Source organism: Muscardinus avellanarius (genome assembly GCF_963383645.1).
Source record: "Muscardinus avellanarius genome assembly, chromosome: 8".
NCBI lineage: Eukaryota > Metazoa > Chordata > Mammalia > Rodentia > Gliridae > Muscardinus > Muscardinus avellanarius.
The window spans coordinates 30,146,610-30,394,033 of record NC_137794.1 but is presented as its reverse complement, the minus strand read 5'-3'; the positions used below and the strand labels follow the sequence as shown (position 1 = coordinate 30,394,033).

At 38.6% G+C, this 247,424-nt stretch overlaps 1 protein-coding gene across 1 annotated transcript; it reads left to right on the top strand.

Moving 5' to 3' along the window:
* Nucleotides 1-12,076: 12,076 nt before the first annotated feature.
* COL12A1 (collagen type XII alpha 1 chain) lies at nt 12,077-127,874 on the top strand (the record flags this gene model as incomplete). Its single annotated transcript, XM_080700078.1, has 65 exons — nt 12,077-12,149; nt 18,986-19,102; nt 22,042-22,185; nt 22,957-23,016; nt 24,898-25,161; nt 25,339-25,503; nt 26,170-26,343; nt 28,554-28,844; nt 29,030-29,632; nt 30,844-31,116; nt 34,119-34,391; nt 36,352-36,624; nt 46,075-46,347; nt 53,154-53,420; nt 53,825-54,017; nt 55,062-55,183; nt 57,018-57,167; nt 57,250-57,369; nt 57,467-57,631; nt 58,265-58,411; nt 61,488-61,627; nt 62,174-62,303; nt 64,169-64,311; nt 64,628-64,757; nt 66,478-66,614; nt 68,140-68,269; nt 70,425-70,564; nt 70,871-71,003; nt 71,106-71,132; nt 71,920-72,062; nt 75,709-75,838; nt 76,878-77,017; nt 77,584-77,713; nt 79,120-79,262; nt 80,204-80,333; nt 81,041-81,183; nt 83,122-83,251; nt 85,567-85,686; nt 87,181-87,327; nt 88,518-88,634; nt 88,768-88,914; nt 89,443-89,517; nt 90,608-90,747; nt 93,220-93,343; nt 93,517-93,660; nt 95,258-95,422; nt 96,972-97,010; nt 97,108-97,246; nt 99,010-99,152; nt 99,338-99,447; nt 104,245-104,394; nt 106,410-106,487; nt 107,843-107,929; nt 109,596-109,649; nt 111,502-111,597; nt 112,089-112,142; nt 112,497-112,550; nt 115,930-115,983; nt 117,326-117,397; nt 121,096-121,131; nt 121,226-121,292; nt 122,397-122,585; nt 123,471-123,539; nt 125,329-125,499; nt 127,699-127,874. The coding sequence occupies 65 exons, from the start codon at nt 12,077-12,079 to the stop codon at nt 127,872-127,874; spliced, it is 9,363 nt and encodes a 3,120-aa protein (XP_080556204.1).
* Nucleotides 127,875-247,424: the final 119,550 nt, after the last annotated feature.

The following is a 247,424-nucleotide window of genomic DNA, read 5'->3' as shown; positions in this document are numbered from 1 at the left end:
TTTCTTTCTTTTCTTTTATTTATTTCCTATTTATTTATTTATTTATTTATTTATTTATTTATTTTTACGGGTCTGGGGATGGAACCCAGGGCATTTGACCTCCAAGCTACACACTTAGCCCTACTTTTTATTCTTTATTTTGAAACAGGGTCTCACTAAGTTGCGGAGGGCCTCACTAAGTAGCTGAGGGTGTCCGAGAACCACCATCCTCCTGTCTCAGCCTCCCGAATGCTGGGATTACAAGTGAGCACCACCATGCCCGGCTCTAAACTTTCTTTATCAGGGGAAACTTCTGAGGATTTTGAGCATTCCCAAGGCACTCGTGAAGCTGTCTTGCATGCAGCCTAACTCTGGCTGGCTCCCTGCTCCCCTAAGTTCCCCACAGCATTACAATCATTCCTTCCATCACTGGCTCTATTATCTTATGGTATTTTCCTATCCTTATCTCTAAAGTGAGTCATATGTTCTGTGTGCTACTGTGGTGAGCACCACAATAAAGACCCTTAGCGTTTCTTCCTTGAATTCTGGCACTTACCTCCTTATGTCTATCTCCGAGCTACACCCTTAGCCCTATTTTTTAGTTTTTAAATTTTATTTATTTAGCCAGGCGTGGTGGCACATGCTTGTAATCCCCGTGCTTGGGAGGCTGAGACAGGAGGATCGTGCAGGTTCAAAGTCAGCCTCAGCTACTTAGTGAGGCTCTCAGCAACTTAGTGAGACCCTGTTTCCAAATAAAACATAAAATAGGTCTGGGAGTATAGCCCGGAGGTAGAAAGTCTCTGGGTTCCACCCCCAGTACCACCAAAAAAAAAAAAAAATATATATATATATATATATATATATATATATATATATATATATATATATTTGGTGGTACTGGGGTTCCTGGAAAACCCTTCTTCCTTCCACTTTCTATATTTTTATTTGGAAACAGGGTCTCTTAAGCCAGCAAGGCTGGCTTCGAACCTGTGTGATCCTCCTGTCTCCGCCTCCCAAGCACAGGGATTACATGCATGCGCCACCATGCTCGGCTTTAGTCTTTTTATTTTTTGAAACAGGGTCTCACTGAGTTGCAGAGGACCTCACTAAGTACCTGAGGCTGTCTGCAAACCATGATCCTCCAGTCTCAGACTCCCAAATGCTGGGATTACAAAAGTGTGCCACCACGCCTGGCCAGGCTGGACATTTTTTACAAGATTTTATTATAGTTTTTACATTTAACATTTATTTTAATCTGATGAAAATACCATGTACTTAGATGTCAGAGATCTTAAAGTTTATTCTGGTTCCAAAACTTGTTAGCAAATCACTTGACCCCTCGGAGCCTTAGTTCCTGCCTGTAGCACAGAAATATAAAAATTAAATTGCATGGGTTGACATGAAAAAAGCTCAGTCTAGTATATAGAAACAGAGGATGTGCTGTAAATTATAGTTCCAAATTCGTAGCCAGGTGTGGTGGCACACACTTGTAATCACAATACTTGGGAGGCTGACAAATGAGGATTGCAGGTTCGAGGACAGCCGCAGCCCCTTAGTGAGTCCCTCTGCAACTGAGTGAGTCCCACTTCCAAGTTTCACTAGTGTGTTCACAAAACTTCTGCTAAAACCACTCTGCTTTATTAATCACCCAGGACAGAATCTTGCCCTTTGATACTTTTCAGCTTCTCGTTTTGAACTTTGTGCTTGAAATGTTCACTCCTAATCCTTTGAGATCTTCCTCTTCCGGAAATCCTTCAGGGACCACTTCAGCACACAAGTGATTTCTCTCTCCCACAAGCCCTCCCCGCTTCCGATGCCTGGGACGCGTTTCTCCATGGGCCCCTCTCCTCTCTGCAGGTGTGTTGAGTAGAGACCTTGGTTTCACATGATCTCTTCCAGGGTGTTTATATACTAACAGTCTGGGCAGACAGAGATGATTTTTGCCTCCAGAGCAAAGGGCAGGTTTGTTTATGGTGTAGCATAGCAAAGATTGTGTCCCTCCAGGGCAAAGGCCGGCCAGGCTTGTTGCCCTTCTAAAAGGACCCAGCTCAGATTGCCTTCCTGCAATGCGATAAAGGGGTCCCTGGCTATCTTTGTGCTGTCCTAGGACTACTGCTATTGCCATGTACAATAAAGTCCTTTTCCTGGGATCTTTGTGTTTTCTGCCAGCTGCCATTAAAATAAGCAAGTCAGCTTGTTAGCTTGTTAGTAGAATGAAAATCTCAACCCCGCCATAGTTCTTTTTTTTTTTTTTTTTTCCAGTACTGGGGGTGGGACCCAGGGGCATTCTACCTTTGAGCTACACCTCCAGTCCTATTTTTTATTCTTTCATTTTTTCAGTATTGGGGATGGAACCCAGGGACATTGCACCTTTGAATGACACCCCTAGCCCTATTTTTTATTCTTTATTTTGAAACAGGGTCTCACTGAGTTGCAGAGGATCTCACTAATTAGCTGAGGTTGTCCGCGAACTACGATCCTCCTGTCTCAACCTCACAAATGCTGGGATTACAAACCTACACCACCATGCCTGGCTTATTATTCTTTATTTTTTGAAACAGGGTCACACTGAGTTGCAATGGGCCTCACTAAGTAGCTGAGGCTGTCTGTGACCTGTAATCTTCCTGTCTTAGCCTCCCAGTGCTGGGATTACAAGTGTGCACCACTGCATCCAGCTCATAGTTCTTTTTTAAAATAAAAAATTACATTATTGGTGCGATGTAATTATACATCATAGTGAGATTCAAAGTGATACAGATATACAAACACACACGACTTGGTGTATTTTCCTCTGTCTACTCTTTCCATGGTCCCTAACAATTATTACTATTATTAGATTCCTATAGCTCTTACATTTTTTACATCATAACATATCTTTCTCCTCTTTTTTATTGTCAGTGGTTTGAGAAGAGAATGGGTAATTTTTTTTTCTGAAAAATATTCCACATTCTAGATTGCTTCCTAAGATGTCATTTATGTGTTTTCTCTCAAATTATTTTTCACATTGGCCCTTTAATTTTCAATTATGCACTGTCTCCATACCTTTCTTGAATTGGTTTTCACAGGAAAAACCAATGTTTATTTCTGATTTTCATTACTACATTTTAAAATATTTTAGAGAAAAAAACTTTTTAGTGTGCCTGTGAAAAAAAAACTCTCATGCCAATGTGATGATGCATGCCCAGGACTCAAGAGGCTGAGACAGGAAAATCACAGGTTCGAGGCCAGCGTCAACAATTTAGTGAGGCCCTGTTTCAAACCAAAAAAGTGTTTTTGAGGATGAGTCTTAATTGATAATAGTCATTTTTATATTATCCACCAGAGGGCGCATTCTTTCTTATTAAGGAACAGTCCGTAGTCTTAAGATTTTGGCTTTGAATACTTGGGTGACAGTGTTTCATAATGTAGCCCACTATATTAGTAAATGTATGAAAATGCATTACAAAAAAAGCCTTTGATTGGCTATACTTTTCCCTGTACAAACTGTCCAGTTGAGAGCAATGGGACTTCTTTTGACTATGACCTCATCATTACAGGAATTCATTCGAAGTAGTTTGAAAGTTATGGTCAAATCTTGAAAAATAGGGTCCTATGATTTTTCACCTAAAAATCTATGTCAGCCTACATATACCGACTGCTGACGCACAGAGCGGTATTCTGAGTAGAAATTCTGTACCACATAATACTTGGCTAGTTCTGTGAAAATAACGCTGGCTAAAACAGTATGGAGCATTATGGAAACAGAAGAAGAAATGGCAGAGGGTTGTGTTCCTAACTCTTAAACAAATTTATTTTTGCCTTTTACATTTTGCTCAAGAAGGTCAGAGCTAAGAGGAAAATCAGCTCCCAGCAGGACTTGACTTTTGACAAATCTAAGTGGTTCATCCTGAGAATATACTGTATATGGACATAGTATTTTTGAACCTTATAGAAAACTATAATGCGTGTCTTTCTTCCTTCCTTCCTTCCTTCCTTCCTTTCTTTCTTTCTTTCTTTCTTTCTTTCTTTCTTTCTTTCTTTCTTTCTTTCTTTCCTTCTTTCTATATTGGGGATTCAATCCAGGGGTATTCTAACTTTAGGATGTACCCTCAGCCCTTTTTATTTTGAAACAAGGTTTCACTAAATTGCCACAGCTGGCCTAAAACCTGTGATCCTCTGTTTCAGCCTTCCAAATATTGGGATTACAAGCATGCACCATCACGTCTGGTTAAACATTCATCATTTTCTCTGCAACCACAGATTTTTGAGGCCACATGAGGTTTTAGCTGGCCACCCTGTAGAGTAAGATGACACATCTTTGAGTTTTTGCTTTAAAGTTGCTCACACTTTGGGGAGGGCAGGGAATACTCAGACTTACATCCATAAATTAATCCAAACACACTCACTCTAATTCAGACATCCAAAATGACACCTGGAAGACTGAAGCCTGCATTGTTTGGTCTCTTGGGACCTTATGCTGGACCCCTAGAATAGTAAGGAGGCCAAGGCCCGTAAATATAGGCATCTTCAGCCTATCAGTGGGGTGAGCAGTTCTTCATGTCTCTTGGAATCCACTAGGGATCTAAATGAATTAGTGGTGGGAGAGCTGTTGTGCATCAGTACAAGTTAGAAAGTAGTAAGCTCCATATTTAAAAGTCCTTCAGAAAGGCAGAATCTATCAAGAAATCAAAGGAAGTCTACCATTGGGGTGCTGACCTGTAATCTCAGTACTTGTGAGGCTAAGGCAGGAGGATTGAAAGTTCCAAGCCAGCCTTGGCAACTTAGCAAAATCTTGTCTCAAAATAAAAAATAAAAAAAGGCTGGGTTTGTATGATTCAGTAGTATAGCATCTCTGGGTTCAATCTCCAGTACCAGAGCCAGGCATCATGGTGTATGCCTGTTATCCCTGTACTTTGGAGGTTGAGACAGGAGGATTGAAGCTTCAAGGACAGCCTCAGCAACCTAGTGAGACTCTGTCTCAAAAAAAAAAAAAAAATAGGGTTGGGGGTGTTTTTCAGAGGAAGAATTCCCCCTTGTTTTAATACACACACACACACACACACACACACACACACACACACACACACACACTCCCCAGGACCATTAAAAAAAAAGAAAAAAGAAGAAGAAGAAAAAAAAAACAAGGCAGAGCTGTGCAGTGAGGTGCCTGTTCCTTCTTTTGAGAGTGACTTTGTCCTTGGGATTCCTAAGCTTTGCTTAGAAGGAGTGCTTTGCAGAAGGAGCGCTTGTTGACTGCTTCTCACTTTTTGGGGAGAATGGGAGTGCTGGGAATTGAACCTGGGGCATTCAACCTCAGACCTAAATCCCTAACCCTTTTGCATTTTGAAACAAGGCCTCACTTAGTTACAACTTAGAGAGACCTCAGACCTGTACTATTCCAGTCCCAGCCTTCCAAGTACTGGGATTACAGGAGTGGGCCACCACACCTGGCTAGCTTCTCTGGAGATCTCTGGAGACAGCCTTCACACAGAACTAGGGAATGGCTGGCGCAAGGGTTCTTTAACCCATGTATCTTCTTTCTTCCCCTCCCCCTCCGTTTCCCCTTCCCAAGGTAATGGAAACACCTAGAGTCTGTCTCACTTGTTGGCAGGAATGCTACCTAAATTAACTCCCAAAACATTTTGCCCTTTTAGAAGTTAATGGCAGCGCTGCAATCTTAATGTCTTCTGGAAACCAGGTCTTTTCCCTTGTCCAGTCCACCACTTCCAAGTAAACTGACCAGAACCTACCACTTTGAGGTAAGAATTTTTATAGTTGCTGAGCTAATGGGCGAAATGAAAGTATGTGTGAGGCTGAGACAGGAAGATTGCAGATTCTTGGTCCACCGCAGCAACTTGGTGAGGTCTTCTGCAATTTAGTCAGACCTGTTGCAAAATAAAAAAATAAAATAGGGCTGAGTATAGGACAGAAATAGAACACCCCTGGGCTTAATCCCCATTCAGCGCCAAAAAAGAAAAAAGAAAAAAAGAAAGTTTATGCTTTTCTTCTTCCTCATTCTAGCAGCCTGTTGCCTCTAGGTCCTGAAAATCAAATAGATGAAAAACTACCCCAAGGCTTGTAAAAAAAACTGTTAACTTATCCGTTCTGCCTTTTGTAACTTTGACCTCCGATGCCAGGATTCTCGATGACCGCTAGATCGCGCTGTGGGACAAGAAATCCGAGGGGGTGGACCCACCGGGAACCCAGGACTCAGAGGGAGAAGAGGTGCGAGGAGTAGCGGGCGAGGAGAGGCAACCCCTGGGGAGTTGTCTGAGGAATAAAACCTGCAGGAAGCAACAAACTGAATAAATCTACCAGCTATGCCTCAGACAATTAATACCATCATTACTGCAAGCCTTAGCAGAAGCCAAGGGGTATTAAGAATCGTTCTCTCCACTGATAGTTTGAGGATGGATGAGAGGTTGTTTATACTTTTTTCCTTGCCTGCTTATCACACTGAGAGTCTAGCACGAAGGCCCCAGGAGACCAAACAACGCAGACGTCCTGTCTCCAGGGCCCAGGCGCCGCTTTGGATGCTTTTGAATTGCACTCCTGTCCCCTGGGAATAGGGTGCTTGAATTTCTGGGTGTCCCCCTTTTCTTCCTCCTCCTCTTCTTATCCTACCCAAGAAGATTTGAACAAGTTATTTTTTTTTTCTTCTGAGAAAGGGCTTTTGCAGCTTTTGTTTGTGCTATCTACACTTCTTTGCAGGAATTGTTTTCAAATGCATTATATCTAAGTTTGTGAGCGAGAATGACTAAAACAGTAGAAGCCCTCGTGCCCCGTGCCCCCCCACCCCCAGCACGCAGCAGAATCCTCTTCCACAGAGAGTGCGGCCTTAGGGAGCTGAAGCTTAAGACTACCCTGGCCACTGGGAGCTTGTCTCCCAGAAGACCAACAGGAAAGAACTCTTTAAACTCAGAGTTTAAAATGCTCTGCAAGTCAGCTGCACCGCCATCACACACACACAAAAAAAACCCACACAGAGAAAACATCTGGGCAAAATGCAAACTCCAGACAGCTTGGCCTGGCATGCAAGGCACTTTCCCTTTTCTCTAAGGGGACAGCAGCGTCCTTGTCAGGGCGTCTCTCTGGGCGGTAGGGACACAAGGCCGGCTAGGGCGCGTGCCCCAGGAGCGGTGCTGGGCACTGAAACACCGCCCTGGGGCCAGCTCTCTTTCCGGGCTCGATCCCAGTAGCTGCCACCTGCCCACGCGCCTCTCTGAACCTCCTGGGGCTGGACTGCCCCACCGAGCGTGCATCGTGGGGGTGCGCGTTGAGGGCAGCCCCGGGCGCCGAGCTCTTGAGCTCGCCTGTACTGAGGCGCTGTGGCTGCAAGACTCCCTGGGCGGTGGGATCCAGCTGCGCGTTGCACACTGGGTTTTTCACTCTCAGGCGCTGGAGGGTTGTCTGACCCCAGGATTGTGAGGATTTGAGGGGGGAAGGCCTGTGTTCTGTGTGGGCTCTTTGTGCAAGCTGCCCAGCTGGACTGCGAGTGGGCCGTGTGTGCTCAGAGAATGTGCAGAGGTGGCGATTCCCATTTTTCTCGATTTCCCCCTGCAGCCTTTTCTCTTGCTTCCGCTGGCTCGCGCGGGGGCAGCCCACGCGTGGGGCTGGATGCTGTGGGCAGGGCGGGGAAGGGCGCTCTGCGCCTAGTTGACATTCTAAAGCCAGTTCCGGGTCTATCAGGCCTCCTGGAGGGAAGGTCGGATTTGCAGGCGTCAGATCAAGCCAAAAGAGAGGCTTCCTTTGGAGATTTGACCTCTGCTTCTACTCTCGCGGGCAGTCAGTTCCAGGGGCACTGCTCTTTAATCGCTCCCCGCCCACATACCCAGTAGTTCAGTCCAGGAGGGGTGACCCCAGGGCTTGTAGGGGCCAAAAGGCGCAGGGCCTGTGCGAAGCGCAGGGGCTTTAGTAATCACGACCTCTCGTGTAGGGCTTTTCTGATACCTTGGTGTGACCGCAGGACGCTTTCTCCTGTGCCTCTTGTACAAATTGGCAACCTCCAGTGTCAGACTCCCCGCTCAGGACCAAGGGAGGGGTGGGGTCGGGGTAGAGAAGCTGAACAAGAGGTAATGGAGTTGGAGGAATGGTCGGGCTCTCTCTCATCGTGTGTGTGTGTGTGTGTGTGTGGGGGTGTCTTTGGGCCCTCAATCTACCCCTCTTTGTCCTTTTGATCCCGCTGCCTTCGCCCAGGGCTGGATTTTATTCCCAATTGGATGAGACACTTCTACCGCGGATGGAACTTGTTTCTGAGTGGCTACCCGTTCTGAAGACCCCCTAGGTTTCATAGCTTTCCTCTTCCCGCTCTTGGCTGAAATTAAGGCTCCTAGTTCCACCCCTTAGCACCGGGGGAGCGAGGAGGGACTGGGAAAGCCATCCCATCTGAGCCCCCGCGCGGGCGGCTGCCGGGGTTTCCAATCGCGGCTTCAAGTTCGAAAAAGACAGAAGGCCCGCCGCGTGCGCAGACAGTTAGTTAATGGAAACCCTGTAAATCGGTTTTAAGTGCACCCAGGACGGAGGGGGAGGAAGGTGGAGGTGGGGTGGCGGGGGAGGGGTTGGGAGGTTGCGGAGGTGAATGGGTTACCCTCGCGGCAGTCCCACAAGTGAAAGTGCATTTCCCCTTCCCCGTCGTTCTTAATTTAGAAAAGTAAATGCACTAAAGGAAAGCGCACGGACAGGGATCCCCGCGCTCCGCTGCCCGCCCCACGGGAGGGCGCGCGGCCGCGCTCGGCTCACTCCGCCTCCGCCCCGGCGGGGCGCTGCTACTACAGCGAGCGCCACCTCACGCCGAAGGAATGCTCGAAGTATGCACACGTTCCCAAAAGTAGACCTCCTTCACCGCCGGAGGAGCATACATCACCCCGTGGCAGCCTTCCACCTTCTCAGGCGTTTCGTAACCGAGTAAGCTGAGAGTGGGAACAGCCCTCTATTAAGTAGCCCGCGGCGCGGAGTCTCCCCACTCGGCGCAGGCGAGCGGCCCCAGACGCGCCCGCAGCTGCAGTCCCGCCGGCCTCCCCTCGCGAGCCGCGCCGCCGCTCCTCCCGGGATCCTGCTCCTCCTCCTGCTCCTCCTCGTCCCGCCCGGGCCGCCGTCCACACTCCCGCGCCCGCCAGGTGCTCCCGGACGCAGCGCCAGCCGCGGGGCGCGGGGCCCAGCCCGCCTTGCCGACCCCCTCGACCACCACCCCTCAGGTCGGTGGGTTTCTACGCGCCTTCCTCTACCTCATCCTTCCCAAAGATAACTGGGGAGATGGCTCTAGCCTGCACCTAGCCGAGAGGGAGCCGGGAAGATGCTGGGCCCGGATCCTTTAGACCCGTGAGAACGGAGATGCGCTGGAGACTGGCAGCGGTCCTGCAGGGGGTTTGCGGTTATTTGGGGGTTTAGGAGAATGTGCGGCTCAAAGTTGGTACCGGGCGGCCGTTGGCGCCAGAGCATCAGGTTGGAGGTCTCCGCGTGTAGCGGGCTTTCATCTACAGTGCTGTCGATTTCGGTGAGGTGTGCACCCCACGGTGGCCGTCTGCTGTGGCCGTCGGTCCCTGGGCATCCCGCGGCCGCGGCTGGCCAGGGGTGCCGGCGCGCAGCGGGGGCTCGCGGGCGGTATTTCGGTGACGCACGGTGCGGAATTCTTTGGAGGGCTAGCTAAGTGCTTTGGGGCTCGAACAGGCTGCGCGGGTGTGTGTGGCATCTGGAGACAGATTCCTGGTGGAGTGTTCCGGCTTCTCCCTCGCTGCTTTTCAAAGCATCCGAGATGTGGGTTAGGCCGGCTTCAGGGTACTTGTCTCTGCCTCTGGAGCAGGCCCCCCTCCGCCCCCGTCAGGGTGCGTGGAGGCGATTTCCACCTGGAACCTCGGACCATGTCGGGGTTAGAGGACGGGGGCGCCTGGGTCCTTTACTGAGGGGGACCTAGAACCTGAGAGACCGCACGACTCAAATCTGGCATCCTCAGCGACCCTCTGGCGACTAGTGCGGGGATCCCCGGAATTCTACCCCCAACCCCGGCTGTGCAGCCTCCAAGGAGTGCTGGGGAGGATGGGGCAAGAAAAGGCAAAGTTCCAAGGCCAGCCTTGCCTAAGGTCAAGGTCGTAGCGCCTAAGAGAGAACGTAGGAGGTAGCAGCGAGCGAGGGATCTGGAAGGGCCCTCCATGTGAGTGTGATTTTTTTTTAAACTGGGCTCGAGAGGTAAGAAATTGGCCTCTTCAAGCAGGACGTGGGGGAGGGGGAGTTGGCCGAAGGGGATCAGTTCCCCTAGCACCCCCCCCCTCCATGACTCATTTTCATTCATGAGGGAGAAGGGAGGGAATCCTCACTGCCACGTTGAGGCCGCCGTTCTCAGATATTTATGTCTGAAAATGTTCAATGAAGTGTTGCTAAGCATTCAGACAAATGTTTTGGCTAAGAAGGGGAGAAAATTTTTCCTTTTTAAAAACATATATGGACCGAACGCCTGGCTGGCGAAGCCTGTGGTTCAGATACCCCAATGTGAGGCTATTCATTCCTCAAGCTGAGTCAGGCAGCCGATAGGTGGCGCCCTAGACCCAGACAAAAGCGCTTCTGTGCCTCAGGTTTTTGTTGAATTCAGATTTTTTTTTGAAGTTTGCACATAGCAGTTTGTGGGTCAATTGTCATCCTTTAACTTTTCGCGAGAACGATTGCCAGCTGAGTTATAGCAAAGTTAAGGCCAGATGATGGAACAATGGGCCTGCCCCATCTCTTGCTTCTCACCAATGTAAAAAGAGGGTTAGAAATGTCAAACAGTTGTTAATTAGGAAGAAAGAAATTGTAGAGCCCTTGAATCCCAAGAACAGCGCCAAATTTTAATCTTGGCTTCATAAAAAGGAGCTTCAGGCAATTTGGCACGCCTGTTCATCAGACATTTAAAATGCAATTTACACCCAGGCTGGGCAAAGCTGCCCTACTGTATTGTGCCAATAATTTGGAAAGACGGGGTTGGAGATTGTCAGTTGGTTTCTCCAGGAGGCCTCGACCTTTGGCTCATTTTTAAATTCCCAAGCACCAGTGAGTTTTCCTCCCTCCGTTTTTCATGAGGCTCAGCCTGTTGCCTTATAATAATTTGTGTACTTCAGAGTCAACTCTCTTTTTATGTTCTGCCACTGGCAGCCTCCCAGATCAGCTCATTGCTAGTAGCTTTTGTCTCTAGATTGGCCCTTAGAGTATTCAAGGAGATTCCATTCTGCTGACATGTTTCCCTACTGTGTGTTGAGAAACCACGAAAGATGAATATGTCTCTTTGTCTTTAAGGAATTAATAATCTAGTTACAGAATCAGGAATGATCAGAAGAGAATACAACTCCCTCTGGAGCATATATAATGACAGTCCTCCAGGATAAATCAACAGTTGAATGCAAAGACTAATTTTTACTATTTTTTTAACTAAAATATTGTGGTCAAACAGACAAGAGTACTTGGCCTCTTTTATTGCCTTGTCTTTTTAAAATTATGTATCTTAAAGTTGTTTTGTCTTCATTTAGGTAAAGGCTTTATTGGATGTAGAGACAACAGCAGGAGTGTCAGGTTTCAGCTGGGTCTTACATATTTCTGTATAATCCATTTCAGACCTTGAAGACCTGTGTATTCGTGGGCAGAACAAAATGAAGAAAAAAGAGAGCAAAAGAGGTTTATTATACTTTTCCAAATTACCCTGAGACCACTAAAGTGCGGTTACCTAAAGAGTTCAGCAGCTAGGAAAAAGAGGCCAAATAAAATCCCCAGCTGGAAGAGACATTTAGTTGAGTCAGGGATAAAATGACCCCTGAATTAGCCATCACCCAGGCAGGATGAAGTCATGTGGGGGCTGGCAAGGCGAGGATGCTCCTGAAGGACCAGCCTCCAGGAAAACAGGACCTTCTATAAGCCTGAATTCCCTCTTGGTGCCACGATTAAGCTCATGTAGATGAACTTCACTTTGGGGCTTCACAATAGGTCCATTATGTATTGGGTTGGGCCTTGTGGTTTTTAAGGCAGATCTGGTCGGATTCAGGCCCTGGTCCAGGCTCCAGCTCCAGCCTGGTTCCAGGCTGCCGACCCGGTTCTGATGGGTCGCTGCGTGCTTGCTCCCCTAGATCCCTGGATGCGGCTGTGAACTCCGAGGCCGAGCATGAGGACCAGGCTTCCGCCAGCGCTCGCCGCCCTGGGCGCGGCCCTGCTCCTGTCTTCCATCGAGGCAGAAGGTAAAAGGCTCTCGCTTCCCTTGGCCAGTGCCACCGCAGGCTTCCAGAGAGGAGCATACGCGCCTTCCCTGCCTCTGTTGCTCGCTCTGCTTTCCCTCCGTGCGTCCTCCTGCGGCTTCCGGCTCCGCAGCCGCGCGCCCTTCTCCTGAGGTCTGTCACTGCCAGCTCTCTGTGGTCTGCTCACTCCTCCTGCACGCTGTGTGGCCTCCTTGCCTGGTCTCTGCGGTGTGTTGTCCACACCCGCCTCGGCCGACGCCCGCCCGCGCAGAGGACCCGCCCGCCGCCGACGCCTGGGAGCCCGGACCTCGGAGCGCGGGCTCGGCTCGCTCGCCGGGCTGGTAACGCTGGGGTCGGGCGCGACCTCGGTGACTACGAGAAATAAAAGACTCCACAGCGCCCGCCGCGCCTCGGCGCTCGGTGGGGCCTCGAGGGCGGGGCGGGCCGCGGCGGCCGGCGCCCGGGAGCAGGTGCCGCCGCGCCGGCCGGGGCGCCCACGCCCGCGCGCCCACCGGCCTGTTTGGCGCGAAGGGCGCCGAGGCGCGCGGCCCTGGACGACCCCAGCGCGGGCTTTGGGGTGCGGGCCGGGAAGGGCGCCCGGCCCCGCGCACCCCGCGAGGCCCCCGCGGCCCGACTCCGCCCCGCCCCGGAGCCCCGCCCTCCGCCAAACCAGGGGCGGGCGAGGTTTTCAACCTAAGTGTATTCTTCTTGTGTTCACCTGATGCCTCAATTTCAAGGCCTGACTAACCAGCCCTCTTATTCCGCAAGATAAATGGGGGTCATATCATAAAAGACATCTAAATATTTTTTTCCAATAAAAAAATGTCCCTGAGGAGGTTGAGGGACAAATATTGCATGTGACAGTTATCAAGTTTTAGGTGACTTGTGTGTGTGTGTGTTTTAAGAAGTTGAAGGGAACATAAGGCTGGTTTCAAAAACTTTTTACCTCAGAACTGCAGGTACAAGAAAAAAAAAAAAAAAACATGATGAAGATTAGGAAAAGCAGTTTCCAAAATGTATGACGTGTTTAGGAAATTAGCAGAAACTTGCTGGCTTGCCTTACTTGATTAGTATTTTGTGAATGTAGAGGCTTTTAAAGTGGCCTCTTAAGTAATATTCAGTTGAGGTTGCCTTTAGTGCTGTTTCCTATGTGGTTGTTAGGAAAGAATTTTATTTGAGGAACTTCTGGAAGCACTGCTAAAGATATTTTTAGATAATTCACTGAAGTGGCCCACTTATTGCTCATTAAGAAAGTAGGCATTTGAAAAGAAAAGATTTGAGAATTCTTAGGAAAAAAAATTAGGTTGGAAATGATGTAAATGGAAAAAATCAGTTCTGAATTGGATAATGACTAGTTTGCAAAGTGCAGTGAAAAAGAACATTTTACTATCTACGTTTCTGATGATTTCCATACTTCTCATGTTTAATCTTTTTAATTAGTATTAGTTTTCATATGGTATAGTTCTTTCTTTTGCTTTCTTAAGCTGTGTCTTTTCTCATCTCTCATCCTCTTAAATCAGTACATTTCAATAAAATTCATTTTCTTTGGCTTTATTTTCCAGTTTGGCACTGTCAAATAGAAATACAATGTGAATCACAAATGAAAGCAACATATGTGACTTAAACATTTCTGGTAGTCATTTTAAGGAGAAAAAAGAGCATGAGGAATAAATTTTACAACATATTTTATTTAAGCAAATATTGTTTCAACATGTAATCAATACAAAATCAACTCATAAGCTACTTTGCATTTTTAACTAAATTTTTGATATTGGGTGTGTATTTTATACTTGTGGCACATTTTATTTTGGACTGGCCACATTTCAAGTACTCGATAGCCCCATGTGGCCGTTTTCTCCTGTGTTGGACAGCACAGCTCTGGTGTTAACTACCAAATAAGTGTCCCTAGGAGCTTGTGAAGGTCTAACAAAATCTGTGGCCAAAGCCTTGCTGGGGACAATGGGCCAGAAACAGAAATTTTCTGAAATAGTTCTGTTGGGACATTTCAAAATTTTATCTTGCACCCCTGTTTGATACTATTCCATTGTGGAGTCCTGAAGTAGCTGTGACTCATACTTGCACTCTCATATTTGTGCTGTTTTCTCACCTTTTCCTATTTACTTAATTTTTAATATCTTGAAGACCCAATACTTTTTTGATATTAATTAAAAGCTTTTGGGTTTTGGCATTTACTTCTTGTGCTTTTTTTTTTTTTTTTTTTTTTTTTTTGCGGGTCTGGGATGGAACCCAGGGGCATTCGACCTCCGAGCTACAGCCCCTGCCCTATTTTTTATTATTTATTTTGAAACAGGGTCTCACTAAGTTGCAGAGGGCCTCACTAAGTAGCTGAGGCTGTTCGCGAACCGTGATCCCCCAGTCTCAGCCGCCTGAATGCTGGGATTACAAGTGTGCGCCACCACACCAGGTTTTGTGCTTCTTTTTTAGTAGAGGTACTATATTTGTCTTGGTGTTTTTCTTCTGTCTACTTATATGAGAAGTTATATTTTTCATACCATTGTATCTTGTCCTATAGAAATAAGGGTGAAATTTTTGCCTTCAGTATTTATAATTTTTCTCCACAGAATAGATTTTACCAACTAAACTATGACTTGGTAGCACACTCTATGGCCTAGAATGTAAAGTATTTTGGGTTCATATATCATATAGTATGTCAGTCATTTTCCAGAAAGTTTATACTTTAACACATTACATTTAAAGGTTAATGGCCAATATCCCTTGAGAAGTGGATATTTTTTTTTTTCTGGTACTGAAGATAGAAGTCAGGGCCTCACACATGCCAGGCAAGTGCTCAACCACTGAGCTACATCCTCAGCTCAGATATTTAATTAATATCGAATTTGAGATGGGGACAAATTTTATGAAGCACAGAATTTTAAGTTTTATAAGTCTTATCTGTGATTTATAATATATAATGAGAGATGGGATCCATTTGTTAGCATTGAGACCATAAGTTTTAATTATCTTGCATCCTGGCTAATAAGCCAATCACTACATATTCCCATACTTTTGTGTTAACATATATTATAATAGAAATTTAAAACTAGAGGAGAACTTAAAGTCACTTATTCCAATTCTCTTATTTTTCAAGTGAGAAAATGAAGCCTAGAGAGGTTTAATAACTAATTCAGTTACGGACAAAGCATAGACAAGACTCAGAACTTCTAGGACTAGTTTCCTGTTGGTTTGGCCGCACTTTTGTTGTTGTTGTTTTCAACACTAGTAAATTTAGTTTGATGAGAGAACACATTTTGTATCTGTACTATCTGTTGGCTGTCTAAAATATTATTTTTTCAATTAGTTATTTTTGTTATTTTATAAACAAAGATGAAATGAGTTTTGATAGGATGATGAGTATCATTAAATATATATAGTAATTTGTATGGCACACCTAAATGGATGACTATAAAATATAGTAAACTCATATTTTACACATTTCTAAAAGGTTTTACCAGTAAGGTAATATTCTTTCCCATATACCAGACTAAAGGTCTCCTTAGTTCATCAAGATGACATTTTGATGAACTAAGTGTATGTTCTAAGCTTTGCTTTATCTGTAACATATCAGATAATCTTACCAAAACTTATTAGAGTGTTCACTTCTCGCTTACCCATCTTTCCATCCATCTCTTCACCCATTCATTTCTGCTATGGTTGGAAATTCTTGGAGAATAGGCTCAAGATGGGTACCCCAATAGAAAAAAATTAGTTTTTTAATTGTACATTCAGATACCTTAATTTAAAAATTGCTTATTTGAGGGTGTACAGTTAATATACCTTTTGAATGATTACTTACATCTGAATGGAGATGATATTGTTTATGGTGTGCAAACATCATTTGTTCTAATAATTTTTTTATTAAATAGGACAATACAGATGTATATATTAATAAGCAACAGCATATAAATATTGGTTCTGAAGTTAGTTTTTGATTAAAATATTTATTTTTATACTTAATCTAGTAAAGTAGACAACTGTGCTGTAGAGTCAGACCATGGAATAAAAGTATTTCTGCCTTTATCTGTGTTGACTTCTTGAATTTCATCTGTATAACAGGGATGAAGAGGTTAGAGGATATATAAAGTGATTAGCTCTCTGCTTATTATATAGAAGATGCTCAACAAATGTTAAGTAGTATGCAATTCTATGCCTAAAATGCAATTCTACCAATAAAACCTTAGCAAAAGAAGACTTTCATAGCATAGTGCTTTAATAACAAATAACATTATTCATAATATGAAACTAAACTTTTAGACTTACAGATAGCTAAAAGTTTTAGTCTCCTAGATTATAATCTAGATTCAAAAGTAAAAAAGTACCTTATTAAATGCAAAAAGTCTCCTCACTATCAGTGTTCAGGTTTTATGATTATGGTTGTGTTTAGTTATACTTTAGTTCTATTTCTCTTAATTCAGATTTTCATTTGATACAAGGATGGCTTTCTGCAATTATAAGTCATATGTAGCTACTTTATATTTGACATATTCTGGCATCATAATTGTTCTAGGGACCACATAGACTCTGTGGCAATGCAATAATGGTTGTGAATTATTTTTATGTAAAATTAATAAAAATAATTCAAAATTAATAAAAACTATATATTTTTATTCATTTAAGTTGGCATGGGTATCACACTCATGCCTATTATTATTTTTCATGAAACAAACAAAAATGTATAAATAAAATGGCATCCTGAAATGTTGTACATGTTAAAATCAGCAAGAAGAAAAGCGGAAAGAGCTTTGTTTTACACATGCTTGTTGATAATTTTTTCCTAATTTTGTTTACCAAGTACCACATCTAAGTTTCTACAAACATTTTAAAATCCTCTGAAATGTTAAAGACTTTTCCCCACAGTCAATTTTTCAGTTTATCTGGAATCCTGGTCATTTGGATATCAACAAGGTGGGCCGCTGCTGACCTTCAGCAGTTTTAGCCTAATGTCCGCTGCTTCATGTCAATTTCCTTCCAAGGTTGGTGGTACTGTTTTTCCATGTACTGAATTTTTTTTTAAAAGCATGCTCAGGCCAGTTGTGTCTGCCTTTGCATTAAATTTGTCCTGAGCCATTGCTATTGGGATGATATTTTATAATGATATTCTTAATACCTATTGTCTTTTTAACAGTCTGTTGCATGCTTGTTACACTAAATGATGACTTCAGCTAAGCCTTGCAATATAATTACAGACAGAAGAAGTTAAATAAACAATGCATGTAGATGATTTTTCTAATCTCACTGCCTGTGTATGGATAGTAAGAAAATAACATTTATTTCTGTATTAGTGTGTCAAAAAATATAAAGCCATCTTCTACATTTGGAAGCAGTAGTTCATTGAAGCAAATGTTTTCTTAATTTTTTCATTAAAACATGCTATTAATATTATAAATATCTAACCCCAGTAAAAATTCTATGACTCCTGTTTCAGAGCTACTACTGTATTTCAATTGACCTTTATAAAATCCCAAAGGAGAGTGTAATCTCTTAAAACAGATGCAAAAATTCTAACTCACAAGGAATACTTTCAGATAAAAACATTTAAGAAGAGTATGGCTGAAATCACCTTATTTCATTGATCTGCTTTGAGTATAATAATTTTAATGCATCAACCATGCACTGACAGTGAGTCAGTACAATGCTGCATGTTGAGGCATGAACATTGTAGAGAGAATATCATTATAAAATATTTTGATAATGTCTTTGTGTAATGACCATTGTACATGGAGGCCTTTGTTTATTGTGGGAAACTAAAAGCAAGTCAACATTTCATTGACACATGCATGATGCTGTATAGTTTTGTATGTAAACTATTCCTTTCTGTACTTTTCAGTTATTCCTGTCATTGACTTCTTCAAGTTTTTATGCACAGTCATGTCTTCAGATTGCTGATCCTTCCTCACTGTTTTCTTTAAGTTCTGTAAATAAATGTCCATAAATATACATCGGTGTTGTCTTTTCATAATTAACCATTGTTTTGTAAAGGCCATACTGGCATTTTAAGTTAAAATGCTATTTCTAGTATGGAGTATACCTGCTACAAAGGGAATAACAGCTTTGGTTTACACCTAAAAAACACATAGCTAGCTGGTGTAAACAGGCAGAAAATTAGCTTTCTAAACATCTGTATGTCATTGTTTATATAGTTATAAATTATTAACATCCCTTATATTATTTTTAATATTCGTCTATGTTAACAGGAATATACACTTAGATGTGTATTTCCTTGTGAAACACCAAGTTTCCTATGATTTCTCCTTTATATTTAAATGTAGATTTTAATCTCTGCCATAGATTGAGATTTAATAACAAGGCAACAATGCAGAGAACGAACCCAAAATATCATTGATTCCTTTCCATATTATGGAAAAATATTACATGAATGTTCTAAATTAACTTCTATGGTTGTAAGCAGGTTGTGATTTGGCATGCTTGTTCAAAATGCACTCAGCATGTATTGAAATTCCTTTGTTATGTGAATTGTTTGCATATGTGATTATTACATGTGATTTCATTGTATTTGTATGTACCTGTAACCAAATATGTTTCTATTATGCTTGATTTTGCTGGCCATTCTTGAATGACCTAGCAACTCAAGAATCAAAAGTGTTTTGTGCTGTCTTCTGTAATATGTATACTCTCTGATGTTTTGTCACATCTTGTCAGCTTTTAATTTTATTCTCATCCAACAAGATATCTTTTATATTTGTTGGAAACAAATTTATGCAAAGACAACTTTAGTAAGCTTTGCTCAACACAACTCTGTTATTAATGATACAGTTTTGTGGCATTGAAAATGTAACTAATATCAACTCTCTCTTTTGCAGTTGACCCACCTTCAGACTTGAATTTTAAAATTATAGATGAAAATACAGTTCATATGTCATGGGAAAGACCAGATGATCGGATTGAGGGTTACAAAATAACAGTGGACCCTACCACAGGTGAGTTTTGAGATGAATTTTTAGGAGAGACATCAAAGATGATATACACCAGTCTTCTCTCATCCTCCCATTTCATCAAGAAGAAGTAAAGATTTAGCAAGCCTCAGGGATTTGGTTGGTGAACTCAAGTTTACACATTCCTTTTCAGGACCCCTCATCATATTTTTTTGCTGTTGAGTTTTATCATCATGGTTTGCTGTGCTAGGCTGCTTTTATTAAAGGGGACTTTAAAAATATGGTTAGAGTATTACTAGTAATCTTTGATTTTATAAAACAAAGTTCTCATTTCTTGGCATTCTTCTTGAAACACTATTTTTTAGTATATAAAGTGCCAGGTGATGAAGCAAGTTGTTATGCATTACCCAGTGTCCTATTCATTTTAGTACTCAGGAAACATTACTCTGGGATGATTGTGTGTGACAGTGACAGAGGATCAGAATTTGCTTCAGCTAGGAAGATTCTGTAGGTACCAGGCTGAGCCTGGTAACAAACAGGAACAATCAGAGCTCATTAATGATGTTGCCCAAGTGTGGAACACCAGTTGCTGATTAACTTTTGGTTCTAAAATGAAACAGGAAAATAGCCATTTCCAGTGGTCAAGTGGTAGGAAGAAACCTTCATTGGCTGACAGTAGAGATGGATGACGTCAATATAACTTATAGTAGAGATGAATGATGTCAATAGAACTTATCACTAGAGCTATATTGACTTAAGTTTTGGTCTTTAAAAATACCAGTGTCTTAGCTGGGCGTGGTGGCGCATGCTTGTAACCCCTGCGCTTGGGAGGCTGAGACAGGAGGATTGAACAGGTTCAAAGCCAGCCTCAGCTACTTAATGAGGGTCTCAGCAACTTAGTGAGACCCTGTTTCCAAATAAAACATAAAATAGGTCTGGGAGTATAGCCCGGAGTTAGAAAGCCTCTGGGTTCCACCTCCAGGACCACAAAAATAAATAAATAAATAAAAATAAAAATACCAGTGTCTAAATATTAATGTATCAGGAAACCCTTTCTTTTGTGTGTGTATATTAGAGATTAAATCCAGAAGTGATCTACATCTGAGCTACACCTCCTATTTTTTATTTTAAACCAGGGTCTCACTAAGTTGTGGAGGGCCTTGCTAAGTTGTGGAGGGTGCCCTCCAACCTGTGATCCTCCTGTCTCAGGCTCCCAAGTACTGGTATTACAGGCATGTGGTACCACACTCAACTTCTTTTTTATATTTATTTATTTTTATTTATTTATTTATTTACTTATGGATCATATTGAAAATAGCATACATTCAGACTGTGCTTGGTGCCCTCTCCCACCCTCTTATTTTTTTTAATTAATGACCTAAGAACTTAAAAAGGGACCAATAATTTATTTTTTCCTTTTCAAATCTTTTTTCCCCAAATATATTTATAATTAACTGTTTATTCCAAAGCAGAAAAACACTTTAGATAGGGTCCATCCAGTTTTCAGATATTGGAAAGTTACTGGCTTCTAATATTCAAAACACGGTGGATCCCCAAAATCTTGATTTTGTCCCCTGCTATCTTGGTTGACTTTGCATATTCCATATGTAAATCAAGAATATTTCTCACAGTCCTGTTACATGTGCCACTTTTCTTAATTATGTTTTAATGAAAATTTAATATAATTAGCAGGTACTGAGTGCCTAGAAACTATCATGTTTTCTAATTGAATTGAGAATGAACAGAATCTAGAAGAAAGTACACTGACATCATATAACTAAACACTCAGTATACTGTACCTTGAACATCTGATAATTATATCAGTTCAGAGGAATATGGTTAACCACTAAGGTGTGCACCCATTTGAGTATGGATAATTTTATTTCCATACAAGTTGTTTCCCAGTAAAGGCTTAATTTTAACCTCTGAGGTTTGTTTTTTCTTGAATTTAATTTTATCCCTTCTTCAGTTTTTCTTTCTCTCTCTCTGTTCTCCTCCAATGTAGTTTAAAATTAAATCATTTTCTGCTTTACATTTCACTTATAAAAATTGTTATCACCATTGTTTTTCAAAAACAATGAGTTTTTAGCTATAAAAAAGAACAAAATCATGTCATTTGCAAGAAGATGGAAAGACCTGAACAACATTATGTTAAGTAAGATCAGCCAAGCACAGAAAGAGAAGGGACATATGTTTTCTCTAGTTTGCCCAAACTAGGGACTATTAGGAATACCAGAGGGACTCCAGATAATGGAGGGGAAACCTCAGCAAAGCTGAAATGGAAGTGTAGGAGATGAAGAAGGCTGAGGTTGATTAATGGAGGAGCTACATTCAAATATGTGTAAAAGTATGAATGTAGCATGGTCGACCTGGACACTCATTGTTGGGAGGGGCGAAGGGGAATTGGGGGGGGGGGTAGGAGAGGGCACCAAGCACAGTCTGAATGTATGCCATTTTCTATATGATCCATATAAAAATAAATTATAAAACAATGAGTTACTTTTGATATAACTTTAATCTAGGAGAATCTTGAGCCTTCAAAACATATTGAATATGATTATAACAAAGACAATGCCATTGTACTTACTGAATTTCTATAATTCAAGGTCTTAATCTTTACTTATTTATTTTTGGTGGTACTTGCTGAGAGCCTCACTAAGTAGTTGAGGTTGGCTTCGAACCTGTGTGATCCTCCTGTCTCAGTCTCCCAAACGCGGGGATTACAAGCGTGTGCCACCATGCCCGACAAGGTCTTAATCTTGAGCCTGCTGATTTCATTTTTCTTCTCTCTGTCTCTCTCTCTCTGTCACTGTCTCTCTGTCTTTCTTAACTTTGAAAGTAAAAAAAAAGTTTGAATATCCTGAAAAATGTATATATTGATTTGTTCATATTTTTAGTATATTTTGGAATTAGAATGTATTATATTGTATTATACTTAAATAGTTTTTCACATTTATATATTCATATTTTTCCTGTATTTCCAGATGGACCCACTAAAGAATTTACCCTTGCAGCTAGTACCACTGAGACTTTATTATCAGACCTTATACCTGAAGTAGAGTACGTGGTAACCATAACTTCATACAACGAAGTAGAAGAAAGTGTACCAGTTATAGGCCAACTAACAAGTAAGCTTGCTTACAAATTTAAGTAATTTTATATTTTAATTTTGCATATTTTTTCATTTTCAGATTTATACAGAGTTAATTTGCTAACTCTTCTTTCTGTAATCCTCACTATTAGTGGATATGAATAATTCATTCCTGATCTCTGAATATAATATTCCAAATGAAAATTATTTAAAACATGTTCTAGTTATACACTTTTCCAGGCAATAATGTTAAAATCTTCTTGAAGAACTGGGTGTGGTGGTGCACGCTTGTAATCCCAGTACTTGGGAGGCTGAGACAGGAAGATCCCAGGTTTGCAGCCAGCCTCAGCTACTTAGTGAGACCCTCTGCAACTTAGTGAGGCCCTGTTTCAAAAATAAAGAATATGTATATAATGTACATTCACAAACATATTAAAGTCAATTACTAAATGAGGTGGGAAGTGAGGAAGGGCTAAATGAGTGATATGTGCATGTATGTCATCTTATACCCCATTAAGATGTATGACTACAATACATCAATAAAGAAAGAATAAAAAATAGGGCTGGGTTGGTAGCTTGGAGGTAGAATGCCCTTGGGTTCTATTCCCAGTACTGCAAAAAAAAAAAATTATTGAAATATCTCTAAGATATCATTAAAGTGATTTATTTCTAAGGAAGTGCTTATTTGGCAGTCTGACAGTGAGCCATTATCTTACCTTTGAAAGACAATGGTGGAAAACTAATAGATTATCTTTTTATGTCATTGTTTGAGTTCATTTCCTATTGTAATCTTTTAAGTTTGACTCAGTTCAAACAGGTGGTCCGTCAAAGCCAGGGGAGAAGAAACCTGGAAAAACAGAGATACAAAGTGAGTATTTTCCTGTATTTTTGCCTGAATTTGTAGAAGTCATAACTATATTACAGAGTAGATGTTGCAATTACATACAGAGATTGATCTTATTCCCATACAAATTCTGTATACTTTATACAGCGGCAGCACAGAAAAATACAAGCAATATGTATAACTAAGTAGTTACAATAAAGTTCTTCTGACTTTTTAGCCACTTTTTCACTGTAAGACCAACTGATAAAAGGAGATGGCGCTTAGGGACATGTGAAATATATGGGGCTGGAGAAATGCCCCCAGTTAGTGTTCGAAGTGGCCCAACTGCTGCAAAAATCGAATGCAGTCTAGGTGCACATTATGCTCATCTCTGGGGGATTTGCTTTCTCTGAGTTGGCAGTTTTTTCAAACTTTTCCAGAGTTTCTGGTGCATCTATAGTCAGATGAAAGCAGTTTTACTTAGTCTAAGCTTTCATAGTTATTGGCCTCCTTTTGTCTTATATTGCTTTTTTTGACTACCAGGATGGATTCCTAAAGGGTGTCTTGGATGACTAATTTTGACACTGTGTAAAAGGTTGCTTTATGACTGCAATGACAATAAAAAGATTATAAACACAAAGCTTTCTTTATCTAGAAAATTTTCTTCTAGATCATTGTTTACCACTCTTTTAGGTACTTAATAATCTGAAATGAAGCTTGTAGTATGAAATTGCAATGCTAATATTTTCCTAAAACTACTATTCTAATCAAAGCATTAATGGCCCCAATAGACTTTTAATATACTTAAATTGGCCCATTAGTGTGCAAAAGTTATTTAAGCGTGCCACTTGTCTTTGGCTTGCAAAAATTTCCAGGACCCTTTCCTTCTCATACTAGCCAAATACTTCTTTTATTATCTACCAACTGACTGCAAGGGCCAAAATGTCTTCAGAAAATCTACTCAGTTTTGCCTTGTAAATACAGATTCTTATGAAAATCCATTTGGCCTCTTCACTACGGAGAGAAGGAAAGATGACATCCAGTTATAAAAGTCACTCACTGTATCTTTGTATTTCAAGTGTATGGATTTTTAACTTTCGAACAAAATGATTATTTCCCTTCCTGTGTAGTAGGGTAGGTTTTAATTGTCAAATTTGAGTTCATTGATAATTAGGACAACATATCGTAGCTACATCACATAATTTTATGCTTAGTTTTGCTTCTACTCAATTCTATTAAAACTCTCTAGACAAACCTGTTTGCAAATTTTAGACAATAATATTAAGACATGCAGTAGAGCCCGGCATGGTGCCACATGCTTGTAATCCCAGTACTTGGGAGGCTGAGACAGGAGAATCACAGGTTTGTGGCCAGCCTCAGCTACTTAGTAGGCTTTCAGCAACTTACCGAGGCTCATTTTCCACATAAGAAAGTAGGGGTAGAGGTACAGCCCAGAGTTAGAAAGCCCCACGTTCCACCTCCAGTATAACAACAACAACCAAAAAAAGAAAAGAAAAGAAAAGAAAAAAATACTTTGCTTACATTCCTTTTTATATCTCTCAGATGGTTGATATAATGAAGAGAAGAATGAGGATAGCTTATACAAATAGGCTGATAGCACAAGTTTTTTGGATCATATTCTCATGAAAAGCATGTTATTTCCTGGTTATTTCTTCTCACATAATGTTTTATCTAGAAATTTAAAGACATCTAGTTCCAAAAATGCATCTTGAAGAGACACTGAAAAAGCCTTCATGTACACTAATAAAATTTTATATTCTTTTATGCATTGAATGAAGAATGGATAAATATACTCTGATAAACAGATTTTTTAAGAGAATAACATTTTTCAGTGTTAGCTTGTCTTTGTTAATAATGAATTGATTTAAGAATCCATCATTTAAAAATGTATCAAATGTATTTCAGAATGCTCTGTCAGTGCCTGGACTGACTTAGTTTTCCTTGTGGATGGCTCCTGGAGTGTGGGAAGAAACAATTTCAAGTACATCTTAGACTTTATTGCTGCTCTTGTGTCTGCTTTTGACATTGGGGAGGAGAAGACAAGGGTTGGAGTTGTTCAGTACAGCTCTGATACCAGGACTGAATTTAACTTAAACCAACACTACCAGAGGGATGAGCTGCTTGCTGCAATTAAAAAAATTCCATACAAAGGGGGAAACACAATGACAGGTATGCCTTTACAGATTGTATTGTTGTTTCAAATAAGTGAAATATCTATTTTTGGAAAGAAATTAAGGATTGCTCAATCATTGTATATTAATTGCCTTTGAAGTTAATCGCATAGTTTGAGACTTTGTCAAAATCATGTAGTATAGAGTGGATGAACATGTTTCTTTTTCCCTTTAGGGGATGCCATCGATTACTTAGTTAAAAATACTTTTACGGAATCTGCTGGAGCAAGAGTTGGCTTTCCTAAAGTGGCAATTATTATTACGGACGGCAAATCCCAGGACGAAGTGGAAATTCCAGCACGAGAGCTTCGTAATATTGGAGTTGAAGTTTTCTCTCTGGGTAGGTTAGGTTTGGCTAATTATATTTATTGTAGTCCTGGCTTCTCTATACACTTGATGCTTGGGATGATGAAGGATTGATGTTCCAAGAAAGGATGCTGTAAGAAGTGTTTACTGCATTTGAGAGTGTAGTATTAAGCCACATTGCCTTTGAGTATAAATTATGCTCATCTCCCTCATACCATGCCCTTTGCATATGCTTTAAGCAAGGTTCTAGTCACATTCTTTGCCAGCTCTCTACTTTTCAAGGAATACTGGGCCAGTGATTCTAATAAAGACCCTCCTTGTATTATCATTAAGCATATTTATGCATTTCCTATATTATGTAATAGTTGAAGAATTTAGAGGGCTTCAGCTCATTCAGGACTCTGGAAGAAAAACATATTATCTTTACAGATGGCAGCAACTAATGAAGGCATGCTTGGGATGCGAGCTCACTCTGTTTTACTAAACAGTTGGCTTCCTCTTTGGCCGTTCATTTTATGTGAAGTCAGAAAGTGCTTTTGTCATCTGAATAGTTGCACATGCATTATGAAGCTCAGCACTTCTGGCCTATGGCTTAGCGGGGACTTGAAAGTGTCTTCAGCCTGGAAAAACTGAGAACACACAGAACACGTCAAGCCGGCACCTCTCCCATCCAATATGCCCTTGACCTTGTGTTTTTTAGGCATTAAAGCCGCAGACGCAAAAGAACTCAAGCAGATTGCATCCACACCTTCACTGAACCATGTTTTCAACGTGGCCAACTTCGATGCAATCGTGGATATTCAGAATGAGATCATCTCCCAGGTGTGCTCAGGTGTCGACGAACAACTTGGTGAACTGGTTAGTGGAGAAGAAGGTAAGTGTGTTTGAGTGTTCTTCAGGTGTTGCCATCTTCCACTATTTGATAGCACTCAGAGCTTTACAGGTATTCCAGAAGTACACATGTTGGCCTAACTATGTCCTGCAGTGAATTTTGTATTACATTCGTTTTTTAAAACTCAGTTTCTTAATAGATTATTTGCCTCTCCAGCGCAATGATGTATGTCATAAAATTTTTAGTAATTTGGAGAGGTGGATGAGTTTCGTTTTACTCTTTCCTCTAAGATCCTTTTGTGCATGTTGTCGATCCATACTCAGGCTTCTTTTTTAATTATCATACACTCTGACTTAAACATTGGCAGGCTGGGGAGACTGTACTTTAGCATTCCACAACTTCAAATAATAACAACATTGTTTCTATCAACTGACTAACGACAAGAGTTTTCCATCTGCATTCTCTGCCTCATGTTTTCAAAGCTTTTAAGAAATTTTCAAAGATCAATCTGATTCTCCCACATCTGGAAAGTTTTCCCACTTCTATCAGTTTTTACTTCGAAATACAAGGAAGAAAGAAGAGGCATTTTAAAGGACATTTCACAAGCATCCTTTTGAACCCAAAAAATCACAATTCAAAGCCTTTATACTTTCCCATGATTCTTCTCTTAGCCTGAGAATCACCAGATGATTGAAGATAAATTCTAAATAGCTGCAGCCCCGACCATATAAACCCTTTAATCTCCAAACCCTGAGTATTTTGGCAAAGTTCACTGGCTCTAATTCTGTCTCGGAACTTCTCCTTACTTCATGCATGGGCTCTGACTCTATTTCTTTATTTTACTGACTGATGCTTGGCTGTTTTGCTCTGTATTATTACAGAATCCACCTGCCCCCACATCCACTTCCCTTGGATTATTTTTCTTTACACCATCTCTTAAACGTGCTAATTCTGCACTGGGGTGCAGTCCTGCAGATGTGAGGGTGGGCCAGGCTTCTGTGCTGGGGCTGCCTGAGCCCTCTGGTATTGGGAGCAGGGTTCCCAGTCACAGGTGTTCACAGGTGCTCACAGCACTCGCAGGTGTTCACACCACTCCTCAGGCCTTTTTCTTGTCCTGCGACATTGGTCTGAGACTTCTGTTCCCTCTGCTGCACATCTGTTGCTTTCCTCTTCCTCCTTATCACGTAACTGCTACTTTTATGCACTATCCCCGATTGCCTTTTTTAGGTGGTGACGTATAAATTTATGCCCATTTTTGTACCCACTTCTTGCAGGCTGATTTATAAAAAATTAGGGTTATATTTTTGGAAAGTTAATTCCATTGAGAAATCTAGAATTTTGGAGACTTGTCTGAAATGTCTTAAAGTACATTATGCTGACTTTTATTTATTATTATTATTATTAATAATTAATTTATTTATTTTGGTGGTACTGGGGTTCCTGGAAGCCCTTCTACCTCCGGACTACACTCCCAGACCTATTTTATACTTTTTTATTTTTGGAAACAGGGTCTCAAGCCAGTGCGGCTGGCTTCGAACCTGTGTGATCCTCCTTTCTCTGCCTCCCAAGCATGGGGATTACAAGCGTGCACCACCACGCCTGGCTCATGCTGACTTTTAAATGCATGACTATGTTCAACATCTTTTACGTGATTGATATTTACACATCAATATGTTTGCACAATGAGTCATTATTTCACCTTTGTTTGGTGGCTTAACTTTGAACATAGTTGAATTTTTTTCTTATACTATATTAAGAAATTAAAATTTTATAGAATTATAGGAACCTGTCTTTTAAGAATGAATAGATGCTTTTTTATCCTCAGCATCAAATATATCCATTTTTCTCTTATGATATTATTAAAAGAAAAAAAACTTCCTGTTGAATTGCATGAATTATTGATGCAAAAAATATTTCTTGCGTGCCTACTTTTGGAGCTGAGAATAAAGGTAATGGGTGAAATGTCAAAACCAGAGAAGACATTTTGGTTGCAGAGAAGAATTAGGTATCAAGTGTCTTATCATAAATTTCTTCCAGAGAGTTTTTTTTTACTTGAACTTTTCAGCAGCCTGACTAAAAGTCAGACACTAGTCACTACTGGTTTGTCATGTATAGGCGAGATTAGGGGAGAGCGGGTATCAGACAATATACGTTCATCATTCATTTGAAAAAGGAGAAAGTTCAAACTTAAAGGTCTAATTAATAGAGCTGTACTCAATGTTATTAACTGCTGTCTGTCTCTTCCTTTTTAGTTGTCGAGCCTCCTTCAAACTTGGTTGCCACAGAAGTCTCGTCTAAATATATTAAGCTAAGGTGGGATCCATCTCCTAGTCCAGTGACTGGCTATAAAGTCCTCCTCACACCAATGGCCACAGGGAGCCGACAGCACGCTCTGAGCGTGGGGCCTCAGACCACCATGCTCAATGTTCGAGACCTCTCCTCAGACACGGAATACCAGATCAGCGTTTCTGCCATGAAGGGACTGACATCCAGCGAAGCTGTCTCAATCATGGAGAAGACTCAACCAATGAAAGTCCAAGTGGGTGAGTTCATAGGACCCTCGCTGGGTGTGGAATTGTACAGGTTCATCTGCCAGCTTGCCCTGCTGGCTTGACTTCTTTTTTCAGACAAGATAGTGGCATTAGTTTTCTTTGAAAGAAGCATGCTTACTAAGAAGGCCAGCTATCTCTATTTTAATGATTAATCTGTTCTTTCTTCCTCTCTACAGAATGCTCCCGTGGTGTGGATATAAAAGCTGATATTGTGTTTTTGGTTGATGGTTCCTACAGCATCGGGATTGCAAACTTTGTGAAAGTTCGAGCTTTTTTGGAAGTCCTTGCAAAAAGTTTTGAGATTTCACCAAATAGGGTGCAGATAAGTCTTGTCCAGTACAGCAGAGATCCTCATACTGAGTTCACTTTGAAAGAATTTACCAAAGTTGAAGATATAATTAAAGCAATAAACACCTTCCCCTACAGAGGAGGCTCTACCAACACTGGCAAAGCAATGACTTATGTCAGAGAGAAAATATTTGTTCCTAACAAGGGCTCAAGAAGCAATGTCCCAAAGGTTATGATTCTTATCACTGATGGGAAATCATCAGATGCTTTCAGAGACCCTGCCATAAAACTAAGGAACTCAGATGTTGAAATCTTTGCGGTTGGTGTGAAGGATGCTGTTCGCTCAGAATTGGAAGCCATCGCTTCTCCTCCTGCTGAGACCCATGTATTCACGGTGGAAGATTTTGATGCTTTTCAGAGGATATCTTTTGAACTCACACAGTCTATCTGCCTTAGAATTGAGCAAGAACTGGCAGCTATAAAGAAAAAAGGTTAGTAGACTCTGTAGAGTGAAAGTTATTTCTTCATGATCAAAGATTTTGATTCTAAAATTGTGGATATCGTACTTCTTCAATTCTTTTTATAAACAAGAAAAGCAAATTTTCTATGTTTTTGAAAACTATTGAACTTTGTTTATTTAGCTCTGAGATAGTACTGTCTCCTGGTCTGGATCATTTTTTTGTTAGTGAAAAGCTGTTCATTCAGAAGAATTATATGATATTTTTGCTCCTAATATGTAAGCAGATCTAGGAAGCAGCTTAATCCCACATATTGGTCACAGCGAAATTAAACAACCATCTATTGAGAGTTTACTATATGCTACATGCTGAGCTAGGTCTTTTGAATTGACTGTGACTAGAATATAATCCTGGATCTTTGAATTATTTTTTTTGTCTTTACTTTGCTGGATCATATTTTTTGAATCACCCCTCACAATGGGAATTCCCTATCCTCCTTTTTCATTGATTTAGATTCTAGTTTTCAATGTTCAGTTAAAAGTGCCATCCCTTTTGTCAAGCCCTGTGACCCTCACTAGCACTTTCCCTCATTTGGCACCACTGTGTGCTTTGTTGTCATTGTTAATAATCATGTGCTCTCTTATCTCTCTAGTTAGAGTGTATGTTTCTTCAGGGTAGACAGTGGGCATTAAACATTGTCTCTTCCTATGAGTTAGGTTAATAAATGAAATTCCCACATAAGACCCCCAAAGCTCAGGAAATTAAATTATAATTAATAAATAGGATGATCCAGGTATGGTGGCACACGCTTTAGTTTAGTAAATGTCCTTTTGTTAGGAAAAATTTATTCATTTTAGTTTGAAGCATCTATCTCCAAAGGTAACATTCAAGTACCAGTAATGAATAGTGAAATTGTAATGGTTCTTTCTAGATCTGCTGCTGTTTAAGTACTGCACTCATGAGGAAGGCCATTCTACCACTGCTTGTCTTAAGAGTTCACAGTTCAGTTTTAATTAGGAATTTATGTGACATAACTTAGTCATATGGATGGTCAAGGCAAATGAGCAGGACTTCATTAAAGGACTGTATATGAGAGGCCTTTTCTCAACAGTCAACATGGAAGATTTACTCAGTACATTGGCTGCAGTGGTCAAATGAATATAAGCCAGTTCAGAAACATGTAGTCATTAGGTCCATTTTTGTTTTATAAATTTATAAATCTTAAACTGTTTTTTTTTTAATAGCGTATGTACCGCCAAAGGATCTTCATTTTTCTCAGGTAACTGCTAACAGTTTCAAAGCCAACTGGTCTCCTGCCGGAGAAAATGTCTTTTCCTATCACATCACATACAAGGAGGCTTCTGGGGATGACGAGGTGACCGTGGTTGAGCCAGCCTCCAGCTCCAGCGTGGTTCTCGACAACCTGAAGCCAGAGACCCTCTACTTGGTGAACGTGACTGCGGAGTACGAGGACGGCTTCAGCATTCCCTTGGCTGGAGAGGAGACCACCGGGGAAGGTGGGATGGCTTTCCACTGGGTTTTGCCGAAAGCTAGTCATTTATTGTAGAACGAAGTTACGGTTTGCAATAACCTCCTGCCCTATAGTCTTTGAAAGATTCAGCATATTTAGCATACAGCTATTCATAAGTATTACAAGATCGAGAAAAACCTTTTAAGTAAAAAGCTCTGTATATATTTTGATGAATTTGAGGTGAAGAGAGAGAATTGTTGATAATTGTGGAATTAACTTTTGAAATACTGCTCATCGAACTTTGTCCTATAGTTCATCAACATCAAGTTTTGAATACATCTGCAGTTGCCTTATTTTTCTATTAAAGTTGATGGCAGATATGTATTGCCACATTTTTTCTTTTCTTAAAAGTTGTAGTAAAACATGCATAACATAAAATTTATAGTTTTAGCTATCTGAGTGTACATTTCAATGGAATTAAGTATATTTGTCTTGTGTTATCATCATCATTAGCCATTTCTGGAGTATGCAAAACTGAAATGCTGCAGACATTAAACAAGAATTCCCCATTCCCTGATTTCCCCACTTCAGAAAACACCATTCTACTTTTTGTCTATGAAATTGTTTACTCTGAGAGAATCGAGGGTAGAATTATATAGTATTTGTTCTTTCGTGTCTGACTTATTTCACTTAGTACAATGTTCCTAAGGTTCATTCCCATTGTAGCATGTACCAGAATTTTTTCTTTTTAAGGCTGAATATTATTCCTTGTATGGATATACCATAGTTTGTTTATTCATCCACCAATGGATATCACATGCACATTTTTTTTTTTCAGATTGAACCCAGGGGCATTGTACCTCTGAGCTACACCGACAGCCCTACTTTTTAGTCTTTTTATTTTTTAAACAGGGTCTCACTGAGTTTCGAAGGACCTCGCTAAGTAGCTGAGGCTGTCTGAGAACCATGATCCTCTAGTCTCAGCCTTCCGAATGCTGGGATTACAAGTGAGTGCCACCATGCCAGGCACATACACACATTTTAACTATTCTGCTTTGATGAACATGGGTGTGCTAATTTACCAAAACTTGAAGAAGTATTTGTTTAGTTGTGTCTGCCATACCCGGCCTACTCCCAACTTGAACAGCTATGCTACCCGCATTTATTTTTGCTTTTATCCTTTTTAAATAGATGGAACAACTGTACTTTGTTTATAAATATATTGACACCACTTGCTTTAGGCCAGGGATAACTGTTTCCTCTCTCTTTACTGTTTATAGAATTAATTTTCTCAACTTTTTCATAAAAATAAGCCATAGGAAAAAAAAATTAAAAGTTGACCACAAGCCAGGCATGGTGTCCATATCTATAATTCCAATACTTAAAAGGCTGAGGCAAGAGTATTGCAGGCTTGAGGCCAGCTCTAGCAACTTAGTGAGACTTTATTTCAAAATAAAAAATAAAAAGAGCTGGGGTGAGACTTGGGGGTAGAATGCCCCTGAGTTCAATCTCCAGTACCAAAATAAATAATAATAAATAAATAAATACCCCCATCCAAATAAAGGATTTTGGAGTAAGGACCACAAAGTTCATGTAATCTCTTGTTTTTGGCCATTGGGCTATTACAATAGAATTTGGTATTACTTTTCTAGTTCTACTGTTTGTAGTAAAATTGGGGATTAAAACTTTCTTTAGTAAGGAAGTTTCTGATTCAATACTTTAAGTTAATTTTTTTTCTCCTGCTCTGTGTCAGATTCTATACTAAATATTTCCCACAGATTATTTCATTCAATCACTTCAGTAATCTAATAAATTTTATGTTTACTGCTGGACAATCTGTGGCTCAAAATTATATATCTGGTAAGTTTCAGAGCCAGGATCCAAGTCCATCAGTTTACCTGCTTCATTCGTTCTAATTTCTTTATTTTATTTTTTTATTGTTGCATTGTAGTCATACATCTTAATGGGATAAAATATGGTGGAGATATACATACAGACCTTACCCCATTAGCTTTTACATAATCCCCACCCCATGCCCTCCCCATACCTCCTTCCCATGCTTGGCTTAGTGATTGACTTTGATATGTTTGTTTAAGTATATCATATGCTTTAGAGAGTTTCCCTCTTCCCCCCTCCCATCACCTCATTTGCTCCACTATAGAATCTCCTTTTTCATCTAGAGTTCCTCCTGTCTTTGTTTGCCATATGGATTGAGTCATAGATATAAGTCAGCAGACTACCATTTTTCTTTCCTTGAGAAATAGACCCGCCTACCTTGCCACAACACATGCAGAGTGCTCTATTGATATGTTGAATTTTGAACTGAAGATCTCATTTGGGGGTACATACAGGCATGTCACACTATAGTTTCATTCTCAATGTGAAATGAGAACACCAAGACCTTGAGTTCACCTTTCCTGTTGTCCACATGGATGGTTTGCTCTTGAGACAAATAGGACATTTAAACATGTTTACTAAACACAAATCCAAATGATATTCTCATTTGGGCTTAATGAAAAGTTCATTGAAGACTGTGAGTCTATGAGTGTTATCCACATTGCAATTTAACTTCAGATTTAGATCTAACTAGGGCTCAATAAGTCCCTGTCAAGGGCTTGCTCCCTCACAAATATGCTCCAATTATCTCCAAGTTAAATGATTGTAGAGATAAAAAAAAAAGCTAGTTATGGAGCCAACATGGTGCACATACCTGTAATCTCAGTACTTGGGAGGCAGAGACAGGAGGATCACAGGTTTTAGGACAGGCTCAGCAACTTAGTGAGGCCCTCTGCAACTTGGTGAGACACTGTCTCAAATTAAAAAAAAATAGGGCTGGGGGTGTAGCTCAGAGGAAAATAGCTAGTTATGGGATTGTTTCAGAATCTACTTCATTCTGGCTAAATGAATGCAGTAACCAGGATATCTATCAAAAAAACTGCTCATGAATTTAGTTATAGAAATGTTATAATTTAGTGTTGCAAAGCTAGTTTGTGTATTTTAACATAAATTTAGCTTTTTTATAAGCATACATATGTCTTTTTATTTCAGTAAAAGGAGCACCTCGAAACCTGAAAGTGACAGATGAGACAACAGATAGTTTTAAAATCACTTGGACTCAGGCTCCAGGGAAAGTTTTAAGGTATCGAATTATGTATAAACCAGTTACTGGTGGAGAAAGCAAAGAAGTTACCACCCCAGCCAATCAGAGGAGGAGGACACTGGACCACCTGACTCCGGACACAAAATATGAAGTATCTGTAATTCCCGAGTATTTCTCAGGACCCGGCTCTCCACTGACTGGAAATGCAGCCACTGAAGAAGGTAGAGGAAATAAGCTGATCATAGGATAACAACTCAAATCTTAGACAAGAGGGGAGATTCTGGCATCTAGCCATATAACACAAGTCATGAAACTCTTTGACTTGATTTTCTGAGTATGTTAGGATATAGTTCTTTCAGATTAAAGTTTAGATGTTTTATTTATGGTTATCATTTATTTGTTTCACTAGAACTTGAATGCCATTATATGGTCTAAATATTCTTTCAAAAAACATTATTAAGCTAGGTATGGTGGTGCATGCCTATAATCCTAGTACTTGAGAGGCTGAGACAGGAGGATTGCAAGTTTGAGGCCATCCTCTGCAACTTAGTGAGATTCCTAACAATTTAGTGACACCCTGTTTCAAAATAAAAAATAAATATAGCTCAGAGATAAAATGTCCCTGGGTTTGATTCCTAGCACCCAGGCAAGAATAGCAACAATCTATTTCCTCAAACGTTATTAAATGCTTAAAAATTTTTTTAAATTTATTTTTATTTTTTTGGTGTGGTACTGGGATGGAACACAAGGGCTTTCTACCTCCAGGCTACTCTCCCATTGGAAACAGGTTCTCACGAAGTTGCTGAAAGCCTCACTAAGTCAGCCCCCCAATTTATATTAAAGTATTTATTAATAGCCGGGTGTGGTGGTGCATGCCTGTAATCCCAGCACTTGGGAGGCTGAGACAGGAGGATTGCTCAGGTGGTTATGCTTCTGGGATGAGTTCTGATATTCAAATTATAAGTGTTTAATAATAAGATAGTATAGAGAAAAATAGGGCATTCATAATTTTTATTTTATTTCCTATTGTTAAGGTTTCCAGCAGTAGTGCAAATCCTAAGGGAATATTAGTAATCACCAAAACTATTGAGCACCTATTTGGATCAGGTTCTGTGCAAGTCTTTTTGTATACTAGTTCATTTAACTTCTGCATAGATTGATGACATTGTTATTACTCTCATCCAGTTTTACAAGAAGCTGAGGCTAAGGGAAGTAAATAATAGCTCTGAGTCATGTAGCTAACAAGTTGTGAGTCTGAGTTTGTGGACTTTACTGCTCTGCCTCAGATACTCTCTAGGAAGATCCACTGCAGAGTGGTCACTGGCCCCTCTCCCAGCTGGACCACTCCCTCCTTCCCTGTGAGGTCCACATCATTAGCCTTTTCTGCCAGAGTCCTTTCTCTTTCCACCTCCTTTCTTCCTCCTTTCTTTTCCCTTTGGTAAGTCATTACTTCACTTTTTATTGGGGATCTGGAACTTTTTGTACTGGGCACTATAAAGAGTCTAGTAACCCTTCTTAATTCTGTTTTCTGGAGTAAAACTGGCTGGTTGCTACATGCCCAGTGGAGTTTTGGGTGCCTTGAGGTCCTTCAGAGATGATTTAGCCAATCTACCAGGAGAGTCATAGTTGTGAAGGGATGGGTAGCCACTTGGGAGTTGTACCCCAGGATTGGTCTCAGCCTATTTCTTCTCACTCCCTCCAACACATTATTATTTTTGTCCTATTACCATTATTTTATGGTTATTATCTTTTGATTTTCATAGCAGTACAATGATAAATTGTTTCTTTACTAAAGACTTCTTGCAAGAATTAAAAAATCTACACTAGAATACTGATCAACATGGGTGCATTTTATAGCTCTCTGTTCCACTTTTAGGGGACCTTTAAGGAAAGTATTTTACACAAAAGATTAAAGCATAAAATATTTTACACAAAAGATTTCAACTTATGTAAATGCAGCAGAGGAACTGGATGTCTTTTGGTTTCTTTCTGCTAATATATTGGGCCTGATTTAGAAATGCATAAATTTTGTTGGTTAGTCAATAGCCTAAATTGCTGTAGACTTACCCAGGATATAAATTTGTTATAATGCACAAACATATATAAAGTAACAAAGTATTTTTCAAGTGATTCTATTATATACTGCATTTTGATGTTATTATTGTCCTTTTTTAAATGAAGTTAGAGGGAATCCAAGAGACTTAAGAGTTTCTGATCCTACGACATCAACTATGAAATTATCATGGAGTGGAGCACCAGGAAAAGTCAAACAGTATCTCATCACCTACACCCCGGTGGCAGAAGGTGAGACTCAGGAGGTCACTGTGAGAGGAGATACCACGAATACCATGTTGAGGAGATTAAAGGAGGGGACACGATATGCCTTATCTGTGACTGCCTTGTATGCCTCCGGGGCAGGCGATGCCCTTTTTGGAGAAGGAACAACACTGGAAGGTAATTACTATTATTTTTTTTCAATTGAAGTTGCTGAGCTTATTTATGATTCAGCATTTAGGTAAACAAACTTTTTCAGATAATGAAATCTGAAAATCTGCAATCCTTTTTGTTGAAAGGATTGTTGATATTGAAGAAACAAACAACCATAGAATTGTCTATTATTCAGAGACAGAAATCACACAACTGAAAAAAATTAAACTTGTTTAGAAAGAAGTGTCTTAAGGGAGCTGAATACAAAAGAAATGTGTTTATAGGGCCACGGACTGGTTTAATGAAACTGCAGTGTTTGGGGGAAGAGACCTTGGGGAGTGTCAGTGGAGGAAGATCTGTGTTGCTAAATATCACACAGTTGGTTCTGCCTCTGAGGTCCAGATAGAGGCCATATCCTTACTTTTGGTCAAATCACCTCTTCATCACCATTTATGAAAGCACTCACAATCGCTTGAGAAATAGGAGAACCCGAGTTTTTGTTTTCTAAATGACTTTTAAGGTTCAATTCTGTGTTACCTGTTCAGAACTACTGCAAAACTTAGTAAGAACCATCAACAAGACTGGCCGTCTCCTTGGTTCTATAGATTATCAGATGCTTTTTATTTCTTTGGACCTTTTAAGATAGAGTGGCAGCTTAGGTTGAACTCAACACAACAGTGGTAAGGGAGAGAAAACACAAATTTAAGTTAACTGTAGGGGATTACAATGCAAAAAAAGCATTATCATTGCATGATTACAATGATATTGATTACTAGTACTATATGCTTCTTTATATCACCATAATTTGTTATTTATTGTTGTTTATTTTAAAATAAATTTGAAATATCTTTTGTAATGTAAAAATCACAGTGCTTTAAGTAAAATATCTATCAAACTTGATGAATCCAAGCACTGGGAGGATTGTAGATGTTATAATAGCCAGGGAAAATGCTATAATAAGCTTTTTTTTTTAAAATTGGATGTTTAAAGACATAGTCTAGAACTTAAAACAAATAAAAATTATTCTAATCAAAATAATAGTTATCCAAAATTTAATCCCAGCAATCCATTAGATCTGCTCAGTGATGAGGATTTAAATAAAAGACTAGGTAGGGAGTGGTGGCACATGCCTGTAATTCCAGTACTTGGGAGGCTGAGACAGAAGGATCACAGGTTCAAGTACAGCCTCAGCAACTTAGTAAGACTCTCAACAATCTAAGGAGACCCTGTTTCAAAAGAAAAAATAAAAAGGGCTGGGGTAGAGCTTGGAGGTAGAGTACCCAGGGTTCAATCCCCAGTACTGCAGGGGGAAAAATAAGCCAAATACCGGTGTGTTAGATACTGATAGCAAGAAGAGTCTGGTTGTAGTACTTTGCTGTGTGTCTTTGAAATAAACCCTTTACTCCATAAGCCTCAGTTTATCCATCTATAATAAATGGGATGATCATTCTTCTTCCTTCTTCCCAAGGGTTATTATGGATATGTGATGAGAAAATGTAAATGAAACTCTTTGGGATCTATAAAATACTCTATGTATCTAAAATTTATCAAGAAGATAAAATTTATCAATTTATTATCTTTTGGGCTGATATCTAAAAATATAGCATTAGTCAATATTTCAGAGACATTGACTGGCTCCACAAAAGCTTTGAAAATTAGAGTCAGAAATGGAAAATGCCTGAACTACAGAGACATAAACCTAACAAGAAAACCATGTGATCTTCATCTGGAGCAACAGTCAGAGTTTTGGAGAAGTTCATTTTTTTTTTTTTTTTGGTGACCTTTTGAAGTTTTTTAGAAATGCTTTTTACAAGTTTTCAGTTTACATTTTTCATAGGATTTTTAAATAGATAAACTTTTGAGCCTTTATCTTTTCACAGAATAAGTGTGGATTACTTACATTTGTGAAAAGTTCTCCTTTAAATTATTTCAGTACCTTGGAAATAATATGATTATTTTTCTTTTGGTTGTGCCTTTTAATTTTGTGATATTCATCTGTACTTTCTTGATTTTAAAATTATATTCATGCTGAGTCAAAATTTTATTTATTCTAAAAATCAGGGGATTTTTGCCAAGAATAATATATTAAAAACGTATAACAAAATTCACTTTTAAAATTTTACAGCCAACACATTTTATTGGGCTGTGATTTTTTTCTTTCTCTTTTATTTTTTGTGGTATTGGGGATTGAGCTCAGGGGCATTCTACCTCTGAGTTATACCCCCAGCCTGATTTTTAAGTAGCTGACATTGCCCATGAACTTGTGATCCTCCTGTCTCAGCCTTCCAAGTACTGGAATTACAAGAGTGCAAGACCACCTCTGGTAGACTGTGACTTTTCTAGGAAAGATGGAGAGTTAAATTGCTTTTGGAGTTCTGCACAAATGGTACAAAAATATAGCAACTCATATGCATGTTTGCATGTTTGTATACATATATGGATATATGTGCATTGTATCAGAAATCACTTCTAAGCACATCTAAAACACATCTAAGCACATCTCTAATACACATCAAGCAAAATAAAATTTAAAAACTATGGTTCCTCATTTCCTGAGAGAGGAAAGCTAGATGATATTCAAGTTTGATAAAAAATATAGCTAAATAAGTTAAATTATAATAATAAAAAATTATTTTCCATTTACACTAGACCTCTTTACTGCAGTAAGGATTACACAAAATCATGCCAGCCTGATTTTATTAACATAATTATCCTGTTGCATTAATGTGTGGTAAGCTTGACAAATATGTGAAGGCATGGTTGTGACTAAATTAAAATAATAGAAGATTTTTTTTGCTCCTGGTTATTCTATTTCATTTTATTGTATGAACTCAGCCAAATACACATACCATATACAGGAATAGGATCTGATGGTAAATGCAGGGAGTGGAAAGCCCAGAAGTGGAGCCAGACAACTGCTTTGAGGGCTGCTGTTTTTCTAATCTGTTTTTCTCCTGGGAGAAAGGGTGGTAAGAGCAGACTTTGAAGGAATGTCTCTTCTACCCAGAAGCATGGAGTCAACCAGTAAGGACTTTCTGTAGGCTGGACATTTTATAGATTGCCTCAAGTGCATTGTGGCTTTTGATTTAAAGAGCAAGAAGGTTTCTTTCTTTCTTTCTTTTTTTAATATTTAGTATAGTCTACCGCCATCCTTTACTTGAATCTGTTTCTTAGTAATTTTTTTTTTAAATGCAGCTGATGATCAGAAAATTCCCCTGTCTCTGGAAGACAGATTTATTAGCATTGGCACTGGGGAAAGTTCATGGCTGGCAGTCGTACTATGTGCAGGAGAATCACAAAGGCAGATTTATTACTATTTCAGATCCAAACTTCAGAGGAATCTGAGCACAAACCAATAGGTTTGATGTACATTGTTTTTTCCTCTTGTTGTTAAAGTAGATAAACTTAATGTAGTTACCGAAACACTGTACACATGTACATTTACTTTACATCTTCAGTAGTCACTGTTAGTACTTAAAGAAGGACCTGCCTCTGTTCACCTTTAAATAAATAATACTCAGCTTTATTCAGAGAAATACCACAAATGAATGACAGTATCAGTTTGGCATAATATGGACCGTTTTAAAAAAGAATTTTGAGTGTTGTCTTGCTGTAATCTCAGTACTTGGGAGGCTGAGACAGGAGGATCCCAGGTTCAAGGGAAGTGCCTGGTAACTTAGACCTTATTTCAAAATAAAAAGGGCTTGAGGTGTAGGTCAGTGACAGAGCTTCCTGGGTACCACAGAGAGATAGAGAGAGAGATAGAGATAGAGATAGAGAGAGCGAGAGAGCGAGAGAGAGCGAGAGAGCGAGAGAGCGAGAGAGCGAGAGAGCGAGAGAGAGAGAGAGAGCGAGAGAGCGAGAGAGCGAGCGAGAGAGCGAGAGAGCGAGAGAGCGAGAGAGCGAGAGAGCGAGAGAGAGCGAGAGAGCGAGAGAGCGAGAGAGAGCGAGAGAGCGAGAGAGAGCGAGAGAGCGAGAGAGCGAGAGAGCGAGCGAGCGAGAGAGAGAGAGAGAGAGAGAGAGAGAGGAAAATTTAAGTGTTGTTTTTGGCTACAGAAAATAGACTTTTCAGAATTTTGCTTTAGTTGCTGTAGCAACCTGCCAGTGTGCTAGGCCTGAATGTCTTCCTACAGATCAAACTAAACTAATCAGCTGACATTTGGTTACAATGAGGTTTTTAGGGATTCTGCATGACCCAGAGTAACATTGAGTAACACAGGCTCCTCCAGGAAGGACTAACAAGGCCTCTGTGTTTTCCTAGACTTACTGCTGTCTCACAGTTTGAAAAACCATACATGTATGTGTAACAGATCTGACGTTGCCAGGGAACTTTAGCACAATCATGGGCCAGTAATTCTTAGATCCTTTTCTGTGAGCTAATTGTTCATCAGAGAAAGTTCTAAATCAGACTGGAGAGGTAATATGGTAGACTATTTTTTTCTTTTTTTGCTTGTGCCATCTCTGAAGTTGAATGGTAATTTAACCATTGAGAGGTTTTTTAAGAACTTTATGTTGCTTAAAGGGACTGAGTTTACTTGTCCACAGTGAACTTTGTCCTTTGGAATGGTGGCTTTAGTTCCTTGGTTGTAAATCAAGTGTGTTTTGACGCGAATGTTATCCAGAGGCAGGTCTTCTGAATGCTGCTGTGGAAAGTTGGATGGTTTTGAGCTGAGCTTTAGCGGAAAAGACAAATTGATTTAGAAGAGAGTTTACATTACATTTTCAATTTAACTTCTATTTTTGAAAGTGATATGTGAAGCTCAGTGAAAGCTGGCTGGAACAATCTATATGATGAAGTACAAATTCATTTCATGATGATTAATTTTACAGTTATCATCATTGGCTAATTTGTATTATAATTATATTTGTATTGGATGATAATTTGCTTTTCAGAAAGCAAATGGAACAGGGCTAAGGAAGCACAGGAAAGTCACTTAAATGAAGCATGAGTTCTTTGGCCTGGTACATGGAAAAACAAGTGTATAAATCAACCCCATGTGGAGGCTCAGCTCCTGAGCAATGCACCTGTCTTCATTACTTCCTACTGTAGCAGCAAAGAGATGCATTCAAACACACACACACACACACACACTCTCTCTCTCTCTCTCTCTCTCTCTCTCTCTCTGCCCTCAAATATACATGTGAATTCATAATCAGGACAGAAATGCGGAGTAACAAAATTTTAAAACTTGGTGGAATTTTATGCCTTTAAATCTATGACAAGAGTAGCTGGCATGGTGGTGCACACTTCTAATCACAGTACTTGGGAGGCTGAGACAGGAGGATTGCAAGTTCAAAGCCAACCTCAGCTACTTAGGGAGGACTCCACAACTTAGTGAGACCCTGTTTCAAAATAATGAAAAAATAGGGCTGGAGGTGTAGCTTGGAGAAAGAATGCCTCTGGGTTCAACCCATAGTACTGCAATAAATAAGTAAATAACTAATTTATGACCAGAGTGCATTGCCACTTCTTGGAATTACTGTGGTACATAAACTGGTATATGGGGAAATTATTGGAATGGAATCAAAAGAATAAAAATGATGCATGCTATCTTTGCAGAAGATGATTTGCTTGCAACAATTGTCAGAAGTTTTATTGCCACAGATAAATATAACACAGAACACACAGACATGCAGTGCAAGAATGGGAGAAAGTAAACACTGTGAGGTTAGATATTACTGAAAAAATTAGCTAGGTAAAAACCCTGAACAAACCCCAACACTACACCACTCCTAGTTACATTTTCAGAACTCTGGGAGGGAGATAGGGAGCACCTGCTAGAAGAGGGGGAAATCTAGGCTCAGGGAAATGTCGCAGCAAAGGGCGTAAAGACTGCTGGACTTGGTTACTGTTCATGGCCACTGATACTTTGCTTTCCCATGAGAGGACAGTAATCTTTCCTAAAGAAAGGTTAGAAGTGAAACTTGTGACCTTACCTCCTGTCCCCCTCTCTTCCTCTTAGGTACTCTAAAAAGGAACCCTTGCCCAAACCTAGTAACCAAAGTAAACCCAAACAAGCCAAATCTCTTCAATCTCTTCCTATAGTTATTGGTGTCAGGAGTTCCTTAGATGGAGTTCCTTAGATGGAGGACAAAAGCTACAATATACTAAACCAAGCAAATGCTTGGCTAAGCAACACTTTCACAGACCCATGTTCACATGAAAATGTGTTCAACCCCTGAAAGAGGAGCCGATGTCCAGACAGGATAGAGGAGAGAAGAGAGGAGTGAATATCCTATAGGTTTTATGGTGGTAAAAAGGATGTGACAATAAGCTTAAATCAACTTTTCAGCTATGTGGGGGGTCATACAGTAGTAATATATACAGTATCAAGCAGTCCACAGAGCATCGCCATGACCACATTTTGACCAGTTTTGCTATCATCACACCCATCTTTATTTTTAAATAGCCCGGTTTCCACATGAAAGCAAGTTGAGGATTCCTTCTCACACTGATCCATCACATGGTCCCAAAATAGTTGGGGGAGGGAGTAATAAAGAATTATAGATGAATTAGAATAACAGGGCAGATATAAAAGAGTTTTAGAAAGCATCAGAAGAGTATGGACTTAATTTTTAGGCATATTCTTATTAAACCAACTCATTAACATATAAAAAACTCACATGAAACAGCTTTACTAAGTTGCGGAGGGTATCACTAAGTAGGTGAGGCTGGCCGCGAACCTGGATCCTCCTGTCTCAGCCTCCCAAGTACTGGGATTACAAGCGTGAGCCACCACACCCAGCAAAGCAATTTCTTTTCAATCTTGGATTCTTTCTCCTTTTTTGGGATTTGTATCTCTTTGTCAGTAACATAGACTGGGGTAATGCTAGTGCCTGCAAATAATGCCTTCCATGCCATAGGCAGAAACTAACTTTTTAGAGAATTTCTTTTCTGTGATGGAGAGCCTACTCAATATTCATTAAAATTAGTGCGGTTATGCTATTAATGAAAACTCAAAAACACTTTTGGTTGGTACTAGAGTTACACCCCAAGCCCTTTTTGTTTTAACTTATTTTTTTATTTTGAACAGGGTATCACTAAGTTGCTGAGGCTCGCCTCAAACCTATGATCCTTCTTAGCCTCCCAAGTACTGGGATTACAGGTGCATGCCATAATGCCCCACTTCAGAAACTTTAACTTTTTTGTGTGTGTGGTGCTGAGGATCGAACCTAGGGCTTTGTGCATGCTAGGCAAGCACTCTACCACTGAGCTATATTCCTAGCCCCAGAAATATTTTAAAATTGATATTTTATTTGCATCTTTAAAATGCTTGTGCACATTATTTTCATGCCATTAATAACCCTGGAAAAGGTCTTCATTGCAACTTTACTATTTTGTTCTTGCTGTATAGATCTTAAGAATGTTAGAATAGTTGGTTAAAATCAATGGGAGACATGTCTTGGGATGTGGGACTCTTTTGTTTTAGGCTCAGAAATGTCTTTGTGAATGTATTTTTGCTTCACCCACAATTCTCTTCCTATTATTTTTTTCTCACAGTGAAATCATCGGCTTGTGTTTGTGTTTATGAGATGTCTGTTGTCATGGAAACAAACAATGTCACAAATTAAGTGCTGTAGAAAGTAGGGAAGAAAATAGGGTGAAAAAGCAAAACCTTTAAGAAAAGGAGAAACTGAAATAACTATTTGTAAATTACCCCAGTGTTCATTTGGAAGACAGTTCCCACATTCTAGCTAACTTTAGTTTTTTTCATTTTGGGATGTCATTAATGTATTTAGCTTATTTGAATTCAAGGTCACCTTCTTAAAAATGTACCTTTATTGGTGCATTGTAGTCTCACATCATAATGTAGTTCAGAGTGATAGCGACATGCATGCACACAGCACCCGTGGCCCCTTCCACTCCCTCCCTTCCCCATACATGATACTGAGATGGGCATTGGTATTCTCACATAGGTACATCATGCCAAGTAAGGTCATCCCAAGCAGCCATTCCTGACTGCAACTTGGGAAATTTAGGAGGGGAGGCACGTGTGTATATCAAGCAAAGGAAAAATGTACTGACCATTTAAAACTTAAAGACAGGTTATTGGAATATCAGTTATTAAAATAATTAAAAACAAGCAAACAAAAACCTCAATAACTGAACCAAACCAAACAAAGAAATCATACTTTTTTCCCCGTCTACAAGTAGAGAAACTACAAAGCTCTATGGCCATTTAAGTAGCAAATACAGCTAAAGAAGACTTTCAAAAGAGAATTAGCTTCAAGTCCTTGGGGAAGAAAGTCAAAATGTTCTTGAAAATAAGTATTCTTGGTTGCAGTAAAATATGTAGCTAATTTCCTTCCAGAGATGAGATGTCCTGTCAGCAGTTAAAGTTATTTGTAACAGAGTTAAGATTTTCCATTTGGGCTTGGGGGCTGGTAGGCTCTCCAACTCCTGTTTTATTTATTTTCCCCCTCTAAATTTAATGCTATATAGTATTATATACTGATGTTTCCTTTTTATGCATTCCTTCTTTATTTTTGTCCAGAAATCAATAGTATAATTACATTACTACAGTTTTAAGATATTCATTTTATTTTGAATCAAGTGAAATAATAGCCTTCAAAATTGTTGTAAGAACGTTGTATATTATTTGCATGAATATACAACAATTACTGGCGATAAGTATGCTGAGAAGGAGTTTTATAATTATGTCATACTGTGGCCTAACCCCTGTGAAACATAGCCAATATAAAGTGACCTGTATATTTATGTTACATTTAAAATGTGGAAACTGAGGGTTTTATTGAAAGACATCTGTGCCTCTATTAAACTGAGGTTTCCATATTTTTCCATTTTTTTTATGAAAAAGCCAAAATTTAGTAGCAGGCATTTTTTGATCAGCTAGAAAAAGTGGTGTGCTTTATTTTGATGACTGATTGGTTTTAAATTTTCCAAAAGAATTGGTATATTTTAGCTTTATTAAGTTTAAGCTTTATTGAAAGTTTGCTCTTCTGTTTATTGAACTGTATGAGAAAATTAAAGTATCTCCGAACATGATTATTGAGATTAAGATTTGCAAGTGATATGAAATTGTTGCATAAAATAAAGTAGCTTCTTTACATAAGATCAGAGAGGAAAAGATCATGGAAGGAAATAAAGGTCTTTGTAAACAATGGGATATGTCATAGGTAGATTCAAATGTGGTAAAATGTTGAGACTTACATACATCAGTTTTCCATTTGGAAAAAATATAAGGCACATATTCCTTTGAATTTGGATGTCAACCTTATTCTGCAAGACTTTACAGTTGGACTGGGAACATGGGCAAGGCTGGAGTAGGAATCAAATGTAATTCTGAAGTGTTATTCCATCAATCCGTTCCACTGACAGACAGGATAAAAAGCTAAGAAGGAAGAGGAAATGGGCAGTTTTAGACAAGTTGAGTTTGAGTTCAGCAGGTTAGAGTGAATGAATATTTAATATCTAGTAGGTATTTAAAAATTATTCCCCTTTAATTTCTATTTTAGAACGTGGTTCACCTCGAGATTTAGTTATTAAGGACATCACTGACACGTCAGTTGGTGCCTACTGGACGTCTGCTCCAGGAATGGTTCGTGGATACAGGGTCTCATGGAAATCGCTTTATGATGATATTGAGGCTGGAGAGAAAAATCTTCCTGGAGATGCAATTCATACTGTAATTGAAAACCTGCAGCCAGAGACAAAATACAAAATTTCAGTTTCTGCAACTTACAGCAGTGGAGAAGGAGAGCCTTTGACTGGAGACGCCACAACTGAATGTAGGTAACATTGCAGGTGTGTTTGGCAGTGTGTTGGTGCTACCTAAGAGCCGGCAGCATAAATGGCATGCTGTTTAACTACTTGAATTCCTTTCTTCATATGATAAACGAGAACTGAACAATTAGAATTTTTAAGGAATGTGGTTTAAATCCAGGAATTTGGAATAAAGGTTTGCCAGTGATGTGAGATTGTTGCATACATCGAAACAGCTTATTTACATTAGATCAGAAGTTAATATCTAAAATATAAATAAAATTTGAAATATTGAATCTTTTACAACTCTTTATATTTTATCCCCCCTTTACAGTGGAATTATCAACTGATAGGATACCAAGCTAGTAAAAAGATGAGGACTTATAGAGACAGAAGGAAATCAGGGACATTTATAGTTGGATGATTTTGGTCAAGTTACTTAAGCTTCTTTGAACCTTGGTTTTCTAATCTGCGGAATGTAGATAATAAGTCTCTTCTCTTAGAGTTATCATGAGGATTATATGAAATAACAATGCACAAAGTTCCTCGAGCCCTAGTCACTTAGAAAGGATTTATGAATGATCTGCAACTATTGACATTATGACTTTCATATACTATAACGACTAATTCTATTCTTTACTTTATGCCTATTATATTTGGTAAGGGTAAGTAAAAAACCCATTCAATTTTCTGGGAGCTCAGATTTGCTTCTGTCTCATTAATATTCTTTCTTGTGAATACTTATTAGTGATCTATCATCATGTGGATAGTGAAAGATGTATCAAGATTTTTTAGTTCTCTACTGGGTGTGATAGCACACGCCTGTAATCCCAGTACTTGGGAGACTGAGACAGGAGGATCATAGTTTCAAGGTCATCCTAGCAAGTTAGTGAGACCCTGTTTCAAATTAGAAAATTAGAAAAGGGCTGGGGCATTAGCTCAGTGGTAGAATGCCTCCTGGCTCAATTCCCGGTAGCAGAAAAAAAAAAAAGTTTTCTTAGTTCTGTTTTCCAAAATGTTATTTGAGTGAAAGATAATGATATATCAATGTAGTCTAGTAATTTTAACAAGTAATCACTGGGGGAGACTGTACATTGTGGGATTTGTGGGGGAAGGAAGGGCATGTGGGAAATCTCTGTGCCTTCTGCTCAATTTTTCTATGAACCCATACTGTTTTAAAAAAAAACACTAAAGTTTATTAAACCAGAATAAATCAACAACATAAATCATTTGTTAAATATGGACATTTGTAAAAAAAAAAAAACAACCCTTTATTTTTCTTGTTCTGGGAGGCTTTTAGGGAAGGGAGAAAATGGAGCATTTTTGTATTTTTTCTATTAGAAAAAGTAGAAGAATGTAGTGGCTTTTCTGGCAAAGAAAGAGAAAGGGAAGTGCCATGAGGATTTTCAGTTAAGTCTTATATCCTGATTTTAAATTGCCCTTTAACTAAAATCTTTTGGTCTGATTCATCTGAAGAATTTACTTTCTTTTATCACAAGCAAGTTCAATTGGATATCTTCTGTTTAAAATTTTTTTTAATTAACTAGCTTTCAGAAAAAAAATCAAGCTCCTTATAGGAAACTTAAATATGAGAAAAGGAATATTTCTCAGATATTCTTATGGTTGGTTTCCATAGTAGTGAATGAAATCTTGTGTCTGGAATATATTGGCTAATGTAGTTTAAGAATCTGGCAGAAAGTCATTCTTTCTGGTGGAAATTCGTTTGTTGCAAGAGAAGTCTTGTAAACTTGGGCCAAAAATGACACATATAGCTAAACTTTTTTGTAGGAGTGAAGATAAAAATCATTTGATCGAGAAATTGTTAAAAGTCTATATATCTCCCCAAATTTTCTATGTATTTTTTCTAAAAAAATATCTAAGCCTTCATACAATTATTTTGGCTTGGAAATTTCTACACTGGATGTATTTTAGCCAAAAAAATGTATGTTAGCAGAAACTGTAAATAAACTTTAATGTCTTAGAAGATGAACATTTAAGAACCTGTTAGTATTTTTTGGCTCTTTGAAACTAGAAAGCTGGTAGAGGGGAAATTATCATTACTCCTTCTTATGGCAACAGGATCAAGAGTGGCTTCATGGGTCTTTGAAAGTATCTTGTTAGTTACTAAAACATGAAAAATACTTCATTTTATAGGATGCTATCAATGACTTGAAAAATTTTGATTTTTAGTTATAGAAAGCCAATAAGACTTTTTTCTCCCCCAAATCTAGTTTACATTAAAATTAAGATGGTATACTTTAAACTTAGTTCTTTTTTTGTTTAGAGAGTTAATGAAAACACAGTAACATAATTGAGATTCACGGAGTCTGTCAAAGTATGAGATATAACATTTGGCTGTTATTAACATATTTAAATTTGGAAAGATTTTGAAGTTTGGGATTCCATTCTTTTAGGAACATAGATTTCTTTTTAGGCAAGTATTCATAACATTTAAATTTCCATTTTTCTTATTTCTGAGTTGTGTGAAGTTGGTCTGAGAATTTTTTGTAAGACAGAGATATCTTGCTCCACTGAGTAAAAATTTGAGCAATAGAGGTGAGAGAAATCAAAATACATACTCTAACATAATACCTTCAAAGTATTGTTAAACATTCATTTTTAGTATTTGTGAGCCCAGTAATGATAATAATCAAAGTAGGCTATTTTTGTATATAATGGTTTTTTCCTGTACTTTTTTCAAAACTCTAGGAAAAGCCTTTAAATTTTTGTTTGTAAATTTATACATTTTATTTTAATAGCTCATTCACTTAGAAATTAGTAATAAAGAATTGAGAATTAATCTAAACAAATTTTATATTTTCAGAAAGTAATGGTGTTGGCTAAAAGTTCTCCTAGTTTCTTTAAACCCTAACTTAAAAAATTTTAACTGATTTACTCTTGGTTAAAATTATACTTTTATTGCCTCTCAGAAACTTAATTTACAATTATATATTGAGTTTTAAAGCCCATTTTATCATTCATTGTTTTCTACGTGTATTGTGTTTCTTAAAATATCTGGCTACTTTTAAGGTTTTCTTTTCATCACTAATTTTAAGCAATCTGATGACGATATGTCTTGGTTTAGTTCTCTTCATTTTCTTTGTGCTTGGGGCTCATTGAGCTTCTTAGATCCATGAGTTTATAGTTTTCATAGAACTTTAAAAAGTTCAGCCCATAATTTCTTTACCTATTTTACTTATTACACCCCTATTCTCCTTAGGTATTCCAATTACATATATGTTCATCTCGTGGAACTTATCACATGGCTCACTGGTGCTATGTTTATTTTTCCAATTCTTTTTATTTCCTTGTGTTTCATTTTTGATAGTTTCTGTTATCATGTTATCAAGTTCACTAATCCCTTTACTGGAATTTTTAATTCGTTGTAAATACCATCTTGTGCATTTTTCATCTTAGACATTGTAATTTTTATTTCTAAATACCTGACAAGTCTTTTTATTGTTTTATCTTTTATATATATACTTGGGTTTAGATTATTAGTATTTCTTTTATTTATTACAATTTTTAATTTGTGCATTATAATTGCAAATAATAGATTCATAGTGATGCATTTGTCTATGCACATAACATTGTTGAGTAGTTTTATATGTTCTGTTCTCTACTTAACATCTTGAGTTTTTCACCTATATTTATTTATTTATTGGCACTGGGGATTGAACCCAGGGGCATTCTATCTCCAAGCTACACCCCAGGCCTACTTCATTTTTTTATTTTAATCTCTCTAAGTTGCAGAGGGCTTTGCTAAATTGCTGGGGCTGGCCTTGAATCTGTGATTCTTCTGTCTCAGCCTCCCAAGAACTGGGATTACAAGTGTGCACCACCATGACTGGCTATGTCCTATCATTATTAACATGTAAAATATGGTTACAATTAATGTTCTTTTTGCAAATTCAATTATATATGCTTTTCTCTTGATTGCTTTTTAAATTTTATTATGTGTTGTCTTATTCATTTGAGGCTGCCATAACAAAATGTCACTGACCAAGTGGCTTAACCAATGGAAATTTATTTCTTCATAGTTTTGGAGGCTGGAAAGTCCAAGATATAATATTTGGTAGGATTTGTTTCTGGTGAATGTGGTCTGCGTTGCAGTTGGCCTCTTCTCTCTGTTCCACATGGCCTCTCCTCATTCTGGGAATGGCGTGGGGGGTGCTCTGTGGTGTCTCCTTCTCTTATAAAGATGACAATCTCACTGGATTAGAGCCTTATCTATACAACCTCATTAACTATGCATAGTTACGTCCCAAAGGCCCCATCCACAAAAAGCAACAGATTGAGAGTAAAGCCTTTGACAAATGATTTTTGTGGGAGATGCAATCATTTTATCTCTGACACAGGTCATAGTTTTATCTTTCTCCTTATACCTCACAAATTGTATTAGAAGCCAGAGCCCGGCATGGTGGCACATAGTTATAATCCCAAGCATTCGGGAGGCTGAAACAGGAGGATCACGTTTCGCAGACAGTCTCAGCTACTTAGTGAGGCCCTTTGCAACTCAGTGAGACCCTGTTTCAAAATAAAGAATAAAAAATAGGGCTGGGGGTGTAGCTCAGAGGTAGTATGACTCTGGGTTCCATCCCTCGTACCGCAAAAAAAAAGGAAGCCAGACATTTTGAATTTTACCTTATTGGGTACTGTTTTATAAATATTTTAAGTTGTTTCCCCCTGGAATATAGTTAAATTGCTTGGAAATAGTTTGATCTCTTTGAAGCTTAGTTTTAAGCTCTGTTCTGTTTTAGTTTAGAGATAATTTTCCTCCATTCTTGAGGCAATAGTCTCCTGAGTCCTCTGTGGGATGTTTCCAGAGTAATGGGATTTTCTCTTCTGGCAAGGAGGACGTTTCTGGCTCAGTATGAGCTCCAGAAATTGTTTTCTTGGTTTCTTTTGGATGGTTCTTTCCTTTGCTTTGTCTAGTTTTCTCACACATGCACCCTGAGTGAGACTGGATTGAGCACTCAGTGGGGAGCATCTGCATCTGTTTGGAGCATTTTCTTGGTGGATGCTCTTTTCCACAGTATATTGTTCTGAATCTAGTTGCCTTGCGTTTCCCTCAGCACCATCTCTTCAGCTAAGAGAGGCCACCAGCCTCCATCGGGATTCACTTCCCTCTGCTGGCCTCTGGGAACTTTCTCCCAGCACTCCTCTGGGTCAGGCTTGGAGTCTGTTGTCATTTCTTCCCTACCTCTTAGGGATCACTGTTGCTGACTGATGCCCACCATCTAAATACCTTTGTTTTTTCTTAAAGTTTCCTCCCCCTGGTTTTTTTTTTTTTAAGTTGTTTCATATGACTCTTGCTCATTTGAACATAAAATTTCTCTTAAAATTGGGAAATATTTTTTGCTGATTTGTTTCCTTCCACTTAATCTTCCTATTAAAAATGTTTATGACTTCTTGAACCTTTAGATTATTGAACTGAATTAAGTGATCCTGCTTATAAACTCTAATGAGTTGCGTATAAACTTCTAAGCGAAGGAAGGGATGATGTTGGCTGTTTGTGAATGTTCAGAGGCCTGTTTCAGATAAAGTTATTAATGATCATGAAACACTAGTAAAAGATAATTTGAGCTGGGCATGGGGGTACACACTTGTAATCCCAGTACTTGGAAAGTTGAGGCAGGAGGACTGCAGGTTTGTGGCCAGCCTCAGTAACTTGTAAAGTCTTCCACAACTTGCTGAGACCTGTTTCAAAATAAAGAATAAAATATGGCTGGGGGTGTAGCTCAGAGGTAGAATGTCCCTGGGTTCAACCCTCAGTACCACCAAAAAAAAAATATAACAATAATAATTCAAATTATTATTGTTTTTCAAAAAACAGTACTGGTTACATATTATACAAATACTATTAACACACAGTGTTTCCTAAAATACTTCATATGTGTATTAGTTTATCTTAGAGCCCTTGAGATATTTTTACACTGTTATGTTCATAGTCTTATACACATGGTAATCACAAGCACAGGGTTAACCATAGCAACAATGGCAACTCATAGATTGCAACTTTATCTGAAAAGACCTAAGTACTATTTCTAACCCTGCATTCATGGCTTTTCATATTCTCCATGGCATTGTTACCAGATGAATTCTTTACAGATGAGAATGTAATAAAAATTCTAAAGCCTCATCTCTGGAAGTAGATATTTACTTTACTAAAGTCTCTAGAATGCAAATAGGAAATCCCTGCAATATGAACTTTCATTCTTTAGTATAAACTGGATAAAGAGAAAGTATCTCACTGAGATCCTGCTGAGATTAACTTTACACGCCATCATGAGGGTTTTTTTTTTGGGGGGGGAGGTCTGGGGATGGAGCCTAGGGGCTACACCCCCTGCCCTATTTTTTATTCTTTATTTTGAAACAGGGTCTCACTGAGTTGCAGCGGGCCTCACTAAGTAGCTGAGGCTGTCCGCGAACCGCGATCCTCCGGTCTCAGCCTCCCGAATGCTGGGATTACAAGTGTGCACCACCATGCCCGGCTCCTGTGGTACTGGGGTTCCTGGAAGCCCTTCTACCTCTGGGCTACACTCCCAGACCTATTTTTATATTTTTTTTATTTGGAAACGGCATCTCTTGAGCCAGCTCCAAACCAACGTGATCCTCCTGTCTCCGCCTACCAGGCGTGGGGATTACAAGCGTGCGCCACCACGCCCGGCCTCCCAGCATGAGTTTTTGAGAGACCGCAATGCCAAGCTAGACAACAGCATACACGTGAAGGAACCACAGATAATTTCTCTTCATGTAAATGAACGAGGAAGTGGACATCTATATTTCCTTTCAACATTGTATATACTTTAATTTTACTTTTATCTTACAGTATCCCAAGATTCCAAAACCTTGAAAGTGGATGAGGAAACTGAAAATACAATGAGAGTTACGTGGAAGCCAGCGCCAGGGAAAGTTGTCAACTACCGTGTTGTTTACCGTCCCCACGGGGGAGGGAGACAAATGGTGGCCAAAGTGCCGCCCTCTGTCACTTCAACAGTGTTAAAGCGACTTCAACCCCAGACCACATATGACATCACAGTCCTCCCAATTTATAAAACAGGGGAAGGAAAACTTAGGCAAGGATCAGGAACAACAGGTATAAAACTTTAATAGTTTCTTTAGCGGGGAAAGTATGTACATGTTTTTAAAGAAAACTTTAATATGTCTACTTTATTTGCAAGTGTTTAAAATTGAATCTGTAATAAATTAAATTACAATTAGTGGATAGGATATCTAATTAACATATTACTTTTTACTAGTCTGATTCCTGGTAAAATAATTCTGCCTATTAATGATCTAATTCTAAACTGAGCTGAATTATGAGAATTATTTATACTTCCTGGGTAACACTCTGTTGTTGAGATTTTCATTGGACATATTTGGTGCTGCAAGATTTAATTCTTCTCTAAGTACATATTTATGTAGGGGCTAATAGAAAGTCCCTAAAGCCTAGTCTTATGGATAAAATTTTTTAAATCTTTTTTTTTTTTATCATTACAGCTTCTCGATTCAAGTCACCCAGAAATCTCAAAACATCTGACCCAACTATGTCAAGCTTCCGAGTGACTTGGGAGCCTGCCCCTGGGGAAGTGAAGGGTTATAAGGTCACATTCCACCCTACAGGGGATGACAGAAGGCTAGGAGAGTTAGTCGTTGGACCATATGACAACACAGTTGTTTTGGAGGAACTTAGGTACGAATTAACTATATTTATGTTAAAAGATTGAATAACTTATGCAAATCGGTAGACCTTACACAAATAATCGTTTATATGTCTATTGCCAGCAGGGTATTTAAAATCAACTAAATCTGTTTTTTTTTATGCTTGATGCTTCTGGAGTTGAGGTTATTCAGAGGCTAGCAATAGAATTTAGGCCTGCACAAAAATTATAATATTTAATTTTCTGTTATTAAGTGATCAAGAATGGAATTTTTCCAATAACACACTGTTTTTTATTTTTTTATTTTTAACATCCATATCACACAATTTCATTAAAGTTCCAGCTGTGTGCCAGCGTGGGGTCCTGTGCCTTGTGGAGGGCCCAGGTGACTTAGGCTGCAGGCCCAAAGCATGAGTCCTCCCCCAGTGGGGCACATTGGAGCAGAAGGCAGCCCTCTGTGCTGGGTGCCAGTTGGCAGGGAAGCCCCAGATGATTAAAGGTCTAGTTTTAGGCTGAGCAGTGGAAAACAAGGAAGTTTGAGTTTGAACAGCACCCTTCATTCATTACAGTAAAAAGAATGGACTACTGTGCATTTCCTCTTGGAAAGTTTGTTCAGCTATTCATTCAGTGATATCAGAATCTATATAAATGCTTGTTATTTTTACCAGTGTAGGAAGAATGAAATTATTGAGCTTACTACTTGCCAGGCATTGTGGTAGGTGCCTTATGCTATCTTGTGAGCATCACCATCATTTGCTTAAAGTCCATTGGTCAGAAGAAGCAAGAGCCCAAGCTCCTGTTCTTCTCTGACATACTGAGCAGCATGGGAGGGATCCTGCCTCAGATAGACCAGGCACTGTGAAGCCCTAGTGTTCTCTGAGATGCTAGGTGGCTAGTTTCCCTGGAGACCTCACAGATCAGGCAGAAGCTAGAATGTGATGGAAACTAGTTTTCGCTTCTTATAATGCTATATATTCTAAATTCCTGCTAAAAATTATTAATCAATTAATGTCTTTAACAGAAAAATCATGCTTTGAACCAGTGGTCCATACAGACTATATACTTTACCCTTTCAGGGCAGGTACCACCTATAAAGTAAATGTTTTCGGAATGTTTGATGGAGGAGAAAGTTCACCACTTGTTGGACAAGAAATGACAACCCTTTCTGACACAACTGTAATGCCAGTTTTATCCTCTGGTAAGAAATTGAGCTATATCCCTTAGGAAAACTGAGTGTTATGAAACTATTTCAAATGTGAACTATCAGGTTATTATACACTGAGAAGTAACTACAAATTTTTTACTAAAATTTATTTAAATTATATATATGTTTTGTTGTTTGAAAAAAAGTACTTCAAGACATCTGGTCAAGCACACTTTTGCCAATTTTTTTAAGCTTCTCTTTTTAACAATGTGTTGGTTACATAAGTACTGAATTATTTAAAGATGAGCTTTTTATTAACTGGAGATAATAATAGCTACATTTTCATAACAGTTTTCTTATTAGAGACCGAAATGCATTTTTTATTTTATTAAATAATTATATATCTGAATTTTATTGATTGAATACAAAGGCGGCAACACTGAGTGGGGAAGCAAAAGGGTAACATGAGCCCTTTAAATTTTCTTTCCCAGCCATGATTCTAGCCTTGATGTAGATTAAGCTAGTTTGTAACTTTATTAGTGGTGGATAAAGTTAACTTCTAAATATTTTATAATCATTTGCTCAAAAACAGTAGCTCTGAGCAGAGTAGCAGCAGACTTGCAAAGTCTTAGGTACCTGAAATATTATTTAGGGGTCTTCAATTCTGATGTATGTAATATGTGAATGCACATTTGTATTATATAGTGTGATAAACATTATTCTTTTCAATGCTTTTTTTCATCTTATAAAGATCATATACTAACATGGCAAAAAACTGGAAAATATACAGCTGGTAAATCAAGCTCCTAGAAAAGAGAACATTTAAAATCTTGGATGTGAATAAAGTGTCAATTCTTGCTGTTTGCATTAATGTTGTATTGTTTCTTTTATGATGATATTAACTGACTTATATTTTTATTTTGTAGCGTGTACACTGAGGATATTGGGATTATTTTCTTTTTCCAAAGCATCTTAGCTTTGTATCAGTGTTTGTGCTTATTGTCTGTTCAGCTCTCAATCTGTATATCTGTTGCTTTCTTTTCTAAGTTATCTTCCTTTTTTCTTGATTCTTTAAATGTGCAAACTTTACCATCTGTATTTACCTGATTTTTATGCACATATATGACAAATTCACATAATTACATTAATATAATAGTGTATCAGTTTTTAATTTTTAAATTTTTTATTGGTTAGTTGTAGTCATACATTTTAATGGAGTACAAGATTGTAGAAGCATACATGAACACATCACTGAATTAACTCTTATTAATATAATAGTGTATCAGTTAAATGAGATTTTTTACTTTGTAATGGTTTAAGAGTCACATGTTTAATCCTTCATAATATATGTGATAGTTACATGGGAGTTTAGTTATTTTAAAAGATATTTCGGCTCACTAGAAACCATTTCTAGTTTTCGCTTTTAATCAGCCCATCTCATACTTACCTATTCATGACTATTACAGAAGAATGTAACATAGGTCGTATAAAAATTTTATTAAAATTATAGATATCTTGGCTAGATGGCTAGATGGCTATGCATTCTCGTTTATTTCAGCTCTTGAGTGTGTGAGCCTTTTGAATTGACAGTCATGGTTTAATTCAAGTCTCCATGTTCTATGACTGTGGCAAGGGATAGTAGTCAAAGATTAAGGAAAGATTTGCAACTAAAATTATCTTTGAAGGAAGTGAGTCTTGTGAATTACATTTGAGATTAACACATCACATAGACATATTTTCAGAGTCTTAGACTGAGGATCATTAGGTTGAGCTGCAGTATGAAAACAGGTAGCACTGAACATCCTGGGATGGGGGCAGAGGCAGGGCTGGGGTGTAACCCTGCCGATGATTTGTTCCTTACTTTCCTGTCTCATGATTGCTGTGTCAGGGATGGAGTGTCTCACCAGAGCTGAAGCAGACATTGTGTTGCTGGTGGATGGATCGTGGAGCATCGGCCGGGCAAATTTTAGAACTGTGAGGAGTTTCATTTCTCGTATTGTGGAAATCTTTGATATTGGCCCTAAAAGAGTACAAATTGGTAGGTTCTGGCAATACCAAGGACGCTTAGATATTTTTATAATGACCTTTGATGTGCCCTAATGCCACTGGTGTCATTTTAGCCCTGGCTCAGTACAGTGGAGACCCCAGAACAGAGTGGCAATTAAATGTCCACAGAGACAAGAAGAGTTTGCTGCAAGCTGTGGCCAACTTGCCCTACAAAGGAGGCAACACTCTCACAGGTGGGTGAGGACACTCTGGTGCTCGTTCAGATCAGACTTTTGGCCAAGCATGTGGTTGAGAAGTGATGTTACCAACTCTCTCTTAAAATCCCACTAGGCATGGCTTTGAATTTCATTCGCCAACAGAACTTCAGGACTCAAGTTGGCATGAGGCCTCGTGCTCGCAAAATTGGCGTTCTCATCACTGATGGAAAATCACAAGATGATGTCGAGGCACCGTCCAAAAAACTCAAGGATGAAGGCGTGGAGCTGTTTGCTATTGGTAAGCACTGGAATGGATATGATGCCCTTGGGGTTACAAATGAGCTGGGGAAATTTTGTAGTTAAAAATATTACACAGAGCATGAGAAAACAAACAAACATATATTCCCAATCACATAATTTATCAAGATGCTGTGCCAGGAAGCTAATTCATTTTCTTCTTTTCTCCTTGTAATGAGACACAGCTACATGGTGTTTTTTTTTTTTTAAAGGAAAGTAATGGATTAAGAGAAAAAAGAGAAAAATATACTATTAATAGGATTCAAGAAAATTTCTATTTTTCAAAACCACAAAACCATGTTTATTTTTTATATTAGTTACTTTACTTTCCAGAAAAAACATGGAAAAGATACTTTTTTGATGGGAAATTGATGCTAGAAGCATTTAGAAGAATAGAATACCTTTAGAAGTTTAGAATACCTTTTAGCTTATATTGCTGTTTGTTCCTATTTCATAAATATGGGTCAGCAATGATTTTATTCTTGAAGACCGTAATATTTGTGTTTAGCTAATAAGTTATTAACACTTCAGTTGACTTAAAGCAGCCATCAATTAAGAAATTCTCAAAGTGGTTATTTTTTGTATTAAATTTTACAAAGAAGTGACTTTAATTTGGCTGTATTCATTTTTCAAGGTATTAAAAATGCTGATGAAGTTGAGTTAAAGATGATTGCAACGGATCCAGATGATACCCATGCATATAATGTGGCAGATTTTGAGTCACTCTCAAAGATTGTAGATGACCTCACTATTAACTTGTGCAACAGTGTCAAAGGTCCAGGTAAGTTTAGTCCAATGTTTCTTTCCCTCAGCACTGTGAATATTTTGGGCCAGATATTTCTTTTTCTGGTTGAGGAGAGGGTGCACTGAAAATTGTTTAGCAGCACTGCAGGCCTCTGCCTGTGGGGTCTAGTAGCATTTCTTAAGGTGTGATACTTAAAAAAATCTTTACATTTATACATGGTAAGCATCCACATGGAAGGTTTTGGGAAAATTAACAGTAAGTTATGGTCCTTAATATATGAGAAAATTTTCTTTCAAGTAGCAAAAGAAAACTTTGCTTTACTTTTCTGGTTTTGGAAAACTTGGAGTGAGTTTAACAAGTTTTTATGGTAGAAGTGGTTCTTACCCTATGATTCAAATGTGAAGGATACATTTTTTTTATTGAATGTTCCTTCTGGAGTTTCTCTCACCGGAACTTTTGCAGATTTTTTTTTTGTCATTAATGTTGCTCAATGTGTGCTGGGGGAAAAGTATTTCTAGTCGAGAACCACTGCTTCATTCCCTTTTTTATTCTTATTTGTTTCTTGGGATGGTATCAAACTGGAAAATGGCTTCTAGCTTATTTGAGGATATACTTAATTTTTATGTACCTGCACCCCCCACGCACATATGCATGTAAAATGGAGTCAGAGAAAGACAGATGCTTCCTTGTCTGTTGGTTTTCTGTTCTCTAGTAGAGCATTTTACTTTATTGAGTTGCTATTAGATGGGCAGTGACTTGCTCTCTGAAATTTGGTACCTTTTTTGCATTTCCAATTATGAGTAGGATTGGAAGAGCTGTCTTACATTCGTTTTGGTTTGTCTCAACTATCAATGGTCAGAATTTATACTTTACACTTGTAATACTTGAGGATGGACAGAAGCTCAGTCTTAGAGTTTGGGCTTTCTTACCCAGTGAAGAAAATGAGATCAAGGGAAGTTAAATTGCTTAGTTAAAGTCAGATGGCTAAAGACGTCTTTATGGGTTTTTGAAAAAAAGTAACTATGGCTAAAGAACAAGATGTAGGAAAAATTATAGAACTAGATTTGTAGTGACAAAGAATGGTGCAGAATGAATATTATCTGTGGAAATCATGGCACAAAACATGGTAAGCACAAAAATTGGAGGTTTTCGGGAAATCAACAATAAAAAATCATGACTCTTGTTTATGAGAAAAATTCCTTTCATGTGCATTTAGAAGTACTTCATTAACTTATTCTGGTGTTGGAAAAGTTGGAATGAGATTAACAAATAATGTGCTAGAAATGGTTCATGTGTTTTGGGTACTGGGGATACATTTTTTTGAATGTTTCTTCTCGAGTTTCTTTCTCCCAACTTTTGCAGATTTTCTCTTTTGGATTTTGAACAACAGACTGACCTTTTCCCTGGAGAAATAGACCAGCTGCGAAGCCAGGATTTGTAGGCTCCTGGCTCTGGATTAGCTGAGCAAATTGTAGTTTTATTTGGTTGGAGAGAACTATGAGCGGGGATGAAAACATCTTTTATCTGTTTTCCTCTATTTTTTTTATCAACTGTGTAACAGTTGCAGTCATTCTAGTTTCCCAGACAGTAAAATCGCTGATAATTTTGCTAGCTTGACTATGACCCAAGTACAATAAAGGTCAGGATGCTAGGAATGGAAACACTTTCCCCAGTTCTGGCTTACAAAAAAAGTAGAAAAACTTTATTTGAAAAAAGATTTGCCAAGATTGTGGACTGATTGGATTAATTTCTCTCCTTTTCTCTTTTTAGTGAGACCCTGTTTTACTTTGAAACAGGAAGGTCTTACTGATTAGCTGAGGTTCTTGCTCAGTTGCTGAGACTAGCCTTGAACTTGTGATCCTCCTGCCTCAGCCTCCCAAGTACTAGAATTACAGGCATGTGCTACTATGCCCAGCCTATTCCTTTCTCTACATTACTTTTAATTAAATAATGGAACATTTTCCTATTGGTCACAGTGAACTTTGCCTTTCTTCCCTCCCTCTTTTCTTCCTCTCCTCCTCCCTTCCTCCCTTTGTTCTTCTTTCTTTCTCTCTCTGTGCTGGAGATTGAACTCAGAGCCTCACACATGCTAAGGAGCTAAAGCCTAGTCGGATACTTCTACTTTCATTGATACGTATTTTAGATATTGTTATGTATTAGTCGTTTCACCTGTATTTCCACAGGGAACAAACTCACAGGCAGTAGGATATTTCCCTTTTTTTTTTTTTTTTTGATAGTGCTTGGGATCAAGCTTGGGGCCTCATGCTAGACAAGAACGTTGCCACTGAGCTATATTCCCAGTTCCATTCCCAAATTTTAAAGCACTTGTCTTTGCCCGCCATGGTGGCCACGCTTGTAATCCCCACGCTTGGGAGATGGAGACAGGAGGATCGGGCAGGTTCGAAGCCAGCCACGCTAGCTTAAGAGACCCTGTTTCCAAATTTAAAAAATATAAAAAATAGGTCTGGGAGTGTAGCCCAGAGGTAGAAGGGCTTCCAGGAACCCCACTACCACAAAAAAACAACAACAACAAAAACAAAACACTTGTCTTTATTCCTTCTTGGGTGAAAAGTGATTAGCTTCTCTTATTACTAAACTGGGAAATTAAACAGAATAAGAAATCAATTATGTAATGGAATTAAACATAAAAAATTATATTTACAGAATATAACTTTTACTTATGGAGATAAGACATGAATATATAGATATATATGAAGTGAACTGGGTGGGGTTAGTAGTGTTAGAGGCAATGGAGAAGCTAAATTACCAGAATTCCAATTCTTATTTACTGACTGTATCTGAGGACAGAGAGGAGGAAGCATACAATGATGATTCTGAGCCTTCAGGTCTAGGTGACTGTGAACTGGTGGTGTCACAAAGACGCGGATGATGCAGTTTAAGAAAAGATGATGAGGCTCAAGCATCCTTTGACTACTCATTCAGAGAGATCTTATAGCAACGGACCTTTCTACTAATTTGTTATTTACTTCAGATGTGAAAAGAAGTGTGCAAAAGCTCAACCGTGGAGGTCAATAGCGTATCAATGTAATTTCAAATATCATCATTTTGTACAATAATGAAAAACATACATGCACTTTGTCTCCACATGCAGGTGACTTGGAAGCACCTACCAACTTGGTTATTTCTGAGCGAACCCACCGTTCTTTTCGAGTGAGCTGGACGCCTCCTTCTGACAGTGTGGATAGATATAAGGTGGAATACTATCCTGTTTCTGGAGGGAAACGTCAAGAAGTGAGTAGACGATACTGAGACCTGCTCCACCCACTTTGAAATTGGGTTCTCTTCATTAGGGTTCTGAGGAAAAACTGGGTGCAGGGCAGGGGGATGTGGTGAGGAGCAAAACAAGTTGAGAGTGGTGTTCTCGGTTTCTTGCTACGCAGGCACCTCCATTCTGGCTTCATCGAAGGGAAAGGACTTTGCTCAAATTCTGATGGGTTCTAAGGATTGTAGAATCTGAGAGTTATTTTTAAATTTAAAGAATTTTAGGATGCTAATTTGTACATGGATTTGTACTAGAACTATAGACTCCAAGGAACATTAAAGTTGATCTAATTTTACTCAATCATTTTGCAAATAAGAAAACAGCAACTGGGAAAATAAATTAGGTTACTTGTCTCAGATGTCATTGGACTGTTGTAGTTTCTACAAACAAAAGGTAGTGGCCTCACTTAAATATCACTGCTAAGCTCACTGCAGCTAACTACTTTGTAAATGCAGTAGACAAATGGGAACTGATCCAAGCATACCTTGTTACTATTTTTTATTTTTTCCCTCTAGTTTTATGTGAGTCGACTGGAAACTAGCACAGTGCTTAGGGATCTGAAGCCTGAAACTGAGTATGTTGTTAACGTGTACTCTGTGGTAGAAGATGAATATAGTGAGCCTCTGAAGGGCACGGAGAAAACATGTAAGTCAGATTTAAAAAGCACACACATTTTCTCATTGTTTTGTTTTCTAAGATGGAGTCTGTGTGGGATTTTTTTCCTGCCTTTAAAATCATTCCTCTATTTGATAGCTATCCAACCAATATTTACCAAGTGCCTTCTTCATGTTTTCCTCACTGGCTGCTTCTGCCATCACAGAACCGCACTGGTGGAAGAGGTGGCCATGGCTATAAGTGTGTAGGGATACTACCTTTAGTATTCTTAGTCACTTCTTCGGGTCTTGGGGCTTTCTACTTTCAAGAAAATCTCTTAAACATGAAAACATATCTTTTAGGGGGTATGATACTTTTAAGCCTTATTCTAGTTGTCACATATTGACATTAAAAAAATTTTTTTTGGTAGTAGGGATTGAACCCAGGGATATTCTTTCTCTGAGATACACAGCTAGCATTTTGTATTTATTAATTGTAAAATTTTGAAACAGGGTCTCACTAAGTTGCTGAGGGTCTTGCTAAATTTCTGAGGCTGGCCTCAAATCTTTGCTCTTCCTGTCTCAGCCTCCAAAGTGCTGGGATTTCAGGTGTGCTCCACCATACCTGGCTTACATATTGATATTTTATTAAGCTCTAAGGAGTAAAATTCCAGGACAGGTACCATGTGGAGAGTGGGGCTTAGATTAGGAAGAGTTGCTGTGCAGAGAAGAGTTAGTTTAGCTTTGCTGATGGCCGGCTCTCCCTGTTGGGAATGAGATCTCCCCATTCTTTCTGGGCTCTGGGCTCTGGACTTCACTAGGAAAGCTCTGTGGGCTTTTACTTTAGTGGAGCTTTGGGGGGAGCTGTCCCTTGCTCCTACTCCTGCTAGAGTTTCTAAGGCCATATGAAAATACTCCTTCCTTCTTTGTGCTTTTTAGTTAGATTTCCAGAGAAAGTCTGTAAAAGGACAGAGTGAGCATCATTCTTAGTAGGGCGAGAGCTGGCTCCACTTCCTGCTCAGTTCCTCAGGTCCTTATCTCCTTATACACCCCTTCATTTCAGACATAGGCAGTGGAAAATAACATACTTTATAATTGGCAGGATCAATGTGAATAATTCCTTAAAGCTTTAAAATAAATCTTTGGACAAAAAATAATTTAAAAAGTACGTGAATAGTAAATGAAGAAGAGATTACTTTGCCTCATGAGCCTGTCTTCAAAGAGTTTAAAGTCCTCCTCTAACAGTGTTCTAGTTATTCGTGTAGGACACTTTTTTTGTGGTACTAGGGATGGAACTTAGGGGCATTCTACCTCTAAGCTACACATTTATCCCTATTTTATTTTTATTTCGAAATGGGTTCTCACTTGGTTTCTGAGAGTGTTACGACATAGCCGAGGCTGTCCTTAAACCTATAATCAATCCTCCTGTCTCAGCCTTTCAAGCACTGAGATTACAGGTGTGCACCACCACAACCAACTTCGATACTCTCATTTTCAATATATGTTTTCTCAAGAAAGATGAAATAAAATACTGCGTTGGTTATTTATGTCTGGAATTCTGACTGAAGAATCCAACCAGTCAACTTAAGGATCCTCCAGAAAAGATTAACATCACAGGAAGTGATTATTGATCTTAGCTTCCATATAGACCCGCTGGAACTCTATTAACAATCTGAACTTTCAGTTTTTCTCTATTTAATAGTTGTAAATGCAGTCTTTAGTATTAAGTGCAGTGAACAATGAAGTTGAATTTTTTTTGTGGAGGGAGGGATGAAGAATTGTACTAATTCTCATTAATTTCTCATGCAATGCATTCTTTACTTAGCATATACAAATATCAATAAAGTAGGAAGCTATGGTTAGAAACTAAGTGGAACAGAGGGAATTAGATTCATGTCTTCGTTTGTGTTTTGATAGTGCCAGTTCCTGTGGTGAGCATGAACATTTATGACGTGGGTCCCACCACCATGCATGTACAGTGGCAGCCCGTGGGAGGAGCTACTGGCTACACCGTGTCGCATCAACCTGTTAAGGCCCCAGAACCGATAAAACCCAAAGAGGTGAGAGATGTTTGCTTTTTCATTGAGACTTTATGCAACTTTTCAGTTTTATAGATCACACTAAAGTATATTTACTTATTACTTATTACTTAATTTATAACTTTACACACAAAGCAGAAAAATGTTTGATTAAGTTTGTGGTCTATGGCACATTTTAGAAAACATCAACTTAAAAAAAGAAATGTAGTTCTTATAAATGAAAACTCAAAGCTGTCTTATAATCTAGTGGTTATAACTAGGCTTTATCCAGATATCCCCGATGAGGGAAAACATTTGATCCAAATGTCTCCTTGCTGTATGGCATTTCCTTATGCAGATGCGCGTGGGGCCCACAGTAAACGATGTGCAGCTGACTGACCTGGTTCCCAACACAGAGTACGAGGTCACCATCCAGGCCGTCCTGCATGACCTCACCAGTGAGCCTGTCTCTGCTCGGGAGGTCACCTGTAAGTGCTGCTAAGTTTCCTTTCCTTCCTACTGCTATAAACGTAACATTCATTAGAATATTACTTTCATACAAAGCTAACAATAACTTGAAATTCACACATAAGTTACAGAGTTGTTATGTTTGATAATCAAACTTGAGAATACATACTTTCATTCTAGACTTTGGGCAGCATTTTATATTAATTCTAGGATGTACATTTTTTCACATTTGCTTGCTTGATCTTGGACATACCTTACTGTTTTGCTATTTCTCTTGGTAAGGTATCTATCAAGGCAGAGGACATGTAGTAATTAATCTTACAATTGATTTTTAGGCCAGTAAAATGTAGCATGTAGGACTGATAAGACTAGGAATGTTGGGTAAGTTCAGTTTTGGAGGAAGATATCTGGGTTAAGACCAAGGTGTTTCATGTTTCTGTTGAAGTAGAAACTTTATGACACAAATGAATGTCTATTTTAATTAGGTGAATTAATCAGTTGACTTAATCTAAAAATATATCAATTACCTATTATTTGCCAGTCATGGCCTAGGTGTTGGAAATACCACTCAATAACAGAAAGCAGCATGGAGTGTGTGGACTCTTCATTGCATGTATTTGTCTTGTATGAATTGTTTAGCCTTTTCTGCTTCTTTTAGGCTTCAGCTCACATTTCTAAAGAAGTGTGTAAAAGATGGAAAGAACTTCAAAAGGGGGAAAAGAACTAAGGAGACATAGCATTATAGGGCAGAAAAGACAGCCCTGAAGTATAAACTAATTGACAACACATAAATATTTATTAATCACCTTTTATATGTGAGACTCTATGGGGAGCTGGTGGTTTCATAGAAATGGGGTTCTGGCCAGGGAAAAGAGTGGGAGTGAGAGGTATGGATGTGCAGAAACATGGAGAAGGAAATAGATTTGGGAAGACAGATGAGCAGAGTCAAAAATGAGAGATAAAGAGAAATGGTCAAATAGGCAGCTAGAATGAGATACATCTCATAGAACATGAGAAAACCTCTTTATTATCATTCTCCTTTAAGGGAAAGGTTTTTTTTTACTTGGTAAAAACTTAAAATTTGAATTTAATTCTAACCATTTAGGTATCTGTGGCTCTTCTTATAAGGTTATTGGGTGTATAATGTTGGCTCATCTTCATTCTTCACTGTTATAAAAATTTGCTTTTCTATCTCATTCTTAAGGGAGAATAATTCTATGGATTATGATTTATTATGGCTGAGCAGCAAGTTATTTAGATAAAGTGGAAGATTAGTATATAAATGAGAAGTTAGCCTTGTGATAAAAATAGATGTTATTTTTGGCCAGACGTGGTGGCACACACTTGTAATCCCCGCTCTTGGGAGGCTTAGATAGGAGGATTGCACAAGTTCGAAGCCAGCCTCAGCTACTTAGTGAGGTTCTCAGCTACTTAGTGAGACCCTGTTTCCAAATAATATATAAAATAGTTCTGGAAGTATATCCTGGACGTAGAAAAGTCCCTGGGTTCCACCTCAATACTACACACAAAAAATAGATGTTATTTTTAAAAGCCTTCTTAAGAATAATTCAACTCTTTCTGGCTGGTAGAAGCCTGACACCTTTATCGCCATAATCATTTTATCAGTTATTGTACTGGACAAATTATGTTTTCTCCATACAACTTCTTGAAAGTATAATGCATGCCTTTGAGCTTGTAGCTGAGATCCACTGCTGAATCTAATGCCTCCTGTTTCTTCAGTACCTTTGCCTGGACCTCAGGACGTGAAACTCAGAGATGTGACTCACAGCACCATGAATGTCGTCTGGGAACCTGTGCTTGGGAAAGTGCGGAAATACATTGTTCGATATAAAACACCAGAAGAAGATTTCAAAGAGGTAGGTTGAAAATTAGGATGTTGTCTAGGTCAATATTCTCACTGATATAATCCAAAACTGACCACACAACTTATAGGAAGGAAGATTTATTTGTCAACAGTTTTTTGGAAATCTTGGAGTTTGAGCCCATATCAGCCTGGGTTACATGTGCAGAGCTCAGGGCATGTCAGCGGAAGCAGAGAAAGGGAAAGATCAAGGCTCTGCTCTCACATCATGAAGGTCAGAATCAAGAGAGAACAAATGAGCAAGGGAATTCAAAAGCAAAAGCACTTTTCTAAGCCCACATTCCCAGGGACACACTTTTTCTAGCGACACTCCACCTACCTCGGTTACTGCTCAGTAAACCCTCACAATGGACTCATACCTTTTAGATTACAACCCTCATGACAATTACATCAACTTTGAACATTAATACATAAGTTCTTCAGGGGATATTCTATATCTAACCAGAACATATAGAGTTGTTTTTCTATATTGCTTAACACAATTACTTGAGATGATGGAATGTTTTTAAACACTTGTCTTTTTATTAATATATGGTTGAAAACTTGTGATAATAAGGTACTTTTTGAAAATCAAGAATATGCTGGTCTGTTCTGGACTTAGCTTAGAAATGTTTTGCTTTGTGATATCAATCTGCAAAACCTCATCCCTTAGTAGATAAAGAGTTATAGAGTCCAAATGGCATTTCCTTCTCATCCAGATGCCTTATATGGCAGTCTCCATTCTATGAATGACTAAAAAATGCCATCATGTTTCTAAAAATAAAAGGTAGCAAGAGGACGTAGACAAAAAGAGGGGAAGTTTCTCAGATAATGGGAAGATAAGACAGTTGAGCAGGACAGAAAGGAAGAGTATGTTAAAAAGAATGTCCCCTGGGGAGTGATTATTTTTGCGATGGCATGGAGAACTTTTTCCAGGACAACTTGATTTACAGTATGATCTACCTGAGGGAGCTTTACCAGTAAATGGTTTTAAAACTTGGGTGAGCTTTTGAGGGTGTGTTAATGTCAGACTCCAGGGCATTTTTTGGCACATAGAAACAGTTTCTCTAAGTACCATTTATTTGCACCTGCTGGCCATTTATAGATTATGCAAATCTAATTTATCTATGTGCACACATTCAATTCATTCTGTGCTTCCATTTCAATGGGGATATAATGGCGAGATATGTATCTTACAAGGCCCTTGTGTGTAGCAAATACGATAATGCATAGTAGAACATTTCTGAAAGAAATAAGGTGATAGTATAGAGACAGGTGAAAATTCCTAGGCTATTTGAATCCATAAGCATCCACCATTTGCCACAAAATTGTGCCAGATGTGTTGCTAGTACATCCATTTCTTCTACTTTGGAAACATTCAAACTGGTCCCAGTTTCTGGATTTTTGTGCAAATTAAAAAACGCAGTATTTTTCTTATCGCAATTTATATGTTCCTGTACCAAGAAGTATGGTAAATGATGGAGAGATGCCTAAACCAAACTGGGTGTAAAAACAATTCCCCTGTTCTGCTATTATTATAGGTAGAGGTGGACAGATCACGAGCCAGCACCACCCTTAGAGACCTCTACTCACAAACCCTCTACACAGTGAGCGTTTCTGCAGTATATGACGAGGGGGAATCTTCCCCAGTGACAGATGAAGAGACCACCCGTGAGTTGCGCACTGCTCTATTGATACATGGGAAACCATGCTTTACATGCATGCAAACTTCAACCTCCTGGGGCACTTCATTTCTTATTGTTCCTTTTTATGTCAAAATGAGGTTCAGAGTGATAAAAACATACATTTTGGCCAGTCTTTAATAATGCTTGGATTTACAGATTATCTTTCTTATTTTCTTTGTAACAAAGTATTTTATTTTCTATCTTTGTGTCTATTCCTTTATGATATGACCAGCCACTTTAGTTAATTACTCTTATTAGTTAACTGGTGAGTGACTGGTGTGTGTGTGTGTGTGTGTGTGTGTGTGTGTGTGTGTGTCTGTGTATGTGTAGTGGAGTTGGGAGAAAACCATGTTCCTCACACATATTGGACATATTCTCTAGAAAATATGCACTAGTTATCAAATCAGTAACGTAGCAAGATCTTCAGCAACTTAAGGAGAGCCTATTTCAAAAATAAATAGGCTGGTCATGGTGGCGCATGCTTGTCATCCCAGCATTTGGAAGGTGGAGACCAGAGGATCACGGTTCATGGACAGCCTCAACTACTTAGGCCCTTTCCAACTCAGTGAGACCCTGTTTCAAAAAATAGAAAGACTGAAAATAGGGCTGGGGTGTAGCTCAGAAGCACAATGCCTCTGGATTCCATCCCTAGTATCTCAAAAATAAATAAATAAATAAATAAATAAATAAATAAATAGGAAAAATGGCTGGGGGTGTAGATCAGAGGTAGAGTATTCCTTGGTTCAACTTCCAGTACAAAAAAAGGAAAAAAGAAAAAATATACACAGGCTTATGTAGGGAAAGCCAGGTGAGCGGCACTCAGATTCTGCAGTATGAGCATTCAGAGGAGGGGAGACTATGGCAGTGGAGTGGTGGGAGAGTCACAGCCAGCTTACAACGTCCTTGCCTGCTGTATTCTGCTCATCTTAGATGCCGATTTCTCTCCCTCTCTCGGTGTTTTCATACTATTTAACTCCGTTATTACTGCCTGTTGGTCTGTGTACATGTATGTGTGTGTGGGAGGGTAGTTCTGGAAATTGAACTCAGGGTCTTGCACATGCTAGGCAAGTGGTCTACCACTGAGCTATATCCTCAGCTCTGTTTGTTTTGAGAGAGGCTCTCACTAAAGTGTCCAAACTGGCCTTGAACTTGAGATACTTTTGCTTTGGCCTCCCAAGTAGCTGGGATTAAGGTATGCACCACCATTCCTGGCTTGTTGGATTTTTTTTAAATAATTATTCTGCTTTCCACTTGCTCTTCTCATTAAGCCAGAGGCATTTATTTTGTTTAACTATGTATCTACAGTGCCCAGCACATAATTACTTAATCCAGTGCTCAGCATATAGTTGTGCAGCCCAGTACTCAACTCATGATAACCTAATCCAACTAGTGGCAAAAATATTGGGTCTTTCCAGCCATGGTGGCACATGCCTAGAATCTCAGTATTTGGGAGGCTGAAACAGGAGGATTTCAGGTTTGAGGACAGCCTCAGCAAGTAGTGAGATTCTCATCAGCCTGGTGGACAGGGTGCTTGGTGTGTGTGGTAGGGGGTTGAATGCCTGGTGAACAGGGATCTCAGTGTGTGTGTGTGTGTGTGTGTGTGTGTGTGTGTGTGTGTGTGTCTGTGTGGGGTGGGATTTGGGCACTCATTATAGCCTCCGGGATTTCTGACCGCCCCCATACACACACACCAAGCCAGCGCCATGCTGAGTTTATGACATTCTTGGGTAAGAAAAAGGATCTCTTAACTCAAGGCCCATGAATGTCTCTGGGGACACTGATAGACTGGAAATGGCCAATGAACTGTCGATATTATACAATGCACTTTGTGCTTTGCATATTTCTGTTTCATTAAATTTTCAAAGAGTTGGAGACAAAAAAAGGTGAGGAATCAGTGAGATAAAGAGTATTACTAAATGATATTGTTAGAAATACCATCATTTTAAAAGAATGTCAGCAACATTTTATCATAGAGTGCCTGCTGTAGGTTATATTTATCTTTCAAATGAACTGCATTGGTAAAATATTTAGCTCTAAGGTAATATATTCAGTCAGTTTTCCCATGTCCATTAAAATAAAGCAAACCGTTATATTAAATTAAGTTTGTAACTCACATTCACAAAACTAGTTTTTCTTGACAGGACCTGTTCCAGCCCCAACAAACCTGAGGCTTACTGAAGTCACACCAGAAAGTTTCAGAGGAACATGGGATCATGGAGCTTCAGACGTGTCTCTTTACAGAATTACATGGGCACCTGTTCGAAGCTCAGATAAGATGGAGGTAGTCTTAGCGCGCGCTCTCTCTCTCTCTCTCTCTCTCTCTCTCTCTCTCTCTCTCTCTCTCTCTCTTTCTCATCTCTATCTCTATCTCTATCTCCTTCTCTCTCTCTTTCATGTCCTATTTAATTATAGAGAACCTTATTTGAAATATGCACTTCTCTTATTTCCAAATAAGCATTCTTTCCTACTAGTGACACTTTAGTTGTGAAAGAAGGATCATCTAAATAATGTCAACAAAATGCCATTGTGTGTGTGACATAAATGGGGACTTAATTTTGTGAATTTGTTTTTGTTCTCTTTCTCCAAGACCATCTTAAACGGAGATGAGAACACCTTGGTGTTTGAAAACCTGAACCCCAACACTCTCTACGAAGTTTCCATCACTGCCATCTATCCTGATGAGTCAGAAAGTGATGACCTGACTGGCAGTGAGCGCACATGTAGGTGTTTGGCTTTAGGCAAAGACACTGATACTTTAAAGTTGATTTTTAAAGAACTACAGCTATATTAGTAACATTTCTCTAAATTCTGTTTCCTTTCAGTGCGTCTGATACCCTTAACAACACAAGGTAAGAATTTCATTTGTTGAGTTGTTTGATTGAACAAATAATAAATTGAATGGATAATACCATAAAATAAATTTTGAATGAGACTTCTGTTTTTTAAGTATAAACTGTTAATGGAGTCTCTTTTATGTTGGCTTTTTATAGAAAAACTTGATTTTGCCACCACTTGTTCAGGAGTGTTTTTGCTTAGGCTGACAAGCTCAAGTTCAATATCTGGCTGAATGGCTTAAATAGCAACAATTTTAATTCTGTTAATTTTGGAGAATGGGAATTACAAGATCAACGTGCCAGCCAATGTTCTTGTTGAGAGCTCTCTTCCTGTCTTGTAGATATCTCTCTTCTCCCTCCATTCATTGTGACATGGGAGAGGAGGGAGAGGAGAGAGAGAGAGAGAGAGAGAGAGAGAGAGAGAGAGAGAGAGAGAGAGAGGGAGAGAGAGAGAGAAAGGAATAAGCTTTTTCATGTCTCCTCTTATAAAGATTAATACCATTTCAAGGGCTCTATCCTCATGATCATATCTAATCTCAAAGGTCCCATCTTCAAGTGCCACTATATTGGCAATTAGGACTTCAACATATGGGGAAACAAGGTTTGGAAGAACACTCAAACATTCAGTGCACACAAAGTAGTCATGTATGACATGATGGCCATTTTTATTGTGAGCTCAAATTTAATTCCAAACCTTGAAGCACACACTTATCTTGATTTACTTGGGAACCATACATTTTTGGGGAAGGGAGGTCTTTCTGTATGCTCACTCTGTTTTTTTTTTTTTTAAACAATCTTTCAGCTCCAAAAAGTGGTCCACGAAACCTTCAGGTGTACAATGCAACATCAAACAGTTTGACGGTTAAATGGGATCCTGCCAGTGGACGTGTGCAGAAATACAGAATTACCTATCAGCCTTCAACAGGGGAAGGCAATGAGCAAACGGTAATTTGTTTTGTGAAAAGTAACTTAGAAGCCAAGTGTTGTGGCACACACACACTTGTAATCTCATTATTTGGGAGGCTGAGACATGAGGCTCACAGGTTTGCAACCATCTTCAGCTACTGAGGCCCTCAAAACTGTGAGACCCTGTTTCAAAATAAAGAATAAAAAATAGGGTTGGGGATGTAGCTTGGAAGTAGAATGCTTCTGGGTTTCACCCCTAGTACTGCAAAAACAAACAAACAAAAACAACAACACCCCCCAAAAAAAACAACAAAAAGAAAACTAACTTGTATAAATCCCACTGGTTCTCTTTCAAACTCCCTCAGTGCTTAGTGAGTCGTACTTTTTTAAGGGATAAAAGATTTCCTGTATAAGTGGAATCGCTTGACCCTTCGATTGCCTCTCCATCTGCAGTGTCCTGTTGTGGTGGAAGATGATAGCTGCTCTTAGTAGCTTCTAAGCACCAGGCATGCACAGGACCCATACTTTCCTTAGAAGCTATTAGTCCTGGAGTACCCACGAAGATGTCTGGATAGAGTTTGAATCCATGTTGATCTTTAGTCCATCTCTTTCTCTACCTTAACCAAGCACTGAAAGTTTGCTAAACTTATCTGCCAACTTTCTTTTATTTATTCTGGTTTTACATGCCATAAGATGTCTTTTAGATACAGTGTTTCTAGATCTGGAAGTCCATTCACCTACTTCAAGATGCTTATAATTTTTATATTATCCAAATGGAGGCATCCAAGGACTGCAAACTCAGCTGTAATCTTCTTCATCTTTCTGCTTGTCCTTACTTACCTTGCTTACTTTAGCTGTCTGGGCTTTTATCAGCTTTGCCTTTTGTGAAGGTGCCTAACTAGAAATGCAGACATTACCCTAGGTCAGGAAGCACATGATTTCTATGTAGATTAGGGTTATTCTAATCTACCCTTCCTGGTGTATTTCAAATAACTCTTTTGGTGAGGTCCAGAAAATTGCCAACTTTGAGGGGGAATGTTGGGGAGCCTAATATTTCCTTCTATAGCCTTAGGGAGACATAAATTTTAAACTTTTTTGTGGTACTGGAAACTGAATCTAGGAGAATTCTGCCTCTGAGCTACACTTCCAGCCTTATTTTGTTTTTTATTTTGAAATAGGATCTTGTTAAGCTGCTGAGGGTCTCACTAAGTTGCTGAGGCTGGCTTCAGACCTGCAATTCTCTTGTCTTTGTCTCCCAAGTACTAGGATAACAGGGATGAGCCCCCACACCTGGCTGATTTTTAAACTTTTGACTGTCAGATTTGTTGAACTTAAGAAAATGGTTGATACCTCTGACTAGTTGAGAGATGTTAACAGAAGTTGAGGTTGCCAGTGATTAAAGGTATATTTTTAAAGTTCCTACCTGCAAGCCGGGCGTGGTGGCGCATGCTTGTAATCTCTGTGCTTGGGAGGCTGAGACAGGAGGATTGCGCAGGTTTGAAGTCAGCCTCAGGTGACTTAAGAGACCCTGTCTCCAAATAAAATATAAAATAGGTCTGGGAGTATAGCCTAGAGGTAGAGGGTCCCTGGGTTCCATTCCCAGTACCACCAAAAAAATAAAAATAAATAAACAAATAAATAAATAAATAAATGAGGTTCCTACCTGGTAAATGGACTTAGTTGGATCAGAAAACTTCCCATTTCATTTTAATACTGATTCATGATGATCATCAGTATTAATTATCATGAATGAAATACTAATGCTGGCATTATTTTGGAGAGCTGGATGGGAGGAATGGGAGACACTTCTCTGCTTACTCTTAAGACTAGTTCTCCTAAGTAGATTCTTTCAGATTTGTTATGTCTCAAAATTTTATAAAAATGATTTGCTGATACTGATACTTTTTCCCATAACACAAATTATTACATTTTTAAAATTAGGCACTGTAGTTAAATTTATTCACATTAAGGATGACTATGTTGATTCATGGAGATTTTCCCTGGAACCTAACCAACTGGAGTGGATGGGTGCTAAGTGGGAAACATCTGGTCAGCGCAGCACATCCAGCTGTGTCATGTGTGCTCATTGTGGGCAGCATGCCATTTTCATGCAATTTTAATTAATATGGCACAAACATCTGAATTCAGTAGACTGTTAACAAATCATACAAAATTTCTTTCAACAAGATAGCTAGATGGCCTAAAGCAATTAATAAAAAACTGCAAACTCCATAATTGGAGGGACGCAAGAAGCTTCGTACCACAGGATCGGTATCATGGAGACCCCTGGGAACCACTGCCTGTGTGTGGCTTGGCCAAGGGTCTGGTCACATCGTTTACACAACTAATGCCGTTAGAGTGGCACTGTTTGGGGGAAACACCAAAAGCTTTGGATCTTTTGCTGAATCATTTTAATGTGTTTCTAAACCAAATAAAAAACATCTGTTAAAAGTGAGAACAATACTGAATGGTGTGAGCCTCTAAAATTATGCAGCACTTTGGTATCTTAATGTCCCTCAGTAGTTCACTTGTGATTAATGCCTTTTATGGGGAGAGTTCTGTGAAATGTGTTTTGGATGAAATTTTGCAGAGATGGTGGCTATCAAGTTGAAATATCTTTTTAAGGCCACCAGTTTAAAGCTTGAAATCATTTTTATAATTTGAAGTGTATACTAATTTATATTTAAATTTAAGTATAAATATAAATTAAGTATAAATATAAATTAAGTAAAATATAAATTTATAAATTTAAATATAAATATAAGTATAAATTTAAATATAAATTTAAAATTATGCTGTAAGATGTATATTATTTTTAAATTTGTTATTAATACCTTATTGATACGTAATATTGAGATTCAAAGTGATACATTCACACATGCATACCACATTATTTAGTCTGTTATTATTGGTTTTTCTCTCTAAACCTCGTCTTTCCCTCCCTCAATCTCTTTCTGGTCTTCATTTTCAGAATGTCTTTTTTTAAAACAATTTTTTCTCTTTAATGTCCACATATGAGAGAGATTTGCAACCCTTGACTTTCTGAGTTTGGCTAGTCTCACTTAGTATACTGTTCTCCAGTTTCATCTAGTTTCCTGCAAAGTGAAGGACGTGAACCAGGCATGGCAGCACGCACTTGTAATCCCAGTACTTGGGAGGCTGAGACAGGAGAATCTGGGTTTGCAGCCAGCCTCAGCTACTTAGTGAGGCCCTCTGCAACTTAGTGAGACCCTGTTTCAAAAAAAAAAAAAAGAATAAAAAATCCTGCGAAGAACATGATCTTGTTCTTTTTTTATGCCTGAGTGAAACTTTAGTGTGTGTGTGTGTGTGTGTGTGTGTGTGTGCACTGTTGTATTTTCTTTATTCATTCATCTGTTGATAAACACCTAACTTGGTTCACCTAACTTGGCTATTGTGGGTTCTGCTGCTATAAATATAGGTATACAGTATAAAGGTTCTTCAAAAGGGAATGGAATTATCCTATTGCCCAGGTATTTGTCCAAAAGATTTAAAATCAGTACTGTCAGTGACATACGCATACCATCAGATATATTTTAAGCCTTCACCAGGGTCCATGATTCCAGTCCTTGGCAAGTGTTTCAAACAGCTCACTGGTAAAAATGGACTAATGGACTAATGAGGGAGAGACTAAGGCTAATGCTAATCGAGTCCTGTTTTACTTAAGGCCACAATAGGAGGCCGGCAGAACAGTGTGGTCCTGCAGAAACTGAAGCCTGACACACCTTACACAATCACTGTGTCCTCCCAGTATCCTGATGGGGAAGGAGGTCGGATGACTGGAAGAGGCAAGACTAGTAAGTGAAACCAGAGTTCCTGCAGCTTCTATAGTAACAACCATTGAGGTGGGATCGCATCTTTACCCAGAAGCAGTGGAGTGACACAAAGATTTACTAACATGTTATTAATTGTGGATTTATTTATTTATTTATTTTTAGTGGTACTGGGATTCCTGGAAACCCTTCTACCTCCGGGCTACACTCCCAGACACCTATTTTTTATATATTTTTTATTTGGAAACAGGGTCTCTTAAGCCAGTGAGACTGGCTTCAAACCTGCGCGATCCTCCTGACTCTGCCTCCCAAACGTGGGGATTACAAGCATGCGCCATCACGACCAGCTTAATTGTGGTTTTATTTTTTTATTTTTAATTTTTATTTTTTTTGTGGGTCTGGGAGTGGAACCCAGGGGCATTCAATCTCCGAGCTACACCTCCTGCCCTATTTTTTATTCTTTATTTTGAAACCGGGTCTCACTGAGTTGCAGAGGGCCTCACTAAGTAGCTGAGGCTGTCCGCGAACCGCAATCCTCCTATCTCAGCCTCCCGAATGCAGGGATTACAAGCGTGCACTACCACGCCTGGTTTAATTATGGTTTTAAAATGGAATTTTTTTGTTTTTTGCAGTACTGGAGATGGAACCCAGAGGCATTCTACCTCCAACCTGTACCTCCAGCCCTATTTTTTATTCTTTATTTTGAAACTGGGTCTCACTGATTTGCAGAGGGCCTCACTAAGTAGCTGGGGCTGTTCACAAACCGTGATCCTTTCGTCTCAGCCTCCCAAATGCTGGGATTACAAGTGTATGCCACCATGCCTGGCAAAATGGCATTTTTAATGTTCTCATTTTGAATTAATCTGCCTCTATTTGTGAAGAAAGACATTATTACATTTTTAGGATTAAAAAAGTACACCAGGACAAAAAGGTCTGTGGATAGATGAGACATTTGCAAATATTTGTGGGATTGTCTGCTGTGTTAGGGTTCCTGAGAGATTGTATGTAACCTGTGTTCTTGATTGTCAGGGTCATATTGTGACGCAGTTTCTGTGTATTTCAGAACCTCTGAATACTGTGAGAAACCTAAGAGTGTATGACCCTTCTACCAGCACCTTGAATGTTCGCTGGGACCACGCAGAGGGGAATCCTCGCCAGTACAAACTCTTCTATGCACCAACAGCAGGTGGTCCAGAGGAACTGGTAAGTATTTTCTATGGCAAAAAAAAAATGCTAATCTGTTTAAGCTGCAGCAGAGTAATTTAAAAGTAGAGCTTAAGGAGTTCAACAATTTTCTTTAGAGATGAAGAAGTTCATATTCATGTAATGATATTTGACAGAGGATTGGCTGGTGCCTTAGCGTCCGAAAAGAGGGTGTGAGAATGGGACTAGGGAAGTAGTCGTCATCACAAGAAGTTCTTAAAAAATGTCAAAATATTACAGGACTTGCTTTTTGACTTGATCGGAGTTGGGATGATATTATTTCAAGTATTATGTTCTTTAAAAGTTTTAAGATCAGGCCAGGCATGGTGGCACATGCTTGTAATCCCAGCATTTGGGAGGCTGAGACAGGAGGATCACAGTCCGTGGCCAGCCTCAACTACTTAGTGAGGCCCTTTGCTACTCAGTGAGGCCCTGTTTCAAAACAAAAAATAAAAAATAGGACTGGGTATGTAGCTCAGAGGTAGAATGGCCCTGGGTTCCATCCCTATACTGAAAAAAAAAAGAGTTTTAAGATCAAATGATTTATGCCTTATTAAAATCTTTAGGTACCAATTCCTGGGAATACCAATTATGCCATTCTTAGGAATCTACAGCCAGATACTCCATACACTGTTACAGTGGTTCCTGTATATACTGAAGGGGATGGGGGACGCACATCAGATACTGGGAGGACATGTAAGTAAAAAAAGCAGAAAAATGAGCTTTTTGCCATAAATTTTACTTTTTATTGTAAAGGGCACATAGGCTCAGTAAAGAAAATTAGAAAAATTCAGAATAGTAAAGTTAAAGCTTTAAGAATTACCCATACTTAACCTCCCAATACCATCAACTGTTAATTTCTTAGTATATGAAATAACACATTTAAAATGGCATTCTTTAGAAATGGTAACTTCAGGATAAGTAAGTGCATATATATGCAACAGCGTACTATAGTTATTCTCTTTCATGGACAAAAATTCTTTGATCTTTGTGACTTATTAATTTGCATGAAGTCTTGTTTCATAGTGTAAATCGTTGAAATCTGTTCATCACATTACTTGAGTACACATTTATCTGGTTTTTTAATGAAATGAGTTGGAGAGGTTAGTAATTTGTGTGCTTTTATTTGCTGTTAATATCTTAAGAAATCAGCTTATAGTGGTTTCACTATGCTTTGTAGTATCGCTTAAAGGCTTGTGTTTCTACCTACAAATATGTCTTTGGTTTTAAAAATACCTGCAGATGGCTAAAGGAAGGCAGGTGTGGATGGCTTCTTTTGGTAAAAGATTAATGGTCCAGGGAGATGATGAGATTGGCTAAGATATAGTTTGGGATTAATATGTGAGTTTAATTTATAGTTTTTTCAAAGCACCTATTGAGTTTGTTAATTGAGAATATCTTCTTTCTCCATATCACAGAAGACATTCAGTAGCTAATTGCCAAATGAAGTAGTAATAAATGAGAGATTGTATAACTGAAACTAGCAGAATTAGCTGGGTCCAAGTCAGGCATGATGGCATATGCTTGTAATCCCAGTACTTGGGAGTCTGAGACAGGAGGATTGCAAGTTCAGGGCCAGCCTCAGCAATTTAGCAAAGCTCTCAGCAACCTAGTGAGACCTTGTTTCAAAATAAAAAATAAAATAGGGCTGGGGGTGTAGCTCAGATGTACAAAGCCCTCAGGTTTCACCCCCAGTATCACACACACACACACACACACAAAAAATTAGATGGGCTCCATAGTTAGGTTTTGCTTAGTAGGCAGGCTGTAGAAGTCCTCCTTGTTCCTATTACCTGTGGTGGAAAGGGAAACTCCTTTCTCTGTTTCCTTTCCCTTGCTCCATAGCCAGTCCTACTACTCAAAGTGGCTTGTTTTCATTGAAAACAACATTGCTTCAGCATAAACAAAGAGCATCCTTGATTAGTTTTGACTGGATTTGGATTGGAGAAGTTTGAATCTGCTTCTGTGTGCCGATAATTAGAAACTTAGAAAGGATAGTGTTATATCCTATTATAGAATGTAAGTGGTAGAAAAGTAATAAAGACTCAGCATGACATATGCAAACAGACTTAAGATCTAGGCCCTGGCTTTCATTTCCACAGTGGTGAGAGGACTGGCCAGGAATATCCAAGTGTATAACCCTACGCCCAACAGCCTGGACGTGCGCTGGGACCCCGCACCTGGGCCCGTGCAGCAGTACCGTGTCCTGTATTCCCCCACTGCTGGCACGAGACCCTCGGATTCTGTAAGTAATTTTGTCACCTGACAGCTAAGCAAAAGAACTCTGTAGATTCTGTAGCCTTACTTCCTGATGAAGGTAGTTAGGTATCTATGTCATGCTTGGTTAGCCTGTGAGAATACAAGCTGCAAACATGCCAATATATAACACTTAGTGATTGTTTTTGTTGAATTAAGGCAGGTGCATAACTGATAGGGTTACTTAGAGAAAGAAAAGAACTTTGAGAAAATGCAAAATAGCTGTATGAATTCAAAATTTCAGTAAACCTTGTAAGTACGAGCTTCTGTTGTAAGTCACACGTGTCCTTGTTATGAAAATGTTAAAGTTTGCTTTTACTGGCTCTTACAAATTGCAGGCTATCTTTGATTCACAATACAACATTGTAAATAGATTAGTAATTTAGAACTCAGAAATTGGCAATGTGAACAATAACAGTGTCAGGACTCATAAGGGAAAAATAAATTATGAATTAATATATTTCTGAATCTTTGCAAAAATAAATAATGTTGATGAACAAAGGTAAACAAATGTTAAGTAATCTGTTTATTCTATAACAATATTGATTTTCATGTCCCTGTGTATGATGGGACATATTCACACAACTGAGCCTCTTTTATTATATGTATCTGACATACAGGATAGTTTTAGGGCAAATATCCTGAGACCTAGATGTTAACATTTGAGAATTTTTATAATAAACATAAATGGGAGGTAACTGAAGCAACTAAGGGTCAAGGATGAGCTCACTTTTTTTTTGGAAAGGGAATTTCTGAGGGTAACTTTTATCTAATGGTATGACCTAGGCAGTTCCGCTGGAGAAGCACACTTGGCTTCTGAGGTGTCTGGTTTTAGCCTTCTATTATGAATATCATTATGCTGACTAAGGACAGACTTGGTAAGCATTTGGGTTGTTGTCAGGCAGAATTTGGCATTTTCTCCCCTTGTAGATTGTGGTGCCAGGAAATACTCGCAACGTACACCTGGACCGGCTGATTCCAGACACACCCTATTCAGTGAACATCGTGGCTCTCTACGCAGATGGGGAAGGGAAGCCCAGTCCCAGCCAGGGCCGAACACGTGAGGCAGAAATCCTCTTTCCACCCCATTCCCTGTAGTTGCATTGGGAGGCATCTCTCAGTGAGTGAGGAGCAGGTGGGCCGTGAGTGAGGGATGATGGGAACTCTCTCTCCCTGTGAGGTGGGAGTTTGCCTTTGCATGGGAGTCTCCCGGGCTTCCTCACATTCACATGCCAGGCGGAAACTGTGGGTCCCTGACCATCTTTTGTGCCCCCCCCCCAAAAAAATCATTCATCTATTTTTTTATCTGTGACCTTTTTTTTTTTTTTCCCCCCTCAATGCTGGGAATTATACCCAGGGCCTCACTCATGTTAGGCAAATTCTTTACCACTATGCTGTATCTCAAGTTCATTGGGGACCTAAATTGTGGAGGGGTTTCATCACCTCTTCTGCTCTGCAGTGGGAATTCTCTTCAAATAAACACTTTAGAAGCATGAAAGATTAAGTTTCACCAAGTGGAGGCCATTATAGTAGTTAAAAAATCCCTTTCTTTCCCATTGAGGTTCAGACCTAAATGTCACTGAAAGTTCAGCATGCAACTGTAGCTCTGAAATATAGCACTTTATGCTGTTTGTGATTTCACATTGAAAATATGGAAGATGAATATTTTATCATAATGGGGTAAACATCATCATGAATGGAGAAGCACTCAATATGACCCAGGTAATGCCACCAGACAGGAAGCAAACTCTACTGTATATTTTTTAGTTCCACGAAGTGGACCAAGGAATCTGAGAGTCTTTGGAGAGACAACCAATAGCCTTTCTGTGGCCTGGGATCATGCTGATGGGCCCGTTCAGCAGTACCGGATCATTTATTCCCCCACTGTTGGTGATCCAATTGATGAATACGTAAGTGTGGTATTCATTTACTGGCACACTTTATAATCTTAGCTGGTTGGGAGGCGAGGTTAGGCTTCTCCTTTAGAAGTATGCTGTGGTTAGAGTTAGAGCCCTTGCCTCTTGTGTGGCAGCCAGATTTTATGTGACTTTCCCTGGCATGATATGGGGACCACCCAAATATTTCTGGTCCAGCCTCCCCTACCACAGAGAAGCAATGATTTGGTGGCTTGGTTTTGTTCTAAGAGCCAACTTAAAAGTGTCTTTTCTCATAATCACTTGCATATTTCTAATCACCTAATGAAAGTATAGGAGCAAAGTCTAGTGAAATATAACTATGACTCTGGAATACCTAAGTTAATGTTCAGATGATGTGATTATCTGAATCTTACTCTTTCTTTAAAATTATTTTTTTCTACAAGGCTTTCCTTCAATTCTCCAGTACTAACTGATCTCTCTTTTCTCCAAACTTAACATTTTTTCAGTACACTTTTATTTATTTTGGAATGTACATATTCTTCTATTGGCTCCAAACTTTTCTCTTGTTTTTTTTTTTTTTCTTTTCTTCTCTTTTTCCAGTGCTGGGAATTGAACCCAGAGCCTCATGCGTGCTAAGTAAGCTCTCAATCACTGAACTATATTCCTAGACCTGCCAAACTTTTCAAATATCATAGTTTGTCTCTTTAGATCTAGATTCAAGTTTCTTATGACTTTCTCATAGGCCTTACAAGGAATATGAATTTCTTATGTATGGAAAACCCATTTGTATTACAGTTTAATGATTAATAGCTGTGAGCAGCTTACAGAAGATTAGCCACACTGTTGATTGTAAAGGATTATGACAGTGGTTTTCAACCATTATTCCACATATATCCTCTAAGATCATCCTCCTTCTAGGAACTCCATGTGATGAAAATTCATCTACTAGAACTTGGCAGAGTAACCTTTAATAAAAATCACCTTTTATTAGTAAGAAACATGAATAAGTGCTATTTAGAGGTTCTGTTCAAATGAGATAAAGTTTTAACCACAGTTAGTTTGCTTAAATAGAAACCATGATTAGTTCAGCCTTGCCATGGACACATGTACTATTCATCCTTGTTTTTTGAAAACATTTAGAATATACCTTCTTCTACTGATTTACTTTTTTTAGGTACTGGATAATTGATCCCTATTGTTTGTAGAAGCAAGGCACAGGGTTAGAAGATAAACTGAGATATGACTGTGATTTTTTTTTTTTTTTTTTTTTTTTTTTGGTCTGAGAAGATCATCGAATGTATTTTCTACTTCCCCCTTTTTATTTAATTAGAATTAGCCCAACTGATTTTTTTTTTTTTTTTTCGAGCCTGGGGATGGAACCCAGGGGCATTTGACCTCCAAGCTACATCCCCTGCCCTATATTTTTATTCTTTATTTTGAAACAGGATCTCACTAAGTTGCAGAGGGCCTCACTAAGTAGCTGAGGCTGTCCGTGAACCGCAATCCTTAGGTCTCCGCCTCCCAAATGCTGGGATTACAAGCATGCGCCACGACGGCGGCCCAACTGATATTTTTGAGGGAAAACAGAGTCTGTTTTTGCTCACTGATGGATTCCAAACAGCTAGTACCACGCTGGTTCACAGTGGGTATTCAGTAGACATTTGTTTAAGCACTAAAAACACAATACAGAGTGAGGAGAGGTGACTCCATCCTCATGTTCCCTTCAGAGAGAGTTAGTCACGAGGCTGGTAAGTAGCTGATCTGGATTGGAGCCCAGATCTGTTGGATCTAAAACCATTCTCCCATGTTGCTTAGAGGCAGAGTCAATGATTTGTCTTGCTATGAGTGCTGTGAAACAAAAAGAAAATATAGAGAGACCATTACTGTTTATGGGAATATATAAAGCAATATTGGCTTTTGATCTCAAAGTACTCTAGCTGGCAATAAATGTGTAATTTAACTTCCCCACAGACCACAGTCCCAGGCAGAAGAAACAATGTAATTCTGCAACCCCTACAATCTGATACTCCATATAAAATCACTGTTATTGCTATTTATGAAGATGGAGATGGTGGCCATCTAACAGGAAATGGAAGAACTGGTCAGTGTCTTAAAATTTTTTTCTTGCTTTGAAGTTGTAAAATTTTAAAGTTGTTTTCTTATACCTTTTAAAATCTTTAAATTTTGTCTCTACCAATTCATCTCAGCAGCTACATTTATATTCGACTAATATTTGTATTAGACCCTGAATTTTATCAAACTTAATGAGACGAGAACATAATTTTTAAATTAAAATTTTTCTTTATTGAAGCATTGTAAGTATACATCATGATGAGGTTTAAAGTATTACATAAATGGGAGAATACATCACTTGGTGGATTTTTAACCTTTTAAAGGTCCACTAAGAGGAAAAAGGAGACAAAGTGTAAATATGATTCTTTGCTTAAAATGTTATTTCTTCTTGAGATAATCATTGAATGTGATGTTATACTTAGTTTGCTGTCACGTAAAGGTAATATCAGCTAAAATAATCTGTGATTGAAATTTTTTGGGGGTACTGGGGATTGAACCTAGTGGCATCCTATCTCTGAGCGATACAATCCCTTAAATTTTATTTTTATTTTAAAATAGGGTCTCGCTCAGTTACTAATGCTGGAATTGAACCGGTGATACTCCTATCTCAGCCTCCTTAGTAATGGGATTATAGGCATATGCCAAGGTGCCCGGCCTTGTGATTACGTTTTAAGTCATAAATAAAGAAACAAAATGACTAGCTATCATCTTCTTCCTAAAATTTAGCTGCTTAAAAAGCTGCTGCACCAAATAGTTTACAAAGAATTATCAAAGTTCAGATCCTTTTCTAACCCTATACACATGGTAACTTCCTCTAGTTAAAGATCCTCTAATTTGGTTGCTCATTGAGATCACCTGAGGAGCTTCAGACACTGCTTATGCCTGGGAGCCACTCCCAGAGGCACTGATGTAACTGGTACGGGGTGTGGCCTGGACCTGGGGATGTTCTCCATCTCAGCCAAGGCTGAGAGTCACTAGTTTTGCAGGAAAGCAGGCTGGGCTCCAGGTCAATTACTGGTAAACATCGGCATTCCACTTTCCTACTTCATTCAGCAAAAATCTACTTGGGTTTCTTCCTTCACTCACTTGCCCAAACTCTTTCCGTGCTTAAATGTTCCTGGCAACGTTACAGAGTTTGGGAGAGATAACATTTGAAAGCTCCTAAGGGATAAGCAGGCCTGGAACTGGTTCAGTTCAGACTCTCATGGTCAGGAATCTATTACTTATTAATGCTATTGTCTGCAGGACTGAGTCAATGGAGCAGTCTAGTGAAGGGAGAGGATTTTATTTTAACAACTTCATTTTTTTTAAACTTCCTCTTAGGTTTCAAATATATTTTAGTACTTTTCTGGGGAAAATGGCACATTTCAAAATTTCGTACTTACTGAAATGTAAAAAACAAAAACAAAAGCAAAAATCTTTACATCTTGAATTTTCCAAAAAATTCAAAGATACATCTAGTTTCTCTCATGAAAAACTTTTTAAACTAGAATTATTTTTGTAAAAATGCTATGAACTCAGTCACTATTTAATTTTCCATCAAAAGCACATTGATTTTGCAAGCTGTAGGTTTGGGGAGCAACACCTCTAGAGGATTAAGAATTCTCTTTGCATCATATTGGTGGAGGATGGGGTGGTATAGGGAAAGAACATTGTTTTAGTCACTAGTCAGCTATGTCGTCTTGGATTAATTATCTTATTTATGTGATGAGGTGGTTTGATCAGATAGTCTCTAAATTATGTCCTGGTGATAGCAATCTATAATCTATAACATTCTAAAACTGATGTGAGGTTTCTTTTATTTTCTATAATTCTGAATCTTATCACACACCAGCTCAGAACATGGCTTTCTGCTGAGGAGGCTTTTCTGAAATCCACTAGTTGTGGAATCTGTTTGAATTTTGAAAGTTATTAAAAAAAGAAAAGTAAGCTAACAGGCTTTTATGAACAAGTCAATGTCTTTTCATTGTTCTTTCTTTCTCTCTCTCTCTTTTTTTTTTTTTTTTGCGGGTCTGGGGATGGAACCCAGGGGCATTCTACCTCTGAGCTACATCCCCACCCCACTTTTTATTCTTTATTTTGACACAGGGTCTCACTAAGTTGCAGAGGGCCTCACTAAGTAGCTGAGGCTGTCCTCGAACCGTGATCCTCCAGTCTCAGCCTCCCGAATGCCGGGATCACAAGCGTGTGCCATCACGCCTGGCTAATTGTTCTCTTAATAAGCACATCATCAGATATTATAAATTAAACTACTCTTGTAAGGCTGCCAAACAATATTTGAACATTCTATGCTCTTCCTGCAGCAGTGAAAGATCAGTAATGTGTGGCAATGTTTGTTTTTAGTGGGACTACTTCCTCCTCAGAACATACACATCACTGATGAATGGTACACAAGATTCAGAGTGTCCTGGGATCCTTCACCCTCTCCAGTTCTTGGATATAAAATTGTGTATAAGCCAGTGGGTAAGTATGTACCTTTATCATAATATAATTGCATTGGAAGATTATAAGGATATTTTATGTTGCATCACCTAGTACTCAATTTTCCTGATTCTCCTGATAGTTTAGTTGTCACATGGAGTTCCTTACCACCAGAGATAATGTTTCTGGAGCCAATGTTTTAAGTAAGTGGTCTAGAGTACCCATTATTAACTCTTTGTATAGATGAGACTATCATTAGATTTCATGACTGAAAAATTTGACCTAGTCTATAAAATTGAACAAATCAAACAGCTCGTGCCTAGAAATCCTACATATTCTGATGATCATAAAATAATGCACATTTCATCAATATAAACTTCTGTACTTTTCCCATTATGTCCCAGCCTCATTCTATTTTCTGCATTTTAGTTTATTCATGATGTACTTTCTTAAAACTTCCCACTGACATTTTCCCCTAAATCAGTATCACCTTGATTAAATTACTTGCTATATTTGTTTCTTTGTTCATATTGATGTCTTATCTATTTATTACCAAATTGGAAAAAACATGCTCTTCATACCAAATTTCCTAGGGTATTTTCCATGCACCCTGGAAGACTACAAACTAAAATAAAGGAGAGAAAGCAAGAGAAATAAAATGTGGACCTATATAAGTAATGCAAAGATAACTTACAGAGGAAAGAGGAGTTGATAAATGACTACCTTCACCAACCAAGAGATGTGGAGTGTGGTCCAGGATAGAAGTTTTTAGGCTATCTCTATGACAAACCAAAGAAGTGTTCACTGAATACCCATCCTGTGGAAAGTACTATGCTGGCAAAGTAGGGCTGAGAAAAGAGGTGTTAGAACACATTCACTAAAGAACACTGATTATACACTTAATGCATTCTAGAAAAGACTCAGCCTCTGCTTACAGTGTCATAGTCACCAAACAGTGTAACGTGTGCTTCAGTCAGCCAGTGCATGGAGGGCTACAGGAACTAATGGTGTCATCCTACCATTTGACTTCAAGGTTTTTATTTTTTTGGTAGGTTCTGGGGGTTGAATCCAGGGACATTCAACCTCCAAGCTACACTCCTAGCCCTATTTTATTATTTATTTTAAAACAGAGTCTCCCGCCGGACGTGGTGGCACATGCTTGTAATCCCCGTGCTTGGGAGGTGGAGACAGGAGGATCATGCATGTTCAAAGCCAGCCTCGTGGCTTAAGTGACCCTGTTTCCAAAATAAAAATATAAAATAGTTTTGGGAGTGTAGCCCAGAGGTAGAAGGGTTTCCAGGAACCCCAGTACCACCAAAACAAAAACAAAAACAATAAAACAGGGTCTCCCTAAGTTGCAGAGGTCCTCACAGGTTGCTGAGGCTGGCTGTGAACCTGTGATACCTTTTATCTCAGCCTCCTAAATACTGGGATTATAAGTGTGTGCCACCACACCTGGATAAGATCTTTAATTTTGAGCAACATTTGAGGGTAGTGATCACATCTTCCTAAATCTTTTTGTGATTGTTATTAAAGGTTCCAATGAGCCCATGGAAGCCTTTGTTGGAGAAGTGACATCCTATACCTTGCACAACCTCAATCCCAGTACTACCTACGATGTGGATGTTTATGCTCAGTATGATTCTGGACTCAGTGTTCCCCTCACAGATCAGGGCACTACATGTGAGTCATGCATCTTTCAATGGTTGTAAGAAATGTGTGGTAAAAATGATCAGGCCAGCCAGTTTTAACTTTACTTTTTCTTAATGTATACACATTTCTTCAGATGTATGTAAGTATATTTTCAGTCAAAGAATTGATCTAAGTTCATAAGCAAAGTAATTAAATATATAAAATGCATTTGATAGTGCTTATTTTATATAGAATATTACATTTTGAATTTTAAAATATAAATTTTGTAGAATTTATCATCTTATTGATGAATATCTATATAGAACTCTGATGCTGTTTAGTTTTTCTTGAAAAAACAATTTTTTGGGGGCAGGTCTGGGGATATTACCTAGGGGCATTTGACCTCCGAGCTACAGCCCCTGCCCTATTTTTTTAATTCTTTATTTTGAAGCCAGGTCTCACCAAGTTGCAGAGGGCCTCACTAAGTAGCTGAGGCTGTCCACGAACTGCGATCCTCCAATCTCAGCTTCCCAAATGCTGGGATTACAAGCATGCACCACCATGCCTGGCTTTTTCTTAAAATTTGATGTTAAGATACATGTTACCTAAATCCACTGATGTTATTTTATTGAATTATTGAATTACTGTTTTTTTCCTACAGGTAGTTTTTTTTTGTCACTAAGTACTTTGATAGTTATTTAAGGATTTAGCAGGTAGCCTTTTAGAAATATTTTTATTATTTTTCCTTGAGACATCTTTGTTGTTCATGGCTTTGAGAGAGACTATGTAGAATCACCTTTACTTGAAAATCAGTGATTGATAGAAAGATCTATGTTGGCTCTACTACATTTTCATATGTATTTTTTATGGATTTTTATAAGAAATATTTATACTTTAGACACTTATTTTTTCAGATATAGTAGAATTTGAAAGTTGTATTATGATTAAAAGTAGGAACTGGGCGTGGTGGCACACGCTTGTAATCCCAACATTTGGGAGGCTGAGACAGGAGGATTGCAGTTTGCGGACAGCCTCAGCTACTTAGTGAGGCCCTTTGCAACTCAGTGAGACTCTGTTTGAAAATAAGAATAAAAAATAGGGCTGGGGGTATAGCTTGGAGGTAGAATGCCCTTGGGTTCCATCCCAAGTACCAGAATAAATCAATCAATAAAAATAAATAAAGGTATCTTCCCTTTATTTACAAAGTGAATCTATTTCTTTTTTTTTCCTTTGTTTTATAGTGTATTTAAATGTGACAGATCTGAAAACTTACCAGGTTGGGTGGGACACGTTCTGTGTTAGATGGTCACCTCACCGGGCAGCTACTTCTTACAGGCTAAAACTCAGCCCTGCGGATGGTATGTATGTTTAAAAAATAAACTGGAGTATATACAACAAAGAGGGTTTCATTTGTTTATACAATTATACACAAAAATGTCTTCGAATACAATAGTTGGTCACACTGACATTTCCCATTGCCGTCTTAATCAGGAACTAGAGGACAAGAAATCACAGTGCGTGGATCAGAAACCAGCCACTGCTTCACTGGCCTGTCACCAGACGCTGAGTATGGTGTCACTGTCTTTGTGCAGACACCGAATCTTGAGGGTCCTGGTGTCCCTGTCAGAGAACATACCAGTAAGTTTTTGAGCAATCTGGAAATCCTCCTAAGGCTTCAGCATAGAACACAGTAGGTTCTGGAGACCTCAGTGACCCTGTGCAGGGACCTCTCACCACCGATGACCAGGGAATGATGGCGGTTCCTGAAAGTAGAGTCTACAATTGGCTCAGGACCTTCACCTGCAGGAATTGTAGGTTGTCTCAAGTTGGTGCTGCTTTAAGAAAAGGTCTAATGGAGGAAGAGCTGGCACTAGGAGACATAGGTGGTTATGCGTCCATATGAGTGACTTTTACACATTCGAAGTCATTCAAATGTGAGCTCTTCCTTTGAATGTTTGCTTTCTGCAGCTGTAGTTGATGTGAATTACTCAAGGATACCAACTCGGGTATTGTAGAGTCTCCTGTACACCAGTGAAAATGAGGCTGGGGACTTATTTTTTATGACTTGGTTTATTCATGAAGATTGAAATTGCTCTTGAAATTTAGTTTCTGAAATGGAAAATGTGTACATATTTATACTTTTTAATTATTATTTTTAAATTCTAGCCCTAAAACCAACAGAAGCTCCTACAGAGCCACCCACACCTCCTCCACCTCCCACTATCCCACCAGCCCGGGATGGTAAGTACAAGTTACTGGAAAATAAATTTAGAAATTTGGAGACTTCTTATTATGTTTCATGCACATCATTTACAATTGACATGGGACATTTGTTATTTCTGCTGAGGTGCTTTTAGACAGAAAAGGTCACCAGTGGATTGTTCCTCTCCCTCTCTAGGCACATTTTAGTGTGAATAGAGTCAGTCAGTCAACTACTACTCCATCTCTTTGGCTGGAACTGTTTCTGTTTCCTCACTTCTTCAGATTAATGTCTCACAATATCTTCCACAGCCCGTGGTCATGCAGAAAGCATTCTTTCTGCTGGCTACTGGCTTCCAAAGGCACTGTCAACCTTTTTGTCTGTATCTACAACATAATCCCCAAGTCTGTGATTGGAATTCCTGGCTCATGACCTGAGAAGGACCCTGGGTTACACAAAGCTAAAACTGCCATCAGAGTGGGACATTTATTACAGTCAATGAATTTATCATAGACACATTATTACAACCCAAAGTCCACAGTTTATATTAGGTTTCACTCTGGGTGTCGTAGATTCTGTATATTCAGTTTTCATAAACTAAAATCTTGTTGAGTTTTCCTTTTAGCTTCCAAGTTGAAAAATACTCAAAGATATTTATCTGCTCTTCTTTCCCACTCTGTAGTGGCCTAACTTAGAATGTTATTTTATTTGAGCCAAATATTTGATGTTTATATCCAATTTCTCCAAACCCAATGATGGCTCTCTTTTAGTTCTGAACATCTTTGCTGCTTATTTGATTCCTCCTCATTTATTGTTTGAAGCTACTTGAAGAATTTCTTGAGGAAAGACCATGTCTTGCCATAATGGGTCTAAACAGAGAAACTACAGAGCAAGAATCAGGGGTCTGCTCAACTAGTGTTTCTGTTGTGCTTTGAGTCTAGGCATCAGTTGCTGACTGACTCGAGAGTCTGGGGTATGGCTCCAGAGTCTGTGTTTCTGACATGCTCACTGGCAGTGCTGATGTCACTGAGCCACACTTTCAAGTGGCAAGGTGCCACCCTATATTTTTCAATTATGTAATCTCATCTAAATAAAAGAATTAATAAGACTTGGGACTTCCTCTTTTTTCAGTATGCAAAGGGGCTAAGGCAGATATTGTATTCTTGACTGATGCCTCTTGGAGTATCGGGGATGACAATTTTAACAAAGTCGTAAAATTCATCTTCAATACTGTGGGAGCCTTTGATGAAATCAGTCCTGCAGGAATTCAGGTGAGTCTATCAATGGCTACTCAGTGGTAGTGTCTTGTGATTTCTATTGAACTTTCCTTTAAAAGTAGGAAGTCACTTAATAAACTATGCATTTGGTATTTCTTTTATATGCATATTTTTAGGAAGGATTTGGGTGTTCCTGGTAAAGAAATAGAAAAATAAATATTTCTTTAGTTTTTCTCTTTTTCTGCATGATATTCCTGTTGGACAATATAGGGGATTCGGACTTCAACTTTCTGCTTGAAAACTTCCAATAGTGATACATTTCCATAAAAGGTCATCCAAAGTTCTGAACATTAACTGCATTGTGATTGCCATGTCTTATAAAGTGAGAAAAGTACAGTGATTGTGTGCTTGGACTCTGTTGTTTCTCCCATTATTACATTCTAGATATTGTCTTCAAATGAAAATTGTCCACTATTAAAGAGTGTTTGTTTTCTTAAAATCATAATTACAAACTAAAATGCTGTGAAACTATTCTAAATTTATCTGTTGCACCAGAGTAGGAAGTTGGAGAAGTTTGTGTTTCTATAAGAGGAAAACAAGAGTAATTTGTCATTTAGCTTATAATCTGCTTATAAAGCTGAGACTCTCCTCCAGCCTTCCTGACTTTCCCACGAACTGGGAACCACTCAGGCCCAGTGGCTCTAAATATTTGGGATAGTCTTCCCACACTCCTTGGAGGATCTCATTCAAGCTATTATTAGCTAGTCCTTGAATTCTGCACCATTGAAGACCCACTTCAGATTCCACCGCTTCTGGGATGGCCCCTGATGGCTTTAGGCATTCCATGCTACTAAAGTATTTTGGCCATCATGCCAACGTCACTTTACATCATCATCATTTGTGTGACACTATTATATCTAAATCATTAACTCCATAAAGCAAAAATTACATCTTTTCTTAAATTTTTTTCTTTTATTTTCTGCTTATTTTGGTGAAATTTTTTCTTTATTTTGCAGTTTGTATTTTATTGTGGAATCCTTGAGACATTATAAAAACAAGAGATTTTGAAATAAATGACAATTTCACCAAAAAACACATCTTCTTTATGGAATAGTACTTTATGGAATATACTAAATCTCAAATTCCCAAATGATCCTGTGGACATTGTTCCAACCCAAGAAAAGCAAAAATTCTAGATGCATTCTTTATTTAATTTGTCAATAACTAGTCTGTTTTGTCATCTTTTTTAGAAATTAAGATTTCTAAGAAAGATACCTATTAGATTTTAGTATACTATATTTCCTTCAGTGAACTGGTTACTTTGAAGACATGATTACTAGTCCTTTAAAAGTCTGAATGGAAAGATAGGGGAGGAGGAAGACTGAACTTGATTAATGAGGGTCTACATCCAAATATGTATAAAATTAGGAATATGGCATGGTTACCCAGGACAATCATTGGTGGGAGGGGGAAAGGGAAAACAGGGGCAGGGGGGAGAGGGCACCAAGTATAGTTTAAATGTATACCATTTATGTTCAATAAAAAAATTTAAAAAATTACGATCACAATAAAAAAAAACAGCCCAAGAAGGTAAATATAATTATCTCTACTTTACTGATAAGGAAACTAAAGCTTGACATGGGGAACTTGCTGAGTGTCACACAGCAATTAATTAACAGAACTAGGATTTGAGCCTAGTGAATCTTGCTGTAAAGCCTATGCTTTTTCAACTAAATTACACTGTCACTAATTTTTTCAAAAGTGCTTATTATTATCACACATGCAACATGTTCATATTACCATGAAATGAGTGCACTCAACGAGAAGGAGCAGTTGGCTAAGAACTAATTGTCCAACCAACATTTGAGTTCAAGTGGTATATCAGGAACGGGTGGCATATACCTTTAATCCCAGGACTTGGGAGGCTGAGGAGGATCACAGGATCAAAGCTAGCTTCATCAAATTAGAGTGGCCTTCACCAATTTAGCAAGACCCTGTTTGAAAATGAAAAATAGGCTGGGTTTGATGGTATATGCCTGTAATGTCAGTAGTTGAGAGGCTGAGACGGGAGGAGCACAGGTATGAAGACAGCTTGAGAACCTGTAACCTAATGAGACCTTGTTTCAAAACAAAATGAAACAAAACACACACAAAAAAAATAAAATAAACTGGCTGAAGGTATAGCTTGGTACAATCACTAGTATCCGAAAGAAAAAAAAAGCATGTCCTCATTTCTAATGCTGGAATCTCAGAATTGCAGAAACTTAGTCATCTCTTCCCATGATCTATAGAAAGGCAATGCTAGAGTATATTTTCATTATTAATATCAGTTCTGCAAATTTCATTGAATATTGGAAATTGTAAAATCCATTGAGACAATAGCAGTGTTATAATATTAACTATAAAGGGCATATAACATTCAGTCAGGACTAAGACACTCTCTTTTTTCTGCAGCTAGCAGAAGCACTCATAGTTTATAGTAGGAAACAAGATTCTGGTGCTCATTGTAACCTCATTGCCTTTCAGGTTTCATTTGTTCAGTACAGTGATGAGGTCAAGTCAGAGTTCAAGCTGAACACATACAATGACAAGGCCCTGGCCCTCGGGGCCCTTCAGAATATTAGGTACCGAGGAGGAAACACCAGAACAGGTACGATCAGTCTCTGCACACCTGGCTCCCACTCTCTAGAGTGGTCAGGGTGCTAGAATTGAGTGAATCTTCTCACTCCAATGTCCAGACTCTTTGTCAACTGGGCATGGTTAATGGCACTTGGGTAGTTTTTCCAGAAGTGACACTAAAATGTTCCATGCCATACTCTGTAGGCAAGGCCCTCACGTTTATCAAGGAGAAGGTCTTGACCTGGGAAAGCGGCATGCGGAAGAATGTCCCCAAGGTGCTGGTGGTGGTGACAGATGGCCGGTCCCAGGATGAGGTCAAGAAAGCAGCATTTGTCATCCAGCAGTCAGGTAATCACAGGCATGAATTTGATTACGCTCCTTATTTTCAGTTTTAAATGTTCACGAATGATTGCAAATGAACAAAACTGCAGATTTTATTTTATTGTTCAGTTTACTCTGTGCCCCTATACTAGTGTGATACTAATTTATATTTAGTTATGGAATGGTTTGGTAACTGCTCAAAAATGGCAGTGTGTATTCTTTTGTATAAGATGTGATTCATGGCTTATCAAGGGGTTGAGTGAATCTCTCTATAGTGGCTAGAAGACTGCAAAAGCTGTGATAATGGGATAATCCTGGAGCAGGCTTCTGGCCATAGCAGGGATGAATCTTGGTGCTGCTTCCTAGGCAAAGACACAGGTTGCCTTTAGCTTCATCTCGTCCTCATATTGCTGACAGATACATAACAAGTAAGAAGTATTGAGATCCCAGGGTAAATCTTGTCAACAAAACATCTAGAGAGCTCCTTGCAATGCTGCCCTTTAGTTATTTAGGATTATTAGAAATGAAACTAGGTCTTTCCTGCTTCTACTGCTGCATGCAGGGTCCAAAAATAAACCTTTTTAAAAAAGAATTCTATGCTATGTGTGATCTACTGAAATAAATTGTATTTTGTTAAGCGGAGTTTGCCATCTGCATATACATAATTCTTTTGTTAAAATTTGAGTTAAGATTAGTGCTAAGTCATACTTTACTTCTTTCAGTGGAGATTTTTCATCTTTTTAAATTATTTATTGCCATTAGTTTATACACTTTGGGCAGGTTTCTGCATAATTGGAGCTCCTGGATGATTTAATTTTGGGATTATGAATGTTTGCTTCTCTATGTATATAATAACTAGAGAACTAGTTATTATAATTAGCATGCATCTATAAATTTACAATTATATACATCTTTAATTTCATATATAGCCCAATTTTCCCCTGATGTCAAATTAAGCTTTTGTAGTGAAACTTTATTTGCCTTAGTCTAAGTAAGGGGATGTTTATTGCTAGCGGGAGTTGCAGATTCTACTTTGAAGGTGGACAAAGTGCTGCTGTTGGGCCTGAATTTGTTAAGAAAAATCAGTTTCAATAGTTCGGATTTAAAATATCCCATTCTTGGTTTTTGAGTCATATAAACTGAAGTCATTCACAGTACCTAAGAAAGTTACAGAATTCCTGTGTATATTAGGATTATGGATCTGTGAAAGGCAATGTACACCACAGATCTTGCATACACAGATTTATCAATGCCAATCTCAGTGTTGTGCAGGGGGAGTGGAGGGAACAGGTGGGATCCAGGGGAGGCTCACTGAGCGCTGTGTGCCTGTATGACTTTTTCACTCTGAACTTTGTTATGATTATGATGCCTTAATTTAAAAAATCTCTATCTTTTAATTGTTATAATGTTATTTTAGTATATACAATGAATTGAATAATAATAAGCTAGAAAATAGATGATTAGAAGAAAGTACATATATCCACTAAAGAGAATGCATGTCAAACCAAAGGACTCACAAATGCTAAGAAAATACGTTATTTCTTATCAGATTCTATTTTGAATTATTGCACAATGAGCGGCAGTAGAAGGATCTGTGACCCCCTCTATGAATGATGCTTTGCAGGGTTCAGTGTCTTTGTTGTGGGTGTGGCTGATGTTGACTACAATGAGCTTGCCAACATCGCCAGCAAGCCAAGTGAGCGGCATGTGTTCATTGTGGATGACTTTGAATCTTTCGAGAAGATCGAGGACAATCTTATTACTTTTGTTTGTGAAACGGCTACTTCAAGTAAGTCACAGTCCCATTAACAGAGGTCCACAACTTCTCTTGTTTTGAGAAATGATTACTCATGGAGTCATACTGTATGGGATCAAGTCTGTGAATAAATATATCCTGGGAAATGACTTGAAAACGCGGTGAATCATTGTTCCATTGAGATCATGCTAAACGTGTGCTTGTTAGAAGCCCATTTTTAGCCTTTAAGATACAATAATCCTTACATGGAAATAAAGCACTTTAATAGATCTTTTCTCCACCACTTCAATGCCTGTGACATTTGGGTAAATTAATTTCCAGCTTAAAATTACATATATAGAAACATTTCTGTGAGATGAAGGTTTTCCCTATTAGTAATCAGTTGGCATTGGTTCTATCAACATCCATGCTTCAAGAGAGCAGAAGAGAGACTGGGTTGTGCATGGGTGGGCTCTAGAAAGTCAGTTGGTTCTCATTTGTTTGTTTAGGTTTCAATTCCTCTTATAATAATACTTCAAGTTCAGCTTTTAAACTACAGTGAAGGACCAAAGATCAATTAAGTCAATTTATCATTTGCTTACCCATTAAGAATACATTGGGGTATTAGATTATGGGGACAATTACGTGACTAGTTTAGACCCCTAATGCTATGTAGAGCTGTACCTTACATGTATAATATGTCCCTTATTAAGCATTATATTAAAAACTCAGAATTCTGATTCAAGGTAGCAGTAGTAAACAAACTTCAGTGGGTTACTGGAGGCCTATGCTGAACTCCAGAATGGAGCTACAGTGCTGACCCTGGGTGAGGCTAAAATTGTCTCCCTCCCACTTCCAGGTGGTCCTGGATGCAGCCATTTGGCCCCTGAGTCACGGAAGGTCCAGGATTGAAAATGACCATGTGCTTGTTACTGTAATGAGATGTGCAGTAGCCAGCATGAAGCTTAGAGGCTTGGTAGGGAAGTGCGCTGGGATGGACAAACTCTTCTCCCTTTGCATAAATTTAAATCTATTGAGCATATTGAAAATATTTCCCCTGTTTGTCAATCCATTGAAAAAAATTCCCCCTTTATCTGTTTAGGAATGATGGTGCGTACCTATAATCCCAGTATTTAATCCTAGTACTTGGGAGGCCGAGACAGAAAAATTGCAGGTTAGAGGTCAGCCTTAGCAATTTAGCAGGAACTTGTTTCAAAATAAAAAATAAAAAGATCTGGGGGTGTAGTTCGGAGATAGAATACCCTTGGGTTTAATCGCTAGTGTTAAAAAATGAAAGAGAAAGAAAGAAAAGAAAAATATTTTCTCTTTAACTTTGTTTTATTTTATTTTTTTAGAATATTGTAAAATTCCAGTTTTACTAGTCAATGGTAAAAAAAGAAAAAAAAAAACATTTGTTACACCAGTCAATAGTATAACTTTCCCTACACACAGAAAACCTAAAAGAAATAGCTTATAAAAGGTTAAAGTATCAGTGGATGGACAGTCTGTTTACTTGATCGGGTTACACTGCTACTTTCTGTGCCTATGTAATGTTTGCACATCATGCCAGTGAATTATACTTATACAACACCATATATTGCAGGTTGTCCTCTGATTTATTTGGATGGCTACACGTCACCAGGTAAGTATTTATATCCTGGGGTTAGTTTATTTTAAGATTAAAGGAATAGCATAATTAAAGTGGACTTATTTTTACTATTTTCTTTTCTGATATAAAGGATTTAAGATGCTTGAAGCATACAACCTGACAGAAAAGAATTTTGCTTCTGTACAAGGAGTGTCTTTGGAGACAGGGTCTTTCCCCAGCTACTCAGCTTACAGGCTTCAGAAGAACGCCTTTGTGAGTCAGCCCACCTCGTAAGTGTGAGAAGCAGGGCGTTTCTCTCTCTTTTAAATAATGGGCAAGAGGTTCCTGGTATCTTTTCTCACTTTATAGACTCTTAGAACTTTAGGCTTATCAGAAGACTCCTCCTGGATGACCTAGTTTGGTTTCCTGAGTAGGTAGTGATCTGCACTCAGGAAACTAGGACCCTTGTCTCCTTATTTCCAGGCCCAAGAATCTCAGCCTGGCCCCGCAGTATGATGGATTACTGACCTTTTGAATTGAAGGCTAGCATTGTAGTTATGTTTCTTCTAAGAGAGATTGTGAAGACAGAAAGGCGGCTTGTTATTTTGAACATGCCCCCTGTGGTGCTGACAGATTGAATGGAATGAGTGAGGACTGAAAGCAGGCATTCTCGTAGTGTTTCAACCTCTGGAAAATGAAGGCCGCAGGACTTTTGCTTGCTCATGATCAGACAGGCAGTGGTTAGTTTTTATTGGCTGGTACTCCAGCAATTGGTTGGGTAGCTCGAGATGTTATTTTACTTTGTGAGAGTTTGCACCTGGATATAATAATAGAAATACATATTAGTTATTCATTAAAATGAAAACTGTTATGTTGAAAAAATATGCATTTGGCAACTTATGTAGAGAAAAGAACAAGAAGAAACAAAGCTTTTAGAAACTCCGGACCCAGTCAGAAAATAATGTCCGAAATTTGAAATGATCTGGGAAAGCTAATGGAAAATTCAGACTAAAACCAAAGCTAATTTATTTTAAGGAGGCACAGATCATATTGTAGTTAGACCACATTTTTGAGTTTCTAACTCTTTCATGGTTAGCCACATTGATTGGTTTGTCAGTAACCTTTAATCTCCCATGTATAACTTCTTTTAATATGACTTCTGTTGTCTTCACAAGAGTCAGATCTTTTGACTGAAAGGAAAAAAATGCATAAATGTAATTGATCTAGCATTTTTTCACAAGGGCTAGTTAATCAGGGAAGATGGAGATAAAGGGACTAGATGAGAGATGAGGTAACATGGAGAAAATATTATTTTTAACATGGAATGTTATCAAGATATTTCTTGAACACATAAAAGGCATCATGCCAACTTGGCCAGATCGTATGTTTGAAGAAGCAAGGCAGCGTTATAGTCTATAAGTACTAGTGCCACATTACTAGGACGTGGAGCCACAAGAGACATTCTGTGCCTTCTGCCAAAACTTGTAGGAGAAAAGCTTCTTTTCTGTCCAAGAGTTGATTATCTAGGCCTTTTTCTACCTCTAGGGAGAAAGTGTTACATGGTTTCAGACAGAAAAGCATCAATTCTGCTTCAGAGATTCTTCTCAAACCATGCTTGACTCAGCCATAGGAGGACACAAGGGATCCAATTTTTTCTCTCTCAGCCTTAGAGCCAAGAAACATTTCCTTTTAATTGACTCACATTCCCTTATCATCACTAAACATTTGCACATGTACATGGCCTTAGCATGTAAAATTGGTTTTATTTTGGGGAATATGTGAGCTTCTCAAGGTAATTTATTTCAACTTAATGAAAGAATTTGGAAGTGTAAAAACTCTTAGTGATAGGGAGAGACTACTGCTTACATAATGGGTCTTTAGTATTTGTTATTTTGATGTGTTTTCTAAATTTTTCTTTTTCTATTGCACCAGATGATTATAAATAGACTCTATGACTACTTATAATGAAATTCTAGTCTAAAGGTTTAAAATAGTCTCTGTTTCTGATTAAAAAATCTTTATTCATTATCTACTTATTTGTTTTATCCAACAGAGACTTACATCCAAATGGACTCCCTCCTTCATACACGATTATATTATTGTTCAGACTTCTCCCTGAAAGTCCCAATGACCCTTTTGCAATTTGGCAAATTACAGACAGAGACTACAGACCACAAGTTGGAGTGATTGCAGACCGTAAGAATATGTGCTTTTATATTTAAGCTTTTTCAAATATTAGATGTTTGTAAATTTCTAATTGCATGTTATTAAATCTGAGGTTATTGATTTTTTTCAAGAAATATCTCCAACAAGAATTATTCGTTAATATTTTCAATAAAATTATGCCAAGAAATTTAATAATAATCTTATGATGATTACAGCTTCCAGCAAGACATTATCATTCTTTAATAAGGATACAAGAGGAGAGACGCAAACTGTTACATTTGACACAGATGAAGTAAAGACATTATTTTATGGAAGTTTTCATAAGGTAAAAATGTAAGATTATCTGAGTCTCCTTTCTAGAAAGAGAATATGACAAAATTAAAATTAGTTTCTTTTATTATTTATCAAAATGTCTTGTTAAGTTGGAAGAATCAGCAATGACTTTAAAAATTGTATTTTAGAATAATTTGATTAATTCAAAGAAAAAACTTAAAACAACAATTTTACTATTCAAGAGATAACTACCATTAACATTTTGATATACTTTCAGTGTTTATAGTTTTTCAAAAAAAATTTTTTTTGAGGTACTGAGGATTGAACCCAGAGGAATTCTACCTCCAAGTTACACCCACACCCTATGTTTTATTCTTTATTTAAAACAAGGTTTCACTCAGTTATGAGGGCCTCACTAAGTAACTGAGGCTGGCTGGGAATCATGATCCTTCAGTAGTAGCCTCCCAAGTACTGGGATTACAAGTGTGTGCCACCACAGCCAGCTAGTTTTTAAAAAATGGAGTCAGATGGCATATACAATATTGTTCACCTCTTTTTTATTTTACTGCACATATTTATCTTCTTCAGTTTGAAAATCTTACTATATTAGTGAATTATATTTTAATTGATAATTTTTTATTGAGAACAGAAACCTTCTTTTGCTTGCCTGCTTATTGAAAAGTTACAAATATGGTGGTGAAATGTAGTGAAGGTAATAAACTATAGTAAATTTTTATCAGCCTGAAAATTACCAATATAATTAAGTTACAAATTATAATTAAGTTACCAGTTATAATTAAATTTACCAAAATTATTAAGATACATATTTATGAGCTTAATATTACAGGAATACACTTATTCTCTTAAAGAATATTTTCTAAATATGGGATTCTCTAAAAGTCTTATTAAGAGTTCTAAGATGCATTGTAGGGGATTATATACTGTTGGTGATATTAATTGTATATCAATATTCAGAGGACAATAGAAACTTAGATTTCTAAAGGATGACGAGTTGGCAAATAAGAGAATTGAAGTCAGAAGCATGAGAAACAAAAGAAGCAATCTAGGCTAGGAACAAACTTTTATGGATATTTCTTCATGCACTGGATTATTTTTATAGAAATACCAGTTATTACACAAGTGGCCTAATCTTTTCAAGTATGTCATGCAGAAATATTAGCTCCATATATAAAAGACAAATATTTTCAGTTCAACTTGATTCTTAGGTGAAAATGAAGAGCTTTTTTCTGTTTGGGTAGATTTAGCATGATTTCTTGATGTTTTTATTCTCAAGGAAACCTGATTTTTTCCAGGATGCTTTTTGAATTCATAAACTATATATATATATATATATATATATATATATATATATATATATATATATATATATATATATATTTAAAAAAATTTTTTGTGTGGTATTGGGGATTGAATCTGGGGGAATTCTGCCTCCAAACTATACCCTCAGCCCTATTTTATTTTTTATTTTGAAAAGGTTCTCATTACATTCTGGAGGACCTCGCTAAATTGCTAAGGCTTGCCTTCAATCTGCAATCCTCTGCTCTCAGCCTCCCAAGTACTGGGGATATAGGCATGAGCTCAGCAGATTCTTGATAAGGATGGTAAAGGACTTTCCTCTTAAGGCTCAAAGAGGCTTACCTGTACGTTGGTGGCGATCAAACCAAACCAAATCAACCAAACCAAACCATAGGAAGAAAATGAAAATATTTTTACTTAAAATTTTATAGACTTTCAGGTAGTGCAGTAAAATAAATTCTTCACTGAGAGACCAAATTCCCATTTGGAGAATATTACTGGTTTCAAATGATTCTCATCTGATAATAGATCTGGCAAAGTTCTTAGGAGCTTTTTGTTGGCTCGTTCATACACCTATTAAACTTACATTTGAGTGTCATTCTGGGAAGGACAATTGTATTTTTTTTCATACCCACTAAAGATATTGAGAATCTAATCTTCTTCTAAACAACTGATAACCATTTAGTAGCTATTTTAGAATTTCTAACTCTCATGGAATGCTTCTTTTTAGTTGAGCCAAAAGGCAGCATTTCCAGAGGTCAATAGAGATAGTCATTAATTATTGCAAACCAAGATAATATTTTTTGGCATTCCTTCTTGCCTTTCTGTCACTCTGTCATCTTTTCATAGAAGTTTTTTTTTTTTTTGGTTGTACTGGGGATTGAACCTAGGGCATTCTATTTTTAGCTAAATCCCCCGCCCTATTTTATATTTATTGTGAAACAGGGTCTCACTAGGTTGATGAGAGTCTTAGTACTTGTGGAGGCTGTCATCAAACCTGTGATCCTCCTGTCCCACAGAGGTATTTGAATTATTGAGTTTTATATAATATCTCCTTTCTCTTTTTTCAGTCTTCTTATCTTCTCTCCCCAAACTCTCTACTTCCTTCATAATCTGCATTTTTTTTTAGTTTCTCCTTTCACTTGTCACTAAGTTCTTTTCCTTCTTCACTCACCAACTTCATTCTCTAAAATGAAGTTTTATAGCCGGGCGTGGTGGCGCACGCTTGTAATCCCCGCGCTTGGGCGGCTGAGACAGGAGGATCTCACAGGTTCAAAGCCAGCCTCAGCTACTTAGTGAGGCTCTCAGCAACTTAGTGAGACCCTGTTTCAAAAGAAATTATAAAATAGGCGTGGGAGTATAGCCCGAGGGTAGGAACCCATCCCCAGTACCACAAAAAATAAAAACCAAAATGAAGTTTTACTGAGATGTCTTTGATACGTAGATTATATGCGTTTAGTGATATGAGGAATTATTTTGCTACACATATGCATTGTGAAATGAGCTAATTAACATATTTATTACTTCTACATAGCTACCACTGTGTGTTTTGAATGATTTAAGATCTAGCTTCTTAGCAAATTATGAATATATAATACCCCACTCTCTTTCTTTTTACCCATTATCCTTTATTCTATCAATTAAAGAACTACCTACGGTCACTTTCCACTGTTTGTGTTTTTTGCTGAGCCAGGGATTTTAACACTCTTCTTTCACGTCCCATCTAATTCCCAAAAAGAAGTTTCTTCATTTTTAGGTTGGGAATGAGCAGTTCTCTGAGAGGGTAAAATTAGGACTGTCAGATAATTATCATTTGTACATTCTCTTTAAATCATTTTTTTCTTCTTGTGTTCCCTGTTGTTGTTAACAGATGAGGTAAATTTATTTGAGAAGTTCAGAGCGAAATCCTCTAATATACATGATGTATATTCACAAACATAGCAAAGTCAATTACTAAGCCAAACATGAGAAGGAGGGAGGGGGAAAGAATGGGGAGGAAATTGGGGAAGGGCTAATTGAGTGATGTGTGCATGTATGCCTCTACCATCTTGCACTCCATTAAGAGGTATGAGTATAGTGCACCAATAAAAAGTTAAAAAAAAACCCTCAGAGTACAAGGAAGAACAGGAATAGATGAAGAAGGTAGTTTTAGGAATGGCAGAGCCAGGGAGGGAGGTGAGTGACATAGGGTCCCTATTTCTTCTGCTAGGCTGGACCAGCAGTTTGGCAGTTGAGTAACAGGTGGATTGTCTTGAAGTTGTTCTATAGATGAAGAGCCCAATCTGAAATGGAACTGAAATGCAGTGAAATGCACTGAATACATTACAGCAAAATGTGTTTTTAGGATGTGCTTTGCTTTGGTTAGCATTGAATGACAAGTTTATTTGGAGTGATATTGATATAAATTAAAACAGTTTTGATTTTGAAATCGTTTTTGAGAATCATGTGGTTTTCCACATACTTTGTAAACATTTGCTTCTGTGGTTGTTCATATGAGTCAATAAAAAGTTCTAATTCTGCATAGATAATAGATATCCTTGAAATGCTTACATGATGTTCCTCTTGAGTTCAATGTTAGTTGATGAGGGCATTTAAACTTTATTTTTAGTAAGTTGTGTATCACTTACATGTGAGGGCAATATTTAATTCACATTTATTATATATAGTTAGGTCATGTTTTGGTGATGATTCTATGTGATTAACTAAATGTGTAACTTTATATTTAGTTTAAAAATAAAACTTTAGAAATTGTTCTTAGTCATACTGATTTAGAACATTTAAGGAAATTTTTTTCCTTTTAACTTTTTGCCAAACTTTTCAAGGTAATCATCAAGTGCTTGCTTATATATTTGTACTGTGATAAGTAGAAACTATGAGTATAACTTTAAAGTCAAAGATTATCTATAGCCATGCTTTACATTGTTGAAATACAAATATTATTATCTTTACTAAAAGATTTTCTAACATTATGTTAGTAGCAGACACAAGATAAATTACCATGTATGATTTTTTTTTCTTAAAAGGAAATAAATCTTGAATTCTAATGATTTCAAGAGTTGAATCTCTATAGAGGATTCTATATGGTGTATAGGTTATTTGGGCTGAGACAGGGGAATAAAAAAGTAAAAACGAAATTTAGCAAAATCAATGGAAGAAATGAGTGTCCTTCATACTGATTATAATAGATAAATGATTTGTTAGCCTCTGCTTGGATAGTCCTTCCTAGTTTAGGAAAGCATTTTATTCACTCCTTTGGTCATTTCAGCAAGAGACATGGTAGAAAGTAAGAAATCATGCACATCTATGTGGATGACAGAAGCTGAGACCCAAGAGGTTAATTAAGTGCATGACTAGTTTCACATGATTAAAGATCACTGACATTGCAACTTCAGTCTTAAAGTTTTAGTCCAAGACTTGATTTGGGATAAGAATGATTTATGAAATGCTTTAGTTTTTAAATCTGTAATTTGGAAGTATGCAGAAGACAACATTTTGGTGTAAAAATTTTATAATGGAAACATTATCTTTTTAGGTTCATATTGTAGTGACTTCAAAAAGTGTTAAGATTTATATTGACTGCTATGAAATTATAGAAAAAGACATCAAGGAAGCTGGAAATATCACAACTGATGGTTTTGAAATTCTCGGAAAGCTACTTAAAGGGGAGAGGAAATCTGCCACAGTAAGTCATGCATTTTTATGTTTCAATGTACCTCATGTTAAGATTGACATGGTGCATTCTAAATAGCTCAGTATGTTTTATTTATGTGTTTCTCAGTGAGTCTCAAATTGTCACGTTTGTTGGTCATATTGGAACTTTGGAAAAGTTGCATTCAGAAAATATGCTACCAACAGAACATGCTAATGTACTTTACTACTAGAGACAAAACAAGATATCCAGGCACCAGGGAATATCACAGAGTCAAGTCGTGTGTGTGTGTGTGTGTGTGTGTGTGTGTGTGTGTGTTAAACTTGAACCCAGGAGTAGGGTTCTACCTCTGAGTTAGATCCCCAGCCCTTTGTATATTTTATTTTGAGGCAGAGTTTCACTAAGTTGCCCAGGCTGGTCTCAAACTTTGGAGCCTCCTGTCTCAGACCCATGTAGTCATCTTAAACAAGAGCAGATTGGAGAGAAAGCATGCAGATAGTTGCCAGTATACTGGGTAAAATTAAGTCTCAAATAGTTCACTTTGTGTTCTTCGAAGATATTGTTAATGCATGTTTTGTGCAGTTAGGACACTAAGCATTTGTGGACACCAGCTGTGAGTGTCCTTAGAGCCCGTGTTTGCTCATAGAAGAGTCATTTGTCTGTCTCAGAGGGATCAGTGCAGCAGGGCAGCCGATCTATGACTTACTGTAAAGCTTCGTTGCCTCAAGTTCAGGGCAGGAGCTAACTCACTCCATTCACATTGTGATTCAGTAGTAAAGATGTCAATCAAAACTTTCATTGTACCAGGCTAATTAAGTTAATATTAAATGTCAAATAATAGGCTTCTAACTTCTTTGGCTTCTATTACTACTTTAATGTCATTATTTGTTTAATCTGGCATGGATAGGATTATCTTCCAGATTCAAAAAAGAAAATTAAGCTGGGCGTGGTGGTGCACGCTTGTAATCCCAGCGCTTGGGAGGCAGAGACAGGAGGATCGCGCTGGTTCGAAGCCAGGCTCGCTGGCTTAAGAGACCCTGTTTCCAAATTAAAAAAAATATAAAAAATAGGTCTGGGAGTGTAGCCCGGAGGTCGAAGGGCTTCCAGGAACCCTACTACCACCCAAAAAAAAAAAAAAAGAAAGAAAGAAAATTAAGCCAGGCCTGGTGGTGCATGCCTATGCCTATAATCCCAGTACTTGGGAGGCTAAGACAGGAGAATCACAGATTTGATGGCCTCAGCAACTTAGTGAGACCCTTAACAACCTAGCAAGACCTTGTTTCAAAAAAGGGAAAAAAAAAGGGGCTAAGAGTGTAGCTCAGAGGTATAATGCCCCTGGGTTCAATCCCCAGTACAAACAACAAACAAACAAACAAAATGGGAAAATTTGAATTACAACATAAAAAGAATTTGTTCAAAATTTAATGTAGTTATGATTAAACCCAATTTTTGTTGAATTTTGGATTTGATATTTGAATTGAACAATAATATCAGTTTTTAAAAGAATAACTATTTCTAAATAACCTTTTACTTTTTGTCAACAGAGCTATATATTCAAATGGTAGACAGAACTATCTCAATATAAAATATTTTAAATTGAGAGCCATCAGAAAAGTTATTTGTCAACTCCTAGGTAACAATTTCTAAACAAAAAGCATCAACTTTAGAATGAAGGAGAAATGGTCTCTCTAATGAATGCTACTTTTCTATAGGAGCAGATTCATAAAAATTGATTCAAATGTGCATAATCTTCGGACTACTTTAAGTATAGAAATGAATGTTCTCTTGAAGAAATAAAATTTACTCAAACATTTCAGACAAAGAAGTAAATCAGGAGTGGGAATTTCACGTACACATTTCAGTTTACTGTCTCTCTTAGGCATATATTTTTATATACTTACCTTATGACATAAGGGTCACTTTGCTTGCAAGGGCTTGAACCCTTGATAGAGTCTGTATGAGAAGTTGGAAAAGGTTAAAATATGAAAACGCTAATATAAAATGTTTTTCGTGCATCTTTAGCTGATGTTGCTATTGGTTGTTTGCAGTTCCAAATCCAGAGTTTTGACATTGTCTGCAGCCCGGTGTGGACCAGCAGAGACAGATGCTGTGATATTCCTTCTAGGGTAAGTAAAACAGAATGAATCCTGCTTTGGCTTGAGTAGTTAGTCCTCCAGGAATAAACCCTTGTACTGCAGATGGCCTGGGAGAGGAAGTAACACTCAGCAGCTGCATTTCCAGCCAGGAGCCAAGGGACATGCAAAGTGTGTGCGCTCATCAGCTACCGCAGCCCAGGCCAATGGCTGTGAGGCTTCCCTTGCCAGCTGGGAATGCATGAGACCAGATCTGGAAATCCTCAGCCGAGTCCAGCCGAGTCAGTGTGCTTGATAAGCCTACTTACTGCAAAACTGTTCCATTGTTTATGGTGTCAGCATTTTATAGTTAGCCCTCACCTTTCTGGATATCTAAAGTTTTTCAAATGGTAGAAATAACCACATTTCTTGTTGAGATGACAGTTCCCCCATCCCCTTGTATCTGGGTAGGTGGTAATAATTTTAGCCAAATGCTGGTGATGGATTAGAAGCTTTTGGCAAGCAATCAAAGAACTATATGCACTCACAGATGAGTGCTCTTTATTTAGTTAGCAAGTACTTGTGGAATATTTATTATAAAGCAGAGACTATTCTGTGTGGTGATAAAGTTAGGTTGTGGCAATAAAATTGGGTACTCTAGTAAAAGGCAAGGGGAGGGAAATAATTAGGAAATATACATATATTTGTTTACACACACACACACACACACACACACACACACACACACGCACATGTATGTGTGGGGACCAATCCCTTATAGATACTAAAGAATGACTGTACCATGCTATAAAGTGAGAGACCTAGAGGTCCCTCTGCCTTTATTAGACAGAGACCTGAATGCAGAGAAGGTAAAAAATATGTGGATAAAGAAGGAAGAGCATTCCCACCGGAGGGAACTCCAAGTGGCCCCAAGGCCACAGTGTAGTGTATAAATATCTGAGCAACCCGAGGTGGATGGGTAGGCCTGAGCAAGTGAAAGTGCATGGGCTGGTAGGCAGCGAGAGGGGCGTGGAAGGGGTAGCTGCTTCTAAGAACATGTGGGGACTTGTAGGTCATGGAAAGAGTTTTGAATTTTCTTTTCTGAATGAAAAAGGAGTTGATATTTAAAATATACAGTGTTGGTTTAACACTGGATTTGACAAAATTGGATTAAATCAACAGTGGTCCTCATAGTCTTGTAAACATTGCTTCATCATGTGCGTTTTCCTAAAATAAAAAATAAAGATATAAAAAGCGAAGTAAGTTCCAGTGTAAGGCTGTTGGTGATGATCATTAGAAGTATGTCTTCAGGTTGGGAAACAGACATACTTGTGTATGTAAGTGGGGTGGGAGATGGGAAGCCTTCTCCACCCCCAAATCATAGGTAAATATTCTTTTCAAATTTTCAGAGAGATGAAGCAAAATGCCCTGCTCTTCCAAACGCCTGCACGTGCACACAGGACAGTGTTGGGCCTCCAGGCCCACCAGGCCCTGCGGTAAGGAAACCAAAGTCTTTTAAATCTGTGGAATGATCCGCTATTTGCCAGAATGGGTTCTATAAAATGCTTCTGTGTTTTGTAGGGTAGAGCATTTTAAATTACAGACCATCTTCACAATATGTTTAAGCAATACAAAATAGTAAATCAAGTAAAAAATTCAATTCTGGTTTTTTACATATCACCACTTCTGCTTCACAGAAATAAGAATATTGGGCTAGTGAAGAGCTTTTCTTTTAAAAAATTACACACACACACACACACACACACACACACACACACACATAATATCTGGGTTTCTATCTGTGGTTCCATTACTTTGAAAATTCCTCATCGTGCCTAACAGTTTTCTGTATGAATGGAGTAGAGCTGTAATTGAGAGTTGACCTGTGTTTAGAGCTAGAACATATGCACCTTATGTAGCAGACATACCACGAGAATAACATAAAGAGGGAAATTCATATATGTAATGGTATCATAAACTCTGGGTAAAAGTCCTACAGTTTGAAATCAGAGTGAGAAGATTATAACCAGATCTATTCATGGCAGGCAGGGAGATGGCAAAACAAAACACTGAAGACTGCAGTGACTATCTCCTTGGTCAATGTGTAACTCCTTGATTTAGTCAATCCAACAAGTGAGTTGCTCTAATTTGACAAATGAAAACAATAGCTCTAAGCCCTGTTACCTTCTTTTAAGAAAATGGTTAATTAACATAGGAGCAGCTCAAAGCCTGGCGTGGCTCAAAGCCTGAATGCTGAGTCCCAGCATTCAGAAGGATCACAGTTCGCAGACAGCCTCAGCTACTTAGTGAGGCCCTCTAAAACTCACTGAGACCCTGTTTCAAAATAAAGGATAAAAAATAGGGCAGGGGATGAATGCTCCTGGGTTCCTTCCCCAGACTCACAACCACCCCCCCAAAAAACAACATATATGTAGCTTAAAGATTCTTAGAACACCAATTTTACTACACTTGAGCCATAAAAAATGATACAAGTTGATTTTAGATAGATTACAAAATAGCTTGTCATATAAAGAAAAAATATCACTGGAGTTATAAACATAAAAGCATACCCTAGATATAACAGATGTGTTTAAGAACTATTTTTCTCTAGTGGTGAGGTAATATTATATTTTGTATGTGTTCGGTGGTCTCTGAATTCCTGTAACTTAAATACATGTTCTGAGGCTGTGGGAGATTTAAGATCCTCTTCTTTTTGGATATTTTTCCTGAAGAATGCAATTTACATAATTCTAAAACACATTTTCTCTTTACTATGTTCAAGAAATGTTTGCTTTCCCCAAAAAACTTCAAATTTCCAGATGAACTTCCAATTTTGCCAACTATAAGAAAAGTTCAGATTGTAAAAATAGGACACTTAGAATATACAAATGTTAGAAATTTGCTTTTCCCACATATTTACATGACATGATTGCATTATTTTATTTTGGTGCTGTGGATTGAACCCAGGGCCTCACACATGCCAGGCAAGTGCTCTACCACTGAGCTCTCAGACCTCACATTAATTTTTTACTTTAGTATTTGCAAGTGTCTGTGGAAGTGTTGTCTGGAGAATGAATTCCTTCTTGAAACATTTTTTATGTTATCAAGTTCTTTCTACTTCCTTATGCGCAAACTAAAATATGCCCTTACTATGTATTTTAGGGAGGACCAGGTGCTAAAGGTCCCAGAGGTGAAAGAGGGATCAACGGTGCAATTGTAAGTATGTTTTAGAGTGTATTTATGTGTTCATTATATGTTGAAGTCTGGTTCAAATTTCCATGAAGTGAGTATGCAACTGCGAGCAAGTTAGCTCAGGCATGCCTCAGATATTATAATTACGTATGTCTTGTCTTGAATATCAAAATGATGAATGTTAGCAGGGTTCAGTAGCACATGCCTATAATCTCAGTACTTGGGAGGCTGAGACAGGAGGGTCACAACTTGGAGGTCCTCAGCAATTTAGAATGTTTTAAAATAAAAATAAGAAGGTCTGTAGATATATCTCAGTGGTAGGATTCCACTTCAGCAAACAAGGCAAACACACACACACACACACACACACACACACACACACACACACACATAGATGAGAATAGTCAGAGAAAGAAATGCACACAATGCCTTTCACAGCTATAGCAATTACAATGGGAAATCATAAGAATCTCCTTAAAGGGCGCTGTTGAAACATGGGGAAGCTAAAGGGGTGACCTGGCCATCAGCTGAAGACCTCCTGAGGAGTAGTCACATGCACTCAATGGGGGTCATACACCCTTCCTGCTAGTTCCACACTGGTGTTCCACAAAACAATTTAAGTTTCTCAGGTATTATTTTATGAAGATAATCTGTAGTTTTGAATTATATTATTAATGATAAGCTTACCTTGTTAAGAAAGAGTGAGATCGGAATGCTAACCCAGGTTATCTGACCCCAAGGCAGATTGCAAAAGTAGCTCCAGTACCGAGCATTCAGTCCATGATCTGCTTTCTTCCTTACTTCATTAATACATGCCTTAGTTTAAAAAATAAGTCCAAGTTTAAGAGAAATCCGAACCAGTTTAAAATATGATAGTTACCCCCCTCAGTTTTAACTGCCCACAGATAACTCGTGTTCAAAAATATTAAATAGAAAATTCAAGAAATAAGCAATTCATAAGCTTTAAATTGTACATCATCCTGAGTAGCATTATGAAATCTTGCTCCTGGGGTGTGAATCGTCCTATTGTCTAGTGTCTCCTTGCTGCATACCCTACTTGTGCCCTAGTCCATATCTGTCTTTGTTTATCAAATCAACTACCACAGATTTGAAGTACTTGTTTTCAAGTAACACCATTTTATTTGTATTTTATTTAATGGCCTCAAAGCACAAACTTTTATTATAATTGTATAGTTACAATTGCTCTATTTTATTATTAGTTATTGTTGTTAATCTCTTACTGTGCCTAGTTTATAAGTTAAACTTTAAGTATGTATGTAGAGGAAAAAATAGTACAAATAAGATTCAGTACTGTTCTTGCTTTCAGACATCCACTAAGGCCTTGGAATATGTACCCTGAGGATAAGGGTACTACCACAAATTCAATCCAATGAAATTTAGGTTTTCAGCTCATATTAATAAACATATGAATATATTATATTCAGTGTATTTCACTTAAAAAGTCTACCTCTATGGATATGTAAGTGCTTCTGAATTTATTGCACTTTCCAATTTTTTTTTTTTTTGGAGGTGATACTGGGTATTGAACTCATGGGTACTCCACCACTGAGCTATATCCTCTGCTTTTTTTATTTTGAGACAGGGTCTCACTAAGTTTGCCTAGGCTGGCCTCAAACTTGCAATCCTCTTCCCTCAGCCTCTTGAGTAACTGGGTGTCACTGCACCAGGATTCCAAATGTTTTTTTTTTTATAGATTAATACAAAGAAAGAATGGCATCAATAAATACTTCTATAGATGTGTAGATATCTGAAGTTTGTGAAGATTATATGATTGATATCTTAGACTTATGAAGACAATTTTCTCTTAGCTCCAGAGAGCGTTATGTTACTTGTGGTCTTCTCTTGTGTATTTTAGGGGCCTCCTGGTCCTCGTGGTGATACGGGCCCTCCAGGCCCCCAGGGTCCTCCAGGTCCCCAGGGACCCAATGGACTCTCTATCCCTGGAGAACAAGTAAGCAAGAGATTTTCTGCACTAAATAAGAATGGTGGATCAACATTGCATTTAAATGAAATGTTTTCTGTATTTTGCCAAAATAACTTTTTTAGAGAATTCAACAAAGTTATAGTGACTTAGATGATGTCTGATGATGATTATTATTTTAGATATGTAAGTAGTATATGTAATACTATATAACTGTGTAGAAAACATTATTATGAGTTATTTGACCTTTTGTTCTTTCAAAGTAGGTACATTAGCCCTTAATTATATAAAATTGCCCCATAATGTCTAAGTGGGAATTATAATATAGCATTTGTGTTTTAAGAAGTGAGCATGGATCCAAAAAATGGTTTATTCATCTTCCTTCAAAAATATTCTCATGTGCCCATCTTGGAACCTTTACATTGGATTTATGAAGTGTGAACATTTCACAAGTGACTCAGATCTTCCCTGTTTAGTCTCTCTAAAATGCCTGAGAACTGTCTTCCCACTGCTTACTCTAGGGTCGCCAGGGGATGAAAGGCGATGCTGGAGAGCCAGGACTTCCAGGCCGCACAGTGAGTTCTTGAAGTTGCCTTTTCTTTTACCTGCCCTGAATTGTTTAAAAAGTTGCCTCTGTCGTGCCTTGAAAGGTAAAGCATGGCTGAGTAGCAAGGCACAAGTCTGGTTGTGTGTGTTCCTTATTTCTACTTCATACCCTTATCTTAGTTTTCAAGTTTGTGCCGCTTAATTCAGGGATCTGCTTGTTGACTGAATGTCCATCTGTCTACTACTGTGCTTAGCTCTAGTTTCCTGTTTCTTTTCAGAGTCCCCAGAACTTTATGTTGAAAACCTTTTGAAGAATAATAAGAATATTTTCCCACACAGGAAATATATTCCAGTGTTTTACTTGTTGGTTTCCTCCTATGTAGGGAACCCCTGGATTGCCTGGCCCACCAGGACCAATGGGACCTCCAGGAGACAGAGTGAGTGATCTCGGGCAGGCTTTGGTGGTGGTGGAAATTATTTCATATGATTGCCTATTATCAAAGAACTCTCTATGGTCCAACCTGCATGGCTGCAAATGGGAGGTTCATATTCTTTTTGGAAGGCTACAGAGCTAATGTTGGTGGACCATCTAACATTAGATTGATCATACAATTTCTAAAACACATTGGTAGGATTTTAGGGGTATCTTTGGAATGTTAATTATGGGATTTAAAAAATCCTCTATTATATTTATAAAAAGGAGTCCAGAAAAAGAGCTTCAACTAACAAGAGAGTCAAGAATCTCAGAAAATCCTCTGAAATCCTAACAATAAGGATCTTTGTCATGAGACAGATTTTATGTCACTGGAGACTAGCCTTGCTTCCACTGACTTCTCCCCAAAGTGGGGCATCCTCTCTCTACCATTAGAACTCAAATACCACTTCTAAGGCCATAGTGAGGGTATAGAAAAATGTGCCCATTGGTGCAGCTTGCAGATTCACCCATGGCTTAGGATGAAAGAGTGCAGTAAACCCAACCTTTTCTAGGACCAGTGAATGAGAAGCCCAGTGAATGTGACCTTTGCTCTGATGATACAGAAACATTTGGTTCCATAGGAGACCATGAATGCGCTAATAAAAGCAACCAAGAAATTTTAGAGTTGCTCAAAACAAGCCAAAAACTCTAATCACGTTTCTGCATTTAATGATTTAAACAACAGTCTGAGATTAGTATGTGTTTTGACCAGTTAAAACTTATAAGTAGCATTGTTATCCAAGGGTGTAGAGCTGTATTAGCCATCACTAAACATGTTGTGTTGATTTGTTAAATTTAACACCTCTGAGACACTTCTGGGAAGCAAAGATTTGCTCAGAGAAGGCAGAATTGTGGGTGATAAACCAGTTAACCCTGTTTGCTCCCAGGCCTACTTTTGAGTTTGGAGGAGAAAGCAGGCGAGGTCAAAGACAAAATTGCATGCTCTGTGACCTGGAACACGGAGGTAGTACTGACATAATCTTTCTTCTGAGTCTTTTGAGACTGGCACTTCAGACTTTTTGGAATTATTATTTTCCAATAAAGGACAACAGTGAGAAGACAAGGGAGACCAGTCAACCTTTTCATTTAGAAAACCTTTTCATTTAGAAAACCAAACCCTAAATAGAAACATCCAGAGTGATGATGGGCTTCCTTGCTGCTGCTGGTTCTGAAGACTTGTTGTCCCCATTGACCCCATGTGGGCTTCATGTAGACATGGCTGTGTCCCTGGTACTCTGAGCTGATGGTCAGCAGCCATCACCACCATGACTGATGCCCCAAGGAACGAGGGATGAGAAGGAGCTGTGCTTTTCCACTCAGCCTCTAATCGTGTCCAACTTTGTGACAAGGCTACTCTATCTCCTGGGATGAGGACGATGAAACTTCCCAGAACTTGGACTCCTCTTTCCTACACAGCCCTGTGCATCTATCTACTGCTTAGTAAACTACCTCTGAAGCCAAAAGGGGAGGCCACAGATGGTGGGCCTAAACAGTTTTGGAAAGTTTATGAGACTTTGGGCATGGTGGTCTCATAGAAATCCCCATGAGTTGGGAAAAAATATCAAAGCAACTTAATTCAGGAATGGCAATGAGAAGACACCAGAGAACAAGACCAGGGACCATGTGAGGGAGAATGATTGTCATCAGGGACACTGGTAGGATCAGGATGCCTGGACTGTCTTAAGAGCTGATGACTTCCAAAATAAGGAGCAGCTCTAGGGACTATTAGAAGATGTAATCTAATAGATTATTAATGCAGGTATCTAATATGTGTGTGAATATGAAAATGATTATTGGATCTCTACAGCCACTCTCCTGTGGCTCAACATAGCAAAAATTATGGCTTTTTTTGTAATAGAAAATGAATGATAACTAAATCAGCACAAAGTTCTGCAGACGGATCAGTGGGTAGCCCAGATAAAAATCCTCCTCGTCCCACATAGATGTGTTTTGTTTTTCTAAAAGAAAATGGTTGATCAGGAAGTTCCTAGGATGCCTGTCGGAAGATTATTTCAGAAATATGAGACATATCTAAAAAGTGAAATAATAAAGAACTATGTAATAGTTGGAGAAATTCAGATGGAAGAAATGCCATTCAAATTGTCCAAGCAATACTACTGAAACATTTTATTTCTTAAGTGGCTCTCAGAAGTAATGTTGATATTTTATCAGATGGATCTCAGATGTAAGGTTTACTTTATATCAGATGTAGCTAGACCAGTTATTTTGTTAAGTAGACAGATCTTTCAGAAAACAGTTTGCAATCTTAACTCTATAAATTTGAGAAAGAGTTTTCTTTTTGGGGGGCTTGGAATATTTCTATCAAATTTTTTAAAAATTATTAAACTTCTATTGTAAAATCAGTGGAATAATTAGTGTAGATATTTAATACAGAAAGTCCAAATAATTTCAATTTTTGAAGAATATGGGTGAAATGATATTCTTATTCACTGTAGAAAATGAGACAAAAATCTTTTCTAACAAAGGAATGCAGCCACCACAAATAGCAACCTGACTCAGAAATCCTCTGCTGGATATTAGAGATGAGGACTGGGAATGAACGGCAGCTAGAAGCAGGTGATTCATCCCGGACACAGTGCATCTTGCGCTGTACGGACAGTAGAGAAACAATTCTTAGATGTGGGTACTGAGCCACAGAATGAGCCTGTGAGATCTTCTGGTCCCCTCTCCTCCTCAGTCCACATGCTGCGGTTCCAGGCTGTGTGTGAGATGAGATGGGCTACTTACACACACACCTGCTTATTATGAGGATTGAAGCCTTCCCCTCATTTGGGTGTTAAGCCAGCCTTGGCTCTTGTGGGGAGGAGAGACCCCTCCAGGAATGGAGACAAACTGTCCTGCCTTGGCTGTCTGGTAGTTGTTCAGGAAATAGAAGAGTTTTCTAATCAGGTGCCGCTTGCTTTTCTCAGCAACATTCCTTTCATTTCACTGTGATCCTTTCTGGGCCAGTCTGTAGACTTTGATTTTTTGCTAGAAAGGTTCAGTCTTCCTTTACCCTTCTTTTCACCCTTGAAAACACCAGTATCCTCGTGAAAGAAATCTGTCTTCCTTGAAGATTAGTTTGGCTTTTAAAATGTTTTTATTTATGATTATATAAGTGAATGAGCATAGAAATAATTATTCAGTTAAAGATATAAAGTAAATTGAAATGAGTTTTTTTTGGGGGGTACGTTTGTCTTTGTATTGAAAGCTTACATGTTAAACAGCCAATTGAGCTAAATCCTCTCATTACCCTTTATCTCTAGTAACCTGCTTAGCTTCTTTTCTTCTCACTGTTCATCACATTCCTCATCTGTAATTAATTTCATTTTTTATAATAGGGTTTCACCGGAAAAGATGGTGCAATGGGACCCAGGGGTCCACCCGGACCACCGGTAAGGACTGACTGGGTTATACTGCTGTCTCCCCCCAGTCCCCAGGCCCCTCGTCCTCTGTTCTCACTTTGCTAATGAGAGTCAGGAACTGAACTTGGAGGCACAGTCCATCTGCTGTGGGGTATATTAGTGGGCAGAGCTTTTGTTTTTATTGCCCTAAATAAAAATGTGCTAGAGAAAACATGTCATAATATAGACTCTTTATGTTTAATCAAATTATATCTGAAATAAAAGAAAACAAATCCCAAACGAACTTGGTCACTATCTGGTTAGTGTTTCAGTTTCTTCATTCTTACACTGAGCATTTGAGTTTATGACCTCTGTGGTCACCTCCCATCTTATAATTTAAAAAAATCTGAGGCTTAAGATATCTGAATACTAAGGACATTAATTACTGAGAAACTATCAGTCATTCTGAGGAAGTAAGCTTTCTCCACAATGAAAATCAAGGATCTTCTAATTAAGATTTGTGGGGAAAACACTAAAGCTAGAGATTCTGAACCAGCATCAGTATCCAGGTGGGATCACAATTCAGTTGTTTGAGGTGATGGGTATTCTCCATGTCTGTTATGGTAGGATAGAACAAATGTTAAGATAATTTTATCTTAGGCAAGGAGGGTTTAAATGTATACTTTCATTGTAAGCATTCACTATAGAGCTTAAAATTTGCATAACTGATGGAGTCAAGAATTATTTTTAAAAAATTTAATGATTCCATTTTAAAGATATTTCAGGCTTTAGGACATGATGTATTAGGTATTATGTATTTAAATATTCTACTAAACGTATAGTTAACATGTCCAGAAGTTATGTTAAAACCAACAGGGAAGAGAGTTACTGATATAGAGAAGAAAAGCGAATTTCTAGGTCAAGATTCCCAGGAGACAGGGAAGGCTGCCCCCACTGTGCCCAGTTTAGCATAAAACCAATTGCCTTCCCCATTCCTCCCCAGCCAAGGTTTTCAGTCCCAGTCTTTAGGAAGGTTTTCTGGTTTTGCAGCAGAAATAAGCTAAAAAATAGGAATTACTTTCTGTAAATTCACTTTGTAACATATTTACAGGGATCAGTCTGTAAATTATAAAAGTGATTATATATCTGCATGTAGTTTTCAACTGGTCTCAAGATACATTTTTTAGAACTGAATAGTCCATAAAAATAGAACTGAGATTTTTAAGGCTTTTTCCTTTTCACATTATCTTAAAATTTGATTTTACCCTTCTTCATGTGTGATTATAGCCTGTTTCTCTTCAAAAGTTTTAAATCTGGCTGCAGTTGGGTAGTTTACTGTGGCTGGGATTTTCCTTTTGCTGTAACATTTCCTTTCTTGGCCTATGTGTTATAGGGAACCCCAGGCTCTCCGGGAGTCACAGGACCAAGTGGGAAACCAGGAAAACCTGGAGACCACGGCAGACCAGTAAGTGGACAGCCTCTCTTCATTTCCCGTGGACACAAGTAATGAGAACTGCTAGGCGTCTGCATGTTTAGGTTATCTCTACTGTAGATGTGCTTGCAGCACTTGTTGAAACTATGCTAAACCCATGGGTTTGACTTGGTAGCAGTTCTAAAGCTTTTCTCTCTGGATTGCTATAACATTCTGGGATTAAAATTGTGGTCATTGGGTTTCTTTAAAAGGAGAAAGAGGTTATGAGCCAAGACACATATTTCTGCACTGTATAAACACTCAGAGCTTCAGAGCTGGGTCAGCAAAATGACAGAAAAATACACCATGGTGGTGTGTGGCGCCTCTGTCCTTAGTTTGCAGATGTTAACCCTTTGGCAGCACTCTCCAGCTGTGCCCCTCATTCTTTTCTCTTTAGTTGTGGATGCTAGAACATTGGACTCAGAATTAGAAGGATTTACTAGGTTAGGGCTCTAGCTCAGGATTTACTAGGTTAGGGCTCTAGTTTACAGTTGCCTAGCATGTGTAAGTCTCTGGGTTCAATCCCCAGCACCACACACACACAATAAATAAATAGATGATAGATAGATAGATAGATAGATAGATAGATAGATAGATAGATAGATAAAGCCAGGCATGGTGGCGAATACTTGTAATCCCAGCATTCGGGAGGCTGAAACCCGAGGATCGCGATTTGCAGACAGCCTCAGCTACTTAGTTTCACAACTCAGTGAGACCCTGTTTCAAAAAATAAAAAGGCTAAAAAACAGGGCTGGAAGTGTAGCTCAGAGGTACAATGTCCCTGGGTTCCATCCCCAGTACCACCAAAAATAATAAATAAATGAATGAATAAATAAATAAATAACGGGGTTTATCAACTTTATCTGGCTATTTTATATTGCTTTTAAAATATGGTCCTTCCTTAATTTATATTCAATTTAATGTTCTTTTACATGTTTTGGTTAAAATAGCTGAGATAGTATCATACATATTAGGTATTTTCAAATTAGTATCTCCAAAACTGAATTTGAAGTTTCTAAAATACAAGTATTATGATAACTATTGAACTTCACATCTTTCCCACAATTTACTATATCTGTGTTTGTCTTATGTATAAGTTACTGATACATGTGATGTGTCTAGAATCCTGAAAGAAATGTCCACTGCTTTTATGTGATCTCTACATATTGGCAATAAAGATGACTTCTACAAAACACACAAAATAGGACAATTTCAGAATAGCAATCAATAAAAAAAATCACATTAGAACAACAGCAGATTAAAAAAGCCCTGTAATTTGCAAAAAGATCCAAATTTAATAATATTAATCTGTACATTGAAGAAAGGGATAGCCACAGGGAAGTTTTTCTTATGATAATTACAAGTTGGCATACATTTATTTGGACCTCAGGTCTTCTTTATCTCTTCAACTTCCTCATCCTTCTAAGGTGGTAAAACTTCTCCTTCCTATTCTTGTTAATCTTATCTCTTTCTGATTTCTAAAACCAAAAATAGCAAATGAGTGCTTATGGACCTTAGCAGAAAGCGTGGCTCCAGTCTCTGCTAGCTTATGTCATCAGCTATTATAACCAGTTTATGCCTTTTTGTTTACTTAAAACCTGATGTCATATGGTACATGTTCCCAAGAACCGCTTGTGGAATGTTTTATTCATTCAATTAACACATTGTTCACTGCCTGCTTTGTGCTAGGCAGTAGTCCAAGATCAAAGTTCTTGACTTCATGGAGATTTTAGAGGCAGATATAGACAAACAACATGCCAATAAATGGTATAGCTTCCAGTGATGTGAAGAAATTCCATAGCAAGGGGTTGGAGAGTGATTGTGGTGGTGGAATGGTAGTTGTTTTAGACGCAGTAGTAAGGGAACCGCTCTGAGGAAGTGACATTGGGATGAAGGGAGAGAGCAAGCTGTTTGACCTGTGGGTAGAGGGTTCAGGCAGAGGGAGGAGCCTGAATTAAAGTCCTGAGTGAGGTATGAGTCTGGCATGTACAAGAGGACAGTATCAGAAGTGAAGGGAGAGTACAAATGTAGTAACCATTTACAGAGAAATGAATGGAACTGGAAGACATTATGCTAAGTAAGATTAGTCTGTCGCAAAAAGTAAGAAATCGGATACTTTCCCTAATATCTGAAAGTTAAGGAGAAATGAGTCATAGGAGGAACTCCAGGTGAAAAAGGGGATCCTATAGAGGAGCAAATAAGGCAACCTAACTGTGGGAATGGGAGAGGGGATGAAGGAAACTCTTTAAAGCACACGATGTACTTATTCATATCTACTTATTCATATCATAGTCAACCACTAAGCCAAGCATGGGAGGGAGTGATCAGGAGGGCGTGAGGTGGGGACTGGGTGGGTGCTGGCTGGGTGATGTGTGCATTTATGTCTACACAAGTTTTTTACCCCATCATGATGTATAAATACAATGCACCAATAAAAAATTTTAAAAAAGAAGTGAAGGTAGTGAAGAGCAGAGGGGATAAAGGATGAGGCTAGCGATATAGGCAAAGGTGGCCATGTGGACCATGTGATGAAGAGTTCTTCTTTTATTCTAAGTTTGATGGGAAGCTCTTGCACCAAAGGAGTGACATAATCTAATTTTACTTTACAAAAATATCATTCTTAGCTGGGTGTGGTGGCACATACCTGTAATCCTAGTACTTGAGAGGTTGGGACAGGAGGATTGCAGATTTGAGGCCAGTCTCAGCAACTTAGTGACCCTGTTTCAAAATAAAATAAAATAAAATAAAATAAAATAAAATAAAATAAATCTGGGATATATCTCAGTAGAATGCCTCTCCCCAGTTTAAAAAAAATATTCATTTTGACTTCTACGTGGACAAAAAACTATTAAGGGGCAACATGAGAAGCAGGGAGACCAGTTAGGCGGAGTTGGAGTGTTAAGGTAAGAGTCTTTATTTAGACTACAGTGGTTTCTGTGGAGTAAGAAGTAGTTTGGTTTGAGCTACTGTTTGAATATCAGATTTACAATGACGTGTATGTTACTTCTATGATAACAGCTGGCAGCTTGGAAATATGTTACCAAAAGACAAAACGTCATGTACTCTAAGAAAAACTGTTCCCAAGGTCTCTCATGGCCAGTGAGAGGTCTATGACTGAGTAGGCACAAAGCTTGTGTGGTTGTGTTTGGATGTGCGATCACTCAGCTTGGGTTGTTCAGTGAGCGAGATTCCTGTTTCCTCTTCTACCTAATGCACAAAGATTCACTGTAAGAAGTTAGAAATGCATTGCTAGCCAGGGGCTGACAAAAACTTACTGGTTTTTAGTGGAACTGAATAGAGGTAGACCTACTGGGCATTCCACAATAACCAGCTGAGCCAACTCACTATGGTCACATAAAATATGATGGTGAATTACAATCCTCAACAGCATTTGGGTTCCAAACCTGTATCTTGAATGGCATCATACAAAGCAGGCATGGTACATAACTTTTACAATTATGACCACTGTTTAGAGTACATATGAGGTGTGTGTGTGTGTGTGTGTGTGTGTGTGTGTGTGTGTGTGCAAAATGTGAATAATATGGATTTATGTATACATATACATACATATAATGTGATGTATTTTGCTAATTCATTAGACAACAGACCTCATTCTCTTTTATGGTTATGCCCATTCAATACATCATTTTAGATGATGTCAGTTTCTAATGTTTAAAATTTCTATATTTTAGGGTCAATCTGGGTTAAAAGGAGAGAAAGGCGATAGGGTATGTATATTTTTAACATTTGACTTACATTTATACATTTATAATCTGAAATCTTAGAAATAATATGTTAATGCTTTTCAATTTAATCAACAAGGGCGACATCGCTTCCCAGAACATGATGAGAGCAGTTGCGAGACAAGTCTGTGAACAGTTGATAAATGGTAACATTTCTTTTCTTGTTTTACTATGAACAACCTTAAAATTTTAAAATTCATTGCGGGAAAATGCAGCACTGGAGTCATAAAGTTTCTTAGAAATATGTTTCTATTTCATTTTTAATGAGCTCTTATTTTTATACAGTGTTAGTTTTGTATCTGACTAGATAAAGCTAATGATTTTTTTTAAAGTTTGTAACTAAGGAAAATAATAACCCAAAGAAATATAATGGTATGTTATTTTTATATTCAGTCTGATAACAAAATCATATTTTAAAAGAACTTGCTCTTTTCTGTATTAATTCTGATTTTTAGTGTACTTCATCAGAGTATATTTAGAAGCAGCAAACATTTTGAATATTAAAATATTTATACTTTAAGTTATGACCTTTAAGTGATTCTATGACCTTCAGAAGGAAGGCCCACCAAGATTAAGTTGATCATAGAAAATCAATTTTGGTGTGAACCTTTTTCTTGCCTCTTTGCATACTCTTATTCCATGAGGCCTATTAAATAATAAAGCTCAGTGCCTGCAGATTGAGTGCAAAAGTTAAACTCAGGGCTCCCTCTTAAGAAGTTTTTATCAGTGTTCTCAATGTGTGGTCCTATGGTCCTGAGGGGCCCTTGCCTTAAAGTCACTTATGTTGTTTGTTAGAAATGAGAGTTCCTGGGTCATGCCCTATACCCATTGAATTATTACTTGGAGAAGAGGCCCCGAGATGTCTGTTTTTCAGTGTACCTATGTGCAATTTCAATTTGTAGTCAACCCTGATTATTACTGCCTTAGATACATATTAAATGGTATGAATTTTTTATTTTAAAGGCTTTCCTTTGAGTGACATAAATCTGACACACCTCAAAACTTTCTTTCTGAAATGCATTAAACTTTAACTTGATGATGATGCTGTGGTTTATAGGCCAGCATTTTGTGAAAATGGTCATTTTATACTGGGTGACTGGAGGGTCTAAGTTTGATTTGGGGATTTTAATTAGAATGTTTTTTGGAAGGAAGAGAAATGGAGACAGGCTTCACTAAACAAAAGAAAGCAACTTTATCCTCTTTTCTCTCTTATTTGATTTCTTACCAACAAGTCTTATTTCTATTTGTAGGTCAGATGAACAGATTTAATCAGATGCTGAATCAGATTCCGAATGATTATCACTCCAATCGCAACCAGCCAGGCCCACCGGGTCCCCCAGGACCCCCAGGCAATGCTGGAGCCAGAGGAGAACCCGGACCTGGAGGGCGACCAGGCTTCCCAGGCACGCCAGGGATGCAGGGACCTCCCGGTGAACGAGGTGGGCATTTCTCTCTGCTACATGGAGCAAAAGGAAGGACCAAGACCTGAGTCAATTTGGAAGATTGAACTTGGGACACTAATCTTGTGTGGACCATCCCCCATAGAGTCTCTTATCCATAAACTGCCTCCTATAAGCAACTTGCAGGCTCTAGAAATCTGCAGTTCAGAAAACATAATGCTCAGTCGAGACGTTTCCTGATTTCTGTTGTTGATAATGGGAAATACTGTACCTTGGCAAGCTAAAACGGGCACCCAGATCTTGTTAATCACTGTCAATGTGGCCGGAGCCCAGCAGTGACTGAATGCACTTGAGTAGATCCAAATTCTTTCTGTTCCTTTATTCAGGGTCTAGCACTAGTCTTGTGTGTTTGTTTGACTTTAATTTCATGGTAGATAAGTGAAATTGAAGGAAAAAAAAGAAAAATAGGGATTTCTAATTCCAGATGTCTCGGGGTCCATTTTTGTCAAACAAATAGTTATTGTCCGAGATAAAACTTAGATGTTTCTATAATTCTGATGGTTTAGATGCCGTATTAATAGAGCTACTACAGATAAGATGCCTTTAAGATGGTTTTCAATAAGTTATAATTCTTTATTCAAGATTTCTGTATCTAATAGCTATTTAAAAATATATTAGACATGTTTGTTTCCAAGTAATTCCACACCACCCCTGACTTGTAGCCAGATTTGTTTCTTGGCCGCAAATATGGAATTACACAAATGTCTAGAAAGAATTTGGCTTAAAGAGTGAACTTCTGTGAAAAATTATGTTCTGCTTTCTCTGAGGAAATGAATTACTTAAATCAAGTATTATCATTTAGGAAGAAGACTACGTGTCTAGAGATAATAGTTTCCCTTCTGCTTTCATCCTGTCCTTCCTTAGGTTTGCCAGGAGAGAAAGGTGAAAGGGGTATTGGATCCCAAGGTCCCCGAGGGCCACCTGGCCCCCCAGGTAAGTTTTCTAGTACTCAAGCTAGTTAAGGGTATAAATGCTAAGAGAGCACACATTCCCCAGAAAGTCACACCTGATCTTGTTAGCTCTGGGCATTTGTACCAACAAAGGATATGTTTTCGAAAAAAGTTTAGCTTTCATAACCTCCTCATTTTTATGTTCCTTCTGTTAAAAAAAAAAAAAAAATGAACGAAGGCTGGGTGTGGTGGCACACACTTGTAATCCCAGTGCTGGGAGGCTGAGACAGGAGGATTGCACAGGTTCGAAGCCAGCCTCAGCTACTTAGTGAGGCTCTCAGCAACTTAGTGAGACCCTGTTTCCAAATAAAGTATAAAATAGGTCTGGGATTGTAGCCTGAAGTAGAAAAGTCCCTGGGTTTCACCCTCAGTACCCTCGGTACCCTCAGTACCACACAAAAAAATGAATGATCTACTATAACTTTAATATATACTATATATATAATATTTACTATATATATATTTAATATATTTATATAATATATATTTATATATGTATAATACATATTTAATATTATATATAATGTTTACTATATATAATATTTACTATATATATTTACTATAACTTTAATATTTAAAGGGACAGGTTTTAGTGGCACAAAGCATTATTTTCTTTTTTAAGAAATTTCTATTTGTTTGGTTTGGTTTTGTATTCTGTAAAGATGGTTATATTGACCATTTCTTCTAGTAGTCTTCAATATGGGCTATTAGACTGACAAAAATGTGTTCTCACTAAAAGACTTGACAAATATTGCAAATTTTCATTCATAACTTCTTTTTTTTTGTGGTACTGGGGATGGAACCCAAGGGCATTCTATATCCCAGGTATACCCTCAGCCATATTTTATACTCTTTATTTTGAAATAGGGTCTCACTGAGTTGCAAAGGGCCTCACTAAGTAGCTGAGGCTGTCCGTGAACCATGATTCTCCTGCCTGTCTCAGCCTCCTGAATGCTGGGATTATAAGCGTGAGCCACCACACCTGCTTCACAGCTTTTTTTTCTATTATTTTGCAGAGAAATAACAGTTGTCTAGTTGTTTTATGTATTTTGTTTGCTCTGTTAAAATGATTTTTTTAAAATAGCGTTCATGAAGCCGGGCATGGTGGTGCATGTTTGTAATCCCAGCATTTGGGAGGCTGAGACTGGAGGATCACAGTTCACAGGCAGCCTCAGCTACTTAGTGAGGCCCTCCACAACTTAGTGAGACCCTGTCTCAAATTAAAAAGAATAAAAAAATAGGGCAGGGGGTGTAGCTCGAAGGTAGAATACTCCTGGGTTCCATCCTCAGACCTCTCCTCCCCCAAAAATAGGGTCCATGAGACCCTTGAAACCAAGGTCAACCCATAGTTAAATATTTACATTTATGTTAACCAGATCTAAATATCATGCTAGACCCAGAAGCAACATTGCTTGCTCCACAGAGTCTGGGGGTATGCGCAGACATCCCGGTGTTTCCTTGACAGTGGAAAGTAGCTGTCTAGTAGAGCCGCTTCCTTCAGACGCTTTTATCTCTGTGAGAGTAGAAGTGAACCAGAGAACTCACCAATATCTTTAGTTTGGCTGAATTCTTGCTAAGTCAGCTTTTCCTTGATAAAATTGTTAAAGCTGTTGATTTCTGGCTTTAACTCTTGATGAGTCACTGGCAAGAATGTTCCAGCACACTGTAATCATATTGGGGATTTCAGCAGAGGTACCACTGAAGGTGTCATCGACTCCCCTCAGGAAGTATACTTAACAAAAGGGGAAATGTATTTGTTTAACTCACACCAGGTCCACAAGGAGAATCCAGAACAGGTCCACCAGGGTCCACAGGTTCAAGAGGCCCCCCTGGCCCTCCTGGTCGTCCTGGAAACTCAGGTATCCGAGGACCCCCAGGTCCTCCTGGGTACTGTGATTCATCGCAGTGTGCCAGCATCCCATACAATGGACAAGGCTATCCAGGTATGTTGTTGCCATTGTAGACGCCCAAGTTCACCTGAATTGAGGAGCCTTAAGGAAATGAGTACTCTAGGGTTGGTGATTTCTCAAAGACATAAACTCTTTCAGTTCTAAGTTTTGATTATGTATTAATAGCTGTCTTCTAAAGCCTAAAACATGACCTCACTGTTAGAATTTAATAATTTTTTCTTTCTCTATTTCTTCTAAATCACATCTTAAATCTTACCTGCCTTTCTTACGAGTTAAAAAGTGCTACCAATTGACTTTTTTTTTTCAAATTAAAGGAACAGGGATATATTGAATACAATTGTAGAATGCCAAGAACATATGTAAAAACCTGTGGGAATCTAATTTGCTGGCAAACTATTTGATAAGAGAGTTCAGACAACTAAAAATAATTGACTATCCCACACTTTCTATGGAATTAACACTGATGAGTTCTGAGACTTAAAGTTTTAAGAGTTGTTAATGAAAATCCTAGTGTTTGAAAGTTACAGAGGTTAATTTTTTAAAAGGGTCCTTAATGAAATTCTAGTATTTGACTATTACAGAGGGTAGAAGTCCCCTATGCCTGACTTTAGCGGATATGAAAACTGAGATAGGCTGATCTGTATATAATGTCATTCTGTGGCTAATAGTGACTTTTTCGTTAGTGCAACCTCAAGCATCTTGCAAGTTTTAAAAATGATACTGCTGTTTGGTAATGTTTGCTACTAGCAAATAGTGCATGAGTAGTTGAATATCTAAATATCTATATATCTATATATTTATGTACATAATTATATATGACCAAAAATACTAATGAATAATATATATTTATCATATAATCCATTCACCAAATGACCATTAATTTATTTACAAAATAAATTTAAATAACTGCCTGATGATAGGTGTGGATAACTGAAAATATATGGATATATATATATATATATATCTTTAACCTTTATACTTAGATGGATGTATAAATATATATTTTTGCATAGTAATTCAACTTTTAAAAACTATGATCTTTGACCTGTTTCAGGTTCCGGCTAACAAATTTTCTAAGTCGCCAGTGCTGCTTACAGTTTGAATACATGAAAATCCTGTCTCTGAGATGTTTGCGCACGTGCTTATTAGAAAATGAGTGTGTATGGAAATCTCACTACAAATATGGTTAACGAACCGGGTGGACTTCATAAAGGAGGGTGGAGACTCTTTGTACTAACTCGAATGAGACAAAAGCAGTGATATCAGCCTGATGCATTCCAGTAATAACGTAGAAAACTATTTTCTTTAAAAGTTCAAACACACAGCCATGAAGAGCCTCAATTGTGAAAAGAGGTGCAAAGTAAAACTACTAACCAGTGACGACTCTGCTATCTTAGGAAAAACAATTAACCTGGTTAAAGAGAAATGTAAATAATAAACTAACTGTGGCTTGTAAGTGATTTGTACATGGTCCTGTTCAACTAAAACGACTTAACAGCCCTACAGTGCGTCTGCATCCAAGCCTGCTGCCTGCCCTGTGCCCGAATAACACCGAATGCCATCTCCTGCTCACTTGCCTGTTGGCCCTGTGTCTGATCAGGGCATGCTACTTAGTCTTTTTATGTATGTATACTCTCATCTGAGTTCTGTAACCACAATTTTCAAACCAAAGTTTAAAGTCACTTTTTCCCTCCTGTGTGCTGTAGTCACTGGCGTTCCTCACCCACAAGCGGTAACTCAGGCTGTGGGAGGGACAGCCTGGGAAATGTCACCTACTGTGTGCTACCTGATGATGGCCGATTTTCACCTCCAGAGTTCAGTATCTAGGAGCCAGTAAAACTTCTCTTCACTCCTCATCATTCCAAGTTATTCTTTGGTGTGGGGAGTTTGAAGTCACGAACAGTTACTGGCGGATTTGCCAAGACCCTACCTAGGTACTACTGCCTTTACAGGTCTTTGGTCCAGTCTCTGTTCCTCCCCAGGTATTTGTAGGTATTTGTGCAATGTTTGTATTTACTGCTGGATCTTTGAAGGTTTTTTATTTTGTGTGTGTGTGCGTGCCATTTCATTAGTTGATCACCAAATTCTCTCTGCAAATGGATGTAATCAGAACATTGTAATTTATTTATGGTTATGATAAGACTGGAGTGCCATCACCTCGGGTGATGATTTAGCTTTTGCTATGTGTGTGCCTTCCAAATCATGCCATAACTGTAATGTTGAATCGGACAGAGCCCTACGTGCCCGAGGGCGGGGCCTACCTGCCTGAGCGCGAGCCCTTCATCGTGCCAGTGGAGCCGGAGAGGACCTCAGAGTACGAAGACTATGGCGCCGACGAGCCCGCGCGGGAGCATCCTCAGCTTGCAGCGCGATGGAGGCGAGCTGTGCACCAGCGCCCTGGGCAGTGAACCTGAGACCACTTGCCGCCTGGGTGGGGGAGGTGTTGGGATTCTCATTTACAGGTCAGATACAGCAATGCAAGTCTTTTCCATGATGTTTTCTCCAGCGTTGCTTCATCCACGACTACCCTTCCTGACTGCAGAGAAGCTTGTTTCTGCAGGAAGCCTTCTGTAGACATCTATTGCCTTTGCCCTTCCAATGCTTTGTTCACAAAAGCTGCAAGGAGAGAATATGCCCTGTGCGGGCAGCCTCTGTGAAACTCTTAGATTAAACAGTAAGTCCTGGAACTCAGAGCTACTGTGTATATTTCGAGAGGGCAGTTTATCTTTCCCAACAGTATCTGCAATTCAATTACACCACGATTCAAGTAATTCCCCTTCTAAAATAAAAAAGGAGGGAAAAGTCAACTCCATTGCATTTTTTAAATCTTTCTCTTCTATCTCCTGTTATATATTAGGGCATAGAATGCTCCTATACATCTCCTTTAACAACCACAGACTGTAAGCTATGTAGCTGAAGCTATTGTATCAACTGGATACAGTTCCATATTGCCTTAAACCTCCCTGTTTTAGACACACTAACATTTATGCCAAATTGCAGATTATTCTGCAGAGATGGAATTGCATGTTTGTGTTGTATATTTAGTATGAACTTTTTTTCAGAACATAATGTTTCTTAGTTATCAAAAGCAGTTGGAAAATGTTTGCAAGACTATGAACATAGAATTGCTGCTTTTATATTTTAACTGCAGATTGTGAATTTCACTGCCTTATATTATTTATTTCTGAAACAAAAGAGGCATTTTTCAATAAAACTACTGAAAATTTGACATGGTATGTTCCTTTTTTCTTTGAAGGGCCTCTTGGACTGCTCAGGCGGTTGTTACAACAAACACTCACATCCTCCTTGGAGACAGTTACAAATCTTGCTAATACTCTTAAATTATGCTAAATAACTTTAGATTTTTAATGATATGGTGAAGTCATAGAGTGGTGAGAACCTTTGAAAGCCCAGCAGATTCCAAAGACTTTATTAGGAATGTAGATGATGTGTGGGTTGTGGAAAAACAACTAGGTATCCTAGGAGACCCCAAACAACTGACTAATCTCTAACAATCCACTCAATTTTGTATGCATTTAATTTCCTATACTATACTTTTCCCAGTAGAAAGTTTCATTGCAAAAAGGAAAATGCCTCAATGGAAAATTTTACATTGAGTGCTACCTTCTCTTTCCACTTACAAATGCCATAAAACCACTCTAAATATCAAAACACAGTGTAAATATTGGTTGGAAAAACATCAGTTGAAGAGAGGGGGAAGTAATAGAAAGTTTTTCACAGAGTAACACGTCTGCATTAAGTATTCCCTGGAGACCAAGATGAAAAGGAGAGATGATACATGAGTGCATTGCATTTAGAACAGTGCAAGCAGATTGATAAACTCAGCATTCACCTGTAATTTTCAATACATGCACTCTTTTGTTGTGGTGCTGGGGATGGAACCCAAGGCCTCATGTGTGCTGAGCACATACTCTACCACTGAACTACCCCCAAATCCGTTAACATGTGCACTTTGGAAGCCTGAAGAGACCACTAAGATGATCCCAGTCCAATTCTGGCTGAGGAGAAGAAGAAATAGATTGCTAGTTAATACTGAGACTCTGACACCCATGGCTATTCACCTAGCTCATCACTAGACACTCCACTGGCCCCAGCCCTGAAGAATTACGCTCTGGGAGGGAGCTTTGAGGCCTCAGAGAGCTCCCAACTTATTTTTATTAGTTCTGGATTCATTTGTTTCTGATGATTCTTGATGAGGCATGCCTGTATCAAGAGACGGATGGGTCCTCATGTCACTGATGCAATGAGATCCCAGAGCCACAAGGGTTGGATTTCCCTCCATTTTTTACCAACTACCAAGTTACTCAGGATAGAGATTTGACAGTCATTGTAAATTATTCTTTCTTGTGCTTCTCATCCAATCAATCAAATGTAGCTACCTTCTATATATATCTTTGAAAAATATATTCTTATTGGTGCATCATAGTCTCACATTATAGTGTATTTCAGAGTGATAGAAACATACATACACCAACATCTGGTGAGCTTCCTCCCAGCTCCCTCCACACTCCCTCCCCTTCCCTGTGCATGATATTGAGATTGGCATTGGTAGTCTCACATATGTACATGATACTTTTCGTGTAACTACTCAATTTCAGACCCTTAGGATTTCTCATCAAAATTAAATAATTAATAGTCTTTTAAATGGTATCCTTTCTTATAGTCTTCAATCCCCTCAGAAGAGTCTTTCACAGGGCTCCCAGAGTGATTTATTTAAAATGCAAGCCTGAGCTGGGCGTGGTGGCACACACTTGTAATCCCAGCACTTGGGAGGCTGAGACAGGAGGATCACATAGGTTCGAATCCAGCCTCAGCTACTTAGTGAGGCTCTCAGCAACTTAGTGAGACCCTGTTTCCAAATAAAATATAAAATAGGTCTGGAGTATAGCCCGGAGGTAGGGTTCCATCCCCAGTACCACACAAAAAAAAAATGCAAGCCTATGTCATGTATCCTACAGAACATTTCCAAATACTAAAAGTTTCTACAAATTCCCACCAATTCCCTATTCCTCCTTTCTTACAAATCTTTCCACTGGACCATGTAGTCCCATTTCATTATTAACAAACTCCCCCAAATTTGAGGCCTCCTCAGTGAACAATCTTGTTACCTCCTACATAGGCCCTGAAGATGCTTTCAGGACCTCGCACCTCATAGTAGGCAAGTGGGAACATGACTTTCTCTTTCTCAAAAGTGTTTTCTGACCAATAATTCTTCTCTTACAAAACATTTTTATCATTGGATGCTCGCACCTAACTCCCATCACTATAAACCGCATGGTAGTCACTCCTACCATTCAGTAGAGGCTTTAATACATAGTCCTAGTGCTTTTCTCTATCCCAATATTTGCCATCTTTTGTGGGGAGGGTGATTTCAGCACTCATGTTGGATGACAAATGTAATATTACCAATTTATTTGACCTTTTATCTTCAAAAATTTTATATTTATTTATTTATTTATTTATTTATTTATTTGATATTGAGGATTGAACCCAGAGATATTCAACCTACTTGGTGAAGCTGTTCTTGAACCTGCAATCCTCCTGTCTCAGCCTCTCAAATACTGGGATTATTTGGGTGAGCCACCACACCTGGCTTAAAGATTTTTTTCTCTCTTTTACTCAACCTCAGGTACTTAGTCTCTTCAAGGTTTTAACTTGAATTCACTACAAACGGCCACTACTTGGAAATTCCTAATGACAACACTCCACCATTTGGAGGCTCCCAGCTCTTTTGCTCAAGTGCTTCTGCTGTAGCTGTTCTTTGATTTCATCATGATGGTAACAGAGTATGCACTCGGTGTTCTTCCCATCCCTGTCCTTTTCTTCTTCTTTATCTAGCTTGAGCTTCATGTTCTGGCAACACACCATTTATTGAACAGTACTAACTTCAGGGTGGGGATAGAACACAAATTTGATTTTTCTTTAGCCACTGTATTTAGTTATATTCCATGAATTTTTTTCTATATCCAGTGCAGTCCAAATTAGTTCACCTAAAACTATTAATCTCAAATTCAATTTGAGATTCATATTCTTCTCCACTTTAAAGCCAGAGCTTAGACATAGGGACTTTGACTATAGAGACAGCCTCTCATGTCTTTTTCTCCAGCCTCCCCAGGATTCAGGTAGGTTGAGGAGGCTGAGCCATGGGAAGTTGTGCTTCTTCACTTAGCCCTTTGCCATCATAATCCTCTGCTGGGTGTCAGTGTCTGCAGAGCGGCAGGTTGCCTGCTGTTGTTCCTCTACCAGGTATCTATGTATGTGAGCAGAGCCCTTGAGCTCTCTTTTTCTGCTCCCTTGTCATGCTCTGAGCTCTGTGCTTCACTTGGCCTAACATGGACTGAACCCCTAAAATCTCTGGAACTTTGAGCCAATGAATCTCCTTCCTCTGAGTTGTTGCCGTCACATTTTTGGGGTCACAGCAGTGAAAATGCACATATATATGACATGTAAAACACTTTTCTGAGCTTTTAAACATAGCTGAAACTAACGCATAAAGGAAGCTAAACTAAATGTTGTTTGCCCTAACGCTAACTGTAATTCTAATTCTAAACCAATGTGAAACTTTTACAATACACTGAAATTGAACATAATTGCACATACATATGATATGAAAACACTTTTCCGAGCTTTTAAACATAGCTAAAGCTAATGCATATAAGAAATTAAACTAAATGTTATAATAGTCCTAACGCTAACTGTAATCCTAATTCTACTTATGGACTTCCTCTCTTCTCTGGTTCTGAAGTCTGCTTCTTTTTTCTTCTTTATGGTTTATTTCTTTAAGAATTTTCTCTAGTGTTGGCTTTGAATTCATGAATTTTTTAAAATTCTGTTTATCCTGAAATACTTTTATTTCCCCATTGATTTTGAATAGAAGTTTTGCTGGACAGAGTAGTTTTGGTTGGAAGTTATTTTCTTCCAGGGTCTAAATCACGTCGTACCAGTCTCTCCTAACACTCCTGACCTGGGTTGTATAGTCTGGGGTGATTCTTATTGTTTTGCCTCTATATGTCACCTGTTCTTTTGTTCTCACTGCTTTTAAGATTCCTTCCTTGGCCTCTATGTTGTCCATTTTGTCTATTATGTGGCATGGAGAGGTCCTTCCTTGTTCCTGTCTCAATGGTGTTCTGTATGCCTCCTGGACATGAAGATCCAAGTCTCTTTCCATGTTTGGGTAATTCTCTGAAATTATTTCTTTGAAGAGATTATGGATGCCCTTGGTTTGTACCTCTATCCTTTCTTCAATGCCTATTATCTGTAAGTTAGGATGCTTCATATTATCCCATATTTTCTGGATGTTTAGGTTTTGTTACTGTAAAGATTTCTGTATATCACTGACCATGTTTTCGGTTTTGGATGTACTATCTTCTAACACTGAAATTCTGTTTTCCATTTCATCTAATCTTCCAGAATTTCTTTCTATTGCTGTCTTCATTTCACTTGTTGACTCTTTAATTTCATTCCAGACCTCTTTCTGATTCTTTCTTAGTGTTTCCAACTCATCTTTCATCTCCTCTAGACTTGTTTTAAATCCTTTCATCAGCCGGGCATGGTGGCGCATGCTTGTAATTCCCGCGCTTGGGAGGCGGAGACAGGAGGATCGCGCTGGTTCAGAGCCAGTCGCGCTGGCTTAAGAGACCCTGTTTCCAAATTAAAAAGTATAAAATAGGTCTGGGAGTGTAGCCTGGAGGTAGAAGGGCTTCCAGGAACCCCAGTACCACCAAAATAAATAAATAAATAATAAATAAATAAATAAATCCTTTCATCATATTATAAATCAAGATTCGGAACTCTCCTTCTTGCGTTTCTTGTAGGTCAGTATTCATGACTTCTGTCATTTTTCCACTATTCCTGGTTCTTATATTTTCAACATTCTCAGGCCTGTTCTTCTAATGTCTTCCCATTGATTGTGGGTATTGTGTATAGACCAGTCTTAGTAGTGGGGATTTGGAGGAGTTAACAGGTAAGCAGTACTTTTTTGAGTGCTGAGGGTTGGGTGATAGTGGAGTAGCAGGGGTCAGAAGTCAGGAACCATGAACACCAAAATTTTCTTTCTCTGCTTCACAAAATGACAATAAACAGTAGCCAATGCCAACGGTTGTTGAGTGCGCTGTTGCGGACTCAGTGAACTCACTGCTGCCACCGAAGGCAATATGGCGCCACTGCCACACCCTCGACCATGAGGCTGGTGTATTTCTTTTCTGGTTTTGAGCTCCAATCTGAGTCCCTGAAGGGTGTGCTGAGCCCGGCCCCTGGGAGCTTTAGATGCTCCTTGCGCTGAAGAAACTGGTGAATTACACCCGGCTATTCCACAGTTGCTCACCTCAGCTCACTGTCCACCGCTCCTACTGGAGCCTGGTGGGCTGTTGAGTGCGTTGGTCTGGAGCCGTCTGGTGAGCTTACTGCTGCCGCTGTCAGTATGGCACTGCTGCCGCGTCCAGGCTGTGAGGCCGGCGTGTCTCCTCTCCGGTTCTGAGCTCTGTTCTGAGTCCCCCTCCTCTCTGAAGCCCGGCGCTGTGAGAGAAGATCGCGCCGGCGGCATGTGCGGGCTGGCCGTTCTTCTAATCTTCCTTCTCTCTGCCCCTTGTACTTACAGCTTTTATTTCTCTCTCTGCTGGTGGTATTTTCTGGCTATGAGAAGCGCTGATTTTGTAGTAATAAAGATCGATTGTTAGTGGGATTCGTAAACACCACTTTACTCGGTCGCCATCTTCCCGGAAGTCCCAGTGTATTAGAGTTTCTACTTCTCCACATCCTCACCAACATTTGTTATTTGTGGTTTTAATAATTGCCATTCTAATTGGGGTTAGGTGAAATCTCAGAGTAGCTTTGATTTGCATCTCTGATTGTTAATGGTGTTGTATTTTATTTTACATTTATTGGACATTTGAATTTTTTCTTTTGTGAATTGTATATATAGTTCACTTGCCCATTTTTGATTGGGATATTTTTTTTTAAGTGGTGAGTTTCTTGAGTTCTCTATATAAATCTACATATTAACATATTAGTCCTCTATCACAGGAGTAGCTGACAAAAATCTTCTCTCATTCTATTCACTCTCTGTTAAGGTTCTTGATAGTTTCTTTTCTTTTTTTTCTTTCTTTCTTTTTCATTTTCTCAATACTGAGGCTGGAACCCAGGGGCATTCTTCCTCTGAGCTACACTCCCAGCCCTATTTTTTATTCTTTATTTTGAAACAGGGTCTCACTGAGTTGCAAAGAGCCTCACTAGGTAGCTGAGGATGGCCTTGAACCATGATCCTCCTGTCTCAGCCTCCCAAATGCTGGGATGTGTGTGCCACCATGCCCGGCAATAGTTTTCTTTGCTGTACCATAAACCCACTGAAAGAGAAATCCAGAAATTATTTCCACTCATGATATTCCCTAAAAAATAAAATACTTAGAAATAAATGCAGCCAAGAAGTTAAGAGACCTCTACAAGGAAAATTATTAAACATTGGAAAAAGAAATTAGGAAGACCTTTGAAGATAGAAAGACCTCTCATGCTTTTGGATAGGCAGAATAAATATAATCAAAACGGGCATTTTTCCAAACATGATATACAGATTCAATGCAATAACCATTAAATTTCCAAGATCATTTTTCACAGGCATAGAAAAAACAGTTATTAAATTCATTTGGAACAACAAAAAGCTCAGAATAGCCAAAGTAGTTATTGTTAGGTTGAAAATAGATTTAGGGGGTTTAGGAGGGAGGTAAAAACACCAACTGGGTTATCAGAGACCGCTGATTTGGACTCGGCCTCTCCAGATTGTCAGCCAGCGGTGGGGGAAGGGACCAATGGGCCACGCGTCTGGAGAGTTGTACATAGTCCTGATCGGCCGGCTGAGTCATGTGGTGGATCGAAGGCACCGCTGTTTTATAGGCATGCCGATTCTCTCACGACATCTATAGTCTCACAATGTTTGAAGTCTCGTGGCACCTGGAGTCTCGCAATATCTCCGCTTCTGGCTTCCAGGGTTCCGCTTCCTGCTCCAGCTGCTGTTCACGTGGGGGAGGGGCCCGACTTATCAGTTATCATCAACAAGAACCATGCAGGAGGTGTTACGGTTTGGAGGTGACCCTTTATGGAACTGTCCCTGTGGACCATTTTTAGACCCCCGGAAACAATTTCCATTAAAAAAAATAAAACCCTTGGGTTCTTGTCCCAACTCAGGACAGATGTACACTGGTCAGGGCTTTTGCTAGACGATTTAAATGAGTTTATTAAAAAGATAGAAATACAGAAGATAGTTACAACTCCATGCCATTCAGGAGTGGCATGAAGGGGTATTTCGAGTTAATTCACCAAAGTACAAAACACGGAACAGTCTTGTTATAGACACGACATCCTCCATCTTGTTATCTTCTAAGTAACTCTTACATAGGTAAAGTCTGGTCCCTTAATTTTTCCCAGCCTAACTTTATATATGCCCAGGTTTCTCCTTTCACTAAGGTTGCCCAGGTTTCTCCTTTCAATATCATTGATTATGTAAACCTGTCTTTAGAATGAGGAAGTTCTGGCTCTCCTTCTCTTTCCACTTGCTAATTACCTTAATATACATTACAACAGCTATCTGAATCCTAGCAATAACCAAGTCTTGACAACTCTGAGCTTCATCTTCTGTGACCCTATTTTTGAAATATTTATTAATTATCATATCTTCTTCCCAAATCTTCCTAGGTCATTCCCAATACTGGTACAGAAGGCATCACAACATCTGACTTCAAACTATACTACAAAGACATAGTAATAAAAGCAGCATGGTACTGGCACAAAAACAGGCACACAGACCAATAGATCAGAATAGAAGACTTGGAAACAAATCTACATGCTTAAAGCCAATTGATTTTTGACAAAGGGACCAAAAACAAACATTGGGAAAAAAGATAGCCTCTTCGACAAATGGTGTTGACAAAACTGGTTAACCATATGCAGAAAAATTGAAAAAGAACTCCCTTTCTCACCCTGCACAAGAGTCAATTAAAGATGGGTCATAGACTTGGAAATTAGACCAGAGATCTTGCAGTTACTTGAAAAGGGCATTGGTGTAACACTTCAACACACAGGCACAGGTAACTGAAGAGCTACTATGCACTTGTACTATTCATTTATTTATTTTTGCAGTACTGGAAATTGAACTCAGGGGAATTCTACCTCAGAGCTATACCCCCAGGCCTATTTTTAATGTCTTATTTTGAAAAAGAGTCTCACTAAGTTGCACAGGACCTCATGAGGTTGCTGAGGCTAGCCCCAAACCTGTGATCCTTCTGTTTCAGCTTCACAGGTACTGTGATTACAGGAGTATGCCACCTTCACTTGTGCTTTCAAAAATGGTACTGCCCTATAATTATAAATTGAATGCTATACAAGTGATGAAAAGTTGGAGAAATTGGCTAGAGTAGAGGGAAAATTTTGCCTTCTGTTCTTCAAGATACACAGCTGGAAAATAATACATAGACACTGCTCCAAAACTTCCCTGAGTTCTTAATGAAAAAAGCCTCAGGTGTTCTGGAAATGCCATAGAGAAGAAAGGATGTTTTATCTTCTTTCATTAAAAAGAGTTCGCCTACCCAAGGCACTTGCCAGTTAACACCTGGGAAGTGCTAGACAATGAGGTTTGTTGCAAAACTGGTTTTGTTGAGAGAGGTCCTGGTGGAAAGTGTTGTCAGTCATTGGAGCTGTTGATTATGAAGTCGTCCCCAAATAGGATGAATCAAACATGTCAAATGGGAACTATCTTTAATCAGAACATTTCCTTGGGTTGCCAAGTTAAACCAGATGTAAGATTTTTATCAGTATGAATTTTTGCTGCTTAGATTACTCAAAGCAAATGCCAGTGGGACATGTTGTTTAAAGTAGTTTGTTTGAGTGAAGGTCAAATAACAAAGATAACTAATGCACTTTTTCTTTCTAGCTTTAGATTTTATTAAAATGTATTATGATTATTTTCAAACTTTCATCTCTTAGTTTCTCAATTTATATTAACAAAATGCAAAATATAATTGCTGCAAAATAGATTAAAGTAGGCAGAAAAGAGCTCTTAATGAAATAATAAGATATTTTCTATGAATATCTTAAAGAAAGGAAATAAAGTTGAATTAGAATTAACTTTGTTATTTTTTTCCCCTGGAATATTAAACTTAGGTATTCTTGTATTATCTCTACTGTGCAGATGAGATTTAAAAAAGTTTTAGGAAAGTTAAAACTGTTACTTCAAATATGCAGTAAGGAAAAAGGAAGTTTCTATTAAATCACTTTTTAATATACTGTGCTGTCCATACTCTTTACTAATGTTGATCTAGGCCCAGTCTTGTCTATATTATCATGAGAGCAAATTTCAGATAGATCTGGATTTGAACCTTGGCATGGATACTCCCTAAATGTGGTATTTTTTTCTTTCTTCTTTTTTTAAAAAAAAAATTTGGTGCCTTGTAAATTTTACATTATATTGGGGTATAACATGTCAGCCAGGTGCATGTACATAGTTCTTGGTACCTTCCCCACCTCTTATCCTCTAACTGTGATCTGAAGAAGGTTTTTTAGGAGCTAGATGTATATAGTCCTAGTATTTGAGAGGCTGAGAAAGAAGGATTGCAGGTTTGAGACTAGCTTTCAGGAACTTCGTGAGACCCTCAGCAACCTAGAGAGACCCTATTTCAAAATAAAATTAAAAATTGAGCAGGGGGCCAGGCGTGGTGGTGCACTCTTGTAATCCCCGCACTTGGGAGGCAGAGACAGGAGGATCGTGCAGGTTCCAAGCCAGCCGCGCTGGCTTAAGAGACCCTGTTTCCAAAAAAAAAAAAAAAAAAAAGTATAAAATAGGTCTTGGAGTGTAGCCCAGAGGTAGAAGGCTTCCAGGAACCCCAGTACCACCAAAAAAAAAAAAAAAAAAAAAAAATTGAGCAGGGGCTGTGAATCAAAGGTAGAATGCTGATGAGTTCAGTACCCAGGACCAAAACCAAAACAAAACAACAAGTTTGTTAACCTGACCGATTTTCAAATTAAAACTTCCTTACTTTCCTTTCAGTTTTTATTCCATAAATTTGTTTTTATCAGGAATTCTCCTCTCACATTTTCATACTTCATAGTCTTTTCTTCTTCATTCTTATCAACAAAGCAAGGAAAGAATCATGTGTGAGTATGTCTAGCACACAAGCTACAAATAACCCTTCCTGCTCTAGCCCTCTGACAACCCTGGTTTTAATGCTTCCCAGGATTTGGGTGAAGATATCTGTAGAGGATTTTCAGGGGAGGCATTTAATAGTTTTTGTTTTGACTTCAGTAGATGGAAGAATGTGGAGGAGGCAGGTGGACAGGATGTATAAAACAAGAAAATTCTGGGAATAGTATTTTTGATCTCTACCAGAATGCATTAATGAGGACAGCTTCACAACTTTTAAATCCATTGGAACTGTGTCTTTCTTAAACAACATTCTAGTTTTTGCTTGTGGAGTCAAAGGTTATGGTTTTTGAAAAAAACAATAAGGGAGCCAGTGTTAACTTTTTGGAAATAGGATAAAGAAATAGTATGAATAACTGCATGACCAAAGTTATAAAATTTAAATAGAATGAATACATTTTTAAAAGAACACATACTGTCAAAACTAATTCAAGAAGGATGGACAATCTGACTAGACCTACACAAAGTAAAGAGGTTGAATTAATAAGAAAATATACACAAAGAAAATCCCAGGGAGAGATGATTTTACTGGTGTACTCTGCAAAATACTGGCAGAAGAATTAATAAGAATTTTAAACAAATTATTCCAAAATACAAGAGTATTTCCAATCTATTATATGAATCTAGTATTACTCTAATACTAAATCCAAAGACATCACAAGAATGAAATAACAAACTGTCTATTTGTGCTGTTACATCAAAATAGTTGAGACTGCATATTTATACACAACAGAAATTTATTTTGCACACTTTTGGTGGCTCAAAAGTCCAAGATTAGTGCATTGTAACACTGGCTATCTGTTGAGGGTCCTGCTCTGTGCTTCCAAGGTAAGATCCTGTTTTTCATTCTCTAGAAAAGACAATGGGTCCTTATGAGAAGAAGATGGAAAGGCAAAAGGGCCTTAAACTAGTCTCCACCAGCCAGTCCTTTTATAAGACATTAATTTATTTATGACATTGCCACGCTCATGATTTAATCACTTCTTCAAAGATCCATGTCTTGATACTATAACAATGGAGATTACGTTTTATCATGAAATTTGGAAGGAATATATTTAAGCCATAGCACAAACAAAACTATAGTCCGATATATTTTATGACAATAGATACCAAAATCCCTACCCAGATCCTATAAAACCTAATTCAGCAGAATATGAAAGAATTGTACAACATGGTCAAGTAGAATTTATCCCAGGAATTCAAGAATTGTTTAAAATTTAAAAATAAACAGAGCACAGCATATCAATAGAACAAGTGGATCAACAACCATACAATATTTTTCATATACTCAGAAAAAGCATTTGGAAAAATCTAACATTATTTCATGATAAAAGCTTTCCAAGCACTTGGAATAGAAGGGGATTCCCTCAATCTAATAAAGGGAATCTAAAAACAGTTCACATTTAAATATAATGATGGAGCCAGTTGAGGTGGTGCATGCCTGTAACCCCAGTACATGGGAGCCCAAGCCAGAAGAGTTGCAGGCTCAAGACCAGCCTCATCAATTTAGTGAAACTCTAAGCAATGTAGTGAGACACTGTTTCAAAACAAAAAATTTAAAAACTTTGGGGTATAGCTTAGAGGGCTCAATCCTAATTATCACTACCACCACCACCAAAATAATAATAATAATTAATAATAATAATAATAATAATAATAATAGTAAAAGATTAAATGTTTTCTCCCTTAGGACATAAGAAGTGTGCTCTTGCTATTTCTATTTAACATTCTACTGGAGCTTCTTTCTAGGTGGGGATATTAGGCAAGGAAAAACAAATCTCTCATATTAGAAAGGTTGAAGTAAAACTATATCAATTTACAGATAACATAATATTGTATAATAAGGTTCAAGGCTGAGTTGGCTAGAATATGCCTATAATCTAAGGTACTTGGGAAGATGAGGCAGAAAAATTGCAAGTTCTAAGGTTGCCTGAGAAATTTAGTGAGATCCAGTCTCAAAGTAAAAAAGAAAAAAGAAAGGTAGAGGAGCCGGGCATGGTGGCGCACGCTTGTAATCCCTGCACTTGGGAGGCTGAGACAGGAGGATCACATGGGTTCGAAGCCAGCCTCAGCTACTTAGTGAGGCTCTCAGCAACTTAATGAGACCCTGTTTCCAAATAAAATATTAAAAAGGGTCTGGGAGTATAGCCTGGAGTTAGAAAGCCTTTGGGTTCCACCCCCAGTACCACCAAAAAAAAAAAAAAAAAAAGAAAGAAAGGTGGGGGAGGGCTCAGGGTTCAGTGGTATAGTGCCTCAATATCATATTGAGTCCCCAGTACCATAAAAAAAAAAAAAGAAAATTTAAAAAGGGGAAAGAAAAAGAATGCCGTAAGGAATCCACTAACAAAACCTCTCAAACTATAACACTATGAAAACTAATGAATAAGTGGGATAAGGTTGCAAGATTTGGGATTAATATGATAAGCAATTGAGTTTCTATATACTAGCAAAGAGTAATCTGAAAATTGAGAAAACTTCATGTATAACTGCATCAAAGAGAATAAAGTACTTAAAAATACATTTGACAAATAATTTAAGACTTAAATTCTGATATTTAAAAAATTGGAAAATAATTAAGGTACCCTGATTAAGTGGAAAGTCATGTCATATTCATGGATCTGAAGTCTTCGGCCTCAGATAGATCTTTAGGTTAACCACCATCTTTATTACAAATTCAATCTCCTATTAACAAGCTGTTCCTAAAATTTATATGAAAGTTCAAGGAACTTAAGATCTTGAAAAAGAACAAAATATACAGGACCCACATACTCTGATTTCAAAATCAACTACAAAGCTATGGTACTAAAGAAAGATGGCATATGGACAGATGTGTAGAACAATGGGATAGAGTTGAAAGTCCAAAATAAACCCTTACATTTATTTATTTATTTATTTTTTATTTATTTATTTTAGGTGGTACTAGGGTTCCTGGAAACCCTTCTACCTCCGAGCTACACTCCCAGACCCAGTTTTTATATTTTTATTTGGAAACAGGGTCTCTTAAGCCAGAGAGGCTGGCTTCGAACCTGTGCCATCCCCCTTTCTCCGCCTCTCAAGCACGAGGATTACAAGCGTGAGCCACCACTCCCGGCATTACATTTGTGTTGAATTGATTTCTGACACTGGTGCCCAGACAACTGTCAGATGAATTAATGGGGAAAGAATACTCTTCAATAAATAATCTTGAGACTCTTGGACATTTATATGCAAAAGTAGGAAATCAAACTCTTTCCTCAGACCCACTATGATGTATGAATACAGTGCACCAATAAAAAATTTTAAAAAATGAATTCAGATAGATCACAGAGCTAAAGGTAACAGATAAAATTAAACTTCTTAGAAATAAATGTAGAACAAATGCCTGGAATCTCACCTGAGGGAAAACCTTGTTAGATGTGAGCATAAGCAACAAAATAAAAAGTAGATAACTTGAAGTTCAGAAACTTAAAAACACATTTGTACTTTAAAGTATTTATTTGTACTTTAAAGTATTATCAATTTTTTTTGAAGAAAAAAATTGATAATCTATACCCTGTGATTTATATCTAAAATATACAAAGATCCCTTATAATTCAATAATGAAATGATAAATAACTCAATTAAAATGCACAAAGATTTTAAAGGACATTTCTACAAAGAAGATACTCATATGAGTAATGAGCTTATTAAATAATACTCAACATCATTACCCATGAGGGAAATTCAAGTCAAATCCACAGTGGGATATTACTTCACCTCAGTAAGATGGCTATAACAAAAAGAGATATTAACAAGTACTTGTAAGGGTGTTTTGAAATCAGAACCATTATAAGATGAGCATAAAGATGAAAATTTTAATGGTTCAGCACTTTTGAAAACATACTAAATAATATACCATACCTTCCATGAACATAGTAACTATTATCAAATATATCATCTACAGTAAAAACCACTCAATCATACACTTTAAGTGGGTGAATTACATTTCAATAAAATTGTTATATTAAAAATAAAGACCAAAACAAGGCCTGGATCTTGGCCTGGTAGAGACAGAGTATTGTAGAATTCTTTGGGGGAAAAGCAAATGTGGGGTCAGGGCTGAGTGGGCCAGACACTTGGTATTGGGTGTCAAAGACTCCTGCTTTTGAAGACCAGACTCAGACTCCATAGATCTCAGGCTTGGTCCTTGCCTACATATTTCAATCTTTGCTTAAACTAAGTTCCTAATGAGCCAGGCATGGTGGCACATGCCAGTAATCCTAGTATATGGGAGGCTGAGAAAGGAGGATTGTAGGTTCAGAGCCATCCTCAGCAAATTAGTGAGGCCCTCAGGAACTTAATGAGGGTATGTCTCAAAATAAAAAACAAAATAGGGCTGAGGCTATATATAGCGTAGAAGTTTCTGCCTCTGGGTTTAATGTCAGACACACAAACACACACACACACACACACGCACGCACGCACGCACGCGCGCTACACTCCTACTGGGTAATAGGGTAGATAACATATTAAATTGCTATTAGTAACGTATTCACTAGGGCAAATGAATTTTGGAAAAAGTTTTGACTAGGGAAATAGGGAGGAATCTATGAAAGCATTAAATATGAAAAGAAGAGGGAGGTGGATGGAATTGCAAGGGGCTAAGGAAAGGAATGTCAGAGGAAGTAGAGCCTGTGCTGTCAACCTAACAGCTCTTCCAGGACTTTCCTTAGGCTGCCTCAATTTTGTAGACATCAATTTCACAGATAAAGGTCCCACATTATATGGGTAAGGCTGGCCAAGAAAGTCTTGGTCCCATTTTAAGAATCTTGGTGCAAGCCGGGCATGGTGGCACACACTTGTAATCCCTGAGTGTGTGAGGCTGAGACAGGAGGATCACACAAGTTCGAAGCCAGCCTCAGCTACTTAGTGAGGCTCTCAGTAACTTAGTGAGACCCTGTTTCCAAATAAAATATAAAATAGGTCTGGGAGTATAGCCCAGACGTAGAAAGTCTCTGGGTTCCACCCCTAGTACCACAAAACAAAACAAAAAAATTTTGGTGCTGATAGCGATGTCAGCTGTACACGTATGACAGGCCCAGTTTTGAACAAATCATGAGAACTCAAAGGAAACTCCTTCAGTCTGGGATGCTGTGAGCACTTACAAGAGGGTGTTAACCTATTGAAATATAACCTAGACAGCTTCGATCTGAATGTCTTCTCTCTAGGTGGCCTAAGGACTCTAGGTTAGAGATTGTCAATTATTGAGGGGCGCATCCCTCCCTCTTGGGGAGGAGTGAGGGTTATATTAGAACTTGAGAGATGGCAGCACAGGGTTGCTTGAAAATACAAGTTCAATGTACTTACTCTGGCCAGGTATGATGGCGCATGTCTGTGGTTCCAGTACTTGGGACATAAGAGAGAATGATTGCTGGTTCGAGGCCAGCCTCAGCAATTTAGCAAGATCTTCAGCAACTTAGTGAGACTCTGTTTTAAGTTAAAAAAAAAATAGGGTTGGGGGTGAGCTCAGAGGGAGAATGCCACTGGGTTCAACTTCCAGTACCAAAACACAAAATACAACACAATATACTTATTCTGTTGGTGACACAAATTAAAGACATTGGAACCTGATAGTCCTGTTGGTGGAAATAAGCTGGTGATAGAATGAGATGCACCATTAGAGATACAAGATAGAGAGTATGGACAAGGGGTGCTGTAGGTCAGTGGGATGCAAAGAGATCTGAGAATGGAGGGTGTTCTTACTGGTGAGACACAGTGGCCTCTGGGTTTTGTGAGCAGGGCTAGGTAGCTGTGATTGCTGAAGAGGGGCTTGTTTGCCAGTGAGAATGCCTAGTGTTGATTACACATTTGGGCTTCTGTCAGGCTTTTTCTATGGAGCTTCTCAAGAGAAGGGGTATTAAAAATTCACATGTGGTTTCCATAGAGCCTCCTGGGGAAGCCCACACTATGCTTCAGAGAGAGCATAGCTTAGCAATTCAAATTTCCCAGTTCTTGGTGATTGGTTGTCCAGGAAAAAAACAACTTCCAGTTTTGGGAACATTTGAATCATAGCTAGATTTTTATAAGCAAGACTACACACAGATGAATTTTCAACTATTAAATTTTTTAAGTTGGAGGAATTCATACCCCTGGTGAAGTGAATTATACTTTAAGAAGCAGAATCATTAGTTAGGTGTGGTGTCGCCCACCTATAATCCAGTACTTTGGAGTCTGAGACAGGAGGATTGCAGGTTTGAGACTAACCTCGGCAACTTAGTGGGATTCTTGGCAACTTAGCAAGACACTCTTTCAAAATAAAAAAAAATTAAAAAAAAAGAAAAAAGGAAAAAGAAATGTCAGGGGTATAGCTCAAAGGTAGAATGCCCTGAGTTCAATCCCCAGTACCAGAAAAGAGAATTACTAGTTCACAAATGTGCCTAAATAAAGCATGCCAGCGATCCTCTTTTTTCTCAACCTCTAGTCCTATTTCTCAGATCTTTTCTCTACTCTTGGATTCTAGAAACTGACTTTAGGAAGAAATTACTTTGATTCTCTTACTGACCAGCTTTGGGTTAGATCCAGGCACTGAGAAGTGCAAGCAGCGGGGGTGGGAGGGAATGGGATGGGGGGAGTGGGATGGGGCTCTCCTGTGAGGGTCTGGCCCTCTGGCTGCAGCTTTGTCTTTTCACACTGTCCCTCTTCCTGCTCTCCTGTTTCTCACTGACCTCTCAGGAGGGTATTTTTCTCTCCAGGTCTCTTTGGTTTTGGTGGTGTTTCTAGTTTCTGGAAGCCCTTCCTCCCTCCCTCCCTTCCTCCCTCCCTCCTTCCCTCTGTCTTTCTCTCTCTTCCTTCTTCCATTCTTTCTTTCCTCTTGCTGTTTTGCTTTCTCTTTTTGTGGTACTGGTGATTGAAATCAAGAGAAATCTACCTCTGAGCTATTTCCCCAGCCCTATTTTATTTTTTATTTTTGAACAGGATCTCACCTGAAGTTCCCCAGGTCTCTGTACACTTTCATTTTCCAATGCTCTAGGTTGCTAAGAGTCTTGCTCAGTTGCTGAAGCTGGCCTGGAATCTTCACCCCTCCTGTCTCAGCCTTCCAAGTACTGGGATTATGGGTGTGCACCACCACACCTGGCAATTATTTTAACTTGCTCACACCTCTGTAAATAATCTCTCTGTTCAATTCTTATCACTTATACCCTCTGGGGGAATTTATTTTCTCCTGTGACTCTGACACAGAAAGAGATACAATTTTAGACAAGAACACTGAATTGGAATTAGAAGTGGATTGCCCACTAACTAGTTCAGTGGTCTTTGGGAAAGTACTTACTTTTCTGAGTCTCTCTTTCATCTCATGTAAAAAGGGTGTGGAAGATTATCCTCTGATTCAAAATCCAACATGGCATAAACAGGGAGAAAGTGGAAGGGTGGACTGGAAGCCAAGCCCTGTCATTTTTTGATAGTGGAAACAGATGCAAGTATAAACAGGCTAACTGGAAACCATCTCAGTTGCTGTAGGGAAACTTTATCTTTGCAAAAGAACACCAGAACACTCTCTTTCAAGCCATACAAAGTATTAGGCTGAATTTCTTCTAGATAAGGAAAAGGATGCCACCGATGCCACCGCAGAGGCAGTGGGGAGAACCCGCAGCTCAGGGAGCTCAGTGGGAGAAGGCAGCCGTTCCCTGAATCCCAAATGCGGTATTAAAGAGAGTCAAGTCATTGACTAGAAGTCATTGGCATGTCCGAAGCCTGGCAATGGCCGGGCCCTGCAGATGCTCCTTTTCCAATGCTCTAGGTCGCTTCTGGGTCATGTCTTTATTCATCCAGACTTTGTCACCTCTGCTTTCCCACTCCTAATGAGTTCTTTTTAAATTTATAGCTTTTTTGTTTTGTCCCCAGTTCTCAGAGAAAAAAAAAAGTTTAAAAACAGCTATTACTTTGTGTTTTATTGAAAAAGCAGATAAATTTTCAATAAAACCAGATTTATTTATTAGACTTACAGAGTTTTGTGTCCCTGGGGGTTCTAATGTTCTATTACTTTTTCAGAAGACTAGCTACCAAGATGTAGATTGTGGGGAGGAATGAGAGAATATGGAGAGAAAATAAGCAGAAAAAAAACATATGAATAAATAATAGAAGATATATATTTGAGGGGAAACAGAGAGAGAAATTCTCTTTGACAAAGTGAAAAAGGATGATGGTTAAGGAATGTTAAGTTATTGACTTAGTATAAAAGAAAGGAAAACTATTTCAGCGATAGTTTGAGAACTTTTCATTATTTAACTTGAAAGTACTAGTTCCCAAAGAAATGCTGCAAATGATGACTCACAGGAATGTGATATTCATATGAATAGCCAATGAATGCATTTACAAGAGGCTCGAGGACAATTGTCTAATATGGTTATCTTAAAAAATAAGAACAAATGAAATAAGGCTCACCATTTGATTTTTCTCATTGTTTTCCATTCATCATGAAAAAAGAATAAAGGCCAATTGAGATGAGCAGAGGCACTCTTGCAGAAAATGGAAGTTGTCATTCACCTAGTGTGCTTGGAATCACCTCTCTAGGTACAGGAATCCTCCAGCTTCCAGAGATAAGGAACACTCTGTAACATCAGTGCGGTATGAATTGCTTTTTGAAGTTCTCACCTTTTATCAGTTATGTTTGACTTCATTTGGGATCTTTTTGCTCCAGTTAGCATCATCTGCATATTAAGGTTCCAGAGAAGGCTTAAGTCAAGAGCAGCTTGAATCAATTCAACTTTTGCATACCAGAGCAAGACCCAAATGTCTTCTTCTATTAAAATGTCATCTTTTGGCATGGATGATTGTCCTTCGGTATCCATGGAGGATTGGTTCCAGGACCCCATATGAATACCCAAATCTGCAAACACTCAAGCTCCTTATTTAAAGTGGCATCGTATTTGTGTATAACCTACACACATCCTCCCCAATACTTTAAATCATGTCTAAATTATTTACAATACCTAATACAAATGCTTTGTTCATCATTGCTATACTCTTCTTTAGGGCATAATGACAAGAACTAAAAATATGCACATGTTCAGTGCATGTATAATATCCCCCCCACCAAAAAAAAAGAAAAAAACAATTGTGGTAGGTTGACTCTGTGGATGTGGAATCCATGGATGTGGAGCGCCAACTCTACTACTATTATTCCTGGTACTTTTCTCTGTTGATATCTCCATTTTTCTTGTTGCCCTTTCCATATCGCATGTTCCCCTCCCCCAATACAGCAAGAAATTATCTTAGAAAAATTAATAGAAAGCCAGATTTGAGCCGAGCGTGGTGGCGCACGCTTCTAATCCCCGCGCTTGGGAGGCACAGACAGGAGGATCGCACAGGTTCAAAGCCAGCCTCGCTGACTTAAGAGACCTTGTTTCCAAATAAAAATATAAAAATAAGTCTGGGAGTGTAGCCCAGAGGTAGAAGGGTTTCCAGAAAACCCAGTACCGCAAAAAACAAAACAAAAAAAAAGAGATTAGTGAACTAATTCTCTATCTCTGATGAGCATTATTATTCCTCCTTGATATTTGTTACAGATTAGAAAGAATGTCTATTAATTCCTTTCTTCCTAAAACACTATGGTGATTTGCTCTACTGATTTAAGAAATACAAATACTTTCTGGCTATTCATTCTGGTTCAATAGTTGTCTTTAAAGAAATGATATGTGATAGTCATAATATCAGATATCAATTTCATTAATCCCTGAGTGCTCAGAAGTTTAAGTTATAGTTTTTAAAGACTTTTTAAATGATAAAATTGAATTTTTATTTTATTTTAATTTTTAATTGGTGCATTGTAGTTGTACATCTTAATGGAGGGAACTTAATTTTAAATTTCTTTTTTTTTTTTTGGTGCTGGATGGGGGTTGAACCCAGGGCCATTTTACCTCTGAGCTATACCCTCAGCTTGAATTTTTATTCTTTATTTTAAAACAGGGTGTCACAAAGTTGTGTCGGGCCTCACTAAGTAGCTGAGGCTGGCCACAAACCCAGATCTTACTGTCTCAGCCTCCCAGCTACTGGGACTATAAGCATGTGCCACTTCATCTGGCTTAATTTTAATTTTTTGAAAGATTTTTGCTTTGAAAGTTTTGATGGCACTCATTGATGTTAACATGCTCTTATTTTATCAATATGCTCTTCAGAATTTCATCTGTAACTAAGCAAAGGAAGTCAGCAACATGGCTTCAAATATAGTACATAATATAATGTAACAGACGGTTAAGCTGAAAATAAAATTATAGATATCCTAAAAAGCCAGGCATGGTGGTGCACACTTGTAATCCCAGCATTCGGGAGACTGAGACCTGAGGCTCACGGTTCACGGACAGCCTCAGCTACTTAGTGAGGCCCTCTGCAACTTAGTGAGACCCTATTTCAAAATAAAGAATAGCCGGGCATGGTGGCGCATGCTTGTAATCCCTGCTCTTGAAATGCAGAGACAGGAGGATTGTGCAGATTGAAAGCCAGCCTCTCTGGCTTAAGAGAACCTGTTTCCAAATAATATATATATATATATGTCTAGGAGTGTAGCCTGGAGGTAGAAGGGTTCCATCCCCAGTATCACCAAAATAAAGAATAAAAAATAGGGCAGGGAGTGTAGCTCAGAGGACAAATGCCCTTGGGGTCCATCCCCAGACCCACACACACACAAAAAGATTCCAAACAGGATTATCATCTCAGTATTGATATCTATATCTTTGAATTTTCCTGAAAAACACTGAAAAAAAAATCTGATAAAAGAGTTTCTTGACCTACACCAATAGAAACACACATTACAGTCTTGTGGTACTGTTAAAATACATGGCAGGTATCCAAGTCTTTGTTGAATAATTTTGGCTCTTGGTAGCTGAATGACTTACATGTACATGTATGAAGACCAGACTATTTGAACGTGTCTCTCCAAGGGGTTTTCACACCTTTGCTGGGTGGTTTTGATTTTGCTGGCTTCTGTTTTCTTGATAGTGAAAAATTGAAATTTAAGGATTTTCTAGTGCAATTTGTCAGTGTTGAACCCTTTAAGAGAGCATACTTTATATGTTTTTATAGTTAATTAATTTATTTGAAAGCACTGTGCTAGCCTGTTTTCATAAGTAGGTGAAAAGATACTCCCTCTCCTTCAAAAACTTTAGCTTATAGCACAGGATAACTTCTTATAAAATATGAAAGTAATATAGTTAGAAGCACCACTCAAATAGTTACCATTAACTCTCAAGTCTCTTCATCTGAAGAAATTTCCAGAGAGTTGTCAATAGTGAAACAACTTACTACTTCCTCAGTGTCTGCATGTAAATATGTCAGATTTCCTTCTTTTAAAAATCGTGCCTTATCCGGGCATGGTGGCACACGCTTGTAATCCCAGCCTTCGGGAGCCTGAGACAGGAGGATTGCGGTTCGTGGACAGTCTCAGCTATTTAGTGAGGCCCTCTGCAACTCAGTGAGACTCTGTTTCAAAATAAAGAATAAAAAATAGGGCAGGGGGTTTAGCTCTGAGGTAGAATGCCCCTGGGTTCCATCCCCAGACCTGCAAAAATAAAATAAATTTTAAAAAAATCATGCCTTTATATATTCTAGACGTTAGTTCTCCATCAGAGGAATAGCTAGTAAAGAGCTCCCATTCTGTAAGCTTGCTCTCTTCAGATTCTTGATGGTTCATTTTGCTACACAAGAGCTTTTCAATTTGATGCTATTCCATTTGTTGATTCTCAGTTTTACTTTCTGAACTTTAAGAGTATTTTGAGGAAGTTTCTAAAAGTGCTTATATGTTAGAGAGTTAGTCCTATGCCCTCTTCTAGTAATTGCAAAGTTTCTGGTCTAATTTTTAGGTCTTTGATTCCTTTTGAGCTGACTTATATGCAGGGTAAGAGGTTGGGGTCAAATTTCATTGTTCTACATGTGGATATCCAACTTTCCTAGCACCATTTATTGAAAAGACTTGTTTCAAATATTACAGTGCTTTTGAATAAATTAACTATAAAACATATAAAATATGCTCTCTTAAAATAAAGGGCTCAACACTGGCAAATTGCACTAGAAAATCCTTAAATTTCAAATTTGCACTATCAAGAAAACAGAAGCCAGCAAAATCTTGTTTCTTCTGATGGTTCTCCTTTCCTTTGTGTGCTGTTTACGTGTATATCTTGCTTGCCTTGCTTGCCCTCCTTCCATTCTTTCTCCGGTTATAGTGCCTCCTGCAGATTTTTTTGGTTCTTTTGTTGAAAATTAACTGGCTATAGGTGTGAGAACTTGTTTTGAATCTTCTATTCCATTGGTTTATGTCTGTTTTGTTACACTACCATGTTGTTTTTGCTTTCTATTTTTATTTTTAATGTATTTTTATTGTTTTATTGTAATTAACCATCATAACCAGGTTCAGAATGATAGAGACATGCTTGCACACCATAGTTGGTATGTTTTACTTTAGATCCCATCTCTCTCCGCTTACATATTACCAAGTTTTGTGTTGCTAATTTTATATATGTATATAGCATTATTTGAACTGTTTCCTTCATCGAATCTCCTCCTTTAATCCCCTTTTACTATTTTACTAGAATCTTTCCTCATTTACTTGAAGTCTCTTTTGTTTCACAACTTCTTTCTAGCTTCCGCATATAAGAGAGAACATGCAACCCTTCACTTTTAGAGACTGGCCAATATCACTTGAATAATACTCTCTAGTTCCATCCATTTTCCTAAAATGACTTAATTTTGTTCTTTATGGCTTAGTAAAATTTCCCTGTGTGAATATACCACAGTTTCATAATCCATTCTGTTAAAGAAACCATAGGCTAGTTCCATAATTTGGCTATTATGAATTATGCTGCTATGAGCATGGATATTTATGAATCACTATAATACACACACACACACACACACACACACACATATGTGTGTGTGTATTTTGTGGTACTGAGGGTGGAACCCAGAGGCTTTCTACCTCCGGGCTACACTCCCAGACCTATTTTATACTTCGTTTGGAAACAGGGTCTCACTAAGTCGCTGAGGCTGGCTTTGAACCTGTGTGATCCTCCCATCTCAGCCTCCCAAGCGCGGGGATTACAAGTGTGCGCCACCACGCCCAGCTCACTATAATATTTTGACTTGTTACTTTTTTGTTATTATAGCTCTGAAGTATAATTTGAAATCAGGTATTTTGATACCTCCAGCAAAGTTCTTTTTGCTCAGAATTGCTTTACATACTTTCTTTCATTTCTTCCTTTCGCCTCGAGTAACCTGAAGTCCTTGCCTGTTGCTTTTAACTCCTCAACAACTGTAAGTAATGAATCTAAAGAACATGACTTGCATTCCGGACTCAGCTAAAGAGACCCTGGAATGGCCACTGATCACTACATACAAAGGCTCTTTTTCTCCTCTGTATCTTCTCTTGGATGTAGTCCCAGTACTTGGGAGGCTGAGACAGAATGGCAGGTTTGCGGCCAGTGAGCTGTAACTTAGTGAGATCCTCTTTCATAATAATAATAAAAAATGAGGGCTAAGGGTATAGCTCTGAGATTGAACACCCCTGTGTTCAATCCGTGGTACAACAAACAAACAAATGAACAAACAAACAATAGTGACCTGCCTATCTCTTTTGAAACCCTTTCCCTATTTCTCAAGATGTTAGCATGTTGTAGTCCTGTTTTCTAACTGGCTGCTCTTTCTTGTTTCTTCTGATGGTTCTCCTTTCCTTTGTGTCCTGTATACGTGAATATCTTGCTTGCCTTGCTTGCCCTCCTTCCATTCTTTCTCTGGTTATAGTGCCTCAGTGGTTTTCCACTGAGAACCCCCTTCTATCTCCTCCTCAGCCATGCAGTCCTGGAGGGGGCAGCCTGCTTCCCTTACTCCAGGGCGCCACACCTGGCCCTGGCTTTATCAGTCAACACAGCATCCTACTTCTCCTGTCCCATTTTCTCCACAGTGATTGGCTGAGGAATGATTGTGTGAACTAAATAGAACTCATTAATTTCAATCCTGGATCATTAGCTAAAAATATTAAGAAAGAAAGTTGTTCGCTTTTTTTTTTTTAATCTCTGGCCACGATGGCCTCTTGAAATATAAGCCCAGAAGTGTAGGTGATAGTTTTACCTCTACAAAGGAAATAAGGTAGGCTGTAGGTACAAGGGCATCTGTACAGGTGGCAGGGGCCAGGGTAGTGTGGTACATGGTGTCAGGTCTAAGGCCTGCCCAGGGCTGTGGTGGCCTACAGTGGGGCATTTGAGCGTGGATGATGAACTTTAAGTATAATATTACAATTAGATATAAAATGTCTCCTGATAACTCATTTACTAATGTTTGGTGTTGATGTAATTGAGTCATGAGGGTTGTAATTCCACCAGTGGATAAAGCCATTGTAAAAACTTTACCTAGGCGGTGACCTGGGCCAGGTGGGTGCGGCTGGAGGGGGTCGATTCCTGGGGATGAAGCTTGGGGATTATATACAATTCCTCCTCCCCTCACTTGCTCCCCTGCCTCCATGATGTGAGGTGCACAGCCCATGTGCTCTTCCTCACTGCTTCCTGCCATCATGCTTGAATCCATAGTCCTGGCCTCACTCACGTGGACTGAATCCAAAACTATAAGAAAAGAAATCCTTCCTCTAAGTTATGTGATCAATATTTTAGATTATAAATATGGGAATACAATACAGATATATTCTGTATACTGTGGAATATAGCTGTAAGAATATTGACTGGAACATAATTTATTCAATTGCACAGTTATATAACTTAAATTTCAAAAATTTTTTACAACCTACTCATGGAATTCCTGAAGATTTAAAAATTGACTCTAGCACACTCTTACCTCTAGTTTGAATATCTGTTCATATTTCTTGGCTGAATTAAGTGGTAATATGGCTGTCAAATGTTCTTTATTATTCAATGTTCTTTCTAAACTTATTAGTTGGCAATCTGTCCTAAAAAGCAGCATTCTGATTTATTTATTTATTTATTTATTTATTTATTTATTTATTTATGTGTTGTTTCAGTATGGATCCATTGATACTTATTTTTAATTTAATGGATTACAATCCTTTATTATTATTATTATTATTATTATTAGTAGTAGTAGTAGTAGTAGTAGTAGTAGTAGTGGTACTGGGGATTGAACCTAGTGGCACTCTACCTCTGAGCCACACCCCTAGAATTATTTTTTCTTTTTAAATTTTGAAACAGGGTCTTGCTAAATTGCCAAGGCTGGCCTCAACCCTGCTATATTTCTGGGATTACAGGTGTGCACGACCTTCATTATTTGTTTTGACACTCGATTTACTCACAGTTTGGTAAGAGGGAGGCTTCAAGTGACTGTTATCTTTTGACCTTTATTCACAATACTGTAGGACTTTGTTTTAACGATTAAAAAATTAGTATTGGTAGTTACTCCTGCAATGTGCTCACCTCCTCATTTTACTTGGCTTTCTACAGCTCACTACACACATGCGACCGGCCTGCTTGGTCCCTGAATACCCTGTGTAGGTTTGCCACTGCATAATTGCCCTATTCAATCTGCCTGTGCTCTGGTACCCAACCCTGTCTCACATTCTAGTGTGTAAACTTGGTCAGTTTTTTCTGCTTTTCGACTCAAAATGTTACTATTTGTTGAGGAATTCTGTGTTTTTGTTGGGAGGTAGCAAACCCGCTGAAGGACCACATAGTGAATAGTGCTGACTGGTAGACCACATGTTTTCTGTCACATCTGCAGCTACTCGATTCTGCCATACAAATGGATGGAAATGGCTGTGCTTCAATAAAACTTTATTTACAGATGGCTAACCCACAGACCGTAGTTTGCTGACCTTTGGTTTATGTTCATGAAGTCTATAGTTTTAGCTTGTTTTCTTATAATATCATTGTGTATTTCAGAATCAGGGCAACACTGGCTTGATAAGTGAGTTGGGAAATATTCACTCTCCTTTATTTCCTGGAAGAGATTGTACATAATTGTTATTCTTTCTCCCTTAAATGTTTGTTAGACTTTTCCAGTGAAATCCCCTAAAGCTCTTTACCAGTCCATTTTCTACAAGTCTTTCACAAACAGGTCTCTAGGGACCAGGAGATAATCAAATAATATCAGAAGAGTGGCTTGGTAAGACCTCTGTAGTGAAGCCTTCTATACCCTATTTGATTTATTTAACTGACTGATGAAAAATTATTTTTAGTACAGTGTAAAATTCTCTGTGAAATTTTTTAATGGGAGTTTAATCACTTTAGCATAAGAAAAAATCCAAATTTTAATAGAAAAAAGGGTAAGAAAAGTGCTAGAAATATATGCTGATGTACCTTTCATTGCACATGTATTAGTTAGTGTATATGGCACTCTTAGGTCTTAGGCTAACATCCTGAACCTACTATATGCTAAAATCTTGCAGTGACACCATCTCATAGTCCCTAATCCTAGAGGCTAGTTGAGATTACTTTTGAAATTATTCAATAAGCAGGAGGGAATTCTAGTCCCTTACAAGACTGATATTTTGATTTTGTTGTTGTTGTTTGCAGTACTGGGAATGGAACCCAGGGACTTCTATTTCCAACCTACATGCCCAGTCCTATTTTTTATTCTTTATTTTGAAACAGAGTCTCACTGAGTTGCAAAGGACCTCACTAAGTAGCTCAGGCTAGCTGCGAACTGCCATCCTCCTGTCTCAGCCTCCCAAATGCTGAGATTACAAGCATGTACCACCATGCCTGGCTAAGACTGATGTTTTGTTAACAGTATTCATATATAAATGATCCTTTCCCCGACATACAGAATGATTACTGGACCGAATGGAGACAATCACAATTCTCACGTGCAGTCAGCAAGATACCCTTGACCCAGTGGCAGTGAGTACTGCTTACAATGCATGCACATGGCTTGTAATAATCCTAGGGACATTCATCTTCCATGCTCTATGTCCCTTCACAGCTAATTTTCTCTTTATGTCAGATGACATCATAAAATGAAGAAATCAGGTAACAAGGCTTATGCCAACCTGGCAGATATGTGGCTTGTGTTATATTTTGTTCTTATAAACAAATCAGGAGAGGCAAAGTCCAAAATTAATGATCTTTTTTTTTCCTGAGAAGGATGCATCCCCTAGCAGTGAATGAATCCCTGTCCTTTGACCTCACTGCTAAAGGCATGTTTTTACAACTGCTCAGTTGTGATCGGAATGAGATATTGGTGTACCATGGACTATGTCAAAAGAAATTGTGTGTTTCTTTGATGTTAAAGCCTCACGAGCCTATGATTCTGTGGACAGGTGTTGAACTGGGTTTCTTACCTTTCCCCTTTAGAGTCTCTTACTTATTCAACTCTAGTTTTTGGAATTGCATCAGTAGTTGCCCTTGCTTTCTGGTTATTAGTTGAGTTTGAGTTGGTGAAACCATCTTGAGATCACAGAAAGAGCTCAGTTCCCTCTTTGGTGGCTCTTCTCTGGCTGATTATGTCTCTCAACGTAGGCTCACAGCTCCAATGAGATGGCCCTCTCCACCACATTGTCTCTTTGGAACCAATGCCTCCCCTCCTTCAGGCTTAGCAATGGGAACTGTAACTACTAGCCCCTGGGCTCTTGTGGTTTCCCTAAACTCTGCCCAGATCTCATAAATGGTCCTTTTATTAATATGCTTATAGTTTCTTTTTGTGCAACTGTGCCACCTGTTTCCTGCTATGACCTAGACTGATCCAGTGGATCACTACAACAAAACTTTCTAAATCTTTTTTTGTTGCCACTCCATATTACTTTTCAGCTCGACTTACATAGACTAAAATTAATTCATCCACCAATCCCTACAGGCAAAAGAAAGCCAAGAATCAACCTTGTATTTCCAGAAGTACTTAACTTTTTGTATTAGCAAAGTTAATTTAGTACAAGTGGGTTAAAGAATGTTGTTGTTTCTAAGAGCCTGTTCCATAAATTTCTCAAGATATCTTTATTTATGCCTATGTATTAATTTAAAGCATTTGATGCCATTTTAAATAGTTTTATTGATGCACTATAGTCTCACATCATAGACTAGTAGTAGTTCCTAGTGATGGTGACATACATGTAGCACTTGGTGGGCTTTTTCCGCTCCCTTCCCACTCCTTCCTCATATAGGGTGTTGCGATTGACATTGGTATTCTGACAGATATATGTACTTAATGTCAATGGAAGTGATTTGTTCATTGACCCTCACTCCTTCCTCTCTTCCTCCCCTACAGCACCTCCCTGGCTCCACTGGAGTTTCTCCTCCATTATCTGTAGTCTCTTGGGTATCTTAATTACTCCCTCACTTCTGCGTATGAGACAAAATATATAATCCTTCACTTTCTCTGACTGACTAATCTCATTTAACAACTCCATCCATTTTTCTGCAGATGATGTAATTTTGTTCTTATTGATTGCTGAGTAGAATTTGATTGTGTGCATATCCCATAATTTTGTAATTGTAATGCCATAAAATTATAATTGTAATGTTTTGATCTAATATTCTAGAGAGAACTGTTCTCTTAAAGACTATCCCCTCACTTGTTTGTCTTCTCAGGCTGCATTGTCCTGACCATTTGTCCCTCTCCCCGCCATTATTATAGTACTTGGGACAATTATCTCTTTCCAAAGCTAATTGCCTCTATGTGTGACATCATTGGTTGATTTTGTCCTGGAAGCAAACATGTCCACTTTAGGAATAAGTGGATCTACCACACCATAACACCTAAGTTTTTGTTTTTTTTTTTCCTAAATAACAGGTCCCTGACTGACCTGTTTCTCCAGCTTTCAGGACATTCTGAAGAGATCCCAGGAGCCGGGACCTCTGTTGCTCTACAGGGAAGCAAAATGGCCTCCATACCAGTTAAGTCAATACCCAGCTGTGCACCTTATTACTAATTGGAATTTCCTCAATTTTTATTTTTATTTTTATTTTTATTTTTTTTATTTATTTATTTTTTTTTGGTGGTACTGGGGTTCCTGGAAGCCCTTCTACCTCCGGGCTACACTCCCAGACCTATTTTTACATTTTTATATTTGGAAACAGGGTCTCCTAAGCCAACGCGCGCGGCTGGCTTCAAACCTGCGCGATCCTCCTGTCTCTGCCTCCCAAGCGCGGGGATTACAAGCGTGCGCCACCACGCCCGGCATCAATTTTTAAATTTTGATATAAAATTGCCATTTTAGTGATAGCAAGCCTTCTCACTTAGGAATATAGTATGAGTATGTCATTCTCTCTGTTAATCATTCAGATCCTATTTTAAAACCTTCCAATTGTCCCCATGGGTTTATTGTGGGATATTGTTATGACCTAGAACTGTATATAGACAATTACTATTCTTCCATAATGTTGTGACCTGGATACTGTTAGACGATACTGTGTTTGCATTGACATGTACTTAACTAGGATTTAAGTCTTTTTAAAGTAACAGAAATGGAATTCATTTACCTGGGAAATGCTTATATCTCTGATTCTTAATGGAATGCTAGTTTTGCCTAAGGATTATTGAATGCCAACTCTTGATGTGTGTTTGGTGGAAAAAGAATAAATTTTTTCCACATAATTCCTTTTGAGAAGAATTTTTTCCTTGTCTAGTTGAGATAATGGGTACACTTATTAAAATAAACATGTACTTATTTATGGATAATATTCCTTGGACACAAGGAAATTTTTTCTGTAGCTATACAGTTTTTTTAAGTTTGGATTCAAAATCCAAAATAGATAAAAATTAGTTCATGTAACTTTCTTTTATAAATATGTTCACATTCATTTTTTCCATCTGATTCGTAAAAAGCTGCAATACACAAAGGTGATGGGAATTCTTACAAACAGGAAATGAAATTCGCCCTGGGAAAGCCATTATTGTACATGGAGTGTTTCTTTCTTTCTTTTTACTTTGAACAGATGTAAAAATTTTTGAGCACTTAGATTTGTGGAGAGGCATCCATGACATTTCTTTTTATCTCAAGTTATGAATCTTAAATTGTGCATATCCGAGTCCATTTAAAAAGATTCCTAAGTGAGACTTCTTTACTATCAGAGACATATGGACTTGCATTGCTTTTTGTAGTTATTTTTTTTAGAGTATGTGTGGAATGAAGTACATATGTAGAGTTTTATGGATTAATTTAAACAGTGTGAGGGAAGTGCCCAGACCTTCCTAGTTATAGGACCTCATTTATTATAATAGCAACAATAACTACCACTTTCATTGAAAACTCATTTTCTGCTCTCCATAGTCATGAGTTTGTCAGCATCTTTATTAATACCATTTTAATGCCTTTTTCCTAAAGCCTTAAATAATTGAGGAGTAAAGTTGGTGGAGAACCTCTGTATTTAATTAAAATAGTTGTTTTATGAGGCTGAGAGCTTAAAGTTAGACTGTTGTCTGGAGTCCTTTAGGGATTCTTTTTAAAATCATGCAGAGCAAAATCCAGCCCAAGACATTTGTTTCCCTTTTCTTGGGAAAGAGCATTTACTTTGTCTTCTTAAAATTAATGATGTCCTTGAACTGGAACACTATGCTTCTTCTTTGTAGACCTTGGTAAAAAAATTTCTTATACTTGAATTATTTCTCAAATACTATTTAAGAAAGTATTTGGTCTGATTATAGCCAGGATACTCAGATTTCAAAGGCTTAAATCATCAACAATCTGAATAAGACTCAGATTAAAAGGTGTTAAAAATAACCAAAATAATTTAGAAACCTGGTACTAGTTAACTCAGCGCTCATTGTAACTTATATAATAAATGAGACATCAGTGGTCTTGATCCAAAAGTAGAATTAAGACTCATTTCACCAATGCCTACCTACCTTTGTTAGGGATTTAGGCAAACCTCATGGAACAAGGTCAAACTACTTCACCAAATGACAAGAGCGTTTTCCCTTTCTGAAGTTGTCAGACATAGTCAGCTGCTATTCTGAAACCAAATAATACATGACACAAGGTTATTTCCCAAGATGATTGGCCTGTTTTATTATCTGAAGTTAAACCCTTTCATATGCCTCCTGAGATGCTTACTGGCTCAGAAGCACATGATAAATGCATATAACAAATCTCTTATTTTAGACATGAGGAGAGAACATACAATTCTTATTAGCAGAAAAATACAAATTTCTTTATCTGAAAAAGGTTTAAAGGAGATTTACTTATTTGTGGTTGGAAAGGGTGCTCGGTTTTCATCTTTTCAGGGCTCCCTTAATCTCTGACTGAAACCAAGGACCAGATAGATCATTCTCTAGTTGAGCTCCTTCTCTGAACCAAAGCTTGGGTTACTAATCTGTAGTCTAACTAATCTGCTCCCCAGTCTCTCAGCATTGGAAAGTAATCTTTGGATAAACGCAAAACACATCTTCAAGCTCTAGCCTCTCCCCAACAAGAGTGCCCTTCTGAAGAAACTTCCAACTTCTGGGTTACAGTTTTGTTTTTTGTATTTTTTTAAGAAGTTTATTAGAAAGATAGAAATACAGAAAATAGAAATACAGAAAATAGTTACAGCCCCATGCCAAAATGGCATGAGGGGGGAGGGTGGCCCAGGCCAACCCACCACTTCCCCTGTATTTGTTTTTTGGTACTAAGGATTGAACCCAGCGGCATTCTACTTCTGAGTTACACCCCATCCCTATTTTATTTTTTGTTTTGAAACAGGATCTCACAAGGTTGCTGAGCATCTTTCTAAGTTGCTGAGGTTGGTGTTGAGCTGAGATCCTCCTTTTTCAGCCTTCCAAGTACTTGAATTATAGGCCTGTGCCACCATGCCTGACTTGTTATTGTTTTGTTTTTAATCTACAAAATAGAAGAGAGGACCAATGAAGATCATTTATGAATTCCCCTTTAGTCTTAACAATCTTGAAATATGATGATTTTGTTGAATTTCATCTTTTGGTTAGACATAATTACTTAGTTCCTGTGAGATATAGAGAATGGAGAGAGGAAGATAAAGGGTTGGGAATGATGGAGTCCCAGGAGTTAGGGTTTCTGGGCTGAAGATCCAAGGATCTCAGTCCCATTTTGAAAATGGCATCTGAAAGACATGGTTACCAGACAGAGCTAACAACTATCCTATTTTCCATCTGGTTTAGTTCCATGTCAGAAGTAAGATAGGCTGGAATAGGAAATGGAAGTTCTTTTATGCTTTAATTTCTCACTGTGGGAGTCCCTTTCTTAGGATTCGGGAATTTCTACTCTGACCTCAATGGCTAATAGAAGATAAATACTTTCCCTACTGGTAAAGAAGCTGGAAAAGCACACCAGTAAAATCAATACTTGGGAAGCTAAGACAAAAGGATCCCAGGTTTGAGGCCAGCTTCAGCAAGTTAGCAAGACCCTATTTTGAATAAATAAAATAGGGTTGGGAATGTAGTTTAGAGGTAGAACTCTCCTGATTCCACGTTTTGGCAAGTCCCCCCACCAAATAAAAAAAAGCTGGAAAAAGAATGTAGACTTTACTTGATAATCTCTGGCTAGAATGGCTTTATGGATAGAGAGTGGAACGTAGGAGTACTCACAGGGAAGATAGAGGGTTCTCTTTTATCCACACAAATCATCCCAGATTTTAAAAAATCTTAAAAATTAATAAACATATTATAAATATTTATAGCATACTGCTTGAAGTTTAAAAATGTATATACATTGTAAATAAAGAAAATATGGTAGGTATTCACAATGGAATATACTGTTTAGCTTTAATAAGTAAAGGATCCCAGCTTTTGTCCCTGGAATTCTATCAGTGATGCTAATCCTTGGCCACTAGGATTAAGACTTTAAATGTAAATTTGAGATAGAGATGGAGTAGATGAAAGTTTTCCTTTATCCTTCTCTTTTTTTCTTTCCTTTCTTCCAACCAAATTTTGCCAAAGTAATTGTTGGCATTCCAGGTGCTTGAGACTAGAGAAAGAGAAATAGGCATGAAAATGGGTAAAGATAAGGAAGAAAGCAAGACTGGGGAAAAAATGTTCCTGTTTGTGTAGCTGTGCCAAGAGCTTGCACAGAAGGCAAAATAATGGCTCTCAAAGATGTCTGTCTGCCAACCTTGAGAATAAAAGGAAAGTTTATTACTTTACATTGCAAAAAGACTTTGAAGGTGAGATTCAAGGTATAGACCCAGAGGAAAGAGAGATTGTTCTGAATGATTTAGGTTCAATCTAATCACAAAAATCTTTCGAAGGAAAGAATCTTTTTATAGTCAAAATAAGAGGGAGTGATGTCTATGAAAGAATGATCAGAGAGATGCAATACCAAGGGCGCTGAAGATGGAGGAAGGGAACCACAAGTCAAGGTATATAGGCAAGGAGCTAAAAAAGGCATGGAAGAGAACTCCCTCTAGAACTCCCAGATAGTAAGTATGCAGCCCGAAACAGCTCCATTTTAGCCAGCGAGACCTGCATCAAGCTTCTAATCAGCAGAACTATGAGATAATACATTTATATTTGTTTAAGTCACTAAGTGCACAGTAATTTCCTACAGAAGTGATGGGAAACAAACATAGTCTGCATGGGAGAACAGCCACCCCTTACCTTTTCTCTAGAATCTGTCTTTTGAGGATCAGAGTAAAGTTGGCAATCGTGCGTGATTTGTCATTTAGAACTCTCCCCACCAGAATGAAACACAGAAGGTCACAGCAGAAAGAGGAGCAGGCCAAAGGATGAGAAATGCAGGCTCAAGTTCACTCACTACTGTAACTTGGCACTCAAAACCTTCTGGCTCCAGTTTCCTGATTCTATAGTGAGAGATCTGGATGAGGCTAAACTGTAATTCCTTACTGTGCTGGCTCTTGAGCATGTCTCTTTCTCTGAGAGTCACTGTTAATAGCAAAGGAGATCTTGTCCATAAACAAGCCAGAGAGGATTCCTATGAGTAAGAGTTTTACATGTCATTTTTATTTAATTTTCACATCTAGTTTTGCTTGTTTGGTGCAGGATGAGTGTTTCAATGTATTTCTCAAAAAGAACTATGTTATCCTAACTTTTATGACTCTTCAGGAGAGAGTGAGATTGAGGACTATGTAGGATGTAAGAGGATTTAGATCAAATTTGGTAGCAAAAGCTTCTGATTTTCCTTTTTTTCAATGAGAAGTACGAATTCTTTGATAATGTCTTTCTCTTATGTTTACCCTACCAAGAGTTTTGCCTTTCTAGCTTGCATAATAATCCTTTCTGCTTAGAACATTCCCTACTATGTTTTTGACATAATATTTACTTTATTTTGCCTCAATATATTTATTTACATTTTTTACTCATTTGATTGCTTTCATTAACATTTTTTACTCATAGATTGTTTTTAAACCTATCAACAAAACCTAGACCTTCCTTAAATTTTTGTCTTTGGTTATTTTGCCAATAATTGTATCTGTCAAAAGGTTTATTTATTATATGTTGGATAGCTTTGACTAAAAATATCTGTTTTAGTTTTGGAGTTATTTTGCATGTCATTTATAAAACCATTACTTTGGAAATTCTTAGTCCCTGTTGTTGTAAGGCATTTGAATATCAGGAGATGAAACACATTAGAGAAGAAACTCATTTTAACTATTTTTATCTGAAAAATAAGAAATTTATATGAAATATTCAAAACATACAATAAATTAATGCTGGGATTTATATAAACTGATATAGACTATTGAAAAACATAGTAATAGAATGTCAAAATTGTAAGAAATACCTACCAGTTATTAATATCATTATTACTTTAAATTTTTTTCCTGAGAACAATTAACATAAAATCTTCTCTCTTGACAAATTTTTAAGTGTTAAATGCATTTTTGTTAATTGTAGAGACACTGTTGCATAACAGACCATTAAAACATCTGCATCTTGAGCTTGGTTAGAGTGATAGAGTGCTTGACTTGCATGCATAAGGCCCTGAATTCAATTCCTGGTACAATACAAAACAAAACAAAAAATTCATCTTACATGACTGAGACTTTATGCCCTTTGGTTAGCAACTCCCTGTTTTCTCTTCCCTCCAGCCCCTCACAAGTACCAGTAACATTCAACTCTGATTTTATGATTGATTATATTTTAAATAATTACGTTAGATACATCATATAAGCAGAAGCTTACAGCATTTGTCTTTCTGTGACAAATTTCACTTAGTGTAATGTCCTCAAGGTTCGTCTATGTTGTCACATATTTTAGAAAATTCTTTTCTTTTTAAAGCTAAATAATTCCATTAGATGTATACACGTGTTCTTGATCAGTCCATATGTTGATGGGCATCTAGGTTATTTCCACATCTTGACTATTGTGATGATGCTGCAGTGAACCTCGGAGTCTAATGTATCTCTTTGAGATCCTAGTTTCAATTCTTTTGGATAATATCTCAAAATGGAATTGCTGGCTCATATGACAGTTCTATTTTTAATGTCTTGAGGTTTCTCCATGCTGTTTTGATAGAGACTACACAGTGTCTATGGTTCTACATTTTTTGCATTTTCACCGATGTTTGTGGCTTTTATGTTTTTATTTTTGGATAGCTACTCTAACAAGTGTGAGGTGATACTTTGCTTTGTGTCTTCCTGCTTAGTGACAATCCATTGGACATTTGTATGTTTTATTTGGATAAATACATATTCAAGTTTTAGGCTGCTTTAACATTTGATTATTAATTTTTTCCCCCACTGAGTTCCATATATATCTTGAAAATTAACTCCTTATCTGACATATGGCTTGCAAGTGTTTTTTTTTTTCTAATTCCATAGACTGCCTTTTCTGACCTTTGATTATTTCTTTTGTTGCACATAATCTCTTTAGTTTGATGTAATCTCACTTGCCTATTTTGCCTTTGTTGCATATACTTTTGGTTCTATATAGATGAAATAATTGCCAAGACTAGTGTTTGTCCTAAATTCAACAAGAATATTGGATTGTTGCTTACTTTCTTATGATGTCTTTATTTACTATCAGGGCAATTCTGGGCTCATGAAATGAGTTTGGAAGTATTCTCTTCCCTTTCACATTTTGGAAGCATTTGAGAAGGATTGATGTTAATTACTCCTTCCTGGTAGAATTCATCTGGAATTGTCTCTCTTTCTTTTAGAATTTTATTTGTGCAGTATGATTATTCATCACAGTGTGATTCAAAGTGATACATTCATATATACACATAACATCTCTGGGTTCAATTTCCAGTACCACCACATATACACATGGAACATAAAAATGTCTTGGCATTTATCCACACATATCTAAGATGACTTTTTGATAAATTTTATGCATATATATATATCATATATATATTGCAATTACTTGCTAAATGTACTTTCTTTATTAAATTTACTGGTAAGTTTTTGTCCAAGTTTACGAAAATATTTAATTTTTGAGGTCTGTCTCTAATCATTATGTTGGATTCTACACAGAGGCATTCTACATCTGAGCTACACTCCAGCCCTATTTTTTATTCTTTATTTTGAAACAGGGTCTCACCGAGTTGCAAAGGGTCTCACTAAGTAGCTGAGGTTGTCCTTGAACTACAATCTTCCTGTCTAAGCCTCCCAAATGCTGAGATTATAAGCATGCATCACTATGCCGGGCTTTTTTTTTTTTAATTTTAAGCAGAATCTTGCTAAGTTGCTGAGGGCCTTGATAAGTTGCTGAGGCTGGCCTCAAACTTGCAATCCTCTTGTTTCAGCCTTCCAAATACTGGGATGGCAGGTATGTGCTCCCATGCCTAGCATTAATTTTTATTCAGTATGTTTACAGTGAGAAGAGATCTAGTTCCTTTAATATAATGGTTCTGTATATGATTTGAGATACTTTATATATCTTTTTTCTTTCTTCTTTTTTCCTTCCTTCCTTCCTTCCAAGTACTGGGGATTGAACCCAGTGACATTCTACCCCTGACCCTACCTCCAGGCCTGTTTTTTATTCTTTATTTTTGAAACAGGCCCTCACTAAGTTGCAGAGGTCCTCATTAAGTAGCTGAAGCTGGCTGCGAATCTGCGATCCTCCTTTCTCAGCTCCCCCAAGTACTGGGATTACAATTATGCACCACCACACCTAGCCTTTATATATTTTTTAATGCTATGGAATAATTTATACCATTGATAAATAAGTAATTTTATAGTGGTTTAGCAAAATTTTTTCCCATAAGACTACCTGGATCTTCTGCATTTTTTAAAAGGAAAGATTCTTTCCTGTTTATTTCTTATATAGGTAGATTTTCTACCATATTTTGGGTCAATTTTCCTAATTTATACTTTACAGTTTTATAATGAAACATTCATTTCATTACCATGTTCAACACAATGATATAAATGGATTGACACATTTTTATTTTCTTACAAATTTAAAGTCTTCTCTATTTCTGTAATTAAATTAAATGTAGTGAGTCTTTTAACTTGATCTCTTTTTTTTTCAAAAACATGTCAAATTTTTGCCTATTTTTTATTTCCTAAACGTTTTGTTTTTCACAACAATTTCTGTTTTCTTTTCCTTTGTAGATTTAAAGTTGATCATTGACTCTTCAATTTGGTGAGATTCTTCTTCAAAAAGGAAGGAAGAAAGGAAGGAAGGAAGGAAGGAAGGAAGGAAGGAAGGAAGGAAGGAAGGAAGACAGAAAATAGGTCTGGGGGAATAGTTTAGAGGTAGAATGATGCTCCTGGGTTCAATCCCTAGTAACACATACACACACACACACACACACACACACACACACACATCTTATTTATTCTTAGACAAATAGAAATATAAGCAGACTTCCCTTTAAAGATAACCCCTCTTAAAACCTATCTCTTTTCTTTTTCCTTTCACTCTGTCTAGTTTCCATGCCACACATTACACTGCTCCCTTGATTGCATGCTAATTAACTACTCTTACTTTAGAACAGTAAATGTTGAGTTTTTGTGGGATCTTGAGAGTTCTACAAATGTTCTCTTCCGTGGGTGGAAAAGTGACGTGCAGACTTTAACTACTCGGTCAATTTAATCAATTCTAAGAAAGCCACAACTCACAGAGAGGAGGTATAAAATTTATTTTCTTTAAAGTCCCTAATAGATTGCTTGCTTCTTTGCTCTAATATGGCAAGTTTCAAATATTAATTTCTTTCTTACCTTTTCCCAAAGAAGTGAGTTTTCTATCATTAGAATTACTAAAGCAGATGCCGGGTGTGGTGGCACTCGCTTGTAATTCCCCGCGCTTGGGAGGCGCGCAGGAGGACCACGCAAGTTTGAAGCAGGTTCGAAGCCAGCCATGCTGGCTTAAGAGACCCTGTTTCCAAATAAAAAAGGTATAAAAATAGGTCTGGGAGTATAGCCCAGAGGTAGAAGGGTTTCCAGGAACCCCAGTACCACCACCAAAAAAAAAAAAAAAAAAAAAAAAGAATTACTAAAGCAGAGAATAGATAGCAATTTCAGAAAAACAACAGAAAAAAATATTTGTGCAAACATTTTATGTTATGTCAAGCATTAAAATAAAGAAGAATTTGGAAACAAGAACATAACATCCCTGTCTTGCTTTCCCTGTCATGGTCCTTCCCAGGCCCAAGATTCAACTCTTGAGACTTTAGTTCTTTTTGTCTTTGTAATAAGGATAACTGTTACAGTTGGGGGAACTGTTCCGGGGACCCTGTTAGACCCCCAAAATCGTTCCAGTGAGAGAGATGTAACACAGGTTCTTGTTCTGAACTAGGCATAGATAAAACACTAGTCTGAATTCTTGCTAAAAGCTTAAATGAGTTTTATTATTACAAAGATGGAAATATAGAATAGAGTTTAATACAGCCCTATACTATCCCTATCCCAGGTTAGGGATAGTATAGAGGGGTGGCTTGAAAAGAAGTCACCCGAGTTCTAAATATAAAACAGCTTTTATAGATACATAGTTCCCCATCTTGCTCTACCAGGTAATCCTCCGACCTAGGTGTAAGTCTGTCCCTTAACTCCATGCAGGCCCTTTTGTTATAATTATGGGGATTTCTGTCCCCCACCCACAAAATCTTCCCACCTTACAGCAAGTGTAGGCCTAATGATCCACAAGGTCAGGGGCCAGGTGGAATCTACTCCCCTTTCATAAAGATCAATACCCTCCTCCCATACTCTTGGGGAATTCTTAGCTTTTTACTAGATGTCATTTGTTATGCAAACCTGTTTTTAGAATGTGAAGGCCCTAGGTCCCAACTCCTCTATCTACTTGCTAATTACTTTTAGTGAGGGTACTTTGCATTATAACAGCTACCTGAGTGCCTGGCAGTAACCAGGCCCTAACTGCTTTTCTTTTTACATTTTTGAACTCCACTTTTGATAAACCAGTTTTTGATATATTAGTACCAATTAAAAAAAAATATTTTCAGGCCATTTCCTAATACTGATACAATAACTAAAAGCACTTTCTAACCAGCATGTCAGCCAGCTCTAAATCCTGACTAGCTCTTTTTCAGTGGATTTATGGTTGGTGTATAGAAAAGCTTCTGATCTGTTGAGATTGATTTTGTATCCAGATACTTTGCTGAAATTGTTAATCAGGTCTATAAGTCTTTTGGTTGAGTTTGTTGGGTCTTCTAGGTATAGTTTCATGTCATCTGCAAATAGTGAAAGTTTGAGTTCTTCTTTTACTATTTGTACACCTTTGATTTTCTTTTCTTGTCTTATTGTTCTGGCTAGAGTCTCAAGTACTATATGGAAGATAAGTAGTGATAATGGACATCCTTGTCTTGTTCCTGTTTTTAGGGGGAGAATTCTCATTTCAGAATTATTTTTTTAAAAATAGAGTATTAAAAATACAATGACTTTGATATTTTTCTCAATACTATTTTCATCTCTATCCTCAGAAGCAATATCTCACTTAAAGTTTAGTTTATTTTTTCTAGTGACATTTTCATATTTTATTATATGCCTACCCTTTTTTTTATAACAATTTTTTTATTGAACACCACTTTATAAATTTATAAATCCACTGAAAAAGAAATCAGGAAACACTTCCACTCAGGATTTCCCACAAAAAATAAAATAAAATACTTAGGAATAAACTTAACCAAGGAAGTAAAAGACCTCTACAAAGAAAATTATAAAACATTGACAAAGAAACCAAAGAAGATCTTAGAAGATGGAAAGATCTTCCCTGTTCATGGATAGGCAGAATAAATATTATCAAAATGGCCATACTCCCAAAAATGATCTACAGATTCAATGCAATACCCATCAAGTTACCAAGATAATTACTTACAGACATAGAAAAAATAATTCTGAAATGAACATAAGCAACACAGCACAAATTCAATTGCTTTATTATTTCTAGATTAAACAAAAGAAACCAGTACAAGCTTACCGTATATTAATTAACCTATGTTAACCTCATCACCCTATTTTCTCATTATGGTATGTGAACTATGAAGCTATGGAAGCTATAAAGTTTTTAACTTATGAAAAAAAAAAAATCCTGACTAGCTCAATGGCTCCAACATGAAAATATCAAAGTGTGTGTGTCAAGGCCCAAACAAATATTTGAAATTTCAGAAAAGAGTTATTGGAAGCCCTTTGAATATCAATTCACAGGAAGACTAAATTGGCTTTGTAATTTACAATTTGGTTGGATGTCTGGACAAACTCAATTCCAGTTATGTATGAAGTGATATTTTGGGAGAACACCATCCTCTCATAGGTCCAATTATTTATAAAATGTCTCTCTTTTGCATATTTGAAATAACAAGAAAAATATTTTCATGGAAGCAGAGATAGGTCAATAATAATAATAATAATAATAATAATAATAATAATAACAATAATAGCAGTTAAAATGTAGTGAGAACTTACTCTTTGCATATAACATCATTGTTAAGGATTTTGCATTTTTATTTCTACAATTTTCTTTTAAGATTACCAGTTTGTTCAACTCCATTTTGTTGATGAGAAAACTGAAGCACAGAAAGTAAAACCTTTTAGACAGGGCTCAGTGAGGATCAGGTACATGCTGTCTGGATCTTACTAAAACCTGTGATTTTCATCACCATGCCATCCTGTCTCTCACATAATACAAACAAACAAACAAACAAACAAACAAACGATGTGGATTCACATCCTGGCTAGATCCCATGTTAACTGAGTAACCCTGGAAACCAGGTCTCAATTTTTTTCACCTGTAAAATATGGTCAATAATACCCCCTGCTAGGATTGCTGTTGAGGAGATAGAAAGGAAATAGGCAGATAGGGAAGAGGCCTCGGTAGAAAAAGTTAATTTCCTGAATTTCCTGAGGGGCAACGCATATCTGAAATTCCAAAGGCTCAGAGATAAGAAGGACCAGAGCTTCAAAAAGCCATGGTTTACTAATCAATACACCCAGGAGCAAGTCTGGCACTCCTGAAAGGAGACTCTTCAAAGGACTTGCAAATACCCTATGCAAATCCTGAGAGCTGCTTCCCAGAATTCCCGGAATCCCAAAGTCACCCTAACCCAAAAGAGGACTCGCAAACGTCGGGCAAAGGCCCTAGCTGGCCAGCAAATTGGGGGTTTTTCCCTCTCGGGACCCCCTTCCATTTTGGGGAGCTGTTTTCTCTCTCTCAGGTCGCGTTAGCCTTGAGAGAAGACAGAGTGCAATTGAGGGCATGTGGCTCAGACTACTCTTGGGTAGTGACCTGAAGGCCTCTGCTGGACATCAAGGCTGACCAGGGTCCCTAGGGGTGACCTGCACCTCTTTTCTGGCAGGTCGTATGGACTCTGGGAGAAGGTAGTTTGCAACTGACGGCACTTGGCTCGGGCAACACTCAGGTAGTGACCTAAAGGCAGCTACTGGACATCAGAGACCTGACAGCCTGAGTGGTGTTCTGCCACTGTTCCTATTCCTTTCTGGCAGATCGCGTGGACTCTGGAAGAAAGCCGCCTGTAATTGAAGGCATTAGGCTTGGGCTACTCCCAAGTAATGTCCTGAAGGCAGTGGCTGGACATCAGAGACCCGACAGCCCCTTTGGGGTGTTCAGCCATCTTCCTTATCCCTGCTGCTTCCAATAAACCTTTTACTCCCCTTCCTGAGGTCTGTGGGTGTCATTCTTTGCTCACCATAGACAAGAACCCTGTAAAGAAATACCGAGTTTCCTCTCAAGAAACTCCGTTTCATCTATGATGAAACTCCAGGTTTCTTCTCAGGAATCTCCCATTTCATCTTGAGGGGGCTCAGAAGACACCCCCGTTTCACTATGAGAATTAAATAAAATAATCCAGATGACAGAAAATGGGACATTTGTGGCACAAAGTAGGTAGAAAGTAAGTGCTAAGTCCTTCTTTCTCTATTGCATTGGAGTTACTTTTTGTGGTACTGGGGATTGAACCCAGGGGCATTCTACCTCTGAGCTATAGCCCCAGCCCTTTTTATTTTAAAACAGGATCTTACTAGGTTTCTGAGAGCCTCACTAAGTTGTTGGTGCTGGCTTTGAACCTGTGATCCTCCTGTCTCAGTCTACCAAGTACGGGATTATAGGCATGCACCACTATGCCCATCACAACTTGTTATGAATTAAACATTTCTCATAAGATGTGGCCCTTATAAAATATAGTTAAATTATTTTATTAAGGCACTCACTTAGTCTCCATGTCTTTTAAGATTATTGTAAAGAAAAAATAGTTACCTGCGAGCACAGAAAATGATCTAATCTTATTCTCCCTTCCTTCATTTTCCCTTTGCTGTCTACTGCTTTGTGGTAATGTTTTTATGATAGGTCGGAATGGGATTAACACTGAGGAAGAAATAGCTGAATTTGTGTTTTTTTGGGGAATTTTAATTATAAGTTCAAGAATGCTCCTTTGATTAAATTTTCTTGTAAATTTTTCTAAAAAGATCTTTGTTGACCGAGTCTTGAATGAGGAATTATATAATATAGATTCCACATTTTGTAATAAGCTAAATCCAAGGGGCACTAAAATCATTTCAAGAAGGGAATCATATAGAGAAGGTTTTGTGGTGAAATTGGCGTGACATTGAGGGATCCGTTTCTTAGACATCATTCAGTTATGCTCCTCCAGCAATGGCTGGCTTGTTTATTTACATGAAAAGTTCAGAGATCTTTGATATCTAAATCTGAGGGCTGAGAGTAGAGAAAAGTGCAATTAACTCAGCAAACTTGAAACCACATTCCCTCGTCTGTTGCAGAAGCCAGTGCTGTGGTAATAGGGACAAACAACAGATAGTTGGAAAGTGCCCCCTTCCTCTACTGCTGCTCTTCAGAACAGTTTAGCTTGACTGTCTTCAGTGAATCATACATTTATCTGGAAAGGCAGTGCTATGCTCTGAAGGTTGCAGGCTGTGACATGGGGTACACATGCACAGCTTCCTAACCCTTCAACCCACGTGATTAATGGTAACCAAATCTCTTCCATTTCCCACCATACACATGTCTGCAGGAGAAAAAAAAAAACTAAACAAAATATTCTTTTTTTAATCCTCTATGAAAACCAATACAAAAATGAGTGGGAGAAGAATCTGTCCAAATTTACTGTAAATGTCTCCAGAAAGAGGCCCTCTAATAAGTGAGAAGTCATTTGTCTCAGTTTCTGAAATGCCAGAACATGTTCTGGAAATGTTTAACTCCTCTCAGTACAAGCAAGTTTTTACTGCTCAGTCCCTGCCTACCTCTTGCTGCCATCTGGGCTGTGGGGCTTGTTCTCACAGAGCTTGCACTTTTCATTTTAGTTATTTTAGTCCAAAGTTTATATTTGTCTTGTGAACAGATACAGTAGAAATAATGCAAGTTTTCCTATTGATTCCTTTTCAAATCCTACTAAAATAACGACAAGAAATAAAACAGGAATAAGCCCCAAAGGACAAAGACGGAAGAAGATGACAGCAGGTGAGAGATGTCAACAAGGTTTTGGAAGCTAGACATTAGAGAGAGGAGGAGTCATTGATTTAAGTGAAAGATGAGGCTGAATGTGTCTACAGAAGGAATGGCAGAGAAACACAAGTTGAATTTTCTCTGTAGATCTCTTGTAGAGGCTCAGAAGATGCAGGCACCAAGTGCTGTAGAAGTCATGGAGGGGCTGGGATGTAGTTCAGTGGCAAAGCACCTGCTTTGCAGGTGTGGAGCGCTGGATTCCATCCCTGGTTCCAAAAAGACAAAACAACAACAACAAAAAGAACACCTTAAAAATAAGCAATAAGCTAAGAAGTCATGGAGCTGAAAGGAGGAGGAAAATTTCCACTGGAAATTTCTGTGGAAGGGAACGCCAGGTCTTTACTGCCTCTGGGAGCCTTGCTGAGTGGTCTGCTTCATTAGTGCAGAGTCTTGGAGATGTGTTTCTTTGGAGAGACCAGTGTCAGGTTAGCTCTTGGCTGAGGGAGATAGGAGGGCAGGAGGAAGCTGCTAAATTGCGAAAAGGAGCCAGAGAGGTCTAGAGACTGAATGGTGTCTGCCAGTCACGGAAAGTAAAAAACCTGGGAACGTGGGGATTTTGGTTTCTAGCCATGTACTTCCCAGGGAAGAGGTCAAAGACTCCTGTGGAGAAATTGAGAGGACTCAGGCCTTCTGATATTTACACGTTTGTCATACCAATACTTGGGAATCTGAGACAGGAGAATCTCAGGTTTGTGGCCAGCCTCAGCTACTTAGTGAGGCCCTCCACAACTTAACGAGACTCTATTTCAAAATAAAGAATAAAAAATAGGACTGGGGGTATAGCTCAGAGGTAGAATGCCCCTGGATTTTGATAGCCAGTTTCACATACACACAAAAAATGGCAACCAAACCTAATAGATAGATGTTTTTGAAAGAAAAAATACAAATGGACAATAAAAATATGAAAAAGTTCAATATCATTAGCGATCAGAGAAATGCAAATAAAAACAACATTGAGATTACATCTTACCCAACTTTGAATGCAACATCAAAGAGTCAAACAACAGTAAATGCTGGTGAGGATGTGGTGAAACAGGAACTCTCACACACTTGGTGGGATTAAAATTCAGTGCAGCTGCTTTGGAGTTTCCTTAAAAAATTGGGAATAGAATCACATTATGAGCCAGCCATACTACTATTGGAAGATTTCAAAGGTATTGAAATCAGATTACTATCGGGACACATACATTTGTGTTCATCAACAGATGAATGGATTATGAAATTATGCTATGTATACACACACTACAATTCTACTCAGCCATAAAAATAACACAGTTGTGTATTTTTCAGGAAAATGGATGAAATTCAAGAATATTGTGCTTAGCAAGATTAGCCAGTCACAGAAAGTAAAAAACCATATGTTTTCTCTCATATGTGGAAGCTAGAGAGAAACTGGGAAATAAAGAAAACCTCAGATAAATGAGTGAATGGGGGAGTGAGAGCTGAAGAGAACGGGCAGCGGAGGGAGGAAGGGGAGATCTGATGCTGGTAACTACTCAAATAAGCCTTTGTTCATATGTGAAATTGCTTGCATTGATGTAAAGAGTATCAATGGGGAGAGAGGGAAGCGGGGTGGGAACCGAAGGGTAACACACAATGAATGCTGTGTGCATGTGTGTATCACTCTGTGTGCATCATTCACTATGATGCATAATTACAATTCTCCAATAATATATATCTATCATCTATCTATATCCATTTTATACCATTTGTACTGTATCTCTAAGGATAGGCTAGATTATACCTCAGTAATAACTTTAGTAACATAATGCAAATAATTATTTTGGTTTATGCATCAACATAGAACTCTGATTTCTGTAATTTTATTTTGTGGTACTGAGGATAAAACACAGGGTTGTTCTACCTCTGAATCTCATTCTCCAGGTCTGGTTGATTTCTATAATTCTATTGTCAATTAAGAGCCCAGGGATGGAAGCTTTGTTTAAAATGCACCTTTGTAATCATTCCATTAGGGGGAAGGGAAACCAAGAGGTTTCTAGCTGGTGATGAAGTACTCTGGCCTCCCAAATGCCACACCTCCATTTCTTCTGCTCACAACTGATTGGTCAAAACAAGTCACATGCCAGGCATGGTGGTACAGGTTTGTAATACCAGTATGCGGAGACAGGAGGATTGCAGGTTGTTGGCCGGCACCTACAACTTAATGAGGCTCTCCACAACTTAGTGAGACCCTGTTTCAAAACAAAAACAAGTAAAATTGGTCTGGTGGTGTAGCTCAGAGGTTGAACACCTTAGGGTTGAATCCCCAGTACAACTACCCCAAATAAGCAAGCAAGCAAACAAACAAACAAAAAACCTTAGTCACAGGGCTCTGCCCAACCACAAGACCAGGAATTCAATGTTCCCTGTGAGGAGAGGAGACACCAATATGGGGGGCAGGTGGGGAGAATAAGTATCACATATGCTTTCCCATTTTACTTTAGACTTTTCATCCTCATCTCTCCTTTCAGTTTTCTATATCTCAGCTCTAGTAATCAGTGTTAATCTTGTGACTGCTTTTCTACTCTTCATGTTTTCATAAAAATGTTTTATATATATGCTGGGCGTGGTGGCACACGCTTGTAATCCCAGAGTTTGGGAGGCTGAGACACGAGGATCATACAGGTTTGAAACCAGCATCAGCCACTTAGTGAGGCTCTCAGCAACTTAGTGAGATCCTGTTTCCAAATAGAATATAAAATAGGTCTGGGAGTAGAGCCCGGAGGTAGAAAGCCTCTGGGTTCCAACCCCAGTACCACCACCAAAAAAAAAAAAAAAAAAAAAAAAAAAAGTTTTATATATATATTGCTCTGCTTCTTGCTTTTCTTACTTAGCAATATGGTATGAGTTTCTTTCTTTCTTTCTTTCTTTCTTTCTTTCTTTCTTTCTTTCTTCCTTTCTTTCTTCCTTCCTTTCTTTCTTTCTTTCTTTCTTTCTTTCTTTCTTTCTTTCTTTCTTTCTTTCTTTCCTATCTTTCATTTTTGTGGGTCTGGGGATGGAACCTAGGGGCATTCTACCTTCGAGGTACAACCCCTGCCCTATTTTTTATTCTTTATTTTGAAATCAGGTCTCAGTTGCAGAGGGCCTCACTGAGTAGCTGAGGCTGTCTGCGAACCGTGATCCTCCGGTCTCAGCCTCCCGAATGTTGGGATTACAAGTTTGAGCCATCACGCCCGGCTACAGTGTGAGTATTTTCTAAGGTCAAAATATTTTGATCTTACTAGTCACTACATATATATGAGTATACTACAATTTAATCAATCTGGTACTTGCAAACATTCATGATATTTTGGGACTTTTATTATAATGAATAAGCCAATAATAAGTATTCTTGTAATCACATTTTCCCATATTGAATTTTATTCTCTTAAGATGATTCACAGAAGTAGGAATGTTGCATCAAAGAATAAGTGCTTTTAAATTTTAATAGTTATCACCAAATTACTTTTTATAGGTTGTAGCAATTTACTTTTATCAGCAAAAATTGGTTCTCCCACTTACTGGCATCTTTATTAGCTCTATATAATCTTCTGTTTCCTTTTTAATCTATGTGATACTAACTTAATTAAGGAGATATGATATATGCACTTGAAATGACTGGTGGTTAAGAGAATATATGTAAGCCAAAGAAAAATTAAAATGTTCAGATAGTAAGAGAAGTTTTCTAGGGGAAGGCACCTCTGGAAATATAAGGAAGTCAAAGAACATTCCAGAGGAAGAGAACAACACACTCACCCCCCAGAGGCAGGAATGCTGCTGCCAAGTTTCCTAAACAGCAAGATACTTGAGATACCCTTGCCTTGAGTGGAAAACACTGTGTGCAGGGAAGTGGGGAGGGCTAGTTTTGGAGTGGTAGAGTGGGGGAGGATTGTGTTAGCATTATGATAAAAGAGAAAGATTTATACCTGAAATCAAAGGGAATAGCTAGATGGCATATATTTCATCACATAAAAGTGACTTAATAGGAAGAAGCACTTAGAAGAAGACCATTTGAGTGGGAAAGAGCTGGAATGCATTGTTACAGACACATTTCCTTGCATTTAGCAAATATGGTTTTGCTGAAGGAAAGAATCCAGTAATATAGAGTTAAACCTAGTTTCTGTTTGCTTGTTTGAGAATACTTGAAGACTTATCAGCAAGGCCAAAGCAAAAAGGAGCAGTGTTAGGAAAATAGGAGCTATAAGTCGAAGTGATGGGATGAAGGAGGTTAAATGAGACCATGAGATTCTGAATTACGAAGCAAGCAACTTAAGACAGCGAAAAGCAACAAACAATTTGGCAAGGATATTCTCTGTATAAACACAGCTGTCAGAAAGCAGAGGAACTCAAAACAAGCCCTCCTAAGATGAGTCCTCTAAGGCATAGCTGGGACAAGAAGGGAAACTATACTGCTGGGGGTTACTGTAATGTAATTTAGAGTGTTTAGATTTTTATAGGAAATATATTGTATCCTTGTTAATAGAGTATGGGGAAATTAGAAGTGATAATTTTAGAATGTGCAGTGAGAAAAGAAATGTCTAATGACTATACAGGAGAAAGTAGAAAGGCAGATGACACATGGGATTTGTTTAGGTATGCTGCATGTGAACACACAGAATACACACAGACCCTTCCCAGGCTCAGAAAGAGACCAAATGCCTCACAGGACAATAAGAGTTGACCACGTTAAAAAGGTGAAAACAATTTTAAAATATTTTTTGATACAAAAATGTGCTGCCTAGTGACTCTGAAATTTCTTTTCTTTTCTTTTTTTTTTTTTTCCTGTGGGTCTGGGGATGGAACCCAAGGGTATTTGACCTCCGAGCTACACCCCCTACCCTGTTTTTTATTCTTTATTTTGAAACCAGGTCTCACTGAGTTGCAGAGGGCCTCACTAAGTAGCCGAGGCTGTCCATGAACCGTGATTCTCCCATCTCAGCCTCCCAAATGCTGGGATTATAAGCTTGCGCCACCACGCCCGGCTTGAAATTTCTTAGTTTTCTTTCTCTCTGCAGACATAAAGCAGGAACCATTTGGCTCTTGATTCTTCCAGTCTTGAGTGACAATGATCTCTCCATTAAAATTTCCCATAATGAGCAACTGGTTTTAATATGTAATTCTCAGGGAATTTCCTTTGCTACTTTATGGCACTGTGTTTTTAGGAAAGAGTAATGGAATATTCGTGATGACTACTCTGGCTTTCTTTTCTCTAGACTGGTTTTGTCTACCTGCCCTGGCTTCCGGGTCCACTCATGCATGTTCTTGCACACTAGTTGTATGTATTGTAATGAAGCAATTTGTGTCTGAGATGCCACACTCTTTGGTCTTGCTGTTCATGGCAGTCACGCTCATGTCCCATTATTTCATTCTGCACAGTATAAGATCTGAAAAACTTGGTCAATGCCACACTGGTGTAAGCTCTTGCCCTGTCAACTCACAATCCTATTTCTGATCCCATAATCAGACATTTTCTGGAAATTCATGGTTCTCTCCTTGGTGCCAACATTAAATGGTTAGAAACTTAACTTCCAAAAAGGTTTGATACCTTGGTTTTTAATATTATTCCTTATAATTAGAGATTCTATGGCTCTGTATAACCTAGGTGTCCATCAGTAGATGAATGGATTATGAAACGGTGGGATATGCACAATAGAATACTACTCAACAATAAAGAAAAATAAAATTATCATTTTCAGGAAAATGGATGGACCTGGAGAACATTGTGTTAAGTAAGATTAGTCAGTCACAGAAAGAATCATGCTTTCTCTCATATGTAGAATCTAGGGAGTAATTGGGAAACAGGAATGGGGTAGTTGGTCTGGACTGTCAACTTGACTCGATCATTAAACACTTCCTGAAGAAAGTGTGTCTACTCCTGTCTGAGATATTGACCTTCAACTCTTCTAACTGGACTTTCACCATTGTGATTGTGTCTCTGGAGAGTTTCCACCTTGGACTGGGACTAAATGAGTGGTCACTCTGATTCTGAGACTCCAGCTGGACCAGCTACTGGTTCTTCCGCCAGCTCTCCACGTGCAGTTGGCAACTGGGGACTATACTGCTTTTGACTGCAAGCTGATTTGATAAATCCCCTTTCACCATGTATGTGTTCTGTGAGTTTTATTACTCTAGTTGAACCTTGACAAATACAAGGAGGGGCTTTAGTTAATGGAGGAGAAACACCAGTGGAACAAGGGAGGTGGCCCAAGGAAGGGTGATGGTGGAATTACCAAAGGAGGCACTTCCATTGATGTGATGCCCATATGTGAGAACACCAGTGCCGATCTCAATAACCTGGATGAAGCCCACCAAGTTCTGTGTGGGTGTATGTCACTATCACTCTGAACTATATTATGATGTGAGACTACAATGCACCAATAAAAGTATATTAAAATAAAATAAAACTATATAGTTTTATTTTATTTTACCTATATAGGTAAATTATTTCAACTGCAAAAGGAAAACAGGTGAAATAGAAACTTAATTTCTTTATACATTTCATATCTATTTTTTGATAATGAATAACTTTGTTTTGTACAGTTAAGTTCAGATAGAAACTCAAGCATTTAAGGCAATATTATACTATGATGAGATGTCTGGAAAGAACACAAACATATTTTCTAAAGTCATTTCTGACTTTATGTATTATTGGTGTTTATCAAACTATTTATAGAAAAGGGCTAGCTTTTCTCTCCCATTTCTGAAGATCAATATTTTTGTGAAATTTGAATAAAAAGTAGTAACAAAAATAAAAATAAATCTCAGCATTCGGAGGCTGACACCGGAAGATCAGGGTACACAGACAGCCCAGCTAGTTAGTGAAGCCCTCCACAACTTAGTGAGACCCTGTTTCAAAATAAAGAATAAAAAATAGGGCTGGGGGTGTAGCTCAGAGATCGAATGTCCCTGGGTTCCATCCCCAGACCTGCAAAAAAAAAAAAAAATACAAGTTACAAGCTCCTCAAATTTAATAATACATTTAATAGCCATGAATTTACTCTGTCTAGTTGCTGTAAAGGTTTATGGGTGCTCATTTCAAGGGCTCTACTTAATCTCACCTCAGGTAGCAGCATAGAGCTGAGGGACTGGCACCAGATAGTGGAGGCCATACTTTCAGAAAGACTATCAGTCATTACCACACTGCCCAAGGATATTTCCAATTTCCCCCCAAAAGAGATTTTTTTTTGATACTGGGGATGGAGTGGCATTCTACACCCCTGGTCCTATTTTTTTAGTTTTTTTCAATGTTTTGAAATGGACTCACTGAGTTGCGAAGGGCCTCGCTAAGTAGCTGAGGCTGTCTGGGAACTGTGATTCTCCGATCTCTGCCTCCCCAATGCTGGGGTTACAAGCATGTGCCACCACACCCAGCCGGAGATTTTTTTTTCATGGTGTGGGGTGGAACATCATCTGCAGGATCGAATTAATGAGATAAAAATAAAGGGATAACACATTCTTGGCTTCAAAATATGCACACTTTTCAAAGCACCAACACAGGTTGAACAAGCCATAGTATGGCTCATGTATGCAAAGGTTCAACAAGCGCCAACTGTAAGTCACCAAAAGCCACAGCATATGCTTTGGAATGTGACGTCTTAAGTGCTTTATTATTAGAAGGAGATAAGTAAAATTATAGCCACCCAAACTTCTTTCTGTACTTTCTGGAAGAAAGTCTCTGATAAGCCAACCTAGGGTATACGGTTAGGCTGTGAGATACCAGAGGAACACAAAATTGTTCTTTGTAGTGTGGTCTGATCACTGGATGCTTCTATGAACTTGGAGTATGAATTCAAGCTCTGCCACTTGTTATATCGGTGACTCTGAAAATGTAATTTCTCTCAGACTTGATTTTTTGTATGAAAGAAAGGATGGTAATAATAGTATCTACTTTATAGAGTTGATGCTGGGAGTGGGGGAGCATAAAATGATGCTCATTACATATTATTTATTTTTATTATTATTAAGAATAAAGAATTTGATGTATCAATTCACAATTCATTATGAACTCTCAGGGGTATAGGTGGTTGTAATTCAAGTGCATTTACTTTCTATTATATAGAATAGCACTTCCCGAAATCTTGCACAGAAAATTAATTGTGCTTTGTAAAAAAAAAAGGTCCTCATATCCTGATAATTTGAGAAACCTGTGTATTTTGTGACTCACAAGAGAAATTATTATACCAAAGTTTCTGTAAAGTAATGCAAAAATAATGTACTTTATTTAATACATTTGTTTCTAAACCTATTTGATCACATAATGCTCTTTTAGACAGATGCCATAGCTAATAAGAAAGAACATACATTGACATGGTTATTGTGTCTCGGGTCCTAATAATTTGCTTATTGGATATTCACAGGAACTCTGTGGAATAGGGAACTTTGGTACTCTGTTTTAGGACAAGGGGTAAGTATCTTGTTCAAGGTCACACAATTCAGAAGTGAAAGGTTAGAATTTCAGAAACAGTCATTTAATCTCTAGTGATCACAACCTTGACCATTTTATTGTCGCTGTAGCTCATGCATCTGTTCCTGCCCAGCATGGTAGGGGAGATACTTTAAGAAATACTGATTTTGAACAATCTTTTGCTCAGACTGGTGTACTCAGGTGATCTGTGCCCAACTTGTTTACACATCCATTCCTCTCCTTACACTGTGTCACTTTTTCTCTTTTTTACGCTCAACATTCTACAAGTATGTAAGGCTGTGGTCAACCTTTCCACGAGTTTGCTTCTTATTCTGGCCATGGTGGTCTCACTTTCTCTGAATTCCTAGACACTTAGCATCTGTTTCATTGAATTCACACTTCATTACTGGACAGAACTCCTGTTGAACTCTGGATATGTCATTAATGTGAATCTTGTCTTCTAAAACAGCACATAGATCCTTAAAAAGGAACATTGATCTATGCTAGAAGTTCTAAGAACGTAATGAATGTGTGTTGATTTAATGATTTTACTTAACATCTGGAGCCATTTCAAGTTTACCTGGGATGTGTCTCAATTTGGTAATAAGAATTCTGTCTTCAGTCCTAGTGATTACTGTATAAACTGAAGATGATCATCTTCATTCTTTCGCCTAAGTAAATGATTCACCACTTAAATGTTTTTAATTACACTTTGTAACCATAAATTATAGCAAAAAATTCAGGCCTTTAAATTGACAACAAATGACATAAAATATTCATAGAGAATTGAATGTACTTATTATACTGTATCTGTTTCTTAATTTGATTGCTAGAAATTTTTACTTCTCGGGTGGAGTGAGGAATATCTGGTGATACAATACAACCCTTCTGAAACTGCCTTTTTTTTAATGAATTGTTTGCTATTTATTTATTTATTTATTTATTTATTTATTTATTTATTTTGGTGGTACTGGGGTTCCTGGAAGCCCTTCTACCTCCGGGCTACTCTCCCAGACCTATTTTTACATTTTTATTTGGAAACAGGGTCTCCTAAGCCAGTGCACGTGGCTGGCTTCGAACCTGCGCGATCCTCCTGTCTCTGCCTCCCAAGCGCAGGGATTACAAGCGTGCGCCACCACACCCGGCAACCCTTCTGAAACTGAATGCTGAGGCTTCAAAAGCCTCTGAAGGGTCCTAATGTTGTCTTCTCCCCCACTTAGAGATACACCATTTATAAGCTGCTGAGAGAGTAGACTCCATGCTGTTTGTAGAGTTTGACATGCTTAAAGCAGTGTAATCCTTTCAAAAGTAGAAAACAGAAGCCTTTCTTTACCTTTTGATTCTATTTCAAAAAAGTCCATTCGCTGTTATTTGGACATTACTTCCAAATGTGAGTATGTGGCAATGGAATTTTTATAAAAACAATTTAAAATATGCTGTGTTACTTTAAAATTTAAAGAAGCAAAAGTGTTCTAAAATACAGAGAAGAGAAATATTTGGAGCAATTGAAATTAATGGATAGGAGACTGATTTGTTTAGACACTAACTCTCAGCATGTCAGACAGTGGCTTCTATTTAATCCAGATTGCCTATCTTTCAAATAAGGAGGGTCTCCTGCATTTCCAGTGGTAAGCACTCGATTGCCAATGTGAATGCACGCTCACTGCTGTGATGGAGCCACACAGGATGAAAGAATTGAGAGAATATGTGAAGTGCTTCCATTGCAACCAATAGCCAGCTCAATCTGAGGCCTATTTAGCCCATGCATTTATACTGTATGTTCACAAAGTGGTAGCTGGAACACTGGAGGTAAAAATGGAACTACTTCTTGCAAATCCACCCAAATGTTAAGTGACTTTTCACATAAGCCATTCTTGTCCTCCCGGTATCTTGAAAATAGAAACTTTTGTGCATTGTCACCAATATTCTCATCACTACCAACCTCTCCCTTCTATAAGGAGGAGGCCTTACTCTAGTATTTTTCACACTTTTATTGGTGAATAGTAATTATGTATCATACTGAGGTATAGAGTGATGGGAACATACATGCATACAGCACTTGGAGAATTTCCTTCCAGATTCCACCCCCTCCCTTCCCTTGCACATGTCACTGAGACTGGCACTGGTAATTTCATATACCTACATTATATTACTTAAACTGTTACCTTATCTATATCTCTATCACACTACCTACACTGAGATTCTATCTAAATCCAGTTAGAATGACAGTCATCCAGAGCGCAAACAATAAGCACTGCTGATGAGGATGTGGGGAAACAGGAACTCTTATACACTGTTGGTGGGACTGCAAACTAGTACAGTCACTACAGAGGTCAGTGTGGACGTAGCTCATAAGATTGGGATGAAACTAACCAATGACCCAGTTATACCTTTCTTGGGCATCTTAAAAAGAAATTGAAGTCAGACTATTATAACAATACATGCATATCCATATTTATAGTAGCACAATTCACAATAGCTGAATTATGGAACAAGTCTAGGTGTTCATCAACATATGAATGAGTCACAAAATGGTGGTATATACACATGATGAAATTTTATCTATCTATAAAAAAACAAATTATGTCACTTCCAGAAAAATGGATGGAACTTGAGAATATTATGCTAAGGTTAGCCAGTCTTAGAAAAATAATTACATGTTTTCTCTTATATGTGAATGCTATATAGAAACTGGGAAACAACATGGCTTAAACTTATGAGTAAAAATTGGGAAATAAAAGAAACCTCATATAGAGAAACAGACTACTATAGCACTTTTTAAAGCCTCACAAATTAAAAAGATTAAAAGAGAAATTAGCCAACATCATATATTTGCAAGCTATAAGCCTGATCTCAAAAAAGAAAAATATAACATGTGCTAAATTAGAAGTAAAAATATTTATAGTAATTTTTATCAGTAACGAAGTTGAAGGAAGATATTTTACAAGTCCACAAATATTACTAATAGGACATATTAAAAAATCAAACTTATTTTTGTTTTATCTACATATTATTGCTATCAAATTTAGTTCATATCAAATTTAGTTCCTAAGCTTCTTTGGGCTGTTTGGAGAGTATATACTTGAATGATTCACTTGGTTTCTGTCACTGAATGTTTTATGGGGACTGGGATTTTTCTTTGTGGAAAAATTTTAAATTACAGATTCAGTTTCTTGTATAGAACCATGAATATTTATATCTCATTTCTTTTTGTAAGCCATTATAATATTTCTTATTATCTTTTTAATAGCTGTAAGGCATGTAATATTGTTTTCCCTTTTTATTGGTGGATCATAGTGAGATTCAAGAGATACATTCATATATGTGCATCATCCTGCTGCTACCCGCTCCTTCCTCCCCAAATATTTTAGTAAGGTTGTTAGTGATTCTTTCATATATGGACATAATATTACTTGGTATATTTTCTTCCTCATGCCTTTTTTTCCCTCTCTCCTCCTCCCTCCCCTGATCCTCTTCTACTATGCTAAAGGTCTCACTTTCATGAAGTCCCTTTTTTCCCCTATTTCTCTTTAGCTTCCACATGTGAAAAAAACATTCAACTCTTAACTTTCTGAGACTGCTGATTTCACATAGCATAATACTCTCTCTCTCTCTCTAGTTCTTTCTGGTTTCTAGCAAATGGCACAATTTTGTTCTTTACAGCTGAGTAAAACTCCATTGTATAGAGATACCACATATTTTAAAATCTATTCAACTTCTGACGAATAGCTAGTTTGCTTCCATAATTTGGCTATTGTGAATTGTGCTGCTATAAGCCTGAGTATGCATGTATCACTATGCTACTCTAACTTTAATTCTTTTGGAAAGATACCAATTTTTATTAGTAGCATACTCCTTATTGAATCAAAATTTGTTTTAAATGTTATATGTCTTTTTATTTTCTACATATATATATATATATATATATATATATATATATACACATATATATACATGATGGAACCTAGGGTCATTCTACCTTTCACTTATACTCCGAGCATCATCATTATTATTATTATTATTTTAATCTGGAAACAGGGTTTCACAATATTGTTGAGAGCCTCACTAAGTGGCTGAGGCTGGCTTCAAACCCGTGATCCATTTGTCTCAGCCTCCCAAGTACTGGGATTACAGGTGTGCACCACAATGCCCAGCTTATTTACAGATTTCATTATATATTCTTTTTGTTATTAACCTAGAGTAAAAAGTTTACTTTAATAACTATAGTCTAATATAAGCACTTTTACCTGATTGTGTATGTTAAAATCTTACAACTCCACTTATCAGGCACCATCTGCTACTTTCATTGTCATCTATTTAACTCTACATATAGCCTACACAGCATCAGAACTATTTTTTTTTTTTTACTGTCATACCGATTTAGACTTCCTTCTCCTTTTATTGCCATATTTCTGCTATAGATCACCTTCTCTCTCTCTCTCTCTCTCTCTCTCTCTCTCTCTCTCTCTCTCTCTCTCTGTCTTTAGTGAGGATGAAACCCAGGCGCATTCTACCTCTGAGCTACACCCTCAGCCTTATTTTTTTATTCTTTATTTTGAAACAGGGTCTCTCTGAGTGGGAAAGGGCCTCACTAAGTAGCGGAGACTGTCCTTGAACCACGATCCTCCTGTCTCAGTCTCCCAAATGCTGGGATTACAAGCATGCACCACCATGCCCAGCTCAACTTCTCTTTGCTGGAGAAATTCCCTTGCATCCTGTTTTGCTTGATTTATCATAATATTTGAATAGCAAAATGTCAGATGTGTGGAATTCAAAGTTGGTACCTCTTTTCTTTTTTTTTTTTAAGTTTTATTGGTGCATTGTATTTATACATCATGATGAAGCAAAAAACTTGTGTAGACATAAATGCACACATCACCCAGCCAGCTCCCACGCAGTCCCCACCCTACTCCCTCCCCATCCCTCCCTCTCATGCTTGGCTTAGTGGTTGACTATGATATGAATTAGTACATCGTGAGCTTTAAAGCATTTCTTTCTCCCCTCCTCCCATCCCCACAGTTAGGTTGCCTTATTTGCTCCTCTATAGGATCTCCTTTTTCACCTGGAGTTCCTCCTATGACCCCCTTCACCTTAGCTTTCACATATTAGGGAAAGCATCCAATTCCTTACTTTTTGTGACTGACTAATCACACTAAGTATAATGTCCTCAAGATCCAACCATTTCCCTGTAAATGCTGCAATTGTGTGTAAATACTGCAAATGATGCATTTTTTTATGGCTGAATAAAATTCCATTGTGTAAATATCCCACAATTTTGTAATCTATTCATCTGTTGATGGACATCTTGCTGGTTCCATACTTTGGCTATGGTGAATTATGCAGTTATGAACATAGACACACATGCATTAGTTTGGTAGTTTGGTTTCCTTCCTTTTGGGTAGATACCCAGAAGTAGTATTGCTGGATCAAATGGTAGATTTGTTTCCATTCTTCTGAGGATTGTCCATACTGTTTTCCAAAGTGGTTGCATTAATTTGCAATCCCACCAATAATGTTTAGAGTTCCCACTTCTCCATATCCTCACCAGCATTTGTTGTTGTTTGTGTTTTGAATGGTTGCCATTCTCAGGGTAGTTTTGATTTCCATCTCTCTGATTTCCAATGATATTGAGCATTTTTTCAACATTTATTGGCCATTTGAATTTCTTCCATGAAGTGTCTATTTAGTTTGCTTGCCCATTTTTTAATTGGATTATTTTTTTTTAGTGTTGAGTTTCTTGAGTTCTCTGTATATTCTAGATATTAGTCCTCTATGGGAGGAATAGGTGTTGAAAATCTTCTCCCATTCCATTGGCTCTTGATTGAGGTTCTTGATAGTTTTTTTTGCTGAACAGAAGCTCCTCAGTTTCATGCAATCCCATGTACTGATTCGCCTTTTAGTTTGTTGTGCCTTTGGGGTCTTGTTGAGAAAGTTTTTATCTGTACCTAAGCGTTTCAGTGTTTGACCTATGTCCTCTTCAAGGACTTTCAAGGTCTCTGGTCTAATTTCCAAGTCTTTGATCCATCTTGAATTGACTCTTGTGCAGGGTAAGAAAGTGGGATTAATTTCCAGTTTTCTGCATATGGTTAACCAGTTTTGCCAACCCCATTTGTTGTATAGGCTATATTTTTTTCCAGTGTATGTTTTTGGCCCCTTTGTCAAAAATCAATTGGCTGTAAGTGTGTGGACTTCTTTCTGGGTCTTCTATTCTGCTCCATTGGTCTATGTATCTGTTTTTGTGCCAGTATCATGCTGTTTTTATTACAATGGCTTTGTAGTATAGTTTAAAGTCAGGTATTATAATTCCTCCTGCATGTTTTTTGTTGCTGAGAACTACTTTGGCTATTCTGGGCTTTTTATTGTTCCAAATGAATTTAAGGACTGATTTTTCTATGTCTTTGAGGAATGATCTTGGAAATTTAATGGGCATTGCATTGAATCTGTAGATCACGTTTGGAAGGATGGCCATTTTAATGAGATTTATTCTGCATATCCATGAGCACAACAGATCTTTCCGTCTTCCAAGATCTTCTTGAATTTCTTTTTTCAATATTTTATAATTTTATTTATGAAGATCTTTTACTTCCTTGGTTAAGTTTATTCCTAAGTATTTTATTTTATTTTATTTTTTGTTGGAGATCCTGAGTGGAAGTGTTTTCTGAATTTCTTTTTCACTGGATTTATGGTTGATGTACAGAAAAGCTTCTGAATTTTTAAGATTGATTTTGTATCCAGACACTTTGCTGAATTTGTTGATCAGTTCTATAAGCCTTTTGGTTGAGTTTGTTGGGTCTTCTAGGTATAGTATCATGTCATCTGCAAGAGTGAAAGTTTGAGTTCTTATTTTCATATTTGTACTCCTCTGATTTCCTTTTCTTTCCTTATTTCTCTGGCTAGCATCTCAAGAACTAAATTGAAGAAAAGTGGTGATAATGGACATCCTTGTCTTGTTCCTGTTTTAGGGGAAGTTCTTGAAGTTTTTCCCTATTTAATATAATGTTGGCTGTGGGCATATTGTACATTGCCTTTATGATGTTGAGATATGTTCCTTTTATTCCAGTTCTCTGTAGTGCTTTTATCATAAATGGGTGTTGGATTTTATCAAATGCTCTTTCAGTGTCTATTGAAATGATTATGTGATTTTTGTCTTTGGTCCTGTTTATATGATGAATTACATTGATTGATTTTCAGATGTTGACCCAGCCTTGCATCCCTGGGATAAACCCTACCTGGTCATGATGTATGATTTTCTTTATGTGTTTTTGAATGCATGTTGCTAATATTTTATTTAGCAACCTTCCATCCAAATTCATCAAATATATATAGGCCTGTAGTTTTCCTTCCTTCAACTGCCTTTATTTGGTTTTGGTTTTAATGTGATGTTGGCTTTATAGAATGTATTTGGGAGAGTTCCCTTTTTTTCTGTTTCACAAAATAGTTTGAGGAGTATTGGCATTAGTTCTTCTATAAAGGTTTTATAGAACTCACTTGGGAAACTATGTGGTCCTGGGCTTTTGTTGATGGTAGGCTCTTTATTGCTGTTTCAATATCTTGGATTGTTATTGGTTTAAGTGTTCTATGTCTTCTTGACTCAGTTTAGGAAGGTTGTATTTATCTAGGAAATTGTCGGTTTCCTCTATATTTTCCATTTTGTTGGAGTATAGTTTTTCAAAGTAGTTTCTGATAATCCTCTAGATTTATACACTGTCAGTAATATCTCCTTTTTCATCTCTTATCTTCATAATTTGGGTTGATTCTTGCTCTTTTTTTTTTTGTTAGTTTGGCTAGTGGTTTGTCTATCTTGTTAATTTTTTTTTGAGAAACCAGCTTTTGGTTTTATTGATTTTCTGTATCGCTTTTTTATTCTCTACTTTGTGAATTTCTGCTCCGATTTTAATAATTTATTGTCTTCTACTGAGTTTGGGGTTAGATTGTTCTTGTTTTTCAAGGGCTTTGAGGTGTGTCAATAGGTTATTTATTTGATGATTTTCTGTTTTTCTTATGTGAGCAACCAGTGCTATAAATTTTCCTCTTAATACTGCCTTCAAAGTGTCCCAGAGGTTTTGAAATGTTGTATCTTTATTTTAATTTGTTTCTAGAAATTCTTTTATTTCACCTCTTACATTTTCTATGACCCATTCTTCATTCAGAAGTGTGGTATTCAGCCTCTACATGTTCATGTGGTTTCTCTGTTTTTTTTTTTTATAGTTTATTTCTAATTTCATTCCATTGTGGTCTGAAAAGACACAAGGAAGTATGTCACATTTTTTTGAATTTGATAGTGCTCATTTTGTGGCCCAGGATGTGATTGATTTTGGAGAAGGTTCTGTAAGCAGCTGAGAAAAATGTGAACTCTGCTGTAGTTGGGTGAAATATTCTATATGTGTCCAACAGTTCCATTTGATTAATGGCGTTCTTATGTTCTGAGGCATCTTTACTGACCTTTTGTCTAGAAGGTCAGTCCAATGATGTGAGAGGGGTGTTGAAGTCTCCCAGTATTATTGTTTTGGGATTTATGTTTGGTTTGATGTCACAGAGATTGTTTTATGACAGTAGTTTCACTTAAGTTTGGGGCATAAATGTTGATTATTGTTATTTCCTCTTGTTGAATTGTTCCTTTTACCATAATAAATGACCTTCTTTGTGTCTTCTAATAAGCTTGGGCTTGAAGTCTAACTTTCTTGATATCATAGTTGCTACTCCTGCTTGTCTTCGAGTTCTGTTGGCATGTACTACTTTGCTCCAGTTCTTTACCTTAAGTTTGTTTCTATCTTTACTTGTAAGGTGTTTTTCTTGCAAGCAGATGATAGATGGGTTCTGTTTTTTTAATCCATTTTGCCAATTTATGTCTTTTTATTGGGGAATTGAGGCCATTTACATTCATTGTGATTATTGAGAGATGAATTTTAATTCCTAACATGTTATGGTTTTACTTCAGTTTGAAATACTGTTTGTTCTTTTTTGCTTAGTTGTCTGCTGGATGGAAGTTCTTGTTTCTCTGGTTCTGGTATGTATTACTTATTTCTTCTTTGTAGTTAATCCCTTTGAGTATTTTCTCTAGTACTGGTTTCAGAGACAAATTCCTTCAGCTTCTGTTTGTTATGGAAACTTCTTATTTCCCCATCTAATTTGAAAGATAGTTTTACTGGGTAGGAAATTCTTGGCTGGAAGTTGTTTTCTTTCAGAGTTTGGAATGTGTTACTCCACACACTTCTGGCTTTCATGACTCGGTTTGGGAAGTCTGGAGTGATTCTAATTGGTGTGCCTCTGAATGTCACTTGGCCTTTTGTTTTTGTTGCCTTTAAGATTCTTTCCTTGGGTTGTATCTTGGTCATTTTGACTATTATGTGATGTGGGGAACCTTTTTTCAGATCTTGTCTAAAGGGAGTTCTGTATGTTTCCTGAACCTGTGTATCGACCTCTTGCTCTATGTTTGGAAATTTTTCTGCTATTACCTCTTTAAAGAGATTATTAATCCCTTTGGTTTCATTTTCTTTTCCCTCCTCTATGCTGATAATTCTTAGGTTAGCTCTCTTAAGATAGGCCCATATTTCTTCAATGTACAATTCCTGTTGATGAATTGTTTTTTCTATGTTATAAAATATACATTTATTTTTGGAGTGATCATCTTCTGGGAGCAAGATTCTATTCTCCATGTGGTCTAATTGATTATTTATAGTTTGAATTGATGCCTTTACTTCAATGATTGCATCCTTTATTTATTTAAGGCTCTCTCTAAATTCTTTTCTAAAATCCTGAATTGTTTCTACAGTTACATTTCTTTTTCTTTTCTTTTTTTTTGGTACTGGGGGTGGAACCCAGAGGCTTTCTATCTCCAGGCTATTTTATACTCCAGACCTATTTTATACTTTATTTGGAAACAGGATCTCACTAATTTGCTGAAAGCCTCACTAAGTAGCTGAGGCTGGCTTCAAACCCATGCGATTCTCCTGTCTCAGGCTCTCAAGTGCGGGGATTACAAGCATACACCCCATGCCCAGCTACAGTTACATTTCTGATTTGACCTTCTGAAAACCCCTGCATTTCTGTGTTATCAGATTCTGTTATTGTAGGGTTGTGAAAGCTCATTGCTTCGTTATTGTTCCTCTTTCCCATTATTTCAGAAGTTTGTACGTGTTGCTTTTGGTAGATTTCTCTCAGTATCTAGGTGTCAGCTAGTATATTCAAAGGCAAGTTGTTTTCAACAGTGAATGTTGAATAAGGAGGGAAGTGAAGGAGTAAATGAACAAATATGGTAAGGTCTCAGATAGGGTTGAATAATATGAGTTTGTTAAGGTAGTATATACTAGAGATTAGCAATAGTGCCAATGTAATAGAATTCTAGTAAGCAATGTATAGTTTCTGGTATAGTGATAAGAATTGGATTTAATACAGGACTAGGGAGTGGTACAAAAGTAGAGAAAATATAGAAGAATGATAGAGAGGAGAGAGTAGATTTGTACAAGGTAGAAACTTGGGAGAGGATTTGGTATGAGGGTTAAAAAACCCAACAAAAATAAACAAACAAAGCAAAACAAAAATCATAAAAACAAAACAAAACAAAACAAAAAAATGCAACTAGGTATACACACACACAAAAGAACGAAAAAACCCAAACAATTCCAACATCAAACTGATGTGACGCTAGAATTAAATTCAGCAGTCTCTCTCTGTGTAGATACTGAGTGCTACTGGCACCTTTCCCTCTGTGAATGTGGTTCTTTGAGTCTTCTCAGTCTATGCAGATAGTCAATATCAATGGGGTTGGATTTAATATTGAGTGAATGTCACCCTTCACATTTTCCACAGATTTGGAGTCGAGATCTCTCCCTACATCTGTTTGTAGCATATGCCTCTGAGACCAAACTCAACGTAGGAGTCTCAGCTCTACACAGCTAGGGCTGGGCTAGTCTGAATTCTCCCTGTTTACCACATTTGGGATGTCTGTGGTAATCCCAGCAAACCTACTCATTGTGTTTAGAATTAAGCATAAGATTCCTCTCATACTTTCTACTGGTCTGAGCCTGAGTCTGTCTGAGCTTCTGATATGATCAACAGCAGATCCCACTCCTACCTTCTCTGGGTTCTTCTCCAGTTCACCACAACTTCATTTATTGTGCTCTGGATCTCTGGGGTGTGTGAAAATCTCCACCGCCACCATTACTCCTTTCCTGAGTTGTATCACAAAGTCTCAGACTCAGGGATTAGTCACAGCTGCACCAGACTCTGAGGGCGCCAGGCTGGGGGCTTTCCTTCAGGGAATTGCAACTATGGTATAGTAATTTCTGCAACCCCTAATCCCTGCACTGCATTGAACCACTAGTTCTCAGACCCAGGGAGTTTATCAAAGCTGGTTCAGTCCCTGAGGGTGCAATGCAGGGATTTTTTCTGTAGGGGCCTCAATTTCACTTACAGTTGTAATGGTGCTGGGCTGGAGCTTTTGTGTGGGTGGTAAATTCGCTGCCGCTGCTGGCAATATGGCGTCACTGCCATGCCTTTGGCTGTGTCTTACTTGCATATCTTACTCTGCATATCTTGCATATCTTGCAAATCTTACCTTCTTGCATATCTCACTCTGGTTTTGAGCTCCCCTCTGAATTCTTGGAGACCATGATGGGCTTGGCTGCTGAAAATTTTAGCTCATCTTCTCACTGAAAGAACTGCTGGATTACATCCCACTGGACTGCAACTAGTTGCTTTCAGCTTCTTTATTTTTCCTCCCTGGAGTCTGGTTCTGTGAGGCAAAATGGTGTTAGTGCAGCAGCAGCCTCTACAGCGGGCCAGTTTCTTTTCTGCTCCTCAGGTTGTTCTTGTCTTCTTTTTTTCTGTCTCTTGTATTTATAGCTTTTATTTCTCTATTGATAGTATTTTCTATCTCTGCAAGGCATTATTTTTGACTCTATAGAGATTGAGTGTCGGCAGTACTCATAGAAGCTGCTTTACTCGGTTGCCATCTTCCTGTATCTCGGCACCTCTTTCCTTTCAGAAGTTTTTCTGTGATGTGCCTGGGCACTCATTTCCTTTGTGTTCTGGAGGACATGAATTTTTCATAGTATTGCTTAGAGACTTCCATTAGTGGTAGAAAATTAGCTGTTATATCTTCAAATATTGCTGTTGTCTTACTCACCCTTGCCTCTCCTTTAAAATTCCATTCACACACATTCTACCTATCAGGCAACACAGATATCTGTATATTCTACTGTTCTTCTCACCTGCCAGTTTGCATAGTTTCTGCTAAGTTGATTCTTCTCAGCTTAAGCCAATTTGTGTAAATCAACTAGTTGCATTAATATTGTTATTCATTTGTCATTGAATTGTAGGCTTTCAACTAGATATTTTTATATGTCCAATTTTATGGCAAAGTACACCTATCTTATCATTTAATCTCTAATAAATTAATCAAGTTTATTTTAAAGTTTATGCCTGATAACCTAATACAAAATTCATTTGGTATCTATTTCTATTTTGCATTTTAAATATCTGGCCCCATTTTTATGTATTCTGGTAATTTTTAAATGTATAATTTAGTATGCATGTGTGTGTCAGTGAAAACTATAGAAGCTCTGGAGGCTATTATTTTATTATTAACACAATTTCAGTTTTTGCCAGATACTTACAATAATAGAGAATGATTTTTGTACACAAATGAAGCCAATCTGGGCCTCGAGGGCCCCAGAACCGGCCTTGCCTCATGGCAGACGCCAATCCCAGCCTTGCTGGCCCCAGCACCGGCCAACCCCTCAGCAGGCTCTGATCCCAGCCTCAGAGGCCTTAGTAGCGGCCTTGTCTCAAGGCAGGCTCCAATGCCGGCCACTGGCCCCGGCACTGGCCTAATCCCTTGGCAGGCTCCGATCCCGGCCTCAGAGGCCCCAGCACCGGCCTTGCCTCACGGCAGGCTCTGATCCCGACCTTACTGACCCTGGCCCCGGCCCTAACCCTTCAGCAGGCTCCAATCCTGGCCTTGGAGGCCCCAGCACCAGCCTTGCCTCATGGCAGGCTACAATCCCGGCTTCACTGGCCCCGGCACAGACCTACCCTCTCGGCAAGCTTCGATCCCAGCCTCAGAGGCCTTAGTAGCAGTCGTGCCTCACAGCAGGCTCCGATCCCAGCCTCACTGGCCCCGGCACCAGCCTAACCCCTCAGTAGGCTCCGATCCTGGCCTCAGAGGCCTTAGTCGTGGCCATGCCTCATGGTAGGCTCCGATCCTGGCCTCGCTGGCCCTGGCATCGGCCTAACCCCTTGGCAGGCTCTGATCCCGGCCTCAGAGGCCTCAGTAGCAGCCTTCCCTCAAGGCAGGCTTCAATGCCGGCCACTGGCCCCAGCACCAGCCTAACCCCTTGGCGGGCTCCGATCCTGGCCTTGGAGGCTCCAGTGTGGCGAGCCGCCATTAGAAGATGGCGCCGGCTTCCTGCCTCTGAACTAGAAAATGGCGCCGGCTTCCTGCCTCTGAGCTTGATTGACACATGGCTGTGCAGCAAGCAACTCCATATTTGGAGGCTAAGGTTATGTAACGCATGACATGGTGGTGGCCTGACGAGCATGAGCCAATGAGTGAGTGAGACGTGGCAGGGAGTGATTGGGAGGGTTAATGTTTATAATCCCCTGCGCAAGGCAGATCTTTGCCAGGCCATGCCATTCTGCCATTCTGCCATTACTAGTATCCTGAATAAACGGCTTGCAAGAAGAGCTTCGTGTCGTGTCTTAATCGCTGGTCGAGGGACACGACACCCCAGCACCAGCCTTGCCTCACAGCAGGCTCTGATCCTGACCTTGCTGACCCCGGCACCGGCTGAAACCTATGGCAGGCTTCAATCCCAGCCTCAGAGGCCCCAGCACTGGCCTTGCCTCATGGCTGGCTCAAATCCTGGCCTCGCTGGTCTCCGTACCAGCCTAATCCCTCGGCAGGCTCCAATCCCAGCCTTGGAGGCCTCAGTAATGGCCTCGCCTCACAGCAGGCTCTGATCCTGGCCGCTGGCCCGGGCACCAACCTAACCCCTTGGCAGGCTCTGATCCCGACCTCGGAGGCCCCAGCACCAGCCTTGCCTCACAGCAGGCTCCGATCCTGGCCTCGGAGGCCCCAGCACTGGCCTTGCCTCATGGCAGGCTCCAATTCCAGCTTTGCTGTCCCCATCACCAGCCTCACTTCTCGGCAGGCTCCAATCTGAACACCCTCTTTGCCCAGCAGGTTGCCCCACATTCCCGAGGGTGTGTGGTGGTAGCATTCTGCCTCTGGGGTTATTACTTCAAAAGTTCCAGGTGTAATGCATCAGATCTCTGCGTCCCCTGATGCCACTGCCATTGCCACTGCCTCCACCATTTCAAATCTTTCCCAAGCTCTTTTTCTACTTTGAATGTTGTCCAGTGTTCCTAAGCATGCATGATGGTAGCATTCGACGTTTGGTGTAATTTCTCCAAAAAATAAAGTTGGTAGGATCAGGTTTCTGCCTCTCCTGAATACAAGTCCCAACCGCCATTGTGGCAACTGCTTCCAACATTGCCTTCATCCTAGGTCTCCACTAAACTCTCTCCTTACAGGTGATGTCCAGGATTCTTAAGAATGTAGAGAAGAAGCAGTCCTCCTTCACGGGGAATTTTTCCAGAAGTTCCAGTTCATTTGGATAAGTTTTGTCTGCATCTCCAGTATCCTGGCATCCGCCGCGGCCTTCTTGACCCCTCTCCGATATTTTTCTTTTCTTTTTTCTTCTCCTTTTCCTTTTCCTTTTCCTTTTTTTTTTAATAGAAGAAGACAGTATGAGACCCGGGCCCTGGTTTCTCTGGGGGTCTGGTGTGCTCCGCGCGACCCCGCCCGGGGCCCAAGGTCCTTCAACCCAGGCCCCAGTTTCTCATGGGGTCCTGTATGCCCCGCCTGGGGCCCAGGGCCTTGTGACCTGGGCCCTGGTTTCTCCAGGGATCCTGTGTTCCCTGCACGACTCCGCCTGGGGCCCAGAGTCCTGCGACCAGGGTCTGGCGTGCCCCGCCTGATCCCTGCCCAGCGCCCAGGGCCTTCCTACCAGGGTCCCAGTTTCTCAGGGGGTCCAGCGTGCCCCTCACGACTCTGCCCAGTGCCCACAGTCCTGCGACCTGGGCCCCGGCTTTTCCGGGGGTCTGGCGTGCCCTGCCTGATCCCCGCCTGGGGCCCAGGGCCTTGTGACCTGGGCCGGTTTCTTAGGGGGTCTGGCGTGCTCCGTGTGACCCCACCCAGGGCCCAGGGTCCTGCCCCTTCACAAGTTTTAACAGAGTTCTGGAGAGCCTATACGGATCTTATACACCATTTAAGAACTGGCATATGATACTAGATGAAACTAAGTGCAAAATGTCAGGCACTGTTATTATGTTTTTACTCTACTTTTATTGGTGCACTGTGATTCTCCTTCTGAATCTCCCTCCAACTCTCCCTCTCCTTGTATACATTATTGAGATGAGTATTGATAACTTTATATACAAACATAACATTATTTGAACTGTATTTTTTTATCAAGTCTTTTTTCCCTCCCCTTCTACCTTTCCAAATTCCCTTCCAGCAATCAAATAGTAACTCTCTTCACTTATCTGAAATCTTTTTTTCTTTCCAATTTTCTCTCTAGCTTCTTCATATGAGAGTAATTTAACCCTTGACTTTCTGCTATGAACTGATCTCACGTAGCATAGAATCCTTTAGTTCAATTCGTTTTCCTGGAAATGACATAACTTTACTCTTCTTTGTGGCTGAGCAAAACTCCACTGTGTGTATTCTTCTCTCTCTGAAATTGTAGATTTCAAATGCTCCTGCCTTGGCAGTCTCCAACTCCAGTTGTCTCCCAGCATTTGAAACCACAGGGAGCTCTGCTCTCCTTCTCAGGTTTGTTTGCTTGTTTTATTTAACAAAAAACATCTGTGGGAAGAGCAGGTTGGAATTTTAGAGACAACACAATGTATCTCCCATTTCTGAAGGATCTTGACCCCTCTAGTCTTGGAGGTCTTGATGGTGTGTGTGTGTGTGTGTGTGTTTGTGTGTGTGTGTGTGTGTGTGTGTGTGTGTGCGTGTGTGTGTATGCGTGTACTTCCACATCTTTTCTGGTTGCTGTGCTGAGTGAGTTAGTCTACTAACTCACTTATATTGTACTACAAGCAAGTTTATCATACATAGAAGTCCTTTCTGTAACTGATCTTACGTTAAAGTGTCCTTGACAATCCCCCTTCCACTGCATCACCTCTAGCATGTTTCTCTAGACTGTGGGGTCCATCACAGTACTCTTCCCGACCTCGCTTCTTCTCTCCCCTGTCCTACCTTTTGCTGATCATCATCAAAACAATGGGGACACGGGAGATAAAAAGAATATGTAAATTCTTAGTGGATTGTTAGGGTGTGAGGTGATTTTTTTCTGCCTGGACTTTGCAGGCATTTGAAACTGATTCTTCCTTGTGGGTGTTTTGACAGGTGCGTCTGAGAACCCACCGGAAATGCTTGTCTGCTCTTTTTGGTCTTAGCCAGTGTGTTATCCTTCAACCGAGCACTCTACTTTCACCGTTGTTTTTTCAGTGGTTTCTTGGAGGGTCTCTTCCCATTTAGAGTCCTTTGCCTTTCTTTCTCTTCTTTGGTAGAATTTGAAGTGGCTTCAGATTGGCTTTTTCATATCTTGTTTATGAGGATTATTCAGATTCATTGCCTCTGCTGTCAGTGAAAATGTAACTTTTTCAAACCATAGTCCATTGTTTCTGAATTACTGCTGCAGGGTACTAATTATATCTTTTTGCTTTCATATTCCTTACTGTTTTTTAATATCATATAGCAATCCATTGTAATTACCTCAGATTCCAAGAAGCACATGTCAAGCCCTCTGATTGGTCTCTTTGGCCTCCCTCTACTTGTGAGGAAGCACACCCCAAATTTCTCACTGACTCTTGGTACCCTAGCAACTCTCTTTAAAGAAATCTTTATTTTGAAAGACAAAAACAAGCTGGGTATGATGATGTGCACTTGTAATCCCAGTACTTGGGAGGCTGAGACAGGAGAATCAGAGGTTCATGGCCAGCCTCCCGCTACTTAGCGAGGCCCTCCACAGGGAAATAGCAATTGTAAGGAAATGACCTCAGGCTGAATAAACTTAAGAAATTTTAGTTTTTAGACCTGGAAAACAAGGCAAAGCGAGGCAAGACAAAGTAAACACCCTAAATATAATTATATTCTGTAGTTACTGAAGTTTGTCTATGCTCTAAATAAATCTTGTTATTGACAAATTAATGATCTATGTAATTGTGTAACTTTTCCAATGGAGCTTTTTGGGTAACTTCAAATGATAGTTGTCACAGCTAAAATTTAAACAGTTCAAGAGAAATTGCTAAAAGATTAAAAATATATTTGAGCCCAAACTGTAAGCAACATTTAGGAACGAGTTTTGAATTTGAAAACTAGACTGCTATGACCAGCAAGGAGGACAAGACTCTTCAGTGTATATTTGGCAAAAGTTGGAAAGATAATTAAAAATTATTTATTAACATGGTTTGTACAACTTGAAGGGAGAATAACTAGCCATGCTGACATTTGCAAAGAATATGAAAACAATGAAAGAAGAAAATACTCAATGACAATTTAAACATTTATATCATGCTTGAAAGCTTATAATTTAAAAAAATAGTTCCGTATGGCATTCGGTTTTCATCTAATCCCACTACCAAGACACATCTACTCTTTATTTTTTCAGTTGTTTCTTCAATAAATGAACTCCCTAATTCTAGATAATACATTTACAGAGCATTCTTCTGATTTAGCACTTTTAGATGTTATCTACTGACTTCCTATTGTGGAACATAGGATTTTAACTCTGTTACATCTCACTTTCACTAGCATAATTACATCACAATTTTTTTGGTGGTTACAAGGACTATCAAATTATTGAAAATGTTGGTATTTAAGTATTCATGTGTATACATAAAATAGTTATATGGACTCCTCAGGTCCCTGGGGGTACATATGCACACACATGAGCCCCACAGGGAAGCAATTGAGACCAGGCTTGGAGCCACAGGGCTTTAAAACCCTGATGTCCTTCTAAGGAGGGCTGCCGAGGAAGGCTTCATTTGGGCTGCAGCATAATGCCACTGCTCAGATGTCCAACTGAAGAGCCCCGAATGTGGGCCTGTTTTCAGACAATACCCTATTTATTTGTTCACTCCCTAAAATCTTGATGTGGTGAGCACACCCAGGAGCCCATTGGAATATGTCATTATAAATATACTTATATAAGAGAAAACAAGGAATATGTCATTATAAATATACTTATATAAGAGAAAACAAGGCACTTTGGGAACATTACAGCTTCCTCTCCTACATGTACATCATTCTAGATACATAGTAAAAATTGATTAGCTTCTCAGTGAATTAACTGAATAAAGTTAATACATAATTGTTCCCTGGTCCTTAAGATAGGTGAACATGCAGGAGGCACAGAGTGGGGCACTTTCCTGTGGGACACCTGGCCCCAGGGCCGCAGGACTCTGATAGAGCACAGAGCAAGGTGGCTGACCCCAGGAAGAGCCCCAGGAAGGCTGACCTCCCTCTGGAGCCAAAGGGCCTGGCCCCGCACAGCACCCACCTCCCTCCCTGTATTTTCATCATTGTCAAGACAGTATGTATCATTCAGGTACATGACCATATGCCCTTTGCCATTAACATTTCCTGGAGTTAGTAATTATCTAAATTTTTTCATTTACTTTTCTTTAAACCTAAAACTAATTTTTCCAGGTTATCCAATTACTACTTTTTACAGTTTTCTGTATGGTAAAACTGGTCAAGTAATCTGTAATTTCCATTTGTTTTTTTCTTTCTAGAGACTTCCCTTCTGGCATCCTCTGTAATATTGCTCCAATCTAGATTTGTTATGTGGGATGACTGTTGTCACTCTGGGACTCACTTTTATGGAAGCTCCAGGAATTCTCTGTTCCTTGCTGCTCTTCTGTTACACACTCTTATTTTCTTTTCCATGTCTTTTTCCTTGCCCTCCCTCCATTTTGATGAGTCATATTCTCTGATAGCTTCCTGATGGGGTACCTGGGAAATAATTATTTATGGATTAGGAATATTTAAAATTGCCTCCACTCTATCACCACACTGTCTTGATAGCCTGATAAGACATACTTTTAAGTAGAAAATATATTTCCCAAGAATTTTAAAGGGGCATTCTTAATTTTCTGGCTTCCAATATTGCTGTTAAGAAGTCCAGCGACATTCCAGTTGATTCTTTGAGACTTACTTATTTTTTCTCTGAAACTTTTTAAGATCATCTCTTTTTCCTTAAAAGTTCATGTTGAGGGTTCCTAGAATGGATTTTAAAAATCTTTATTGTCCTGAATGTTTTCAACTGGAAAACTTGTATCTTTCAGTTTTCTAGAATTTCCTTGTGTTTTTTTTTTTTTTCCGATACCCAAATAGATTGTGGCATCCTTGATTCTTTAATGTTACTATCATCTTTTTGTCTTCTTAATTTTATTTTTAGCAATATTTCTTTTATCTTCCAATTAATGTTTATAATTTTTACCTTTGCTATCATGTATTCAACTTTTCAGTGTGCTTTCTTAGCTTTTTGCTGTTTCCTAAAAATATCTTATTCTTATTTAATGAATAGAATAAACTCTCTTATTCCTGTGGGTGGATGATATAACCTTTTTAATTAAAATTTTTTTGATTGACAATAATATTTCACCATGACCTCTGTTGAATTTGGATATGATCTTTTCTGGCAGAATATGAGGTTTCTTTGTGTGGAAAATGCTCTAGCTGTTTTACTCTCCCAATGAAAATGTAAACTCAGTGGACATTTTATGTATATTTGGCAGTTCCGATTTTAAAATGTAGACTGGATAGAAAAAAAAATGTTTGAAGCCGAGGGTGATGTAACACTCTTGTAATCCCAGTAATTAAGAGGCTGAAACAGAAGGGTCACAAGTTCAAAGACAGCCTCAGCAAGTACTAAGACTCTCATCAACCTAGGGAGACTTTCATCAACCCAGTTTCAAAAAAATAAAAATGAAAATAAGGCTGAGGGTGTAGCTAGGAGATAGAATGCCCCTGAGTTTAATCCCCAGTAACACACACACACACACACACACACACACACACACACACGTATGAAATTGAAATAACATACATCTTGAGTGAACCTAAAAAATAATGCATGTAGGAATCCTTTACATAAAACAATGGTTTGGGGATAAATCATATTTCTGAAAGACAACAATTTTTCTTCACAGATTTACCAGTCAATTTCTAAGCTTTACTAATATAAACCCTACCAGTGTAAATCCATATCACTACTAAGTGAGTGAATGTGTTTCTATGAACTTAAACTAATTAATACTGCCCATTCCCAAATCAACTCCTTACGATAATCTCTCTTAAGAGCACTTCCATTTTGGTCATGCAGAGTCAAACCCTGCCTCTCTCTTACCTTCTCTGTTTCTGCAACCACACTTCTCTTTCTCCAATTTTTGCAAATCTTACAGGCATCACTTCAATTCAAATTTTATTTAATGAATCAGAGATATACAAAAGTTTCTGAAACATCTTTCCACATTTAGAATCTCCTCCAATATACTTTGAAACATCCCCACCAGACTTAGCATCATTTAGTAAGTGTAACTGACCACATCATTTTTTTCAAAGGAAAAAAAAAATCCCTTTGCATGTTCATTGTCTACCTGATTAGGTGAAAATTCCTAAACTTGAATTTAAGTTATCTACAAATCTTTTATTTCCATTTGTCCTTTTCTGCTTTTTCCTAATATATCCTATGCTCCTTTAGACAAAAAGCAAAATGTTTTTCTCTTGCAAAGGTAAATGATTACAGTATCCAGGAAGGAAAGGCTGTGTGTGTGTGTGTGTGTGTGTGTGTGTGTGTGTGCGCGCGTGTGGTGCTGGGGATTGAATCCAGAGGCATTCTACCTCTGGGCTACTACCACAGACCAATTTTATATGTTATTTGGAAACAAAGTTCTTGCCAAGTTGTTGAGATTCTCTCAAAAGTTTCTGAGATTGGCTTCAAACTCAGGTTCCTCCTGTTTTAGCCTTCCAAGTACTGGGATTACAAGCATGAGCCACCATGCCCAGTTTAAGAATTTTTAAATGAAGTAGGTTTATATATTTTATTTAAACATCTCTATTGAAGTTTCATTGACATATGGCAAACTACATATTTAAAATGTACAATTTGAAAAGTTTTGATATATGCACATACTCATCAAATTGTCACTACAGTCAAGATAATTAATATATCTGTCATCTCCAAAAGTTTTCTTGTAGCATAGAGAGGCAGACCTGAGGTTGGCTCAGGACCTGCAGAAACTTAGAATGTGTATCCCTCCTCTCCATGGCAGGTTGATCAGCCTCTGACTCTGCTTACACAATTTAGGCCATGAGATGGAGCTCCAGCCAGAAAATATCAAATAGATGTAGCCAACTGTTTGGCTGTCTTCTAAAACTGGAAAAAGGGAGTTCTTTTTTTTTCTCTCTCTCTCTTTCACTTACTCTCTTAGAAGAGTGTGAACTTCTGTTCTGCAGCCAAAATTCACAAGCTTGAAGATGATGATATATATCATACCCAGCCACAAAAGGAGGGGGATTTCTGAGGCAGAACAAATGGCTTTGACATGCTCCTGCATTTCTGCCTGTGCCACATGGCTGATTAACTATGGAGATAGCTCTATAGGCCATGGAATTCTGTTTATCTCTCTCTTCTTTATACCCCTTCCTGTATGAATTTGGGTGTGTACAATGTAGTTGCAAAAGGAAGGCCTAAATAATGGTTCTGCACAATGGGAGATTATAGGAGCCTGCACTTACATGCAAAGCCCTGAGGTGCAAAGAGACATCCTGTCTCTTGAGACAGAACACAGAACCTTAAGGAAGTGAGCAATAACTTACTTTGGCATGAATAATAGCCACATTCAGGTGTAATCAATGTTACTGATTCTCATTGACACACTATTTCCTTCCAAAGACAATATACATAAACACATAGCCCCATTTCACAATTTTAATGAAAAATCACTATTTCTTATCATCTGCAAAGGAGTATAATCAAGACTAAAAGAGTTTTACATTAAATATTTTAGGAACTTTTTTTTCAAAATGGCGACTGAGCGACACAGCACTTCTCAGTAGCTGAAGCAAATAAAGTTTAAATACTTAGAAAGCAGTGTCTTAATCAGCAAAATAAATACATACCAGGAACCAAAACACATCCAGGTACCTCAGCAGAACCCTGAACTTGAAGAAGAGGAACAAAGATTGGACACGGGACCTGCGGCAGATATAATCGGAATGCTGATCGGAAGGCCAATCAGTGGGCTGCCTTTGCAGCTGCCCAAGGAACTGCCTGCCCAATATTACAGCGGCAAGATAATCCGGGACTAAAAACGGACTTAGGACTGCATCTTAAGCAGCGAGCAGCACCACATCAGAATTCTGTGTGCCCACCAGTGACCAGATCACAACTGCATAGAGACTCCCACGGACTCCTGCACCAAGTCAGGTACCTGAGGGCGCCCTGGTAAGTTGGGGTCCTAGCGTGTGCGCAGCCTCAACCCCCCAGCATGGGCACAAGCCTCAGAACCGAGCACTCTCCTCATGCACCTTGCCTGCGCCACAGTCCCCTGCTAGTAGTCAGTGCCAGTACTACTGCCACCCCTAAATTGAAGCCTGCTTGTGTGTCTAGCCCCTGATACCTTACCAGAGCCTGCCTTCCAGGCTGCGAAAGCCCTGTGTGACCCAGAAATCTCCCTGGGGCACCCCCAGCTTCTACATCCCACGGGAGGCAGAGACCATTGCTGGACACCGCACACTGGACCCTTGAGCACCTACCCTGCACCCCTGGCCCAACGCTGGGTGTTCCCACCCTCCTGGTAGCCAGATGCTTAGTCCTAAGTGAGAACACAGCTCAATACACCTTGGAAGAGCATATCAGCAGCAATAGACAGCTGCATCCACTCTCACTTGGGTCCAGTATTAGCAGTGCATCCAGCCTGCACTCTCGGAATAGGCAGAGCTCAGGCAGTAAGTGTGGGCATCCAGGAACCAGTATCCATTTGCCCAGGGTACATCTTGGGACCACACCGGCTAGCCCAGCTGGAATTTCCAGAGACATAAGAAAATCCATCGGGCCACAATATCTGCACAGAACCTCAGGGGGAGGTTCCAATTATACTTTGGTCATTCTCCACCCCTGCTGTAGGGAAGCACAGGCTGGAGGCTAGGGTGGTGATGCAGTGGTGCTGACCACAGGTAGAATTTCGCAGAACCTGTGAATTATACAGAATCAAATAACAGTGAAACCAGACATCCGGACACATAAACCTAAAGCAGCTACAGGAGAGAAAGGTGTCCAAACATCCAGAGTGACCTAAGAAGATAAAAATAGAGTACAAAGAAAACTAAGAGACATTGGAAGGTATTCTGAAAGCTACCAAAGCAATAAGATACGCACATATTATATGGACCTGACCCCATATGCGTAAATAAGGAGGACTGTTTGTTTTACTTTTAATGTGGATGTTTTGTTTTATTTTGCTGTTACAGTGCTTTTGTTTTGGTATGGTTATTGCTGTTTTATTTTTTTTTTCTTTTAACCCACACTTCTTTTACTCTAACTTGTTGGATATACATATATATATATATATATATATATATATATATATATATATATATATAGTTTGCCTTATTTTTTTATTTCACACAGCTGCTAGTTCCTTTTATCTTATTCTTGTTCTTTTTTCCCCTTTCTTCCTCTTTCCTTCCTTTTTTTTTCATTCTCCTCCTTTGATTGGTTTTCCTTTCTTTTTCTTGGATTACATAATAGTCTTGGTATCTTGTGTGGATTCTTTTTTTTTTTTTATGTCTGTCTGCTCCTTCCATCATCCCTATTTATAAACCTTCCTACACTAACCTACATACTTTTCTCCCCCAAAACTTTTCCCCATAATATACATCCTGGTTTAATACTCAAAGTATTTCTTATATCCATAATTATTCTACTAACGACAAGAGTCCTAGTAGTTAACTCTCTCTCATTCCTAGCAAGTTATTACCTTACCATACTTAAAGTCTTTCTCAACCTAACATATCCTCTACCTAATCCGACTCCTTTACCAATCACCCCAGCTCCTCACACATCACTCGCCCTCAACACTGGAAAGGCTCTGCTGACTAGCCAATACCCCTAAACTCCTAATATTAAGATTTGACTAAGCACATTACTCACGAACGATGGGTAGAAATCAGAAAAACAGGACAGAGAATGCTGTAAATATGAGAACCAGGAATTATGAAGAGACAGCAGAAATCACGAATACTGACCTACTAGAAATGCAAGAAGGGGAGTTCAGAATCTTGTTGTTCAATATGATGAAAGGATTTAAAACAAGTATAGAGAAAGTTAAAGGTGAACTAGAAACACTAAAAAAGAATCAGAAAGAGGTCTGGAATGAAATGAAAGAGGCAAAAAGTGAATTGAAGACAGCAATAGAAAGAAATTCCGGAAGATTAGATGAAATGGAAAAGAGAATATCAATATTAGAAGACAGTATATCCCAAACCGAAAACACAGTCAGCGATATACAGAAATCTTTACAGCAACAAAACCTAAACATCCAGCAATTATGGGATAATATGAAGCGCCCTAATTTATGGATAATAGGCATTGAGGAAGGGATAGAGGTACAGACCAAGGGCATCTGTAATATCTTCAAGGAAATAATCTCATAGAATTTTCCAAATATGGAAAGAGACTTGAATCTTCAAGTCCAGGAGGCATACAGAACTCCACTGAGATAGGACCAAAGAAAAACCACTCCACGCCACATAATAACCAAATTGACCAGCATAGAGGCCAAGGAAGGAATCTTAAAAGCAGTGAGAACAAAAGGACGGGTGACATATAGATGCAAAACAATAAGAATCACCCCAGACTATACAACCCAGGAATGCTAGGAGAGACTGGTATGACGTGATTCAGACTCTGGAAGAAAATAACTTCCAACCAAGGCTCATCTATCCAGCAAAACTACTATTCAAGATCAATGGGGAAATCAAAGTCTTTCAGGATAAAAAGAATCTCAAAAAATTCATGAATTCAAAGCCAACACTAGAGAAAATTCTTAAAGAAATAAACCATAAGGAAGAAAAAAGAAGCAGACTTCAGAATCAGAGAAGAGAGGAAGTTAATAAGTGGGCCATTTAAGTAAAGAAGAAAGATCACACCACCCAAGAGTAGACAGAACACAAAATGGCAGAAAACAAAAATCATATTTCAGTAATATCTCTTAATGTCAAAGAACTTAACTCACCAATCAAAAGACATAGACTGGCAATGTGGATTAGGAAACATAATCCAAATATATGCTGTCTGCAAGAAACTCACCTCACAGCCAAAGACATTCACAGGCTGAAGGTGAAAGGATGGAAAAAGATATACCATGCCACCAGTGACCAAAAAAGAGCAGGGGTAGCAACCCTGATATCCAACAAAACAGACTTTAAACTAAAACACATCAAAAGAGACAAATCAGGGCACTTCCTTTTATTAAAAGGAACAATACACCAAGAAGATATAATGATAGTAAATATTTATGCCCCAAATATGGGTGCAACCACATTTGTAAAACAAACCCTTATGGACATAAGATCCCAAGTAGACCCAAATACAATAATTCTGGGAGACTTTAATACGCCTCTCACACCACTGGATCGATCTTCAAGGCAAAAGATGAGTAAAGACGCTTTAGAACTAAAGGAAACCATAAACCAAATGGACCTAATAGACATTTTCAGAGTATTTCAAGCAGAAACTACAGAATACACTTTCTTCTCAGCAGCCCATGGAACCTTCTCTGAAATAGACCACATCCTGGGACACAAAGAAAATACCAGTGAGTTCAAAAAATGCAATATAATTCCATGCATCTTTTCAGACCACAATGGAATAAAAGTAGAAATCAACAACAGGAAACTCAAAAGAAAGTATTCAAATTCATGGAGAATGAATGATACACTATTGAATGACGAATGGGTAAGAACAGAAAGTAGGGAAGATATAAAGAAATTTATGGAAACAAACGAAAACAGAGACACAACCTACCAATACCTATGGGACACCATGAAGGCAGTACTAAGAGGAAAGTTTAATGACACAACTCAAGGATCTAGAAATTCTGCAACAGTCTATTCCCAAAGCCAGCAGAAGACAAGAAATCATCAAAATTAGAGCAGAAATAAATGAAATAGAGAACAAAAAAACAATTCAAAGAATCAATAAAACAAAAAGTTGGTTCTTTGAAAAGATTAATAGAATTGATAAACCCCTGGCCAACCTAACCAAAAGAAAAAGAGAATCAACTCAAATTATCAAAATTAGAAATGAAAAAGGAGATATCACCACACATAGGGAAGAAATTCAAAATATTATCAGAAACTACTTAAAAAATTTATACTCCAACAGACTTGAAAACCTGGATGAAATTGACAGATTTCTAAGCACAGTTAACCTTCCTACACTCAATCAAGAGGACATAGCAAGCCTAAACCAACCAATAACAACCAAAGAAATAGAAATGGCAATAAAAATTCTTCCACCAAAGAAATCCCCAGGCCCAGATGGGTTCCCAGCTGAATTCTACAAAACCTTCAGTGAACAACTAATACCAATACTTCATAACATGTTCTGGGAAATTGAAAGAGAAGGAACTCTTCCAAATTCCTTCTATGAGGCCAGTATCACATTAATCCCCAAACCAAATAAAGATACCTCAAGAAAGGAAAACTACAGACCAATATCCTTAATGAACATAGATGCAAAAATTCTAAACAAAATACTAGCTATACGCATTCAAAACTATATCAAGAGAATAATACACCATGACCAAGTCGGTTTCATCCCAGAAAAACAAGGCTGGTTCAACATACGCAAATCCATACATGTTATTCACCACATAAATAGAACCAAGAACAAAAACCACATCATCATAGCAATAGATGCTGAAAAAGCATTCGACAAAATCCAACACCCATTTATGTTAAAAACACTGCAAAAAATTGGGATAGAAGGAAAGTACTTCAACATCTTCAAGGCAATATACTGCAAACCCAAAGCCAACATTATATTGAATGGGGAAAAACTGCAAGAATTTCCGCTACAGTCAGGAACAAGACAAGGATGCCCACTATCACTACTCCTTTTCAATATAGTCCTTGAGACTCTTGCTGCAGCAATCAGACAAGAGAAGGAAATCAAAGGAATCTACATAGGAAGAGAGAAAGTAAAATTATCCTTATTCGCAGATGACATGATCCTTTATCTGGAAGACCCAAAGAACTCAACCAAAAGACTTCTGGAGCTGATTGACAAATTCAGCAAAGTCGCAGGTTACAAAATCAACCTAAAGAAATCAGTGGCCTTTCTTTATGCCAACAACGAACCCACAATGAAGGAAACAAAAACAACAATTCCATTCACTATAACCTCAAAACCAATAAAATACCTAGGAATAAACCTAACCCAAGATGTAAAAGACCTCTACAACAAAAACTATAAAACATTAAAGAAAGAAATAGAAGAAGACCTTGGAAGATGGAAAGATCTCCCGTGCTCATAGGCAGAATAAATATCATAAAAATGGCCATTCTGCCGAAACTGATCTATAGGTTCAATGCAATTCCCATTAAAATACCAGTGACATTCTTCAGAGACCTAGAAAAATCAATCATGAACTTCATATGGAGAAAGAAAAGACCTAGAATAGCCAAAGCAATTCTCAATAACAAGAAACACGCAGGAGGCATTACAATCCCAGACTTCAAACTATACTATAGAGCAATAGTAGTAAAAACAGCATGGTACTGGCACAAAAACAGATATACTGACCAGTGGATTAGAATAGAAGATACAGAAACAAACCCACACATCTTTAGTCAATTAATCTTTGACAAAGGGGCCAAACACATATGCTGGAGAAAAGACAGACTTTTCAACAAGTGGTGCTGGGAAAACTGGCTAACCATTTGTAAAAAGATGAATCTAAACCCCTATATCTCACCTAACACAGGAATCAACTCAAGATGAATCAAAGACTTAGAAATTAGACCTGAGACTGTGAAGTTAGTAGAGGGAACATAGGTTCAACACTACAACATATTGGCACAGGCAGTAACTTTCTCAACAAAACCTCCAAAGCTCAGGAAATTAAAGCAAGAATAAACAAGTGGGATAATATCAAATAAAAAGTTTCTTCTCATCAAAGGAAACTATCAATAACCTAAAGAGGAAGCCCACAGAATGGGAAAGGATCTTTACCAGCCACCATTCTGATAGGGGGCTAATATCCAGAGTATACAAAGAGCTCAAAAGACTCTACACTAGCAAAACAAACAACCCAATCAAGAAATGGGCAAATGAACTAAATAGACACTTCACAAAAGAAGAGATACAAAGGGCCAATAGATACATGAAAAGATGTTCTTCATCACTGGCCATCAGGGAGATGCAAATCAAAACTACACTGAGATTCCATCTAACCCCAGTCAGAGTAGCAAGCATAAAGAAATCAAACAACAACAAATGCTGGCGAGGATTTGGGGAAAGAGGAACTCTTTTACACTGTTGGTGGGAGTGCAAACTAGTTCAGCCACTATGGAGATCTGTGTGGAGATTCCTAAGAAAGGTGGGAATAGATCCACCATATGATCCAGCTATACCACTCCTGGGTATCTTTCCAAAGGGGTTGAATTCAGAGAAATACAGCAACATATGCATACCTATGTTCATAGCAGCACAATTTGTAATAGCCAAAATATGGAACCAACCCAGATCACCATCAACAGATGAATGGATAGCAAAACTCTGGGAAATACACACAATGGAATTCTATTCAGCCATAAAGAAGAACAAAATTATATCATTTGCAAGAAGATGGAAAGCCCTGGAGAGCATCATGTTAAGTGAGATCAGCCAAGCACAGAAGGAGAAGATACACATGTTTCCTCTAATATGCCCAAACTAGAAAACACAAAGGATACCAGTGGGACTCCAGATATTAGAAGGGAAATACTAGCTAAGTTTTAATGGAAAGATAGGAGAGGAGAAAGGCCGATCTTGATTAATGTGGGTTTATACCTGAACATGTGTAAAATTATGAATAAGACATGGTTAACCTGGACAACCATTGGTGGGAGGGGGGAAGAGAAAATGGGGGCGGGGGGGGAGAGGGCACCAAATATAGTGTAAATGTATACTATCTATGTTCAATAAAAAATTGTTAAAAATATATTTTAGGAAAATCACATTTGGGAGATTTATTTTTTAATATGAAAACCTAGCAGTGTTGAATCCTATTTTTAAAGAGGTAACTAGGCCCTTTACTCTCAAAGAGGTATTTAAAGTAGAGAGGTCAAAATCTAATAGTTTTATACCATTTAAGGGCCACTTGCAAGCTTGATTTATCATGGAACTAATATAGAAGCACCACATAGGTTTGCAAAGGCCACCGGAAAACTTCTACTTAAATTTTTCAATATTTGCCCATTTTTTTCTAGTGCCTCTCTCTCTCTCTCTCTCTCTCTCTCTCTATATATATATATATATATATATATATATATATATATATATATACTAGTCATATTTATACTATGTATGCATAAATTTTTGTGCTTATAAGCCTGCACTTCCGAATGATATTGAACCTAGAAGAGGTGTTACTAGTTCATAGGATATGCGTATATATTCTGCTTAGTAATTATGGTCAAAGGGTAAGTATGAATGAATACTTTCCATTGTTCTTCATTCCATACTGGATTTTCATGTTTCATTTAGGATCATTTTGTTTTTGTCTGAAGAGTTATATGTCTATTTTTTCCTTAGGCTTTCTAGCAAATAGTTCCTCCAGTTCTTGTTCATCTGGAAACATCTTTATTTAACCTTAATCTTAAAAGCTTTCTTTGCTGGGTAAAGAACGTTAAGCAGTTTTTTTCCTAGCACTTTAGTATCATAACTGCATTTATATTTTCATCTTTTCTATGTAAAAATGGGATGTCAGTCAATCTCAATGTGCTTTTTGCATGATTTATTATTTTTCCTTTGTCTTTGATTGTTAGCTCTTTGATACCAATCTCAATGGAGAATGGGGAGGATATGGAGATATGGAGATATGGAGAAGGGGAGGAAGTGGGAAGAGAGACAGGGGAAACTCACCAAATGCTGTGTGCACGCATATGCCTCTATCACTCTAAACTACATTATGATGGGAAACTACCATGCACCATAAAAATATATAAAATTAAATTCCATAAAAATGTGCCTAGGCATATATTTGTTTATATTTGATTTACTTGGAGTTTCTTGAACTACTTGACTTTATGACTAGAGTGATTGGGCTAAATTGCATCAAATGCTTTTTCTGTGCCTATTGAAATGATAATAAAAAGTTTTTATACTTTTTATTAATATAGCATATTATAATAATTAAGTTTTGAGTGTTAAACTAAATTTGCATTTTTGCAGTAAATCTCACTTGATCACAATCCATTTTATAGTTTTCTACATTCAGTTTGTTAGGATTTTTCCATATATATATATTTTTTCCCCATATATACATAAATAAATATATATATATATATATATATATATATGTATATTTGTGTGTGTGTGTGTGTGTGTGTGTGTGTGTGTGTGTGTGTGTTACTGGGAATGGAATCCTCCGAGATACACCCCCAGCTCTATTTTTAAAATTCTTTATTTTGAAACAGGGTCTCACTGAGTTGCAGGGCTTCACTAAGTAGCTGAGACTGGCTGTGAACCATGATCCTCCTGTAACATCCTCCTAAATGCTGGGATTATAAGCATGCACCACCATATATTTTTAGCAATAAGTTGGTAATTATTTCTCTTTTATTTTATGAAAGTATTTGTGAAGAAGTAGTATTTTTTTAATTATATGATAAAAATTGTCAGGGAAGATTTTAGGGTCTGGGATTTTCTTTTTGAGAGGTTTTAGAAATAATAATTGAATCTCTCTACATGTTATAGGCCTATTCGGGGTTTTATTACTTCTTAGTTGGTTTTGATAATTTGTCTTTCTAGGAATTTATCCACTTTTTTCTAAGTTGTCAGAATATAGTTGTTCATAATATTACCACATAACCCGTTTTATCTCCAGAAGGTCTGCAGAACCTCCCTTTTTGTTCTTGACCTTAGTAGTTTTAATTTTTTATATTTTTTATCTTGCTCTTTAAATCATTTCTCTTTAACTATTATGTTACACTTTTTTATCCACAAGTGACACAGATAACACATGTTTGCATGTACACTATAGTCTATATAATTCACACTCTATTATGACTTTTTCATGTTTTTTCTCTTCTTGTTTCAATTTGGAAATTTTCTTGGTGATTGGTTTTCCTGTTCATTAAATAACTGTTGCTTGTTTTCTCTTTTCTCTGTGCTCTGGACACAAAATCTCTGGACCTCCCTTTAGCAAACTTCTCTAATTCACTTTAATGACATATTATTTGACATTATGGCTGGACTTTTCTATATACTACTTGCTTTGTCAGCTTGCTATGAATCTCTTTTAAGTGCTTATGTAAACCTCCAGTCTAAATGATACTTGAGGCGAAACTGTAGAAAAGTTTATTATTAAGTCAAAGTCAATCCAAACAAATTTAAAATCACTGCTGATTTCTTAGAAAGTTTGAATCAGTGACCTGAGCTTTAATATTGTGGGCTGAGGCATTAGGCATGGACACACAGAAATGTTAAGTATAGCACCAAGGTCCCTCATGTTATAACAGTAAGATTGAAAATTAGATCTTGAGAGGGAAATTTATCTTCCATAAGCTTATTTTAAATGAAAATAAGCAAACTATTTTTCTAAATTAATTTGCAAATAAAATGAAGAGAAGCTTATTTGGCTCAATTAAATATCATATTTTTATATTTTAACTTATATAGGATTGCTTATTGGAATTCCTTCAAATGGGCCACAGACTTCTTAAATGAGACAAAATCTTGTGTTTCTCTTATAAAGTGAAATTTTTTCAAGATTAGTCAGTGTTAATGTTTTTAGATGGAAACAATCTCAGTGGAATACGAATTCCCAAGTTTTCCTTATAAGAAAACACTTTACTAAGCTGGTGGGGAATGCTGACATTTGGGTTGCACATGCATGGTTAGTCAGTGATATGTTTAGACTGGAATAGTTTAAGGGAAGGGACATTTTAAAGTTTATGCACGAGCCAATTAAGTTGCAGAAGTGACCTGGCAAGGTCTGAGCATCTAGTTTCCTACTGTCCAGAAAAATATTTGTTAGTGCTCCGTTACAATTAAAGAAATGCATCTTCAACAAAATGGCCCTGAATGTAGATTTTTTTTCTCCCTCAGTAAAAATATTCTTGAGCCCCCCCCCTTTTTTGTATCATCAAGAACCTGAGAAAGGTATAGATTTTCAGCAAATAACCTTTGTGTTTCTACTTCTTTCCAGGAAGGAACAGAGTCTTAAATCTTTCTCCCTGCTGAAAAAATATTTCATTTGTGATATTTGTAAATTGAGAAGAAAGCACTAATTTGGGCTTTTTTTTTTTTCTAAAGAAGCGAACTTATTAGTCAAGTTAGAAAATAATGGGCCAGTTACCAAATTGAATATATTTTACTGGATACTTTGGTGAAAAGTAATCATCTTTCAATTAAGATTTCTGTTCAATTAAAATTTATAACTTAAAGGCTACAAATCTAAATAAAAACTCATTTGGTTGATTTAACTGAACACTTAGAAACTTTCTCTTTGAAAATTTGTTGTTCACATATTTTGAATACATAGGTTGGAAAATCCTGTATCAAAACAATATCAAAATGATACTGTTAGCCAGTCATGGTGATGCACGCTTGTAATCCCTGAACTTGAGAGGCGGAGCCAGGAGGATCACGCAGGTTCAAAGCCAAGACTCGCTAGCTTAAGAGACCCTGTTTCCAAATTAAAAAAAAAAAAAAAAAAAACCTATGCCCCGGGCCAGACCATGTGTAGCACACCAGACCCCTGGAGAAGCCGGGCACAGTAAGACGCTGGGTCCCCGGGCAGGGGTCGCGCGGGGCATGCCAGACCCCTGGAGAAACCGGGCCCAGTACCCTGGGTCCCGGGCAGGGTTCGCGTGGGGCACACCAGCCGGGGCCTGGGCCGCGGGACTCTGGGCCCCGGGCCGGACCGTGCGTAGCACACCAAACCCCTGGAGAAATTGGGCCCAGTAAGAACCTGGGTCCTGGGCAGGGGTTGGGTGGGGCACGCTGGACCCCAGAACAGCCAGGGCCCTGGTTGCAGGACTCTGGGCCCCAGGCAGAGTAGTACGGAGCTTGCTGGACCAATGGGGAAACTGACCGGGTCACAGTGCTACTGAGTACCTGATCCGACTACCTCCTCAAACCACATATACTGTCTTCTCTTATTAAAAAAACAAAAGGAAAAGGAAAAGAAAAAGAAAAAGGAAAAATATTGGAGAGGGGTTAAGAAGGCCGTGGCAGAGGCCAGGACACTGGAGATGCAGACAAAACTTATCCAAATGCACTGGAACTTATGGAAAAATTCTCTGTGAAGGAGGACTGCTGTTTCTCTATATTGTTAAGAATCTTGGACATCACCTGTAAGGAAAGAGTTTAGCGGAGACCAAGGAGAAAGGCGGTGTTGAAAGCGGTCACCACGATGGCGGTGGAGACTTGTATTCAGGAGAAGCAGAAATCGGATCCTACCAACCTTATTTTTTTTGGAGAAATTACACCAAATGTCGAATGCTACCATCGCGCATGCTTAGGAACACTGAACAACATTTAGAGTGGAAAAAGAGCTTGGGAAGGATTTGAAATGGTGGAGGCAGTGGCAATGGCAGTGGCCAGTCCTCAGGGGAGGCAGAGATCTGATGCATTACACCTGGAACCTTTGAAATAATAACCCCAGAGGCAGAATGCTACCACCATGCACCCTCCAGAATGTGGGACAATTGGCTGGGTGAAGAGGGTACTCGGATTGGAGCCTGCCATGAGGCAAGGCTGGTGCTGGAGCCTCCGAGGCTGGGATCGGAGCCTGCCAAGGGTTTAGGCCAGTGCTGGGGCCTTCGAGGCCAGGATCGGAGCCTGTAGAGGGGTTAGGCCGGTGTCGGGACCAGCAAGGCCGGAATCGGAGCCTGACCATGAGGCAAGGCCGGTGCTAGAGCTTCGAGACAGTGATCGGAGCCTGCTGAGAGGTTAGGCCAGTGCTGGGGCCAATGGCCGACATTGGAGCCTGCTGTGAGGCAAGGCCACTACTGGGGCCTCCGAGGCTGAGATCGGAGCCTGCCGAGGGGTTTGGCTGATGCTGGGGCCAGTGAGGCCGGGATTGGAGCCTGCCATGAGGCAAAGCCAATGCTGGGGCCTTCAAGGTCAGGATCGGAGCCTGCCAAGGGGCTAGGGCAATGCCAGGGCCAGCAAGGCCAGGATTGGAGCTCGCCGTGAGGAAAGGCCGGTGCTGGGGCCTCCAAGGCCTGGATTGGAGCCTGCCGAGGGGTTAGGCCGGTGCTGGGGCCAGCAAGGCTGGCATCGAAGCCTGTCGTAAGGCAAGGCCGGTGCTGGGGCCTCCGAGGCCTGGATTGGAGCCAGCCGAGGGGTTAGGCCGGTGCTGGGGCCAGCAAGGCTGGGATCGGAGCTCACTGTGAGGCAAGGCTGGTGCTGGGGCCTCCGATGCTGAGATTGGAGCCTGCCAAGGGGTTAGGTCGATGCCGGGGCCAGTGGCCAGCATTAGAGCCTGCCATGAGGCAAGGCCGGTGCTGGGGTCTCTGAGGCTGGGATAAGAGCCTGCTGAAGGTTTAGGCCGGTGATGGGCCAGCGGCTGGGATCGGAGCCTTCTGTGAGGCAAGGCCACTACTGAGGCCTCCAAGGCCAGGATTGGAGGCTGCCAAGGGGTTAGGCCGGTGCTGGGGCCAGCGAGGCCGGCATCAGAGCCTGCTGTGGGGCAAGGCTGCTACTGGGGCCTCCGAGGCTGGGATCAGAGGCTGCCAAGGGGTTAGGTCGATGCTGGGGCCAGTGGCCAACATTGGAGCCTGCCGTGAGGCAAGGCCAGTGCTGGAGCCTCCGAGGCTGGGATAAGAGCCTGCTGAGGGTTTAGACTGGTGCTAGGGTCAGCGAGGCCAGCATTGGAGCCTGCTGTGAGGCAAGGCCACTACTGGGGCTTCCGAGGCTGGGACAGGAGCCTGCCAAGGGGTTAGACTGGTGCTAGGGTCAGCGAGGCCGGCATTGGAGCCTGCTGTGAGGCAAGGCCAGTGCTGGGGCCTCCGAGGCCGGGATCAGAGCCTGCCGAGGGGTTAGGCCAGTGCCGGGGCCAATGGCAGGCATCGGAGCCTGCCATGAGGCAAGGCCGCTACTGGGGCCTCCGAGGCCGGGATCGGAGCCAGCTGAGGGGTTAGGCTGGTGTCGGGGCCAGTGAGACCAGAATCGGGGCCTCCCATGAGGCAAGGCTGCTGCTTGAGCCAGCAAGGTCTGGATCCAGTCTGCCGGGTAGCCAAGCCACTACTGGGGCCGTCAAGAGTGGGATTGGTACTTGCAATGTGGCATGCACAGAGAAATATTGCAGAAAATAGAAATCAGATGCTTCCCCTAATCAGCAAAAACTAGGAGGAAAGGGGCAACAGGAAGAGGTTGAGTTATAGAAAGGGCCCTATAGTGAAGCAACTAAGGTGACCAATCAGAGGGTAAAATGCAGGAGGTACATAAATAAATGCATCAAAGTTAATCACCAAACAAACATGGGATCAAGGAAGGGGGAAGGAATGGGATGGGGGCTGGATGAGGGCTATTTGGATGATGTGTGCTTGTATATCCTCTCAAGTCTTGTACTCCAATGTGATGTATGATTACAATGCACCAATTAAAAATAAAATAAAATAAAATAAAATAAAAAATTAAAAAAATAGAAAAAAAACCATAAAATATGTCTGGGAGTGTAGCCCGCAGGTAGAAGGGTTCCATCTCCATTACCACCAAAAAGGTTCCACCCCTAGTACCACCAAAAAAAAAAAAAAAAAATGATACTGTTACTCCTACTAGGAAGATTATTTCTGGATCCAGTACACCTCCAGCACCAGAGAATGAATGTGCATAAGGAGCCAAGATGTCACTTAGAAAAGTTGAATGGCACCATCGGAAATCAAAGACTTGCATTTTCTGCATAAATTTGGGGAATTCAGTGTAGGAACAGGCAGATTTTGTCTCTGGAGAATGAAAGGTATAGGAAGGTAGACTTAAAATAATTAAATACCACTAGTAGGTACCAAGACATACTTTAAAAGGTAGTCATCAAAATGTTATAGCGTTAGCACCAGAACAATAAATAAATCAGTAGAACAGAATAGAAAATAAAGAAGTCAATTTTAATACATAGAAGAATTAGTGTATGATAATATTGTCCCACAGATCAGTGCTAGAAAGGATTATTGTGTTAAAGATAATAAAATTGTGCTATGAGAATTAAATGGTATTTGGAAAACAGAAAGTTAAAACTTTATATTTGAAACAAACTCTGAATATATGAATGAAATTAATCTAATTTAGATTAAAACAATTTAAGAATAACTGCCACAAAAAAGTGCCAAATATTTAAATAAAACATTCTAATGTACAAGATTTAACCATATTGAATTTTTAGGTATACAGGAATGTAAAGTACAATGCAAATCAAGAGAAAAATATGGCAGAATTGTTAATTTTACTCTGATAAAGAGAGCTATTTAGTCATTAAGAAAACTAAAGTTTTGTCACCAAAAATATAATTCTCAAACAACATAAAAATAAGAAATACAAATGTGCTATGAAGGATGCTAAAAATACTCATCCACAAATAAAATGCTAATAGAAATGGGAATTATGTTTCTCATATCATTTGTAAAACAATACTATGGATGCTGACATGGGCGACTGCAGGGAGACTGGTGCCATCGCACACTGGTGGTGGTGGGAGTGTTAGATGTTGGTAACTGTTGGAAAATGGGATAACATGTGCCTTCGGATGAGGAGGACTTTACAGTAATCATTATAGCACTCCTTCCTTCATAAATTATCATACTTTGAGTCAAATACTGATAGACAAGAATTTTTTGCAGTGTTATTTATAGTGTAATAAGGAGGAAACACCCTATAAACATCCAACAAAAATAAAATGACCAAATTAAATAGATTATATAATGTTATAAGCCATCTTTTCAAGAGATGCTTAAAGACATAGTCTGATGAGACAAAACCTATGGTCTGAATGAGAAAAAGCAAGACAGCAGGATAGAACATATACTGATAGAATGTAGAATATGTTATAAGTTTTGTAAAAATCTATGCATGTATATGTCTCTACACACACAAATATGTATGGGGGAAAAAACTGCTTGAATATATGTCAGTATATCAACCATACTTTTTTCTGGATTGTGGAATTATGAAGTTTTAATCTTATAATTTTGACAATGTGTGTGTGTGTGTGTGTGTGTGTGTGTGTGACTAACCCAGGGTCATTTTGCTTTTGATCTCTACCACCAGCCCTATTTTATTTTACTTTTTATTTTGAAGCAAGGTCTTGTTAAGTTGTGGAGAGCCTTACTAAGTTGTTAAGGCTGGCTGTGAACCTGTGATCTTCCTGTCTCAAGCCTCACAAGTGGTGGATTACAAGCGTGTGCCACCACGCTGGGCTCTGATTTTGACAATTTCTACATGAAGTTTGATTGTGTTTTTCTAAATAGAAAAAAATAATACCATTTAAAAGTTAACATTCAGAGCCAGGTGTGAATAAAAATAAATTTAAAAATAGGGCTGGGGGTGTAGCTCGGAGGTAGAATGTCCTTGGGTTCCATCCCCAGTACCGAAAAAAAAAAAAAAAAAGAAAAAAAGTAACATTCTGTACTTACTTTATTAATGAAATTCAGTTTACTTGGATTTTTTAAACTAGCAATGGCTCAAAATGAGCCACTGTAAAACTGATTAATGTCTTTATGAGTACCTCTGAATCAAGCATTCAGTGCATTCCTTACAAGTGTTGGCAAGCAGTTTTCCTGTATGTCTGTCTCCTCACCTTGAAAATGTGGTAAGACTAATGGAACAATGGATTTCTTCATGCAAATGGAACAATGCAAAAAAAAAAAATCCAACCAAAAAAGCCCCAAACATTTCCTATAGGATGTTATCACCTCATTTAGTCTTGGCAAGACACAGGTGGTTAGCAAATAGAGAAGTCAGTTACAAGAGGTGACAAGCACTCATTTTTTTTTTTTTTTTGTAGAGGTGGAATTTATCCTCTGAAAGGGAATATTGGTAAATCAAAGTGCTTAGAAAACTGAAGCCATGAGCATTCTCTCTTTCCACCACCACTGTCACGCTTTGACCCACCTCTTCACTGTCAGGTCCCTGAGGAGCCATGTCCTTAGGTCCTCATTACTTCCTCAGCCACTCCACCTCCAGCAGTGTGACTCCTGGCCTTCCCTTTCCACTCAAAGTGAAGTCTCCTTTGAGAGAGGGTCCAGGGCCCCAATCCAAACAGTCTCATCTCAGTTTCTGTCTTCCTGGTCTCTGTAAAACATGCGGAACGAGTCACCAGTTCCCTTTATTTCGAAACAATCTCTTTGCTCCTGGGACACTGGACCACCCTTAGTAATCAGAGTACTCTATAGAATTTTATTTGCTTTATGTACTTCGTACATATGTATGTCTTTGTAGTTTTGAAGAATGGGGAAGACAAAGTTACCTTTCTCTATTTTGAACTATTACTTACATAGAAATTTGTAGTTTTAATTTTTTTTCCACAAGGAGCACATCTCAGATTCTGTGTACTTAGCTTGGAACTAGAAACATAATAATAATAATAATAATAATAATAATAATAATAATAATAACAACAACAACAACAATAATAATAATAATAAGATGATGATGATGATGATGACAATGACGACGACATGACTTTGATGGATTAACTAATTTTTCTCCAATGAGAATATTAAAGCAAAGATTTTAAACAATCTGTCCAGGGTTCTGGTGGTAGTAAGAGGCAAAGTCAAGATTAAGACCTAGGAATCTGCATTAACACTGTACTAAATAGTAGCAATGCCCTTAAAAATTTTATACAAGAGTGGGGAGGAGACAGACAACTAAGAACTTACAACCTAGTTAGTGATTGTTATAATAATATATAGGAAAAATATTGAAAGCATAAAAAAAGAGTACCTGAGCTATTCCCATTCTGGAGACACAAGGGGTGGAGATGTTGAATGGAGTTTGTGACATGAAGATCAGGGAAAAGGCAGAGATGAGCACAGGAGGGAGAAAGAGGTGCCCTTGCTAAGTAAGACATGCACATGATATGAGGAGCATGTGCTCAGTGTTTGAGAAATCGTATTTTGGTTTTCCTTCATTTGTATTCTCTAGAGTGACAGGTTGTGAAAAGAGGGAGATTGCCAATGGCTGGATCATATACAACCTGGAAGTCATTCTGCTATGGTTTGATTGTGGTCTATCCCCAGAGCTCATGTGTTAGAAGCATGGTTCCCAGTGTGGGGATGTTAAGAGATGGGGCCTAGTGAGAACCGCTTAGATCTTTGGGGGCATGCCCTCAGAAGATCTGAAGATAATTCTTGTGGGGTCCTGAGTTAGTTCTTGTGATAATAGTATGGCTTGGGCTTGCAATATCTCCCAAAGGACTATGTTAAAAGCATGTCCCCAGTGTGGCAAGGTTCAAAGGTGGAGGATGCCTGAAGGACGTGAGTCACTGGGACCATGGCCTTGGGAGACAATATATGTCCCTGGATGCTCTCTCTCTCTCTCTCTCTCTCTCTCTCTCTCTCTCTCTCTCTCTCTCTCTCTCTCTCTCTCTGCTTTCCACTGTCATGGCCTGAAACTCTGCCACTGTTGTTCCTACCTTGGAACCACCTGAACATGGACTGAAACCTCTGAAAACTCTGAACTGTGATCTAAATAAATCTTTCTTCCTCTAAGTTGTAGTTGTCAGGTGTTTTGGCCACAGTGGTTGAAAAACAGAGAGTGCATTGTTATAATAGCACAGCTGACCCCAGAATCACCCCTGGATTCCTGTCTGGAAATGTGATCTCTTCCTCTTGCATGCACTTCTGCGATGATGCTACCCACTATTAGTCTCTAGCCAGAGGCCAAAGCAATGGTACTACACAATTTTGGAATTTCATTATTCAAACTTTGAACTAGTAATCTTCTTTTCTTCATAAGTTCCAGCTTCAAATATTTTGTTATAACAACAGTAACAACTAACAACTCACAAAACACATGCATATATCATTATTAACATTTTTGCTTTTTCTGAAAAAGCTAGGGTGCCGTTGATGGATTATAAATTGTGTGGAGACATGAGCAGGATTTCATTTTATAAAAGCTTTCCTGGAAGCAATAAAGACACTAGAATGAACAGGCTGTGGGAAGCATGAATTGGTGATCCAGGTGAGAGATAAAAGGGCCAAGACCAAGTCGTCTATAATTAAAATGGAGGCAAAGGTAAGACATAGGCCTTAAGAAGTAGATCCCACAGAAGTTGTTAACCAGAGGAGTAGGGGATAAAGATGTCTTATGCTCCAGGATGGGGTGGACAACAATCCCAATTCCCAAAAGAATAGAGTAGTGGAAATGCCTGTAGATAAAGATGAAGAACTCAGTTTTTGAAAAGGTGAGTTACAAGCTGGATATGATGACTCATATCTGTAATACCAGCACTTGGGAGGCTGAGAGAGAATTAACAGGTTCAAGGCCAGCCTCAGAAATATAGTGAGACCCTGTTTCACAATAAAACGGGTCTGAAGGTGTGGCTCAGAGATAAAATGCCTCTGGGTTCAGCCTCCAATATGGAAGGAAGGAAGGAAGGAAGGAAGGAAGGAAGGAAGGAAGGAAGAAAGGAAGGGAGGAAGGGAGGAAAGGAGGAAGGAAGGGAGGGAGGGAGGGAGGGAGGGAGGGAGGGAGGGAGGGAGGGAGAGTTTCAGTGAGCAACTGAGTAGGAGATTGAAAAGGAAGCTGCAAATCCAAGCCTTCAGATGGGGTGAGTGACCAGGGATTATAGACTTATGGGACCTGGTATGTGAAGGGTGGTAAATGATATTATTTGAGTGAAGCAAGAAGTCAAGCAGTGTATTACTAAAAAACAAATATGGATATTTAAGAGATCAAGGTAGGCAGAAAGAGCCCAAGAGTTAGGAAGAAGAGGAGTGTTTGTGCAATTTTAAGTTCCTCCAAGTTCATAAAAGGCTGACCAGTCTCCTGTTTACTTAAAAGAAGTCTACATTCCATGAAATCCTTGTGGGAAATGTATGAGGGAAAGAAGGTCTAGAGTGATGAGTTTGGCTTTCTTTCTTCCCTTTGTTTTCTAAGTGGCAAAGAAAAGGTCACTCTCAAAGGATAAACAGAAGGATCCTGCAATTTGACCTGCAGTAGCTCTGCAGGGCTTTGTCTGAAATGAGTATGACAGTTTGGGACAGGAAACCAGCTACTTTTTAATTCTTTGATTTCATGTTTCCAAAATATCTTTCCCGTGATCACTTTTTAATTCAAATTTGCTGTGAGAGTCACAGAATCATATGACACAGCAATTATACCCAATTCCACGCATGTGAAATGAAAATGTCTTTGCAAAGCTCAGAAATAAATGTTCACAGCAGGGTTTTCCCCAACAGCTCCAAACTAGAAACCAGAAACAATCCAAAGGTCCATCTGTGAGTGAATAGGGAAGTCAATTGTGATGCATCTCTGTAGTATAGTAGAATACTTTTTAATCAATAAACAACCAACTGAACATATTTTGTCATGAATGCATCTAAAAAAAAACATGTTTAGAGAAAGAAGCCATACACCAAAGGTTGTATATTCTATGATTCCATTTATACATATTTTCTAGAAATTGAAAATTTGTAAAGACAGAAATCAAAGTGGTGTTTGCCTAGGGCTAGGACTAGGAGCAGAAATTTACTCAAATAGGCTCATGGCACTTTCAGAAGTGGGGACAATGTTCTCAAGTTTTGTAGATTTATTAAAAAATCAATGAATTTAAGTGAATCTTATGTATGCATATTATGCCATAATAAAGCTTTATTACCATAAAATCATATTATTTTATGAACAAGGAGATAACTTTCTAACTCTGTCTTTGTCTCATATTCTTCCTGTTTTATTTCCTTCACTATTTCTGGTTATTTCTCTTATTTAATCCACTCCTTCTGTACATGTGGACTTTATCTTTATTTAAGCTGGCTAAGACATAAATGGATCATCAGTACTTACAGACAAGTGGAGACTTCATAGTTATTTTTCCAAGTGACTAAACCTCTATAGTTCAGTAACCTTTAGTTACCTTTCCAAATTACTTCATTGATTTGTTTAAATTTGGGGCAGAACTTATTAGGATAGAGAAAGTTTCTGTTAATTTTTTTTGTTTTCCTCCCTTATGTAAGTCCTTGTTTTCTGATAAACTTAAGAATTCTATGCAATTTGGATGTTTCTTTCTGATTTTTCTTTCTAGAAAACTAAACCTTTTTCATTTTTAAAACATAACATGTTGTATTTATGTTTATTCCTGTCATAACTCATTATAATTACAATGTATCATACCTCATTATAATATATAATTATAATACATCAATAAAGGAATATTAAAACTGTAAACATGAAAAGCAATGTTTCTGGGGAATCTTATAAATTTTCCAAAGGTAGGTCCTTGAAAATCATACGTATTATTTCATATTCTCATTTGTTTTGGAGTCTCACCACTTATTAATGATAAAGATAATACAAGAAGTCAAGAATTGGTTTAAAATTCCTAAGTGTTTTATGATCTCTTTCAGAGATTTTTTTTTTTTTTTTGGTGGTACTGGGGTTCCTGGAAACCCTTCTATCTCCAGGCTATACTCCCAGACCTATTTTTATATATATATATATATTTTTATTTGGAAACAGGGTCTCTTAAGCCAGCGCATCTGGCTTCGAACCTGCGTGATCCTACTGTCTCCGCCTCCCAAGCATGGGGATTACAAGCGTGTGCCACCATGCCCGACTCTTTCAGAGATTTCACTGATTTAACTCTAGCTACACATAACTCACCTTTTTCAAACTTTCTCCTCAGGGTTAGACTTGTTTTTCCAACTTATTTGGATGATCCATGGATACTTCCCCCTCCCAAGAGCCGAATATCAGCAACATTTCAGATCATAACTTCACTATGAGCTAGTTTTGTGATCTAGTCCAAGTCAGCCTCTTTCTGACTTAGTTTGCTTATCTATAAAGATTATAATAGTATCTCTTTCTTTGGCTTGTGGTTTTGCATGATATATTAAGTGAGAGAATTCATTTTTTGAATAATATCATAAATGGAATGGCTTATAAAAAAGCAGAAATTAATTTTTTCACGGTTCTGGGGGCAGGAAGTCTAAGAGCAGGTGTCCTCATTGTTCAGTTCTGGTGAGGGCTGCCTCCTGAGTTACAGACCATCTTCTCATCATATTCTCACATGGTAGAAAGAGAGGGAGGGGAAAAGCTCACTGGCATTTTTTCTATAAGGGCACTAACTCCATTGAGTATTGTCCCACTCTCATGATCCAATCATCTTCCAAAGACCTCATTTCTTAACTCTATAACATGGAGGGCTAGTATCCCCAGGTGAGTTTTGGGAAGGGACAAATACATTCTGTCAATTATGGCTCTGTACTGTAATATTAGTTGTAGTTTTTAGATGTTTAACTTCCATTCCTAGTTTTTGAGCCAGCTCAAAAATCCTTTAAATCTAGGTTCTTTTAATAATTTTCTTACCAGTTTTTTATTAGCATGTTTCTATTGCTAACTCTAATGGATAAAATCATAGAACCCTTCCATCAAATGAGAACTTACCTAGAATATGGAATGTAGAAAATCAGTAAGCAGGTTTTAAAAATGAGAAAACCCAAGGGCAGGCAAACTGAATAATTTATAGATTTGTAGTCAATCAATGTGAATTAATTTATTTATTATTTGTAGTGCTTAGGATGGAACCCAGACTTTCACACATGCTGAACAAGCACTGTACCATGGAGCCACATCCTTAGTCCCAGAGTGTGTGAATTCTATGCCATTGGGGGTGGGGCAGGGAAATGGTTTAAGGTAATAGAAGTGCTTAGGCCATATCGCCTTGGCTGTAAGTGACTGAAGTAGTTTTTGTCCCAGAAGGTGGCAGAAATAGATTAATTTTCTTACTTTTGAAGTTTCCCCTTCAAAAGGCCCTGCTAACCTGTTACTTTCTGGGGCTCTCTGTATTCCTAGCCTAGGAGACCCACAGAGGGGTGTGAGGGGCAATGATGTTGCAGCTTGTTGTAGTCAGTCTCCACAGCTATTTCATACAAATAGAAAACATGTTCTCTTGCTCTTAAAAAGAGAGAATGGCCTCACAATTTAATGAAACAGACCAGGCTCCAGGCTGGTCTCAGTCATAAGAGAAGGATATATATGGACAAGGCCTCCTACACACAGGTGATTCAATAATTATAGTATGGACTGGTTATAGCCTATACCACAGAAAAAGAGGATTTCTTTTTGCCAAATTGTGTAAAAGGGTTCACCCATAGTCATGACAGGTGTTCTCATTTCGTCCGCAGACTTCTTTGAAAAGCCCTTGGCATGAATAAGATTTTGGCATGGAAACTTAACCTGAAGGAAGTTCCAAGTTGGAGAAAGCCTTTTCCTTGGCTAATAAAATTCCTCTACCTCTTTCATTACCAATCTCCTCCCTCTGCTTCCAGGAATTTCTTATTTTGAGAGGTCTCAAACTGGCTCATGCCAACATCTGCACACTGAAAGCTTTATTCTGTAACTTTGAAGATTTGGGGGGCCAATGCCATGTATGCTCTTTTTACTTGCACATTACAAATCTGTGCTTTTCTCTCAGTTTCAGAGTCCTTCCTGCTCTTGGTCAGCCTGCAGTTCCATTTCTGTGAAGTACAGACATTAATAGGACTTGTTCATCCTCTCTGCTTTGGTGAGCTCATTTTGAAGTTTTTGTACCAGTCTCTTGCTCATCCGTTTGGCCACTATTCTTTTCTCCATCAGTTGCTTTCTTAGAATCCAGCTAACTTTCTTTTTTCTTTGCATGTTACCACTTCTCAGTATGGGGAGTATTTTTATCTTGTCCTTTTTATTATGATTTTTACAACTCCTTTAAGTAAAAGTGCAAATAAAGACAAGATCCTTCGTAGAAATGTTCATGGCTGTGAGCAGCAAAATCCTCTCCTGTTGACTGGTATCCAGTGGGAGTTTACTGCTGAGTCATGCCTCAAGGCAGACTCTCACCTACTTTATCCCATGCCAATGGGAATTTTATAACTACTCTAGTGTCTAATGATGCCTCTTAGGAAATTCTGTCTTCTGGTTAAAACATGCATAAAGATGACATAAACTAATAATATGTCAAATCCTTTTGTTTCAGTTCAGAGAATTGTTTAGCATGAAGGTAGACTGGGAATTCCAGATTCACCTCCAGGTCAAGTTGCAGAAGTTGGGTTTGTAAAAACTCCTCATAGCCAGGAATGGTGTGTGCCTTGGGAGGCTCAGACAGAAGGATAGAAGGTTTGAGGCCAACCTCAAATTGGAAGCCAGCCTCAGAAATTTAGTGAGACACTATTTCAAAATAAAAATTAAAAGTTCTTAGGGTATAGCTTGGAGATAGAATGCCCCTGGACCCAGTACTCAGTACCGAAATAACTAAAACAAAAAATTACCCATAGCAAACAAACACCGCCCCCCAAAAAAACTCTTCAGGTCTACTTTGAATAAAACCTGTTTTTGTTTTTGTTTTGTGTGTTTTTGTGTTTTCATGGAATTGAGCCCAGGAGCATTCTACTTCCAAGCTACACGCCCAGTACTATTTTATTTTTTATTTGGAAACAGAATCTTGCTAAGTTGCCGAGGCTGTCTTCCAACTTTTGATCCTCTTGTCTCAGTCTCCCACATACTGAGATGATAGGCGTGCACAACCATGCCTGGCAAGCAAACTGTATCCAGAACCTTAAAACCATGATGGCTTTAGAATTGCCAGCCCAATTTTTATGTGTTTGTATGTAGAATGAGATTCAGCTTGTGAATCTTGATCTCAGTGAATAATCGCTACTGACGCCAGAATTTGAGTAATTTCTGGAAGTGGAAAAATGCCTTCCTATTTTCAAAATCAGTTTGGTAGTAGATTACCATGAAAATGCATTTTTTTCTATATTTAGTGAAAAGAGAACAGGTAGCCAACGTTCTCCTTTTAATAGCTATTGATATGCATAGTTGATGGAGCAAAATTTTGAAAATAGCTCCTATTATTAACTCTTATTGTTCATGAGCTGAAAATTCATTCCCTGCTGGGCCAAATCTGGGCCAATTGTGAGGTGGCATAATGAGTGTTTTTAGTTTTTTAATCTCCTTCTTGAGGCCTTTCCCTTTCCTCATTAGTATTCTGTAGCACCACTTCCCTTACCTCCCATGTACTCAGCACTCTTACACGTCCTTCCCACTTTCCCTTCTAAAGACCTGCATTGAGGGAGAAGTGAAAAATTTATGAACACCAAGACCACTCTCATCACAGGAGCTGAATAAAATTGACTATGAAATTTGCTGTGGAATTTCAATCAATATGTAGTATGAAAGATATAGTTTTGTACAGTGGATTCTAATTCATGAAGATTAATATCATAAAGGAACCTGAAAATAAAGAATGGTGAGTAGTTTTTATGGAATAACAAGTCAAATCATTTGCTGTAGACGTTTTCCTGGAAAAAAAAATCAGAACACAGATCATCACACACTGGTGAGATAACCTATCATATCTGCCTAAATTCTGCTTTCACTGTATTAATTCTACATCTAAATCTGGCTTAAACTGACCTTCTCACTTTTTTTATTAGCTGTTGGAACTCACTTTCACTTTGGTAATACTCTTAGGCCTTGTGCAAATGAATTTCAGGAGATGATTACTGAATTTATATGAAAATCATTTCCAACAAATACAAAAAAATCCACCAGTTCTCCACAACTTTCTAATGAGGCTGCTTTCTCACATAAAGGTACATGAAAAGGAAGAGGAATGAAGTCCTTATTCACTACTAGCTTGGAACAAATTACAACTTTTCTCAAGTGTTTCTATAAGTGACAATTTACAAGACTGTTTTAGAGGAAATATGATAAAAATAAGCCTGTTTTAAACAAAGACTTCATACAACTGATTTGAGGCAAGAGTCTTTGACCTTAGTTTAAATCACTGCTATATTTTTCATACTTTTTGTTCAGTACCTTTAAATTATAGAAGTCTATGTTTTACAGGTTGCCCTAAAAATTGGTTGCATAACTATTTTTATTTTTACTTTTTGTGGGTCTGAGGATGGAACCCAGGGGCCTCCTAGCTTAACCCCCTGCCCTATTTTTTATTCTTTATTATGAAACAGGGTCTCACTAAGTTGTGGAGGGCCTCACTAAGTAGCTGAGGCTGTCCATGAACCACAATACTCCTGTCTCAGCCTCCCAAATGTTGGGATTGCAAGCGTGCACCACCACGCCCGGCCAAATATATATTATTTTTATATAAAATTTAATTGATTTAAAATAATAATTAAAAACATAAAGTAACATCAGCCAAAAAGTAATGTATAGAACATTTGATCTATTCTAAAAAGATCCAGAATAATGAGAGCCATTCTTAGCAATAAGAACCAAGCAGAAGGCATCACTATAATTGACTTCAAATTATGCTGCAGTAATAAAAAATAGCATGGTATTGGCACAAAAGCAGACACATAGACCAATTAAATAGACTAGAAAATACAGAAACAAATCCACATACTTATAGTCAATTGATTTTGTGACAAATATGCCAAACATATATGTGAAAGAAAAGCAGCCTTTTCAGCAAATGGTGTTGGGAAAATTGAATATCTATTTGTAGAAAAATAAAATTAAATCCCTCTTTCTTACCCTGCAAAAAATCAAATTGATATTGACCAAAGATCTGGAAATTAGACCAAAGACTTTGAAGTTACTATAGGAGAACATAGTATACTACAATATGTAGGCACAAGTACAAAATTCTTCAATAAGACCCCGCACAGCTCAGGAAATTAAAATAAGAATTAATAAATGGTCACCAAGCCAAACATGAGCAGGGAGGAGTGAGCGAATGGGGTGGGAATTGGTGAAGGGCTAAATGAGTGATATGTGCATGTGTGCCTCTACCATCCTGCACTCCATTAAGATGTAGGACTACAATGCACAAAAAAAGAATGAATAAATGGGATGTCACTAAGCCAAAAAGTTTCTGTTCATTAAAAGAAGCCATCAAAAGTCTAAAGAAAGAGCCTACAGAAGAGGGAGTCTTGCCAGCTACTCTTCTGATAGAGGATTTATATCTAGAATATACAAAGTCTTTTAAGTAAAGGCTTAAAAGTAAAAAAAAAAAAAAAAAAGGTCTGGGAGTGAAGCCCGGAGGTAGAAGGGCTTCCAGGAACCCCAGGACCACCAAAAAAAAAAAAAAAAAAAAAAAAAAATCAAGAAATGGGCAAGTGAACTAAATAGACACTTCACAAAAGAAGAGTTACAAATGGCCAATAAATATATGAAAAAATGTTCCACATCATTAGCAATCAGGAAGATGCAAATCAAAACTATACTGAGATTCTATTTAATCCCAATTGAAATTGCAATTATTAAGAAGTCAAACAACAATAAGCGCTGGTGCAGATGTGGGTAAATTGAAATGCTTTTACACTGTTGGGGAATTGCAAATTAGTGCAGCTACTATGGAGATTAGTGTGGAGATTCCTCAGAAAACCGGGAATGAATCCATCATATAATCCAGTTTTACCACTACTTGGTATCTTTACAAAGGTACTGAAAAAAGAATATTATAATAATATATGGATATCTATATTTATAGCAGCACAATTCACAATAGCCAAATTATGGAACCAAACAAGGTGTTCATCAACAGATGAATGGATTACAAAATTATGGGATATACAGAGCATGACATTCTATTCAACAATAAAGAAGAACAAAATTATGTCATTTGCAGGAAAATAGATGGACCTGGAGACCATTATGTGAAGTGAGATTAGCCAGTCAAAGAAAATGAAGTGCATATGTTTTCTATCATATGTGGAAGCTAGGGAGTAATTGGGATATAAGAGGGACTCCAGATAATGGAGGAGAAATTCCAGTGGAGTCAGGAAGATGTTCTATGGGAAGGAGAGTAGAGGGAGAATTAATGAAAGTAACACTTCATGGACATCATGTACATAAACGAGAATACCAATGTCAATCTCCATAACAGGTGTGGGGAAGGTGGGGGGAGAATGGGGAGGGAGCTGGGGGAAAATCCACCAACTGTTGTGTGCATGTATGTCACTATCACCATTTACTACATTATGATGTGAGTCTGTAATTTTATAATGCACCAGTAAAAGTATAAAAATAATAATATAACATTTAATAAGTCAATATGTCTAGTATATAATAGTTGTTTTAAAAATAAATATGTAGTATACAAAGATCTACATTATAATGTGAGACTAAAGTGCACCAAAAATACACATTGAAAATGTAGTAGACATTAAAACATAGTTCATATATAATTTGTAGAGATAATTATTATAGTTTTATTAAAGTTCTTCAGAAACATGAAGGTTGTCTGTGTCTGGATTGATAACAATACAACTGAAAGCCTGGACTTCCTGTGTTTAGCCACATCAATTCTTACTTATCTAAAATGATGGATGACATCTACCTCATTTATTAATTTCAGATTTAGACCAAAAGAGTGCATCAGCTGAAGAACTAGGCAAGTGACTCTTCTACTGGTACTTTTTATTTTTTATTTTTTTTGGTACCGGCGTTCCTGGAAGCCCTTCTACCTCCGGGCTACACTCCCAGACCTATTTTTACATTTTTATTTGGAAACAAGTGTCTCCTAAGCCAGCACGCATGGATGGCTTCGAACCTGCGTGATCCTCCTGTCTCTGCCTCCCAAGCGCAGGGATTACAAGTGTGCGCCACCACGCCTGGCTCTACTGGTACTTTTGGAGGAGGCAAAAATTCTGTTCTGCTTCCTTTTCCCCTCCATGTTCAAAACCAGGCAAGCTCATTAAAATAGCAAATATTTGCTTGATGTGGTGGTGTAATTCCAGTACTTGGGAGGCTGAGACAGGAGGATGGTAAGTTCAAGGGCACCCTCGGTAACTTAGACTCTCAGCATCCTAGTAAGGCCTTGTTTCAAAACAACAGCAACAACAGCAACGTAAAATAAAAAGGGCTATGGGTTTAGCTCAGAGGTAGAATGCCCTAGGGTTCAATCTCCTGTACCACAAAAAGAAATAAAAAAGAGGCAGTTATCTCTAGAAGATGTAAACTTTGCAGAAGATACCAGAAAATGTGTTGAACAACCATAACTAACCTTTTTTGACTCAGTGTAGCAGAGAAGAATGCTATCTCCGTCATCTTAGGAATGTCTCATAAGATAGGGATCAGGAGAATATTTATGGAATTCTAAGGTCCAAGACCAAGTGGCTTAAGACTAGTATTTTAAGATGTGAAATATGCTAGAATTGAGCAAGGGTTATATCACAGAGTTTAGGGTTCAGGAACACAGTAAAGAGAGGATTTTGAATGAATCTTCATATGAAACTTTTCTTTTTTTTTTTTTCAACACTCACGCAGGAATTTATTGGAAAATTGTTTAAGTAAAGTTAAGCTAAGTTCTAGGTTTGAATGCTGGGTGGCTGCTTTGTTAAAGTCAATTAGCAATGAATGGGCATCAATACAATACACTTCATACTAGCAAATCGAACACCTTAGGTTAAACAAGTAAATTCAACAATATACAAACTCTTAAACTTAAGAACACTTCAGATAATCAGCAAATAATACAATTCAGACAAGGAGTAGGGAATAAGAAACCAAATCCAGGAATGGAAGAGGAGCTTCAGGAGTTGGCACAGACACCGAGCTGTCAGAGCCTCTGTCAGAAGTCTCTGTGGCACCGTTCTTTGGCCAGCAGGAAGAGAAGGATCGGAGCAAGTGCTGGATTGTAGTCATACACACAAGCCGACTGTCATGGTGTAAGAAACAGCGACCTGCTCTAGGAAAGCTGGTGTTTTTATAGGACTTTCTGTTTTGTTTTATTTTTCCTTTTTTTTTTTTTTTGTGGTCCTGGGGATGGAACTCAGGTGCATTCTACCTCTGAGCTACAGTCCCAGCCCTATTTTTAAAATTATTTTTTTATTTGGAAATAGGCTCTCACTGAGTTGCAGAGGGCCTCACTAAGTAGCTGAGGCTGGCCGCGAACCTGGATCCTCCTGTCTCAGCCTCCCAAGTACTGGGATTACAAGCATGCAACACCACACCCGGGCTCCATTGTCTTTTGTTGTGTTTCCTTTTGTTTGCAGGTCTGGGGATGGAACCCTGGGACATTGGACCTCCAAGCCACACCCTCTGCCCTATTTTTTTATTCTTTATTTTGAAACAGGGTCTCACTGAGTTGCAGAGGGTCTCACTAAGTAGCTGTGGCTGTCCACGAACCAATTCCCCAGTCTCAGCCTCCCAAATACTAGAATTACAAGTATGCGCCACCATGCCCAGCTCTCCATTGTCTTTTTTTTTTTTTTTTGGTGCACTGTATTCATACATCATAGTGGGATACAAACTTTTGTAGATATACATGCACACATCACCCAGTCAGCCCCCACCCGATCCCCACCCCATTCTCTCCCCATCCCTCCTTCCCATGCTTGGCTTAGTGGTTGACATCTAGTATTATAGCAATTTATCCAAAATTAAAAATGATAATCTCACATAACAGTTTCATTTGTCTGATACCAAGCTTTTGATGACTTAAAGATAGCATTTCAATATTTCTTTTTGCTTTCTTTCTTACCAGAGAATATTTTTTTTCTATTTTTTAGGTGAAACTATCATATATTTATATATTTATTTTTCAGAAAAAAATCTATCTTAATATGGAATATGGATTCTAGGTACCCAAAACGATCTTGAAAAAGAACAAAGCTAGAAGATACATATTTTCTGATTTCAAACCATATAAAGCTAAAATAATTGAAACACTGTAGTACTGTTCTAAAGGCAGATATATAAACAAATGGAGTTAAATAAAAGCCTAGAGCTAAATTCTTCCCTATATTATCAAGTTTTTTTTGACAAGGTTTTCACGAACATTTGGTGGTGGAAATAATAATCTTTTAACTAAATATTGTTGAAAAATAATAATTACATGGAAAAGAATAAAATTGGACCCTTACCTAATCCTATATAAAAGTATTAACTCAAAATAGATAAAAGACCTAAATATAAATCTTAAGGCTATAAACTTTTAGAAGAAAATCTGGGCCATAAAACCTCACAACATTGAAATTGGCAGTGATTTCTTGGATATAATTTCAATGGCACAGGCAACAGAAGAGTATACAAACTCCCCAAAAAATAAAAAAATATTGTATATCCAAAGACAATGTAAACAGTTAAAAGTTACTAATAGAATTGGATAAAATATTTCCAAATGCTATATCTGAAGGTATATTAATATTCCAACTAGAGATCCTAAAAATTAACAACAATAAAGGCAAACAATACCATTTAGAGATAGGTAAAATACTAACATAAATAATGAATCTCCACAGATAACCAATCTTAGTTGTCTGTTGGATGGAAAATCTTGTTTCTCTGGTTCTGGTGTGTGTTACCTATTTCTTCTTTGTAGTTAATCTCTTAGAGTATTTTCTCTAGCGCTGGTTTTGAAGACATAAATTCCTTCAGTTTCTGTTTGTCATGGAAGCTTCTTATTTCGCCATCTAATTTGATAGAAAGTTTTGCTGGGTAGAAAATTTTTGGCTGGAAGTTGTTTTCTTTCAGAGTTTGGAATGTTACTCCAAGCCCTTCTGGCTCTCATGACTTGGTTTGGGAAGTCTGGAGTGATTCTAATTGGTTTGCCTCTGAATGTCACTTGGCCCTTTGTTTTTGTTGCCTTTAAGATTCTCTGCTTGGCTTCCACATTGGTCATTTTGACAATTATGTGGCATGGGGATCCTCTTCTCCGATCCTGTCTAAAGGGAGTTCTATAAGTTTCCTGGACCTATGTATCAACCTCTTGCTCTATGTTTGGAAATTTTACTGCTATTACTTCCTTGAAGAGATTGTTGATCCCTTTGGTTTCACTTTCTTTTCCCTCTTCTATTCCAATTATTCTTAGGTTAGCTCTCTTAAAATGGGCCCATATTTCTTCAATGTCAGATTCCTGCTGTTGGATATTTTTTTCTAGATTAGAAACTATGCGTTCATTTTTGGAATGATCATCTTCTAAGAGCGAGATTCTGTTCTCCATGTGGTCTAATCTGTTGTTTGTGCTTTGAATTGAAGCCTTTACTTCATTAATTGCATCCTTTATCTCTTTTTGGCTCTCTCTGAGTTCTTTTTGAAGCACCTCTATTATTTCTACAGTTATTTTCCTGATTTGATCTTCTAGAAATCTCTGATTTTCTGTTTTATCAGGTTCTGATGTTGTGGGGTTGTGGGCATTCATTGCTCCAGTGTTATTCCTCTTTCTCATGATTTAGGAAGTTTGTGCCTTCTCTGGGTTCTTCCCTGGGTCACTATGGCTTTACTTAAGGTGCTCTGGATCTCGAGTCTGTAGTATCTCAGACCCCACTACTTCTTTACTGGGTTGTATCACAGAGTCTCCGACGCAGGGAGTCGATAGAGGCTGCTTTAAACTATGGGGGGTGCCAGGTTGCACGTTCTCCTATGGTGTGATATCTCTGCCACTGCCACTCCCTCACTGGGTCAAGTCCCAGGGAGTACAGTACTGGGATTTCTCCTCTGTGGCCCGCAATTTGACTCACTGTTCTTGAGTACGCAGATGTAGCTGTACTGGACTTGGTGAATTCACTTCTGCTGCCGCCGGTGGCAATATGGCGCCGCTGCCCCGCCCTCGGCCATGAGGCTGGCGTATTTTTTCTTCTCTGCTTTTGAGTTCCACTCTGAGTCCCTGCAGCGTGTGCTGAGCTCAGCCACTGGAAGCTTTAGATGCTCCCTGCGCCGAAAGATCCCGCTTGCCTGTTCCGCAGCAGCTCACCTCGGCTTGCTGTAGCCGTCTGGTGAACTCGCTGTTGCCGCCGGCAGTATGGCACTGCTGCCGCGTCCTCGGGCGTGAGGCTGGTGTATCTCCTCTGTGGCTCTGAGCTCTGTTCTCAGTCAGCTTTCTCTCTGGAGCCTGGTGATTTTTTTGTTTCTCTGGTGATGGTGTTTTCTGGCTATGAAAGGCGCTGATTTTGTGGTAATGGAGATTGGTTGTTAGTGGGGCTCTTAAGCCCCGTTTTTCTCAGTTGCCATCATCCCGGAAGTCTCCAAAACTTTTCTTTAAGAAAGCCATTTACCTACATTTTTTTTTTCCGGCACTGCGGATGGAACCCAGGGGCATTCTAACTTCGAGCTACACCCCCAGCCCTATTTTTTATTCTTTATTTTGAAACAGGATCTCACTGAGTTACAAAGAGCCTCACTAAGTAGCTGAGGCTGTTCGCAAACTGTGATCCTCCTGTTTCAGCCTCCCAAATGCTGGGATTATCAGTGGCTGCCCAACGCCTGGCTCTTTTTTTGGTTTCTGATACTTTAGTTTGCAGGAAGTTATGTCAGGTATCAGTGAAATTAAAATTTTATTAATATTCTTATCTTTTGAAATAGTTAAGTCATGTTGACACAGATGGTCCAAATTCTTCATTCTGATAGTGAAACTGAGTGGACATAACTGATCTCAGCTCTCACAGGTTAGGAAGCAAGAACAGGTTGGAGAGTGATTGTTGCATCCTGTACATTTAAAGTAGAGTCAGATGGGTGGAAATAGGGGGATTCCTGGGTGGAGGGATGCTGTGGATTGTAAATGTGCACAATCTGTTAGCAATATCAGGAATCTCAGGGGGTGGGATTGGAAGAAAATCTTATTTAAATTTAACCATGAAAGCCTGAAAGACACCACAAAACAAATTAGGGACAACACCTGTTCATCTGCTCCTCAGAAATAAGCCTCAGAGAGAATTTCAGCTGGAAGCTGGTGGAAGAAAGAATAAACAGCATCAACAATCTGCTGTTTCTCTAGTTTTTTGAATATGTTGAATCTTATAAAGATTTCCCTATTTGAGGATAAGTTCAAAGAACAAAAGTTACATAGGACAAATAGAAATCAATGGTGTAAAAAGGACATTATCTGTATTGCTCACATAATATTTTTTTTATTGTATTTGCTATACTTGGTAGGGTACAGGCTGACCTGACCACTATGAAAAAGAAACACAAAATTAAAAGTATTAAGCTCAGATGAATTAAAATAAGCTTAAAATAAAAGGCAATAAGATAAGATAAAGTAGAAGAGGAACATAATTAAAATGAATAGTAAGAAAACAGTTGTTTTTTCCACAGATTGACCTCATTAAGAATAAACACCTGGCTCCTGGGCCCCTGACCCTGGGTGAGTGGGCAGGCGCTGGCGGGGCGCCCCTAGGTGACCCCCCTCTCCACCCGGAAGGACCCCATGGTCCAGGCCCCTGGGCCCCCGACCCTGAGCGGGTGGGCAGGCACTGGCGGGGCGCCCCTAGGCGACACCCCTCTCCACCCAGAATGACCCTGTGGTCCAGGCCCCTGGGCCCCCGACCCTGGTCAGGTGGGCAGGTGCTGGCGGGGCACCCCTAGGTGACCCCCCTCTCCACCTGGAAGGACCCCGTGGTCCGGGCCCCTGAGCCCTGACCCTGGGCGGGTGGGCAGGTGCTGGCAGGGCACCCCTAGGCGAACCCCTCTCCACCCGGAAGGACCCTGTAAAATAGGAAAAGAAAAAGAAAAAAGGAAAATATCGGAGAGGGGTCAAGGAAGTGGCGAATGCCAGGATACTGGAGATACAGAAAAAACTTATCCAAATGAACTGGAATTATTGGAAAAATTCCCTGCTAAGGAGGACTGCTTCTTCTCTACATTGTTAAGAATCTTGGACATCACCTGTAAGGAGAGAGGCTTTAGCGAAGACCAAGGAGAAAGGTGGTGCTGAAAGCGGTATCCACATTGGCGGTGGAGAATTGTATTCAAGAGAAGCAGAAATCAGAGCCTACCAAACTTATTTTTTTTTTATTTTTTGGAGAAATTACACCAAAGTTTGAATGCTACTGTTGCGCATGCTGAGGAAGACTGGACAACATTCAGAGTGGAAAAAGAGCTTGGGAAAGATTTGAAATGGTGGAGGCAGTGGCAATGGCAGTGGCCAGTACTCAGGGGAGGCAGAGATCTGATACATTACACCTGGAACCTTTGAAGTAATGACCCCAATGGCAGAATGCTACCACCACCATGAACCCTCGAGAACATGGGACAAATAGTAGGGCGAAGAGGGTGCTCGGATTAGAGCCTACCGAGGGGTGAGGCCGGCGACGGACACAGCAAAGCTGGGATTGGAGCCTGCCATGAGGCAAGGCCGGTGCTGGGGCCTCCGAGGCCGGGATTGGAGCCTGCCGAAGGGTTAGGCCAGTGCTGGGGCCAACAGCCGGCACTGAAGCATTCCGTGAGGCAAGGCCACTATTGAGGCTTCCAAGGGCAGGATCAGAGCCAGCCGAGGGGTTAGGCTGGTGCTGGGGCCAGCGAGGCCGGGATCTAAGCCTGCCATGAGGCAAAGCCGGTGCTGGAGCCTCCGAGACTGGGATCAGAGCCTGATGAGGGGTTAGGCCGGTGCTGGGGCCACTGGCCAGCATCGGAGACTTCCGTGAGGCAAGGCCGCTATTGAGGCCTCTGAGGCCGGGATTGGAGCCTGCGAGGGATTAGGCTGGTGCCGAGGCCAGCAAGGCCGGGATCGGAGCCTGCTGTGAGGCAAGGCCGGTGCTGGGGCCTCCAAGGCCGGGATTGGAGCATGCCAAGGCGTTAGGCCAGTTCCGGGGCCAGCGAGGCCAGGATCGGAGCCTGCCAAGGGGTTAGGCCGGTGCTGGGGCCTTAGAGGCCAGGATCGGAGCCTGCCAAGGAGTTAGGCTGGTGCTGGGGCCAGCAGGCCGGGATCAGAGCCTGCTGCGAGGCAAGGCCAATGCTGGGGCCTCCGAGGCTGGGATCAGAGCCTGCTGAGGGGTTAGGCCGGTGCCGGGGCCACTGGCCGGCATCGGAGCCTTCCATGTGGCAAAGCCGCTATTGAGGCCTCTGAGGTTGGGATCGGAGCCTGCCAAGGGATTAGGCCGGTGCTGGGGCCAGCGAGGCCGGGATCGGAGCCTGCCGTGAGGCAAGGCTGATGCTGGGGCCTCCGAGGCCGGGATCGGAGCCTGCCGAGGGGTCAGGCCAGTGCCAGGGCCAGCGTGGCTGGGATCAGAGCTTGCCGTGAGGCAAGGCCGCTACTGAGGCCTCCGAGGCCTGGATTGGAGCATGCCGAGGAGTTAGGCTGGTGCTGGGGCCTTTGAGGCCAGGATTGGAGCCTGCCAAGGGGTTAGGCCGGTGCTGGGGCCAACAGCCTGCATCGGAGCCTTCCGTGAGGCAAGGCCGTTATTTAGGCCTCCAAGGCCGGGATCGGAGCCTGCCAAGGGGTTAGGCCAGTGCTAGGGCCAGCAAGGCCAGGATCAGAGCCTGCTGCAAGGCAAGGCCGATGCTGGGGCCTCCGAGGCCTAGATTGCAGCCTGCCGAGGGGTTAGGCCGATGCCGGGGCCATCGGCTAACATCAGAGCCTGCCGTGAGGAAGGCCGGTGCTGGGGCCTCCGAGGCTGGGATTGGAGCCAGCTGAGGGGTTAGGCCAGTGTCGGGGCCAGCGAGGACAGAACTGGGGCCTCCCATGAGGCAAGGCCGCTGCTTGAACCAGCGAGGTCTGGATCAGTCCACCGGGTAGCCAGGCCACAACTGGGCCGTCAAGAGTGGGATCGGTATTTGCAATGAGGCATGCACAGAGAAATATTGCAGAAAATTAAAACCGATGCTTCCCCTAATCAGCAGGAAATGGTCGAGCTATAGAAAGGGCCCTATAGTGAAACAATTAAGGTGACCAATCAGAGGGTATGGAATAGGGGAGGATGGAGCCTCTTTATAAAGCAGGAGGTACATAAACATATGTATCAAAGTTAATCACCAAACAAGCATGGGATCGAGGGAGGGGGGAGGAAATGGGATGGGGACTGGATGAGGGCTAATTGGATGATGTGTGCTTGTATATCCTCTCAAGTCTTATATTCCAATGTGATATATGATTACAATGCACCAATAGAAATAAATTAAAAAAAGAATAAACACCTATGAGTGCTGTTATAAAATTTGTGACTTTAGAAGCAATTATTTAAAAAAAATATTACAGCAGAGACTAAGAGCTGCTGCTTCAAATATTGTAACTAACAATGGTTTTCATGGTACTACTGAAAACAAAGAGATCAATTAAAAATTCAAAAACTACATATTGTCAACAGTTTATAAAGTACTAGGTCATATAAAGCATATTTTATGATTTCTTACATCCATAAAATCATTTAGACATTTATAGTTCAAATGGCTAAAAATAAGATTTTATGTTAAGAGGAATTTAATATAATGTAAATGTAGCCCTTATCTCTTTATATTGGATAGCAGAAAACACAACAGAAAATAATTTCAGTTATACAAAAACATAGGAGTCCTTAGTCTAGCTCATGGGGCACAGTCTATCACAGTCTTAAATATTCTGTAGCATTTCCGTTTTCACACTCAGAAAGTGATGTATGCAGCCAGGAGTGGTGGCGCACATTTGTACTCCCTGAGTTTGGAAGGTGGAGAAAGGAGAATAGCAAAGGTTTGAAGCCAGCCTCACTGGCTTAAGAGATCCTGTTTCCAAATTTAAAAAATGTGTCTGGGAGTGTAGCCTGGAGGTAGAAGGGTTTCCAGGAACCCCAGTACCACCAAAATATAAATAAATAAATAAATAAAAATAAAAAAAAGAAAGTAATGTACGCAACATAGTGCTGCAAAAAAAAAAAATCACAAGTTTCCCTTAAAATAGGTGAATGGATTTGCACTTTTACTTAAAGCTGATACCTTGTTTGAAAGGGGAATTAAAGTTCTGGCTTTAATTTTATTTTCTCTCAAAATGTGAGCTCTGTAACCTGAAATTTAGATAAGTATAAGAAGTTCTATAGCCAGATTGCAGCAAAGTAACTGAGTTAGAACTGGACAACACGAAATTAAGTATAAATAATTTCTTAAGCCTGGTTACAAAACTCAAGAGAAATATTCTGGGTTAAACAGTAAAATAAAGCAGCTTAATGCATCTCCCTTTTCCAATTCATGATATAAACAAAATAAAAACAATTTATAGTCCATCACTACCTTCACATAAAAGAAAAAGTCCACAGCAGGGATCAAAACTGAATAAAGGGGAAAAACCCAGTGCTTCAAAGAATGATAACTAAGAAAGAAACAAGATTCTGGAATGATGAGCCTCCTAAACTCACCCTGCTCCCTGGGAGCCACAGGGATGAATCCACAAAATCCTAAGAATTCTCTTCTATGACTCTCAATCTGGAAAGAAGCAATCAAAGCAGGTAAACCTATATTTCCTTTTTTCTTTTTCTTTTTCATAGGCTCAATACAGTCAGCAGCATGTCAGGTGTGCCGGGTCCCCTTGTCTCCGAGTTCTTAAGGAATGACTTATTATGATGATTTATTATGATGCTTACACATGTCCATGATGCTAGGACCTAAGACATACTATGCCCAGGAATTTTTATATAGCATTTTGAATTTTCCAAATAATTTTAGGTTTCTCCTCCTTTTTCATTGAATGATGGCCCAGAAGGTAGCCTAGAGTAAGTAGATAAGCTCATTGTTGTCCCAATCAGTGACCAACTTTCATGATGAAATGGGAATGAACCAGAATGAAATGGGGAAAGTAGAGTCAGAAATAATTTTCTTTTGGTGGTACTGGGGTTTTTGGAAGCCCTTCTACCTCTGGGCTACACTCCCAGACCTATTTTATATATATTTTTTAATTTGGAAACAGGGTCTCTTAAGCCAGCGTGGCTGGCTTCGAACCTGCGTGATCCTCCTGTCTCCGCCTCCCAAGCACGGGGATTACAAGTGTGTGCCACCACGCCCGGCCAGAAATAAATTTTGAATAATTTTTTTTCTAAATCTCCTTCATGTGTCAATGATTCTAGTAGTTTGAAGGTGATAAGGGACATAAGTATTCATAAAGTAGTTTGATGGTCAGCCCATTCCTGGGTAGATGTTATGAAAAAAAGCAAAAGTAGTGTTAGACCACGGCTGGTTTGGAAAGCATGCCATGGCACGATTTCATCTTAAGGGTGACAATGGGGTTCTCGAGTTAGCTAATCAGACTGGAATATCTGTACCATAACTAGAAAAAGTATAGATAGTAATAAGGGACCAAAGATAGCCTCAAGATAGGGATCAACGATTTGGTGTGGTCAATTTGCTAAAATTGATACAGGACATTGTCTAAACTTCAGAGCCCATGTATGCCCTACATGTGAAGATCATTCACTATTTTAACTAAGGTCACCCCTTCAGCTACTGCCAGCTCCTAAGATATGAGAAAGAGGAATAAAGACTGATGTGCAGCCAGAAGGGAAACGTCAATTAATATAAATCTCATTCTCTCTTACAATAGGAACTAATCAATGCTTATATTATATCCAAGGATTATCAGTGATAATAAAATATCATTTTCTGGGAACTACAAGTTGTAATAGAAAAGAGCATATGATACACTTGTTCTTGTTCAGAAGGCTTCACAGAGTATGTTTCTAGAAATACAAAAAAAGTAATGAGAAAGAAATCTTGATAACATCCATTTTCAATTTAAAGAATGACAATAGGCACATAATCAAATGCATTAACAAAACATTAACAAACACTTTCCCCTACCCAAACTTATGCTTTATGACACCTTAAAATTTTCCATGAACAAGGCTTAAACACTTTAGATGCTCACAGAGTTAGAGATGGGTTTTGTAAACTGAGTGTCACTTTTGTTTAAGTAATCGTGAGGTTAGCTGAGTAGATTAGAATCAGCAGTTTAAAGTACTATAAGGTAAAGTTAGGGAGACTGCGATAGGAAGACTACAGGTTCAGACCAGCCTTAGAAACTTAGGAAGACTTTCAGCAACCTAGTAAGATTAAGTTAGAATGAATGTTGGAAATGCATGTATTGTTTTGTGAAAGTGTTTAGTTTGTGGATGTAGATAGAGTTCTGAGAGTTGTTATGTAGTTTATTTATTTCTGATAATTAATGCTAAAACATGTTTTAAGCTAGCAACCTTCAAGTTAATGGTTCTATTTCAGATGCATGAAGACCATTTAAAAACTTCAGGTAAAGTAAAACACATTAGAGAAAATCTATTTTTTATCATGAATATCAGAGCATACTAAAATTTAATTTACTAGTCAATAAACTGAGTCTATTTGGATAAAGACTATAAAAATTCAATTTGTTAGGTTAAAGTAAGGCTCCACACATATATATTTTTTAAGCTCTAAATACCACTGTGGATTCAATGGGACACGTCTGAATTTCTGTGTATTTCAAAAGATTCCTATTTTAAACTCAGGACTTATTAACTTTACGTTTTTCTTACTAAAGAAGGACTGTAATTTCCAATTTAACATGATTATATAGAAAATATTGAAAGTGAAAAAGTAACTAAAAATTTACATATATAGTAATCTCTATAAAAATAAATTTACAGCTTTTAAACCATATCATTAAAAATGATAAGAACAGTAGACTATACATTTGACCTAACAACTATATGACAAAATAAAAAGGAAGGAAGAAAAGAGAAGCCGAAAAATGATTTCATAAATTAATAAATGGAGGTGAACAGACACAAGAATTTCAAATAGACTTTGTATATATACCTCCCTGAAGGAGAGAAACATAACTCCTTACTCCTAAGACTGGGTGTAATGACTTCCTTCCTAACAATACAGCATGCGTGGAAGAGGAAAACTGTAGTATTACAGTGAATTAACCTGACAGATCTCACTATCTCCAAATGAACAGTTAACAACAAAGGTGGTAAGTCATGAGAGCATGCACCTTTGATATGTGATGGGAATGGCGTTTTATCCTTCTGATCTTTCTTTTAAAGTTTCATAAATCCATTGTCATGATCAGAAGAGCATCAAGAAAGCAGACTCTTTAAAATTTCTGGGAGCATCAGATTCTAGAAAAATCTAATAAAATGTCATAACCAAGAGTCTAAGGAGACAAGTAAAGGGAATGGATAAGCTGATAGAGATTCTGTAAAAAATAAAGAACATTAGGTAAACATGGGGGAAATCTGAATTAACTATGTGTGGACTTTAGTTTCTAACAGTATATCAGCCTTGGGCTCATGAATTACAACACGTGTCTTATACAAATGGAAGATGTTAACAGGAGGGGGCAGTGCCCAGCACATGGGAACTCCCAGGTCCATGCTCAAGTTTTCTCTAGGTCTAACCTTTTTTTTTTTTTCTTTTCTGTGGTCGGGTGGGTTATAGACCTTAGTGTGGTTTAGTGGTAGAGTACTTGCCTAGCATGCCTAAGGCCTTGAGTTGGGTCCCCAGCACCTCAAAGGGAAAAACAGATTACTTATTAAAACCATACAAACAATAGCCAAATTCCTCAGCAGTGAAAAATTATTCAAGTGGTTTTCTAATTAAAATTTAAATCAAAACTCCACAATTAAAAAGAAATCTAAGTTAAACAGTAGTACATAAAACAGAAGAAGTATACTTTAAAAGTAGGGGAAAGTAAACAATGTTTATAATGAACAGTACAAATTCCTAGAAAATACAATAAAAATGTAACAAAGCAATGAGAGAATTTAGAAAACTGGATGACTAGAATATAAATAAAAATTTCATCTGCTAGTAGTAACTAGAAAGAAAATATAATGAGAAATCTCATTTGTCTATTATATCCCCAGAATAGAATATATTGACAAATTAATAATAAAATAAGAAGTACCTACATGAAAAAAGCTACAAAACTCTACTGAAAGAATGGATAGGCAACATACTGCTGGTGTCAGAATCTGCTAATTATTATCTAGTGTTCATTGTTACATTCTTCTGTTTAGTAATAGAAACCCATCATTTTAGCTGGGCATTTGGCGCCTAGGAGGATCCATGTCTCCCATCCCATATTACATTTGGGAGAGGCAGCTATATGAGTAAGTTCCAGCCTGTGAGGTGTGAGTGGAAAGGATGTAAAAGTCTGGGTCATAGTTTTTAAGAGAAAACTGCTGTCAATTTTTATTTCTTCATTCCCGGGTCTGGAACATAAATGTGGCGGTAGTTGACCATGCAGAGGAGGAGAGCCCTTCAGGAGAAGGTAGGTCAGAATGAAAGATTTTATTTCGGATGACCTCCCTCTTTCAGCAGGATCTTTTCTCGAGCTGGACAGGACACCTTCTAACCTGAGCAGGCAGTCTGAACTGAACTGTCATTAGATTCCAGTTACCAGATTTTTGTGTCTCTTTGTTAAATGACATCCTATGTCCTAGTTGATATAAGACCAGAGTGGGAAGTGATATGTCCAGATTGGGAACACTTGGGCATTATAAAAATATTTTTCCAAAAGAATTTCTATGTTTAATGGAATATGGTTCACTTACAGGCTGAGATGTTATGTAGCCGTTCAAAATAATGTTTTCAAAAAATGTTAGAGACACAAGAAATGGTCATTACATGACATTTAATATTAAAGTACATATCACCACTATATGTGTATCTATATGCATATTTTTATAAAATTACAAAGAAATATAGCTAATTATTCAGTTAGTTTTGGATGTGTGAGTCTGAACTGATTTTTATTTTCTGCATCAAAAAATGCTATTTAATACAAATGTATATAAATGTTTTAAACCGGGATATTATACTTGATGTCTTGAAAAGCATACCTAGGAAAATTAGGAGAAAAATGTAAAAAACCTTTATAAAGCACAACTTTGCTTTTAATGACTTATATACTACAAACTGACTGCATCTGATAGCAACTGAGAAAAAGATATGTAGGACTTACTATATATATATATATATATATATATATATATATATTCTAAAGCCAATTAAAAATCAATAATGATACATCAATTGCAATGAAATCTAGGTAACAAAAATTATATAATCCTATACTTGAATCATAAGTTTGAATGTTTCAAATAATAATGCTTTGTTGGTGCTTTGTCATTCTGAGATGGAGTCTTTCTGTGTTGCCCAGGCTGACCTCAAATTCCAGATCCTGCTTCCTCAAACTTCCCAGTGGCAGAAATTACATGAGTATGTCAAATTTATTGTTCCTTGGTTAAATAAATTTGGTCTAAACAAGGTGGAACAAGTTCCTTTCTTGCAGAATTATACAAAGAGTTTAACTTACTAATATGACTGTGAAATTCCAAACAAGGCTATTTTCAAAGCAGAATCTGGAAACAATGAACAAAAGGCCAGGTCATATTCTCCACAGAATCTCTTTCAGTGCAGTACAGATTTACCCTCAGGTTCAGCAGGAAGGTTTCCAATGTTAAACTTGGTCACAATATGCCAGATCACAATATATCAGAGATGACACGTGGTTAGTCCCTGCATGACATTGTTAAAGGAAATCAGAGAGGAGGTATGCATTACTATTTTTGAGCACATTTGTTTGTTCCTTGGCCCCCTCCCCCCAATATTCCTCTCTGGTTGCAATAGAACTTGTGTTTCCCATGGGAAGTTACTGTTGTGTGCAGCTTTGATGGGAAGTGATTTTCAGTTTTTTCCCTTTTGTTATAATGGTCAAGGGGGATCAGATAATCTACTAGCCCTGAGTACCTTCAGTGTGAGGGACTCACTGTGTGTCAGCTGGATGCTGATCCCAGAACTTCAGAGTATATGATAAGAAGCGGGGGATGGTTACAGTTCAGATTATGTCAGAAATATCATTTTACTCTCTGAAGCTTCTAAAATTAATTAAGAATCAGCATGCTAACATTTGGATAAGAGCATTCGTGCTATTGTCATTCTTGAGAGGAGGGCTGCTGCTTATTGATGCTTTTGATGTGGTTGGGGGAGGTGAGTGGCTCCCGCTGCACTTTGAACTCTCTTGTCTGTAGGGGGAAGCCCTGGCTGGGACATTGAGTCAGCATAATTAATGTTCTACAGAGGAAAAATTCAGGAATGTGTAAAGAAGAATATTAAAATACAAAATATCTTGCTAAAAGTATAGTTAGTGCAATAAACCTTGACCTAGCACATTTTGGTGTGTATGGTTCTGGGGACTGAACCCAGGGGCATTCTACCATTGAGATACACTCCCAACACTTCTTGTTTTTTTATTTTGAAACAAGGTCTTACTAAGTTACTGTGTACTAAACTGAGATCCTCCTGTCTCAGCCTCCCAAATACTGGGATTATAGATGTACACAACTGTGCCTACCTGGATCTAACACTAACATTCTGTGCTAGACACTCTGTCAGATTAATTTTTAATAACTAGATGATCTTCCTTTTTTAATTTCTTTTTTATTTTTATGTGGAACATATTGAAAATGGCATACATTCAGACTATGCTTTGTACCCTCCGCCCCCCACTTCTCCTTCCTTTCCTCCCAACAGTGAGTGTCCAGGTTAACCATTCTATATTTACTGAAACCTATATACTCTGATGCCATATTCAAAGCTTGTTTCCATCCTATGAGACTCTTCCTGGAATGCTGCTCTGCCGGGGTGGCTGTGCTGTGTGCAGTGGAGCCAGGTGTGAAAGAATTGGCCAGGTGATAAAAGGACTTGCTCTTTTCTTCTCCTTCTCCTCCTTCTCCTTCTCCTCCTTCTTCATTTTCTCCTCCTCCTTCTCCTCCTCCTCCTCCTCCTCCTCCTCCTCCTCCTCCTCCTCCTCCTCCACCTTCTCTTCTCCCTCCCCTCCTCCCCTCCCTTCCCCCTCCTCCTTCTCCTCCTCCTTCTACTCCCCCTTCTCTTCCTCCTCCCATCTCAGTCTCCTCCTCCTTCCCCCTCCTCCTCCTCCTCCCGTTTCTTCTTCTTCTTCTTCTTCTTCTTCTTCTTCTTCTTCTTCTTCTTCTTCTTCTTCTTCTTCTTCTTCTTCTTCTTCTTCTTCTTCTTCTTTCTCCTTCTCCTTCTCCTTCTCCTCCCCCTTCTCCTCCTCCTCCCGTCTCAGTCTCCTCCTCCTCCTCCTCCTCCTCCTCCCTTTCCTCCTCCTCCTCCTCCTCCTCCTCCTCCTCCACCTTCTCTTCTCCCTCCCCTCCTCCCCTCCCTTCCCCCTCCTCCTTCTCCTCCTCCTTCTACTCCCCCTTCTCTTCCTCCTCCAGTCTCAGTCTCCTCCTCCTTCCCTCCTCCTCCTCCTCCCGTTTCTTCTTCTTCTTCTTCTTCTTCTTCTTCTTCTTCTTCTTCTTCTTCTTCTTCTTCTTCTTCTTCTTCTCCTTCTCCTTCTCCTTCTCCTTCTCCTTCTCCTCCCCCTTCTCCTCCTCCTCCCGTCTCAGTCTCCTCCTCCTTCCCTCCTCCTCCTCCTCCCTTTTCTCCTCCTACTCCTCCTCCTCCTCCTCCTCCTCCCTTTCCTCCTCCTCCTCCTCCCTTT